The 272,865-nt window shown below is 40.6% G+C and overlaps 4 protein-coding genes and 2 long non-coding RNA genes across 17 annotated transcripts; 3 read left to right on the top strand and 3 right to left on the bottom strand.

Annotated features, from left to right (window-relative positions):
- The first annotated feature begins 43,984 nt into the window (after nucleotides 1–43,984).
- LOC138109949 (complement C1q tumor necrosis factor-related protein 7) lies at nucleotides 43,985–164,682 on the top strand. Of its 9 annotated transcripts, none has more exons than XM_069014397.1 (34): nucleotides 107,580–107,787; nucleotides 113,238–113,326; nucleotides 113,827–113,928; nucleotides 115,718–115,819; nucleotides 116,631–116,807; nucleotides 116,981–117,131; nucleotides 118,494–118,630; nucleotides 119,856–119,987; nucleotides 121,805–122,014; nucleotides 124,071–124,171; nucleotides 127,011–127,151; nucleotides 127,572–127,728; nucleotides 129,790–130,022; nucleotides 130,938–131,115; nucleotides 132,300–132,456; nucleotides 133,564–133,711; nucleotides 135,723–135,861; nucleotides 136,736–136,939; nucleotides 140,281–140,373; nucleotides 142,179–142,270; nucleotides 143,991–144,158; nucleotides 145,518–145,623; nucleotides 146,996–147,105; nucleotides 147,225–147,321; nucleotides 148,572–148,670; nucleotides 151,180–151,356; nucleotides 153,230–153,433; nucleotides 154,802–154,891; nucleotides 155,684–155,797; nucleotides 157,243–157,377; nucleotides 159,055–159,177; nucleotides 159,788–159,846; nucleotides 160,285–160,462; nucleotides 161,448–164,682. In XM_069014397.1, exons 1-34 carry the CDS (start codon nucleotides 107,745–107,747, stop codon nucleotides 161,634–161,636), a joined length of 4,635 nt encoding a protein of 1,544 aa, XP_068870498.1. In that variant the 5' UTR covers nucleotides 107,580–107,744; the 3' UTR covers nucleotides 161,637–164,682. The 9 variants fall into 9 exon arrangements, with proteins under 9 accessions (XP_068870503.1, XP_068870506.1, XP_068870502.1 ...); XM_069014400.1 differs by lacking the exon at nucleotides 107,580–107,787 and adding an exon at nucleotides 108,279–108,444; XM_069014399.1 differs by lacking the exon at nucleotides 107,580–107,787 and adding an exon at nucleotides 108,791–109,177.
- FBXL5 (F-box and leucine rich repeat protein 5) lies at nucleotides 164,436–198,396 on the bottom strand. Of its 2 annotated transcripts, none has more exons than XM_069014406.1 (11): nucleotides 198,226–198,396; nucleotides 186,726–186,941; nucleotides 184,838–184,933; nucleotides 183,862–184,045; nucleotides 181,427–181,609; nucleotides 178,925–179,050; nucleotides 178,296–178,444; nucleotides 178,029–178,111; nucleotides 175,596–176,318; nucleotides 172,667–172,815; nucleotides 164,436–165,087 (listed from the first exon to the last, which is right to left on the bottom strand). In XM_069014406.1, exons 1-11 carry the CDS (start codon nucleotides 198,361–198,363, stop codon nucleotides 165,011–165,013), a joined length of 2,124 nt encoding a protein of 707 aa, XP_068870507.1. In that variant the 5' UTR covers nucleotides 198,364–198,396; the 3' UTR covers nucleotides 164,436–165,010. The 2 variants fall into 2 exon arrangements, with proteins under 2 accessions (XP_068870507.1, XP_068870508.1); XM_069014407.1 differs by lacking the exon at nucleotides 198,226–198,396 and adding an exon at nucleotides 197,737–197,832.
- Nucleotides 198,397–200,367: 1,971 nt separating this feature from the next.
- Nucleotides 200,368–206,027, bottom strand: LOC138109954 (uncharacterized). Of its 2 annotated transcripts, XR_011150749.1 has the most exons (4): nucleotides 205,973–206,027; nucleotides 203,626–203,874; nucleotides 203,382–203,529; nucleotides 200,368–201,705 (listed from the first exon to the last, which is right to left on the bottom strand). It is a non-coding gene; the product is annotated as an uncharacterized lncRNA (long non-coding RNA). The 2 variants fall into 2 exon arrangements; XR_011150748.1 differs by having other exon boundaries at nucleotides 203,382–203,874.
- LOC138109952 (ADP-ribosyl cyclase/cyclic ADP-ribose hydrolase 2-like) lies at nucleotides 202,570–220,344 on the top strand. Its single transcript, XM_069014408.1, has 9 exons — nucleotides 202,570–203,138; nucleotides 206,763–206,892; nucleotides 207,901–208,036; nucleotides 208,506–208,588; nucleotides 209,182–209,258; nucleotides 211,748–211,840; nucleotides 213,288–213,374; nucleotides 213,857–213,916; nucleotides 216,991–220,344. Exons 1-9 carry the CDS (start codon nucleotides 202,972–202,974, stop codon nucleotides 217,103–217,105), a joined length of 948 nt encoding a protein of 315 aa, XP_068870509.1. The 5' UTR covers nucleotides 202,570–202,971; the 3' UTR covers nucleotides 217,106–220,344.
- An 8,571-nt stretch (nucleotides 220,345–228,915) lies between these two features.
- LOC138109955 (uncharacterized) lies at nucleotides 228,916–237,852 on the bottom strand. Of its 2 annotated transcripts, XR_011150751.1 has the most exons (4): nucleotides 237,545–237,852; nucleotides 237,334–237,424; nucleotides 231,642–231,680; nucleotides 228,916–229,992 (listed from the first exon to the last, which is right to left on the bottom strand). It is a non-coding gene; the product is annotated as an uncharacterized lncRNA (long non-coding RNA). The 2 variants fall into 2 exon arrangements; XR_011150750.1 differs by lacking the exon at nucleotides 237,545–237,852 and having other exon boundaries at nucleotides 237,334–237,538.
- On the top strand, nucleotides 233,681–259,219 carry LOC138109953 (ADP-ribosyl cyclase/cyclic ADP-ribose hydrolase 1-like). The gene is made up of 8 exons (XM_069014410.1): nucleotides 233,681–234,079; nucleotides 247,993–248,122; nucleotides 248,766–248,901; nucleotides 249,602–249,684; nucleotides 251,287–251,363; nucleotides 252,017–252,109; nucleotides 254,311–254,397; nucleotides 257,018–259,219. Exons 1-8 carry the CDS (start codon nucleotides 233,847–233,849, stop codon nucleotides 257,097–257,099), a joined length of 921 nt encoding a protein of 306 aa, XP_068870511.1. The 5' UTR covers nucleotides 233,681–233,846; the 3' UTR covers nucleotides 257,100–259,219.
- Nucleotides 259,220–272,865: the final 13,646 nt, after the last annotated feature.

Raw genomic sequence — 272,865 nt, 5'->3', positions numbered from 1 at the left:
GAAAAGGCAGCCGTGGGGACATGAGGCACTCACAGATCAATGGCTCTGACAGAGCAGAGTGCCTTGCTCAGCCTTGACAGGCCTTTGCAGGAGCAGGTTCTCCCACCTCTCGGTTGTGTCTTTGCCTGGAGGTGGTTTGGCAGGCACAGGTTTGCCCTGAGCTGTGTTTCAGGCTGGTGACAGAACTCTGGTGCCCAGATGTTGCTGAAGGCCTGTCTGCACTCAGCAGCTGCCTGAGGAGATGCAGCAAAAGGGAGCTTGAGCTCGCACGGAGCATGCACTGCTCTCACCGTGGGTATCCCACCCACTGTGTAGGACAGCAAGCTGCTCCTGTAGGGGACAGGGACCGTGGCAGTGCTGGCTGATTGTCTTAGAATCACACAATCATCATAGAATGGTTTGGGTTGGAATGTTAAATACCATCCAGTTCCACCCCCTTGCCATGGGCAGGGTCACGTTCCACTACACCAGGTTGCTGAAAGGCCCCATCCAGTCTGCCCTTGAACACTTCCATTGTCTGACAACCCTCACAGTAAAGAATTTCATTCTAATATTTCATCTAAAGCTGTCTAGCTGTCCTCTTTCAGTTTAAAGCTATCACCCCTTTGTACTTGTCTACTACATCACTGTTTTCCAAATTACCACTTAGTACCTTTTGTTTGTTGTTTTTTAATCCAGAAAATCTGCTATTAAATCCAGTGTATTGACACATTGAACATCATATTAACCATGCTCGTATGTAGTGTTCCTAAATTATCCCTGGGGAGCTCTAAATCCATCACAGCATCTCAGCTGTAAGAGGAGAGGGAGAGCAGTGCCACACCACATGCGATAGGTGTGAATGGCAGTTCCCTAGCTTTCTATTTTTGGTGATGTTGGAAGAGTTAAAGATTTGTTTTCCACAGCAGTGACAGTAATTGCACTGGCTTGTTTTATGTTTGTTGTTAGTGGTAGGGTTTTTATATGCCATCACTTTCATCGGCACTTAATTGTTGGCAGAGAGCCTCAGCTGCCAAATTACCTATTTGCCACGTGAAGGGCTATTATGTCGTTTGCCTTCTGAAGAAGCTGTTCCATTCCAGAGTTAAGGCTGTGTTGTTTTTTACTTCACACAGGTACTAAACACTTCTCCATCTTGTGTTAAGTATAAACAGAAGATCAGGTTGTCCTTCAAACCACCGAGCATGCTGGTGGGAGAGAAGGCTGCTGACAACAGGGAGCTGCCGCCCCAGCACTGGCAAGAAGAGATTCTGAGGTAGCACAGCAGAACTGGGCAGAGTTTGTTGTAGCTATGAGAGCCACCAGCTGACCTGAAAAACAAGCAGGAGTGATCCACCTGCAAGCACAGTGGGCAACGGGAGGGTGGCGTGTAAAGCTGTTCTATTTTCTTTAAATAGAAAGTATAGAGCCGAGGTCTAGGTCAATGTTCTGGCCACAAACGGCGTCTGCAGTAGCTCACTGATCTCTCACAGTAATCACACTGATTTTTCACCAGGAGCTCTGTGTGTACACTGCCTGAGATTTTACCCTCCATAACTAAAGGGCTTTGTACAGCGGAGTGTTGCTGCACTGCTGCAGAAGGCAGGCACTGGGGCAGGCTGGCAGGGAAGAGGGGACTGGCAGGATGTTCTCTCCACATCTCTCATTTTAACAGGTTCAGATGTCTCTCAGCTTCATTTTCTTTCCATCTGCTTTACCCTCAGGTTCATTACACCCTGGTGTTGCAATTTACCCAGAGCTTGTGGACAGATGAAGACTTAATGGGAATTTTATCTAAGTATATCTTCTGCTATGCAGAAGCCTGATGCAGAGCAGGGACTTGAACCAGTGTACTGACGTTTTGATGAATTCACTGATCACCCACTGCTTGTGCTCCAGAGATAGAAGATCCATAGCTTACTCCTTTCTATCAGAATTAAGACTGCTTGGTTCACTAAATTTGTTGTCTCTGTGGCAAATGTGCAGCATAGCAAAGGGAGAAGCTGCTCTCCAGTTAGCCAGCCAGAGGGCCTCGCCATGATCCCATCTCCCTGCCCTGGGTGCCCTCCTGTGGACATGAAGCCACAAAGGGGAAAATCTGGTAAAGGCCCTGTTATCTCCAGGACATGAAATGATACATTCAAGGCATTACTAGGATATGCATGTGCTCCTGGATCTGTTTAAATCCTGTATCTGTAGTTTCTAGGGCAGGAACTAGCTAGCTAGCTAGCTCAGATAGAGCATCTTATTTCCTTCTTTCTTTCCACTGAAGACTTTCATCCTGCTGTATTGAACTGGGCAGCAGTGTTGGGTGATGCAAAACACAGGTCATGTAGAATATTGTGTCTTGTGTGAGGAGGAAAAAAACCAACATAAGGAGGTATTACAATTTAACTGTTGTGGTGTGCAAAACTGTCAAAAGAGCCTTTTGTCCACACCCCACTGAAGATGTGAGGCTGTTGTCCACTGAACTGGTTGCCCCTGGGATGGAAAATATTTCAATAGTTTGCTTTGAAAATGTGCAGAGATTTTAATGTTTAACTGGGGAAGGTGTACAATATCTGCCATAATCAGAAAGTGCACCCACAGACATGTCAAACATGACTTTTTTGTCTGTGTTTCACAATTGTGTGAGAAAACAGTTACAGCGAACACTGTCCACCTCTCATGCAGGAGAATCCCACAAGCCCTATAGAGGACATTTCCTACATATGCTTTTGGAATAGGACTTGCAGCAGCTTCAGATCACGCGTGGGCCTTCCCCCGAGAACTGAATTTCAACCTTTAAGGTTAAATTTGGGTTAGCATGACACCCTCTGTCTAAGTTACCCATTTTGCATGAGAACATGGTGCACTTGGCCAAAATTTCCAATGCTGTGTACAGTGATCCTGTAGGGACACCTATGAGAGAAAAGTGCTTCTGGGAAGGACAGCAGTTTTATACTGAGTTCTTTAAAGCACATGACTAGTAGTTGCCTGAAATGTTACTTCCTTGTACAAGATAAGAGTTTCTTTGAGCAGAATTCAAAATCAAGCAACATGTATTACAATAAATACTGTCAGGGAACTTCAGGTCTATAAAGGTAATGTGGTAAAAATTGGAGTCTAAATGAATATTGAAAGGAAAAGATTGAAAAATAGGCTTTCATTCACTATTTTTAGTAACTTATTCAATGCTAACAATAATCAGGAAAAAAAGTGTTTGGACGTCTGAAAATTCAGAGATAGCATCCAGTGGTTAACTATGTCATCTCCATTCCTAGCCACAGGTAGCTCATAGCTGCAGTAACAGTTTCATTAAATTCCAGGTATGCCATCCATCCTGCCCTCTGCCTACCAGAGCTTCGCCACAGCTCCTGTTCCAGCCTGCTCTGGGAACTAAATGCACCCCAGTCCAGGCAAGGCCAGGGACTTTTTGGTAAATCTGGTTACACTGCCTGCTGACATCAGGCTTACACTTCCAGCATCGGGAAATAAATCAGTTCATCTGACGGTCTCCTGGTCCCCAGCACAGGTGAGACTGTATTGATTTGATTGAGACAAGTTGCTTTGATTCTGCTATTTTTTTTCATGGCTGGGGCAGGGATGAGGTTTGGGAGCTGGATGTGGGTACGGAAGGGGGAAAGTTTGGCAGCCTCTTAACTACAAGTGGAGAAAGATATTTTGTTCTGGTGTGTATACAGTTACAAATTCTGATTTATCCTAGGAACTTATTTCTAACTACAACCCTCAGCATAAATGAAAACTTCCCTGTTGTGTTTAAAAAACAAATCTTATCTACGTCCCTGGAAGGCAGAGCCCAATGCTGGCACAATAACACACAAGACAGGTTGAACTAGTTTGGTGCAGCTGAACTTGTGAACCGGAGCTGGATCTCATCCCACCACTTTGACGCATAGAAGGAGGGAGTCACATGACTTTCCTCACTAGGCCACATAAAAACACCTTCAAAGTCAGTGTCTGGAGCCTGCTTAGACCAAGGGGGCTGAACATGACACAGGAGCTGTTTCCAGAAGAAGTAGCCAGGTGACAAGGCTGGTGACAAGAGAGGGAAACCTACAGCCATATACAACGATGGGATCAGTGGGAATGGCTGCAAGCCCTCCAAAAAGTCTTCAATGCCTGTATCTGAAGGGCAGGAATGACTATGGCTTTGATGCATGCTGTTGATCTCCCCTGGTAAATTTCAGTAGGGCCATCAAGACTGCTTTGTGTACTTGCCTAAAATTAACTTTTCTAAGTATCTGAAGAGTGTAAGTGATGGAGAAGAGGCTGGCTCCAGGAACTGGCACCTGGAGATGCCTCTGTCAGGTCCTTCCTTACCATGCACCAATCCAGTCCCACCTGCAGACAGTTTCTATTGGCCATACTAAGAACTGCCTGACCCAGTGCCGGGTTGGCCAGGGCATGGATGTAGATGAAGCAGTTTTACCTTATGCTCCCTCTTTGGATGGGACAGAAGTGACTCTGACTGGAGTGACACTCAGAGATCTGGCTTTGAGCTCTCTGTAAGGGCCTATGCTGCAGAAGGCTATTTAATGTCTGCTTACTCAAATAGAAAGCTGAAGACTTTAAAGGCTTCCCCAGCTTTCCATAGTGAAGCTGTCATTTAGGCTGTTTAGCACCAAAGATTAGATTTGCGGTGTTTTCCAATAACCTACTGCATCATCATTTACTCACATTACTAACACTCCAGCAGATTTCAATGACCTTTGCGAAAATAAAATCAGACTAGATTGACATATTTGCTTTAGAAGATGCTAATCAATATCTATTTTGTTAGCCAATATGGTTATGTCTCCTGTTATTGTGATTTATTTCGTTTTTGTTGACCAAAGGTGGTTGAATGGGTGCTAACAGTACTGGAAGTGGCAAGGGTTAATAAATTCAGATGAGGTTGTCATCTTATTACCAGAGTGCAGGAAGTGAAGCACAGCCATTTAATTAACCTAGTCGCAATGAATTTTATGCAACACGCAGTTAACACTTCATCTATTAAAACCACGAAGCAGATGGTAGTGAGCAGTTTTGTCTGCCATAAATAGAGTACCAATTTAAATTACTTGCTGCACAGGATTTTATTGGATGAAATTATCTAGATATTAAATGGTGAGATATTTAATAATCTCTTTCTTTTAAGTCATGCATATATAAGACTCTTGGTACAACAGTAGAAAACTCAATTATTTCCATGAAATCTCCAATATGGAGAGCTTAGGAAAAAAAAAAAAAGACAAAACCTTGATGAATTGACATTTCTTCAAACTCCAAGGCCTTCAGTCATTGTCTGTGCTAGAGAATATATACCCCATTATAAAGTTTTACCCTACTTTCTCTATCTGCGTAAGAGATTTTTATTATTCACATAAATGGATAATCCTAGACGACTATTAAAAGGCCCCATTTCTCAATAGACCAGCAGTTTCTCTCTTGCTCTTGAAAAATGATTGTGATAAATATTACCAAATTTAACATTTTCCTTTTCATTTCCCACAGTTAGGAAGAGTTATGTGAGCACATGACTGCACATATGGGCAAGGGGGCTGTATATCAAAGGCACTGTGGGCATCTTGGTGCCTGAAGCTGAGTAGCCGCTTTGCTTGCCTGTCTTTTATTCTAGGGAGGAGAATGTAAACTTAAAAACCCCAACCAAACAAACAAGCAAAACAAAACACAGTTGTGTGATATGGCTTCACATGCACATAGCAATTTAGACATTTCTGGAACTTGCCAGCTCTTGAAATTATTTCATGCACAAAATTGCTGCCCTCATATAAAATACAAGGCAGAGGAAGAAGCAAATAGGCTCTCCTAAAATCATGATTGCCTCTGGACTGTGTGAAATCCATTTCGTAGCAGAGGAGCAAATGTTTGTTTGAAATCAGAGCAAAATCCCAGGAAGAAAAGCAAAGCCTGAGCCAGCAGAGCAAGTAGGTCGCTGCACGCCCAGGACTATGCAGCTCCCACAGTCCTAGGCAAGGGCAGAAAATTGTCTTTCCACCCTTCAGAGAAAACAAATCTGACCGACTTTCCTTCGGCATTCTCCTTCTGCCTCCAAAGACAGAGGCTTGTCAACAAGGCTGTGCTTCTGGTGAATAGGGTTCATTAAGCCCGCAGAAAGCCAGAGGGTGTGCATTCATTTGTTTGAATGACTCTCGGAGACTCCTTTATTTGAATGACTTTTTCCTTAGAGAGACAGAAGGCAAGTGTGTCCTTTGTCACCTCCTCTGATTGCTCTGTCCACTGAACCGCTAGCAATAGCTATCAGAAAGTCTCCAGAGACTCGAAGCGTCACAATCCATGACAAAGGACATAAATTGCTCTTTTCACAGATGACATCCCGCTTTATCTCAGTAAAACACAAATCTATGTTCAATGCCTGAAGAAGTCCTGGAGCATTACTCCACTGGAGCAAGGCTTCATGGAAATATGACTAAATCAGAGGTGATCCTTACACAATCATCCAGGGAGATTTTTTTACATTTTCTATCCTATTGACCTCCAGCAGAATTCAACTATATATTGGTACCACCCCCACCCTACTTAAGCAAACTGCCATAGTCCTTTTTCAGCCCATCAATTCAGGAAGGAAGGTCTTCATTTGTTACTGAATGTACTGGCACAGGTTTAGCTTGGCTGTAACAAAAATGAGTTAGGTATGGTCCCAAATGTAAGTAACATGCAAAAGAGACCAAGAATAAACTTTTTGAGGCACAGTAAAACCGTAAGAAAAATGAAGGCTTTCCCTGGTGGGCACATGGGATTAGCAGTCAATGTTACCTGTCCTCTGGGGAGGGGCATGCAGAGGTCCCAGCACCAGCCCCTCTGCACGAGGAGCTGTGGGGCACTTGACAACTCTTTATTCCTTCACGTGCGTTTTGTGACCAAGGCTTAGGGACTTCTTGAGGAGGCAGATCTAGAGATCATCCCATCACTTCTGGGAGAAAGACAATCACATTACCTTTGGGCAGCCACACTCACCTCCAGGCTGCCACAGATTTCCACAGCACTGGGACACAATGCTTAAAAGGTGGGAAGGAGAGGATTGAGGAGCAGAACATGGCTTTTGTTCAAGCGGACAGTGAAATCAACTTCGGAGAGTTCAAAACTAAATTTTATTTGGTTTCCATTCAAACATACTATGAGTTAATTGCTTCCCAGCAATTGCTGCTGAAGAGAAATGGACAGCCAGCCAGGTGGAAGAGACAATGCCCTAAGTCACAGGAGCTGTCACTGCTGCAAGGGGGATTTCTGCCCTTAGGCATGTTAATACCCCAAGTTTCAGAGCAGCAGCTTTTAAGCTGCTGTGATTTTCTGTCACTCCATGAATACCAAAGCACATCAATATCCACAGCCTAACAGTTTCTCCCCTTTCATTAAGCATCATTAACAGGGTTTCCTATGACAGTGAATAATGAAACACTATAAAACAGTTTAAAATATTGATTGGACATTGATGGATATTGATTGGATATTGGTATTGATTGGATATTGATGCTTTTGTTCAGATAGGTAAATATTACAGGTCAGTCTGAGATGCTGAAGCATTTCAAGGCAAAATGACCAGTCTAGGCCAACTCAGGAGGTCAAAGTCAGGACAAGAAACAAACTCTTGTCTCCTAACTGCCAAGTCAGTGCTTTATCAACAAAGTGCATTGCTCTTTAGTATATTCATTTATAATGCAGATTAGGTAGATGAGAGGAAAATTTAATCATTTAGAATGACTAATAACTATGCTAATGTGTTCAGATAAAATAAGCATCCACATATGCTGAAAGCCTTTATGGTGTAATAAACTTCTGTTATCTTTTGAGGCGTGCAGTACTTTGATTTTCATATACCAACTCCTTTTTATTTCAAGTGCAATAAAAAAATGGTTTTTTAAAAAGATTGCAAAGCTTGAGACTCCTGAACGCCATTTCAGTAGTGCTTGTGTGAAGTGCTGACAAACTACTCCAAACAGTGGGCTCAGGGGGCTGGGGTTTCTTTGGCTGGCCGGGGTTTTTCCTCCCTGAAAAAGTGTGTCAAACTAATTTGAAGACTTGCACTTCAGAGATGGCAAAGAGCTTAGAAGGTATTGATTTCAATGAGTCTGAAACTTTGTGTGCACAGAAATACTAATCCCCTTGGAAGTTACTTTTATTTTCCTGCATATGACCAAACACATGTTTTGGTTCCCTAAGTTTCTGTTGTTCCTCCTCATAACACAGACGCATTTATAAAACATTTTAACAGACCTGGTTGCTAATCACATGCCAGTCTCTGGCACCATGTGTGACACTCACAGTCTTTCCTCTGGCTGCAGTTTCTTGGCTACATCCTTCCCACTGCACTCACAGACTCCACAGTTTCAGCTGCCAAGGTGCAGGTCAGGCTGGATGTTTTAGGAAGCAGATCACTTTTGCCTGAAAACATCTCCAGGTGATGCTGCAGCCAGTAGAGGAGGTCAGCCCTGGTGCCTAGCAGGCTGCTCCACCATGGCATGGCCTTGCCAGCCTTGGGGAAAAACATGATGCTGTTCTTCACTCCTGCACTGCACCATGTTAAGTTCTCCTGTATGGAGCACTTCAAAAGCAGAAAAGAAAGTAAGTGAGAAGTCATGGGAGAAAATAATGTCAGAGTGATACAAAACCCAAAAGAAGTGAGCATTCACTATTAATTTTAACCTGCACTGATAATAATTTAAGTCAGTTTGGAAAAAATCAACTGTCTTTCAAGAAAAAGAAAGTATAGCAAACACAGTAATATTATTTGTTTAATCTTCTTCCTTTAAGAAGAATGAAATATCAAAATACCTTGTCTATCAAAGGAAATAATTACCTGGCAGAAGGCAATAAATGACCACATATTAAAAACATCATCAAGAACAACAGAATATCATGGGGCCTGGTTTTCCCTTACAATAGGACAACAAAGAATAACTAAAATTAAAAAGCATAAAGCAATGGTGTCTCATTCTGGATGAAAGCACAAGCCTCACCAAAAGCATTAAAACAAGGAATGTGCCCTAAAATAGGAAATGGGGCCTCTCTGCCCAGCTGACTTTTGTGAATGAGTGCAGAGCGCTCTATAAAGGGATGGTTGCCAGCATGGGGAAGGCAAATGCTGTGGAGGGCATCGTCAGGGAAAAATTAGCAGATGTGTCTACTGAAGCTGAGGTAGAAAATAGAAGGAAGTCTGACTAGGAAAGTGCAGATCTTAGTTTGTCAGGCAAAATTGCCTACCTGTTCCCATCTCCGTGGAGATGCACGGGTTATATTTGGTACTTGAGATTCTGTCATTCGCACTCCACTGAGTATTGCCTGTGAGAACCTGTATTTATATCACAAGGTTAATTAGTCATGTTGGAAAGCAGTGCTGCAAATGGACAGGAAGGGACAGACATGCCCAAGTCTTTCCTTAAATACTCACTGCTGGTGTTTTTTAAGCTCTAAAATTCAGCTTCCAATGGCTGTATTCTTTATGCAGAAGAACTATGGAAAACAAAGGGCGATGGGAGGATTCGAAGTATTTAACATTTCCCTGCAATCATGAAAATAGCCAGGAGGACTAACAGCACTGGCAGGCAGAGGCGAAGCTGCTCCAGGAGCTGGGTGTGCAGGAGCAGTCCCAGCACGCCATGCTGGGTGCCTCAGGTGGTGAGGAGCTTTACACAGACAACTGGGTTACGTTCCTCATCCTGGCACAGGCTGAACCACTGTAGATAACAGTCCTCATCTGCTTTTTTCAGCTCCTTAGCAGAAATGTCACAGATAAGTGCAAGGTAGACTATTTAGGAGGAATATTTCCTTATCTTTTAATTAAGAATGTACCGAGGTGGGTTGATTTTTTTTTTCTTTTTGCAAGGTAGGTAGAGTAGTAGATTTTTCCAGTCTAACCTTTTATAGGCCAGGCATGTGATATGTGGTAAGAGCCATGAGAGGCATTTAAATTATCTCTTTTGAGAACTTTTCATGCTTATTTTAGTTTCAATAGAATTGGGTCTGTTCCATATGTCCTGATTCACTACAGGATGCTTTTCTTGTCGGAGGAGTGGCTCTGTTTGATCAAGATGGTACTGACCTCATTTGTGAAATCAAGTATCAACTCAGTGTATGGGGAAGTGTTTCCCTAGCACAGCTTTTAACAAAAAAAAATTTAAAAGAGCAGCTTAATACAGGTTCTATTAAGAGTAAGCCAAGGGGGAAAAAGAACAAACCTTACGTAATGTCCTATCACACAGGCATTTGATTTTCCATTCACCTGATAAAAATCTTAATCAGAAAAAGCTCTCATCTGAAATAAGAGCACAATGGTATTTTTAACAGTCTTAGTCTTCCATTGACGTGAGAATATAAGATGCTAAAATCATAATAGTAAGATTGGATAGCTCTTGTTTTTATTTCTGTGAGTGAGAAAAATTGTTATTATCATCTGCATATTATTATGCCTTATTCACGGACAAGGAAGCCAAGGGAGAGTTTTTGCTTCATCACCACTGACCAGACATTATCAAGGTGTATACACTATGTGAACAACTCAGCCCTCCTTTATTTTAACAACTGAAATGTTCACAAAGCTATGACCTGAATGATAAAAAAAAAAAAAAAAAAAAAAAAAAAGAGTGAAAGATTTATCTGAGGTGTCCTTAATAAAGAGCTGTAAAAATATTGGCTGACTGCAGTGTATGACTATATTTAGATATACATTTCCCTAAAGAATGCAATCACCAAGGTAAAATATTAACAGTTGGTTTATGGTGTTGACATTTTGAATTTATTTCCTCATTCATGTGCATGTGGAATAGGACAAATAAGCACCTGGGAGAAGAGAGTTGGGGGTAGGCTGAGGAGGAGGCTATGTGTCCACGTAGATTCCAGGGTAGTGGTTCAGCAAGAGGGTATAAGACACTCTCCCCACCCAGGGAAACTTTGGGAGAAGTGAGCTACCCCCTGTGGCCCAAGGTTGTCCTGCTCAGGCAGTACAGACACAGAGAGATTAAAGTGAATCTTTACCCTGGGCTTTTTCACCTGGAAAAATTCCAGCAGCAGTCAACTGGCACTTGCCTGAGAAAGCGCTTCTGAGGGGCGCACAGACCTGTGCCCCCCACGCCCAGGCCTGCTCTTGGGGGGACAGCACGTGCACCTCCAGTGCCTGAAAGGAAATGGGCCCCTGGAAAAAACACAGCACAACTTCAGCCAGTGTGCAGCCATCAGCAGAACGTGCCAGGATGGGCACATTTGAGCAGCACAGCAGTGTGGGCAGCCGTGGGCTGGGGGCTTCGGCTGCCGCCCCTGCCAGCGCCAGGCCCCCGGCGCGGCCCAGCACACACGGGCCCGGGTGGCACGGCCACGTGGCAGCTGCCATCCAGAAAAAAGTCCCAGGGAACGGCTTTCTGGCACGGATGGGCAGACTCTGTCTAGCCTGCAGCAATGAACATGGATGGGAGTTAGCTGGTAGGAAAAAGTGAGCAGCAGCATTTTTTGGATCAGCAGCTGGAAACAGAGAGGCCACGTGGGCTGTTTCTCAGCTTAAGCATCCTATCCGAACTCTGCTTTTAAAAACGGAAAGTACAAAACATGCCTAAAATATGACAAATGGTGCAGAAGACTTTCCAGAAAAAGTACCTTGAGGACATCTTTGTAGAGTCATCCACTCATGCTTTGGGAGGCTATGAGTGGGGCTAGGGTGTATTTCACATGGTGCAGCACTGCATAGACAGTAAAGATGAAGGGCATTTACATTCTTGTGCAAAGCATCCAGTTTTGACCATTGTTAGAGGCAATATAATATTCCCCACTACAGATGTATCCATGGCACACTCTGCTATGGCAATTTCTGTTGCAGTGAATTTCCAGAAATATGGGGAGTTGCATTAATACTGGAGCTATGGCAGCAATAGCCATGGCAATAGCTCCTCAGAGTTGCTTGTCCCAACTGTTAAAGAGAGGGATTCTTTCTGCCTTGTTTTTCTGTTGCTGTTTATAAATTTAGGAGATGCACATGATTAAAGTGTCTAGATCTGGAAATCATATTTTAATCTAAGGGTGTGTGTCAGAGAGAGACAGGCAGAACAGATTAGTTTCTGAATTAGTGCTGGTAAGAGTTCTACAGACACACAAATTTGTAGTCAAAAGGATAGTATCAACATTTAATTTAAAAGCCTCTTTAAGGAGTTTCATTGCCATATGTTGAAAATCTAATCTTTAAAAGAGACAATATCTAAAAGTTTGGCTTACTTCTCAAATGTGTCAATTGGTATTTTCCTTAATTTGACCTATTTATCTTAAAACATTTATAATCTGTTAGGGGGATGTTCATAGCTAAATGTCCAATTTGGTTTGTTTGTTTTTTAAATCTGCCACTCTGTTGCCAAGAAATTAAAGAAACAGATGCCACTCTTTTTTGAAGGGCTCCATTAAATACAATGTCTTACCCACCATCTGCTGGATCTGCAGCAGCAATTAACAGCTACACACTATTCCCAGAGCAGAGCTGACAGCAATTGATGGTGCTGGGATCCTGGCAATTTCTCCATCCTGCTCCTCACCCTCTCTCTTCCAAATACCTATAATACAGTATTTCTGCATAAAGGACTGGGTCTGCCCAGAATAAAAAGGAATGAGTGATTCCTTTTTCTTCAAACTGTTGTGGATGAAAGTCCTCCCCAGGCATTACGCTTTTTAAACAAAGAGCATATTCAACAATAGCAACTGAGCCAATAGATGTCTGCAAAGGCTGCATGAGCAAAGTTTGTCTGACATCTTTTGGAACAGGTCTCCTCTGCAACAGTGTGCAGCTGTTCTAAGGAGCCAGGGGCCAGGGCTGCACATACACAGGCTCTTCCCATCTGCCCCACTGGTTCAATCCCACCTGACTGGGAAGCCGTTGAAAATTCCTACCTCTGTGTGGTATGGGAATAGCTGGGGAGGCTCTGCCTGGTGAGCAGCCATGAATCACGAGCACTGGGTGTGATTCATGTTCATTGTATGACAGCCAGGTAACTGGCTTTGTACCAGTAAACCCTCTTGGAGATTGAGTCTTTTATTGGCAAGTGGCACTCTTAGTCACAGGATAACATGGAGTGTTTGGATCCCCTTTACTGACTGGGGTGTCAGCCTTCAGCCTACAATCCAGTCCTTTCAGCTGAGCATATTGATTAGTAGCCAAGTCCAGTTGTGCCAGGGGAAGTTTAAATTGGTCGTTAGGAAAATTTTCTACACCAGAATGGTTGTAAAACACTGGAACAGGCTGCCCAGGGAAGTGATAGAGTCACTCTCCCTGGAAGTATTTAAAAGACCTGTAAATGTGGCACATAGGGACAAGGTTTAGTGGTGGACTTGGCTGTATTGAGATAAGGGTTGTACTTGATGTTAAAGGTCTTTTCTATCCTAAACAATTCTATGATTCTGTGATTACTTACCTTGGAACAGAAGAGCTTCTCTGGCCTTTTCTTCAGTGTTTGTGGTGATGGCACTGTGGCTTTCCTTGGACTACTGGGCCTGGACATTAGTTTTGCCCTCCCTGGCTTCAGGGGGATTCTCAGGGCACCAGAGAATGCACTAGAATGCATTTTTAAAAATCTGTGTGTTTGATGCTCCAGGTTTTTAATCAATGCAGAAGTCCACATGCAAATAGATTAGCCAGCCTACTCCCTTAGCTACTGGCACGCATTCTCATAACTCTCCAGTGTCAAGGTCTTCCTTAAAAGACAATGAACTTCCTCCAAAAGGTATATTTGTACAATCTGAGAGAAATTCTAGATGCTGCAACAGTGTATAGCTTTATTTTCAACAAGTTATTTGCATTGCTGTAATGGCAGAAGGATTTCTGTGCCTCTGTCAGGTTCGTAGCCTGTCCTCAGCACAATTGCTTTCTTCAATGAGGCATGAAGAAAATAAAGGAACGTCAAGGTTTAACATTTCAGATGCTCAGCTTTGCCACAGTGTCAGGATAGACAGGTGTGCATTATTTTGGAAATTAAAATTTCCCTCCTGATAATAAATCTGTGTAGTAATTATTCTTATTGCCCTGTATGGTGACTGTCTGTAGAGGCAATCTGAACTTAGAAAAGGCATCTCATAAATCAGGTGAGATTTAAAATCTTCCAAGAGTTCGTAAATCTTCCCAGGATTTAGGGATTAATTGAAGAACAGACAGCTTAATACATTAACCTTTCACCTCTGCAGTCCTGAGCTCAAAAGCTGACTTAGGTCAAGAAGTAAAACAATAGATTGGTGATTTTGTCCTAGTCCTTGTGAGTGCTGGTTAGCACTGCCTGCAGTGCCCTGTTCTGTCAGCAAGGGTTTGCTTTGGGGGGTTGCATGTGTCCTGTCTGCTGCTGGCACTCCATTATGAGATTACTAACTTAAGTGTTAAAGGCACGTGCCAGAGGAGAACTGTTAGTAGGCTATGGTGGCTGTAGAAAAGGTCAGGAAGCATCAAGGACAGCCCTAAGTAGTTTGTTTCCTAAAATTGAGCCAGGTCATTGAAGGGATTGCAGGGATGCTGCAACAGGCGAGGACGGAGGGAAGATCCCCATCAGCCCTTCTGCGGCTCTGCCCAGGCGGGTGAACGCTCACACTCATTGTCACTCCCCACACTCCCACCCCCGTGCTGCCTGTGCCCTTCTCACAGGGCTTGCCAAGAGAGCAATTTTACAGGGACGCAGTAAGAGAAGCTGGGGTCAGCAGGCCTTCCTTAATTTCTTTGTCTGTGTCTGAACACAATAAAATTCAGCAGCATGCAGCAACATGGACCATCCTTCTCCCAGTTTCCTTTGTCTTGTGGAAGATGGGGACACTGCAGAGGTTCTGGATGTACCCTCAGCTATGTGATAACAGGGTGTTCAATCACTTAGCAGTGACCCTCAGCAGCCTGTCCTTGCTGACTGGGAGCCAAAGTCTGCTTTACAGAGATGGTCCAATGCTGAAGGTGAAAGTGTAGACAGCATCCATAAAGGTGGTGGCTTCTGTGAATGGCCAGTGGTGGTTAAACCTTGCCGATGGCCCCAGCTTGTCAGCAGTACATTCCCTGTGGCTTAGCACTGACCACTGGTGGCAGAATACGGTGTGATCTGCACCTGTGTCAAGTCTGGAGAGAGGGACTGAGCAAAGCCAGTGTCAGCAGCAGACATTTCTTCTGGGGAAGTAGCACTCTCTGAGTCCCCATCAAATAGCACCGGATTGGGAATTCACTTGGTGTGACCATCCCTCTCTGTCGGTGTACAAGTATACCCTCAGATTTATGTTCCTCACAACCTTCAGATCACCCTTGAGAAATATCCATGCAAAAATAAAAATTGCCCAAGATCCCTGTCTTTGACTTTTTGACCTCTCCCTTTCTCCACAAATACCCTGTCTGCTTGGGATTTGCCAGCTGACTGATTAGATTGGGTCTGATCTCTGCTCTGAAAGGACATTTGAAAATAATGTCATTTTCTGGAACTCACAAACACACACACATAATCTACATTTCCAGTGTGGGGTTGAGTTTTTTGGTCTGCTTGGAACAAATGTCATCCTGGAGGGTTTTAACCTTACAAAAATGCATTCATTACTGATGCAGGTCAGAGGTGAGATTAAAAACGCACTGTGAAATCCAGTGGTAGAAACCTTAACCATTTATTTTCTTCCCTGGGATCTTTTCACTTGTTCAAGCTGGTTCAAAAGCACTTGGAATATCAACAAGGGTTATGTGAATGAAAACAAACCTTTGCCAGCAGCAGAACCAGACTGACAGAAACAGGACAATAGTTTTTTCATGCCACAAAAATGTTAAGCAGCATACAGTTTCATGTGTGTTTCCACTTTGCCCCTCCTGACTGAATTATGAAATATTATTTACTAAAAAACATTACAGTTCACTTTTTAAGAGAATTAATATGATTAAAGGGTTGGTTGAGAAGTGATGATTGAAGTTCCAACTATTAAAATGCACATCAGTGTGCAGGGAAAATAAAAAGGCACTGAAATTATTTTCAAACCCAAGCACCAGGTGCGTTAATTACATTTCATTGCATGTTGGTTTATTACTGTGGTCACTTGTGCCTTATGATCTGCATTAACACCTGCGTTCTATGGATATCTTGGTATTTCACTAAACAAGATGAATATTGGCCAGATGGTGACTCCAGTAGGAAGCATTTCACATAGATTTTCCTGCTCTGCACAGTTGCCTGTAAAGGAATCCTGAATGTCATGCTACACCAAAGCAAACCCATATCATACAGAGATCATTTTGAGATCAACAGCCTTGACAGCATATTTAGAAAGGATCAAATGACAGACAAATCAAGGCCTTGTAACATGGATCTTGCTAATAAATCTCGTGTGTAGCACAACGGCATTGCTTGTACCAGCATTGCACCCTATGGGGTGACCCTTCCCTGTGTAGAAACATAATTCCACAGAAAATTGGGTCAGCTCAGGTCTGAAACACTTAGCACAGATGACTCAGTGGTTTTTTTGGTGTTTTGTTTTTTCTGCAGGTTGCACACATGACCTTTCTTCCATAGTGCAGGTTAGTTAATGTACAACAGGCATCCAGCCCCCAGGAAGTGCCACAATGAGGAATCAGGACAAGAATCCCACCACGCCTGGCACCTTGGCCTTTGACCAAAGTGGGGAGCAGTTCAGGAGAGGTGGGAGGGACACAGACCTCACTGTGCCTCTTACTGGCACTGTCTGGCTCTTATCCAACACATCAAAAGTTACTTGCTGACCTGCAACAGAAATAAACAACAGATCTCACATTTCATGCTGGCATAGGATCACACTGTTAAAAACTTGGACGAACCTTCTAAATTTGCAATTAACACCTACCTCAAACCCACCTCATCTAAAACACACAGCATCATTCCAGGGCATTATCCAGTACTGTCTGTGAGCTTTGCTGTTGCTGCAGGACAGGTAGAAGGTTTTGTCTGTGAGAGCAAGATTTTTTATTGGGGACATCCATGTTCATGGCTTCTTTTAGTTGTCCTTCACTTGCAGATGTCAGTCAAGGACTATGTGACCGTAGCAACTGAAGTGTCAATACAAATTGTCACACAATCAGAAGCATTGAGTTTTCATGGTCTCTGTGGTCTTCTAGTGCAATTTTCTCCCCCCTGGGTATGCTAGGAGGACCTCGGGGGGTACATGCCGTTTTTGCCAGCTCCCTCCTCTGCCCACTCTGCCAGGACCAAGCTGTGCTGCTGGCCTGCGCCAGAAGCCTTTCGTGTTCTGGGGGGCTGGAAGAAACCTTTTCCTACCTCAGAGCAGGTAAAGGTGGGATGCTCAGAGTGTGCTCCTTGCAGAGTGTGGTCCCTTTTCTGTTTCTGAGAGAGGCTGAGCAGACATGAAGGGACTAAGGGGAGAAAATGCAGCCGAATAGGTGGCAGACTGGGGCACAGAGCAGGCACATAGTGTTGGGAATGGGGGTTTGCCCTGAGAGCAGAACATAGCAATTCCCAATAGCTGGTTTTCTGAGCACTGTCCTTGATGAAGTGGGTACAGGCACAAAAAAGCCTCCCAAAATGAACACAGTCACCAAGTCAACACTGTGATGTGTACAAAGGAAGGCAGAAAGTGAAGCACAGGGCTGGCCAGCTGCTGAGCTCAGCCCTGTGCTCAGCACAGGTGCAGAGCACTCACCAACCCAGATGGGAGCTGAGCCCAACCAGCCCCACAGCAGCTGCAGGTGGCCAGCTCTTCACCCTGCTGGTGTGCAGGGATGACCCTAGAGGGGGCAGATGCTGTCCCCTCTTACAGATGAGTTCCTTGGGCTGATGACCCTGTTGTTCCTCACAGAGGCACACAGCACTGGATCCAATCTATGAAAACAAGAAGCCAAAAAAGCGTGAATTAACACTCCCAGCTTTCCCCCAGGCATGCTTCCCCCAAGCTGCTGTTTAAAGAAGACCAATATCTCACTCTCAAGAAGTGTAGGCAAATCCTATTACAATTTGAGATTAACCATCAGTCAGATAACTCACCAGTGCAGAGATCAAATATGAAAGATGCATGTGCTATGTCACCTGTTTAGCAACCTTAAATTAGCTCACACGGGCGGATGGTGCTGGCCAAATGGCAGAACATGTGCTGCAAATGAAAATCAGAGTCAAAGCAGAATCCTGTGGGATACCCCCAGCAATTTTAGAGCAGCTATCTTATTACCTAAGCAATTTTCAGGGACAAGCAGAATTCAGACACAGCCAACAACGCTCTGTGGTCCAACCTTGGTGAAACTACTTCATTATTATTTCAGTAGTGCCTGGAGAGCTCTATCTGCTGCTCCAGTTTCTCTGCAAAACCTCTTCCAACAACCCACAATAAAAGGCATCCCTGTGAGGACGGGCTTACAGTTTAATTTAAACAAGGAACAGCAAGTGAAAGTAACAAACAACCAGAGAGATTAGAAGGGAGATGGTTGATGGAAATGGTGGAAAGCACTTGTCCCTGGAGTCCCTGTATGTGTACACACACATACTAGATACAGATTAATGTGTGCACAGGTATTTCAGAAGCCCCTTAACCTGAATGTAAGACATCCAGAAATAATTTATAGAAGAAATTCACTCATAGGGTGGAAGGCTGGAGGATGGGAGATATCTGCCTTGCTCTTTGCTGAGGATGCAGTGTACACAGGTGGGTTTCACTGGGCTTTTTTCATCCCACGAGCAGCTTTGGAGTCCATAGGCAGCAGTGACATACCTGACTGGACTCAATGATCTTAAAGGTCTTGTCCAACCTAGACAATTCTATGATCGTATGATTGAAATCTCTCTTGTTTCTAAGTGTAAGGAGCACATACATTTGAGCCTTGGCCTGGGAAGCAGGAGAAATAAGAGTACTGTACAAAGTGGCATTGACATAGTTTGTGGTATTGTCTTACAGCCATGAGCTCTTTGCTGCCTGGGACATGACTGCAGTCAAGATGAGAAGCAAACAAATTCAGCAAAATTCACCTCAAAGGGATCTGTTTGTTTCTATATTGTTTAAATATTTCACATTTCTTTTAAGACTTGCTGAACAACTACTGCATGGCCTTGCTTCTTGTAGAGCCCCCAACCAGTTGACAGCTTCAGCAAGCCCTACCCGTGCATGTAGCTGAGGAGGTTCAGCCTGGCAAAGCCACTGGGAAATCACCATGTCTTGAACTTCTCCTAGGGGGTGTGGATTTAAGCCAGTTTTTCATTTTTCCTAGGGCAAACTAGGTGTGCTCTAGTCCATCTCTCATCCTCCTAGCACCTGGTATCACATTACAGTAGGAAACAGATTGTTCAGGTACACATAATGCAAGAAGGATTCTCTAAAAGTCAAAAACAATTTGCAGAGATACTGATGGCAACAGAATGCTTTGAACATTTCCAGGTTTGTATTTGCTCAGGGCTCAGGGATTATCAGAGGAGGCACAGTAATGCCATTGAAGTGCAAACAGTTGTGAATGTGACTGTTGTAATCAAAACCCAGTGCCTGTTTGGAAGTGGCACCTTAAGAAGCAAAAACACAGTTTTGAAGAGGCCACTTCCAGAAAGAATAATAAAAATTCCCGTGTCAACAGCAGCATGTGCATCGCTCTCAGATGAGGAGATTCCTCCTTTTCCCCCAGCCCCTAGGAGCACAACGTGCAGGAGTGTCTCCTGAAACCCTGTCAACGTGCAATAAAAATTCACTTTGAAAAAAGAGCATCTCTGGTGATGCCTACAGGCTTTTGACTTTGCTCTTTCCTTCAAACACCCCTCGTGATGCTGAACGCACATTCTCTTGGCCTATTTGTTCCTGGCAAACAAAGAGCAAATTCCCCTGGGTACAGCAATCCATTTTTAACATTCTGTAATTATTTAGAAAAATGTTTTGATAGGAGAAATGAAAAACTGGGGCATTTCAGGTTCAGGAGAAAATTCTTGGAGCATTATGTGAAACAGGGACTTGGAGTCTCTTTATGTATGGCACTACCTCCAAAAAAGCGTCCACCTTTTCTGCTGTGGCATTTGAATCTATTTGCAATTCATAGAACAGCCCTGTCTGCCTTTCATCACCAAGTGCAGAAGGCACAAAACTCCTGAGGGTCTGCTCTGAAATGGTGAGGGAAGGGAGAACACAAGGACTTTGCTATAGGAGCACTGCTGGCAGGGCAGGTGCAAAACACTGTCCCTTTCTGAGCTATTGTCTCATTCTGTCCTCTCAAAATCTATGGGACTTCATATGTTAATGTATCCTTTTTAGAAGTCCTCTGATGGAAGACATTGCAGCAGAAAATATCGGAGTCCTTAGCAGGAGACTTGAGTGCTGTGAGTTATATGGCCCAAAGGCACACAGGCTTGACACAGGCAAAGAACTGTGTCTCCTGCTGTCCTCTGCCCAGCTGAGTATGTCAGGGATGAAATCTAGAAGCTAAGTGTCAATTCAATTTTCCTACAAGGGTATATTTTTCTTTAAAGAAAGCACAGGCAGAAAACCACTGGGATCAAGGCTGTGCATTTGGTGCACAGCAGCCTGGGCACACACTGTCTGCCAGCTTCAAAACGGGTCACCCCCTCTTCTTTTTCATCCTCCAGTGTTAGTGTTCATCGTCTGTGACACTGCTTTGTTCCTGTCTGTAGGGCTGAGCCACTGGGACTGGGAAGGTGACTGGTAGGTGTGGGGGTGGGGGGCTTTGTACTGCAGAGGGAGGTGTGGGAAGGATGTAAATGCAAGGAATGAAAAAAAAAAAAAAAAAAAAGCCAGAAATGAAAGTGTTACAGCTCTGTTGTCCTCAAAAGACCCATTTTCCTTCAGGGAGACGGTAAAAGAGTAATAAAGGGGAAAACGTCCCAAACTCAGTATATGCACTGCCATCTCCTGGTGGACAGAGAGCCCCGTCCCGCCCTGCCCAGCTGTCTGCCCTTTTGTTACAGCGTCTTCAGTCACTGCAGAACAAATAGTGTTGTCAGGAAAAGGCCCTACATCTATTTTGCCAGTGCCCTCATGCTAAAAGTGGAAGAGCATCAGGCCAGATGGGGTTTGCTGAAGCCAAGGACAAAGTCCCGCATCCTGTGGTGGGAGCTGGGTCCATCCCAGTGGTGGCCATCAACATCTATGACACCTCTGCTGCAGCTCCTCTGTGGCAGGAATGATGTATCAGGTAGAATTACAGAGCCTTCAGCAAGCACTTCAGCCTTTAAATATACTTTGTTACTTAGAAAAATCCTCAAGTGCAATCAAAGCCACAGAAAATATTAAAACAGAAAATTAAATCTGTTTTAAGATGGATAAATTGTGGTACCAGCAGATAGACATACTACCATTGCCAGCCAAACAGCCAAAATTCTGTGGGTTCATGCCAACCAAAAGGAATCATTCTTTTTAACAATACTTTTCATGCAAGAGTAAAAAAGATTTTATGGATACACAGAAAGCAGAAAATGCATTACAGGGCTGCAGGGTCCATGACTGGGAGAAGACCCAGACTGCTCCAGCTCCCCACTGCAGGGACAGCATCTCCCCCTACCTTTGCTCACGTTTCCCAGCCAACACTCCAGAAAAGCAGCTGAGATCAAAGCCATGGAGGGAAGATTTCACTTTGCCTCCGAGAAAGGGATTAAAGTATTTGAAAATAAAGTTTAGCTAAGATACCTGTGATTTGACACAGTTTTTGGAGGAGGAGTTTCAGCCCCTTTCCCTGCCCTGCAGATACAGGTTTCAGGCAGCATTCCCCACCTGGCTTCTAAAAACATCACTCAGCAGTTTTAAGTACATCACCACCAGGATCAGTCTCTCTTTTTAAAGTGAACCTTTCAAAAGACACCTGTCCCCAGTGACGCAGCATGGCCAAGTGAGCCTGTGGCCTATGGAGCCATTTTAAAGTTTCCATGTTTGTGTGCATCTGATGGAGCTGGTATTGCATACACCTGTCAGGAGTCAAAACCTAACACACACTGGCACATGGAGAGGAAATATTGTGACAGCTTTTATTTCTGAAATACACTGAAGAGAGACAGAGTCAGGCAACCAGGTGCAGAAGCAAAAGGGCAGGGGAAAAAAGCAGGCTTGCGCTGAGGAAAAGCTCTTGTAGCATTTTTCCAGAATTGCCATTTTTTTCTCTTGCTGTTTTCAGTGTTTTCATTCTGCCTACTTCAGCCCCTGGGTAAAAAAAAAAGAGAACCTTTTAAAAGAGAAAATAAATCCTTTCTTTAGTGAGATGTAGGTTACTGATATCTGCCTGGTTATAAAACCAAACTGAGATCTCTGGCTCAGGAAAATTCCAGTGCATAGAAATGCAGATTTCTTTTGGTTTGCTGCCATAGGTTGGGTGCACCTCCATTCCTGGACAAGACAGTAGCATTCCTCAGGATCCTCAATATTTCAGCCTCTCTTTTTTGCATCAGCACTGGCACCTCATCAGACCAACACTACCATGAAGAGGTTTGTACAGGCAAGTGTCCCACACTGAGCCCTTTCACTGAGCTGTGCTGAGGAATGGGTGAATGGGTGGTGCCCACCTCCACCTGCGCACACACACACAATAAACACACATAATACACACACCCACACACACACACACACACACACATAACCTTACACCTGATGCTCAGCTCTTCCCTCCACACACTGTCCTGAGACAGCTGAACACCACTCATGCACCAGTCATGGCTGCAAGAGCCCTGCTAGTGAGCAGACTATTTGGGAAATTTCAGTTTTTGACTGCATTGGTTTCCCTGGAGAACAAATGCAATTTGGTGTCTTACTGTGATTCTAGAACTCCTGATCCTCCCTGTCCACCAGATGATGTCTCCAGCCCAGACCAACGTGGGTTTGCTACCCAGCGACACCCAGCCACCTCCCAGGCATATGGCTGTGCCTGCACCAGACACGCACACTCCCAGAGACACAGGTTGGTCCCAGCACCACTGCTTCTGAGGGACCTGTGCTAGGCCCTGCACCATGCAGAGCAGCTGAGGAGCACCTGGGGCTCCCAAAGGCGAGGGATGGTGCCCAGACTGGAGCCAAGGCCAGCTGCAGGGTGACTCATCATCCTCAAATCTCCCAACAAGAGGATGTGGCTGGGTGACTTTTAGCACTAAAATCATAGGTTCATAGAATGTGTTGAGTAGGAAGGAACACATCAGGATTGAGTCCAACTCCTGGCCCTGTGCAGGACACCACAAGAATCACACCATGAGCTTTACTAATGCATGTCATTTTGAGAACTAGCTCATACATGCAGTTGTGCTGGCAGCCCTGAGAAGCTGATGAGTTATAGAAAGGAGGAAAGAGAAAAGGAGAAGAACCTTTCAGCTCTTTAAACCAAAATCTGTTGAGAGTCAAGTGATGCTACCACAGTTCTGATTTGAATAGTATTATCCATCCCTTTTGCTTATTTTGCACAATTACAATTGCTTTTGTAAGCACTGACAGAGATTAAGATACCACAGATCTTGGAAGAACAAATGATGTATTGCTAATTTCTGAGCATTAGAGAGAGAGGTCACATCTGAATGATTAGGTTAATTCCTGAGACCCCTGCTCATATCATACAGCTACCTCAATTAATTTAGCTATAATGGAAGTACATATACTACAAACATAATAACTGTCGTAGTTCATCATTTAATTCATCTTACAGTTATTGGATTACTTGCCCTCCCTCAGAGATCTGGTTTATCCCCAGATAAAGCTGCCTCCAGAGTGACAGGAGGGGCCCTGCAGAGCCACTGTATCCCTTGCAGCGCAGACAGTCTCAATCACTCTCCCTGCCATGACCCCCTTGCCGCACCAAGCCCAGTCCTTGGCCCTGCAGCAATGTTGACCTTCCTCATACTGCTTGTCCCCTTTTGTCTCTCAAACATGCTTGTATTTTCACCTGGCAGCTTCTTCTGTTCAGGAAGAAAAGGAGGAAGAGCCCCCCCATCATAGCTGCATGTCTGATCCTTTGCCTGCCCCACAAAACCTTGATGCTGCTGCAATGCTCCCTGAGAAGTGCCAGCTGTCCAACCAGCCAGTTACAAGCCAACAGTCTTGCTCCATATTTTGCAGAGCCCTCATTTTAGTGCTATTCTGTGCTGTACATAGATACCCACATTTTTACCATAGACTTTTTTATCTACATATTATATATAGCCACTACAACTTGCTGGTGAGTGTGCTGTTTGTTGCCTGATCCTTCCCTAGCTCTAGAGCTGCAGATAGACCAGTTTTGTTTTGGTGTAATGGGGGCTTCAGTCATACCTGCAGCTCTGCGTGGTGCCTGTTGAACCAGGCACATGGCACATGAACTTTCCACTCCAGAGGATTTTACTCTTTATTTTTTTGCAGGGCAGCTACCTCAAAGATAACTCAATCACTGCTCTGAACTCATAGACATTGCGACAATACCGCTGCCGAACAAAGGCAGGCTTTGATTTATGCAGTGGAAACAGAGTGGGTGGAAATGTCTCAGGATTCAACAGCCTGACAGTTTTAAAGCTTATCCTCAGTCCCCATAAATTATGTTTGAATTAAAAGACAGCTTGGAGCAGCAAAAAATAAATTGGGGTATTTAATGTGTGTGTGTGTGTCCCCATCCGTGTGCCACACTCTAACCTAACACTGCACTCACATCTTTCAGATGGATGCAGCATTTCCAAGCTTTCATGTGAGAACACATTGTACTCCCATTTTGGGTTTCTGAGACAATATTTTTTGTGCTCCCATTTTGGGTTTGTGAGGCAGAAACAGAAACCACTGCAGTTCCTGTTTTTGCAGAATGAATTTGTTTTAGCCCAACAGTTTGTTTAATTTACCAAAGCTTTAGATGCTACACCTGCAAAGCACATCCTCATATCATTTTCCGACAAGCAGGAAAGAATCCAATAGGGAAATTAGTTTCCTTTTTCTCTCTTTCTTTTTTTGGTGTAGCAAAGCTGCTTTTCAGTAACGATGCCAAAAATTTCTCTGCCCAAACAGTGAGTTTACTGTGTTTGGCTTTGAGATGTGAATATTTTTACACAGTTTCTAATCTGCTGTTATTTAGTAACAGTTTTTATAGTGTTATTTTCCTGCACTACTTGGAGATTGCAGACAGTTCACAGAGATTTTTAGCAACTTTTTGAGTGGCCTATTCTTTACTGCGTGCATTTGTGCTTGAAAAACTGAGAACAAATTGGGCTGGAGGATAGAAAGCCTTTAGCACTCTTGGCTGTACAGAAAAGCTTGAAAATATGGGCTGATTTCATCTGAAAGATTCAAAAGCTAGAAGGAAATGAAGACTCTCACATATATTGTATTTAACATTTTATCATTTGGGGTTGGGAATAGCTGAATTCATGAATTTTGCATGTTTGGAAGTGCTCTTGTTATAATCATAGCCTAAATCAAATGTAAGTAGCAATAATCAGATCTAGTTTGGGGAGATCATAGGCAAGGAAAAAAAACCTTAAACTACTTGTAAATGTGCAAATGAAAGCTTTCCAAATGACCAGATGAGTGAGAGAGACAAAAGAATGATGCAAACCACTTTTAAATTGGGTCTGCTAACAATTTGATCATATATTCCAGGCATGTCCTATCAAAGCAGTTACTATAAAACCTTGACACAAAAATGAAATGCACAGCACGGGTCTGCACATCTACTGCTGAAAATCAGACACCTCTTTTGATAAATACCTGCCTTTTTCTGGAGTAACACTCACTTCAAAGGCTAAACAAAAGAATGATTCAAAATAAAAACAACATCCTTAAATTTTCTGCAGTTCTGAGCTGTGTTTAGCTCTGAAGATGCAGGTTGTCTGCAATCATGCCACACACCTCAGGCTGTTGCCGTAAAACCTGAGCTTTCGCCTCTGCACAACACTTCTCTAGTTTTGATTTATTTATTTTGAACATAAAATAGCCTGTCAGTTGCAAAAATTAAAGATATTGGAAAACTGCTTTCACTACATTAATAAAACATCCTTCTAGGATCTATAGAGGATGTGTTTAGGGTGTACTTCTTTATATGTTTTAACTGAATGGCTTTTACATGTGCTGATTAATTCCATCACTATTTTAAGCTAAATGCTAAGATAGCTCACAAATGCTACATTTTTCACCATTGTCTCAGACAAATATCATACAATAGATCCACTATTGTGGAGCTTCAGAAAACCCCACCAAGAGAACAAAACAAGGAAAGGAAGAAACTGGTATAAATCTGAACATAATCACAGTTTAGGCTGAGAGCTGTGAGACTCATGTCACCCACTTGGTGATCCTACAGATCTCCCAGCAGTGCAGGATGGCTCAACTCTAAGAAGAACTGTAGTCCTACTATTGCAAACTGTTTTCTGGATGCTCTAGGCTGTTAGATGACTGCTGTGCCCATCAGGTCTTGTGCTCAGCCCCCCTCACTTCCCTGTCCTCTTCCCAGGGGTGGTAGGACACCACACCAGCCTTCCCCCAGCAGACCAGCACCAATGTGGCCATGGCGGGAGTGATGGGGAACAGATTGACCGTACTGGTGAAACTTCTTCCCCCTGTTGCTCATTTGTAAAATAAGGATAAGCAGCACTGTGCTCCCACAGGAGATGTCCTGAGGAAAAACAGATTAATGGCTGTTAAGTATTCAGGTACTGTGATGGGTACATTAGCACCCAACTCCCCAGTCTGCATAGGGCTGCTTTAATCCCACACACCAGTAAAAACGAGTCTTTTCTGCATCCGTTTCCTGTCTCCTTCTTCTGCAGCCCAATCCCAGCTTCCCTGCCCAAGCCTTTGTGTCCCCACTCCCTGTACCTGCCCATGAGCTAGGTGTAAATGGAAATAACCTCAGCAGCACCCAATTCACCCCATTTATAGTGTGAGAAAAGTGCTGCCCAGCTTTACAACAGTAGCATTTTGTAGTTTAAAAATGGCATTTCAAATGGTTATTGCAAATGGGCAGTAAACTGATAACCATATTGCTTCTTCCCATCTTACTGCTTTTGTTCCAAAAGGCAGATAGCATTCTTATTCTGCATTTAGAGATTTGATTTTTTAAATTATGTATCTTGAGGTCAAATTGTTGGGGTTTTTTCAGTAATTAGCTATAACAGCAACCTGAAATTCCACTTCCAAAAATAAGCTGATTATTGAATTTGCTATATTATGTTACTAATTGAAATTTTTGTGAGTAAAAACTGCAACAGAGTTCTGGGAGCTTGATATTGCTGAAGTGAAATGTGTATTTGATCCCACTCAGGAGATTTTTCAGGTGCTGGCAGGTGATTGAACAGGTACTGGATTCCTATAACTGTATATCCAAAAATAAATAAATAGTGAAACATTCAAAAGCTCAAAGTGAAACATTTAAAAATAAACGTGAAACGTTAAGACCATTCTTGGAGGGAAACAACAGGCCAAATTACATCTTAGCCTTCAGCAACAGGACAGACATGTGCCATGCAGCTGCTATTGCAAATACCATGGGAGATTAGCATCACAGATCTCAAAAAAATAAATGGAGATGCTAACAAAATGAGAGATGAATGTATTCCTTTGCGTGCAAGAGCTTTGAAAAACAAAAACAAAAGCAAAAAAAAAAATGAAAAAAAAACCACAAAAAAAAACCCCAAAACCAACAACAAAAAAACCCCGAAGACCCTGGTTTTCTTCTTACCTTGTTTTTTTTAAGAGATATCTTCTAGATGATGCTGTACAAAATTTCCCAGTTCCACATTTCAAACCTGGCCCTGTGGTTCATCAGATAAAACCACAATCAAATCCCCAGGCAGATGCCCAAATGATAAAGTTCTTGTCCTTTTACCTGCATCAAGGTACTGTGATGCGGCCAGCCAGTGCCTGAGCATCCAAGGGCATGCTCAGAACCATCCTTCAGCCACTTCAGCAATGTTGCTAAGACCAGTTCTTTATCTTTCTTTTATTAGTCATTCTGTTGTCATATCCATTTCCATAATGAGGAATTCATTTACCAGACTAGTTTGCAATGTTAAGGACTATGGATGGATGTACTTCCATGTTTCTTACTGCATCAGGCAATTCAGTGCCTGGGTTTAGCTCTGCTGCCTTCCCTGCACATTAAATCCCTTTTAAGATGCCTCTTTTCCTTCCTCTGCAACTTTGACTTGCTTCCTCCTCCCAGCCCAGCAGATGCCTCTTGATCCTTGCAGGCATTTGTGAGCTCCCTGGTCCTGTCTTTTGCCTTCGCACAGCCCCAGGGGCTGAAGGCTTCCCACCAGAAGGGCATGTTAATGTACTTTTCTCACTCTGACCTGAGGCAGTCCCTGAGGCCTGTAAGTGTAGAAGATATTGCCAACAGCAGGAGACTCTGAAATGCCAGTTTGGCTTTGCTCGTCTCAGTTTTGTCCAGGCATGAAGCAGGGTTCAGATCTGAGCTCTGCTTTTCTTTTGGGTTTGTCAGTTTGTTTGTCTGTTTGTTGTTAGCTCTGAATTCTCATTCAGAGGTTGCAAGAATTCTCAGCTTCTCTGAGTTTGGGAACAGCTGGGTTCAATGGTTCAGACTGGAAACCCAAGTGTAAATCATCCTTTTTATGGTCTCTTATCTTGTGTTATTTACAGACCAAGTCTGCTATTCAGCCATGAAAGCAGAAGATAGTGCTGGTGCACCAAGGTAGTTTGGCTGCCAGCTGCAGAAAAGAAAGGACCCAATGCCAGCTGGTTTACACTGCTTTTCATGACCTTTAGTGCAGTTAGCACTGAAGTTTCCTCTGCTGTAGAACCGAAGTCTCATCAAAATGACTTGCTGGAGGCTCTGCACCCTCTCCAGCAGGGACAATACCATGTGCAGAGGGAGAGAAGGCAGCACTGCAGTCGGAGTTCAGCTGGCCAAGACATGGCCTCAGGGGACAACTGGTGAGATAAATATTTGACAGCCAAGATACCTTTTGTAACAGGAGGCAGAACAACTCTTGCTCTGTGTGCCATGGAGGAGGACTACAGGATTGGGAGGCTCTGGGTCTCCTCTTTCACAGCCAGCCGTCACTGTCCCACACAGTGCATCCTGCATCCTTCCCTCCTACAGCAAACCTTCATACCAGCTGTGTGGACAATCTGGTTTTAGAGGGGTATTTCCTATATTCAGTCACGTTTACTAAAAAAGTGGATGCTTTCCAAAATTAGATGAACTGTAGGCAATGAGGGTTCATTCTTTTACTTTATATGAAAGATCTCTATGCTTTAATAAAAGACACTTGCCTCTTTTTTTGGTGGAGCTGACTCCAAGTCTTGGTCCTTCCAAATGCACAAAAGCTATGCCAAGAAACTGTAATGCTATGCTTGTTTTAGGGCAGATCAGCTGACCCATTTTCACTGATGTCCTGGAGAAAACAGTTCACTATTGTCCTGGCTTCAGAAAAAAAAAACCAAACCTTTCTTGGACAGAAACATGTAATTGGAATATTGGGGGGACATTGAAGCCTGCCCTCCGGGATATGATGCTCAAAGCGTGCCTTGAAGGATGTGTTAAACCAAGGAGGGCACGTTCTGACCTGATGCAATTCAGTGTCTTTGCAGGTGTGTCCACCCTGAGCAGGTTAGGTGGGCGAAACATCAGTACCAAAATCCCCGCCGATGAAGGAGAAGCTTTCAGAAGAGCTCGGTAACCAAGCAATTATGTTTTAGCGTCACCAGTCTGAGCCTGCTCAAGCTGGCGACGCCGTGAAACACATTGGAGGTAAACTGTGGAAGGAGGACACAAAGAACTGAAGCAATGGGGGACTGAACGGCGGTCCCAGGAACAACCAACCACGACGGCATTTTCACAAGTGCCACCAGAGGGCAATAAGAGGCAGAAAACGAGAGAACCTTGGGCTCTCTGGGGATGGGCAGCTCTCGCCTCCGGGCATGGAACGTCCTTTGACTTGTCCTAGAGAAAAAATGTTCCCTGTGATTTGCCTTGCTCACCCTGCATGGGAATTCGGGAGGACTTTACATTTCAACCCTTCATAAAGACTGCTCTGCGTCTGGGCAGTGAACGGAGCGCACAGGTACCACAGAGCCCCTGCAGCCCCGCGCAGGGACCGGGGCTGTGCCCGCAGCTGGCTTGGGAAACTCACCTTCCTTAAGGACAGAGCACAAGCGTGTTCCTAAATCCTGCTCGTCTGGGGCAACACACAAGCTGCAACAAGCACAACCAGCTTTCTGCTGGTTTTGTTTGTTGGTTTGGTTTGTTTTGTTTTGTTTTCTAATGAGGTTGGGTTTAATTCATTCACAGGGAAAGTTGGTTGGATGGCTGTTGTGGGGACTGAGGCTGCAGAGGGAACCAGACAACCTTAGGCACACAGGGCAGATGTGTCTGTGGACCTCTGGAGCTGTGAGGATTTTCCATGTCAGGAAGAAGGCTACCACCTCCTCACATCCGTGCATCCCCCACATCTTCACGTCTTCGCACTCCCCTGCCCTGAGCACAGCAGCCCAGATCTTCCCTTCCCTGATGCAGCACATCTGCTGCAGAGAGGCTTTCCCCCATTGCTCAGCAGCAGACACTCCCCTCAATGAGTGACTTGGGAACAGTGTTTCGATCGTTTCTCACCATGGATTCCAACTGTGACAATAGCAAATGTTGCTTTTACATCACCTTTTTTCTCTTTTCCTAGAAGTTTAAAAGCAGCAAATAAAGTAAGAGATGGATTTTCTGGAGTACAGCTAAGTGGACTCTTCTATTTCCTATGCTTTTTCTTTGAGGAGGGGGAAGAGGAACACATAATTTACTCTTGAAATAAAATAATTTAGAAGCAGCAGATGTGAATTTGTGAACTCCTACTGAGATTTTGCTTTGAATCACGGGGAGAGATGCTGGGATTTGGAGCCTCCCCCCTCACTGGGGAGTGTCCTCACCCTCTCAATGATAAAATAATCTTCTCTTTACCTAGTCTGTAAAGCTGAACTTATGTCAGCAAGACTCACAGGATCCACCCAAGAATATTCTCACAGCTGAACACCAGGGTATTTTCCTGGAGGGAGGGACAGATTCAGATATTCTGAAGCAGAACGAGTTGTCTCCCATGCTTCATGACAGTCACTTTTTTTTTTGTTTCATTGCCTTTTAATACCAGTATTCAAAAAATAATATTTTGTTCCAACTCAAAACAGCTCTTCCAATTTCCTCCACTTAATTTTGTTTTTGCTTAAAAAAGAAAAGCAAATGTATTTGAAAGCAGCTTAGTCCAATTTTTCTCCCAATTGGCAGCTAAATGAAAAAAATCCTTGAGCTGCAAAACTATTATCTAGACTTTTTAACCCCATACAGAAAGGTTTCAAATAAGGATGTTTTAAAATAGCAGATTACTTGTTTGTGGGTAAAAACCATACACACACAAATTCTAGCACAGAGATGGAAAGAGTAGTTTAGCTAATGTGGAAAATAGAGGGAAGTGGTCAGTAAGAGAGTTACCTCTTTCTGTATGTGCTGGCATACAAGTGGAAAGGTCAAGCCACACTCCCTTTGTATAGAATTCCTTGGTGCACTGAGGCCTTGTGTTATGTTGGAGGGGGAAAAAATGCTAATTTTAACCAAGAAGTTACGGGAAAAAATTTGCCTCTTTCTTTCAAGTGTTGTTCAAACCCGTTTGATACCTCAACCCATCTTAAAACTTACTGCTTCTCCTTGGACTCCACACTGGCATCAGGATGGGACCTGGGGATGGGAGCAGCCTGTCCCTCTGGCTTTGGTACCACATGCTGTGGTGCTGGCTCTGGATGGCTGAGCAAGTCCAGGGAAGTGCACACCTGTGCACAGTGGGATTCCCTTCTCCCTCCCTCCCTCCCAGCTCACATGCCCCTGATGCCAGAGGGATTCCCCCCGCTGGCTTTATCAGCAGCTGGACATGCCCAGGGTAACATCCCATCCAGGTAGAAGTTGCTGTTTAAAATGCCTGCTAAAAATAGCTAAAATACCCTATAAAAGTCGTTCCAGTTTTCAGGTTTTCCATTCTCACTGGAAGGACAGGCTTTTAGTGGCAGAGAGGGTATCAAAGAATGATCATTAAAGCCACGGTCGTTCTCTCCACATTTGGGGCCATTTAGGAGCCAAAGTAATTGTGTCTCTCACAGATGAGCCTGTTATGTGTGAGTCCACTCAGGCACTTCTGGGCTAGCAGAGCAACCCTTAATGAGCCCTTTTAAATGCCACAAAGAGGCACAAAGACACATTACTGCAAAAAGAGATTGAGTCCATGATTTCTTAGCAATTCCTAATGATGTAATTCTTTTCCTTTGCAGCACTAATACTCCTGGGTTGTTAGGCTGGAGTCACTTAGGAAACTTCAACAAACTTTGGAAAACAGCACTGCAGAAATTAGAGGTTTCTCTCATATCTGTGAAGATAATATATTCACAGAACAATTAATTGCTGTGGAGTTAAAATGATGTCCAGAAAATATAAGGGGTGGAGAATGGGGACATTTTGGAACGAGAAAAGAAAGATATTTGGAAACTTTTAAAATAGAAACCCTATAGAAAACAGGTCACCTGAGACACAGAAAGGATATCCTCATTTTTCATCATTAGAAAGAAACAAGACTGTAATTAAAAACACATTCCAGAATACTGATCTGTTTATTCACTATAGATGGTCTGAATTAGCAATGGGTTAGGAAACATAGACACACAAGGATAAAAAAATAAGGGTACTTAAGACTGGATTTTTCCTTTTAGACTTCCATATCCAAACACAGACAAGTTTTTTAACCTAATGCTGCATGTTCTTCTCCTTGCTGGGGTGAGGTAGTTAAACAGCCCTCAGCCTTAGCTGGGAAACAGTGATGATCTTTGCAGCTTTCCGGGCTTGTTACCACTCCAGCTTCTGCTGTGTTCCATGATTTTCCAAATTCCTTGCTGCTTTTCATATTATATTTGTACCTTCATTTCCAAGTGGTCAAGGCTGAGCAGCGGGGCTGGGTAAGGACAGAGGGGAGAGGACCCAGCCTCTGGCAGTGTCCCATCCCTGGGCAGTGAAGCTGCAGAGGTCCTTGTTCCTGGCAGCAGCAAGGAAAGCGTAAGCACTCCTCTCCTCCCCTTCCTGCTGCTTTTTCCATAAACACCATTTGACCACACCTATGGACTGTTGTTGCCTTGGCCTGGCTGAAACCACATCACCCCACCAGCCAGTTTTGGGTTGCTCCTCGCTGCTGCTTCAGCACCTGCTCTCCATCTGCACCATGCTTTACTTTACCCAAGCACCAAGCTTTGCTCTACTCAAGCACCAAGCTTTGCTCTGAGAGCAGTGGGGTAGGAAGGAGCAGTTTCCAGGACCCTTCTCCCCATTCAGTACTCCAGCAGCCAGGCTGGGCAGCCTCCATCTCTCCCACAGAGAGGGATGCTGAGCCACAGAACCATGGGAGGTGGCTGAAGACTGAAGTATCTTCTGCTTGAGGCACTCCAATAAAAACCTAGAATGAAGATTAGTAGATTCTAGCCTCTGTTTCTTTAATTCAGCGAAATGTATCCTGCAAACCGAAATCAAACCCCACTACCTGGGAAAGTTTGTGCACTCCCTGTCTCAGCAAGTGGTTGCAGTATCACTGCCTCCAGCTACATTCCTGAAAACTGGACCTGAACTGGACTGAAACATGAACTGCAGTATCTTGTACAACCCAGCATAGGCCACTATCATTTGCTCTGGGCTAGGCAGCTTGCAGAGAAGCAGGCAGTGGCGCCAGGGGGTGGCAACATATTCAGCCACCCAGGTCTAACATGCTGCCTGACATGGGTGGGCATCTCCCTACAGCATCCCGCTGCAGGGAGTCCCTCCATCCCTGCTCTGTCACAGCCCTTTTCATCACCTTTGATGCATTCTGAGTCCTCCAGTGACACTTTCAGCTTGTTAGCTAGGCAAATGAAAGATCTAACCTCATGCTGGGAGTGCCAGGCTAATGGGCTGAATCTGCCCAGCAAGATGTCCAGCAAGCAGGAGGACCAGCAGGAGCACGCAGCTGAGCAGGACAGGGTGCTGAGGGGCCAACACCCTATTTTAGCAGCAGGGAACTGCCAGATAAGGTCAGTTTGTCTTTTGGATTGTACCCTGTGATAGCTGGCTCCCCAATGCCTGTGTATTTGAAACCATTTTGTGCATGGGCCATCATGACCTGATCCCCAGTCTTCTGTTAGTAACTATACTCAGTTGCATGAAGGTAGCAGTAAGTCTCCACCATGGCAGCACACCTTGAGGATTTAGGATAAGCATTAAAACCTTCAGCTGTTCCTGTTGAAGTTGCTAACTTAAATTTCTGGTTCTTCTGGTATATCTCTGCATGACAGACAAATTTTTCTGCTAACCAAAAATAAATGTTCCAGCCTTTCAAGACAAATTGCTCATTCTGGTCACTGCTGTTATGCTTCCTCAGCAGGTTTAAGTAGTCAAGCTAATTGTGACAGTACTGATTTGTTTGTTCTGAATCAGAAGTTTCATTACAGAAAGTTACCAGCTATATTTTGTTACCCTTAGTGTCAGAGAACTTGTATAGGTCAGGAAATGCGTAGAGCCAGCAGCCTACTCACTTGGAAAGGTATGTGTAGACAATAAAGTTTTATGAACAGAAATTTAATGGCATGGATCTTTCCAGACTTTCCAAAGAGGCTGAGCATAAATGATTTTTTTAATGCAGAATCCTTTTAGTTAAGTATCTGCTGGTAGCACAGGCTGCATCTTGCTCCACTGCTGTACAGTGGGGCCATCTGTAATTAATGAAGCTTCAACCTTTCTGCATTAGTTTTGTCTAAGCTTTGGGGGAAGGTGTCAATTAAAAATTAAAAGAATCCTCTTTCCATTAAATTAAAGAGCATTTAAAAAAAGAAATGCCACCCTCTGATAGCAGTTTAGCAGACGGAAGGATAGTCTAGCAGGCAGCCAGAGAAGGAAGAGCAGAAATGAATATACATGCGTATCCATATGTAGTGCTCGGTTTTCTTGAGCAATTGCCATTTTATCCTGGAGTAACCCCCACATCATTTGCAGGGGGGTGTCAGATAATGCTTTCTTCAAACTCAAGCCAGCTGTACCACAGTCAGGGAGAACCATATGGTGCCTCATGTGCAAGGCTGATATTTGCTGGGTTCTGAAGATAGTTCTAAAGTCTGTCTCATGGCATGAGCCCCGAGCTGCACTTGGCAGCTGCCCTTTCTGTCTGGGAAATTCATGGATCAAGGGACACATTGGATGGGTTGAAAGGCAGGACATTTTCTGAATTATGTAGAAAAGCTGTCCCTCTTCAGGTAAGAAACTTTTTCAGTTTTGCCACTCATACAAACTACTCTCAGCAGATAAAGTAATTGTGTATTATTTTTATAGCTTTTGTCTTCCTGGTTATACATTTCATTAATTCAGTACAATTCCTGTCCTTCTTGGAGTTATATACCCTTTTCTTATCCAATTCTTTTTTTCTGTATTGACTAACTGCTAGAACTTCATCATGAGTTTTGAGACTGCGTAACTGTGCTGAGACTCATCCAAATGCTGTATTTCTGTCTGGACAGATCTGCCAACATTACAGCATAAATTGTTTTGTGTGTACACTCAAAAACTCACTTTTTTTGGTCTTTGAATTTCTTTTACATGAGTTTTTTCACATATACTCAAGGCCAATAGAGCTTGAAACACTTCCATAAACCTCATATTTTAGAGGTTTGTGATGTTCTCTGCACTTCCTTTACTTTTGAAGGACTCTCTCCTTGTAAAATATGATTGGAATAGATGCATCCCTTCACATCCATGGACTCGGTGTCTTTTTTAAATAGCATTTGTCCAGGGGAGTTTTAGATGCAGATTAAGAGCTACCCTGAGCATGAGAGAGTTCAAGTCTACATCTCTTACTGCTCAGGAGGGTGCCTGACCATCAGGCTGTGCCCAAACGACATCTTCTACCCCTCTGTGTCATGTTGCAGTGGAGAAGTTGTGAATCCAAGGGTCACAGAGTGAATACAAAATTTGTTTGCTCTTTTGCCCTGTCCTCAGTGTCCTTGTTTGGAAAGGGCATATCTTCATTCCCACTTGTGCTTTGGGGGCTGCTTTGGTACCCATTCCTAGCACTAGCAATGTTAGTGTTTGTTGGGGTTTCAGTTTAGTCCTAGTTTTTTTTCTCTGTTAAAGGAATTTTTTCCCATAGCATGTTGCTAGGAGATAAATGGCCATACTTGAGAGGAGATAGCCATACTTAAGAAAGACAAAAGGGCCCGGCCAGGCTTTTGTTCTCACCTGGCGGGCAGTTCAGTTCGCTCTCAGCGTCTGGAGAGAGAAGCCGCGGAGAGAAGAGCTGCTGGTTCCCGTTTTCGGCGTCTTTCCTTTCTGCTGGGAACAACACCGGGGATCCCAAAGCTGCTTTTTCCCTGCCCTGCTGGAGGCTGGGCTGTGGCCGCCCGCCCCGCTGCTGCTTCGAGCCTTCGCTACGCTGTAGCCGTGCTTACCCTGCCTGCCTGGAGCCCCGGGGGGTTCCCCTTTTGGATACATCTCGTCTGCCACCCGGGATTTGTGTTTGTGCCTGCCGCTCCAGCCTACCAGTCCAGCCTGCTGTTTCCGAGACTCCGGGACCAGCTGCCCACCGGTTTGTGGAGCTCCTTTGTTCCATCCTTCCCCGGGATCCCAGGGCGCCAGAGCAGCCGCGTGTTCCCCGAGCTCGCTCCGGAGCGCCCCCTGCAGCCGCGGGGGAACCATCGCACCTGCCCTGCTCACCGGGAGCCGCCAGCGATCCCTGCCGGCTGCGAGCGGAACTGCACCCGAGGGGAAAGGGCCTGACAGCCGAGAAGGCTGAGACTGGGTTTGTGTTTGCTGTTACTGTCATAGTTGTTGTTGTTTTGTTTGACTAGTTTTATATATATATATATATATATATAGTAAAGAACTGTTATTCCTATTTCCCACATCTTTGCCTAAAGACCCTTGATTTCAAAATTATAATAACTCAGAGGGAAAGGGGTTACATCCGCCACTCCAAGGGAGGCTTCTGCCTTCCTTAGCAGACACCTGTCTTTCAAACCGAGACAGTGTTAAAATAAACACAGCACTGACCCCTGCATTTGTTTAGTAGTTTGGAGCTGCAAATGTGGCAAATCTGAACATGTACATGGGCACAGTGGAGTGGGCATATTCTGGAGAACCTTGCCTGATGGCTGTGATTAAATTCCTAACTCTGTATCAGCTTGTTTATCTCTTTTTTTCCCTATTCATATTTCTGGGAGAAAAGTTAGAGGGGATTAGACAAGGAAAATATGGAGTTTGGGTTTAGATGTGTTAAATCAAAGGAATTGGCAAGGTAGTTAGAAAGAAACTGGAGAGACCAACAGTAGAAGTTAGATCATTGTGAGAAACAGGAATATTAACTGCTTTGTACAGGGGTGATGGGATCACATAAGATTATTATTTTCCCAAAAAAGATTTATCAAAATATTGTAATATCATCATAATTTGTCAGCAATTGTGAAGCCCAGGCACCTCAGGCAACTTTCTGAATTTTACATAATCTTCAATGTCTATGGGAAATACAATGAAATATGCCCTGTTCTTAATTGCTTCCTTTTGCACCACATTTTTCACACAGACTTGGCTGTTGGCCTTTCTTTGCTAAGTGAGGGTTTCAACAAGTGGAGAAGATGGATGGCCAAACCAATCAACTCCAGAATATGAAAAGGTCAAAGCACTCAGTGAGCACACTGCGGACTGCTTCCAGATAACCCAGGCATAATGAATCAGATAACTTTCTCTTAGAACAAACAAAATAAGGAAACTAGAAAGTAGTTCAAGATGGTAATGTTTTCTTTATGACTTGAAGACCACCATGCATAGCACTGTGGAGTACAAAACAGGATAAAAGTCCTTTCCTGGTCTATCCTGTTGATATAGAAGAGAACAAAACTAAATAGTTTGCATTTGCAATGATGAATAGATTTGTGTCAACATTTAAAGTAAATTAAGACTGATGTGTGCAAGCAGAGAAATGTTGTTAACTTTTTGTATGATTACAGCTTTCTTCTTCATAAGGGTTTTAGATGAGGGGCTTGTAGACCTCTGTATGACCTCTGTATGTACCTGTAAGTCCTGGGCAATGGGCACAGCCGAGCAGAAGGAGCACAGGAGTGCTGCCATGGTCTCTCTTTGTGATTTCTAACACCAACAGATCTTCATTGCAATAACTGAGTTAAAGCCTAAGATTTAGTGTTTTGGTGGGTAGTGCTTGGGAATTCCTGCCCACAGCATGCCAGCAGCAGCAGGGCTGTGGGAACTCCACTGGTGCCAGCAGGGCACAGACGAGAACCCCTGTAATGGCAGAGGGGCCCAGCCACTGGCACCCCAGGGCCAGCAGAACCTGCCTTCTCACCTGGACAAACTCAGTGCATCTAGGAAGGGAAAACTGTTCAGAATGATCAGAGGAAGTATTTGGTTGCCAAATCCTCCCAAATCAGTATGTGTGCTAATTTTTAATGGGTTTCTGTTGCTTTCAGGCTTATCTTTAGTTGCTGCTCTACTGCACTTGGCAGGAGAGAAATAAATACAAGCCATTATTGCTGCACTATCTTGAATACCAAGCATGTTTACATTCCATCTAGTTAACATGAGTAGGAGATAAACTGGCAGCTTATTCCCTCTTTATTTACCAAAATAAAGGAGAGTGATAAGTGGAGACCTCATGCAGAGGAACCTGTGATGGCTCTGGAGGGTACATCTGTACAATCACATATGAGATAAAGACAATAATACTGCTCTGAAAAGGACATGAACTGACAGATGTGTATTTTATTTCTATTTCCATAATGAACAGTTTGTGGGGATTTGGGAGAAATAAAACTCTGGGTATTTAGTGAAACATCTCTAATCTTGTGAAGGAGCTTCACCTCAGCCCATGTGAGATCCTAACTCCCACTCAAGTAAAGTGGAGGTAGACCTTGTTGTAACTTTGAGGAAGAACTTGTGCCCAGTGATATTACCCTGGCACTTTCTGAGAAACACAGGTGTCCAGCTTTGGGAGAAGGAATACTTTGATCTGCATTTGATACAAAGGCCACTCTCTCTGCTTTGGGAAAACAGACTAACGGGTAGAAAACTAACTAGAAGATCTATACAGAGCATTGCTTTTTGCAGATACTGTCAGCTTACAATAGCCCCCACTCCCTTCAGAAGCCTTATAAATCTCACTGGCTTTCAGTGATAGACTGAGGTGTCAAAGCACCTTTGCAAGTCTGGGCTCTGGTATTTAAGACTCCGGCTGGAAAAATGTGGTTGAAGGCAAAGGGGAGGAGAGGCGGGGTAGAAAAACTCTCATCATGTGGAGGTGTAGGCATGTGAAGTGAAACTTCAACTACAATTTTAATTGCAAATGTGTAGCGGAGGCAATGGAGCTGCAATGTTTTGCCCCATTAAGACTCCAAGCCCTAACACTGGGGTGATCTGACTCACTGGAGGGTGAGAAATTTAATGTGCTGTACTGCTTGCCACAAACAACATTTGATTTCAAAACAGTAAGTATACCAGAGTTGTTCCAAGCTGTTCCAAGAAGATAAGATTTAAACCCAGCATGCTAGCTTTACATTGGTGACTAATGATTGAATGGAGGTGCAGAGCAGAAGTATCTTTAGGTAGGTAATCTCACTGGGTAAATGAGATTTGGACTGTGTTTTCTAACAAATTTAGACTTAGAATAAATTATATTTTTTAAAAAATTACAGGCCCTGTTGGAATTGCACTTTGCATCTTACATAGGTAAAAAAATGCATGTGTAGTTAATCCACTAGTACAGAGCTGCCTCCCTGAGGTGTGCAGCCCCAGCACCCACACAGTCATGTGGACATGAGCTGTTCCCATGGATCCATCCCCACCCTTCAGCCATTCACTGGATAGGCATCTCCAGATGGATGCACCAACTGGGAATCATAGAATTATAGAATGGTCCAGCTTGGAAGGGACCTTTAAGGTCATCTAATTCAAATCCCCTGCCATGGGCAGGGATGCCACCCACTAGACCAGGTTGCTCAGAACTGCATCCAGTCTGGTCTTGAACATCTCCAGGGATGGGGCATCCACAGCTTCTCTGGGCAACCTGTGCCAGTGCCTCACCACCCTCACAGTGAAGAATTTCTTCCTAATATCGTATCTAAACCTACTCTCTGTCGATTTAAAGCCATTCTCCCTTGTCTTATCACTACATGTCTTGTATAAAGTCCCTGCCCAGCTCTCTTGTAGGCCTCTTTAGGAACTGGAAGGTGCTATAAAGTTTCCCTTCACTCCTCTCTTCTACAGGCTGAACAACCTCAATGCTCTCAGCCTGCCTTCATAGTAAAGATGCTCCATCCCTCTGATCAGCTTTATAGCCGTCCTCTGGACTCACTCCAGCACGTCCATCTCCTTCGTATGTTGTGGGCCCCAGAGGTGGACACAGAGCTCCAAAGAGGGGTTTCACAAGAACAGACACAATCACCTGCCTTGACTTTCTGGTCACACTGATTTCTGGGCTGTAGAGGCACACTGCCAGCCCATATTGAGCTTCTCATCAATCCAAAAGCAACACCCCTTAAAATGGGTCAGGACTCATCATGAAAGCAGTACCCCCTAAAAGCAGCTCTCCTATCCCTTCCTCTTCCATTGACCTGTAAATGCCAGGAGCTAGTGATCAAAAAAAAACTCAAACCAAACTGAAAGAAACAAACAATAAAAACATCCCCCAATGCTCGCCCATCACACTAAGCAAAAACTTCCATGTGTTTTGACATCTTAATTCTATGTAATAACTGATTCTTCTCATTTAGGGCCACTGGACAATTGCCTATTTTTGTTTACCTGGATCAAGCCAGTTTCCTGTATGAGGGGACAATTAGGCTTCTGGGTTTTAGCAGTGTGACCTCCAAGAGTGCACTGTGCCATTCAAACCTGCTCATTCTCTCAGTATGGGGGAAAGATGAATCCTGAGCCTTTACACCCACATCTTGGCAGTCAAACTGAGCACTACATGGATGTGAATCCATTCATCCATAGCACAGGAAGAACCCAAATCCCAGCATCAAAGGACGCTTCTCTTTTTAATGACACAACATAATAATTCCTTCCTGCCAACAAAACAGCTTCTTAGGTTCACAGATGAAGGCTTTTGTTTGATTGTTCATTCAGATATTTGTGTTGGAAACATCGTTTATACTTATCAAAACCTCCTGCATCTTAAAATGTTTTGTTCAGAGAAAAGACTTAAAGAAGTAACCAGGAAAATTTATCAGCTGCTTGCCACATGAGAGGATTAAGGACCACAATTTTTCAAGGGTGTGACAACTATATTCCTTAGAGCACATGCAATCTCATGCAACTCTTACAAACAGTCATGTGTTTTGTCTTCAAGATGCAACAATCTGTTATGCAACAAATGTCCACACACACAGAACCATATGAAGACTTGCACTCACAGGTGAGCCAAGATACATTTTCTTTCCCTTTGAAATTTCCCTGAGATGAATGATTCCTTTTTTCCTAACCCCTCTGTTGGCTGTTCTGTTGTACCTGTTCCTGGTTACAGTTCCTGGTTCAGCTGTTGCAGCAGGCAGCTCATCCTACCTCAGCTGTGTCTAGACAAAGCCAAAAGCAAGAACATCATTGTCCTGGTGAAGTGCTAAAATGTGCAATAGTTGCCTAGAATTGTAACTTTAAAGGGATTAAAAATGAGCCTATCACAGCCACCAGTGAACAGCCCTATGAAAATAAAATCTTCCTTCCAAAAAATTCAACCTGTGTTTTCTGTTAAACACTTCATCCTCCAGGGCTTGCAGAAAACTTTGCAATTTCTCCTTCACTTTTACCCTTGTTTCCTGCCTCCAGCCTGGAAAGTCTGGTAAGAAAATTAAATGGATTCAACTTCTCCCTTTTAAGATTTTTGCTATGTTGGAGCTCACATCCCTGTCCCTGTGACAAAGCTTTAACTGCATCTTCCCCCTTAAGCCTCCTTCTGTATAACCTAAGAGTGGAAATTCCAGCTGGTTCTTTAACTTGGTGTTGTGGACCACAGAAAACTATTCAGTCTTAGTGGGCATACAATGTTAACATCTTAGACGAAATATTTTATTATTTTATTTTAATTATTGCTGCTATAAAATTAGTGTGATTAATCTTATTTGCTACTTCACCAATGGCTATTTAGCCTGAGTCACACTCCTATGAGGCAATAAGTAAACAGCAGTGAGGAAGATTCCCAACCCAGAGCTAGGTATGAATCAGTGACAAATCCCAAGTTCATAATTACCACCAGTCTTCTCCACAGACTGTTAGAAAACACGAGGTTTTTTTCCAGTGTGATGGGCAACATTCCTTACTTCCCCCAGAAAGACTCATCAGGAAGAGGAAGCACCATCTTATGATTCCCTAAACAGAATCAGAAAGAGATCAACTGAGGGAATGAGGACAGTAATCTTTGGGTAATCTTTAAAACTTCTGTTTAATTCCCACAAGGATGGAGGGGCAAGTTTCCAGAGGTTCCAGTACCTAAAAAGATATGTTTAATGCCACTAAGTGAAAATTAAGATACAGAACAGGAATATTGAAGTGACAGGATAGGACATTATTTCTACTTTCGCTGTTGCTCACCAGTAACTAAGTTCACCAGCAGATCCACAGAGCAAAACAAAAACACTCTGATAGAAATACTTCGGGGAAAAACTGAGACTTGTAAAATCATATATTGAAGTTTTCGCAGCACCATATGATTCTGTAACAGAGTTTTCTATATCCTGGTTATTATCATTTAGCACTGGAATGAAACTCCATTAGAAGAAAGGGAAAAAAAGTTTGGTTTTCCTTAAACCCTTTATCCCAGAATTAGGCAGTATTTTGTCTACATTTTTGAATGCACAGGACTCTGGTTTTTAATTGTCAATTTAAAATATGAAATACTTAATATTTCAGTGTCGTGGAAATTAGAATATTCAAACAAATGATCTTTCTTAGCTATGTCACAAGTGGCATTCAATCGGTGACTTGCTTTTTCACAGAAGATTCATTTCCTCTTTTAGGGGCATAAAACACCTTTGAAAATTTCAGCCTAATATTTCCATCTTCACTTTCATTAGTTTTACAAGAAAATATGGCTGACAAAAGCAAAGTCACTTACTAACAACCACATGTTCCCTTAGCATCAGCAGATCAGTTGGATGCATTTCCAAAGGTGCTGGAAGATTTGGAGCACAGCCTAGGGTAGGCTTTTCAGGACCCTCATGTCTTAAACAGAAGTTTGTTATGGTACCCATGGAGAAACTCAGAGACTGAAATTTCCCAAATCACAATATTTTATAATTTTTCTGTTTGCTTGCTTGCTTTTAGCTACTCTGCAGAGCAAAAGGGGAGTTCATAAATATAAGTTCATAAATGCACACCATGTGTGTCAGCCATAACTGGCTGAAATAAATTCCTTGCAAAAAGGAGGAAATTGACATGGGCATAGGCAACTCTCCTATAGGAGCAACACTACACATGCTTTACTATCTTAATTTGAGCAAAGCAGAACAGAGCCATGCCCAGTAAGTGGATGCCTTTGAAAACCATGCCTCTATTATTCATGTCTCTATTACTCAAGTCTCTGCCTCTATTATTGACAGTGTCTCAGAAGGTAGGATCATTGCCAGGAATGTATTTTGAAGCTATCCAAAGCACCAAGTTTGAAACACTTCAAAATCAAGGAGTTTGTGGTTGTGCTTAGCCATGACCTTCAGCTTGGGTGTCCCAGCCACCCTGTGATAGGGGCACCCTGGATCACAGCATAGAGGAAGCCCTGGAGGAAGCCCCTGGACCTGTGCCCAAAGCCTCAAAACCAAGGACTGGTGACTTGTGGCCAGTGCGGGGACCAGGTTCATTCGGGAGCTCTGAGCACTTCATGTATTTGAGGCTGTCACTTCTTGCATTTTGAGGCAGATGCTGCTCCTCCCAAATCCCATGCTGAGGAGACCACATGCCAAAAGCAGCATGATTTTTTCCTCTTCCCTGTGCTTTTACCAAGAAGGAGACAGCTTAGCCCATGATGCTTTCCAAAGATGATATAAACATTACCTTGGGGAGGCTGTGCTCCCAGTCCTGTTAGGACTCTGTCACACCACATTAGTCTGGGGCACAGGCTTGCTCCTTGCTCCATGGTATAAAACAAGCTCCTTCCAGAAAGAGTTTTACAGCAACCTCGCAGTTGCTTCAAATTAGAAAAGTTGGCAGGTGGCCAAGGAAAGGAGTGGGAGCTTGTTCAACTGAGACAGACAGTTACAAAACTCTGTGCAAGAGCATCCAGCCTCAGATAGGTTTTCACAAAGTACCTTTGTTGCCATCCCGGCATTTAAATTTGTTTTAAAGGATTTTGAATCACCAAAAATTACCTGCTGGCTTGAATCTACAACTCTTATACTACCCAAACGGAGCATGTTGCTTTCCCTGAAAAATCAGATGTCATCACTCAGCTGTGAAGGTAAGTTGCAACTGATTCTGCTTTCCTGAACTGACTTCTCTGAAATGCATGTGGAGAAGGGAATGCAATAGAAAGCTCTTTCAGAAAAATGCATATTTTTGCTGAGATACGTATGATTCTGTTAGAAATCAACTGTTGTGGTGTCTCAGTGAAATCTGCTTATGAATCTTCTCTTGTGATAGATGAGTAATAAACTTGGATGTTTATGCACACAACATCCCCATCATAAAGTTAGCAGACAGATTGTTTAAAAATCAAGGATGTAATTTTCTGGGAAAAAAAAAAAATTAAATGTCTACCTTTCACAGAGTTGAGGGTGATTAAATTACCTAAAACATTTTAAAATTATTTCTCTATCTAGCGTTAATCTTACATTCCACCAACCCAGACCAGAGACTATTTGGGTTTTTTTTCTCATGAATGATTCCATCATCATTCCAAATCTTCACTTTAACCATAGTTGCTATGGTTTCATTGAAACTTGTTTTGCAAAACAAACAAACAAACAAACAAAAAAACAAAACAAAAAAAAACCCCAAACTATAAATATCAAATAAACCGTTTTGCTTCAGGCTTGTGCAAACTTTTGCAAAGTTAAGCTCCTGCATTTAACTTATTAAACTCTCACAAACATATCCATTTGTTATTTTGCTGGTGTCTTTCTTCTGCTTGGTTGGTTTTTTTCAAGGTCATTTTACTTTTTGTGTTCCCACTGCTACCAGCAGTGTGCTTTGTGCCTATGAGTAGGCTGGCGAGAGAATGTCTGTTGTTAAATACAAATGAAATGCCGAGTGTAAGTGATTAATCGCAATCTTGGTCTGGGTAGCTGAGAGTATAAGTGGATTAGCAGTTTCAAGCTCCCTTTTTTCTGCTGGGTCTCTGGTTACCATTACCCAGGAAAGGCTGAGGCAAGCATCGCCTGCTGCCCAAAACCTGATATGCACAGTGGGGGCTAATTTCTCTCACCCACTCATTTTCAAGGAAATGATGAAGGTTTTCAGGCTGAAGTTTTAGGAAAATATGGGTGTGAGCACAGCATTACCCACAGCCCTTGGAGCTGTACAAGCTGTGGAAATTCAGTAACAGGAACCTGCTTCAGAAACCACACAACTATTGTATTCTATAGCATGCTGTGTTTAAGAAGCAGAAAATCCCTTCTTCCTGTCGTGCCTGCTCCCTGTTTTCCCTGATTCGGTACAACTTCACCTGTGCTACTGGAGCAGATTTACCCTGGTGAGAATGGAGGGCTGTCAATGCCCCTAATGCTGTCTTCCCATGGATCCCACTGTAAGAAATGTATTTAAGAGTAGAGAAACATAGAGCCAGGAGGGCAGGGAAAAGAGTGCAGAAAATCAAAACTGGAAGTGGAAGGGCTGATATGCCTGCTCACTGTCATGGAGGAAATCCTAAAATCCTGTTCACTTTGAAGCCGCTGTGTTAAGTTTGTGTCGAACGGGAAGCCCACCATCACCATCCTTGCTGAACTCTGGAAAGGTGGAGCTAGGATCACCTCCATCAGGTGGGTGAGGACTACATGGTTTAGAGATTGGGAAGTGTATTCCCTCTCTCAGTGGTTGCCTACTCCTTGTCATTCCTCTACGATACTCCGCCAGTCTGATGAGTGGGAGTAAAGGTGGTAAGGGCTGGTCCTGCTCCATGTTGCTTAATGATACAGGAGACAGGAGGGTTTCTGAAACTGAGTATCTCAGCCAAAGGGACTACTTCTGGCTCAGCAGCAATAACAGGGAATGATGCAAACAAAGAAGGTAGTGTTTTGTTATTTCATCCCCTTCATCTTCTCCACACTTCCCTGTTGCACTTATCCATGTTTCAGTCACTGTGACAAGGTGAGGAGGTGGTGTAATCGCTGGACTCTGCCTAGCAGGCTGCTGCAGCCAGAAAGCTCAGCGAGGGTGAGGAGTTGCATCCCGGAGTCCATTTCGGATAGCCCTGAGATCTGGCTCCGGCAGCCAGCAGCGTTACAACACAGTGGTGGTAAAGAAGGCAGAGAAGGGTCTCTCGTGAGGGCTTGAGATAGCTTTAATCACACCGCGTCCCCTCGAAGTTCAGAGGTAGAGAGAACACGAGGTCTGACTGCGGGGTGCTTTTGTCAGGGGCCCAAGGGCGGTCCCTGGGCGGGGTTGGAGTACAGGAGCAAATAGGGAGAAACCGAGGGAGTGGCCAGGGCTAGGGAAGGGAACAGGGGGAACATCACAGAATCGGGGTTAACAGGCTACCACAAGGAGGTAGATGGAAACCCACACTTCAGAGGGCTGAGTTTGAGTGCCTGCAGAAGTTCTTCAGTCCCATTCACAGAGCTAACCTATATACTTAGTTCTCTGTGACATGTCCATTCAGAAGTCTATCCCATGCACTGGTAAGCCTGATTTTCAGAGTCCTTAAACAGATGCTGTATGAACATTACATAAACTGTCATTGCATGATCAAAGAACATCCATGTTACCAAAGGGACACACTACAAATGACAAAAATAGAATTTAGATTCACCAGAAAAAGCTCACAGGGAAGCGAAAATCCTAAGGCTGCCTTCTACCCAAATATTGGCAATTTAAAAAGTGTTTCTGGTTCAGAAAGGTTGCTTGTCACAGATACAAGACAGGTCAAACTCCATTTTCACTGCTGAAGTGGATTCTCTGTTAGCCAAAAGGACAGCAGAGTGATTATGTGACTGCCTTGGCAGAAAAATCTAGAGATTTTGCAGGCTCATCTTCATGGTCCTACCTGGAAAACAAAGGCTGCAAATGAGATAACCACTGGGCAGATTTACATTTTAGTTACAGACATTGGGCTTCACCTGTCAGCAAAGGGTATTTATTTCTGCTCCCAGACTCTCTAAATTAAAAGGTGCACATCAGTAGTATTTTCTCTGTTGGGCTGAAGAAGGAATCTAGATTACTCTGATTTCCCAATGCTGAAATAAACAGTTCATGTTCTTCATAAATTAGGATTCAGCTTTCATTTCTGGAAAAGCAGTGTGAAACTGTTCTTGGTTGTCTACCCTCAAGCCTCACCTGATGTTGGATGCAGAAGGGAAAGCCCAAAGTGATGAAAGCAGAACAGCAAAGCGCCTGATTCAAGTCTTCAAAGATAAGGTTTAACTAAACCTTAGAGCAGGAATAGGGCCATATGTCCAAAGAGTCTACACATTTCTGTGAGGTTTAGGTGTTGGGAAGAACAGAATTGTTTAGTATAAAACTAATCACAGAGGATAATGAGGACCACTTTTAAGGAAGAATAGGCTATGAATAATGGGAAACTTCAGACTTCAGAACTTCAACCACGACATCGACCGGATAACTTTAACCCGTTGTGGTGCCTCCTTAAGTCTTTCCCAAATTGCCTTCATTATTGCAATCCCTACCCCCTTCATCCTCCTGTTGCTTTCCCACCAGCTAATATTCCCTACCTCCACCCCTTTGCTTTGCCCTTCCCGTGGCCACACTCCCCAATACCCCTGTTGGGATGCTTTCTGTTGCATTGCATTCCCCTTTTATTTACTCCTTGTTACCCCTTCCTCAGCCACATAACCCCATACACCTGTCATCTAACTACCACGCCCTTTTTACCAAGCTTTTAATTAATAACGGGAAATTCAATGAGGGAGGGAAAGGAAGGTCCCCCTCTTGAAATTTTGCAATTATTTTTTTAACAATCTTGTTTGAAAACCTCTACAGAAGCAGCTACCTGAGCCCATACTCACACCCAACATCATGATGCCCAGCACCTGCCTCGCCACTTTCTTCTGGATGCTCTTGACAACATTGGCCGTAGATGCTTGGTTGGCAGTGCAGCCCAAAGAGAATGCATAGCGAAAGCATCCATGCCAGCATCCAAAAGATGAAAGACTTAATCATAGAATTGAAGAAAGAAAAACTACCTGAGTGGTTTGAGGACTTGCTGGGACACTGGGGACTCACAAAGTGTTTAGCTTCCCTGTTGAAAGTTGTGTTATAGATTGTTTTAATTGTTTTTTGTTGTTTGTGTGTGCTCAGTTGCTTAAAACCTTTGCTTTTGAGATCCCTAAGAAAAGCCCTTTTAATTAATATAGAAGGGGGAGTTGTGGAGGGCGATGGGCCTGCTGGACAAGGAACGAAAGGAGTCCTACAGTGGGATAAATCCTAGGCTCCTTTCCAGCTTATGGTGACTGAAAGGCTTCCCCCAGAATGCTCTGTTCTGTTATGTTAATGTACCCCAGTTCTGTTCCCCTGGTTGGCTCCATTGGCCACCACAACCCTTGTCACCTCATACGCCCTCAGAGTTTCTCGATTAGCTCCCTTACCCTGGACCCCCCATGGCTCTCTCCTGGGACTTCTCTGGAACCTTGCACGAGTGCGGATGCATTAAATCTCTCCTGTAGAACCCTGTGCAAAAACTCTTCTTGCTCATTGTCAGACTGTTTTAGCTGGCTATCCGGTCTGTGTGTGCCAGTGTGCTGGCTGCACCAAGAGGCTTCCTTGGAAGCGCTTTTGGGAAGGTCGCAGCATGTTGCCATCTAATAGAACCACAACAGGAAACATATCCTGGCAGTGAGAGATAAACAGTTAAAAAAATAATCCAGAGGGAAAGAAGGGAAAAGTCTCACTGGCTGGGATGTTTCACTCACTCTAGGCAAAGCTAGCAGAAATCTGTGGGGAGCAATTTTTCCTAGGCTGAGAGATGTGATAGTCTATATGTTGTTCTGGCTTAAATGTATTGGCTCATCTTCAGTCTATCTACTGGATTTGTCTTCCTCATCCATGTATCACATCTTTCAGACCCAAATGGGGTGCAGCCTACAGAAATGGAAGCCAAATCTCAAAAACTTAATGGAGATAGTTGATTATGTTTGGACATCACGAGGCCACCCATCCTATTTTCAGCTCACATTCTCCCCCTCTCTTCTGGAGAGACCCCAAACCCGAAATAAGACATCCTGCAACAAACAGGAATATCTCCTTGGCAAGAGTTCAAGGTTAAAGTTAAGGGAAGGGATAAGGAAGGTTTAAAGAAGGGAACTGTTCAGTTAAGGGGTTGGGTTTTTTGGATGTATTGTAATCCACGGACACTGTTTTATTTCTCTCTCTCTCTTTTTTTTTTTTTCTTCAATAAAGATATTTTTCTTTCAGGAAAAAATGAGAGTGGGGAGAGCATTAATAGCTGAGGTGGGACCTGAAATGTAGTTTAAAAAATGTGCAATAAAAACAGGGAGTGACATTGCTATAAAACCAAGGAGAGCTGGAAGGGCAGAGCTGAAGAGATGAGTGTCCGGCCTGCTCACCCCACCTCTCTCCGTTGGTCTGATGGGCCTCGTGACTGGATTCAGGCCAGCGTAGGAGTCCCATCACTGCAGCACAGGGGAAAGTGATTTGTGAGCTGATGAGAGAGAACCTCCCTTGCGTTTTTTACCCCTTGGAAAAAACAGAGAAACTTGAACTTTTTCTGGATTTGTCCAGGAAAACTCTCCCTTTTCTTGGAGGGGGACTCCCCTGGTGCTGGAACATACATCTGCTATTCTCACTAGCAGTTACGACTCAAGAGTAAAAGTCTTTTTCCTTTTCAGGAGTCTATAAAAACTTGATGTTATGCCAGCCTTGCTAGCCCTGCACTGATGTTCCTGCACAGAGCCACTCTGCTGCCTTTCAATGCACCTGGGGATTGAACCTACTTCCCCAACACATCCCAGACTGCTGTTTCCAATCCTTTTTCACTATCACTAAACAGCAGAAATACAGAGAAGCATGTAGATTGCTCTTTGCATCCATTCCCTATTCTAGACACCATGTTGGTATTTATTTTACAGAGCAATTGGCTCCTTTGAGTCTCTGTAAGTTCCAGCTCTGCAGAGATGTGCTCTGAAAGTTATCTTCCAGAGACTGTCCTTTTTTGGCCCCTAAACCTGAGATTATAGCCCTGCATTAGCAACCCTCCCCATCCCATACATCTTTGCTTGTCTCCTCCTGTGAATTACCAACCTGGTAGCCTCCTTCTCACAGACCTTCAATTTTCCTGGTGCGTCTGTGTGTGTTTACCCAGGGTAAACCACTTTACCACTTCCTCACAAGAGGTTCCTGAGGAGGGCCTGCTGGCAGCCATTCCTCCCCAGAGTTACAGTGGCTGATGGGCCATCCTGTAGTGCCGCGATGCCCGCCGGGTGGCTAGCTCAGGGGCCGGGCACCAGGCCATAGCCCTGTCTGCCACAGTAGCAGAGGACGGGTGCCGAGGGAGAGCAGGAGGCTAAGCGAGGTCCAGGCAAGGCTCGCTTTAGCCACTGATGGAGAAGGTGTGGGGAGAGACGAAGCAATGAGGGACTCTTGTCGGGGGGACAGGAATGGGTTTATTGCAGCCGGAGAGAGATGGGCCGAGAAGAGCAAAGAAAAGTCTCAGACAGGTGGTTTTCTACCCCACTGCTCAGGGTGAAGCAATCATAGAACATCCAATAACAGAACAGACAAGGGGTGTTGCATAAGCGGGGATAGATACAACTTAACCCATGGGGAGAGAGGTAGGCGGAGAGGGTGAGCACGGGCCAATGGCAGAGTGATGCAGTGACCAAGGGATGGGAGAGCGGTGGTCATTGCAGACGTGCAGGGTGTCCCATCTTTCCCGCCTTGGCCAACAAACTTTCTTGCCAGACAGCCTGAGGGTGTCTGTGTTGTGGCGGGCAGCTATCTTAGCGTTCCTGGGCCTCATGAGAATTAAACCACTGGACCTTTTGTCCAACAGGGTCCAGGACACTCTGGCAAGAGCCATGGCTCACCGCAACACTGTAGCCTGCTCACAGGATCTGGGAAGGCACTCTCCAGCTTCTGGACACTGATTTCCCAGTGGAAAGGCCAAGGCTGCTTTGGCCTCTCTTGAGTTACTGTTTGTGTCATTCAGTGCAGACATTCCTGCTAGAAAGTGGTGATACATATCTGCAGATGACCAGATGCCTCACCAGCTTTGCGGGGAGGCAGCAAGAAACTATTCCAGGGAGAGGCAGCAATTTTGTGGGGAATAAGATGGTCTATGCTCCAGCAAAACAGCTAGCATAAAGGCCTGGTGTCTGGATCACAGCTCCTGCTCCTTTCCTGGAAGAAGGGAATTTTCGTTTCTTTCCCTATCTTGGGTAAAGGGAAAAGAAAATAAAGAAAAAATGTTCCATTTACTGACTCAGCTTCATCATCATCAACTTTACCATGTGTTCGAGTGTCCCACATGGGAATGCAAAGATCAAGTAATGTCAATAGTCAGACACATGGAAGCAGTTTAAGCAGGATAAGCAGGACCAGTGGTCCTGGCTAACTGTGAAACAGGTTTTTCTATTCCCTCTCCCCTCCTTCCTGCACCCCCAGAGAGAGTGAGTACTCTCTGTCTAGGGTTGGCCCCTGGTGTCTCAGAGGGGCTGTGCTGCATAGCCTCCATGGACCTCCATGCTGTGCAGTGAATATTATTTGATTCTCTAGAGAAGGGGCTTCATTTCTCTGTATTTTAAACTTTACGGATGGATTATGCTGCTTTTCATTGGACCGGGGTTTTGGAAGCTGCATTGGAGACTGCCTCCAGCTTTTTAAGGAGAATTGAGAGTTTCCTCTGCAGAACTGCCTAGGATGGCTATGTCCATGCTGACAGGCCACTTACCTCAGTCCTAATTCAAAATTTCTGTTCATGGAATTTCTCAGACAGAAATACATGACTTTGAACTGTGTCACATCTGAACAGTTCAGCCTGCACTACCAGGAGCTGCCTAACTTGTAGGACCTGATCTGTGCAGCTGGTCTGAGAGCTTGCTCTGAACCTTCCTGGAGCATCTTTCTCTGACAGATCTAACAGAATATACAAAAATTTTTATTAGATACAGATAATCCTTAAACTCATCGGGAGAAAATATCCAAGAAAAAATATAAGGGCACCTTGGGAACAGGAGCTCTTAGAAACCACCAATTATCTTGTATTCTCCCTCTCTGCAGTCATGCTCTATCCTTGAGAGTCAGGGCTTCTATCTGAGACTTTTGATTGCCAAAGGCTCAGAAGAAAATGTCTGAATGGTGTGTGTAAAACATCTGCTTCTGCAACCCAACAGGGCATATATTAAATCCCTGCAGTAAAAGTCAGGTCACAGCTGAGGTCAAATCAGTCCTCACAGTTCCTTTTGTGTGTGTGATATAAGGACATGCACAGATCGGGTCTGCTGTGGGTGCAGCTCCAGGGATGCCCAGGGGCATATTTGGATTGCTGTATCTGGCAGGTTTTAGCCCCAGATTTCCCCTCCTGCCGATAAGGGCTTGAAGCCAGCAGGGTTGTTTTCATACCTCCTGAACAAGTTAAACACCCATGAGAAGTACTTTGATGTGATGTGTGTCTTGGCCATTTCCAACCTGACTCAGCAATCAGGAAGTTGTATCACCTCTGCAAGGATAGGCCAGGGTTGTAAAACATCTCCGTTCCCTTAGTTAAGACCATTTTCTTCATCAGAAGGGATGGCCAGGACACTCATTGCCATCAGTGCTCATGCTTGAGCAGGCTCTGCATCGACTCTGGCACAAGCTTTGGATTCCTTGACATTAAGACTTGATGATCCCATAGCAGAAACAATTTCTCTTGCATGGAAGAGCTGCCAAGACACCCTTAAAAGGAAGCCTCTGCCAAGAGAACACTGCTGGAGATGCTCACCACTGCTCCGTCCTCCCCAGGAACCATCCTGAGCAAGCCCAGGAGCAGACGTATGTCTCCCCTGCCCCACCGAGCCCCAGTGCAGAGGGGAGACAGTCTGATCCCTTCAGACCCCATGGCCAGAGGTGGGCAGGACCATGCCCTGGCACAGAACCCCCCCATCAGAGCAGCCCGGCCAGCCATGTTCCTGTACACGCCTCCATTCCAGGCTGTCAGCAGCGGCAGATGTTTCTAATTTATCACTAAAACCAAACAACTTAATCCACCAAATATGCAGCAGTGGGGGGTGAGGAGGGGCCCCTTCACTTAAAGCTGATTTATAAATTGGACGATTAAGGTTAATTTGTCTATGAATGAGGCAAATCTGTGTCAGATACTGTTACTAATGCTTCCTCCCCCTAATTTTTGCAAGTCCTAAACATCCAAACCCTTTCAACCTGAGGCGATAGGACGCATTCCCATTCTGCTGGCCAAAAGCATCTGGCACTGTTTCCTTTCGTCAACAACTCCAATATTTATCTATTTAGCCCTTCAGAACATTATTTGGGTATAACAGATGTTGCAGCCCTCTGTGGCACAGGTGCCAGAGGCAGGCCTCAGCAGCAACCCTAGCGTACCCCTTCTTGCTTTTGGGAGTGTTATTTCCCCTTGGCTCGCTGGCAGTGATGCCTGGAGGGCAGCCTGGCATCAGAGAAGCCTGTGCTGGAGGCCCTGGCAGTGGGGACTGTGCTCAGGGCTTGCACAGAAACAGTATCTTCCTCACTGCACAACACGGCTGAAGGCCCTGATGGGAAGGGTCCTGAGTCCAAGCCCGTTTCAGATTAGACTGAGAAAATTACTGGGTTTGCCTATTTTGTATCAATCCTGGAGGTCATGGCCAACCTCAGATCATCTGTATTTCAGCACATGCACAGTTATCAATCCATTCAGATACAAACCCTGCTCTTACAACCAATACACATGTCCTGCTTCTGCTGACAGCCCTTCGGACCACCAGTTCCTACTGCTCATAGCTTGTGTCGTTGTTCATGAAAAAGGGCTCTTCTCCAAGCAGCTGGCACTCAGCCACAGCACGTCTGCCATGCACAGCAACAGTGAAGTAATAGCAATGCAGTAGCCTTAAAAAGATCTTAACGGCATAAGCCTTGTGTGTCTGTGAAAGGTGAGGGGAAAAGGCAACCCCAACCAGTGGCAGGATTGTCAAAACACCTGGGCATCCACAAAACAGAAAACACCTGGTGCAGGAATGGGAGAACATCCTTGTGTATGGCCTCGGCAGCCCACAGACCCCCACCCTGTGGTGCCAGGCTGGGAACACCAGGACAGCAAATTGCCCTGCTAAACCTACCCTGGTGACATGGGGAAAGAACAGCTGTACTGATTTCTTCAGCTACATCTCTAAAAACAAGGATTTCATTAAGTGTCCTTGCCCAGTAGACATTGCAGTGCTCCTTATTCTTCATAAGCCATTGCACCTGTTGCAGAGAGGGACCCAATGACACAGACTGACCCCCGGATGTCACACACAAGAATAAGTCCCTTCAACCCAGGCATGTGGGTATCTGTACTGCAGCCATGGCATAGCACACTGCTTTTGAACATTTGGGCTTTCAGGTTTAATTGCAGAAGTGGGTTGTAAGAAAATGCAAAATAGGCTTGTATACAGCTTTCTGCTGGGGTCACTGCAATGGTGATAAGGCTGTGGGATGCTGTTGCAATGACCAGTGCCCCTCTCCTGAGCAGTCTCTTCGGCTGTAAGCAGGATCTCCTGGGGTTGTAGCAGTCAGGAAATGCTTCTCCTCCATTATTTCTATTAAATGGTAGCATTAGACAATGTACCAGAATGTCAATGAACTTCTCTTCAAGTCCAAATATCAGGTAGGCTAAAGGGATGAGTGAAAAGGAGAACAGAAGAAAAACCAGAAGGAAAAGCAGCAGCAGCAGTGGGAGCAGGAATCAGAGCCCTTAGTGCTCTGCTACAGCTGCTACATTCCCATCCCTCCCATACATGATATGTATAGAGAAGCTGCAGAAAAGCGGGTTTGAGAAGAAAACTGAAGACACCTGGAACAACACTGAGCTTGAAAAGAGCTGAAGCAATTCTAGTTTTTGTCTAACAAAAGAAAACACTTTTTGTAACTCAGTCCAGACAAGCCTGGCTCACTTTAACAGTTTTAAGCTACATGCAATGGAAGCACCAGAAACAATTTATTCTGCAACACTGCAGTCTGCTTTTCAGTCATGAAGCCTTTTCCCAAATGAAGAGATGCCATTCAATTAATTTTTACCAGTGATACAGCCCTTTACTTCTTGAGAAGTGAGCTGGGCTTCAAATGGCGATACACACTGTAAGTGGCTTCTCCTCTACCTAGTTATAGAGGTGCCTTCCCTCATTCTGTACCTATAAGGGATGATCAGAGATATCCTCATGTCTGAAAGCTTTGTACTTGCAGGAAGGAAACTAGTTGCAGCTCATTGCAAGAAAAGAACATTTTACTTTGATGTTTTCGATTGCTTGGTCTGAAATAGCCTCAACCTCACTCCAGACTTGCTGAAAACTGATGCATTTGAACAAACAAAGTTGTTTCAAATTTCCAGATATATCTTGTATGTGATATTCTGAGGCCCTGGCTGTTATTTCTGCTTATTTTTTCCAAGGTTATAGAGAAGAAAGGGCTATAGATTTAGCTTATGGGAGATTTGATTTGTGCATAAAGGACCATTTTCTTAAACTGTCAAAAGATTAAACATAATGTTTTTCAATCATGTTCAAGGTACATAAGCAGCAGATTTTTGATGGGAAAGTGACACAAGATACTGATAGAAAGCCTGCTCTATAATTCCTGGGGAGTTTATTTTGCCTTCCTACCTCTGATGAAGTAGCAGTACTTGAAATAGGTTTTGCTTTTGGCTGAAAATACATCCCACAATGGGAGAGAATGGATGTCCTTGCCTTAAAGCATCTCCAGGCTTCATCCATGTTGTCTGACCTCTGAGACAAATGGCAATTTAATAAAAAACCCTTTCTGACCCTCAGATGGAAGATCACACAGCTCCTCGAGTAGAGGCTCAGGACATTTATATCTGAGCATGAAAGTTTCTTTTGATGGGTTTTAATGTTATGTGTTTTTGCTATTCCTAAATTATACAGCTCAGTGAAGCATTCAAAAACAAGTGTTCAGCCCCCCTGGAGTATGGTACAAGGCTTAAGGATAAGCTTTGATGTGGATATAAAGCCATGGTGGCTGTCAGATCCTGAGTCATTTTCCAGTGGCACCAATGTGACCAGAAATGGAATATATATGCTTCCACATAGTTTTGAGCCAGAACTTCAACTTCTGCTGCTGTGAACTAACTATGCTGCCTTTGCAATCAGTGCAGCAGTACTGGTGTATATCAGCTCAAGAATTAGTCATTCAGATTTCAAGACTGAGAAGTAATATGGGCAAGATATTACACACTACAGATTTTAAAAGATTTGCCTTTTACATTTTAATGCCATATTAAAATAAATTATAAACTATAAAGTCAGAATTCTTCCTTTTTTTTAATGTGCAGTTTGAAGCATCAGCAGGAATTTGCAGGTCCTGAGTCCTTGCCCATTTTTCCCTAGTCCCTGCACTAGTTGAGACAACATGAGTTAGTATCATTAGCATCTTGCCTCAAGTGAGAAATTGCTGCAATCCTACCTTGGCTGGCTTGGCAGGCCTAAGCAGGTATGCAGCAGAGCGTCTAGAACGGGGGCTGTCAATATGGGACATCCACCATAAGGGTTGCAAAGGAGCTTAATTGGATCCCTCTAGGAAGGATAACTAGTCTAGCATACATCTGTGGCCCATGCCATATTTTTTTTGTTTTTCACTGAAGTGATCCATCATTTCCTAGCTATATGCCACATATATATACATATATATATACATACACATATACACACACACACACACACACACACACATATATATATATATACATACATATATATATATAACACCATGGTGGGACCATGTATAAAATAGCATTACTCACCAAAAGCTAAATGTAAGATCAAAGTGTAAGGGCCATGCTTATGAGCCACTCGTTTAAATATAAACATTCTTGTCTTTCAAGAAAATACTATCTTACCTTTCAATTCTTCCCAAGCCCTCCTTATGTATGAACTGAATTTCAAAATGAAAATTGATTGCAGGTGTCTAAAGTGTATTTTTCCAGGCCTTCAATTTTAACAAGTTACAGCAATACTCACCTTCATACAGTTTTTGATCATTATGATATGAATTCTCACTGACAGCAGTAAAGACCATGGGGACCTTTCCTCATTTCCAGAACCAGCTTTTATTAATTTGGATCCCATTTTAGACTGTCAGAAGGGCTGTTTTTTAAGGAGAATCATTAATTTGATGATCCCTAGTACAGCTGCCTACCACATGTACAGCAGCAGAGTTAGCACTTCTTCATTTTCTCCCTCTTTCAGCCTCAGCACTGGAACCCATTACATGGCTGGCATCTCCTAAGTGCTGTGTTACTTCAAAAAAATACCTGTAATATCAAGGTAGCTATTAATAACTAATAGCACAGAGAGCTGAAAGCAGGTAGGATGCCAGCCCTGAGAGATGACCACTCAATTTCTTACTCTGCGCAGACTGTGATCTCTGAAAAATGTCATCCTTGTGCCCTAGGTCCACATCTGTAAAATAAGATACAATGTTTTGGTTTCCATGCCAAATAAGTATAATCAAATGATTGGGTGATCAGCTATGGCAATAACCATGAGTTTGTAATTACTTGGGATAAAAGATGCAAAATCCCTCTGGATCGTAATCACTGAGTCATCTCCTTGCTCTTGGAGGTAATGGGGGTCAGGTGTGTTGTATGGAATGGAAACCTCTGAATAATAGTCATAATTGAAGACACAGCTGCCATCTGATTCGACCTGCTTAGAGCAGATGCTGGATGAGATGAACTCCAAACGTCCCTTCCATCCCAAATTGCCCCTGTGACTCTGTTCTAATGCCTCACCTCTACAAATACATTCTCTCAGAGAACTGGGGACTGTGGTGCACACACCCAAAGCAGTGCTGCAGGACACAGCCTGCCTCCATCAGGGACAGATCAAGCCGTGATGGACTGAACCGATTCAGGGCAGCTTGATGCCTCCACCAAAAGCACTTTGGTACTTGTGGCCCCAGACCCATCCAAGAAACAGTGTAGGTGTCTTCAGGTGGAACTGTGCCTCCATGGAGCCAAGCAATGGCAGGTTTATCTTCAGATTAACCACCTAAAGGTAATGAAAGTTTACTATGTTGGGGAACATGCTCTCTAGTTCACATTTACCTGCCATTTCATCTTATATCACCACTGCATCAGTATTTCAGTCCTTCTTGCCCAGCCTTCATGTGAAATAGCAAAATTAAGCCTTGTGGTTCCTATGGACTCTCTATGTGGCATCTCTCATGAAGTAATAAAGTGTGGGCTTTGCAAAAGCCTTGTGCACTGACATTGGAAATAATAGCTTCTGGGATATATATGTTGTTGGTTTTTTTTTTTTAAACAGTGAGTAAAATTAGACAATTTCCAAACAGAGTCTGATCAAAGTAGTTTAATGGACTGTCACATCACACCTGAGGACCTACTTTCTCAGGGTCTCAGAGGTAACCATAGTGCCACAGCAGCAGAGCAGCACTCCCAGCCTGCAGACAGCACAGCCAATCTCTTGGGTGGAAATATAAGTGAGAAACATAAGACTTTAATTTAAGTATAAGGATCTACACTTCCTCTGGGGGAAAAAAGAGAAAGAAAAAATATTTTTACATTTTTGATGTGGTTGATCATGACACAGACTTCACCCTACAAGTCTAGTATTTTTCTATCTGTGTTACAGCTCATGGGGTCCTGACCAAGCTTCCGTGTTCACATTCACAATTGCAGCTGTAACTGCGACCCTTATGTTTGAAACTGTTTTCTTAACTCTGCATAAACATCTGTGAATGCGTATACAATAACATGCAGTAAGGCAAATGACATTTGCAGTTACCAGCTGCCTTCCAGTTGTGAGGCAACATTACACATGGCTACAGCAGAGTGGAGCACCCAGAGGCTTGCAGTGCTTACACAGTTGTGGTGTGGCTGAATTGGGCTGGGGATAAATGACATCATCCATGCCTGGGGGCTGCAAGTGCACTGCCCAATGGCTTGTTGCTTCCTTAGTCAAAAGCCACATCCCTGGGGCAGAAACCGAGTCATGCCTGGGAGTAATTAATTTGCGCTCAAATTAGTACTGTGGTTTAGATGTCCCTACCAAAATCAACTCAGTTCGGCCCTCAGAAGTTAGGTATATATTCTGCTTGTCTCAAAACACTTCACAGAGCAGCAGGTCATAGGTCCCAGGCAGTTTTTGAAGTTTAGCCTCGTGCAGTTACGGACAGAAAGCTGGACAGCATCCCGACACGCCCCACTCGCGGGACTGCGGCCTGCAACCTGGGCGTGTGCGAGCAGTCTCTGTGCCAAGCTCTGCTCCTACACACCAGGTCACAAGGTCTCCAACATCATAAAACAGGGTTAAAAGTCAAAAATGCCAGCTATTTTCTAAAAATAGGAAAGATGAGCTGGGAGAGAGGGAGAAAACGCTTCCTTGCCGATGGTTTAGCAGCGGGGAAGAGGTCCAGCACAACAGGCCCACCTCAGCGTGGCCCAGCAGGGGAGTGCTGCACCCACCGATGGAAATGAGTCCTAGGGATGAGACTTGAGCCCACTGCAGAAAAAAGGTGTTCTGGTATCTTAAGAACAACACTTGCTCTCACACTAGTTTAAAGCAATAGCTTTCAAACATGTATTTTAATTAAAAAAAAAAAAAAAAAAAGGTAAAAAGTTTGAAATTCAAGATATATGATTTGATAGTGCCTCATACTTTGAAACTGTTAGTGGAGAAAGGAAAAGTGAAAAGAGCAGGAAGAGCTGAAGGAGCCAAAATGAATTTATCGTGGACTTAGGGTTTCAGTATTCGACAAAGGAAATGGATATAAATGGAAACTAAATTGAAACTGAGGTCTCTCTCATTCAACAAAATATATTACTGCTACTAGTGAGCTACAATGTGGAAAGACAATTTAATTACTAATAAACAACTTTGAAGTTGTACTTGTGTTTTTGTGTCTTAATAAAGCTGGAAAAAAAAGAAGCAACAATAAAAACAAAACCCATATCTTAAGGTTCAAGAAAAACATTGATAACACATATATAAAATGTGTAGGGAATTTTTTCAAGTCCATTGTTCACACAAGGGAATAACAAAAGAGATCATTTGATCATTGTTCATTAAAAACCATTATTTCCTTAAGATAGAAATGCTTGCTAAAAGTTTTGAGGGCTTTTCTATTTGTTTCTTTTATGTTTACATTTCATAAAGCCACAAAAATCACATTTGCAATATTTTAAAGTTTGATTCTAGACTGTAAGCTTGTTTCTCTTTTTCCCTCTTTTGCTACTGAATACAATGGAATGAATGAGGACTTTGATTTCCCTTCTTATCTTCTTCTCCTTTAATATGGCTTTTTTTCATCTTCTCTGTAAAACCTTCGTCCTTATCGCCTGAGAATTATATGATTATGTTTAAACTATTGCCTTTATTCTGGTAGATGTAATTTTAAAATGAAGCAGGAATTTTTTTTCCTGAAACCTTACGTTTACCTATTTTAAGCTACAAAATATTTTTCCTTTTCTTCTTTGTCTCACTAGTTGTTCTACTGAGGACTTGTTCCAAAAGCTATGCTTGTTTTTATGAATTTTAGTAAGTTTAAGTAGCCGAAAGCAAAGAAAGAGAGGAAAAAGTAGTAAACAGATCTTTTGAAGGAGAAAAAAAATCTGAAAACCACTCATTTTGCTTACAGGCGATTCATTGCATTTATAATGTTCAAAATGCTAAACTTCAGTATGTGTTACATTTCCTGGCTGGGATACAGAGATGTTCCCAGAATATCGAGGTTTGAAATAGAAAACGAGCAGTAAGCTCATCTGGAACACAAGGAACCTCAGCAGAGGGGACAGCGCTTGAGAGCGCTGCCACTTGGGAGCCATGAACTGAAATAGAGAAGCCTGTCATCTTTGTTTTATTTTTAAAACATGTGAACAAATTAAAAGCTAAAAGCAAGCATTGTGTTTTGATTTTGCCGTGCCTGTGCTAGCAGCATTGCTCTCATGCCCTCCCGGTGCACAGCACACATGCCACAGCTCCTGCGCTCCCGTCGCCTGCTCTTATGTTACTGCTCAAGTATGCATTCAGAAAAGAGCCAGCAGATATAGTAGATTTATTCTAGTTGTTGAAGTCAAGGACTCCTTTTTTTTTTTTTTTTTTTTGGATTCTGCAGAGAGGGAACTCTTTCCTCATAGCACCAGACAGGCTTTCTGCTTTGCAGTCGTACTGTCAGTGCACACCACAGATAGAAAAACATCTGAAAGCATTTTTAAAGGATTTATCAATCCAAAGCACCGGTGAGCTATGTGCTGTCTCCAGTGTCAGAGTTAGGAGGCTTTCAACAAGGGACAATACCTGCACAAAGTGCAAGCCAGGGGCTCCAGCTGCTGCAACCTTTTGGAAGCCATGTAAGTAAAGGGCTTTATTTTGCTGAAGCAAACTTTGTATATTCTCTTGCCTCATAAAAACTCTGAGACAATCTAAACTTGAGATGAATTTCCTATTACTAGTAACATTGCTATCCTGCTGTCCTTTTGAATAATGCATGTATGTCAGCACAATAAATAAGCATCCTACCTTGTTTTGCTTGTGAATCTTGTAAGTAGCAGAATCTGTAGCACCTCAGGCAGGCTCTGTTTGTTTTTCTGATCACTGACCGTTTCTGTTCTCTGTTTGTGATCAGCACAGAGACCTTTCTGATTTCTCTGATTTCTTTGATTTCAAGGACAATGAGAAGCAGGCAGGGAAATGCAAAGGCTGTTCAAAGGAAAACAAAGAGCATAAAAGTAGTTTATAAAATGTTGTCAGTGAACCCAAAAGTGGTGTGTAACCCCCAGGTTGAACTTGTGGTCTTGTAGGATTTTATGTGCTTTATAGTGAGGTTTAAGGGGTCACAGATTATGTGACTAAGAGGAACGTTAAATAACAGAAGAAATATTTTGATTGCTTATAAAGTGTAACTTTATGTTTGATAAAATGTAACTTTATGTTCATGCTCACATTTAAATCTGTCACTTTCTGTATAGTTATCTGCAGCTTATGGCAGGGGACAGATCAACTTTCTGTGAGCTTCACAATATAATTTAAAGTCATGAAATATTTTCTTGTTCTTTATGTAGTTCATATACTTATTGGCATCAATAGGCCTGGCAGAGAGAGGTTGAAATGCCAAATTTCTCTTCTTGTCTTTGAAGTGCTCCCTGCTATTTTGATTGCTGCCAATATATATGGTGATAAATAAATGGAAGCTGTATTAGGTTCACTGACCAGGTGGTACTACCCTGAGACAGAAATTTCATGCACTCAGAATTCTCGGCATCTTCCTGTTCAGAGAGTCTCTAGTTCCCTTGCATTCCATATTCAAAAAGCATCTGATCCCTATGACTTTGCACATTCTATTTGGCTCACACTTTTTCCCAGTTCCAAATAACTTTTAATAGGTCCTTTCCCCAGACCCACATGTCTGAAAGGTGCAAACCTGCCCTCCAACCCTCACAGTGCAACCCAACCCTCCAACCCTGCCACATACCCACAGGTACCTGCCCTCCAACCCTCACAGTGCAACCCAACCCTCCAACCCTGCCACATACCCACAGGTACCCAACCCAACAGGTACCCAACCCACAGGTACCCAACCTGCCCTCCAACCCTCACAGTGCAACCCAACCCTCCAACCCTGCCACATACCCACAGGTACCCAACCCAACTTTATTATTGCAGATACTCCACTTCAGTCACCTCTTGCATCAGGTGCTCAGAGGAACATGGATGCTACCCTAAATACCTTACCACCTCTCCCAGCCCTCCTCTTGCCCTTCATTTCCATGGCAATGCAAGATCAGCATGCAGAGAGAGGCACTGTCCATTAAGGGAGATGCCCATGATTCTTTGAAGGCCATGGGAAGGCCGTCCTTGACGTCAGCCAGGCAGTCAGACCTGGGTGCCAAAAGAGCAAGGAAATTAATAGACCTGCAGGGCTGGGAGATGCAGTGTGCTGCTTCCAGGGATGTTGGGGAGTCACCTCCCTGAGCAAGGATGGAGAAGGGCTCTGTTGAAAGAAGTTTTCAGGGTGATAAGGATCACACCTTGAAGGTGCACTGGCAGGAGCAAGTCAGAGGTGAACAGGGCTGGTATGAAAGTCAGACTCCTCTGATGATGGAGGAAGAGGATGTTGCTTTTCAAGAGTGTTTGGAGAATGAGAAAAAGTTTTATTTTCAGCACAGAGATGGGTAGGAGGTGTTTTCTTTGCAATACTAAACTGTCCCATACCTAGCTGGTGCAACCACACTCCAGGGAGAAAACAGAAGTTTATTATACTTTTTGAATTTATGTATATTCATATGTTCTCTTGGCAAATGCATCTCTTGAGTTCTAAAGCTTTCTGAACCCTTCATATAATCCTTTGCTTTGAAGCAACAGATGTCAGTGATAAGCAGATGGTTATGGCTTTGAATTTGAACATCTTTAAATACTTTGTTGCATATATTTTATGGTGAGGAATGCACTCTGTCGTACTATGCAGAACTTATGTACTAAATGAAAAGTATCCATGTCTGGATGTTTGATGTCACTTCCTAGCTCACAAACCAATAAACCACATGTTTTTCAGGATTATTTGCTATGAGGTATTTTTATCTCATTATTCAGCCTGCATTTTCAAGTTTGCAACCAACTGTGAAATGCTCTAATCTGATGTGAGCTCAAAGAATACAAGCAACAAAAAAAGCCAAAGGAGCTGCCCCAGTTGTGAATTGCATTTTCGCTCTGATGTATCCTGTGAGCAGGCTGAAATCTTCCTGTTGCACAATTTCCCAGAGGAAATAATGCAGTGCCTATGAAAACCAGTGAACAAAATCTTTTGATCTTTCTTACTCTAAACCTTCATTTTCAGGAGGTACAGCTATGAAATTTGATGAGTGGAGTATCTAAGAATGTAAGATCTTAAATCAGGAATAAATCTGGGAACACAAATGGAAAGAAGAGACCTGAAATAAGAAAATAACTCTCATTTTCTTTCAAGGAAAAGAAATCATACAAACAGATTTCATCCAAATGTTTTGCTATTGGATATTAATTTACTGCTCTAAAAAAGTTCTTTTCTCCCTCTCTGCCTGATTTTCATTCCTGAAGAGTTTGTTTTATAAAGAAATCACTTGAGATGACCTGTGATGTGTGAACTATTTAAACTTTATGTAGTTGATCTTAAGAATGGATTATTGCGCATATTTTTGAAGGCTTTATTAATTATAATGACACAAGAGATGTTATTACATGGACTCAGTGCTTATACAAGGCACCAGCTTGCCTTGAAAGAGGAGAAAGGCCTCATTTCAACCAAACTTTGGAGTTTTGCCTCTGTCTTTAAGAAGAAATGGGGCTGTTGAAGGGTTCATGGTGCTGAAGGGGTGCTAGAAGATCTCAATGATGATGCAGGACCTGCTCTTTCCCTCTCTTTTTCCACCTTTGTCCAATTCTTCTTGTAACATTTTCCTTTCTCACTTCTTCAGGATACAGAATCTCCTAATGCCAGGCTTTTCCAGAACACAGGTTTTCCTCAAATCAGCTTCTCCTTACTCCACAGCACCCTGATTGCTGTTCAGCCTTTCTGGAGTAGAGAAGGCTTGGGTTGGAGAAGGAGCCTGATGGGGGCAGAACACCCCAGCACAGCTGGTGAACCAAACTGTCCACCTGTTTGGATTTCAGTTGCTAATCCCCATCCCTGCAGGTACAAATGAAGTAGCCCACATGTGAGCAAAACATGAAGGCTTATGACCCTTGAAATCTGATGCCCAAGGCTAAGGTATGTTTTGATTACTGCCTTGCACTTAATTACTGCCTATTGCTATGCATTTCCTGGTGTTTTCCACACCCAGATATCTTCTAGGACTGGTCATTACTCAAAACAGCAGTAGACTGACAAATCCAGTAGTTTAAAGAAGAGACCATTTCCTCCAGTTCCACTTTGAAAGTTTTAAGATCTCTTCTGTATCCAATACCGTAGAGTTAAAAAAAAAAAAAAGAAAATTATTGAGGTGTTCTATTTTAGTCTATTATTTGACAATATCAGGTTTTCAGGTTTAGAAATCTACATACAAATGAGAAGGAGTTGTGAAAACTTCTGATTGATGGACTGTCTTTCTTTCTGACAATTCTAATTATTTAAGGACTGCAAACATTCAAATACTTCAAAGGCAGTATTTTGCTACCTGACAGCAGTGTAACTCAGAGAGTGGCTCTCCCAAATAAATCCTTGCAATATGAAGAGGTTACAATATGATGTATGATAGACTTAGACTTCTCTGGTGTCTATCTCAAGACCATTTTCTCTTTGTGAATCCCTACTATCCATTAGTGCTCTGGTACATATGCACATATGCACATATGCATTTAGTTTGCCAAATATCACCTCTCAGGCTTACAGACATGAGGACTGAGGCAAGACTCAATGACTGTAGAACTGAGACCTTACTAAAAGTCTGCAAAGATGCAGAAAACTGAAGGTAGTTTTCCTGAATTCTGGAAATATGTGTCCATCTGTGGCCATTCATAGATAAACAGGTTTATTGTAAAGAGGGAAAGAAAACAGCTTTTAATCCTTTCCATGGTGCTGTGTGCCTCAGCTTTCCCATAGGGTCAGAGGCAGAAAAACCCCGTCCAAACCTGCTGGAAAGCTCTCAATCTAAGTGTTGTACAAGATAATCAGCAAAACTGACCACAAAGGACCATAAGTAGCAGAACATCCCTAGATGAGCAGTGTGGAGAGCTGAGAGCAGTTACCAGTATTGTGATGCTTGTAGGGGAAAAGCTCTTGGCGGGCAAGGAAGCAGTGCAGTGACATATCAGTCTGCAGATGCTGTCTGGAAGACAGCAGAGCAAGTCTGGAAGCTGCTCTAAGTGAGCTGCTGTGGTGGAGGGCTGCAATGGGAGCATGGACTTTTTGCTGTGAATCTGCTGGAACTAATACCATCATCCTTAGTTATCAACTGATGTTTGTTAATGCAGCTTATCTTTGAATGACTGCCCATTTCTGAACTTCAGTGAGGTGACTTACAAACTTGATATCTTAAATATAGCTGGAGAAAAGAGTGAAGGGGAAAGAAGGAAGGGGAGGGAAATCTGCTAGCATTCATATTCCAGAGGGAATTAATTCTGTTGAATTTTTAAGGTTTCCTCTGTGGCTTTTAAGTTATTTGCTGAAATCTGCACTTACATTCATGCAAGATCTGCACCCAGCTTTTTCTAAAATAATGTTGAAGCAGACTATGTGGTAACTAAAACAATTTTTTTCTTTGAATGTCATCTCTGTTTTTGTTTATCAGCTGATGCTCTTGCAAGTAGTTCCTGCCTTGAGGGGCTGTTGATAGATAGTTCCCTGAGATAGCTCAGTATCTCAGCTATCTTGTCGCTGTGAAGTCCTTTTAAAACACTGAGGAAAATTTCAGTGTTCACCGCAAATTGATTTTGGAAGTTATTGGTAGTTCAGATCCCTGACAGCACTGAAGGTGTGTGGTGGAGCACGTAGGGAAAGTGACAGTGCAGAGAGTCAAAAGAAAGCATTGGGACTGTTTGGGGATTTTTTGGTGACAATCAGGAACCAGATTCAGACTCACATGCTTGCAACAACAAGGGCACTGCCAGCATGCCCTGATCACTGCCTCAGTGCGTGAACAATCTCCCACCCACGTGCACAGTCATCAGCATGTCCCCTGAATCTCCTCCCCGAGAGGAAAAAGGGAATCCTGGAGGATTACAAAAATTCTTCAGGGTACAAGAGAGCAACAAAATGAATGTCTGAGCATCCCAGGTGGGCAGAATAATCCCCGCTTACAGAGCTGAAGATTTGGACACTTACATGACTGTTGTGTTGACCATACCATGGCTGCTGCGTTCTGCTCCTTAAAGAAAATGCTCTGTATTCATGGCCATTCCTTATTCAGGAAGAAAAATGTTCAGATTCTCTGGTCAGACTGGCCACCAGTGGTAATAGAACAAGAGCATATTAACTGGCAATTGAGATATTTTATCATTATAATGATGCCTTATGAGCCAGGAGCTCATGTCAATAATTATTGACATTCACCACATACACCTAGAATTTTGTGAACTTCAAATGTGGAGTCATCCTTCTTTTATTTATACCCACTTTTGAATATTAGTTAAATTTGTATAACTTAAGTGGAAATCCAAGGAAAACAAAACTACAGCTTCTGGGGATTTCTGCTTAAATGGAAATAGTTAGAAGATGAGAGAGATATATGAACAAAATACCTGTGGGGTTTGACAGGTGACTCAAATACAATATTTTTTAAGAATACACATGAACTCATCACATGAGGGAAAGAGTCATCCTCATAATTACCTTCCTAGTTGAAGAAAATTACAGTTTCAGGTCAACAGCATGCAGAGATGCCTGGAAGGTGTTGCCAAAGACCATCCCAACAGTGCATCTATACTGTATATATCACATTTGAAATTAGTCAGCAACAACTATGTCATCTTGATTTGCATGCTAATAAGATGGTGTAATGATGCTCTGGGGAGATGGATGTACAGTTAGCTGGCAATAAAGTTTTTGGCTTTCCTGAAGTACTGAAATTTCAAAATTCTGAGGGCTATATTTCTCTGACTTTGCACCCTGTCTCTTAAATAAAGAAACATCCCACTGTGGCCATATCTATGATACCTCTTCAAGGAGAAAGGAACATCACACATTTCTTTCTGAAAACAGCAGGTGCAGAAACTAAGATATGGACATTTTTTCATAGACATGAGCTATGAAAGAAGTTTGCACATTATCAGCCTTCTTGTTGAGAATAAGTCTACATTATGGTTGAGAACAAGTTATGTTTCAGGGCCTACTGGACTCTGAAACAGAGCACTAGACCCCATTCCAGAAAAGTATCAGTTCAGGGAGAAATATGAAATGCCTTCTCATTGATAAATGTTGTTTCCAAGACAATCTCTCTTTGAGCTACAGAGCCATTTCCAAAATATGAAAGGATCCTGGCTCCTTGCAGACAAGGGAGCGATGTGAAAGACCAGAGAGGCACCTCTGCACATGGGATGGTGATGACTGGTGATCTCCCTCTTTATGGCAGATAAAGCAACATGTGAGTCTTTTGACATCTTTTCCCCGCAGTGTAGCCCTTCCTCACTTTTTTTTTCCCTCACAAAAAGACTGAAAGAAACCTTCAGCATCTCATCACTGAGAGAATTTTTCAGTGCAGGATTTTATAAATCGTATCTTGCTACATTTATGGAGTTCTGACCACACTTCTGCAGTCAGGGCTATGGACATATTTGCTCATACTGATTTCACTGTAATGCTAGATGGTTGCCCCTTGTTTAATGAGGTCTTAAACTTTTTCCCTTTTGGTCTGAGCTGGTATTTTCCAGATTATGGGAGTACTTTCCCTAAACTAACAGCGTGTTACATATGGTAGCACTGTTATATCTTTGAGGGCTGAGTTTTCATGCAGGTGCCTAATGCCGTTCTTGAAGATGATGCTCCAATGCAGACAGGATGTTTGGCTGATTTCTGCTTCAGATGGCTTTTACCATCTTTTCTTTATTGCTGCCAGGGTTTTCTCTTGCTTCCCTGGGGACACCAGATGCATCTAATGAGTCAGTCCAGCTTCGAAGCTGAAACAGGTCATGGACAGCAGCCATGTGTTGTTCAGATTCTTGCATGGAAGGGAATTTCCTTTTTCTCTTGCTGGACCAATTCACTCAATAAGAACTTGTTTCAGATCAAATTGGCATTGCTTTTTAGCTAACTGGAACCTTTTCTAACCTTATTCTTAATTCCAAGTTTTTATTATATGCTAAAAGAGGAGAGTTGCCTTAAAAGAAAACTGGTTCTTCCAGACAGTGTACTTTGCTCCCAGCTTAAGTGACAGGAAAAGGACTGTTTAAACACAAAATTCACAGGCTGTATCTGGTGAAAAATTAGACAACAATCAGAGGCATGCTTCTCCCCAGTGTTGCATAAGTAGATATATAACTTATAATGTACTGCAACATCACAGCAGGTCTCCCAAATTGAAAAAAAAAAGAAGAATAAAAGACTGCCATACCTTGGCTCTTAAATCCCTGAATGTGTTGCCTGTGTTGATAAGTTACTTTGATTTGTGCTTCCCTGAACAGCTCATTTTTCCCTTTAATAAGAGTTTGGCTTGTAAATTGTCACTTGCATTTGCACCAAACAGTGCAATTAAGCTGGAGTGACAGAATATATTACATTGTTTGTTTTCCATTATGTTTATTCCAGATGGTTTTTGTCACTGACTCTTTTTCTGAGCTGGGCTGTTAATAAACATAGGATAAATCTAATGAATAAATTTGCCTGCTTAGTACAGATCTGTGGTGGTGGCTGAGATGGGGTTATGCTGCTGAGTAATGGGTTCTCAGCAGAACTACAGAAATGTCAATTCTTGCTCACTTATGAGAGGCAGACTGTGCCCATGGTTAGTGAGGGGTTAAAGAAGATGCTTATGTGGGATTTTTTTTCCTTTAAAAGACATAAATTTAAAATTTAAACTGAGGTTAGGATGAGTTCACAGTTGTGATGCTTTATTGCTTCTCTGAACAAAGGAAATGTTTTATGGTACATCTACAGAGTGAGTACCTGTTCTCAAGCTTTTCATTGCCAGGAAGCTCCTCTGTGCCCTTGAATCAGATGTTTCAGTTTTTGTCTTGGTTCCTGAACAAATACTTCTTTTCTTCTTCAACCATCTTGTCTCTTCAAATAGAAGTTGTTCAAAGTCCCTGACTAGGCTGGAGATGCAAAATCGATTTTAGAAAAATAACTGGAACATTTTGGAGAAAACATATGGTATAAAGAAGAAATGTGGATGTCTACAGGGCAGCAGGACTTGTCTTAATCTGGTCACTTGCCAAAGTAGTGTTGACTGGAAAAAAAATGAAAGCTGTGACAGCAGGTCTTGAAAAAGTCATAACACTTAAGGAGTTTTCCAGTAGTGGCCTCTTAGTTTTTCCATCACAAAGGAATATAAGAAAACCCAGCATGAAAGACAACATGGTCTGTCCTACCATCTTGCAAGTTTTAAAAGCTGCATGAGAAGAGGTTCCTTAGCAGTGGGATCTTGGTTAAAGTGAGTCTTGGTTAAAGAGCACATTTTTTAGAAGATCAGCTAAAAGCAGATTATAGTAAACAAATTTTGTTTCTACTAACACTTCCCACTTTCTCTGAACTCTTCCAGAGAGCTTATAAGCAGGAAGCTGCCAGCAGTGCTGCCTTTTGTCAGTACAATGGCTTCTCACATGTCTGTCAGCTGCTTAGCTGCGCTCTGAGCAACAAAAACAGTGTCTCTGTCTCTAAGGGTAATGCAAGGCAATGCTTCCCCAAGTGAAAAACCAAGTGATGAACACTGGAAGAAGTTGTTCATCTGGACTCACACGGACCCACTAGCAGCAGGCTGGGGGCCCAGTCAGTGCTGTGAAATGGGTGGCCGTGGGTCTCAGCCACAGTGGAGAAGGGAAAGTTTCTAGGAACAGGACTAGACAAAGAGGGGGAAGGAGAAGTAAGAGGTGTGGGAGCAATAACTCAAGAAGGCCCCAAAGGAATGGTGAGCTAAGAAAGGCTAGAAAGACATGGCTGTTTTGGTAACTGAGATATAAGGAAAATGAGGATACAGCCTGTACCCACAGCACTGGGTGCCTGGCCAGGCTGCGAGGCGTGAGTGTTAGTCCTTCTGGAATCGATTCAGGACATTCCAGTGCTTGAATTCACATAGTAAAATTAAACCTTGTGCCAGGCTTGTTTCTTATGGGGCTTAGGCTCTGCTTTTTGATTCAATCATTTAGGAATGCAAAGCTCCTCTACCAGGTCTGGGCTTTGACAGCATCTTTGCTTTGCCATCACCAGACTCTTGCTGACAGTGGAGCAGATCCATGATAATGAAAGGTAATCTAAGATAATGATAAGGTAATGAAATTCATGGCAAAAAGGTCCATGTCTGCCTGCAACTGCTCAGTCATGCTGTTTCTGTGGGGCCTGATTCACCTCTGGACTGTGCTTTGCTTTCTGTGTGTCTTACCCACCATACTCTTCCTAGGCACTCCTGCATGTCCACTTGCGCAGCGGGGCAATGGTGAGTCTGCTCCACAGATGCCGAATTAAGGCTGAGTGTTTACTGTGAAATAAGATAAATTAACAACTTGTATGTCAGATTCCTGAGTGTTTCACTGGTGGGGAGGAGAGTTTAGCCACCCCCCACACCCTCTTTGTATGCGGTGTCACACTAAAATGCAGCAAGGTGCAAGATGGAAAGGAGAACTTGGAGTCAGACAAATGGGGCTTGGCCAGGATAGGTCTTGGTTTTTGTAATTCTGAACAATAGTTCCTACTTCTGCCACTGAAATCTTCATTTACCCCAGTTCCTGGCCCTTGGAGGCCTCCAGTGAGTTTCTTCTCATTTCATGTCTTTCTCTATCACACTCCTTTCTTTCAAGCTGACCATGATCAGATACTTTCATGTTACTTCCCTCATCCCCAGGCATTCCTTTGGGTGGAAGATGCCTTCAGATTCCAGAGTTGTGCTTCCTCTGCTCCCCAGACCCACCAGCTTAATTTTTCTCAGTGTCCTTGAGTCTGGCAGTACTCTGTAATTCTCATACTGAGAAGTGGTCTACTAAGAAGGTACATGAGGAAAAACATTCTGGTGTTATTTTTTGTCCTATTAAAAAGTGGAGAAGATGCAGCGGACATGATGTTTTTGTTGATTTATTTATGAGTAGCTCCTATTCAAAGGAGTGTGAGAGTGTCAAGGAACATGGATCAATTTCTATTTGGTTACTCCCTGAAAAACTGGAAATGACCATGATGTAGTCTGATGACTTCCTCTGGATCTACAATGGACGGTTCTAGTGAGAACATAGCTCAGTCCACTTATTATACATCACATCTCAATGGACATGGACAACATATGCAGTGTGTTAAAACCCATCTGAATGCTTATTAAGAGTTCAATAGCAATGGTTTTTACTGAGGATTATTTAAAAATGCATTTTCTTTCTTCACTACTTCCATCCACTCTCTTTTGGTCTTTTGTGATTATTGCTGTATTATTGCTGAGCACCTTGGCCATACAAATGGGCAGCAATTGCAAAGTCTTGAGTGAAGTTTGTGAAGTATTTCACCCTTCTCATTTTATTTGTCAGAGGATTTTGCTACCAGCTTAGACTTTCTGAGCCTTGTCTTTCTAACTCCAGAATGCGTTACTGTATTTGGAAATATTTCATGCAGAGTTTTGAAAGAAAAATAATTTATTACACCCAAAAATTATGTCATGAACCCAAATTGATTTTATCCATCTCCTTTATGAAAAGGATTTTTTAGCCTGTTGTAAGAAATGTTGATAATAATTATTTGATGTCTGCATTGACCTTGTTAACACCATCCAGGATGGTATTTTAAAACTGTTAAGGAAAACTGTTTCACTTAAAGATCAGTTGCATAGCAATTTTTGTAGCAAACTCAAATAGAAAAATGTTCTAGGTCTATTATTAGGCTCTATCCAATTCTACTCATGCCATTAAAGATGATTCATAAAATACTGCACATGTGATCCAAGTCAGCTTCTGTGCTTTTAGCTTGCATAATCCTATAAACCACACCAGTGCCCATACATCACTTGATTCACATCACTACCCCCACGTAGTGATGCATTGCAAAACATGCAATAATGTACTTGAAGTTGATGACCCCTTCACCGAAAAAAAAAGAAAAGAAAAAATATGGAAAAAGTGCCTGTGCTCTCAGTCAGAGGAGTAGAAAGCAGAAGAATGACATTACAGCATGAATCCTCCATGGAGCTGGACATAACAGGAGCTACATCTTGCATTGAAAATTTCATGAGTCTTCTCCCATTTATTTTCACCTCTGTAATATGCTAATGTGTTAGCTTTACAGTGTAGCATGCTGCCAGAGCACTGCAACAACTGCACTCAATGCCAGATGCTAAAAAAACTTCTTGAAATATTACTAAATAAGGTATTGTGAATGTTCTTCATGGGAAAAATAAGTCCATTCCCTGAGCAGTAAGAATAAGGGAATCTCTCAAGTCTAATAGCTGTTTTTCAAGAGCTTGTGCTTCTTTATGGTGTTTTTCTTCCCTTTCATTTAATTTCTCTAACTTTCAATCCCGTCTTGATAATTTTTTTTAAACTAAAATGATCTATAATTTATTATTGCCTTATTATTGTTTGAGATGCATCTTGATACATTCAGAGGAGTAGCAACATACCAAGATTTCATTATATGAGAAAATCCCAGTATCTGAAGGCTAGTTATTTGGAAGTAAATGGTGCTAAGGGCTAAAAGTCAGTACTGTTGCTGGGTGTGTTACCATATTTCCTACATAAAGGGTCTTTTTTCCAGGATAATAAAACACTTTCTGCAGGTTGCCATGATGGCTAACTGCCTCACGCAGTCTCTGGCCAGGAGGAGAGGACTGTACTCACTTGGTCAATGGGAGCAAGACCTGGCTATGAGGGAGGGCAAGCCATGGGTCCCAAAGGATTATGATCATAATGCTAACATTCAAAGCTGGAACCCAAGATACTTTTTTCCATGGCAGGGTATTCAGGTCTGGGGATAATTAAATGGCAGCATAATTAAATGGCAGCATCAGCCTGACTCAGTCCTCTCCCGAAGGGACCGTGCAATAGCCCTCGAGGCAGCACCAGCCTGTTCTTGCTCCTTGTCTCCCTCCTGCCACATCTCCTCTACCACAGCAGGCTCCTACAGAAGACCCAAGAGCCTTCTCAGCACTCACCTGGCATATGGACACTGCAGAGCTGTCCTACCTTGGGCTGGCAGGTTTCACAGCACGTGCTGGGTCTGTTGACCCTGCACATACACAGTAGGCACATCGCTATAGGGGACAGGGGCTGCCATACAACCCCTGCTTTACAAAGGGTAATGAATCACAGCCAGGGAGACCCAGGCACAAAGGCACCACAGCAGTAGCAGAGCAAGAAAACAAGCTGATGAAATATCTCTTGATCTGCTGGTCCATGTGAAGGACTCCTGGATACTCCTGAGGCTGTGCAGTGCTTGCCATCACCTGGTCACAGTATTGCTTCAGAGAGAAAACAGATAAACCCCTTCCATCTGAAACATCTTCTGTCTACCACATTAGCTCTCCCACAGATTGGCCAAGATCACTTTATTTACTATTTAAAATCTTTAATGGAAATTGAGAAGTCTCCAAGATCATCACTAAAATGTGCAGTGGGGACAAGCAGAAAACCTAAATTTATCACTGGAAAAACAAAGACAATACTCTTGTGAGTAGTTGGGAATCAGTTTGGCACTGCAGTTACAGCACTTCAGTGTCTTCTTTTTTCTAATAAAATTATTTTTCTCAGTTTTCTTCAAGTCCAATCAGTAATCATTTGTTTTGTTGGGTTTGTATTGGTCTGACAGTTTTCATGTCTCTCTCATTCACAGCCTGACTTCTCAGTTTGCTAAAGGACAGCTGATAAAACTCAGTTTCAGATAAACCAAAAATTACATTTATGCCATAAATACCCTCTGTGATTATGGGAAGACACAGTCAGTCTCTTTTCATTGGCAGTGAAATCAGTGCATAAAGTATGCTCGAATATAATTGTTCTTTGTTTTCTCAAGGACATCATGCCAAATTCTCTTTTTTCAGTACTGTCCTTATCTGAACCTTTAAACCCTTTCTTTCTAAATGATGAAAAGTAGTTCCCTGTATACCCTGTAAAATCCTCTGCCTCTCCTTAGGATATCCATATCCACTACACTCAATAAAGAGAAGAGTAAAAGGAAATATGTCATCTCATGAGCACAGCAGTCATACCAATTGCTGCAGTGAGATTTTCCCAGCTGCTAATGATTTACAATGGAATCCTTATCCTTTTAAGGACACTCTGCTTCTAAGAGGGTTCAGAAATATCTTAGTTTATGGTCTGGGCTATTGGAAGCCATTATAATCAGATTGCATATTTCAGTGGTAAAATCACCAAAAATCTGGATCCTGAGGATGTGCCAGAGATGTTACAGAATCACAGAATGGGTAAGCTTGGCAGGGAGGTCCTCGAGTCCAACCCCTCTGCTTAACCAGGGTTCCCTAGAGCACATTATTCAGGATTGTGTCCAGACAGCTTTGAGAAGGAGACTCCACAACCTCTCTGGGCAACCTGTTCCAGTGTTTGGTCACCTGCACAGTACAGAAATTCTTCCTCATGTTCAGGTGGAACTTTCTGTGCAGCAGTTTCTGCCCACTGCCTCTTTTCCCATTGCTTGGCAGCACTGAGCAGAGCCTGGCTCCATCCTCCTGGCACCCTCCCTTCAGATACTGACAGACATTGATGAGGTTCCCTCTCAGCCATCTCTTCTCAAGGCTGAACAGGCCCAACTCCCTCAGCCTTTACTCATAAGAGAGATGCTCCAGTCTCTTAATCACCTTTGTTTCCTTCCTCTGGACCTGCGTCAGGAGCTTCATGTCTCTCTTGTACTGCGAAGTCCAGCACCAGCTCCTTTCACAGAGCTGGTTGCCTTTCACAGTGGCTGCAAAGCACTCCGAGTAACTAGGAGCTTTAATTATGAATTAACAGCTGAACCAGAGACTGCACCAAAGCTTCCATCCCTCAGCTGGAAGAAAGCTGGACTGCAGGTGGGGGTCAGGTCATGCAAGTCACCATCCCTTAGTATCAGGCTGTTTCTTTGACTCTGAGAGGGTTTTGGAGAGCAGCAGTGAGGCTGTTGTCACTCAACAAGAAATTTCCATTATGAATTATGCTGCAAACAGAACAAGACAACAACAAAGTCTATTTGTTTCATTATGTTTTAAATTTATCCATACTCTATCATCATATTATAACCATCACCGTGTCTCAGCAATAGCAGGATGGTGCACGATGGACAGACCAGGACATCTCTTCCTTGCAAGTAGCTTTCAAGAGTTGTAAGTGTTTTTCTTCTCTCTGTTTGTGCTTTATGAGTATTAATTAACTCCTCTGGTACCACTGCAGGGCAGGAAATCATTGCCCTCCATATGCAAATAGAGAAATGAAGCAGATTATAAGATTTGCCCAAAGCTAAAAAGAGAATTGTTATCAGCACTAGGACAAGAACTGATGATTTTTCTTAGTGCCTGGCCCTGTAATACAATTAGCAGAGCAACCTCCCTTCCCCTCATCCTCTGCTGTGTTACCCTCCACCTGCGAATGGCACTGACTCCAGCAGTGCTTGATATTTGAAGCTGCATTTTGCTGCTAAGATTAATTTCCCCTCACGATGACTCCAAACAATACATTTTTGCATCTAAGAGAAACATTAAAATGTGCCTTTGAATTACAGGGACGTAACCTGTAATTCAACCCTTTAACCTCAGCATGAGCCTGATGCTTAAGTAATGTTCCGGGAACAAGCTGATGCTACAGCAGCATTTTTTGTGCCATCTAGTGGTTCCAGAAAATCAGATGCCAAGCTCTGTCCCAACGTGCCACCCAGCGCCAGTGCCATAGCACATCCTTCTCCTTCTCTGGCAACCCCTGCCCCCCTTAGGGCTGCTTGTGCCTCTTTTTCTTTTGCTTCTCCTGTTGCCAGTGTTTCACTTGGATGGCTGTGAGCTGCTAAAACTCTGGAAAGCTGCAGTAAGAAGTGGTCTGAAAAAAGAGATAAGTAAACAGATATTCTCAGGAGCGCTCTCAGCTTACATATATGCTGTGCTTCTGTGGAACAGGGAACACTTTCTTCACTGCTTGGAGAGTGTGAAGGAAACTGTGGGGATTGAGGCAGCAATCCATATACACAGAATATTAGTTATTATTTTTCTGAGGAGGAGGACACAACCAGGTGCCTTGGAGAAGGGAGCTGGCTGCTCCACTGGGCAGACCACCTTCAGGGAGGACAAGCAATGCTCAGAGAGGACCACAGGGATGGAGCTTAGACCTGCAGTTATTTTCAGCCATCTTTTTGATTAACTTCTCAAAAAACACGGAGAGGGACTGATTTCTGTGTATAGCCATGATCTTTAAAAGCACAATCAAAAGAAATAATTCCCTAGCAAGGGCAGTAAGGAAGGGCTGCACCTCACATATATGCTTAATTAATAAATGCTTTAGAGTTAAGGAAAGCCAGAGAGCACCATAAGCAGTAGTGACATTTTCCCTATGTTTTAGTATAAGAAGCATTTTGTAAGGGATTTAAGTTGCTTTTAATCTAAGACATTTTAACTGAGAAGAGTCACGAGAATAAATATGATAGTTCCTAATGCAGATAGAGTTTAAGATACAAAAAGCATGTTTATTTGTCACAGTTGACCTTCATTTTACATAGAAAGTCCAATACCATCTGCTGAGATAGTTTTGGCCCAGTGAAGCTAAGCAGCTCACCAGACTTGGTCAACGTTGCTTCATACTTTGCCTGTACACACATTAACACACTTGGTAAAAATATAACAGCTTGATGAGAAAAGCTTCCGTGTTTGGATTGGACTGCCTTTGACAATCCTTCAGCATCCCCACGGCCCTAGCTCAAGCCAATGTCAAGACCTTGGTAAATGAGCAGTCCAAAGACATTGAGGTTGTGCCATTCTCCAAAACTCCTTGCCCAGAGGCCGCACACCATGACCAGCAGTGGGACAGGTTTCTACTCCCACCCCAGCACAGGAAAGCTGCAAAGAGATGGTCTTTTCCAGATCCAGCTTGTCCCCTGTGTTCCAACACCAGCTTGTCCCCTGTGTTCCCACACTGTCCCCTGGCTAGTTAGGGCTCCCCACTCCCTGATAGATACCATGCACCAGAGCAACAAGAGCTCTCATTCCCACTGGACTAATTTTGACTGAAAGAGGCCAGGAGATGCATTTGGAGCACTCAGCAGAGCTGACTGTGTGCCCAGGAGGCCAGGGCAGGTAGGCAGTGACCTCTCCCATCACCACCCCTAAGGTCATGTCTGTACCCTGTTTAAGCTGAAGAGGATCTGGGATGGCTGTGCCAGCAGAGCTTCAAGGGCAATAACCTCCAGCAGTGTGTCTTGTAATCTTCATCTGGCACAGCTTTCTACAAATAGAACATCTGTCCACAGCCTAAAGAGATGTTTCAAAACTGATTTAATTAGACCAGCACAAGCACCCATCTGGATACTTTTAGCTCTTTGGCTCTCATTCACCTAGCAGACAACAGCAATGGATAAAAATCATTTTCACCTGCCCCAGTTGCAAAGTGGTCAAAAGGAAAGGATGATGTATCAGCCACACCAGAATCCTAAACTTTTGACAAATACACATGGTGAATCCTGATGAGGTGCATTACGAAGTTGCCACCTGAGATCTCCTGCCCAAGGTGGCCACATCTGCAGAAGGGGCAGTGGGGGAATGTATGCCTGCAGCCATGCAAAGCCCGGAGTCTCAGCCCAAACAGCTGATTCCAGTGGGTCCAAAGAGCTCAGGAATGAGGGTTACATTGCACTGTGCCTTGGTCAGTCATTTACTGCATGGGAAGCCTTCCCTTAACCTTCTGGCTCTTGCATTCCTCTACACAACAGTACTGGATAGCAAAGAATGCAAATGATTTAACGCAGTGTCAGATGGGTGAAACAGCCTATGGAAGTGGCTAATCTACAAAGAAAGGGAGTCCCAGCAGGACAGCAGCAACAACCTGAAGAGGGATAGTTACATTTTAAATTGGTGCACAGGTTTTTGCAGCGAGAGACTGACTATATCCCTAATTTATACAACTCCTTATTCCAGGTTGGGCCAAATAAAAATAAACCAACTGGTTCTAGTCAAATTAAAATATCAAATAAGGATCTGGCATTCATCTAGTAAATTATTTGAAGACAAACAAATGCACGTTTGTGCATAAATGTTAGAAAAACATATCACAGAGTTTAAAAGAAGAAAAAAAATCACCTATGACAACTGAAAGCATCAATCCTTTTTCAGCACTCTTTGGAGGCTGCAGATAACCCAGGTCTCTACTAGATTCTTTTCTAAACTACTAATAAAAAGCTACAGTTTATATTAATTTTAATGTACCTCATGCTTATTATCCATTGCTAAAATCCTTTTTAAGAAAAGAACATTGGAATTTTAGCTAGTTTACAGATGGTAGAGATAAAATTGGTCTTTAGAAATCTGTGTTTAAAATAGGATTTTCATGGAGAGGACTGTTTATATTTGCTAATATTATCCAGTCTGTCTATTTGTAAACAGGAGTCAAAGGTTTACAAGCTTTAGCCTGAGATAAAAGTAAATCAGAATGAGGGAAGACCATGAGCAATGGAATCCCCTGTTACACTGCAGCTTCTTTATCCAACAGGATAAAGACCAGACAGGCCACAGCAAGGGGCAAGCAATGAGCTGAAGGGAATTGATGCCCTTCAAAATTTTTTTGTTGTTTTCATGGAGAGAATAGCATTAGTAACTCATCAGATGGTCAGCTTGGACTTCACGTGCCCTTGGCCTTTTCCTGGTATTTAGACTAGAGCAGGATGGTAAACAGGCATGTACAGTCAGACAGAAAGACCTCAGGATTCCTGAGCTGTCTGCTGTTTCTGGGCCATGGTGCAAGTTCGTGGGCAAGAGGGATGCTGCACAAAGCCTCCATCTGGCCCCTCCCCACTGTGGTTTTAGCTGGCATTGCAGGTGAGAAGGCTGAGGAGCCTCAGCCATGTCCTTCTGCTCCTTGCATGAGTCTACTTGGAACACAGATATTCCTCCAGGCAAGAGCACAAAGTCCCCTTTTGCTTACCCCAGGGAGACTTGCACAGCCTCTTGCTACATTATCTGGCTACATTCACTTTTCCCTCTGAGATACCAAAAGCAAGCTGAGCTACTGATCATTTGTAATCAGGAAACAGCAGCAGCATCATGTCTGTGCCACCTACTACACACAGAAGCTCTTGGCTACCCCAGCAGTCTCCAGCTCTCCATGCTTTTGGGCCTCACTGCAGCACACATCAACAAGGCAGAAACATGTAAGGTTTAAAAAATTGTAGAAAAAAGAAAACCCGTGGCTTACAAATCAAACTCCAAACCAGAAAAACTTCTTTGGTTAATGGGATCCTCATTTTTGCCAAACCCATTCTTTGCTAATAGTCAAAGGTGAGTCATTGCTTCCCCTCTACACAGCCAAGGGTCTCTGGAGAGGAGTCTATTTTGGCTGTGATTTCTTCTGTACAAATGGTACCACCTGCACAGCAGCTCAGTTTCCAGGACTCAGAAGAGAGAACTCATCTTCAAAAGCCCACAGTTGAAGGGGAGGTAGCGACACTGCATGAAGCTTGGGGCTATGCCCTACATCCCATGGCCTTCCCACAGGTTCTTCCTCTGTAACTGCTGGCCTACTGCATCCCTGCCAAGGTCTGAAGACAGGCTCCAAACAGGGAGAAGTGACTATGACATCTGGGCTCATCACAACTTCAACATTCTCAACAACAAACACTCTACTTCAGCCAGATTTCTGGCAGGAAAAATGAGTTCCATGTCTGACATTTCCATTTAAGGACTTTTCCCAACCATCTTTTCACTCAGCCAGCTATAGCATCACACAGAGAAAAGAAGCCTTCACATTGCCACCTCCCTTCCACCATGCCACTTTTTGGACGGGTGGCCCTTTTTGCCCCATATGAACATGGAGAAATGTAAGTTCTGGAGGAACAGAAGTGCACCAAAGTGGCCCTGGCTGCTCCTGGGCTTCTTTCATGTGCTGCTGTACCTCTCCTTTCCCCTCACCTTCAGCCTTGTGTCTAGCAATTAAAGCGAAAAACCCAAAGGAATCCACATCCCAATAGACCGGGAACAGAGGGGAAAAGGGTCTTTTCCCCACATGCCTGTTGGGGGAAGGACAGATCTTGATGTTTGGGCTCCTGGTGCTCATAGGAGAGCTCAGGAGTGTCAGGAGTCCAGCAAGAAGAGGAGAGCTCTGTGCTGGCAGGCACAGTAGGAGGAAGAGAAGGAGAAGGAAAGCCACCCTGACAGGGAATGGCAGTGCCACCACACTGTAACCCAGCCAGCACTGTGGCTGTGACATGCGGTCACCAGTCACACCACTGTGTACAGCTGGCTACTCATGAGGAGCAAAACAAGAGCCTGAACAATCTGACAGTCTGAGGTTAAAACAGATAAATAAACAAACTAGGTTTTGAATAATAATGAGACACATCTGTATTAAGAAATCATTATTGTTTTGTTAAAAGTGTGCCAATGAAAGCAGTATTTTTTTACAGTATTTGAAGACTGTCCTTTGAGCTGTTTGAAGCAAGCACATAGTTTATGCAGCTTTGATGAATTTGAAAGGGTCTTTTTCTTCCTATAAGAGCCACTGATGTCACCTAGAAAAACATTATATATACTACTTTCCTTGGCTTTTAAGTCTAGCAGAATGGCAATTGCTACAGTGGGCAGAGGCCAGATAACACAATTCAGGCAACGGTATTTTTTGCAGCTGTAGTTCGGCATTTTTGTTAGAGATGATGGGTTTGTGCTGACCTGAGGACATGACATGAAAGCTGTTCTTGTGTGTCCTTCAGAATCTCACTTAGTAACACTAATACACTACAGGAAAACAGCTCTTACAATTTCGTGGACCATATAATGACTAGAACTTTTAATTGTAAATTTATAATATTCAACAAAGAAAAACCTGTGGCTATCATAATGTTACTGCCTTTCTGAGAAAGGTAACATACTAATGAGCAGATTAATCACTGTCTCTTAAAGCAAGAAATAGAAGAAACCAAATGAAATTATCAGTCAAAAAGATTTAAGGGAGACAAAAAGGTTTAAGGGAGACAAATGCCTTCTGTGCATAATTAATTTACAAATTTACCAATTATGAGAAATGTTGTGAAAAGCCAGAGTTTAAGCTCCTTCCAAGTTTATGGATCAGGAGTCCAACAATGCTAACAAGAAAGCAAGGACTCAGAAAGTGTCTCAGTTTGGAAGACCTCAGCTGCAGAGGAAGCAGGAAGATAACCTCCTGGGAAGCATTGCTGTGCTGCCCACATCCCAGGGAGGACTGCAAGAGCCTGCTACAGGACACTGCCCAAGACAGAGGGTACAGGGCTAGAAGGGCTTCTGATCATATTTACCAGAGTCCTTCACAGTAACATTAATTCCGAAACAGAGACATAATGAAATGGTTGTTATGGATGATTTCACAATTGCCCCAAGAGAACAAGTTGGGACACCAATTAATTTTATTGAGAAGGAACAGCAGTGGCTGATGAACTTCTGCAAAGACCTAGTTTCCTGAATTAACAAAATAAGCAGAATAGATAAAAACCATAAAAGAGCAGCTATGCCAATAAAATTGTCTCCAAATGAAGTGTTTTGATATTCTCTCCTATGAGCTGATAAATTTATGAGACCTATTTTTTTAGCTTTACAGTGTGTGTACAAATACATATATATTTGAACAGACATACATTCAAAGTTTTCCAAAGACAGAGGAAAAACAGAAGCCTCATAAGAAATCACAGCATCTCACAGGCAGAAAAGGAGAATTCTAAGCAGGAAAGACATGACTTCTGAGCATAGGAGAGTTTTCAATTGCAATTATCCTGTCCAAGACAGGGTAATTTAAGCAATAAACAAAATCTCAAATATCAAACTAGAACTTTCTGCAGTGCCCAATGAAGATAACTAAAACAAAGATAAAACCAACAAAACAGCTTATTACATGTCAGCTTACTGTTTATCAGCTAGAAACAAATCTAAGTACATTGTTAATTTAGGCCATCAGAGAATAGATCTGTATTAGAGAAAATTAATTCCATCAGTCAAAGTCAAGTAGAAAAAGAAATCTTTAATAATATATTTTACATAAAATGTATTCACCACGCTCCAGGGCACTGAAGAAAAGCTAAGTGAAAACAGGACTCCTTTGGCTGGTAAATGTAAAGATATATATGTGCATGCATGCATACACACATGTACACATACACTTATTTTTCTGTGATGAAAATATGCCCTGGCTGAGGGAAAAGTGACTGCCTGAACTGATCTGAAAGACTTTAAATTATAATAAATTTTTTCAGTTTTACATCTTGATCCCATGCCATAAAACTTAAATAGTTTTATCACTGAAATGAAAGGTCATTTTAAGCAAGGCAAGAGAAAGCTTCTCCATGTTTTATGTATTTCAACTTTATTTGCAAGTCAATATGTTCTGAATCTCTGTAGGTTTCCATTAAAGTGGAAATTGCAAAACCCTTTACCCTGATGGAAATTTGAAGCTGATATGCTCTAAGCCCTGCATGACTCCTCTTCTTTATATATATTTTATTTGTATTAACAATTATGTAAGGAAATTTCTGGAGGACAGATCATTAGAAGTGATTCTGGCATACTGCTTGGCTCAGACTTGCCAGAATTTCTTAAGAAATAAATTAAAATGAAGGTCACTGTTTAAAATGCAAAAAGGCTCATGGCAGTCTGCTGCCATGGAGTTGCAACTGCAAAGTAACACTGAGTTTATTGTCATCGTTGTAAATTATATTTGCAGATACTTAGGAGAAGCTTGAGCAAAACTCTGGACACTACAGTAATGGAGAGTTTTATACCCTGATTATGGAATTGTAAAGAGGGTTCTCTACAATCACTTCTCTTTGTAAGAAATAAGTGTATTTTGGCATAACCCAGCACATACCAGTACCTTGGGGTGTGTTTGCACTGCAGGTGCACCCCAAGGCTGTGTCACCCATGGATATGACTCTGTGCTACCTGTGTGTCCTGTCTCCTCCTTCCCCAAGGGAAGCCCTGTGATGCTGTGTCTGGACAGCCAGCTGGTACCCAACCCCTGGGCACAGTGCATCACTCAGCTTGGGGTCACCCAAAGGGACACTTCCTGGCTGTGCACACTAATGCTGCTCCGTGTGGTCAGATGGCTCCAGCTATGCTATTTGCTACACAATCAGTGTGGGGAAGGCCAGCTGGATTGGGGACATCCTAAGGTGACTCTAACACTCTGTGATTCAAGGTTAGGTGGAACTTGTTGACAGACTAAGATCAGGGGAAATTAAAGTGAAAATGAGATTAAATTGGTTGCTAAACACTCTGTGACCTTCAGACCATCTGGGAATGCCCATTTATGTCCCGTGGAGACTGTGCTGAAATCACATCCCACCACACGCAAAGTAAAGCTCGCTCCTTACCAGACAAAGGCCAGACTTTCCTACTGAAGAGTGGCATGTTGACTGACAGCTGCAGTTTTTTTGTGCTATTCCTTGGAGGAACCCAAGGAAACAAACACTTCTCAGACAGAATGGATTTCAAAAGAAACCAGCCCAATTATTTTTTCAAGAAGTTAAGTGAGAAAACACCTTCTGTTTTGTTTCTGTCAGAAATGACCGGTTATCAGATGCTAGACCTCATTTGCACTGTAATGAAAAAATTGCAAGAATTACACTGACTTCATCCATTCTAATCTCCCATGAGAGAATTGATTTGAAATACAAAATGGCACTTCACAATTGCTTAAGAAAAGCAAAATTTGAAAAGTGCTTTTGAAATTACCTGCTTTTACATCAACAGAGCAATATTACCCCTGATATTATTGATGTTGTTGTTTTACTGGTGAAGAAATAGAATCATGTAAGATTAAACAATTGCCATGGAATAGACATTTCTGGTTGAGGAACAGAAATTAGATCTCCTGAAAGAAAACTCTGTGCTCTGTTTTCTTTCTTCCTCTCTGTGAATTTGATCAAATGCCACTAATAAAAGAGAGATTTGCATTTGATTTCAGTACATACAGAAGCAGGCTGACAAATAATTATGTGTATCAAATTGAAGTTATTATATCACAAAAAACCCTGTCATTCTTCTAAGTGAATTTGTGTCAGACAAATTTGTGTCAGACAAATTTCTGTCAAACAAGACAAGACAAAACCCTCTCCTCTCCTCTCCTCTCCTCTCCTCTCCTCTCCTCTCCTCTCCTCTCCTCTCCTCTCCTCTCCTCTCCTCTCCTCTCCTCTCCTCTCCTCTCCTCTCCTCTCCTCTCCTCTCCTCTCCTCTCCTCTCCTCTCCTCTCCTCTCCTCTCCTCTCCTCTCCTCTCCTCTCCTCTCCTCTCCTCTCCTCTCCTCTCCTCTCCTCTCCTCTCCTCTCCTCTCCTCTCCTCTCCTCTCCTCTCCTCTCCTCTCCTCTCCTCTCCTCTCCTCTCCTCTCCTCTCCTCTCTTATGCTTATTAAACTCTTTAAAGACTTGTCAGGACATACTGTGATTAGGATATATAGTAGTCTATAGCAATTCACCGAACAGATGGATAGACTCTCCCAAGTTCTATATAACAGCAAGATTTTTCACTTTCAAGGTTTGTACAAATTAGAAAACAAATAAATGAGATAATACTTCCATTTTCTTCATCAGATTTTTTACTTGAAAATTTAAAACTGCCTGCCTGAATTGTCCAAATCAGAAACACAGAGGAAAAAAGTTTGTCAGTGTTATTTCAACATGAAAGAGATCTTAAAACAGATTTTAGATTTTTACAATGTGTTGTAAAATTTTTTTACGTGTTTTAAAATACTTTTTTTCAAATAAGCAAGCTTGACACTTCACAGTACATGGCAATTCATGTATTAAACAAGCTCTAAACAAGTTGGACTGAGACTCTGCAAATACAAACAGTTTAACATAGAAATGATTCTCATCAGGAGACAGATGAAAGCAAGACAAAATTCTGAAGGACACAGGTTGTCTACATGGCTCAGTGAATGCTTCAGTGGGGAGGCATAAAGATCCATATGGAATTAAACAAACCTTGGAATACCTTGTGCTGAAAACTCTTAATTCCATATGTGTAGAGTCAACTTATGCTGCCAGACTGGGATCACCATGCTTTCTTGCTCTTTGAATAAGTACAACCTGCAACCTCCCAGAGGCCTGCAGGCACTGACATCCCTGAAATCCCTGCCAGCTTCTCTTGGGGTGTCCCAGTACCCTGCCCGTGGTCCAGGACCCCATTTCAGCCCTGCTGACCCCCATCTACAAGCTGATATTCTGGTCTGGCCTCGGATGCTGGGGTTGCCTCTGGGGATGGGCTATTGTTGGTGAGATCCTGCCTTGCTACCCTGTTCCCTTTAAGTTCCATCACTCCTGGTCCTAGGGAACAGCCAGCCCTTGCCCAACACAAAAACCTCCACAAGATATGAAGTTGTAGAACATCAACTTAATCAAGTAGAAATGCAGGTCCTGAGTGAGTGCTTGCTGGGTACCAGTTGGGTGCCAGAGGTACCAAGGGTAGGCTTGGGTGGAGATAGCACTCCTGGGAAGTCTGCTGGGAGGAAGGATGTATTGTCCCTTCTGCTTTTCTGTGGAAATAGCAATATTTGTTTCAGTAAGAAAATATCGAACCATACAAAATTTAAATGGAATTTTATTTTACAGCTCCTAACTGTTTAGAGCTTTCTTTCTAATGTGCATGCCCTTCTGTCTCACAAAGAGGTCAACCTCAACTGAAAATAAAAGGTTTGATTTAATCAGGAAGAAGCATACTTTAAAAACCTGTTATTACCCAAAAGCAGACATTACATAAATTTTATTCTATTTTTATATCTTCCTGGCTCCAATCGCCCAAATCTGACATTAACCATAACAATCACACATGTGACTAAACTAGGCCAAATTCTCCTTTTTCTATTCCAATATAAATATGGAAGTAATACTGTTGAAGTAATAGCTTTGAGGTAGACTCCCTTCACGAGAACAGGACTTTTCTCAGAACAGCCAGAATCAGGAAAGTATGCTGATTTTGAGGCCAGGATTTTACTGACAAGTTGGAGCACTAAACTGGAGACCACCAGGGTTGATGTGAGAGCCTGGCAGTCCCAGAGGCTGAGGACACGGGCTAATGTTGGTAGCATTTTGAAAAGTGCATGAGGTTTCAAAGCTCTCATGCCATTTCAAAATGCCTTAGGCTTTCAGAATTTCAAGCCCCGCTAATTTACAGTAAAACATCAGCTTTTAAATGCATTTGTCATTTGTGCTGAGACACAGCCACTCATACCTCTGTGAGATTCAGATTCACAGTCACAACCTCTCTCTTATGTTTGACTTCTGTTTCTTGTTGAAGCTCTATCTTTGCTGCTCTTGAACATGCCATTACACCAAGGGTCTGAAGATGGAGACCTTGCAGCTAACTCTGGGCAGGGAATACTGCAGTGCCCCATGGATGTAGTCCTGCAAGAAAGTGGCCAGCATTGACATGGCCACAGGCTGCTCAGGCATTGAGCCCTGTCAGGTGTGCACAGCGTGGGTCTCACATTGCTGTCCTGAGCATCTGTCTTGTCCAGGTAGGCAAAACTTCCAGTTTTCCTCCTGGAAAAGCTAACAGCTTGGTGTGTTACAAGTGTACCCTCTGTACATCTAAAAGCATTGCTATCTTAACTATGACTGTTTTTGAAAAAATTTACTCATGTCAAGCCACAGGCAGATTATACTCTTCCATGTGCAGCAGAACAGGGACAAGAGACTGCCACTCAGATGAACAGGGCTGCTCCCTGCCCCAGGTCACAGCCTCCACTGCTCCTCTGTCAGAGAAGTTTATGGGCACCTTCCCCAACTTGCTTCAGGAAAAATCAACCAGCTTAGTCCAATCTAAGCCTTTAAACTTCTCCTTTGGTCTTTGCCTAGTTCCGTGTAGAATGTAGTCCCTGGCTGGATGCCTACTTTTCCACACATTTCCCAGAAAGGCACAGTGCCAATGTGATATCATTTGATGAACTTCCAGACGAAAACAATGTGCTGGGGGAGGAGTGTCCTTTTGAGGGTCTGGAAGTTTTTTCTCTTCATGTTTTTCTTCTTACATAGTGAACACTCTTCTTTTGTGTACCAAAGGAGCAACTGGGTGAAGGAGAATCCATCTTCAGAGGTGTCCTTGATCTAATAAATGACATTTACCTTGAGGGCATGAGAATTAAGCCATGCCCAGGGGCTGCAACATATTCAGCTATATATCCAGTGAAGTTCCCAAAGTAGTTCTTGCTTTGCTGGCTGTCCTCCATCAGTCCCTCCTGTGCAAAGTGATTGCTCTCATGAGGGCAGCACTCTATGGACTTCTACTCACAAAGCCCAGGTGGGAACTCAAGCGAGCACAAGGCACAAGGCTGTACCCATGACTTGTGGCAAGAATCTGTGACTTTTGTTCTTATTTGTCCCCATGTGCCCTGCAGTTTGATATTTTATTTTTACACCCTGTTTTTCCTCTTTCCAGGCCATCCAAAATGGTTTTCCCAGCCTGTTGTCTATTTCTTCTCTATCATCACAAGGTTGGCAAGGCAGAATGATCTAAGACAGGAGATGGAAATTTTCCTGGTAAGGGCTGGAGAGGAACCAAGAGAAGGCAGCCTGCTTGAACTGAAAGGCATTCCACAGGAGATGGGCTCATTGCTCTAGGCATCTATCCACATCTTTAGATGCCTACATGCTTCCATATGCTGTATTCCAGTCCAGATTCATAACTAACCCTTCAAACTGTAGGTCATCACTGAAGACAGTTTCTAATTTATGGCTCCTGTCTCTTTATTTTATTTTTAAAAAATAGAGAAAAAATTTCAAATAAGCCTGTACCTGAGGTGTAGGGATACTCATATTCTGAGTCTTCCAGTGTTAAACCCTGGCCATTTTTCTCTACACCGCAAGCAAACATGTTATTGTCTCCCTGTTACTTGCCAACTGTAAGCAATTGGCCTCACTTCCTGGCTTTCTGTCAAAACAAATTCTGTCATGTTATATTTATTTGTGTGTTCTGGTAGAACTGGCAGTGAAACTGCTTCGCCTGCCAGCATTCTTGTTAAAATTCCCCCCAACTGAGTCAAGCCATCTCACCAATATACACCTTGACCAAATTCTCAGGCATTTTTCAGAAAAGCAACCTTCCAAATAATGGGAATACCTGGAGAGACTGTTTCAAGTCAGACACTGAGAAATAAAATTGCTCCCACTCTTTTGGTATTTTGAAAATCGAACATATTAAACTTCTGGCCTTGATTACAAGCACTTTACTTTTCATGAAGGTTTGAGACATGGTTGAAGAAGCTGACTGCATTCAACATAGTTATGAAGAAAATTGTTCAGCTATGACTGACTACAAACTTAAGTGAGTGAAAATGTTAAATGTCAGCATTGCTAATAAGGGCTTTAAGGATTGTTTTCTCAGAAATATTTAGCTAATGGTCCTTCCCACTGGCTGATTGATTCCTTTGGGCACCATCAGCCATTCTGGTACTGAAAATCAGAAGTTCAGACTGCTCAAAAAACTGTTGGGTCACTTTCCCCTTCTTACACAAGGGAAAAAAAAACAGTGTAAAGCCATGTGAAGATTGCTGGATTGTGTAGCTAACCCAAGCAGTGTGGTGATGGCCAGCTGTGGTCTTGATTCATTAGTGTAAGGCATGGTCTTACAGGTGGAGTTTTGGAAATTCAGCACAGCCCCCATAACACAAAACAAGCTGGGAGATGCATAAAGCTGTGTCCAGCTGAAGGTGGATGATCATTGTTAAATCCATGGGAAAAAAATCCATCATTAAGACTTATATTTTAAATGGCATAAAAATCATACAGAGCAAAGAAACTGCTGAGTGTGGCATGCCAAACCGTATGCACCTGTTTCTGAGGCTTTGTAGAAAGGTGAGTGGTGGTGGCAGATTGAATGGCAGGTTTGAACTCTTCAGGCATGTGGACACAGCTGACTTTTGTGGATCATGTCTTGTGAGGGAAAAGACTGGCATAGCCAGGGAGATTTCAAACTAATTGTTGAGGCTGTCTCTCTCTCTGCTTCTCATCCTGACTTACTACCTCCTTATTCACCTTGTGTCTCCTCCCACAGTTCCTGGATGGGAGAGTTGGGGTAGGTCTGTGAGTCTCACGGTGAGGATTCATGGTAGCAATGTGAGGTAGTACAGGCCTTTGCTTTTGGAAAGCCAAAGGACATATAGACTATCTTGTTCTTTACCACTAATCCATTTCCAGGGCTGCAGACAGAAAGGGCCATAAGTATCACAACTTCTCATCTACATCTTTGTGCACAAGGAAGTTAAAACACATCTTCTACTGATTAAACAGCTCTGTGTGTGTATTGGAAGTGAATTCAAAGCTAGCAAGGCAAGACAAAAGTAAGAACACAGTCAGGGTAGCTTGTGACTAATAGCTACTAACGCTTGACCTAGCTTTTATTTTTAACAAATTCATGGGAAATCTTCTACGCTTGTTTCAAAACAATGCCAATTAGTAAATTTTAGAATTAGCCCAACATAGTTGAACAAGTGAGAAATATTAGATCATATACCAGAAAGACTCAAAGCTGGGAATTTGTTACAATCTCTTACTTTGTAAGTTTAAAAAAATGTTAATAACATAGCCTGAGCATACCAGTAATGAAATGAGATTTCCTAATGGCTTGATGATAAAGATCCTCTGCTGAGCACCTGGCTTCAATGGGGATCTAACTTACAGAGTATGTTCTCAAGGGAGATCATAGAATCACAGAACAGTTTGTGTTGGAAGAGACCTTTAAAAGTCATCTAACCAACCCCCCTGCAATCATCAGACACATCTTCAACTAGATCACTTTGCTTAGAGCTGTGTTCAACCTGGCATTGAATGTCTTCAGGGATGGGGCATTGACCACCTCTCTGGATAACCTGTTCCAGTGTTTTGCCATCATCATAATAAAAAATTTCTTCCTTCTATCTATTTAAAATATACCCTATTTTAGTTTAAAGCCATTACCCCTTGTCCCATTGCAACAGGCCCTACTAAATAGACTGTTGCCATCTTTCTCATAATTACCACCTTTAAGTACTGACTGTCTCAGCACGTCTTCATAGGAGAGGTGCTCCAGACCTTTGATCATCTTTGTGGCCTCCTCTGAACCTGCTCCACCATGTCCATGTCTTTCCTGAGCTCAGGACCCCAAAGCTAGATACAGCATTCCAGGTGGGATCTCATGAGAGTGGAGTAGAGGGGCATAAGCACCTCCCTTGAATTGCCAGCCACGCTGCTTTAGACTCTTTAGATCTGCCACCATCACAGACGGCAACGAGGTCCAGAAAAGCTTTTTGAATGTTTTTCCAATATCAAATGAATGAGATGACTTTAAGAATAGTGATGGAACAAAGGAATCTGCTGCTCACTTGGGAAATCTGTATCAGAAACCATTCTGAGCAACCTGGTCTAGTGGAAAGCATCTCTGCCCACAGCAGGGAGGCTGGAACTAGATGATCTTAAAGGTCTCTTCCAACACAGACCGAGCTATGATTCTATGACTAGAACTGATCAGCATGTTCATAATCTTCCAGTGAATGCCTTGATGTGCACTCTTGCTCTACCTACTGGATTTGAAACCTATCGAAATGCCATTTCCTAAACTTGGAATAACACTATTCTAACCCTGTGTTTATACCATTTTCATTATTATTTTTGGTGATGGCTATGATTAAGATGTCTGTTATTGTTCAGAAGAAGAATACCATGTGCTTATTCTGGCTTTCAGTTTTTGGAAAAATACATTGAACTCCTCAAATGTTGTTTTTCCCTGGAGAAAAATCACTTGGCATATATAAATGACTTTGTTTCCTACCCCGGTTTATGGACAAAAGTTTTTATCTTTGAAAAGGACAACCAGAAGCCAAGAACAAAGTGTTATTTATGATTCATGTTCTGCCTCCCAGTTAACTCTCTGTGAACAAATATTTAACTGCAACGTAAGTGACTCCTGAGAAAGTGATCTGGGACGTCTATTATACCCTCTAACTTCATAACCCCTGTGGACTGAAAGCTCTGATTTTGGCCTCCTAAGTAAACCTGAAATTTCAAAAGCCACAGTCACATGTTCTTTTTCATCTTTAACATTTCAATGGTGCTTTTGGAGCACTCACAAACAGGGGGCATCGGTTCAACACTGTACTTCCTTCCTTGGTCTGAGTAGATTCACACTTTCCAAGAGACTGAAATAACAGACAGCACCCTCACTCCTTTTAAAATGACTACTACTATGCACAAAGAAATGCAAGAGTCTGAAATCAAAGGGCAAGAGAAGTCCTGATTCTCTGGCTTAATGCATGGTTTCCCAAATGTCATTTTTTGGCTACCAACATTGGAAGAAGCTTTTTGTGTTCCCCCCAAGACTAAATTCAGGCCTGTAAATATCATCACCTGAACATTATCACCATTTTCTCCCTAGCCCAGCTCTGTTTGCCTTATTGCATTCCCACCATTCAGCTACACAGCCCCATCACTCCCTCAGACCCCCAATACATAGATGAAAGCTCCATACATTGTCCTCTATGGAGGACATCCCAAACTGGTTCTCCAAACACAACATCCCAGCTATCTAAGGCACAACCCTATCTCAACAACCCCATTCCCCTTACCTTCCCAAGTGGCATTTTTCCCATGGTCTTTTCAGAAATACACGTCCCAGACTAATTAATTTCCTGTATGCACATGAGAAAAACAGCAGGGGATTTCTGGGAGCTGGAGACAGCTTCACACATCAATAAGTTACTGTCCAGCCATTGACAGGAGCAGCTGTGTGAAGGTTTTAACTCCGATTTGTAAAAGATCCTTGACGCAGGCAAAACTAGCAATTGTTGAGATTGTTTTTGCTTGGCTTACATGCAACCCAGTGTGGGAAGATCAAGCCTACTGATTCAGACTTTCATCTGGCAAAGGGCAGGATTTTTTTCCAGTCCTTGATCCTTAGGTCATGTCTGCTTCTTATCCATCAGCTTTGTGTAAAATGCATACACAGCCTTAAGCATGAAGTCCCTCCAAGCTGTTCCCTCCTGGCTAAGTGTTTCAAGTTTTTCTTCTCTGCAGAGAGCTTTGTTGTGCCTGATTTAAGTCCTGTGAAAATCTGTGAGCTTTATTTGAGTACGCTCAGTAGTACATCAGAGCAAACATCACTGTGAAGTTTGTGCTTGTAGTTATTGTTTGCTGCTCTGCTGTAATGTTCAGCATTCATATGCTAATCCATTTGTGGAGACTTCTGTGCCTGACTGCACAGCTTTATCAAATGACAGCAAAATTAATAGTTTGGTTTCTGCCAATTTGATGCAAGATGTCTAAAATGAAAAGCTGAATATATATCACTGAAGAGAATTTTGGAGTATTGTTTATTTCTCTCCAAATACAATATTTTCATGGTTTTTTCTGCATTACCACTGATACCATAGCAGTTTCTAATTTTCTACTCTGTAAAATAAAGGATTCTTCATAAAGACTGTGTATATGTATATGCATGTGTATACACATATGCTGATCTTTTCCCTGATTAATAGATCTGACCATACCATCCATATACCAGTTGAAATATCATGAACTGAAAATAAATGTAACAGCTTGGGGTTTTAAATATATCAGTTAATGCCAATCAGTATCACAGAGAGGGGAATGAGAACAACTATTTCTAGATTAAAAGGCTCTGAAGAGGGAGTTGGACAGGCTGTGGGCTGTGGGCAGTTCTGTGAGGTTTAACAAGGTCAAGTGCCAGGTCCTGCAACCCCAGGCAGTGCCACCGGCTGGGGACAGAGTGGCTGGAAAGCTGCCCAGTGGAAAAGGACCCCAGTGGGGTTGCCCATGAACAGTGGCTGAATATGAGTCAGAATGTGCTCAGGTGACCAAGAAAGCCAGTGGCATCTGGCCTGTATCAGCAATAGTGTGGCCAGCAGGACCAGGACAGTGATTGTTCCTCTGTACTGGGCATTGGTGAGGCCACACCTCAAACCCCCTGTTCAATTCTGGGCCTACTTCAAGAAACACATTGAGGTGCTGGCATGTGTCCAGAGAAGGGCAGTGGAGCTGATGAAGGGTCAGGAGCACAAGACCTGTGAAGAGCAGCTGAGGGAGCTGGGGGTGTTTAGCCTGGAGGCTCAGGGGAGACCTTATCACTCTTTACAACCACCTGACGGGAGGTGGTAGCCAGGTGGGGGTCAGTCTCTTCTCCAAGGGAACAAATGACAGGATGAGATGAAATGATGTCAAGCTGTGCTACTGGAGGTTTAGATTGGGTAGCAGGAAATCTTTCTTCACAGAAAGGGTTGACAAACATTGGAACAGGCTACCCAGGAAAGCAGCAGACTCACTATGCCTGGAAGTGTTCAAGAAACGTGTGGATGTGACATGGTTTAGTGATGAACATGGTGATGCTGTTAGGTGGATGGCTGGACTTGATAACCTTACCTTAAAGGTTTTTTCCAACCTTAATGGTTCTATGAATCTATGATTCACTGTAAAAAAAAATATTGACTGCATTTCACAGATATTTTCTCAATCACCCATTCTATTTCTTCTTTTTCTCCCCACAGAAACCAGGGGATTCTGATTTCCTTGAATGCTGCAAATTAGCTTTGAAGGAATGGACAGCTCCAACAAAAAAACCCACACAAGTTTTCTGAGAAGACAGCAAAGGAACTAGAAAAACCAGCTTGACTTGTAGGTTCTCACCTGACCCATGACTGACTCTCTGCTAATGCAACACTAATTTAAGACACCTTTGTATATCAGGTACTGCAATTACTCAGCGTGTCACTGTTTGTACAGTTACTTTTCTTAAGTATCCCAGTATGCAGTGGGAAAGAGAAATCCAATTTCCATCTAATATAGTTTATGAAAACACCCAAATACTATCTTTAAAGGTTTAAACAATTTTCTTTCAAGATATTGCCACACAGTTCATTATATATGACAGCCCACGCCAGACTTAAAAAACCCAACCTGTTAGCAGCCCATTCACACTCCACCATCTCCTGCAGGGCAGGGCAGGGGCCTGGTTCCACCTGACCGATTGGGGTGAAGTGTTTATTTGTGCTGTTTCCAAGAGCCATTGAAGCTGTAGTTCTCTAACTGCCAGCCTTCCTGCAGCTTCAGCAAGTTTCTGCTGAAGTTATTTAAACTGGAGATTCATTTGCCACCATAAGGGCAAATTTCAAAATGAAATGAAGGTGTAAGCTTTATCCTCACTACAGGCATATTCCTCTAGCACAGACTAACTCCCTCCAGCAAGAGGGCTTTTATCTATAAAGCTTATGTAGGGCCCAAAGACAAAATAAACTATGCAATCAAAGGTTTTTGCATTGAAAAAATCCAGGTTATTTTTTCACGTGTCAACATTTGGCCCCAAAAAGGCTGATATTCACCAGTTAGACTATGCCAGTCTACAGCTCCTTACTTGAAAGACATACAGCAACATATACAGTGCCCAGAAAAAGCTTCAACCTGACACTTTCCTCCTTCCCTCCTACATGGACTTTGGTAATGCAGAAATTCCAGGTTCAGCTCTGCACTTCTACCTGTGCATAACGCATCACAGTGTCACTTATTTGCATATTTAGAGCCATTTGCATGTGACTAGAGTGTCTTACTCATATTTCTTTTTCCAGATCTGAGGATGTTTGTGTTGCTGTACATTACAAGTTTTGCCATCTATACAAGTGAACAACCTCTTCAAAGCCAGACCAAAGGAGAAAATTACTACACCAGATATATCTGTAGCATCCCGGGTTTGCCAGGCCCTGCAGGACCCCCTGGAGCCAGTGGATCCCCGGGGCCACATGGACGCATTGGTCTTCCAGGAAGAGATGGTAGAGATGGCAGGAAGGGAGAAAAAGGTGAAAAAGGGAGTGCAGGTATTGAATATTTGTGTAACCTAACACAGTAGTACAAAAAAGCAAGACCCTTCATCATCACTGTTATATATACACATATATGATGAAAGTGTGTATGTGTGGGTTTAAGTGTGATGCATGTGTAAACATAGTGAGAGAAAGAAAGTATGCAGATATATTTTAGATATGTCCAATATGTACATACTGATATCAGTATAAAGAAATGTAAATGCACAACCTTCCTTCACACAGATGCTAAGAAAAATTTGGGAAGAAGGAAGCATCTGTGGCGTCAAATAAATAGTCTCACCTGTGCCATTAGCCAGGCATAAAAGATTAGCAGGTACTTAGGTATGCACTAAAAATGCTCTAGTGCACAAGTATCACTACGTAGGTAGCCACACTGCTGTCCTTCCCATCAGCAGTGACTGTAGTTCAGGCAGCAATAGACTGATTACATATACAATTCTTTAATGTGTAATTAAGACACATGAAGAAAAGTAGGAACATAGAAACAAAGGACCTGCATGCTGTGAAGCCTGGTAATTTGTTTCAACCTGTCATTCCTTTTGCAAACTTACTAGAAAATTTTGAAAGTTTTTCTAGAGTATTGTGAAATTCTGACCATGTTTTTCTTGTTTGTTCAGGCACACACAGTAGCCCACACAATCATTTACTGAGGTGATATGTGCAACGATTAACTAACTTAAAATGTTTTTGAAGGTTTAAGAGGAAAGACTGGGCCATTAGGACCAGCTGGAGAGAAAGGAGACCAAGGTGAGTCTGGTAAAAAAGGACCTGGAGGATTGACTGGTGCCAAAGGTGAAGTAGGTCCAGCTGGACCACCTGGACCTAAGGGAGATAAAGGAGACCGAGGAGAGCCAGGTGCACCAGGGGTCTGTAAGTGTGGAAAGATAGTGCTGAAATCTGCCTTTTCTGTTGGCATCACCACAAGCTACCCAGAGGAAAGATTACCAATTGTATTCAATAAAGTCCTCTTCAACGAGGGGGAGCATTACAACCCGTCCACAGGAAAGTTCATTTGTGCCATCCCAGGGATTTATTATTTTTCTTATGATATCACCTTAGCAAACAAGCATCTTGCAATTGGGCTGGTTCACAATGGGAAGTACCGGATCAAGACTTTTGATGCGAACACAGGCAACCATGATGTAGCATCTGGATCCACAGTGATCTACCTTCAGCCAGAAGATGAAGTATGGCTTGAGATCTTCTACACAGATCAGAATGGTCTCTTTTCTGATCCAACATGGGCAGACAGTTTGTTTTCTGGATTTCTCTTATACGTTGATACAGATTACCTTGATGCTTTATCAGATGAAGATGAGCTCTAAAGCAGATGTCAAATGACATTCAAACTGGAGGCCCCAGCACAGGAATTTATTTATCTGTGTGGGGAACACAAAGTTGAATGAAAAAAAAATAGCTGGGAGTTCATTCTTGTTTTGATTGGAACCAAATCTGAGCTCGTAAGGATGTTTCTAGAATCTAGGATGGATTTTTTAACGAACAGCAGGGATATCAAAATGAACTGTAATTAGCAAAAGACTGCATCACTTCAGGACTGACTCTTCCCTAGAATTATGTTTATATTTAAACAAATTTAAGATACTGTACATTGGATTTTATATAAAATTTATTAAGTTGCAATTTAGAAGGGATATTTTGTATATTACATTAAAGTAAAATTGAACAATAAACTGCAATATCATCTTTGGTCATTTTAAGACAGGTAATACATTAAAAACAGATAAAATATTGAATTTTTTGAAGGAGAGGAATAAAATAGAAATGACTGCTTCAGGATGCCACTGCTCAGGTCACAAGGACAGTCCCATCTGATATTTACACCAAGAAATAGCATTCATACCTAACCAACCTCCCAATAAGTACATGAAGATTTGTACTAGCTGAGGGCAGCCATAAAAGACTAGAAAAAAGCTATCAAACATATAAAGAAATTAAAAACCGGAATATCTGAAAACTTGGTGATAGTCAGTATTCAATGTGGGTATTTTCAGTGTAATTCCAAGTGTCTTTGCTATTCTTTCAAAGCCATCTACTATCTTTATGAGAAATGTGGAAAAAAAGTATAAACTTTTGCTGAAGAAAATTGTGGATGCAAGAAAATGACAGGATAGTAATCACTAATAAGAGTAAATTATATGAAGCAAAGTGAGTCACATCATTAAAGCAGAAGTTATATTTCAATATGGCCAAATGCAATGAAATAAATGTAGGTCACACACAAGATGAAAAACTGCATTCAGGAAATCAATGAACTTGGAAAAGGTACATGGGACCTCATGGATCTAAATAGGAGTAATTAAAGTAGGCTGTTGCTACCGCCCTTTGGATGTATGATAAATGGAATTAAAAGTAGACATGAATAGCAGTTACCTAGGAAGCTACTATTTCTGTCAGTGTTTCAAAAACTTACTTGAAAGTCGCAAAAAAATGTTTATACTTCTATGCATGGGGTTTATACAATAGATGTAACAAAGTCAATTTACTTTTCTTGTCAATGAGGTTAAGAGGTGATTTAATCACTGTCTGCACCCATGTGGAGATAAAATATCTGGTAGTACCTGGCACTTCCCTCTAACAGATGGTAGCACAGAAAGATCCATTGGTGAGAAACTGTATCAATCCCCACTGGAAATCAGGAAACCATTTTACCAGTGGCAGCAACCAATCATTGCAAAAATATCTAGGAACATCACAAGTTCTCCAGCATCCAACACCAGTCAAGACTGGCAATATTTCATTGAGTCTTCTTACTTTCCAAGAATTTACAATCTTTTATTCATTCCAGATTTACACAGACCTGCTATTTCTAGCAGTTATTCAGATATTAAATGTTAATGGTCTGTGTTGCACAACTCTTGAACCCACTTTAGTTATGACCAAGGCAAAGGGAAATTTCTGGATCTTTTTCTGTGTATTTGACTGAATTAAGAAAGTTACAACCAGACAAAATGACACAAAAATACTGCTGAGGTTGCAGAACCAGCATGATGGTTATGTATGGAACAGTAGTCTGTGCACTCTGTATCCGTGCCCTCATTTCCTCCCACATTAGCATGCATGGCTTTGAGTACATGACTGCTGCTTTATGCAGGGAACAGGTGCAAAGCCCTGACCACAAATCAAACTGGCAATGCTTCTAGAACCATTTTTTATTTGACAGTGAGAGATGTCTGAGAGAAGACAAAAGTAGATTATTTTTCTAACTAGACATCTAATTTGTTAGTGTCATACAAGGGCTGCTTTCTGTGAAAAATATGGAAGAGAACACTTAGAGATTCAGTTTATCACCCTGCTGTACAATCATTTATACATCTGCAAATTAAGGACAATATGAGTGCAAAATGCAGTCCAATCATCATTTGCAATTATGATTGATGCCAATTCTTCACAGACATCAGTGCCTATCTGAGGCACAAAGACCATCAGCATTGCTCAGTGCTGCGTGCACTGAATTCCACAGGACACAGCAGAGGATCATATCGAGCCCATGACTTCCATGAAGCATAATTCAACAGATGCAGGACTGGACCCAGAATATGTATCATGCAGGAAAAGCAACTAATAGAAGTTTTTAATTAGATTATTATGTTAGAAAATATGGAAATAAGTTTATGACCTTTGAATCAGTTTTAAGTTTATGTTAGGAGTAACAAATCAGTTTTATTAGAGTTAGAAAATCTGATAAGCCCAACCTTAAGGAAAGAGTATGACTGATTTTCTTCAGACTCTACAGAAATGTATTTGGTAGTTATAATACATCTGGAAATTTTCAGACAAAACTAATTTTCCTCAATGAAACAGAGAAAATTTACAGCTTTATAGTGAAATATTCCTGGTTGCAATCCTAAATATGAGCAAACTGCTCCCATGTAATAATCTGTAAAAATGAATCCAATATAAAAAAGACATTTTAACCACACCTATATTGAAAATGACACCATGGGAATAAGTAAACCAAGAGTTATTGCTTTCCTTTTTTTAGCAATTTTAGATTTATGTTTGTACAATGATAGAGAAGTAACTTTAGCTTCCCAAAGTTTTCCCATTTGGATTCTAAACTTTTTTGAACAGTTTAATATTTTGGCATGACGAGTTAAAAGTAAGTAATTCTGTTGAATTATTTCTATAGGTTTTGTCAAGAAGAATACTTCTACTACACATATGGACAACATATGTATACAAGTACCATGTGTCCCTGCCCTCATTAAGGGTCTCAAGACATTATCTTAAAGTAAATCATTGCTATTGCAAGTATATTACTTGAAAATAGATCAACTTTGATGACATGATATTGCATTTGGGATATTTATCTGTCTAAATTTGAATTTATATGGAAAATATCTTGGGCTGATGTCTTTCCACAATTCACACCAGTACATGGGGAGGTCTGGTTTGTTTCAAAACACTGTAGGATAACAAAGAGCAAAATCTCTTCAAATGGTCAAATTTGAAATTAATCAATGATTTCTACACAATATATTGGTTATTCTAGACATGGCATAATGCCATATAAAATTAGGCATCCAGATCAAATTAGTCATCTAGACTTTTCCTACAGTCCACAGAGAGAAATAAGTGTCATCAGAAGAAACTCCTGGGAGGAAACATGTCTTTATGCAGCACCAACTCTTGGGCTTCCTGATCGAGGCTGCAAGAACTCATACAAGCCTCGACCCATCAGGACACCTTCAAAAAATATTAAGGACATCAGTGTTCCTGAGATTTTTAAGTAAAAGTATATATATATTTACTTGGGATATATGTAAAGATAAACAAGTAAAAATAAAGTTATTTGAAACAAAACAGCTCTCCACAGTCTTCTACTCTTTCAGACTTTCTTTATACTTGGTAGAGTGACATTAAGGAATAAATTAGTAACAGGTTCCATTGCTGAATATTTTTAACCTAGATAATTAATTAAACATTTATCTACCTTTTCAAATTTTTATGAGTGTATTACATTGAATAAATACTTTCACTGTCTTGACTACTGGTATTTGTATTAGATGGTTAGGCTGTTACACAATTTTTTTTTGAGCAGTAAGTCCTCTTATGTCCTTTTACAATGTTGAGAAAATATAGAGGAAATAATTAGTAATGGACATCAGTACTGACAACATAATCTACATTCTTCAAATCTTTTTAAATTTACCTAGCACCATTTATGTACTTTTAGAATAAGAAAAAATATACAAAATGAGAAGCAACTTCATTTCCTACCAAGTATGTTACATTAGTTGTTGCAGTTCATTTAATACTCTATTTACCTTCTACAGGTCACTCAGTAGGTTCTGTTCATATTCATTCACTAACATATTTACTGAATAAATTAGTTTTCACTGACTGGTTTATTTATTGATTTATTTACCCATTGGCAGGTAATTCATACTCAGAATAATTATACTAATGCTGTGCTAAGCAGTTTGGTCAGCAGGAACTTCAGTTTTACGTGGAAACGGGGATTGCTTTGTATAAGTCTTTCAGTAGTTGATGAGTCCCATCCAAGAAATAACACATGAAAGTAAACAGGAAAAAAATAGAGTTGAGAAAGCAATGTATCATTATCTTTACCAATGAGTAATGCTTTCAAGAAGAAATTTATCCCTTTTAGTATAAACTATCTAGACTCCAGCTCAGAGAGCATTTAGAGGTCATATACATTTTCCTGTAACTCATTAGGTCAACACTCCCAGCTGAGGTTACGTAAGCATTTCTGAATTTCAGAGGTATGATTCTTCCTCACATCCACAGGAAGAAATTTCAAAAATACTATCATGAAATTCTCAGTCACTGATACTTGGTTTTTTCCTAGCTGCACATGTCAGATCAATTCATGAAAGTTGCTACCTAATGCAAAAGAAAAACTAATTAGACATATTATATATAGGGTATGCCCAGCCACTGCCCTGGAGGGATGTCTGCTGAGATAAGGAGGTTGCTCCATCTCCCGGCAGAACTCCCCTGGAAAGGCAACCACTTGCAGTTACGGCGAGAAGAAGACAAACCCAGAATCTTCTGGGAGACCCTATGCAGATCATTTGTAGCCCATTGGCCCTTACCCTCTAACACCCACCCCCTGTATCCCTATAAAGCCAGCCCCCTGCCCCTGTGAGGGCAGGGAGAAGTTCATTCTTGGCTCTCCTTTGCTGAGCTAATAAAGCTGCCTCGTGCGGAACAGCTACACGGGCCTCTCGTTTCTCTCCCTGCTCTGGCCTGGAGGTGCCCTGCAGAGCTGAGCTGGAATCACGAGCTGACAATCACTAAAGAGCTGGCAGCTTCTGCAAGGGCCCTCCGGCCAGCAGCTGAGGGAAGACACCGGGCTGAGGGAAGGTGATCTCTTTTGGGACCATCTCTCCGGACCAGTCACAGCTTCCTCGGTCAGAGCTACTGACCCCACACCAGCTGCCGTAATTATACACGTATCTTTTAATAGCAAATATTCACAAAGAGAAAGGTGTCTTGGATTATTTGGCATTTGGATAGTCCTCAATCCTGAGTATAATTTTGGTATAATTTTGGCAGCGACCTGCTGGAAGAGGTGTAAGCAGATTTTTCCTCTATGCAGATTGTTCTTGCAGCCGCAAGTATAAAATTTCTCCTACCTGACTGAAATCTCTATAAAAGTTCAAAGATCATTGTGAAGGCTAAATTAGTTGTTGGCTCTCCTGTCATCAGTGCAAAGAAATAGGTGGGGTAAATCCCTGTTTGGATGACCCTGTATTAGAGACTTTTATTAAGAAAGAAAGAATCAGGAAGTACCCATGTCTTCATATTACCTGTATCTAAGTTATTAATTTAGGTTAGCATTTAACTTTGAGATGGCAAAAGTTAAATAAGATGACTGCTCTTCAAGAAAAATCTGTTAGGTGTAAAAACTGGCATAATTTATTTTTGTAATTTATATGTCTCAAAATTAGAGAAAAGATGTGGATTGATGATAACAGAGAAGTACCCTGATAATGATGGAAGTGCCCTCTCGGCAGATCTTCCATAAAGTATTGCTCAAGTTCCTCCGGGGATGCCTTCAATTGAAGTAACTTGGCTGGTCTCCAGAAAATTTTGCAATATATTAAGATGGGCTAGCCATCCTCTCATGCCTCCAAATTCAATACACTTAAGTATACATAAAATATTGAATTTTTTGAGGGTACTGATATGAATCTTGGAGTGATTCTAGTTACACCAAAGTAATAAATAATAAATTTGTTTCTTTTCAACTTTAAAGTACCTGTCCTAAATACTAAATCCAATACAAAATTCGTAAAATCATCTCTCTGGTAGAATAACCTTGTTTATGCCATCTTAACAAAAGGACAAAAAATACTGAATTCTTGAAAAATATAAATGAACCATGGTTCTCAGTGGGCTCTAAAGTGATTGTTTTGCAAGAAGAAGGTGGGATTTCTAGAAATTAGTGAATTGCCTGAAGGAAATGTACCAGCAGTGATTTTTCTTTCACTACTTTCAATGAAGTGTTATCTCTAGGCTCAGAAGAAAGTGAAAAGGACTTAAAACTTTTAAGCTAAACAACAATCTCTTTCATCATCTGAGAACTTCCCTACCACTGATGCTGATTCCCCTTCCATGCACTACCTGCATTCATGCACATTTTGTCAGATGTTCTGATGTGTGAGCACGGACTTCCAAACTGCATGTGACAAATTACAGGAAATGTTGTGATTTCTGTCATGTTGGGAGTCAGGTGCGAACAGTTTAAAAATAATTAGGATCAGCTGAGTTTTTCTTTCTCGTTTGTAACCTCCTTGAAACTGGGATCACTGTAGAGTTGCACATAGTACCTAAATCCTATTGTAAGAACACAGCAACATGTACTCTTATTCTGTAAATGCTGCATGTGGCTTATAACATTTGCTGTTTCCCTTCTGTTGATTTTACCAATTTTGACTTTGATTCTAGGCAGGCAATAAGAAGTGTATATGGCAAAGCAAACCTAATATTATCCTCAAAGCCTGAGAAATAACTCCAATGTTCATTGTCCCCTGTTGAGTTTTAAACTGTTTTAACTCTGAACTAGGGGCCTATGATGCCACTGCCCGCTCCTGGGGCATCCTACATTAAGGGCACTATAAGCTGCCATCTACTCTGCCTGTTCTAAAAGCCAGCCTTGACCATCATTGACAAAACAGCAATTAATTGCCAAGTGTGACATGTCACATCAAGCAGAGCAGAGCAGCTCACACCATCTTATGTGGATCGCTAAGTCTGCTGCCCTGTGTAATCAATGGCATTAGGTTGGCCTCTGTTTTTATAATGCTGACCAAGATAAATGAGTTGTTCTCCACTCCAGGAAACATATGTGGTTCAAATTCTGTGTGTCTCCTGTGAGCAGAGTCATTGTACTGACATGTGTTTTTAAGCAGCTTTCCATCCTGTTAAGCAAAGGTTCCCAACTGCTCCTTTAGGTTCTCATAGTAATGTTCCTCACATAAATGCTGTTCATAATTGTCCATTATTTAAACTGTTTGTACAACTGTTTCTGATACTGGAGTATATTTTTGGGACACAGACTTATTAGCAAAACAAGATGTTAAACCTGAGCTCTTGCCAAAATTTTGTATGAAGTTTCACCCACTGGACCATTTCCACAGCCCCACATGCAATGATTCTTAGCAGATAATAGAGATGTGTGCTGTGCATGTTACCCTAAGAAACCTGTCCTCCTATTACATATCTTTCCCATTCTTGAAAGCTGTTGTCATGTCAGATGTTTCTAGCTATGACAGTTCCTCTTCCACAACTAAAAATGCATACTCCTAATCTCTTTTAACTACTATGGTTACTTCTTCACGTGGTCTCCTTCTTAGGATAGTATTCAGAAAGGAGAAGTAATTTATCCATCTCTTTTCATGTGATTCCAACCACTAAAACTTTGCAATTATAGACCTTCAGTTGTTATAGAGACTGTTTATATACAGACAATTATACATAGGTCTAATAACTCAATTTAGTATTCACAATTTTGTTTATTCTGATCATACTAGAGATATTCATACATGTTAACATAAGGATTATTTTGTTGACAATTCAGTGCTCAGAAAAGACCCCTCTCTAGACTTGACAGGAAAGTTATAAATCCCTTTGTAGCTACAAAAGTTAGGAATGGTATATAAGACAATCCACATTTCTACAAACCATCTCCAGTGCTGACATTTCTGCCATTCCTAGTATCTGCATAAGCTGACTGTGAGCATTTAACAGGAAGATAACCTATCCCTCCTCTATTTCTCTAACAAGGGCTTCAAGAGTGTGATTCCCTTTAAGCAGGCTCTAAAACAACTATCATAGCCTTCATATCCTTATTTTTTCCTTTTTTTCCCTGCTACAGAAGTATAAAGGTATATTGATAACTCTATAAAGTTATGATTTGTCTTACTTCTTACTCTGAGCATTTACTGATACATTTTTTAAGCCTGGGGTGGCAAAAAGCCTGTTTGCCAATACAGCTTCTAGAGATGGTATCTTTTTTAACTCTGCTATGTTTCCTGTAATTTTTCCGCCAAATGACAAGCTAAGAAGTTTGCTGAGGCTGATGCTGATTTGTAAAGGTCATCTGTAAAGAATAATGCACCATTGTCCCCTGATGCAGCTCCATTAATTACTCCAAGTATTTTACTGCATTGGAACACAGCAGGCGCTAGAAAAACAACTGGCTACTAACCGTCCACTTCAAGGATTTATCCCTACATGAAATTTTCAGAGATTTTTTTCAAAGTGGAGCTAAGTGTTTCTAAACTAAACTAAAAAAATACTCACTGGAATGTTTCATAAGGTCTGAATTAGAGGTTTAACACCTCTCTTTAGTCAACAGAGTGAACCAGTCTCTTCTAGAAATGATCGGTATTTAGGAATCACTGCTCTGTTTCATACAAGTCCCAAGAAGGTCTGTGCCGCTCCCTTACTTACTATAGAAGAAGTACACGGAAATTAAGACAGATAATTTAGCAAATTTGGATACTTAAAGTTAGGATGAGAGACTATTTTATTGTACTTCAGCCTGAAATAACCATCCTTGACCCTGTAAAAATATACCATGTATATTTGCTTTTTAAAATCACTGCAGTAACTGCAATGGTCTGCTGGAGCTGCATCCTCTCCATATTTTATTTATGATTTCCCTTTTAGTGTAGATGAAATTGTTTACAAAAAGAAGTTTGCCAGAGGTGTTTTAGTGGTTTAAGCAGGAAATCTAACTCTTTCTCTTTAAAAGCAGAGCTGAGGCACTGCTTTTACAGGGAGTGTGATGTTTGGCTCTTGTCTGTGATCCAAGAGTTGCTGTATAAGAAAACCCAGGTAGGAAGCAAACATTTTCCTTAAGCTCTGTTTCAGTGTCACTGCATTTTCATGAATGAGACAGATTTAAGAAACCCAAAATCCTCAAAATTATTTTCTAGGTACTATTGATGTAATAATTTTTTTTAAAGAGCAGTGAGAGAAACTTCTCTGTGTTTCTGTTGTTAGTTTCCAGTGCTTGGAAACCACCTCTGAGCTAGTGGAGAGCTTTACAGTTCTTGCATCCAGTTGTTTACTACATTTTAAAGTGTCTGTTACAGTACTTAACTTCAAGAAATGCTACCAAATTGTTAAAGAAAGCTGCCATAAAGCACTTCTTCAATGTTGTCAGTGTTCTCCATTTACATGTGCCTTTAGGAACGACTGTTTAAATTTGATACAGGAATCTTTCATATGTACAGCTGTGAAAAATGGAATAAGTAACCCAAGACTCTCTTTTAAGCTCTTCTCATCTGTCAGTACTATTCTAGTTAATACAGATTTGCATAATTAATTTCTGTACAAATACACTGCAACTGTAAGTACCACTGCTGGAAGCAGGCACCCTTAATGTGTTTTGGATTTGTATTTTTTAAAATTCTATTTCATATTGATCCACACTTAGTTTATTAAATTATCTTCAAATTATTGGTTAAATACATTTAGTCTTGTGTATGTTGTAAAACCACAAGCTTATCCTGTTTCCTCATCTGCAGAACAGCTTTTTTTTCTCATCTGCAGAACAGAGGTAATTGTGTTTAAGCAGTAAAATGTCAGAAGGGGAAAAGAAACCCAAAACTCCTATGGTATGAGGAGATTAACAGTAAAGATAAGGCAAGATGCTTTTGGGGCATCAGTAGGCTTTAATCTAGCTAACAACCAGCAGTGTGTGCTAACTTTGGGTGGTGTTGGGACTGTAGCCTGGTAGTGCCATCAGTGGGACACAAATGTTTATATATGTATGTGTGCATACACGGGAGATGGATATATATATACAGGAGATAGATCCTGTACATTATACACACACAGAAAAGAAATATATATATCCCCTATATATATATATATTTATATACACACACACAGGAGACATGTAGAGATATATATATGCATGTATGTATATCTAGATAGATATATACAGGATATAGATATATAGATAGATAGATAGATAGATAGATAGATAGATAGATAGATAGATAGATAGATAGATAGATAGATAGATAGATAGGTATAGGAGATGTTCAAGAGATAAATATGTGTATATATATCCTATATATAAGTATGTATCTATACACAGACAAAAAAAAAATAGATAGATAGATAGATAGATAGATAGATAGATAGATAGATAGATAGATAGATATGTTAGTGTAAAGCCGGTGCAGCCGGCTGTCCCTCTGTCGGTCTGTCCCCGGCCAGGTCCCGGACGCGCGCTCCCGGCCCGCGCGCACCGGCGGCACCCCGCGCACGCGCGCTCGCTCTGCCCCGCTGAGGGCCGGCTCTCGCTCCAGGCCCGGCCGCGCTGACGCTGCCATCGCCTTTCCCTTCCCGCTGCAGCCGCCGGAGGCCGCGGGTCCCGCCGGAGGCCGCGGGTCCCGCCGGAGGCCGCGGGTCCCGCCGGAGGCCGCGGGTCCCGCCGGGCCGCGGGCGCAGCGCAGCACCACCATGTCGGCAGCACGGCCCAGCGACGCCCCCCAGCCGGGGCGCGGTGAGTGACTCGCCGCGGCGGGGCGGGCCGGGGCGGGGCGCGGGTGCGCCGGGCTGCGGCTGCCCGCCCGTCGGTGCCGAGTCCCGGGGCCGCGGGCGGCCCGTGCCGGCGCTGTTCCTTGGGCTGTGTCTCCGCTCCGAGGTTCCCTGCGGCGCACGAGCGGCAGCGCTGCCGCGGGAGGAGCGTGGGGCGCCCCGCTCTGCTCCTCGCAGGGCTTCCTCAGGCCCTGCTGGCATCCGAGGGATGGACGGGTGCCTGTGTTTGTCAGTACCGAGTCAGCTCGGGCTTTGAGCGGGCAGGCAGCGCTGCACTCGAAAGATATGCTCCTGTCGCATTTAAATATGGTTAGATTATGAAATGCGTTTTTCAGATATATTAGTGTAGACGGGCAGTATTTATATAGTTGAACGTGAACTGGCCAGTCATCCTTGTCTCCATCCCTGGGAAGGTGATGGAACAGATCATTCCAGAGGTCATGACCAAGCATGTAAAAGAAAAAAAGTTCATCTGGAGTGGTCAGCATGGATCTACCGTGGGGAAATCAATCTGATAGCTGCCTATGGCACGGCAGCATAGGTCAATGAGGGGAGAGCAATAGGTGTTGTCTGTCTTGACTTCACAAGGGTTTTGACACTGTCTCCCATGGTATCCTTGCAGGTAAGCTCAGGAAATGTGGGATAGATGAATGGAGAGTGGGGTGGATCAAGAACTGGCTGATGACAGAGCTCAGAGGGTTGTGATCAGTGGAGTAGGAGTCCTGTAGTCCATGGCGTTCCCTGGGGATCCATAGTGGGTCCAGTCTTACTCAGTTTGGTTATCAACGACCTGGACAATGGGATAGAACCTCAGCAGGTTTTCTGGTGGTACAAACCTGGGGGAGTGGCTGATACACCTGAAGGCTGTGCTGCCATTCAGTGGGACCTTGATAGGCTGGAGAGTTGGGCAGAGGGAAACTTAATGAGATTCAACAGGGGCAAGTGTAGGGTCCTGCACCTGGGGAGGAATAAGTGCAAGTACCAGCACAGGCTGCAGACTGACCTATGAAAGAGCAGCTCTGCTGAAAAGGACCTGGGAGTCTTGATGGGTGACAAGCTGTCCATGAGACAGCAGTGCCCTTGTGGCCAGCAGGCCGGTGGTATCCTGGGGTGCATCAGGAATAGTGTGGCCAGCAGGTCCTCCCCTGCTGCTCAGCCCTAATGAGGCCACTTCTGGAGTGCTGTGTCCAGCTGTGGGCTCCTCAGTGCAAAAAAGACATGGAGCTACTGGAGACGGTCCAGTGGAGGGCCATGAAGATGCTGAGGGGTCTGGCCTATTTCTCCTCTGAGAAGAGACTGTGGGAGCTGTGCCTGTTTCATCTGGAGAAGACTGAGAGAGGATCTCATTAATACAGGTGCCAAGAGGATAGACTTTTTAGTGGTGCCCAGTGACGGGACAAGGAGCAATGGTCATAAACTAAAACAAAAGTTTCACTTCAACATGAGAAGGAACTTTTTTATACAGAGAGTGGCAGAGCTCTGGAAAATGCTGCCCAGGGAGGTCTTCTGCTCTGGAGATACTCAAAACCCACCAGGCCACGTTCCTGTGTAAGCTGCTCTAGGTGACCCTTCCTTGCCATGGGGGTTGGACTGGATAATCTCCAGAGGTGCCTTCCAACCCTAATGATACTGTGAACCTCATAATTTGTGCTTGAAGTGTTTCTCATGGGTATGAAGATGTATAGATTTATTGACGTGCTATTTTTACTGTCACATGTGAAATACTTCACTTGCAAAGCAGGAGAGTGTAAGAGTGATGTGGTGGTGGGAAATTGCTAGAACTGCATGTCTAATCCTACTGAATGGGTTTATGGTTTACTTAAATAGGGTGCATAAAAGATCTAATTAAGAGTAGGATATTAAAAAATCAGTAGAATGAAAATCTAGTGAAGTATAAAAATACTTAGTTTTTCATCAGTGTCAAGTTTTACCAAAATAAAATGTATGTATTGTCCTTAAACACATTTTAACAAAATATGGTACAGGCAAAATTTTTAAAGACATTTACAATTTAGGGATGTTTCTAGCTCTTCAGTGTCTGTGTACTTTTCTTCTGAATGTTTTTTTGAGTCTCACTATGCCAGCTTGTGCTAGGAAGTGATATGCTGTTGACAGATGGAGTCCAAATAATTTTCAGAATTGATTGCATGGGGAAATCAAGAGACACCCTCTAGTGATGGTTATTTTCTTTTACAGAAGCTCATTTTCCAAGAATAAACAGAATAGCTCAGCAGTACTCTTGAGAAGAAAACTAGCCTCTCATTTCCCTGTGTGATAAATGTTTTGATTTCCTAAGTATTTTGCTCTGTTACATATTCCACTTCTGAAATACCTGTAATTTTGCAAATTTTGTATGATCAAGTGAAAACTACAGCATGTGGTATTCTGGATAGACTGTAGCATTAGTTTACCTAATTGCAGTATAATTTATCCATCTGTTTGGTTGGGTTTTTGAAAATTGCATTTCACATTTTGAGAGAGACTATACCTTGAGCTGAAGCCTTCGTGTATCTATTCAAAACTTATTTCAATTTCCCCCCCCTCCAGGATTCAGTTTGACAGATTCATAAATAATTTAAATTACTATGTTCTGTATATTATAGTTTTGAATATGCTGACAGTGCTGTGAGCTACTGTGTTGCCCAGTTATAAAGTAAAAGTAGATTTGAGTTTCTCACTCCTTTTTTAGAGTCATGATCTGTGTATGAATTTCTGATTATCATTTTCTTGCCAAGTGATAACTAACCATTTAAAAAATAAAAGTAATATCCCCCTGCAGTCTTCCAGGTGCCATTGAAAAGTTCTACATTGTCTGTTTGCTCCACTATCTTTATCTTTAATGCCTGTGAGAACACATCGCCTCTATTCTGAGGCCTTTTTAGTTCGTCATAGTTGTCACCATATTATGTTAAATTTGTGGTGTTAAAAGTATACCCACCCCCACACTGCTTTTTTTATTAAAAGGGAACTGTATTTTAACACAAGGGGGAAGTAGATAATGTTTTTTATCAATTTGTCACGTCCCTCAAATAGGTGGTTTATTTTCTTCTAGCATGGAATGATTATCATTCTCAGCCCACTATGGCAAGCTTTTACTGAAACATGTCCATCAACTTCTTCACTTAATATTCAGCATAATCTCTGTACTAGTCTTTCAAGCATTCAGTCTGTCTCTACTATTTTTTTAATGCAATCTGTTTGCAGAAATTCAGTATTTTACTCTAATCCAATTATATGTGTGCTTAATGCCTTTATATCTTTCTTAAATGGAACGACATGGTTATATGTCAGTCCACTAGTCAGACTAGTAAATGAGAGTTTCAAAAGAAGAATTGCTTTAAAGAAGAAGCCCATGTCTGATAGTTATTACCTTGTGAAGCCAGCACAACTGCAGTGTTGCTGTATCTTTTTCTTCATCGTTGGGTTTGTGTCTTACTATGCATTTATGCAGTTCTTGTATTCATGAAAAATACAGCAGTGTTTCTAGGATCTGTGCTGGAAGTTACTATTCCTTATTTTCATTCAAGTAACTGATGCTTGGTCACAGCATTAATGTCTGTCTTGTTCCTGGTTTCTGCATGCTTTGGGATAACATGCAGAAGTTCTGAGTCTGTCAGTGCAGAGAACTTTGAAGCCACACAGAGATCTAATGGGTTTGTCCCTCTCTGAGTGCAGATGAAATCAAGGGAGAACACTTACTAGATGACATTTTCAAGTTCTCGGATTTAATTTCAGTTTGACTGTCCAGCAAACTTATTAGATCTGACTGACATAAAACACAGAGCCAGTGTAGGATAATGACACTTCCAATGTAAAACATGGTGTGGATTTTTTTCATACAGGCTTGTAATGGTGATCTTGCAAAGTAATATTTTCATGGATATCAGTTTTAGTTTGTTCACTTCAAAAATATATTTTGAAGTTAGGCACAATTTAGTTGGCTGTAGAGCTCATTCACATAAGCAGAGCAGAAGTTTATGTCCAGAGAAATAAAGTAACAAAACCTTTTTTTTTTTTTAATGTGGTCATTTTTTCAAAAAACCACAGTATCTCACAGTATTTGATGCATTAAATTACTGCAACTACCAAAGCCTTAAAATGGTTTTCATTATATATAGAAAAGATAATGACCCTGTTGTCTCAATGAACTGATTAATTCATAAAGAATTCTGCATACAGAGCATGAGTTCCAATACTTTATGAGGTGCTTAAAGTAGCAGCAGATTGTTTTTGTCCTAATTTTGCATGTTTACAATGTTCACCTGGCATGTCTGGAAATGTTTACAGACAATGGTAGAGGATTTTAGAAGATCATCTAATCTGTTGCTTTCTAGTTTTCATTTATCAGAATGGAATTGAAATGACACATTTGCTGCAATGAAATAGTATATGTTTTTGCATGCTAACTGAACAGGATAAAATGGTAGAAAAAATTCACAAGAGGAAAATCAAAAGGTAACTCTAGACCAGCTTCTTTGTTGAAATATCTTTTCTAAGTCTTGATACTTGGGTTTGGTGGGGTTTTTTTTTGGTTGATTGAGTTTCTTTGAGGATTGGGGGTTGTTGGTTTGTTTGTTTTTTTTTTTAACTTAAAAGCTTGCACTAGTGAAGGTTCCATAACTGTTTAAGGGACTCAGTTCCAGTGCTAGAATACCCCAAAAGTTAAATTTTTTTTCCAGTGTGTACCCACCTTTCGTACTGCAATTAAAGTTCATCATTTCCATCTCCTGCAGACAGAGCCTTTCTTCTGTGTGCCACAGTCTTTCATGAGCCTGAAATTTTAAAGTTGAAGTTTTTTCCCAATTCCAAAAACTTTTCAAAGGCCATATTTGAGCAAATGTGACTTTCCAAGAATTCTTGCCTGTATGATCTGTACACATACAAACACTATTGCACCACTCAAATCATTAAGAAATGTTTTAGAGCTGTTATATTGAGGCAGACCCTAAAAATTCCCGCAAAATATGGGGTTTGCACTTTGCACCTTGTTCATTCTTTTGAAAGTTTCCAAATGCAATGAATGTTTCTTCTCTACAAATACAGGTAGTAAATTGTATAGTTTGGAAATATTAGAATTCTCCCAAATCTCTTGATGATTCTGAGTAGAATCAGTAGTAGTGAGGTTTATCTTAATGTGTTTTTCTTTTCTAAATGATGGTGGACTAAAAGTGTCCTTAGGCATTTCTTACAGTGGCTCATAGTATATAATGAAAGGTAGATCTGTTGCGGTTTAAAGGCCTTTAAGTGATACTTTGTAAGGACTGGATTCTGAGAAATGTTTCATTCATTCAAATTTTCTCATGCAAGTTCTTTCTGTTGGAACATGGGACTCTGGTATAAATGGTTTCATTTTCCATAAATTTCTTTCAGAAAATACTTAATTTTAAACATGTTACCATTTTTTCTCTGTTTCAGAGTTGCCACCTGTTCCTTCTACATCAAGGACAAGCTTTGCAGAGCTTTCTGTTAGGCAGCGAATGAGAGAGAAACTAAAAGCAGCAAAGGTGAGAATCCTTCAGAAGTCGTGTTTGATTGACCTCAGTCTTATAAGTAACACCCACTTCATTTTACTTGCTCTATGCTATGTGAATTCGAGTTGGGATACCTGCTTTTTTATTTCTGAAGCCAAAAGTGTATTCAGTTCATCAGTGCAGTTATGTTCTGTATTGTTATATTTTTTTTCTAAAGTTTATATTTAATTTGTTTGTAATAACATAAAAGGTACTGTTGTTTCATAATTCAAATTATATAATCAGTACAAGTTCCTTCTGTGCTGTGTGTCAAAAAATTTCTTACACTAGTTTGAAAGCAGTGGTTTCTTTGTATGTTTACTGTACAATTTAATAAGGCCTATTAATATATGGATCTGGAAAATCACTTAAGCTGATTTTATAATTAAAAGATTCTGTCCCTAACACAAACATAAGTGTTGAGTTCCTGGGAATTACTGTAGCTTTGATCTATTTCTGTTGCAGCTAAACATTTTTTCCATTTGTTTTCTTAGACAAAAGCTGAAATTACTTTATCACAAGAAGACCCCAGTCCACAACCAAGGCGTTTAAAAGGCATCAGAGAAAGAAAACCAGAAGTCAGACTGGATAAAACGGTAAAAAAGTGCATTGTGTCTTGCTGTTACAATAAGAAAGTGAATGTGAAACATGAAGAAAATCAAAGACTGCACACTCTTGAAGATGAATTTCTTTTATCAGAACTATACTACTGTTTGAATTCGTAACCAGGAAGGAACTGTTCCGATTATTGTTTTTATTGTATATATTTAACAGTAATAATTTGCTTACATTGTAGTATAGACATCATGTGAAACTTCTGTCATTTACAGGTTCATGACTTCTGTTGCTTAAGATGCCTTGAAGTATTTAAAATTTACTGTAACAGAAAGGACCACTGTAATACAGCTTTTTATAAATGTGCCCAGTGCAATTGATAAATGCTGGCTATTAACTTTATGTCATTGTGTTGTATTTCCTTGTTACTATTTTGTATTGAGGTTTTTTTGTATAAGCATCTTCTTTGTTAGAAAATGAATTTTGTTTTAAAAAAACAACAGAGGATCTGCCTGTGCAGAACTGGCACTCATATTCTTCAGAATTCACAAAGAGACTGCTTGCCTGTAGAAAATACGTTCCAAAGAATTTGTTATTCCCAGGAAATAACAGCATATACCAGTAACGCCTTTATATGGAATTCCAAACAATATGGTTTAGCCTGGCTAAATTGCTTGTCTAGGGGAGAATTGCCATTTCATGTACATTGTGGGAAGATTTTTGGCAATGTTATCTTATAATAAGTAATTATTACAGCTTTCAGTTAAAGTAATACTGGTTTAATGTATTTGTAGTAGGAAAATGCAGAAGTGATACCCTTATTAGAGTTGTTTATTAATTTCATATAAAGTATATGTGAAACCTTCCACATGTTGGTTTTGTTTCTTGTACTTACACACACGTGAGGTGTTTTGTTGTTAAACAAGTGGCCATCAGATTGACAGTTTGAGATTTTCTTTTTGATATTATTATTTTGAAGTATAGGTGTAATAGAGGTAAATTTGAGCAGTGTCTTCTGTTAATCTAACCATTCAGGCCACAAGAGGAAGAACAGATAGAATGGTAGATGTGTTTAGGTTGGTTGAGCCTGATGAAAATCTCTTTGAAGCACTTAAATGAACTTGCTGAAGCAGCTTCAGAACCAGTGACCTTTACAGTGACCTGTGTGTAGGGACAGATAAGGCTTCAGAGAACTGGGAATCGATAAACATGATACCTCCTTGCTTGAAAAGGCAGGGGAGTGTCACCCATGGACTTAGAGGGTAGCCTAGCAATAAATGTTTGAGAGAATAAAATAAATTATCAGGTGTGTATTTCAGCACCCAAGCAATGAACACCACGTTTCTTAAACAATACCAAAGAGAGTTTTCTTGATGGCAGCAGGGGTTGTCTGAGAAGCTCCCTGATTCCCTTACCTGGGCTGCAGCCCCTGCCAGCAGCACCCCTGACACTGCTGCCCAGCTGGGGCTGTCTGCCCGAGGGAAGGGTTTTCGTTGCTGCCTCCTTTCTCTCCCTTTGGACATTAGCATGTGGTTGCTTTTGTTCAGGAGTGCAGAAGCAATGATCCAATCAGCAGTGAAGACAGCTACTGTCATTTAGGCAATGAACCATCTCTTCATACTCTACAGGCTATTTCTTGACCCAAAGGAATTAAATAATAGTTAGATGTATCTTTTAAAATAAATATGCAATCAGTTTGTTACCACAGTGGCAATGTTTCTCTTTTGTTATTTTTTCTGTAAAAATGCAATATCTAATAACTGTACTCAACTGTATTTTTTTATAATTCACTAAACGTATGCTAAAACTTATGTATATGTTTTTATGCAGTCTGATAATGATAAATTCAGGGAGATGCAAGAGGATGAGTCACACTTACCATCAAAAGTGAAGTTTGGTAATACTGTAAAAAAGTTTAAGCAAAAGTCAACAGTAAGTACCAATTCCTCCATTTCAATAGCGATTACTAATTTAATTAAACCTTTATGTGGCTTCATGATTCTGTTTGAAGAAGCAGACAAAATTCGTTCTTAAGCAGAGGAGGTTTTATTTAATTTACAAATTCACAAGCAGTATATGCCAATAATTGAAGTATATAAAAGGAACCTTCATCAAATATAAGAATGGCTTTGGATCATTTGATTAAAAAACCAAAACACTAGTAAACTATCCATCTGGACACAATTAGTGGAGTTTGCAGGAAAAATACGTCTTCTGTTTAAATCCTTTTTATAGAATGCCACCAGTTGGCAGTTAAAGCATTTTACAGACTAGTATATTGATATTTATTAGCCACAAAGTACTACTGTTAATTCTTTTCTTAGGGATTCATCCTAAAGCTAAAGGGTCCTGGGTCCTTCAGAGACAAAAAAGGCCATTAGAAATTTCTCTTCATATCATTTACCTGGGTATCTGCTGTATGGCCAGAATTTAAACTTTGGTGTTTCTGATTTTGGTTTATATTTAAAACAATAAGCATGTTAAAATTAGACCAGGTAACCTTTTAAATAACATTTTGCAAGAAATATTCAATGAAGTATATAGCAATAAGAGAAAGTTCCATGTCTCATTGACAAATTTCAGTTAGCTTCAGCATTTGAGTGAGTTCTGTTTGAGATAATTATTATCTTGTAACAAATGTTTATACATGCTGCTGGTTCATATTATTAATGGGAATATTTATTCACTTGCCCTAGTTTTCTTATAACTGCCATAATAAAGTATCTTTGTCTTCTTTTTTTAGTTCCAGAATGATTTTCCTTCTGAGGAAGAAGCATATAATTTCTTTACGTTCAATTTTGATGCCGTACCAGAGAAAATCAAAGTTGGAGCCAGGAAAAGGAATGGATTAAATGAAGAAGAGGAGGTAGAAGAGGAATGTGTTGAAACTCATGAAGATGAACAAGAAGAGGATGAAATGGTGAGAACTATAGGATAAATGTTCATATATTTTTTCAGACTTCTGTTAATTTTATTAGTCTATACATAATGGCATCTTGAGTTTCCTAAAAAATTCTCAAAGTGTACTTTCTCAAGAGACTTTCTTAAGAAACAGATGAACTAACTAAAGAGGTGTTTGCACTTAACCTACAGGATGAAGACGTGCGCCTAGTTAAAGATGATGATTTATTCATAGGGCAGACAGATGAAGATCTTCTGGTAATGAAACCTGTTGATTGTGAAAGCTACTCTGAGCAACTGAAAAGGGAAAAAGAATTTCTCTTCATTCCCAGCATGTTAGCAGGTATGAAGACTGTGCTTATCCATTTAGTTCCTGGATTTTTGTATAGCATGGCACCCTTTGATCTGCTGAATAAATCCTGTATCAACTGTCTCTGGCGGCAGAGAGATGTTTAATTGCAGCTCTCTGACACTAATCATCCAGTCAAGTGTGAAAAGGTCTGACAGGATGGATTAGCTGGGAACATGCACACCTCAGCAGGTCATCACCTGCTACACTGGCAAGCATACTCAGGGCACCTCAGTTGCTCAGGGGTGACTTCCTCACTGCTGGCTGTAGAAAGTGCAAGGTGCTGGCCTCTCTTCTGCTGCTGTTTAGTGTGTGCTGCAGGTTACAGGTACACACATCTACCTACTAAGGATGGCTCATGCACTGTACATTGTAACTTACACTATTTATTCACTTGGCTACATCTGCAGCTTATTCCTTGTGGCAAGTTTGTCATGAGTCATGCAACTAACATAAAGATTTTTGGGATTCAAGGGGCCATTTTTGCAAAATCTGAGTTTGTGAATTAGTCAATATTGATCATGTCTCTGACTTTTTTTCCTTATTCCCACAGAACTACAAAGTCCTAAAAAATTGCTTTATAATATCACTTGATATTTAATATTTGAACTGGAAGAAACAGAAACAAGTCTCCCAGTGGCATATACCAGAATGGTACCAGTACAGCTTGCAGTGCAATGTCAAAATATTTGACATTGTGTGCCTCTGTTTTTTCATGTCTTGTAATTTAGTTTTGACTACTTCCTGTGTGATCCACTGTGTTCTGATTTAGGGGATAACTTTTATTGTAACCCTCAGTATAATCCCTCCCTGTTTTGAGATTGCTTCTTGAAAAATACTGAGTCCATACACACAGTGAAACAGCCTTGCAGGCAGGCCTTTAAAAAGAATTCCACCTGCTGTTATTTGGCTAACATGACTCTTTATGCATGTTCTGTATTTTGTATGAGACTAGCTTAAGCAAACTATTTATTAACAGGAGGTCTGATTAATCTGAAATTTTCACTTTCCCTTGGAAAGGCTTCGAAATGCTCAGTTGCTACTCAGTTTTTTACACTGTTGTGCAAGCAACCATTAATACTAAACTCCACTAAGTTACTTGAAGTATTTTTTGATGAGGAAATTTTTTAATTATCAGTTTATTAGAATTGTGACACTTCGTGACACTTTAATGAGAGATCTGTCTTGATTAAAAAAAGGACCTGTTTTAATTCTGTATTTATTTCTTTTTTTCCTATGTAGAAAAATACTGCTGACAGCATACTTAATATGCAGTGCCATTCATTTTAAGAATTAACAAACCAAAACTACAGTTACAAGATATTTTACATGGTTTTCTCTTTAATTTCTCATTAGTGCCTACTTCTGAGAAGATACCTGGAAATATGCAGCCCAGGTACCTTGAGGATGAAGGTCTTTACATAGGAGAAAGGCCCTTTGTATCACAGTCTAATCAAAATATTTTGGAAAACAGAATACTCAGACAGGACCACGTAAGTCACTGCTACCTTTTTAGTTGTAACTTTTATCAGTATTTTATTTATCTTTATAAGTATCTTATTTTTGTTATAGTTAAGCAAGTGGATGGTCATTCTGATATGGGGCTTTCATCTTCAGAATGTTTGGCAGCATCAGATGTTGGGAAATACAGATTATTGTAGGAGTGCTTTTTTAGTGTAACGCCATTGTCAGAACACAAGACTGGGTCTTAAAAAACTGGTTTCTTTTCCCAGCTCTGCTTGTAGCCTGCTGGAGAACAGATCACTGATCAGTCTGTAAGGCTAATTAAATATTGGTATAGATTATCAGAGAGATTTTAGAATCCTTTCAGATTTTTAAGAACGTCTTACGGAAAGACGTGGGAAAGGGGCTTGGATATATTTTGTCCTACTGTATTATCTTCCTATACACGGTAAGGTGTGTATTGTTCAGTATAGACTTAAACTCCTGAGCAGCAGCTGCCCTTTATATTATATTTTTTTATGATTCTTCATGTGCTTTTGTGAATCAGATTGGGAACATTTGGATCTAAAATTTTTGAATGGCCAGTTTCAACCCCGTTAGTTTTCTGGTTGACTTCATGGTGTTACCACATCAACATGGCTCTCGGGTCAGATTAAAACAGGTATGGAATTAACAGGGTAGGGCAGCATCCTTGGACAGCTGCACTGGTTTAAGCTATATATGAATCCAGATAATGAGAAAAGAGGGAGGAATTAGGACAATGTCAAACATGTGAAGCCATGGATAGCAATTAGTGTGTAAAATACTTACCTAATCTGCTTTCATAGATGTTGTTTAAGTAGTTCAGGTTGTGGAATAGAAGATTTGAGAGATGCTTTATTAAATTATCTGACCTGCCATTTAGCTCTTGTGTAAAACAAGTCTTATAATTCTGTCAATTTCAGTGATTTAAGAAAATAACATTTAAATAAGTGATGTGTTGATTTTTTTTTTTCTTTTAAATGTGTAACACTGCATGTGGAAAGAAAAATCAGTATAATCAAAATTTGAGCAACATCTTGTTTTTTTTAATTTCAAAACTTACTTCTGGCATATTTGAAGATTTCATTTTGGTGTATTAGGAAAGTTTTGGTTATTTCAGTCACAAAAAATTCATAGTCACCTTTTATTCTGTATTTTTGGTAAGAACTATAATTTTGCAAATTATTTCTTTATAAAGTAAGAAGCAATATATAATTTTGTTTTTCTTTGTAGGGAAAAGAGTGGTTTGGTGATGATGGCAAAATCTTAGCATTGCCTAATCCAATTAAACAGTCTTCTACTAGGCCTCCAATATTCTCACTTGAAGAAGGCATTGCACCAGAACTTGAAACAGTGTATAGAAAGGTAGGCATATTTCATATATGTGATTCCTGAGACCCAGTATCCCAGTTCTTCTGCACCAGAAACTCCGGTAACCTGAAGGGTTTTGAACTAAGAACCATGACTATTGACTACTTTTTGTGATTCCACACCTGTTCTTTTAATGAGCTCTACTTTTTTAAGTATGTATCTTAATATGCATACAAAAGGATGAGGAGTGTAGCTGATGGTGCTGGTTGAAATAGTAAAGTATCAGTCCATGACAAACACCTTTAAGTCTGTCACTAGGATCATTGTGAGGCACCCTTGGATATTCTCATGCTGAAGTAGGGTAGTGCCTATATTAGTGTATATATAAAGTTTACTCATGTAGACAGCAACTAATTTTGAGTTATGTAGCATCAATTCAGATATTTTTGGGAGGCTGTGAGATTTTGTTGTTGTTGTTGTTTTTGTTGTTTGTTTTGTTTGCAGGGTTTTTTGTGGTTGTTTTTTCCTTAGTCACAGCATACCTACCCTGGTGAACAGCAGTTTCAATGTACAATCAGTACAAATCAAAATAAGTTTCAATTAAATCCATTCAGCAAGCTTGAAGCAAGCTTTAATTGTTCTGCTTGTTAGAACTCTATTACCCTCTTGGAAAAGCTGACTTTTAAGACTTTTAAATAGAGTGCTCTTTTGGGACATGGAAATGTTTCTGACTGTTGCTGTTGATACAGATTTAAATGTGGCCCTTTACTTGATGATGGTGATAAATACGAAATCCACAGGCTGCATCCAGTACCACAGATCTATCTATGCAGGGAGCTTTTGCATGCAGGAGAAATTTACTGTTTTGATCCTGTAAAGATAGGCCAGGAGCGCTTATGTTTCAAGAACACCATGTTTACATAGAAATATCTGAATCACTGTGGTAAAGTACTGAGCTTAAAGGGTCCTTTATAGGCAGAAAAATAAAGCATAAGGAATTCAAAGTTGTCATTTTTATGACAGATTGTATTTTATTAAATATTTTGATGAGAAACAGAATGTGGAAGAATCAGGTGGACTCAAGTGTGTTTCTTGGCCCATTATATCAGTCCTATAAAAGAGCTGTGCAACAGTTAAATTTCCCTCCAAATCCCTCTTTTTACTTTTCTCGGGAAGGGACTGCAACAAACACTATGTAAGGAACAGCTTCATCTTCTACAGTACCAGAATATCTCTGATGAATCTCTTGTGAAGGATCCTAATAAGGGAGCAGGAGTAGTCAGGCTGGAAGCAGTGCTAATTCTCTTCTGATTTCAGTAACTTGAGGATGTAAGCCATGGATGTCTTTTGGTTGCAGAGGGTTGAAGCAGACTTTTTAAGCTTTGTTGCTGAAAGCTTTTGTTGGCCTTCATTGGTTTGAATTTCCCTGGTGTTAGAATAGGGAAGCAAGTAATGTATTTCCTAATGTACACAATCTATATGGTCTAGAAGGAGAGCTGTTCTGTGAGAGCTGCACTGTTTATCCCAGAGCTCAGTTCAAGGAGGAGTTTAGCAATACTAAACAAATGTGTCAAAAGAGAACTATCAGGCTGTGATTTTTCTAATCCAGTGTCATTGCCTTCATTGCTCAGCAAAACCTTCAGTACAGGAAGATGACTTCAGCCTCATATAGGCTATAAAAATTCTGTTGTGTAGAATATCCATGGTAGTTTCGTGCCACCCACTCATCAATAAAGCAAAAGGTTAACACAGTTTAAGGCTCAGCATTTAAATGTAGGTAGTACTAAATGGGTCATTTTTTGAAAAAGAAAATCTTTGAAAGATACTGTTGTCAGAGTCTATAAATCCAGTTTATGCTTTTTTTCTTTCAGGCAATAAAAATGACATCTTCTAATCAGTATTTTGTTGGACCTGGAGATTTTCAGGGGCTGTTTCAATTGGATATTGATATTTCTGGACTGATATTCACCCATCATCCCTGTTTTAGCCGTGAGCATGTGTTAGCAGCTAAACTGGCTCAGTTGTATGATCAGTATTTAGCAAGAAAACAGAAGAATCTTACCAAACTTCTCACAGACAAGGTATTTCTGTTCTGTCTTTGTATCTTATTGAGACAATGATGTGACAGTTTTAGGTAAAAGCAGAATTTGTCAGAAGTTAAAAACCTAAATGAGGTTGCTGTGTGTCCAGTGCAGAACTGCATTTTAAAGATTTAAGAATTTCTTTGAGCTTCAGTTTTGAATTAACTGAAGTAAAAGGAATACAGTAACATTTGCATAGTATTCCTTAGAGTATCTAAAATGTTTTCCAGTGAGTGACAGGTCAGACATTACGGGATTGTATACAGCAGCTCTGATAGGGAGACAGCAAAAGACATTATTCAGTGATGGAGGGAAGTTAGTGAAGTTTAGTTTCAGCTATCAAATCAAAGTGAAAGGAATTAGTTTAATTTCACCAGGTTTTACAGAAGTGGAACCCATTTCCAGGCATGGATCTGTGACAGATGCTGTGTTTTAAGTGCATACTGCTGCCACATTTCCTGTGCCACTCTTGTGGACTCTTCTGTTTCTGGCTCTATTGCTGGGTGATCTTGACTGTGCTGCTCATGCTCTGTGTACCTCCAGTCTTCCTCCCTCTGTACATTGGAAGTAATGGTAGTGGTCTTCTCTGGTGTAAATGTGTACATGAACATTAGGCATTGTCAGTACAATTCTGATGTCATCAGGGCACACAAGAATACTTGTCTGTTAAAAATTAGTTGGATTATAAGTACATATACATTCAGATTTCCATAAATTAAAGGTGATGATTTTCTACATTAAAGAACTATTATAAGGGAAAAATAATCATTGTATACAAGCTCATTTTTATATTAGTGTATTGAGGATCAGTAGGTGGTGTACAGATACTTCTGAATTTTTAAATAAAGCATTAGGCTGTAGTTCTAATGATGGACAGGTATTTCACACAGTGTCTCAAAATAATTCCTTGGTATACTTTGTTCTGTTCATACTTTTGAAGGATTTGCCATAGTGCTCTGTGAAACAGGACATTAGGGCTATCCATGTCCTCATTAGAGGAATCTATAAAACCATAGAATCATTGAGGTTGGAAAAGACCTCTAAGCTCATCAAGTTTAACCATTAACCCAGCACTGCCAAGTCTATCACTAACCCATGTCCCCATGTGCCAATCTGCACATCTTTTAAATACCTCCAGGGATGGTGGATGTCCCTGCACAGCCTGTTCCAGTGCTTAACAAACCTTTCAGTGAAGAAATTTTTTCCCAAGATCCAATCTAGCCTCCCTGGAACTTGAAGCCATTTCCTCTTGTCCTATCACTTGTTATTGACAGGAGAGACCAACATCTGTCTGCAGCCTCCTTTCAGGAGTGGTCTAACCTGGACAAAAGGATGCTCATGGTGGTCTTTATTGCTCTCTACAGCTGCCTGAAAGGAGGCTGTAGCCAGGTGGGGGTCAGTCTCTTCTCCCAGGCAACCAGAGACAAGTCAAGAGGACATAGCAAGAAGCTGTGCCAGGGAAGGTCAAACTGTGCATCAGGAAGAATTTCTTCACTGAAATGGGGATTAGATATTGGAATGGGCTGCCCAGGGAAGCAGTGAAGTCACCATCCCAGGAAGTTCAAAAAATGACTGGACTTAGTGCTGTGGTTTAGTTGACATGGTGGCATTCTGTCAAATTCACTTGACAGTCTGGGAGGTCTTTTTCAGCCTTAATGATTCTATGATTCTGGGATTTTCTAGAATTACGTTTAGTGGCCCTTCCTAGTCCCAAAAAAGGCTTTTGTGAAAGGTGGGGTTTTTTGCTGACTTGAGGTCTTTTTTCACCTGCGCCTTTGATTCCTGGCTTTCAGAATACTCCCTAGATCAGTCTTTCCCCTTGATTAGATCTGTTACAGTGATCAAAGTTAGTAAATCTCCCTCATATATCCAAGGATCCTAATTAAAATGTCATGCTGAAGAATCACCTCACAGACATGGCAAAACCCTGTAAACACAGAATCAGGACAGTTCAGGGTTTTCTGTCATTAGTAACTAGCTCTTTCCTGTCAAGGTGCATTACACTGGATGACTTGTTAAGCCATCTCTTAATTACTTTTTTGATTGTTTGTTCAAGCTGCATGCTTTGAGGAGTGCTGTGCAATACAGTATAGAAAGTGGTGGTGATGGTGTTCCTGTCGCTCAACAAAGCATATCTGAATACAAAATGGAAATCAGGTGAGTATGAATTCATTAAATTGTTGGTTTTTAAAATCATATTCCTTTTTTCCTTTACATGTTGCTACAGAGTATGATTCATGTCAGACTTTTAAATTCTGCTATAAATAGCTCTAGAAGAATTTTGAGGATTTAAGAGTTGTCACTGATAAGTGGCATAAAACATTATGAAGAAAATGCAGTTTAGGCTGAAATTTTCATTCAAAAGTGGTCTAATTTGATTACTTTTGTTAATTTCTTAGTAGCTACTTACTGCTATGTTTGTATAATTAAATTTAATTAAAATAAAGTTTCAGTAGACTTCAGCTGGATGCACAAAGTTTTTACAATGCAACATAATTTTTTGAACAGACAAAACCCCTAGTTTTTTCCATCCTCTTCCTCATTACACAAGTGTTCTTGATTTGCTTCCCATTCTTAGGTATTTTGGCCATGTTTTTGCCAATGGCTTAATACAAATAAAGTGGTAGAATTTTGTTTTACAAGATTACAGTTATTGTTCTTGGACAAAAGCTGGGTAGTAAAAATACATTACAGTTTTTGGCTCAGTAGTGACAGTTTGTATTATTTTTGGCAGATGGACAGTGATGAACTGTAAGTTTTAGCAGTATGATAAACAAGAAGTTATTTTGGACATCCATGCTGAACAGCCTTTTAACTAGTAGTTAATAAAAGTCTGAAACATTTTCATAATCTAAAAGTAGGCAGTAATGTATTCATTTAAAGAAACAGAAGTATAAAGTGATGTAATGGGTCACATGATAACATAATATGAAAAAAAAATTTTTTAATAACAATTCTACTTTCAGCCTTGAAATTTACATCTGCTAAGCTTATGCATCCACACACTCCTCTTACACTGGGAATTATTTCTTCAGATTTTCGTTCTTCATGTACACTGTCTTGTAATACATTGGTATCTGTACAGAACATAAAGTAGTCTATAATTCATTATTTTATACTGAAGGACACAGACTTCCTTCCATTGAAAACGGAATAGCTTTTGGTAGTATCTTATTCACATATCTGCTAGAGGGCAAGGAGCAGGAGGTGTGCAGTTACCATACAGTACCTCAGGGACAGGAGCTCTCACCAGAGAAAGAGTGAGAATGGTGATGGGAAGATTCGCTGTGGGAATCAGATTCTTGGATTTTGGCATCAATGTGGAGGCTTGCTTGATAGAAATTCTAATTAGAAAGAATATGCCTTCTATGTATCTGACGTGTTTTTCTAGATCTTGAGTGCTTTAGTTTAGTTTCATGCTGTTATGAATCTGGAGAAACTCAGCTGAAATCAGTGAGATCAGTGTTGCCTAAGTAACATGAAATGAGTTTGGCTGGTATTATTCTAGGGCTTTTCATATCTGTAATTCTTTCTGGCTACATCTCTGTTATTGGAAGCTGTTACACATATGAAGTTCAGATGGGCTCTGGAATTTTTTGCTGTCATGGTATTCAGTACTAACTTGGACCACTTATGTTGGTAAAATCATCTGACCTGCCTTGTCTCTCTTTCAACACTGCATTTTCCTGATGGTCAATGTAGAATACTCATGAGAAATTACAGACATGTAGCATGAACAATAATCTAATTGTTTCCTCCTCCCTCCAATTACATGACAGATGTATATGCTTTGCATTCTGAAGATCAGAGCTGTAGTTTTCCATTGGCTTGAGAAAGAAATGTGGTCTGAATACAGAAAACTTTTGCACATTAGTAATTTCAGCTCTACTGTCTTCATTTCCTGAAGTAGGAAGCCAACGTGTGCTGTGGATTCTATGATTCAGGTTCTTGTGGGTGATGTATTTTAGCAGAGATGATTCTCTCCTGAAAGGTCCTGCTTCCAAATCCAATACATTAGATAAGTGTGATTACTGATCTGTATGTTCCTCCTGCCTTTAAGTTTCATCTTCTAGCATCATCTGGTAGATGAAAAAGAAAAGGTTGCTACATGGATAAGTAATACTCAAACTGCTACCTAATGAAGTGGAGAAGTTACTCATACTGCTTTCTGAAAAGTCTGCATTTCTTCTTTGTTTACTGTTTTCACTAAATTGGCTTATGCTGTTAAATGATGTATGATGTCTTCTCTCAGCTCTAATCCAGCCTCTGTCTTCCACATTCTCTGAATATTACAAGTCCCAATACATTAGTTTACATCTTTTTTTTAATCACAGACTTGTTTTTCTACCAAGGTAGTAGTGGAAACAGCCTGTGCTTGTGCTGCATGGACATGTACATTGGAAGTGTGTGATGGTCATTAAACATGCTAATGAATAGCTCTTTTACAATTAGATTAGATGGTGGAAATGTGAAATACCTATTCTGAGACAAAAGAAGGGCTGTGTTAATTTTGTTTGTATTAAGGATCTTGTATATCTGTCAAAGGACTTACTACGTTACTTCATCTCTGCAAGTCCTTTTTTACTGGCGCTAGAAGCACATGAAGTTTAAAACATCTTTTGTAATGTACACGTGCACTAAGCATTACTTCATAGCAGCAGTGTAGGTTTCCTGGGCTGTTGTTTACATGAATTTTCTTTAAAGTGTTTTTAATTATGTACAGCTGTAATAAGCATTTCCGAAAACTTGGAGATCTCTAAAGAACAGACTTAATTGAAGTCAGATTGTTCAAAATGAAAGAGACTGGAATATAGGAGGAAATCAAATCCTGCAATCTTCAAGTCTGGGTTTTATGCTCCTTGGATTTAAACCACTGCAGCCATCAATCAACCTGAAATCCCCATCACTTGGCTTTTGGTATCCCAATTTTTCAATCTGTTGTTCCACTGAGTTAGACAATTCCAGTTGATCATGTGCTATGTATGTGTATTTCTAGACAAACCAGAAGACTTCGTGATGCTGAGCAAGAAAAAGATAGAACGTTGCTTAAGACCATTATCAAAGTTTGGAAGCAAATTAAATCTCTCCGGGACTTTCAGAAGTTTACTAACACACCCTTGAAACTTTATTTGAGGAAGTATGTCTTGATAACACTTTTTGTACTTTATTTGCTGACAGTAGAGTTGTAATAGGATTAGTTAATTTGGAAACTTAGAATTCTGATATGTAGAAGTAAGACTTTTGAGTAGTGCTGGCACTGTTGAGCCTGCCACTATTCCTTTTGAGTCTGGGCAAGAGGGAAGGTTAAAATAAGTAATTACTGTGGCAGAAAGGAATTTCTGCAGACTAATGAGTAAAGAAAGTTACTATCCAGAATTAACATAATTACTCTATCTGCTATCAACTCTTAGAGTATCCATGCTAGTCTTTTTAAATAAAACACACTTCTGATATAGTGAAACTATTCATGGAGAAGTAGATTTCTGTTATATATTACAGACTTAATTGTAACCCTTATGTAATTCTATGCAACATGCTGGTAATTGTTGTTTTGAAGGGAAGAGGTTGATCAGAAATCTGATGAAAAAGCATATGAAGCAGAAATTCAGGCTGAAATAAAGGAATTACTAGAAGAATGTATGGAAGAATATGAAAAGAAAATGGAAGAGCATAAAGCTGAGTTACAAGACTGGAAATCCTGGAAGAAGACACAGGTTTGTTTAAATCATTCAATTTCACAGAAAAATAAAATTGTTACTTGATGTGTCAAAAATTTGTCCCTATAATACAGAAAAAAAAAATTCAGGAAAGTTATGCATAAATTTTATAATGTTCAGGTACATTCTGTCTACTTAGAATTTGTTGGTCAAGTAATTCTTAATTAAAAAATTAAAATGTATTAGGTTTTTGTGCCGCATTATTTTTCTGCTATTGATTTTCAGCACTTCACTTCTTTCTTTCAGTTTGTTACTTTTGCAGGATTCCTGTTAATTTCATGCCTTTCTTGCAAAGAAAAATCATGGATGAATTTTGTGCGTGTGAGTGGTGAAGCAAAATAATTCTGGGGTGTTTCTAATGAAGCAGTTGATGTCATCTCATGTAAATCTGTGTTTGGGAATGTCTCACTATGTTCAGGAATGTCTGACTGAAAGATTTAATTAATATTCTAGCCTTTCACCTCTGAAAAGCCTTATTGCTAATAATGTGTACTGTAGTTAAGGTCTCAGTTGTGCTTTAAGGGGATATTGAGAAATACAGATGCTACAGCAACACAGCAACAGGATGATCTCTGTAATAGACTGTTGGAAAATCAGGTTTGCTTTCAGAGTTAGGTGGCAATGTACTGGATACCTCAGGGTAATGGTGATTATACTTGATTATAATTATTGCCCAGCTTGGGCAATAATTATACCCTGGGTATATATAAACCCTGGGTTTTTGGATACCAAAGCAAAATAAAGCCTAAGGAAATGCTTCAAATACAGTTTTCAGGAATCTAGTGTGTCTGCTGATACTTTCATGGAGAGTTCTTTTATGTACATGCAATCGCTATGGAAGGCATTTAAAATATTTGAGAAGAAGCTGATATGCAGGAACTGGAAATTCCTGTGGGATTTCAAGTGGGCACATGACTCATTACCATCATGTTGGTTCACTTGTAGGATAAGATAAATAAATGTAAACCGTGAAATGAAGGCAGGTAGTCATGAACATTGATCCTAATGCAAACTGTTCATCCACCGGTTATGCCTTCACAAATATCACTGTAGCATCTTTTTATTGTGCTAGTCACAAACTATGTTGAGACTGAGAAGACTGTGGTTCTTTCCTTTTAGAGAAATTATCTCTCTGTCATACCCAGAAGTGCTTTATTTTATTTTACTCAAAGTACTTTTTAGCTTTGTCACTGTTGTTGGTTTCTTACTAGTACAGATCACATGAATCAAAGACACTAGAGGTACGTGAGATTAAATACATTTAAAAGCAAATACAAGAGCAAGAAAGATAACATAAAATTAGGCAAAGAAAGAATATTTCGTAAGAAAAATATATGAACAAGTTGTTTGACTTACTACTTTAGTTAATGAGGAGAATCTGTTTGCTTTCTTTCCTGTTACTTTGTTTATGATGTCTTGAGTCGTGAAGTGGCCAGTGCTTCCAAACAAGCTGTACTTCCAAGTAATCTAGAAGTCTGTGGAAGGAGGAGCTGTTTTGCAGTTGTTTAAAGCTGAACATGCACGTAAACACTGGAGTTCTACAATTTAGGAGATGGTAAAAGGCATGTTCTGTTTGTTTATCCTTGTTTGGCATAAGGAAGGGATCATTCTGCTCATGCTAAAGATACTGCTAAGCTAAAAATCTTGTGCTCCAAAGTTTGTGCATCTCAAACAACTGTGTCTACTGGCTGAGTAACCTTCCTGCAATCCTAACAGAATGTACATGGTAACTCAGGCAAATGAGAACTCAGCATCTAGCCAGAATGTTCAAGGAACATGCTGATTTTGAAAGGTGGTAGAGAAGATTAAGTAAATGTTTTACTTGGAGCACATTATGGTTTTGAAGCATATGAATGGAATGTATTGCTGAATTCTGAATGTGATGTAGTTCTTTACAATGAGAAAAATCTTTTTGGGTGTGTGTAATGCTAAAATTATCCTGTCGTTTTACTGTACATACACCATCTGTGTTTTAGCACTTGTGAATCAAGAGAACAAGAGAAAAAATTGCAGAGATTGAAACAAGTTCAGAAAGAACATTACTGTTTTTATATGCAGAAGTCCAAGAAGAAAAAGAAGAAAAAAGATACTCATGTAGATGAAGAATCAGAAGAGTATGAGTTTGGAGAGGAACGTATAAAACCCATCCCACCTAAAATGGCCAATAACCTTGAAATAGAGCAGCAGGTTAGACAAAAAGCTGAAAACTGCAGAAGGAAACCTGGAGAGCCTATTCTAGTTCCTGAGCTGACTCTCTCAGGAAGCATAACTCCAACTGAGCAGTGTCCTCGGTAAGATAAATGTTGGCCAACAAATTACCTTATTTGTGATTTTCTGTTATTTTTCATTGCTTGTTTATACAACTTCAGAAGCATGAGCTCACCATTCTGTTTAGCCTAGTGATGAAACTTCTGCTTCTGAAGCTGATATAACTTAATTCATTTTCAAGTCACATATAACCTTGTACATAGTGCCCTTAAAAATTTAATGTCTGCACATTCCCTTTGAACCTTCTGATACTCCTTGGGCATCTGCACAGAACAGCGGTGTAGATACAAAGAAGCTGGTTTCAGTGTAGAGTCTAGGTCACTGCTGGCAGTACCACTCTCACTGGCTAGTCCTTTACACTAGGTCTGTGCTGTAGATAACAAAGGGAAAAGAAAGAAATTGTGTAATAAACCAGAGATTTCACTAGGGATAAAAGAAATAAATGTGTTTGTTTTGTGTTACTTTCCACATTTGCACACACAATTTAAAATACATCTGCTGGACTTCAGTAATTTAAAAACTGCTTTGTTTTGTACTTAGTTCACAGATAGCCTCATCAGGGAATGCTGCTTGGCTGTTGTACTCCCAGTGACTAAAAACTTCAAAATTTGAACTCAATTTGATATCATTTGTTGTGCTTTGGAGGAACAGAGTGGAAGGGAATTTTTTTTTCCTGGATAACTTCTTTTCTATGGAGTTAGCTTTAGTGGATCCGAAGTTTGACTTGGTCATTTTAAAATAATTTTATAGTCACAAGAAGATAAAACAATCGTTACATAATAGTTCTAAAGTCATTCCTGTGTAGTGACATTTTTGGAGGAATACCATCTTTATTTAGGTGGGTTCTGTCTCCCCATGAGAAGTCAGATTTTCATTAAAAAACAAAATATAAAAATGTTATTAAAAGTTATGTGACGGCTTGTTTGACATATTTACAGAGCAGAAGTTTTGCGACGAGAAGACGTGAAGAAACGCTCGGCATTTATAAAAGTCCTTTTCAACTCCAAAGAAGTGTCAAGGACTGTTACCCGACCAATAAGTTCTGATTTTAGAGTTCACTTTGGACAGATTTTCAATTTACAAATAATCAATTGGCCAGAGAGTTTGAAACTACAGGTAGATGATGATTTATCACAATAACTTTTAAAAGATGATACAAAATGTAATTACTCCTGTAAAGCTTGTGTTTTGCTCTGTGATAGTGTCATAAAGACTGAAAAACCTGTGAAAGACCCTTTGTAAATCGTCAATCTTAAGCTCCTTCCTTGTTTCTCTAGTCACAAACTTTTAACTTTGCTGCTATGTTTTTGATACTTATGCTTTCTAGATATATCTAGAACAAAACTATATGTTGGATGGGAGAAATTAAATAATTGGGACTTGTGTTTAAATATGTTAGTGGATTGACCTCTTAACTTTGGAAAAACTGATTTAGGTTGCAGATCAAATTGCTAATGTTTTCTTAAAACATTCTTTTCCACATAGTAAAACCATCATAATGTTTACTGGAGGGGAATAAGAAAAAAAAATAATTTCTAGTAATGTCCATAACTCCGCTTGACTTGATCACCAGTGCAGTTAAATCAAGCCACTACCACCCCCCATTCCAAGTATGAATTAATAAATGATTCACATGAATACTTTTCAGAGTTAATACAAAATATATTTAGGGGAAACAGAATCAGGATCCTACTTCTCCCTTTATAAGATTCCTCTGGTTAGGTAACACTGGTAGTTCAGGGGAGGGTGTAAAAACCCCTTGTCTGCTTATTTATTTAACACACAAATTGAAAAGGAGAAGGAAAACCATTTGCCTGGATTAAAACCATCTGAATGGAGGAATCACTCATATCACTCTGAGCCTGCAGCTGCCTAGGAAAGAGAGAAGCAACCTGCAGTGCTGCCAGAATGGGGACTGTGTGACATGCCCTGCCTTTCATGGTAAGGGAGAATAAGTGAGGCAGAATCCCTCCAGAATCTTCACCTGATCCCAGTGACTGTCACAAGCAGTTGCATATTGTACAGTGATTCTCTTTAAAGCCTAGAGCTTGTCATACTCGTGTTAGGGGCATTAGAAAAGTGAATAGGATAGACTTTTAGGAAGAATTCAGATCAAGTAAGCCGCTGATCTGCTAATTGAATATCTTAGAAAGGGAATTAATACAATTGCCCTAAATTATTTATTTCATGCTTCAGCCATAGTAAAACCTTTTCTCTCAATACCCTGCAATATGTTTTCAACTTCTCAAGAATGCACATTTAAATTTTTTCTTCTGTCTGTCATCATGGTTTTTTTCTAGATTTATGAAACTACAGGTATCAGCAGTACCACCTTGTTGGCTGAAGTGTTCTTACCAGTTCCTGAGACTGCAGTTCTGACAGGCAGTGCTCCTCTGGAAGAAATAGAGTTTAGTAGTGATCAGCGTGTGATGTTGGACCATGAAGGAGTTGGGAGTGGTAGGCACTCTTGTCTTCCTCAGTTCAGCATTTCTCATTTTGCTCAAACCATGTAGCAGTAAGAGGTTGGAGTAGGTTTCAGAGTGAATTCTGCTAAGAGCCTTTACAGCTTCTGTAACTGAGTCTTCCATAATAATCATGATTCTTATTATTGAAGTTTGCTATTGATTTTTTGTCTCTTACTACTTTTAAGCTCTGAATAATAAAAATGTGTCTATTTATTATTTGTCTTGTTGTATTAGTAGAGCTTTACAACCTATAGAAGATGTTTGGGGTTTTTTGAGCATTTGAGTTAATCAGGCCTCTGACACTGCAGAGCAAGCAGATATCAATCATTGTAGCTCCAGTGATTTTAATGCTTTAAATCACTGAAAAACTGTTTGTAGAAGTGTATATGCAGAGTAATTTTTTGTCCTCCTATTTGCTTTGTTGACAACCTGCACACACCTTTTCCCTGGGGCTTTAGGCTAAAGATGAAACAAGGGAGAGATAGGAAAAGGGGAAACAAGAAGAATACAGAGTAGCTTATGGAACTTCCAAGTTTGTATAATGAATTTGAACAGCATTGTGAGATGACTGACTTGCATAAATTTGCTATATATAAAAATACAGATAAAGCTAGAGCAGAATCAATAAAAAAATGAGGAGGAAAAAAACAGGGTAAAAAAATCATTACAGCATATGTAAATGTCACTGACTATGATGACCAAATCTACAACTGTGTGTCAAAAGCTTTAGGACTAATTTTTCAATCATACATAATTATTTTGACTCTGAATTTCTGTTTTGGTAATAAAAGTATACTGAATCTGAAAACTACCAGAAATATTAAATGGTGTGCATTTGTGGAGAAAAAAAAAGAGCCTTTGGCATAGCCTTTCCTTCCAACTCAAATGGAAAGCATTTCTGTAGGTGTAATGGAATCTTGCACTCATTATTGTAGAACAGAGTTCTTCCCCACAGCATGCAGCAGAATCATTGTCTCACATTAACATTTTTATATAAAGGCAAGGTTATTTGACTAGTCATTTTCTGGAAGTATTTTTAGAATGTTAAGACATGTTTGAATGCATAAATATACTACTTTGGATTTTTCCCTCTTTATAGGTGTGTCCTTTTCATTTGAAGCTGATGGTAGCAACAAAATGAGTTTAATGACCTCTGGGAAAGTATCCAACAGTGTCTCTTGGGCAGTTGGAGAAAAAGGAATCCCCTTAATTCCTCCGGTATCTCAGCAAAACACAGGCATTCCAAGGTAATAAGATACGAATTTTCAGTGATTCATGGGAAACTGGTTATATTAGTATTTTTAAAAAATGCACTTTCATAGTCAAGAATTCTTTTTCCTTAAATTTAGATGTTTTACACTCTGCTATAACCCTCTGCTGATATCTTAGGGGACATATTTGTGGTAAATATCTTTTTGTTAGAAATTTTACCTTTAACATATTATTTCTAGACAGCATCAAAGTTCAATTCAAGCTGATTAATTCAATTTCATGATTTTCTAATAGAAAGTGAACATATTGTCAAGGAACCTTCCTGTAATCATTTTGCTAAGAGCAGAAACTCCAGCTCTTTCATATCTGGAGTGCTTTTGGAGAAGCTATATAATTTGCCCTGAGGCTGAAAGTTGGTTATTGTAGATTATTTGTCCATTCTGTTGCTTTTATATAATTCCATAAAGTCAAGGAGATAATACATAAGGCTGCTTTTGTAATGTCCTTAGGTACCTTCACTGTAAACCATTGAGAGTTTTCCCATACTCATTAATATTGAGCAAGTATTAAAACTTCTTCCAGCTGATCAGTTTGCCAGCTTTTTATTTATTTAGAGGCCAGACACTGGCTTACAAATCACTGTTACTATTGTTGACCAAGCTGCAGCCATTCAAGTACTTTGCTGATCAACATACCAGTATTCTGCTGACTTCGGTGAGACTAGAATAACATGAGATTAAAATGTAAAGATGCATTCCCAATGGCTAACTTTAAACTCTGGAGACTAATCACTGTAATAAATGGAAAAATGAAGACTTTCAGAAGGAAGTTATCTGTGAAACACTCTTCTTTGAAACACCTTCTGGTTGAACAGCTCTCTGTGGTTTTCCATTGTCTGTTGGGAAGGTTGGAGACAGGATTTTCGTGACTAATGTTAGCTTTTGCTACCCGTGAGCTTTTTAGCACAATTGTGATTCAGTTGGCATTTGTTCAAGACTGGTGCCTAAAGATAAACTTGATGTTACTGCTCTATCTGCTGCTCCAGTAACTGCTGGATATTTGGCTGATTCTAACCAAGCACAAGACAGATCTGTAAGTTTTTAAAGCTTTCTTGAAAATACTCAAGTAAGTAGAGACCAAAGACTCAAACTAGCACCCCTAACAAGAGAAGGGGCAGCATCCACTCCTGTGGTATTTGGCTAATAACTCACATGTCCTGGTATTTTGGGCTTACTTGTCAAGGTTTAAGTAGCAGAGGGGCTTCAGACGTGGCTTCTGTGAGAAGAAGCCAGAAGCCTGGTGATCAGGGCAGTGTACAAATGGCCTCCAGACTACATACCATACTTCCTTTCTTGAGAATACAAGAAAGTGAGCAGGAGCATCCAGAGGGTAAAGACTTGGGACTTCTTACAGGAAGGACCATAAGCAGTGCTGCATCACAAGAGAGAAGGCTGCAAGGGTTTCCCAAGCACAGGCAGTGTCCTCTTCAGCCAACATGCAGTTTGGACATGACAGGCAGAGCAGAGTGCTGGCAGTGGTCCCAGACACGGTGAGAGGATGATTCAGGCCCCAGGGTCTATGCAGAAACAGCAAGGAGGGGCAGAGATGAGGGCTACAGTGCAGGTCTGAAAGCACCATCCAGGAGACAGGTTAAAGACAGGAGCTAAGATACAGCACTAGCAAGGACTTTATGTTTTAGAAGTTCTTTGTCAAAACTTTTATGTTACCTTTCACAGTGTGAGGCAGTTTATCTTCTTACTTGCTAGTGTGCAATGTGGAATAGCGTAGGTGTATCAGAAATGTATCAATAAGCACCTTATTACTTTGTATAAAAGTTGTCTTCCACCAGTTCCTTCATATTTCACCTTGACTTTGCAATTGATCATTCCCTCAGTTCCATAGCTACAACTAAGAACTGTGTACTGGAATTTACTATTCAGATTGTGGGGAGCTTTTTGGGTTTTTCTAAAATTGTTTTAAATACTTTCTTTAAATTGCTAAATCAAATGTGTTTTAGGTGTAAGTTCTGTCAATTCTGTCTTTTAGTGCTTTAAAAAATATTGATGCAATTGCATCCATCGGCACATCAGGCTTAACTGATATGAAGAAACTAGCTAAGTGGGCAGCTGAAGCAAAACTCGATCCAAATGACCCAAACAATGCAGCTCTGATGCAGCTGATCATGGTAAGTGATGTTTACAGAGGTGAAGGGCTAATGCAGCTGTTAAACTCCTGGTCACCAGGATCTCCCCAGGCAATCTGCATGCATGCCAGGGAGGTAGCAGCATTTGAATTTGTGATGGACATACTTGTGTGAATGTTAAGAAGCAAAATATCTACTAAAAATATGATTTATTAATCCATATAGTAGTGGGTTGTTTACATATTAATGAATATGATTTATTAATCCATTCAGTCGTGGCAAAATGAGTAATGAGTATTTTAGCCCAAACCACTACAAATAGGTAGAAGGGAATGTGCCTACAGATCAGTTAATAAATTAAAAACAAAATACAGATTTTGTGTTTGTTTTTTCCTTAAAGTGCAAGGGAATTTCCAGTGTGCTTGTGTGGTACTAAATAAAAAGCTGCTCATTAGTGAGGATTGCACAAAGAGATTGTGGGTGTTGTAGAAGCTTCAACTTTTCTAAACAACAAATTGAGGAGCTATTTACATAGCTGCTTAATTTACATGGCTGTTTATTTACATAGCTGTTTAATTTACATAGCTATTTACAAAGCTGAAGTTCTGTAAATGGATCTCCTTTACAGTACAGCTTCCTACGTTACTCTGACATTTTACAGTTTTCATACTCTCTAATCTTTTGTTTATGATACAAGGAAATAGAATTTTATTGTATTCTGTAACATATAATCTCATATGCTTTGGTCAGCAAAACCCAACTATAAAATACTTGGTGTTTCAGTCTGTGTGATCCATTTTTATTGCTTTTGCTTAAAATGAACATTCTTGCAATATGCATGTACAACTTAGAAAAGCTGTTTTATAGATTTTTGTCACTCTGTATGAAAAGGTTAATATTTTTGTTGCTAATTTAGATTACTACAAGCGGAGAGGCACATGTTCCTGATTTCTTCAGGTTGGAACAGTTGCAGCAAGAATTTAATTTTGTTTCTGATGAAGAGTTTAATAGATCAAAAAGATTCCGACTCTTGCAGCTCAGAAACGAGGAGGTGGCAGAATTCCGAAACTATAAGCAAGTCCCTTTACATGAACGAGAAATCAGTGAGAAAATCTTCCAGGTAGAATGTTTTCTGAAATACTTCTTTTCTAGTTTAAGTGCTCATAATGTTTGACTTGCAGTTACGTCAAGTGGTCCTTTAAAGAATGTAAAGCTATGGTGACATGAAAAAAATGAGAATTTTAGTCCTACAGTCTTTTCTAGTGTTATTTTCATCTAGTTGAAATAGCTTCCTTCCAGGGCAATATTTCCACAGCTACAGTGTGTTAAAAGGTAAATAACACAGAAACACTGCTGTAGACACAAATGTTATAAGATAGTTTTCGTTAAAGTTGAGAGACTTTTTCTTAAAACTGATTTCAGATATAGGAAGGTAATTCAGAGATAATTCAGGCTTAGGCTTATTAGCTTTTGAGCTCTTTTTGAGGGGACTGTTAGAAGCAATGACTCTAACAAGAATTAAAACCTTTTTTTGTTTCATTAGAGCCTATGTTACAGATATTTCTGTTTTAGTATGTTGCTCCAATTACCTTACCCTGTCCTTGCCTGTCTGTTAATTACCTTATTGAAATTCAATGTGTGCATTTTTTTTAATTTTGGTTATACTTCAATTATTTTTATCTCAACTCTGTTATTAGTGTTAAGTCATGCATTTTTTTGTTCTTAGCAATTCATATAGCTAAGGAGCATTTTAGTGTGTTCATTGCCTTAGCAGGATCAGAATCATCTCAGATTCTGGCAACTGCTGTCTCATCCTTACTTCTTCTGCCATAGATTTACTTGAAAAATTCCTTTCTTCCTTTCTATTGGATAATATATTTTTAAAAAATATATTTAATAATGCACTCATATCTGTCTCTTTGCAATAAATATTATTAATTTTTACATTTGAGGTTAGTTTTGTATCTTTTATTTAAAGATGTACCACATCTTTGGTGTACCTTTCTGATCCAGTTTATTTTATGGACTATTTTCATTCATTTCATGTTATCATTCAAAATTTGAAAGCCATAGTTGAAGAATTATTTTGATGGGGGTTGTTTTTTTTCCATTGAGGTTAAATTGGATAAACCCATGATTACCCATTCCAAGTTTATTTTATGTGCTGTGGTCTTCAAAACTAAGTTTCAAGTGATACTGTATTTCCTAGTTGGTTTACTAGCTATTTGGCAAAAAAGTCTGTAAATTCGTAGAATCATGGAAATACTATTTGGAAAATACTGTCTGGAGATTGTCTGATCCTGCTTTCTACTGAAGTGGTGGTACTGTTGCCAGCACTAGATGAGGTCAGCTGTTTATTTGTCTACCAAGTCTTGAAACCTCTAAATGGAAGACTCCACTACGTTTTAGGATAACCTGTTCAAGTGCTTCGTTATCCTTCCAGAGATTGTTCAAAAAAAGAAAAAAAAGTCACATCCAGCCTGAGCCTTCCAAGTTGTATTTAATGGCTGCTTTCCCTTGTTGTACTGTCTGGAACTAGAGAGACAATTTTGGCACCTTGTTCTTTGTAACTGCCCCTCGAAGAGTTGTGGGCAGATACTGCATTGCTCATTAATCTCTTCTTCACCAGACTGATGAATTTGAACACCTTGCCCAGTGCAAGAAAGACTCAGAAATACTGGAGTAAGTCCAGTAGAGAGCCACCAGAATATGTGCAAGGCTGAAGCACATGACCCACAAGGAGAGGCAGAAAGGACTAAGGTGGTTTTTGCCTAAGTAGGCAAGGCTGAGGGGGTTTCTTACTGCATCCTTCAGGTACAGTGCAGAGAAAACAGAGATTCATCTTAGAGGTGAGATGATGATAGGTACAAGTTGCTCCAAGAGACATTCCAGTTAAATATAATGAAAACATTTTTCACAAAGAACGTGTTCAGGTTCTAGAATGTATTGTGCATCAAGTTTGTAGAATTGCCATCTCTAGAGATACTGAAAATTCAACTGTCCAAGGCCCTGAGCATTCTGATTGGACTTGTTCCAACTCTGAGAGTTCGGATCAGATGACCACCAGTAGTCTCTTCAAACCAAAATTATTCTAAGATTCTGACCTCTTCTTGTAGGTCATGTTCTGTAGGCCTCTGCCTGTCTTAGTAGCACTTCAGTGGATCCCTTCCAGTGTCTCCACCTGCCTCTTGAACTGGCAGCTGCAAACTGGCTGCAGTATTTCATGTGTGTCCCCTCCAGTGTCAGGCTGGAGACAGGAGTCAGGCTGGTAATTTCCCTTTGTCTGTAGGACATGCTGATCCTTATGTATCCTATGGTTTGCCTTTTGCCAAAAGAACACGTCTTTGGTTGTCATTAAACCCACATTTATTTCTATATGGCTGTGCCAGTGCATGAAATTATTCTACCCTCAATACAGAATTTTGCCTTTATTGAGGCTTCAGTTGTCACAGTCCTAAGTTAGCAAGAGCCTTCTGAACTAGGCTTCAGTCACTCATATTAACCACTCTTCCTAATCAAGTATCCTTGGCTAAATTGCTGGCGGTGCATTGAGTTTCCTCATCCAGGTCATTTGTGAAGAAACTGCATAATGCTGGCCTATAATCAATTCCAGGGGCACTTTGCTATTTAGAGGACACTAACTAGACAGTGAGCTGTTCATCCTTACTGTTAGAGCTCAGACCTGAAGATTAATTTTACTGAGTACTTTTACATAACTAGCTGTGGTTCTAAAGCCAGTCTGATTTGCAGACTGCCATTAAACCTGCAGATCCTGGGAGGTCTTCTTGACTTGTAAGCTCTGGTTTTTGCTTGGAAGCTGAGTGTCAGCTCTAGCCTTTTCTTAATTTATAAGCCACTTTCCTAAACTCGTGAATAAAAGTTGCATCTGTCAGTAGAGCTTTCCCTGTAGTCCATCAGAATAGTAACCACAACCCTAAAAGATATCCCATCAACATATTTCTCCCCAAGAACCAAGTGCAGTTCTACTCACCAAGTGAGTTTTACACCCTATGAAAAGTAGTTACTAATTATTTGGAAAAGTACTTACTAGTATTAAAACACAGTTTAGACCATCTTCCAAGAGTACTGCATCGTTTCTGCTTATAAAATACTCTTCCTGTTGAAGCTGCAGTAAGTGATTCCACTTCCAGTTCAAATGGAATTTCAGTTTATAGCAGCAGGTCAAAGTTCAGCTTTAAAAGAAGAGAGGGAAGTCTTCAAGTTATTTGTTGTAATTTAAACCACATGAATCTTGTAACTGAATGGAATTCTTGTCTCTATTCATGGAAGTTTAGCATATATTGTATACACTAGCATTAAAAATAGCTTTTCAAACTTCTCACATCTGCTGTGGTTTACTGTGGTCCATACATTATTATTAATGAAATACTTAGCATTTTTCTTATATGTGATAAAGCACTGAATATATATTGAATCACAAACTGTAATAAATATCTTCAGGACTACGAGAAGAGAGTGAGAGAGAGGGATGTGATTGACAGCAAAAATTACCTAGATGCACACAGAGCAGTTGTTGCCAACTATCTACAGAAGGTAAGATGCTAAATATATGGACCCACCATATTCCTGTAGGCTGTATGTTGCTTCTGTACTTGGATACTTTATTTCCATGAATACTAAAACCTGATTCATCTCTAAATATGACCTACAGTCATCTTTAAAGTTCCAAGTTAGGCTTGAAACTGGTGTAACTGAACAAATGGAGGTCTGTGTTATATAATGCTATTGAGAAAGATGCAATATACAAACGGACCAGCCATTCTGGATATTTCTGTCAGTTCTGTAAATTCTTCTTTGCTCCGGTGTCCCAGAGATTTGTACTGTTGAGTCCCAGGAATTCAGTGATTTCTCTCTCCTCCCTGTTTTCCTTGTTGTAGGCTGTGATGCTAAGAACTTAATTATCTCCATGAAAGCAGCCTGAATCACTTCTAAAAATCATTTAATGTAATACACAGTGTCTTGTCCTGCAGCCTGAGGCAGAGGGCATATTTTCCATCACATTTACCTTCATTGTGGTATTAGAGTAACATCTTCCCCTTACATCGATTTAATTTATTCTTCTAGTTTTCATTACATTAAGATGACATTCTCTTTAATCCTTAGGGAAAAAGAAGGAAAACATTCATCATCTAACCGAGAAAAGTTTGCAATTTCAGACTGGCAGAGAAGCAAGTGCAAAACATGGCTACCAGTTTCTTATCAGTTGTGTAAATATCAAAAAATGTATCAAATTCTAGCCTGCCAGCAAAACATGAAGTAGGATGATAAGGTTGAATTAAAGTAGGACAAAACAAATTGTTGGTTAGAAAGAATACTTCATGAAAGAACCATAGAGAAAAAAATGTTTAAATCTTCCAGGCAAGTGCCAAAGTCCAGATTCAGTATGATAGTATAAAAAAATTATTTTTGACAAAGCTGTCATATCTTTGTCAGCCCCGTATGTTTTGCATGGCATTGAACATATGGGTTTTGTAGCACACTGAGTGGTAGTGAAGTAGTACAGAATAGCATACATTATAGTACCTTTGTTTGCCTCTTTTCATAGATTAAATACAAGTAGCCTTTGTAAAACAGGTTTTCACTTTTATAAATTGTCAGATGGGCTAGAAAATTAGATTGCTCATATCAGAACTGACATTCGGTTCACTCTGAAATGTGATCTTTGTATGTGTATCGCTTCTGCTGTTGTACTAGCACAGAGTATAAAGGCATTACTAGCATTAGTGGTAGGAAAAAAGGACAAAGGCAATATTCTTTCAGTCTGCTTCCACACAGTTGTTGGGAGAAGAGGGAAGATTTTCATCTTTGTGCTTCACTCTACAACCTCAGCAAAGAAATGAAAGGAATTAAGAATTTTAAACATTTATTTGGAATCACAGTATTTTTAATACAGGCTTCATCAGTTCTGTAGTCCAGAGAATTTCTTTTGATCCGCATAACCAGTACCATATAGATTTCTCTACAACCTTTTTGCAACTTCATTTAGATACTGAAAAGAGATATCTGTTAGTATCATTTATTGTTGTAATTGTTTCTGATGGTAGGTTGTAAGCAGATGAAGACATAATTTTTTGATTGTATGTTTTCATATATTCTTCTATGAATCTAGCCAGTATGTTTCTAGAGAAGCATTATATTGGTAAAATGAGCTGCTTTTACATTCTAAAGAAATGGCTGGTGGAAAGGAATTTTTTCTTCAACTGTGACCCTCTTAAAATTGGGAAAAATGAAGAATTTGTATGTGGATGTTCTGTTTGTGTTTAACAGACAGAATGCAAATATTGGCAGTGGTTTGGATTAGAAATGCACTTTTGTCTCTTCTCCCTCCCCATTCACAGGTTCGAGAATCAGTAATCAACCGTTTCCTCATAGCAAAACACCATTTTGTTCTCTCTGACCTTGTCAATGAAGAGGAGATTCCAAGCCTGGGGTAAGAGAGCTATCCTTATTTTTTGCAAATAAAAAAATTAATGTAAAACCACTGGCTTTTTTTATTTCTCTTTTGCAGAGTGTGTTGATGTGACTAACTGGTGTGATTTTGTGTTTAGTATAATAGATAAACTTCCAGTCACTGTGTATACCTGTGCCAGTACAATGTATTGATAAACAAAGTGTGTAAAAACTTTTTTAAGAAAAAGTCTGCTTTTGACAGAAATAAAGTGACAGTGTGTAAATAAGATTTGACAGGATATAATGCATTTATGATGAGCTGATCATTGTCCAGCTGGTGCCAGATTGAATATTTTCAATTATCAGGCAAATTATCAACTATCATTAGTACTGGTTCTGTAGGTGATGCCTACTTACAGCCAGTGCTTATACCCTGCAAATAATGTGCAGTAGAGTTTCAACTGTCATTTTCTTTATTTTACTTCCCATGTACTTCTGGTGCTGATGCTGAATGTTGTCATATGCTTTTTATGCTCAAAAAAGATACCGAGTTTGGAAATTACTGCTTTTTTCTTCTAAGATTATTGTTTCATTTATTACTTGAGCACTTTCTTTGGATTTTTGTTTCAATCCCATACCTGTCGATTTTTACATGTATCAGTCATCACAACATAGATGTCTCTGCTCATTTAAAATCTGTGTAAGTAAACAAGTTGTGGAAGTTATTTTTTTCTTTCATGTAGAAGTTGCTTCTGTTCACTATAAACAAAGCACCCTTATAATACAGTCAAAGTGTTTTTCAACCAGCTGTATAAATCTAAACAGTCCCATCTGCTGGAGATAGAGAGACTTGCTCTCTTACAAAAGACTTAGTTTTAGTTGATGTTTTCACATCACAGTAGAGAAAAATCTGAACAGGACTACAATTAGCTTTTTGTTTAAAATAAGATGCTTCATTTGTATTTTCTCATGATGAATCCTAATTCGTATTGGATTCTATTTGCAAAGTTTTATGGTTACTGAATTCCAAATAAACAGTGGTTTGTTTAATATTCACTTAGTGAGATATTTCAGTAACTCATGATTTTGTGTTATTTTAAAAGTAATTACTGAGGGGGATTTATTATATATAAGGAAGAAATGCCATTGGCTATCAGGTTTTAAATGTGATTTTTGAATGTCTGCAGTTGATATCAATGATGTAAACAAAACACACATCTGCATAAACAAAACATACATCTTCATTTTCTTGTTTTCCTATTTGTTTTCTTTTTTCCTTTGGTTCTGCTTTGCCTTGGGTTATAAGTTCTGAGGGTCCTGGGTATGTTGTGGTGTATTGATTCTGCTTCCTTTCTGTAGCCTGTTGTTCAGTGTACATAGCTGTGTAGTTAGATGCTTTGCCTCTTCCGTACAGAGGCTATCGTAATCTCCTAGATCCCTTGTTTACAGCACTGTAGTTTAGATCTATCTTGAAGCTGTGTAATTGTCTTGTTTGCATCTTACACAGTTTTGGGGAAAAACCACCCAAAATAGCCAAACTTTTTTGCACATTGAAGTTATAATTCCTGAAATATAAGACAGAACTGGATTGTGCAGTGCTAAACAATTGCAACATTTTGACATTTCAGAGAGTTTTGTTTGGCACTAGCAGGAGCAAATATTTCCTTTTTATGTTAGTGCATAATTTTCATGTGTCACAGTAACACTAGAATGCTGGATTCTATGCAAAACTGACTAAATATCTGGTTTATGATTATTAGCATTTTGGGACTCAGCCTCTTTAAACTGGCAGAGCCAAAACGACCGTTAAGGCCAAGAAGAAAAGAAAGGAAGAAGGTCACAGCACAGAATTTATCAGATGGAGACATCAAACTGTTAGTGAACATCATTAGAGCCTATGATATTCCAGTGAGAAAACCAGTGATGAGGTATGTTTAAATGCTTGTTTCCAGTACAGATTCATTTTCTGTCTTCTGCTGTTTTGAGGACGGATGAAGGAACGGATGTTGCAATGCAGCCATGTGCATTGTTTTGATTCTTGTGATAAAAACATACGTATATACATGTATCTTTTTATTAATGATGATAAAGAACTGATATTTTGTGAGTTTGTAGATTAATATAATAGTTTTTCAGTAGCTGTGAAATTCAAGACATGTTTTACCAGAAACTGTCTGAAAGATAAGTTACAGCTTTGACAGCATTGTAACTCTGGTAATATCAGATGAATTATACCTTCAGCAAGCCTCTTGATAAAACGCAGGGAAATTTTATTTCATAGTATCTTAATTAAATACCAAAACCAAATATTAAAAAATCTGGTTCTTCACTGTGGGATGTTATATTTTCCTCCTGAGTTTAGCATGTTGGTCTTCTTCTCGATGAACTATTTAAGTTAATAGTCGGAGCCTAATGTGGCTCTAATTTTAAAGGTGGCCTTTACATTCAGGCACGTTAAGACAGTGCCTGCACTGCGTGATGGTGGGTCATGTAGAGACACTGAACAGTCTGTTTCAGTTCCAGAAGCAATGTATTAGTGCAGTGTTCTCTCTCTCTCCCCTCAAATGAATACACCTAGCATTTAATTCAGAGGTATTTCCTAGCTGGCCAGTTACAGAATTTAGCATCATCAGCTGTTCTATCTCTTACTGTATTACAGGTTCTGTTGCTCCTGTTAATAAGTTGATACTGAGAAAAGCAATTCACTGACAGGAAAAAGAAGATTAAAAATTCAAGCTGCTTCTACATGAATAGTTACTCTTTTATAATCTGTAATGTGATGTTATCACAAAAAAAGTTATTTGGATGTACTATAAAAATAAATGTTTTAACATTTATTTTCTTTTACTTCACACATGGGTCGGCAAAACTGTAGTATTGATATGGATTCTTTTTTGCCATAGAGGCTGTGCCTGAATACCATAAGATCTACACTGTTCACAAATTCTGCAGGGATTCAGCTACTTGAACTTAAAAACCTGTAGCTCAAAGAGATTGTGTAGGGTAGGCAAAGACAAAGTCTGCAGTTGATAAGCTCTTCAGAAAAGAGAGCCTGCGGGCACAAAGTACTCTTCTACAACGAGGCTTGTAAGAAGTATACACTCAGTAGCCCTTTCTGGCATTTTATTTGTGTTATTTGATCAAATAAATATCTTCCAAAGCTTAAAATTGTAACAAAACCATTGGGAGTATTTCCAGAATTCTGTATGGCTATTAGAGAATGTGAGGGATTCATATTTTGTAATGAATTTTCTGTCTTCCTGGTTGTTGTCTGTTTCCTCTTGCAGCAAACTTCAACAGCCATCGAAATCTTCAAGGTCCTTTAATGAGATGTTTGCAGCCTCTCCATCAGCTCAAAGCCCACCTAATAACCCAGATTGGGCATTCAACCAGGTATATTACAAAATTAACATTTTCTGTGAAGCTGTGAGCATTCCTCTTTTCCACAGACAGTAGCATTCACCCTCAGAAACATACCTTATTGGCAAGGTTGCCTTGCCCACTCCTTGATCTCCAAAAAGAGAGTAAAGCTGCAAAAGGTTCAGAGAAGGTGATGTCAGATACATGGAACAGCTACTGCCCAGTGAAAAATAGTGGGGCTTTCAGCCAGAACACCTGTAACTGCAAGTGGAGGAGGAGGAATATGGTAGAAAGGCACAAAATCATGAATCATGTAGACACTGGATAGGGATTGACTACTTCCTGGCACTACAAGTACAAATGTGAGTGATGGGCAAAGGATGCTGGTAGGAGTTAGATTCAAAACCAAGCTTCAAAAGAAGGTTGTGGTTCTTCATTCAGCAGCTGGTTGGTGCCCAGAGAAGTTGCTTACATGTATTGTGGATGAAAGAGGTTTGTTTGTGCTGAAGTGGGTATTAAACAAGTATTTGGAAGAGTGATCCATTGGGAGTTACTTTATATAAAAATCATTACAGACTTAGAAAAGTCTTTCACCTGAAAATGTTTGAAGTCTGGGAGAGTAATAGGAGGAAATATCAGCTATGCTTGCTCAGTTCTTACTCTTCTGTATATGTTGGCTGCTGGCTGTTTTCACTTTGGGTCCAGTACACTCCTAGTCTAAACCAGCACAGCCATTCTTATGGCTGACACTAAAACTACAATTGCTTGCTATTTAGAACTAAATTCAGCATCCTTCTGAATGAAGATGAAAGACCTTCAGGGTTTTTTCCTCGTTTTCTTATGATTTTCCTTCAGAATTACAGCTTTTTGAAATGTAGAAAAGGTTCTGGCATATGCATTTGAATGTTAATGAAAGCATTTTTAATCACATTAGGGGTTTGTTTTGTCTAAATGAAGTTGCTTATCTGTCATAGGAGCCAGTTTCAGGGACAGCCAGGATTGTAGCTGTAGGCTTCTTGGATTACAGATAAGAGGATACAAGTGCGCTTTTTTCCACTGGTGGCTGGATCACATGTTCTGTTTCAGTTACTTTCCTTGATTAGATAGCCTGTAGCTTTTTCATTCTCAGGAGAAAATGTGGTTTTGCCAGTGCATATAAATACGTCAAGTATTCTGAGTACACATAAACTTTTGGAAATGGTAGTGTATAAAGTATTTTTAAAAGCTTCATAAATGCTTAGAAGCCCATGAAATGCAATATTTAAGGTGTATAAAGTTATATCTGGGCTGGACCAGCCTGATCACCAAAAATTATATTTTTCTAAATACATTAAATGTGTAATTTAATGTGCTCTTATGAATTTCCACAGAGGTCTGTTTCCTTTGTTTCGATACCTGTTTATAGGTTTTGGTCCGTCCTTTTGTAGAAGTTTCTTTTCAGCGAACAGTCTGCCGGACAACAACAGCAGAGGGTCCAAGCCCCAGCTGGAATGAGGAACTTGAGCTTCCATTTAGGTATGGCAAAATGAAACCAAATTATTTCTGATTAATAATAACTTAATTTGAGGATGCAAATTTATCCACATTTTCCTGTACTGTTCAAATCACTTTTTTGATTTATTTAACCTCTTCAGAGCTCCTGATGGTGACTACAGCACCCACAGTTTGCAGTCAGTAAAAGATGAAGTCTTCATTAATGTTTTTGATGAAGTACTTCATGATGCTGTAGAGGTGAGTTCATAATTGAAGGACACTGTACATTACAGAATATTGTGAGCTTTTTGAAGTTGACAGAACAAGACTTTTCCATGTAATAACTTTCCCCCTCTTGTCCTTCTCTTTTCTCTCTTTTGTCATACCTTATGATTTTATATCTAGTCAATACTGCAAGGTTGTAGAGGGAGAAATTTTTACAGTGCTAACCTTTGTACAAATTCAGCTTGTACCACGTAAAATGCTGCTAGAGTTGAACACATGTATGTAGTATGCTTTACTGATATTTAATGAAATTGGAGATCCTAAAATTGAGAGGCATCATGAATTGTAATCTGAATTCTGTTCTTAACCTTAATCAGAACTTTTTACTTCATTCCATATGAGTGATCCAGTTCTTGTATTTTTTACTAACTATTTTGTTACACTTTGTCTCATCTTTTTTTACAAGCTCTTTGGTGAAATAATAAAAAAACCCCAAAGCATCTATTGGTTGTATGCATTAATTGATTCGAATGAGACAAAAATTGCAAGTACTAGTAACAAGAAATTTTTGTAAGCTCTCAGTGTGGGCATAACTCCTTCCCCTGTTGAATCCAATCAAAGCTTTCCTAGTCAATTCAGCATAGACAAAAATAGCAGCACTCAAAAATCTTGAAAACATAACCCAAAAATAAATAATGCACACACTTCACTGAGAACAGAATTCTGTCCTCAAAACTGAAATGATACTTGATGAAGCAGAAGGAAGAAAGCTACACTCTTGAAATTTGGATGTCATTCTAGAGATTTTTTATTAAGTTCTAGGCTGATCATACAAGATTTGGAAATCTCTGATAGGCAGTACACATGAAAACAGTTTTTCCATTTCACAGGGTTTAGTTAGATTTTCATACCATTTTAACTTCAAAAAGCTTTACTAAAGACAAGTAAAATACTGCATTAGAAGACCAGAGCTTCATTTACTTTGTCTGAGAAGACTCTTGTGGACTCCTTGTCAGACTTTTTAAGTTCTCCATCACAGGTTATAGAGGACTTGAACCCTAAAGTGCAAGCACATTGTATCATGGAATGTGATGTGCTTATGTTTTCAGCATCTGGTGTGCCTGAAAGGTGTGCAGAATAATTCTGCTGCACTAATAATGGAACTGACACTTACAGAAAAATTTTAATACAGAATTTTTATTAATGCCTTGATTAAATTGTTGATTGAATTGAAGGAAGTGAAGCTGTCTTACAAAGTGTTATGTTGGGCAACTTTTTAATAGGATGATCGTGAAAGAGGAAGTGAAATCCACACTCGTATTGAGAGACACTGGCTGGGATGTGTTAAGATTCCATTTACTACCATATATTTTCAAGCAAGGGTAAGTGATTTTACCTGAAGTAAAATACAGAACTGAGAATGGAAAAGGGCTGGAAATGGAATGTCAGATTTAATTATATTCTTTGTAATTGTTAGTTTATTTTTATGGAATTGTTTGAAGATGTCTTTGAAACCACTGGGATTTTTTTTGACAGATTTGGTGAGTATTTGCCAGTAAATTCAAGGTTTTGAAGGGAGAAGGGATAAACAAAATGTACTCAACAGTGACAATGCAGCCTGGCTTCCTTCAGTAGCGAGGTTAAAAGCACAGATTTTTAAGACGCAGTGGCTTTTGAGGTCTCTAGTACTGCACAACTCTGATAGATGAACTAGGAATAGAATCAACTAGGTAGGTGAGGAAATCTGACCAAACTTTTTTTCTTTTTTTTCACACTTCTCATGAATCACCAGATTTTCACCTTTGCCTCTCCCAATCCCTTCTTTCTTCTATTTTTAGGACTTTTAAAGGGAAGCTTTCTTCAAGAAATAGCAACAGTTAGTCATGGGAGTAATAGTAAAACATGCCCTTCTTCACAGAGGAAAGACTTTTTTTGTCCAGCCACTCATCCTGGACTTAGTATAAGGAAACTAATTCTTTCCATTGATAGTCCTATTCCATTGTAGTAGTGCTGTAGGACTTCCTCTGCGTGGCAGGTGCTTTTATGTGTAGATCAAATCATCTTCTCACAAAAGTCAGAATTTTCATGAAGTAAGAAACTGAGACATCAGTTGCATTCCTAACAACATATTCATTTGCTCTTTTCTGGCTGTATGGGGCACTTCTCAGAACCTTAAGGACTTCAAGACACTGTGAGCCTCCCAGATTCTTTGGGTGGAGGGTAAATCTAGAGGAGTCTCATTTAAGTGCAGTGCTTGGTGATAAAAGTGGTTTTCTTGGGCTGTCTGCAAGGCATAACAGAACGTAATTGTCGTGGGATTCAGGAAAGCATGGGATTCTTTTCATTGCTGAGGAATTTTGGACAGTGTATGTCTAACCAGGCTTCGTCCACTTGTTTCTGCTAGATCATTAATAATATGCTCTCTTCAGCTTGGGAGGTTAATCAGTTACTTTATCTCTTTGAGGGTTGTGGTTCCCCATATAATGAAGCTTACACTGATTTTAAAGAAGGTGTAAGTAGTAAGTCTGACCTTCTTTTCATGAGTCCTTGGCCATCCTGTGCAGACAATGTCACATAATGTGACCACCATTGCTATAGGTCAACAAACAAGAAACAACAAGATCTGATGCTCATTTTCAGGGAATTGTTCCATGTTGAATGAACGAAATTCACCTGAGAAGTGTGTCTTCTCACATGAGACATTTAATGGGCAGACTTAACATTTTAACAGACTGCTTACCAATACGTATTGAAGGACACAACCACCATCCACAATCCATCTCTAAGGATTTCCCATACTGATGTCAGCCTCTGTTCTTCATACTTCTTCTTGGTCTTTCTGTTACAGAACTAGAGTAGCTCCAGAATTCCTGTCAGCTACACTTCTGACTCCTTTGAGGAGGTGTTGGAGTTTGTGATTGCCTAAGCATAGTGTGAGTGCTTGTATAGATCTTCCCAGCAGTAGAGATTCATTGCATTTGAACAGGATTTCATATGGAATTTGAAAAAGCCTGATCAGCACAGTGGTTATATCAAGGTGCATCTAGCAATTAAACTTCAGTAGCAAATGAAGCATTTTATCATCCTGTTCTAATATACTGCAGCAGAAATTTTGAGTGATGTATTTAGTTTTCTCCTCATCAAAACTTAATTTTGTTCTTAAATGTTTGATGAGCCATGCCAGTGAGTCATCTGTTCATTTTCCACATCCACTGAAGATACCCTTTCTGGTGCCCAAGCAAGTGTGCAGCCTGCCCTCTCTTGTCTCACCCAGCCCTTCAGAAAGACCTTATTCTATTTGTGGTGGCAGGGGGAGCTGCAAAGGGCTGGTGAGTCTGTCAGGGTACTTCTGTGGGGAAGCTGGAAAAATGGGCCCACTTCCAGTTCCACCCAAGAAGCATCAGTAGGTTCTGCATGGAAGGGGGTTCCATCTCTGAGATGCTGGAAATCATTCCCATGTCACTCATAGGCAAAGACCCCTTGGTCTACTACTGCCTTGAGAAGCATAGTCCTGCAACCTGTATTTTGCCAATTTTTCATTTTTCCAGGTAAATAGAGCTATGTAGAGTTTGCTGTTTGAAAGAAAAATAGTGAAAGGCTGGCACTCTTTTCTTTCTCTGTGAACGAGTGTATATGATTTCCATTTTATTAATTACTAGTGTTCATAATATGCAAGAGAGGCTGAAATCAAGTTGTGATTAATATATTTAACAATATGATATCTCGCGTTTTCCCCACAGTTAATCAACATAAATATAATATTCTCTCATTTTATTATTTTGTAGCTTAAAATAACAATCAAAAGAAGAAAATATGTGTACACAAGTAGCAAATTTATGTGAGAGGGAACTTTTGCTTTTAATGAGAAATATTTCTCTGTATCTGTTGTAGATTGATGGTACATTTAAGGTCAATATTCCTCCAGTCCTCCTTGGCTACAGCAAAGAAAAGAACCTGGGAATGGAGAGAGGTTATGATTCTGTGCGAAATCTGAGCGAGGGCTCATATATAACACTGTTTATTACCACTGAACCACAGCTCATCCCTGGAGAGTCTGTCAGAGAGAAGGTAACTAATCAGTAATTCATCATACTCTTGCTCATTGTTTCCAGTGGTGCAGTTCTTGAGATGCATATTAATAGGTCTCCTTAGAGTACCAAAGCAGATGAATGCAAGTACAGGACCTTCATACAAATTCAGAGTGGTTTATTTCAGATTTTTTATCTCAGTTCAATTTAATTAGATGCACCATTAAGTGAGATGTGCACTTAATGCATGAGAAATAACTTTGTTCAGGTATCTAATTTTAGTCTTAAGAGAAAGCAAATTTGCATTCATATCTGTGAGCAGGTAGTTTTTTCCTGTACTTTTGTAAACAGCAAAGCATTCATGTGAGTATTTGTGAACAGTGAACAAAAAGGAGGTGGCAGGTGCAAAGAGTATTTTCTTGCTTCTGTGTTTATACTGTTCAAATGAGCATTTATTATTTATGGCTTCACGCATGCCTCCAGATCTTGAAGATAATTTCTAAACAGCAGCTGCTATTTTTTTCAGTTTCATTAGTAAACCAGAAGTGCCATAGACTAACAACAATAGTTGTTACAATTCTTTGCTGCAGCTCTCCAGATGCAACACATGCACTTATTATAGAAAGCGTTTGCCGTAAAATGAAAATAACTAACTAAATAATTTGCCATCCTTTCTTCCTATTCCTGGCCTGCAGATAATTTGAAATGCTTGTGCAGTGTTTTAGGATGCTAAGCATAATTTTACTTTAATTTTATTTATCTTTTTTGTTTCTTTACTTATTTTTCCTCTCTTTTCTGCTGTCCTTCCTGAACCTCTATATAGATGAATGAAATGCTTAAGAAGGTACAATATTAACAAATCAGTTGAGATATTCGTGTTGTTCCCAGTTTAAGATTTAGCTTGGGGCTGTGCCATTCAGCAACCTTTTTGCAGTTTGTGTTACTTGACTGTGACATAGTAATTGTTTATTTGCCACTAATATTTGCAGTAAATTGCTGTATTTAAATTTACAATGTGCCAGAGGCTGTACTTTTCTGCTGTTAATTGTGGTTGAGAAGAATCACCACTGTGTGCCTTCTCTGCTATCTTGGAGGTCTAGCTGCAGGCCAGTGCCCAGCTGTTCCACCTCAGGTTAGTTTGAGAAGAGTAACAAATGACAAAAGTGGCTTATTTTAAACAAAAATATTACGAAGGATGAACTTTAATTGTCTGCACCACTAGAAGTACACAAGAAATTCTAAGTAGATAATTTTGACCAATCCTAATACCTTTAAAAGATGACATCTTAGGTAACATGACAAAATAATTGTCATTGTTATATAATTAATATGTGCTTTTGAGTCCTACACTTGCTTCTGAAAAATCTCATTTAAAAATGTGGAAATTTTAGACACCTCTGAATTATAAGGATTCATCTGAAAATCACTTGAACCTTCTCTGCAAATATTTTGGCACTGAGCAGAGTTGTTGCAATATTATTTATATAATAATCACTGGGATTTTATGCATGATGTCAGTTGTGGTTTTAATGGAGTGCTATGGGAATAGCACATAGGATTAGTACCTAACCATAATTGTTTCCTTTGACTTAATATGTGGTGTTACATCCTTATCCCCATAGTGTTACTTGGCCATAACTTTCATTGGCTTTAATAAAGCCAGCTTATACATATAGATCATTATGGGCATTCATAAGTAAATGCAAATTACATGATTTTCCATTGCCTTGACCTTTCTTATATGTCTGTAAGTAAAACTTTTTACTACAAGGCAAGTTAAAAATGCTATTAGGAAAGAATTTAACACTCTTTTTATTGTCCTGTAAGTGGTGAAATATGGCCAAATATAGTAAAGACTTAAGTCCAAACTATAAATAAAACTGCTTTTGTATAAATTCTACTGTCTTTTGAAGTTTGATACCCAAGAAGATGAGAAACTGCTCCAGGCAGCAGAAAAATATGAAGCTGAATGTACATCAAAGTTTCCAAGCCGCCAGTGCCTAACAACTGTAATTGACCTTGATGGGAAAACAGTTTTTATTACCAGATATATCAAACCTCTGAATCCACCACAGGAGCTTCTTGATGCTGTCCCAAACAGATCTCAAACAGCAGCAGTAAGTACTGAGAAAAGCTTGTAAAGTCTCTGGGATACAGCTTTCAAGATGTTTTGTTTGTTTGCCTGTGCATGTGCACATAAGCAAATCCCAGCTTTGTGTCTCTCCTGTACAGCTACACCTTTGCAAAGGAAGAACTACAGTACAAAATAGAGTGACTATATGTAATACACGGTAAATCCAACTGTAACGATACTGTAAAATATTATTTGTCTTCTCAGGGGAAAAAAGTAAATATATTAATGAGTACTGTCCTTTAAAAGACAAAGAATTATGCCAAACCTCAATGGCAGTAAATCATATCAGTCTTTGATACAAGTTCTAAAATGAACTAATGTTACAATCCAGTTTAAACCCAGAAAAGCAAAGCAAGCGAAGTCTCTGTGCATAAACTGGAAAGAACTTAGAAGGTTCAAAAGATTCCCAGAAATGAGATTAAAACCAAACAAGGTTAGATGTTGATGCCAAAAAATGGATGTATTTTATTTAATAGTAAAAGAGGCAAAGAGAAGGGAAAAGAAAGAGAGAAAGAAATGGAAAAAAGAAGTGTGCATGGGGGTGGGGGAACAGGGAGAGGTGACAGGGGTTAGGTGGAAGCAGATCACCCATCCGAGGGTCCCAATGATGTCTCGTTGCCCCCCTCCATCTGCTCTGCTGGTGCTGAGGGTCCCCCGTCGCTGCCGTGGCCACACGGCCACCGGCTCCGCCACGCCGCCACACGCCACCACACCACAGGCCAAGGAGTGCAGAATCTCATGGATTAATGTACACTTTGGGCCAGGGGGAGCAGCCACGTGCCTCCTCTTGCAGGGGCTGGCTTGACACACTGTCCCTTGCAGCACTGAGGGTCTGTTGCATCGTCTCTGGTGCTTCACCCCCCCAGTGAGGACCCCTCAGCTGGGCTCCCCTGCACAGGGGAGGATGGGCAGTCACTGCACCTCTGACCAGAGGCTTTTCCCAGATACCCAAAGCCTCTCCTCCCCCCACCCTTTGGTGGAGGGTCTGTGTGACCTGGCACCTGGTAGCCCTGGGGCTGTGGTCTCCACCTTGGAGGTGTTAAGCCTGTGCTTTGTGAATGTCCCCAGCCCCTGTTACTTTATCTTACCTTCATCAGTGAGCAGTGTAAGGCCTCAGTCAGGGTGTGGTAGTCTTCTTCGCAGCTTTTGTAATACAGTTTTAAAAGTCCTTCAAGAAAATGTTTAAGTCCTAAACTATAATATTTCAGTCTCTGACAGCTAACTGCTACTGTAATGAGGTTATTCAGTGTTTTGTTATTGAGTGGAAACAGCAATATTCTTCACATCAAGTATAATAACACCAGAATATTGTGAATTAAAGGATGACTTGCTCTGTTTTGTTTTCTTGCAGGAACTGGTGGCTCGATATGTTGCTTTGATTCCTTTTTTGCCAGATAGTGTGTCATTTGCGGGAATTTGTGATTTATGGAGTACATCAGATGTAAGCAACACATTAAACAGAAGTTCTTTATCCTCTTGAATGTGATGTAACATCCCAGTGGCCACTGTTTTTGGGGGGAGGTTGCAGTAGATTAGCTCTTGAGGTCCCTTCAGACCTAAATTATTCTGTGATTCTGTTATTGTGAGGACTATTTTTCTTTGAGACATTTATTTCAAAGAATAAGGACCAAAGCTTGAAAAAAGTTGCTCATTCTGATCTGAGCCAAAAATTTTATCTTTGATAGGTTGAAAGTAGCTAAGAATACCTTAGGGCTTTAAAGCATCTCCCGTTTTTTCTGTTATAAACCAGTCCATAATGTCATAGTTATGTGCAAGTGAAGGGATGCTGACTGATGGAGACTTTACAACTAGACTTAAAACGGATCATTGTCATTCCAAGGAACTGCAAAAAAGACATTGCATGTAGTGTCAGCAATAATGGGATATTTAGCCTTCTCTGTCACATAAATCCTGTCATTTAGAGAATAATGGCAGACATTGTTGATCACAGTTGAAGTTTTTATCATCTCAGAACTTTCCTGAAAAATTGTCTTTCTAAAAAAGACAAAGACCCTGGTTCTTGTAATAAAATCTCAGGTCTCATGGGTTCTCACACCATTAACTCTTCATCCGGTGTGTTGAAGCAGTGACCAATAAACAGTAAAGATCAGTTGCAAAGATCTGAGAGGACTCCTTGCTTCAGATGTGTTAAGAAACATCATCAAATGTTGTAAGTTGGTAACTGCCTAGAAAGACTTTTTTTTTTTTTTTTTTTTTTTAATGCTTCAATTAGCAATTTCTTTATCTTCTGGCGGGAGATGAGGAAGAACACGCCGTGCTCTTGTGTAATTATTTTCTTGGTATGGGGAAAAAAGCCTGGCTTATCATTGGAAATGCTATTCCTGAGGTAAGAAGATTCTTTCATTTGGCCTATTAACTTTTATTCTGTGAAGTCTTTGGCCCCCAGCAATGGATAGATGTTCATTGCTGGGACGATTTTCCAGGATATTATCTAAACATTGGTGCTGAGAACTGATTCTTTTTAGAGAAGCAAATAAAAAATTGCAAGTATATTTTAGTATATGTCTGGGTTTTTTCCTGCACCTCTGTTTCCATGCTTAAATTGGTAGTAGTTGTCATCATAATACAGTATCAAGTATCTGTAACCCTTGATTTGATTTTGGCTTGTATAAATGGTGCATCCAGGACAAATTGATGGAGACAGTCCCTTCATAGTGGCTCAGTCATGGATACAAGGACTGTGACAGAGTTTGTGTGGGATTTGGTACAGGTTCAGAGATGACAGAAGAGGGCTAGGGGCATGCCAGGGATTGTTAATGGTCACACACATATGCTGATTCTCTCTCTGGCTGATGGCAGACCTGCAGCAATAGCAAAGATACATTGGTTCAGGCTGGACAAGTCCCTCTCCCTCTGCCCACTGTAATGCAGGCAGTGTCTGCTCTGCCTTGGGCTGCTGGGAGCCACTGTGGCAGCAGTTTGTCTCAGACTGGCCCAGAACTGAAACTCTGAGGTTGTTTTGCCCCTTGGGAGATGCCTTTGTTCTCAGAGAAGCACTCAGATTTCCAAGTAACCAATACTGCTCTTTTCAAAAAGGTGGTAACTGTTTATAATGCAAATTTCTATGTACATGTGAAAGTTTTGCTGCAGAGAATTTTGGTAAAAATTTCTGTCCAAGCTGTTTCTTAAGCACATTCTGAGATACTGCAGTGACAGGAACAGGTACTCAGATACGTTCCTTCCCCTCAAAATCTGATGGAGATGCTAGTCATTAATAAAGCATTTTGTAAGGAGGGGATTTATTCCAGGTTATTTCAAGATACCTGAACAATATAGGAGATGACAAGAACACAGAAGAGCAGTTTAGGGATTCCTGGCAGAGAATATAGAGAGCTGGGAAATTCCTCATATGCCTGTGAGGAAGGCTGATGGCTCAGGCACAGAGGGCGCTGCCCAGGTGGAAGTCCTTCAGTTCGGAGATTCCCCATGGATGAGAGCTGTGGCAGTAGCCAAGTAGGACGTGTTGGTACTGAAGCAGCATCTGGTAAACATTCCTGTATGTGGAATTTCACATCTGTTTGTAGCTGAAACAAGACAACTTTCAGAATCTATATGTTAAGAATAGCTCAGAGCTCTGTATGTCTGACATTTCTCTGCCACATTATTATGTGTTGAACTGTAATGAACTTGTAAATTCTTCCAAGCAGTTTGCCCTAAAAACCACTATCAATTTCAGTAGTAAAAATTTAGTATTCCAAAGAATACAAAGCATATTGTCCTTGTAACCAGTTTTCAAACATCTTTCTCATTCTTTATTTTTTTCCTTCCTAGGGACCAACTGCATATGTATTAACTTTGGAACAAAGTCAGTATGTAATTTGGAATCCCAGTACTGGATGTTTTTATGGGCAGTATGATACTTTCTGCCCCTTACAAAATGTGTACTGTCTGATCAGCTGTGATAATGTAAGTGTGCCCAGTCTTGTCACATTTCTATACACGTAAGGGTCAATAACTTGATTTTTTTTAACCTTTGGCATCATTTGTTCATCATTGTAACTATATTTAGGCTATCACTTATTAGCAATATTATTCAATCTTAAGTAGGTTTTTCAGCTACTTTAGATACTTAAAATAAAAGATTTTTTAATCAGCATTTAGGTGGATCAAGAGATCTGTTAATATTTTTCATTACTGAGTTTTACTTACATGCTTCCCAGAGTAGATGGCCTAAGATTACAGCTGCTTAGTTGAGGAGTAGTCATTCCCTAAAGATAATAGTTTGCAGGTGAAATGTGACTGAAAAATAAGAAACAAAGTATAAAGGAGTCACTTAAGCAGCCCATGTGACACTGGGCACAGCCTGAATGGATCAATGTGCACAACACAGAGCTGGCACCTCAGGGCACAAAAACAATGCAGATTTTCTGCCTGGCATCAAGTCCTCCCATTTATTTGCAAATACACAGGTAATAGTAGTGTATGTTCATGATACATTATTCATTGTGTGGCTGTAAACTCTCCGAGATAGTGGGGGGAGAGATTGTAAGAGCTGCGCTGCTCTGGGCAGGTGAAGGAGAGGCCACAGGCTGGGAGCTGAGCCTGTGCTGGGAGGGTCAGAAACCCTGGGAACTGTCCTGCCAGCAGCATTGCCTGACTCGGTTGGAAGCCAGATCTCACATGTTCTGGGGACACAAATAGGGACATGATAATGAGGTAGAAAGATGTGTGGAAGTCTGAAAATGAGGAAACAGAGGGCAAACTTACAATAAGAACCCTAGGGTTTATTTGAATGGAAGCTGGAAGTTGAGTTTAAAAGTTTGCTTCTCAGCTTTTTGGAATGCCACGCATTATGAGTTTTGTTATTTAATTTTCTATGTTCTATTCGAAACACAGATCATGACTTTAGATGAGAATTTAATATTCTAAAGTACTTTATTTTAAAAGTAGTCAGTTCTTTCACTAAAAGCATTTTGAGGAGTGGCAGAGTTGTTTGGTTGGGGTTTTTTTAAGCAGTACTAAACCTACAGTTAAAACTGTAACTCAATTGTTAATTGCTGGAAGAAGCAACTAAGGACTTGAGCACTGACTTGAACTGCAGAGCACAGTATCTTTCAAGGCAACTAATTCCAGTCTCAGTGAGACTGAGCAGGTGTGCTGCACCACAGGCTCACCACCTCACATCCAACTGGGGCAGAGCCAGCTGTCCTGGAAGCATCTACACAGAACCTCAGTTACAAAGGGTCGAACACATTGATTAGCACATTTACATAGTAATTGCTGGTACATTTTGCAGCCTTAGCAATAGTCATTTAAAGGTTGTTTGAACAAGAATTGCTACAGTGCTTGCATGCTCCAGACTAGGCACAGAGGCCAAAATGAATGTCTGTAAAGAAGGGGAGTGCAAGATACGGGTTCCACCTGCTGACAAAATCTGCCCTGGGCTGGGCTTTTGGAAGAATTTAATCAGAATTCAGAAAAGACTCGTGCAGCAGTCCAGGGGGGTGGAAATGCAGCTCAGAACAGGAGAAAGAATTGCTACAGGAGGTTAACATTATATAGTATTTTATTGCTACGTAAGTGGAATGTGTTCTGTAGGTGTGATTATATGCTGACAGCTAAACCAGCTTTGCTTTCCTGTAGATTTGGTTTAATGTGCAAGAATATGATTCCCCAGGAAGGATAAATTTTGATATCAGCAAACCAAAACTTTGGAAGCCTTTCTTTTCAAGAAGTTTGCCATTCCCTGGTCTCCGCAGCATTCAGGTATTGATGGATCTATTGCCAACTCAATTTGAGGGGTTGAGACATCACAGACCTGGTAGAAAGAAGCAGATACTAAGTTCCTTGGACTTTAGTTATTTATGTAATAGCACTGGTTTTTAAAAAAGATTTCCCACTTTCTCCTTTAAAAAAATGAAAACAGGAGTACTGCAAAAAGCTGATTTTATACAGAATTACTGCTTTTGCCCTGTGTCTATGTAAGATCTCAGGACAACAGTGAAGTAAATAGGACATATCTTTAACAAAAATGTACCTAAAGTAGGAGCTTGGTATTATAAAGAAAATGTTGACTTTTATCTCATGGCTAAGAAGGCATTTTTTCAAGCTGTATGAACATCCTAAGTAAAAGGCCATAAATTTCTGTACAGTTATCAAAGGTGTAAGCAGTTGAAATTTACTGGGGGGAAAAAAAAACCCCAGCATTACACACAAATATCTAGTTAAACTTTTATCATGTCTCTATTAAGGAATATATTATTTTAGCATAATTGTAAATTCCTGTGAGTATCATCAAGGCAGAAACTCCTGAAGTTACATTGTTATATGTCTAGAAGAGATTGCATGTTTTAATATTTGTTTTATTTATTGCTAGCCTGAAGAACTAACTTACGAGCATTCGGATAAGGCTGCTGCACTGGAACTACAGAGCAGGTACTTCCACCAACAAGTGTCATCACTGCTGATACCAAAGCATTCCTAGGTAGTCATGCCTAGACCTAAAAACCTGCTCTGAATGCCAGAATGGCCCAAAAAATCAGAAGCTATTGTTTCAGGGCTTTTTTAAATTGTCTTTCCTCAATAGATTGCCAGATAGAAAGAACTAATCAATCATTGCTCTACCATTTCCCAAAAAGCAAAATGGTGTGGGGGGATGAGAGGAGAGGGTGTAACTAAAAGGGGATTGTAAGCCCATGGCCTTCCATGCAGGCACTGACAACACAGACGTTACTACACAGCTGTGTTGGCTTCTCTGCACTTTTAGTGAGCAGTAAGTTTAACTGAAGTTCTCAGAATCTGTACTGTCTGCCAAGGGAGACTGCTCAGATATCCAATACTAGAATTGTAATAACCAGTTTTGTCTCATGGCAGGATTGAAAAAATATTAAAAGATAAAATTATGGAATGGAGACCAATGCGCCCAACACGTTGGAACAGATACTGCACCTCCACCCTCCGTAACTTTTTGCCGCTGCTGGAACAAAACCAAGGAAAAGATGTAGAAGATGACCATCAGGCAGAGCTGCAGAAACAGCTGGGAGATTACAGGGTACACTTGTGAACATAAATGGCTTGTGCATAGAAGCAAGAAGTGAAATCCCTAGGATTTAGTATCACCACTCTATGGTATAGAAGAGTGTCCTAGGCTGGTTATTTCTTCTACTATCAAAATTCACAAGAGATTTTATACCAAAGATAAACCATTGTAATATTTATAGCGTGAAGGAATGATGATCTTGTTGATTTCATTTGTAATGTTGAAGATAAAAAGTTTCTGCTGAACATAAGAATGTAAAGTTAATTGGGTGCAGTGTTGTTTCATTGCTGCACAATAGCCACTACTGCCAATAGAGTGCAGTCTCCCAGCAGCAGCTGCTATGGGGCTGATTGGTGCAGCAGCTCTCAGGGTCAGTAGGAACCTGGTACTGGTGCTGAGTAGTGCTACACACAGTCTACTTCCAGGAACTCACACAATATGCTTTTCTTCAGTCTTCACTCTCTAAAGACAGAAGATAATTGACTGATGTGTTTACTGCAACCACTGATGTGCCTGGTTCATTCTTCCTCGAGGCTGTTGGAAGGGCCTTCTGTTTCCTACATGGAACACCTGTGGCAGTACTGGCAACTCTGGCCAGGCCCAAAATGAGTTGAGGTTTTAATTCTGTTGGGCAGGAGACATTTGCTCAAGTCCCCAGCCAGGAGAATACAGTGATTTAAAACCACCACAAGACAAAAAAGCAATGAAATCTGCTGTGTGTTTATTAATGTAAGTTTATTTTAGCAGATTCTAAAGAACTTCACTTTGAACTTAAACCAAATTAAAGGGGAAAAATGTCAGAAGCTTGCCTGGAGTGTGTGAAAGAGGGAGGTGTTATCAAAATACAAACATAGTTTCTTCTATTGCATCTCCTCAGGATGGCAGTAGAGAAGATAATGTGTTTTACTCAGCATGTAAACTTTTTTAAACTATGTATTTATTCAGGTGCCTTCACCTGTTCTTCTTACATGTTTTTTTTCCTCTTTCTTTTTCCCAGGTCTCTGGATTTCCTATTCATATGCCATATTCTGAAGTGAGACCTTTAATAGAAGCTGTACACAGCACAGGAGTTCACACCATTGATGTTTCCAATGTTGAATTTGCTCTAGCTGTGTATGTTCACGCTTATCCCCAAAATGTTCTCTCTATATGGATTTACGTTGCTTCACTTGTGCGAAATAGGTAGTATAGACCAGTCAGAATCCTGCAAGAATTTTGCTTATATAGGTGTAAATATAAGATTTCTCTCACTGCTGAACTATTCCAAGTACTTAAAAATCAAATGAGAACATGATTTTTAGTAGCTTTATTTGCCCTAAAACTACTGAAGATACTAATTACTGCTAAGGAAGAGACAGACAGCCTAAATTTCCAGTACTAACAGGTGATTTTTATATAGTCTTTTATAGCTCCCTGTGGGACCTCACACTCTTAAAAGCATTACACACGCCCACATGTAAGTGACAGTGCAGAGTAAAATATTTCCTTGGCACCTCTTCAAGAGTGTTTTTAGCTAGTCAGTTTATCTACAGTTCTTCTTCCTCTTCAAACACACTTGTAAATAAAAAAAATTTTCTGTACCTCAGTTTCTGAGTTTTTAATCTATGAATAAATTTCATATACCAAAGAGCCATCAGTAAAGGCCATACTTCAATTTTTAAGAGGCTGCTTCATATCCTACTCTATATTTTATATCTGTATAATGCCAGCACCATTAGAGGTGTAAGAAATTTTCTTAAGAATTTAAAGATGAAAGATTCAATAAATATTTATACCAAACCTTAAGCAGAAGCTCATTCCTTTTATAGAAGAATTTGATTAAATTACCTAGGAGTAAGAAATGCTTGTCTTCAAGTTAGCACACTTGCAAGTAAAAGATTATCAAAAGAATAGTTTACTAAAAATCAAATTCACTTACTAGTATGTAACTAGTTGTGCTATTAATACTGATATAAATACATATCCTTTTCCTGCTGTTATCCTGCTAATCAAACTCTTCCAAATAAAAATGACAGTGGGTTGAGCTTAGGAAGAGCATTCATCAGGACCCTGCACTTGCTTTTGTTGAATTTCAGATGGTTCCTTTCTGCCATCTCTCCAGTCTGCCCAGGTCCTTCTGAAGGGCTGCACAGCACTCAGGGGGATCAGCCCAGAACTCCTCTCAGCTCTGTGTTGTCAGTGAACTTGCTGAGGAGGCATCTGGACCTTCGTCCCAGTCACTTATTAATAAGTTAAATAATAACTGAGCCCAGTATTGAACCCTGGGGGACACCACTAATGACAGGCAGCCTTCTAGGATCTGTTGTTCAGCCATTTCTCAATTCACCTCACTTCCACTCATCCAACCCACACTTCCTGAGTTTGCCCATAAGGATGGTGTGGGATACAGTGTTGAAAGCTTTGCTGAAGTTGGGGTTGACAGTATCCACTGCTCTCCCCTCATCTGGCCAGGTAGTTGTTTCATCATAGAGGGCAAGAGGGTAAGTCGAACAGTGAATCCATGCTGACTATTCCTGATCCCTTTGTCATCCATGCAAATAGAGATGGCCTCCAGTGAGATACTCCATTACCTTTCAGGGATAGGGGTGATGGTGACTGGCCAGTCATTCCCTGAATTCTCCTTGGAAGACCAGGGTGACATTTGCTTTCTTGCAGACCTCAGCCACCTCTCCTGATCTCCATGACCTTTCAAAGATGATCATGAGTGGCTTCACTATAGTGTTGGCCAGCTCTCAGCACTCATGGACTAGTTGAGAGTCAGCGGTTGCTGCCACAGGTTCCCTCCCTTCTACAGAGCCCACTAGAAAGTACAGTCATCACACAATGCTTTGCTGAACACTAATGACATCTCCCCGGTTTAATCTGCAGTGTACCTGCAGCTCATTCCATCCTCAGTTGTGTCTCTACCAGTCTGCACAGAAAATACCACCCAGCAGTGAGTAGAAGCTCCTCTGGCTGCACCTTGCCAGCCTCAGAAAGGAAAGTTCTGGAACATAGATACAAGTGAGCCCACTGCGTACATTGTTACCAACAGCTTCAGCCAGCCTCACAAAAATGGTGATCCATCAACCTTTGGGCACATTCAATGCAGCTTCCCTGAAGACAAGTTGCTGGATCAGTGGTGTCCTTCTGTAGGCTTCAACTGAGTACTGAACATTCTGCTTCTGGCCCACAGTCAGTGTTAACCAGCACCAGCTGACTCCACAGTAAGTCTAAACTCACTGGTGTTTTCTTACTTTACTCTTCAGTTTAGCGTGACCAAGATGGTGCCAAAACTTGCAGTTTATTGTAATCTCCAGCTCTGCCTGCACACCAACTTCCCAGACACCAAGAATCTTGAAAGCTACTATGTCACCATGACTGCTGTTCTAAAGAAATACTACTCAAAAAAATTTATCCAATTAGGAAAACAGGTAAAAATTACTTGCTGTATTGTAAGTCCTAAAAATTAGGCAGGATAGGAGAAAACAAAAACCTGTCTGCCTTCTAGAAAAGCAGCCACCTGCCCTCCTCTGCTAGAGAAAAAAACCAGCCTGCAACTGTGCCACTCAGTGGCCATTGAACTTTACAACTTGCCCTGAGCTATGAGACTCATCCCTCACACAGTGGGCTCTCCCCCATACTACCACACACACTACTCATATACTACTCATCTCTTCCTAGCACACGTTTCACTCATCATAACAGATTCTCTGTTCCCTGCCAGTCTCTACTGTCAGGGAGGAATCTTTTTAACTATTAAAGCAAGGGGGAAAATGCATTGCTGTCTTTCATGTAGTTCAGATTAATGCAACCTGACTTTCTTGGAAGCTGTTTCAAAAATGCAACTTAGCACAGTCATGGGAACCATAAAAACAAACCAAAAGCCCCACACATACTGGACAGTTACAGCTCTGTAATCATGACAACACCCACCTACCCCAACCTCTGCAGCCTTCTGGCATGGCACTTTATACCTTAAAAGCATAGATACTCAACTACTGCATACACTTTTTTATTGGTGGGAATGTTTTATTTGAGTACGTCTTTCAAGCCCAAATACAAAACCAAATGCAAAAGGAAGGTGACAATTTCCCTAATTTTGCAATATAAAGAACGACTTCAGGATGAGAGGAAAGGGGAAGAAACAAGGCTCCTAAAGATGTATAATTGTACCCAAATGCAAACAATACAATTCAAATTCTCTGCAGAGGCTTATATTGTACTTACGGATTCAAAATTAAAAAAAGAAAGTCACCTAACACAAAATAATTCAGTAAAGTATATTTAAGTGCCAAAATTGGAATAAAGTGGCATTAAAAAAAATCTGAAGATTTTCCCATCTTCCCCAAATTATGTAAAATAAAACCCAACACCCTTCAAGCCAAATGAGGTTGTGAGATTGTTACAACACTGTACAGTACACTCATAATTAAGATTTTGAAGTTGTGGGCAGGGTCAGGCTAGTATAACAAGTCTCACTCCAAGGATTGTTAACACAAGATGCGAACTGTAAGTAAAGTGCATGAGAGGAAGCCTGCTCAGCTAAATGAAGTAGACTGAAAGATCAGAAGTCAGCGGTCATTCGCCAGAGCGGCAGCAGGCCCGAAAACCACACTGCAAATTCTGGCATCCACTGGCGGTTTCAGCATGAGGACCTGCACAAAAACAAAAGAAATGTGAAAAGAAGAAAAGGCCACTTACTTAGATTCATAATTCTCATAACCTGGTGATTCAAAAATGTCTCATTTTTTACAATGCACCACACTTCATTCAGCACCGTGAAGTCCGAAATGCTGCCAGTACTATCACGGTGTAAAAACCTCACTTGGAACAGGTATTTTTCAAGAAATTTTTGCTCCATAGCTTAGTCCCATGAAGATAACACATCTAAAATGACACAGAAGTACCATGAGCAACACTAAATAAGCAACTTTAAGCCTGTCACTGTCAGTTTTCAGAACTGAGTGTTTTTGACAATGCATTTTTAATTCCCATTTTTTAAATTCAGACGATGACGTCGTGGCATAACCAGAGAAACCATAACCTCCAAAACTATGTCTATGATAATAGAAACAGTTTTTTAGTCTGGAAGGTTTTTTTTTCTCCCTGAACACCTTCATCGTTGGCCAGACTTTCACATACTCTTGACTGGAAATTCAAAAACTAAACAGAGAATCACCTTAGTATCACTGCAGCCATCAGAAGCTGTAAGGCTAAAAATGAGCCAATTCAGAAAGAAAGAACGAGTTGCAGGCCCAACCAACACTGTAACTCGACCCACCTCCACTTACCTTCACTTACCCCTTTCATTTAAAATGTTAAAGTGACCATGAGATAAGAAATTACTGTATTTATTCAAACAGGATTTTATTTCCTGCAGCCATATGCCTGCTTTGAAAAACATTTACACTCAGGTTGGCTGAACTCTGGCACCCAACAGAAACTGGAAGTGGGTTGCCGAGCCAACTCAAGCTGGTAAAGACCTAACCAGGACAATACAAATGTTCCCCATTTGTGTAAGAAACAAATTAACAAATATTTCAGGTGTTTTTAATGTATTTAGAAATACCAACAAAATCTTGTAATGAACTAGGGCACCATGCCATGTCTGGCTTTTTTTTCCCCCTTCAACAGTAAAGTCATAATTCAATTAATTTCCAAGAACCTGGTGTCTTAAAACCAGCTTCCTACTTCATGCCACATACCAGTAAGCAATATTCTATACTGTAATTAAGTCAAGATGCATGACACTGAATAAAACAAACCTAAAACTATAATGAAGGACAACAGTTACAGTATAGTGAACTTTTCATTGGTCAATAAACCCATTTTCCCTTTCAAATCTTTTCATTCACCTGAACTAAATTTTGATCCTCCACGTCACTTACGAGCTAGAGTTTGAAAGCTTCTTCGTAAGTCCTTTAGAAAGGAGACTCGGTGCTTCTGAACAGCTGGTTTAGCAGAGCATGTTCTGTGCAGCAGCATTTTCCAAGTCATAGCTGACCTTCCCCAGCATTGCCACAGCTACGCAGCACAGCAGCGATTCTGAAGCAACTGTCACATTTCTAGCAAACTGCTTGTTGACAAAATGTACAGAACCACAACATCCCAAGGAACGGAATACTCAGTATAATTCAGTATTGTTTTCCATCCTTTTCTTGCTCGTTTTAAGGATGCTATTCCTCATGCTCCTAACTGGAACATACAGACTTCTAGGTCTGACCAATGCTCCATCTAGCACTACCTTCACCACTGGCAACAGCAAATGTTATCTAGGGACATGATATAAACCTATCATGCACACCTTTTGTGTTTTTCCAGCAACCCCAACTACTGCAGCAGGGACACTAAAGTCCATTTCCTTCAGTATTTGTTTATGGCTCAGTTGTGCATGTGGGTTTTTTAACCTCTTTCTAAACCTCTTGACACTAACTCCTTCCACAATTCCCCACAGGACCCAGTTCCAGAAGCTCACTACACTGTGCATCTGCTTTAAATCACCTACCAGCTTCATCCAATGCCCATGAGCTCTAATACTGCAAAATTTGGAGAATTATCACTGCACATTCACCACATCTACTGCTTTCCCAGTTCTGTAAACAGTCATGCCCCCTTTTCAGCCATCTCATTCCCAGATTGAAACATTCCAGCCTTTTGTGTTCAGTTCCCTAACTTTTTAGTAGGCCTCTTGTGTATCTTCTGTAACTCCGTTACATACTCTCCCCTCAGGATGGGGAGACCAAACCCGCATGCAGTGCTCCACAAGTGAGTGCCCCAAGGCTTCCAGGACCATGCACAGCACCCTCTATCTTGCTCTCACCACCCTGACGATGGTAACATTGGTGGCTTTTTTGGCTGCTGCTGCAAATAGGAAAGATCTCAGAATTAGCACCAACAGCTCTCTGAAATCATTATCTCCACACTGCAACTGCCAGCTCTGAATTCAGTTCCATAAAATCACAGTTTGATCATTCCCAACCACCCAGACCTTTAACCACACATACAGCTATAGTGAGGCTTCTTAGCAGTCCTTCTGGAAATCATCAGCATCAGTATCATTACTTGAAGACCACACAGCAGCACTCAAAACTTGGAAATTACTGTGTGCATTTCTTACACCACAACACAAGGGAAATGCTGAGTGAGACTGATCTCACCACATAACTCTTGGGAGGGGAACAGGGAGAAAGTTGTCACCCCTCAGGTTCCTTCCCTGAACAGTGACCATTAAGCCCTTCCCTTTCTTCCTATCCTTTAGTTAGCTTTCAGTTTTTAAATTTAAACCACTCTTCCAGCAACTTAAGATCCCAAAAACTTGGATACTTCTGAGTAACCTGCATCATCTGAAAAGCTTATATGTTCATTTCCCAATTTATTAGGCACTGACAAATGACATTGAGCACATGACAGTGAAATTTCACCCTTCTTCCCACATTGCATTTCTTACCCCATGTCTAATCCTCACACCATCACTAACTTTCATTTATAGCCTGTGATAAAGAATTCTGATAAAATGAAATATTCAGGGTTCAAGCACATCTTCTGAAATCTGCCCTCCCCTGTATTCTTTCTTAGCATATACAGGCAATTCCCATAATCTGGAGGGTATTTTATGCTCTTATTATAACAAGGCAGTAAGTGTCATTAATGGTTGTTTTAACAGGAAGGCTGTCAGTTGATCTCCTCCATCACAGGTCATTTATCTCCTCTATAAAAGCCCTAGTGCTCCTTAGTTTGTTCTTTTTTACGTTTGATACAGACAGCAAAATTCAAATGCTTTTGATAGCCACAGACACTGGGTTTGTCTCCCTGACTTTATTTACTACCACTGACCTTTGGCTACATCTCTTTGGCTTCGTAACCTCTGACCTCCCCAGTCTTTGCTATTGACCTCATTTGGACTAGACTTTGTTTTTGAATTCTCTCTGTTTAAGTTCAAATGGCCTCTTTAATCTTGCCAAAAAACACTGTCTTCTCTTTCCTTTGGAATCTCTATACGAGGTCTCCAATTCCTCTCACCTCACTGATCCATTAGGTTAAGCCATCTGGTTAACTGCATAACTTCCATATTGTCCAGTGTGATGGTCATTTCAACCTAACAGTGGGGATGAATCACAGAATGGTTTGGGTTGGAAAGGACCTTTAAAGGTCATCTTGTTCCAACCCCCTTGCAATAATCAGGGACACCTTCAGCTAGGCTGCTCAGAGCGCCTTTCAGCCTGAAGCCAAATGTGTCCAGGGATAGGTCTTGCACAACCTTTCTGGGCAACCTGTTCCACTATCTCCCATTTGCATTTTGCCCACTACTGCTTTTGGCACAGCCCAGTCAGCAATGCACTGTGTATCTACGAGGACACTGCTCCACACAGCAGTTCCACACACTGCACATGTTTTGAGGACCAGCTGATGATTTTGACTGAACTTTGACAGTTCTGACGGGCAGGTAGAGCAAGAAACCAGTGGCTGTTTGCAGTGTCAGGTTCTGGCTCCTGTAATAAGACATCTTGACAGGGATGAGTCAGTTACCATCACTGCTGGACTTAACAAGGAGCCCAAAATGTAGCCTTTTAAAACAACATGTGACAGAAGTGTAGGGAAGGAACAGCACATGCAGTGGATCGGATCATCCAGAGAACTGTCCCTCTGACTGTGAAGGCTTAGTAAGTGCTACCAGTGAAGTGCTAAATGAAATGTGTTTTGGGTTCACCTGGGAAAGCAAAGTTAATCAGATTCTCATCTAACCTGCCACAGTCTATGTTACTGATTTAGTTACTTCTAAACTGGATTATTGTAATGCTCTTTACATGCATATCCGATTACTCAGATGCTTAGTGGACTCAGAATAGAGGTGAGGTCTGTTTACTTGTGGTGAACGTATAAACACGTTTGGTACTGTAAGAGAGGAGCAGAGCTATTTGATTACTCCATTTTGTTACATGTACTAGCAGAACAAAAATTAGTTAAGATTCCCTAGGAAGAAGTTTGGCATTCCACCAAGACCAAGACTATGGTAAAAGAACCACTCTGGCTGCCACCATCATACCATATCCTTTCAGAGATTTGTGAGTACATTGGTAATCTGTAAAATTTAGACTGAGACCTAACTCTTAGAACACTGTGTTCCCACATAAGTCTGCATGCAGTAGTCCACACATCTTAAAAGAACTTGCAAAGTCTTGGCTCCACTGCTGAAAGACAGATCAACTATGACCAGTGGCACTCTAAATGCCAGAAGAGTGAATCATTAGAATCACAACTTTATTTCATTAATGCCCTATTTCTTTAATTACAGCAACTGAGGACTACATAATTAAAAAAAAAAAACCTAGAAACTGAATCATACTTAAATGCTGCAAAGAGCTACTGCTGCAGAAATTACGGAGCTCCATTTTTCTAATCCCAAAGCTGAAAGCACTCCAGGCTTTGAAACTAAGAATACAGTCAGAAGAATGGACACAGCTGGACAAAACAGCCTTAGGAAAACAAGAACTCAGTCGCAAGATGTAACTTGAACATTAAACTCTTCTTGCTAAGTTCAGTGTGATCCACAACGAAATCTGTTCTAGACAAATTAAATCAGCCATTAGAAGGGATGCATATTGACGGATTTGTTTTCAGCTGCAGTTGAAGGTTATCTAACTCCAGCATTGTGAAAAACAGAAGAGATCCTAAGTATTAATATGCAAACCCAAAACTGAAGTCAAACTAACAGTAAACAAACAGAAAATAGATCTGAAGTATGTGCAAATTCATGGTTTCTGGTCATAAAAACTGTACCATGTTACTGGTGTGCAACAGCAGTCAGACCCAACTACCTCACCACAGCTGCTCTACACCTTTCTAGTCTTGCTCTACTGAAAAGGTAGAGCAGCAGCTGTTGGAAACATAAAAACTGCAACCAGCGTGCCTACCTATGCTGTGCAACACATGCATCAAGCCCTCCACAAAGAAATTCCAATGAAGCTGGCTTGTGTGTGAACAGTCCCATCAGGCTCAGTGTTTATAGAAAAAAAAAATCTGAAAATAAACCACAGGTAAAAGTAAAGCCCCCTATTCCTTAGCAAATGACAAAGTTGTGTCTTTATTATTCATGGATGGCTAAATTCCATGCTGTTGGCTCCATTTTTTTTTCTGCAAGACCAGTAAGTTTTCCAACCTCTGATCCCAAAATACACCTACTTCCCTGAAAACAATCACTGATAAGCTGGTGGGCAAAGAAAATTATGATATTCTGTACATGCTAACAGATCAGTAAGCTTTGTACAGCAGTTAGTAATACAATCTAAAAATGGCTTCAGATATGGATTGGTTTAAATGAAACAGCTATTGCTTTCCCTAGTTACTTTAGAAATGCCAAATGATACAGAAACAGCTGTTGTAGGAATCCTGCTGCCCACAGAATGGGATAAGGCATCAGTTTCACACTGAATAGCCCTATCACAATGAAGTTTGATTGAAAATACAAGGAATGAAATCCAGATAAAACTGCAGGGTATTAATTTATAAAGGCTATTTTCCATAAAGCCATAACTTCTGAGATGACACTATTTCTCAACATATGTAAGAAGTCAGACCATTACAGCCTCACTGTCCTGTGCATTTTTCTCTACTGGAGTAGCTGTTGATCCAAAGGCATGCATGATACTTTAGAGAACCAAGCAGAACCAGCAGGCAGTAGAAGGAAGGAAATAAACAGGAAGAGGATCAGACAACTTTACAGAATAATTCAAAAATATTCTGTTTAAATAATCTCTTGAGAATACTATGGAACAGCCTAGCTTTAAAGTGATGGACTCACACACAGATTTGGACATTGTAAACTAATACAAAGACCTTATGGTGTATTTTATAGGGACAAGATGAAAACCAGAAATGTCTGAGGACAAATTATGTCTAGTATTACATACAAGTATAAGCAGAGGATCTTGCAAGCAATCAGACGTAAAAGGAAAAGGCTTCTAACTGGTCTTTGAAGACATCTTTAAACTCAACATAATGCAGGTAAGAGAGTCAGTGAAGGATTTTAAAAAAAGAACCTTAAAATTTTCAGGTGGAAATGAAAGACAATAGAAAATAGCTTTTGAAATGCTGTAGTCCAGATGGAATGGAAGGAAGTAACAAAAAGCAAATGTCTCAAAAGAAAAAAAAGCATCAATAAAGTGCAAAAATTATAGAAACAAAATTATGACTTAATACTTTCACTTCTAATATTATAATCCAATCCAAGCGCACCATCTTTTATCAATTTCAATGGACTGATATCCAAATATCAGTACACATTTACCTGCAGTACCAAAGCTCTGGCAGCCAGCACCCAGGCTGGAGCTGCATCTCAATACAAATGCAAATTATTCAGCTGGACACCACAAACTTCCAGGTAATACAATTTTGTTTTACACACAATTAGCTTGCACAATCCTCTGAACTCAGTTATTATCCTTTTTTTCCCTTGCCTTCTGTTGCACTTACCTGTTTTAAATTCACACATGGAATACAAGTCACACCATGGTTCCCATCTCTAATGCTAGGAATGCTTATTGGACCTAACATAACAGACTGAATTTCAGTGTGGTAAATGCTGAAAAGACTCACACCATGAACAGATTTTATGCATTTATCCAGATCCTTCTCCAACTTAGATCCATCCCTAAGTTATTCACTCAAGCAAAACCAGAAAAAAAGCTGAATTATATTTTCCATAAGGACACGTGATGGTAGGATCAAAAATATCCTATACCAAAACTAGTGCAATAGGGGAGATTTGCATGGCAAAACACACATCACTCCTTTCCTAAAAATCTCTGCTTTGGTACCAACCTAATGACGCCTCTGTTTGAGGTTATGACCATACAGAAAATATACAACTGCATGGTTTACAGTTGAGATAGGAACAGGACAAGTGTGTATTAGCAGCTATATGGAGACTTACTTTCTACCCCTATCAGTTATGCTAAACTAAGTTAAGAGATACAGACACTAAAAATGCTTTCCTATGTAATACAGAACTGTAGTAGTGTCATGCCAAAAAAAAAACCCCAAAAAAATGAGGAAAACCTGATTTAACAGTTATCATTTTGTAATTAATCTGTGAAACACAGTGCTACACAGACATTTAAAAAAAGGTGTGGTTTTGGTGGGGTTTTTTTGGTTTTTTGTTTTTTTTTTTTTTCAAAAAATCCTTACACCAAACATCACTCCCCAGAAAAGCATCGCATCTTCATAAAAAGACATTACCGTTAATGTTGTCACAGTAGTAAAAGTGTTCATCTTTTAGAGAGGGGCATGCAGAAACTAACTCCTGCAGGCCTGCACCAGTTACAGTGAGACACCCCGAGAGGTTCAGGTGTTCCAGATGTGGCAGTCCTCCTCCCAGAGTCAATGCCCTGTGGACACACAGAAGAGAGGCGTCAGGAGCCCGCGCGGCACTGGCAAGTGCCCCCCTGCATCACCCTGTCACAGACCCACCGCACCTCATGCAACAAACACAGCTCTAACAAACCACGGAGTTTTAAATCTGGCAGTTCCAGACCCTCTTTTAAAGGGGGATCACCCCTGAAGCCACCCAAGAGACCTGGAAAATCAACAGATTTCTACATAAACTAACAATTCCTGTAGACAGACTTTAAGCGGGAAACGACCTTTTTTATGGATGACACCAGAGATAACCAACTATTTCGAAGAACTACAAAGCCATTCTTCAAAATACCACTGATTTTGGCAGCTCTTCCAAGGTGACATATATTCCTCATCTCACGCTAAAACATGACACTCCCAAGTTTGGTGCATTATGCTTCCCAAAGTTTGACTCTTTTTTTGTTAAAGTTACTTTGGTCTCCAAATTTGTGTTTTCCTAGGACTGACAGCAGAGCTTCTCTCTGCCAACACACCATCTTATTATTCACATAGAATTCTCTAGCTTTCTTCTGAGTGCTAGACAATTTGGCTGCTGCTGCAACAGGCACACGATGTACTGCACCTGAGCAATTACTCCATGTGACCCTTCTCGCTTCTCTGTGAGCTCAGAGAAACCAGCCCAAGTTCAAGCAGAAACAAGCTCACTCACCTGAATAAAACCACCAGGCTTGAATCACCAAACTGCAGATTCAAGCCAGGACATAAAACTGAAGATGCCTTCAGAGCATCACTGTACAAGTTTCTCTTGTCAGCAGGCAGAACTGCTGGGCACAAAACCAGCTATCAGGTAACAACTTCTATGAAATAAATGAACTGGTATGTCTTTCTGTTAGGGGGTTTCACTCCCTTTCCTCAGGGACTCCAGGTATTCTTGTGCTACAAGAAGCACTTGTTGGAATACACTCTCAGCTCCTAAATACTTTCACCCAAAAAGCACCAATGGGAAATCAACAACACAACTAAACCCTTGCCATGACTCAGTGACCAAATCTCCCTTTGCTCCCACATTACTGAGTCATGCAAAACCAAACCAGTACTATGTAGAATACACACATCACAACAATACCTCATCAGCACATAACAAAACTCGTTAGGGCAAGTCCACTGCAACACTCCAAGAGAAACAAGCACCTACACAAAGCCCAGATATCTGAACCACACCCTGAGGAACAGTAACACTGGTGAGTGAAAGTGTCAGAAAAACCAAAGGAGACATCTGAACAGCTGGCACACGTGAACATCAAATGGGGACAAAACCTCAGGAGAGAAAAATCAATGCCAGCAGCACCTCACACTATTCCTCAGTTTACTACAGCAAAGAGCACAGGTATGCATGCAGTATTCCCACTCCAAGAAGCTTTAATTAGTCTTAAATGCTGCAGCACATCTGAGCAGGAGGCTTCAAGTACCTCAGCCTCATCCCATTTTCATATGAAGTAGTAACTACATTTTTCTGACAATAAAAAGTATCAGTGGCAAATAGCAAACACAGAAAATTTTGTAACTCGTGAAGCCATCTCAGTGTTCAAGTCAAACATTTTTTCTCCTCCTTTAACTGTTATATGGGGTCATATTTAACATGTTGTTCTGCACATACAGAATCATCATAGAATCATTTGGGCTGGAAGACTTGAGATAATCACATCCAACCATTAACCCAGCACTGCCAAATCCACCACTAAACTACATCACCAAGTGTCACATCCTTTAAATACCTCCAGGTATGCCGCTTCCCATGGCAGCCTCTTCCAATGCTTGAAAACCCTTTCAGTGAAGAAATTTTTCCTAATGGCCAATCTAAACATCCTCTGATGCAACTTGAGGCCATTTCCTCCTGTTACATGAGGGAAGAGACTGACCCCACTGGCTACAGCCCCCCTTTCAGGTGCTTTTAAAGAGTGGGAAGATCTCCCCTGAGCCTCCTTTTCTCCAGGCTGAGCCTGCCCAGCTCCCTCAGCCACTCCTTACCAGACCTGTGTTCCAGACCCTTCCCCAGCTCCACTGCCCTTCTCTGGGTATAGTCCAGCACCTCAATCTCTTTCTTGCAGTGAGGGGCCCAAAACTGAACACAGGATTTGAGGTGTGGCCCAAGAACTGCCCCGGTGCTGCTGGGCACACTATTGCTGATACAGGCCAGGGGCCACCTGGGTACACGCTGGCTCATGTTCAGTCACTGTCAAACAACACCCCCAAGTCCTTTTTCACCAGGCAGCTTTCCAGCTACTCTGTCCCCAGCCTGTAGCACTGGGGTTGTTGTCACCCAAGGGCAGGACCTGGCACTTCATCTCATTGAACAGACAATTGGCCTCAGCCCATCGAGGCAGCCTGTCCATAAATTATGTCATTATCCAGACAGGTCAATCAAGATGCTACTCCAGTTTTACAAAGTTTCAAATATATTGGCAGGCATTATGAAAAAGCTGGTGAATCAACACAATTTCTTAACAAGAAATCACGAAAGCTCAAACCTAAAAGCATTAATACTGTCTGGAACAACAAATTCACGATAATACTTAACTTCAGAAGATATATATAAAAGATTTTACTGTTATCTCTGAAAGAAAAGCTGGAAGACGTTTTCAAGTCTAGTACTGTAACTATTTAAGAAGCAAAGACCACTTAAAACTTACCAAAGTTTCTTCAATAAAAATGTTTCTACTGAAATGAGGCAGAGTCATTCCAGAATGGCCCAACAAATAAAACCAGAAAAAACATCCTGCAGCAAAATAGCTTGAAAACGTCTCCTCACCTGAGAGCACGGTCTGTGATCTGGTAACAGCCTGACAGACTGAGAAACTGAAGAACTCGTGCAGTCTCTTCATCTGTTTTTTCACTCCCAGAGTACAAAGAGTCTTTTTTCTCTGACTGTTTAGTCCTTATTGGTTTTTTACACAGTGCAGAGGACTCTGGAAGTGCTCGAATAGTTCTTAGTCCTGTCCCAGCACAACAAAACGAGTGACCGCAGTAAATCAAGTCAGTAGAAGCACAGTGCTGCTGCCACCCTCTAGTCCTTAATCCATAAATGTCTCTACTGTAGCACGATGCAGAACAATTAATATGGGATGTTGGTTCCATAAGACAAAATCCTTCAACATTTCTGTGTCTCCACTCTGCAGCATCTTCAATGTCAGCTAAATCATCTGCATCTAGCATCCACACATAAGCAGAATTGAAGTTTTCTGAGCCATCAGGTTTAGTCCAGTGCTGCTCACCATCTCCTCCTTCAATGAGGTTTTCATTGCTGATTTCACGCAAACAATTATATTTCTGGTTGGACTGCAGAGTAATCTCTCTGTTTTTCCACAAAGTCTTAGCATTCCTGTTTCTGCAGCTTTTCAGAACACCTCTGTTATGATGGGTTGATATGATACCCAGTGCTCTGGAAATCCTCTCTATAGCCACATCTGTAATTTTTTCACATCCAGACAGATCAAGGTGGCGTAGATTTTGACAATACCCAACCGAACACCAACTGAAATCAGGGGGAAAAAAGAAGTGGTTTGGTTTGTTGGTGGTTCAGTTTTTTAAGTTTTTGCTCAGAAATAGCTGTTAAGGCTAAATATATGAAAGAACATTTCACAAGTAAATTCACAAGTATTAATTCACATAATATTCAAAGAAGCTATCCCAGACAGATTAGATTTGATACTCCAAGTGCTCTATATATGCCTAGAAAAATTATGTCTAGAGAAATGTGAACTCATTCATGAATCAGTAACAATTTGTATTTCTCCATATACTGAGACTTAAAAGAAATACAACTTTGCTATAAACTGAACAAATGTTTTAATAATAGATCAGATTGCAAGCACCAAATACACACATAACATTTTCAAAAAGCAACCGCATTACACTCAACAGAAGCTACCAAGAGACATCTGAGTTACTAAACATCACAGTTAACTTCTCAAAAGGCTGAAAATACTGAACTAGCAAATTTCACCCACACCCACCCCCCAAAAAAATGTATCTGAGATTCAATATTCAGTTCAAAGTATTGCAAGAGTTGTAAATTCTAGTATTTTGAGTTTCTCAAGTTTAGCAGTTTACACATACTGAAATGCCAGTGTACTTAGATCATATGTCCTCCTGTCCTTTCCTATATCTCTCAGGAATTCTAGATCGATTCCTGAAACAGCTCCTGCATACAATATTAATTATTCCATCATTAATTAGAAAACAAACTTTTTCATTTTAACAAGAGGTTACTCCCTCAGTCTTATCTTTTTCAAGTGAAATAGAAATTTTATCTACAGTAATATTTTTACATTATTAGCTATAAAAGTATATAAGGGATTTAACTGATCTTTACCTATCCATAGTTAATGTTACCATTATCTACTTTCTGTAAGTAATTATCTGTATTTAGAGCAAGACAAACTCATTTTCTGAGTTACAAATTGGAGTGTTGTAAATACAGATATATGGGGAGTGGTAAATAAGGTAAATTTTACTAGATACTGACAAAAGCTCACTAAGATTGATTTCTGAGCCCTGGAGATTCTATAAAGCTTTTATTTCAAATAAAACTTCTTGTACAAGCTGGAGAGTGTTGCTACCAGCATCCATGCTGGCAAGATTTTCTGTGGTGTTCACACTCCCTGAGAGCACCACATGATGTAAATGCAGAACACTGAAATACCTGCTCAGTTTCAATACCACAGTAGGACCCATTGGTGCAGGCTCTGCATCCACACACCATCCCACTGACATCAAGGACATTCCTGCAGGCCTCAGTAAAACTCAGGAATCCATAGTCAATACACCTAAGCCTTAGAGCTTTGCCTACTGTTTGATTTGAGTGTCTGAAATAGCAGTATTCCACACCCTACCAGCTGTAGCAGACCAAGGAACTTCCTTAACTGAGCAACTCCATAAAAATCTATGGACAAGTTGTTAATACCACAGCAAAACACAACTATTGTTATGGATAGCTACACACTGATAGGTAAAAAGCATCCAATAGTGAAGACAGAGAATTTTAAAAGGCCACTACAAAGTTACCTGTTTCACTTGGTATTTCAATGACTTGTTACTCTGGTTTAGTTCTTAGTCATAAGTCACATGGGAGTTCTCAACCTGAGTTCTCTTTCTTTCGTTATTGGCAATGGACTAAGAAATGTTTGAATGTTTCCCCCCCCACTTAAAAAGCTGGATTTAAAGGAAATAACAATTATCTAACCTTTCAAATACAGAGTCTGAAACATCAGTTTGAGTGAGATCCAAATATTCCAAGTTGGGGCAAAGCTCCAAGATCTGTCTAACCTGAAAAAAGAGAGGAAAATAATCAGTTAAGTTACAAGCCAGTAAGGTTGCACACAGTGTCTAGAGACAACCTGCAAATTAATACTCTTTTAGATTGCAACCCACTTACACTACCCAAGCATGTCAGTTATTAATTAAAGATTGCATAGCCACAATTATTAAATGCAAGTTTCAAATTACACACCATTTTGCTGGACACTGCAGAACTGTAGGCCAATACCAGTGTCTTCACTGAGGAGCCTACAACTGGGAGGACATGATGAATTAGGCCATGAAGTAAACGTTTTTCCATTTGTGCTATATTAATGGCAAGTGAATCTTCAGCTGCTTCTTCTGCAAATAAAGCCAGAGAGAAAGACTTAAAATCATTAAAGGACTTGGAAAAATATTTAATACATATTATGTAGTGCGCAGGGCTGCCCGGGGCAGCTGTTTCCACCAAGTTGTTTTAGGTATCAAAATACTACCTCACAGGGCATTTCATATATATATGTATATATATATGTATGTATCTGTAATTTAACAGCTTAAGACAAATTTTAAGTCAAGCCTAGGAGTGGATGCAAGATGATTCAAACTTTCTGAAGAGATGAAGCCTAGCCTTCACCTCCAGACACATCCCTGTAACTCTTCTACCTGCCCTCATGTTTGCTCTTTCCTAGACAAATTAATTCCAGTCATTAAAATCAGATGCCGGCTTCTCTCCTACCAACCTCTATCCCCGTTTTTTTCCATTCAGCTTGTTCCTTATAGCTATGGCACCTTCAGGTAAAAAAAAAAAAAAAACAATTCACCAAAATCAATTTTACCTACCAGATTCATCTATGTCAGCATCTTCATCCCATTCCTGGAAAGCACGACTTTCATCTTTTCTATTTTTCACCCATTCCTCATCAGGTTCAGTCTCAGTATCTGCTGCAGGACCACTATACCAATCACCTACTCACCACCAGCCCCCAGAAAAAAGAAGGAAGAAAAGTTAATAAAAATCTTTCAGTGCAGCAGAAACCAGCACTGATAACTTTTCAGTATACTGTGACCCGATTTAAGAGACATAAATTAATTCTGAATTCATCTCAACTAAGGCTGGACTAAACTTTAACATAATTCTTTGTCTGAACTTTATCCTTAAGCTTCAAAAGATTCTTGCAACAGTTTCAGTACCATCCCAGAACATAGCCTATTATGCCTCTCTGAGATACACCTCCTGTCCTTATTAACTTAGTAGAGACCAATATAATCACAAAAGTAAGTTAAAATCATGGAATACTTGGACTGTCTAGGTGCTCAAGTTCTTTCTGGTAAATAAATTAATCACCAGCTTTTAGTGTTAATACTTGGTTGAAGACATCTCTCTTTTCCTCTGGAATATCACAAATAAACAGTTAACCAGCCTGGTTTTAGTCCCTGCACATGACAACTCTTGAGATTGCAAAAACCGAATTCCGTAGGTACCCTACTTAAGTACTACACAGTACTTGACAACATACATATGGCTCAAATCAATACACAACCATTTTTTAGAACATCTGGATGAACGAGAAGATCAGCAACAGCTCTGCTGTTTTAGCTGGTGGAGCATGCCCTCCCCCTGAAGGTTACTGCACAGTCACTAATTTACTTCTAGTTTGGGTATATTGCAGTGCTGGGCTCAGGATAAGCAGCTCTGCTGCCTCCCTCGATGTAGACATGCTGAAAAAAAAACCACCTTATTCTACTACCTCACAGGGGGGAACCCTACTCCTCCTAAAGCAAGAGGAACTTCTGTTAAGTAGCATCTAAAAGAACAAGGTTTCTTATATGAATAACACAATGACAATGAAATCCTAACTGATTGTCAACTGTGGCATAAAAGTGTTTGGTAACATTTCTCATTGTCTTCAATATCTTCATATTACATAAGAAGCCTCAGAAGCCTTCTGTGTACTAGGAGGGGAAAAAAGTTAAAAATTTAACTAAGCCTACATAAAACTACAGTTCTTTTCCCCTCCCTGTGGCAGTTAATCCCATCTGAGAAGCTTCCATCCAGTTTAGAGCACTTCTGCACAAACAACTGTAGTAGTACAACCAGTACGTCATGAGACCAGATTCCTGTTGTACCAAACCAGGTTTGAAGCACTTATTTTAAGCAGTTGTCAATTATCTTTTTTTTGTGTGTGTGCAGCACTGAATTATCAAGACAATGATGTTTCAAATGAAAATTTAAGAATTTGAATTTTGAAGCCTCTCTACTCAGTCTTTGGAAGCTCCGGAACCAAACTATTGTTTTTCAGGAAGATTTACCCAAACAAAAAGAAGTAATTCAGACCAGAAAGTTATTTGATTCCTCTCTACCTTGTACAAATTTTAGAAGCCATTAAGGTTTGGCCAGAAAGGCGTTTTTAGTTTTTATGTATCTCTAAAGCTAAGTTATATAAACACAGCTTTCTGTCTTAAAATCTTAAAGGCATCCAAAAACTTATTAAACAGCACAGTTTCTCCTTTTACTGAACTACACTAACATGGCAGCATTGTGAAGCCTGCAGTGCCATACTCCAGTGATTCTTTAATACTCACATAAATATGGACATAAAGCTACAAACAAATACACTCTGATGACTTGCAACTGGCCTCACTGGAATAGAGAGTATTTTGTCTTTTGAACAGGTACTTTTGCAAAAGTCACACTTCTCAATAGGAAATTCTAATTAACAGGAGAGTTTGAGGGGAAAAAAGTTATAAAAAAACACTTACTGCAGAAGAAGTTATTGAAGTAATATACCTAAAGAATCAATACTAAAACTAAAGATTCATTCCGTTTTCTTTGAAGCTTGAATATAAAAACACTAGATTGAGGGAACATTAGAACTCCACTTATTTTAAACTTCCTTCCTGCAGTTATGCATTTTATTTCTACCTAGTAACCTAAGAAAATTATTTTACTATAGGTGTAACAGCAGCATTTATAATTCAAAACTCCTTAGATTCTTAAATAATTCAGATATTGTATTAGTGAACATAGTATTAGCATTCATACAAGCGAAAAAAGGGGGTTTTTACCTCAGTAAAACTAGGTAACAGTTTGGATAAAAAATCTACTCATGAGTTTCAACCAAGACAACCTCTAGTTTCTAACTTCTACAAGATGGAAATACGTTTTAAGGATTTTTAACATTTAATCAAGTTTCAGGACACTATCCTTGTCAGAAGGGTACACCTCACATGCTCAGCTGTCAGGCTCACTGTATATGACAACCTATACTAAAACACTCTCTTTTTAGAGGCTCAAAAATTCTGATAATTGATGTGCTTTCAAAGGAGCTAAAGAGAACTTACCTCTGGCCCAGCGAACAGGGTAAAGATGTTTCCACAGAGATCCAGTTTTAGCCAACTGTGACCATTCAGTGCTTACTTGACTACACTGACATAACTCTTGGGGGTTAAGGTAACTGAAAATGGTCACCATTACTTCAGGAGGGAGATTAGTAATATTTGTGGTGTGCCCTGTTATTTCGGTTTCTGAAACACAGAAAGTGTGTGTTAAGTGAAGCACAGCCTCACAGCTTTAATAACAGTAGTGGAACTCCCATTTTGATGAGAACAATGAAAAGAATGTGTCTGAAAAAATTTTAACAGCTGTTAAAGATAGGTAATAGTTTGGCTTTAAAAGGTTTTCACTGTAACAATACCTTGAATAACAACAACAACAAACCAGCTCAGTTTTCTGTTTCCCACTTTCTCATCTGGCTCATTCATTCAAAAAAAAAAAAAAAGGAAATTAATGCTACTCAACCACAGAAAGATGAAAGCAGTACCTGCTGTAAATGAAATGCTTTAAGAAAAATGCCTTCTGTTGCAGCTGGTATCTGTACCTGGTTTGCCACATTCCCAGGACATAGTACTAGCACGTGGAACCTACCAGCTGGGACCACTCTCGCAGGAAGCGCTCAGCCTCTTGACTGGGACACAGAAAAGTTCATGCTCAACTCCTTGCAGCTGTCTTGAATTTTATTTCTAGCTTTAGCTACTAGCATTGATAATTTTAACTTCTGAATGGTGATGAGCCATTCAGGTTGTAAAGTAACACTAAGTACTAGATTAGAGACTAAAATTTGACCGCTGTAATTAATACTTCCAACAGACAGCAGTAGGAACTATTCCAATAGCTCTCCCTAAATGCCATACTGCAAAGAGAGCTGCCAGCTATATAAAATAAAAAATTCAGAGCTTTGGTTAGTGAGGCCTTTTGCTGTTTTAAGAGATTTTTAATGTTTTGTTTCAGAACAATTTCCTTGAAAAAAAGTACTTCTGAAGTAGTTTTCAGGAGTCCTTCAAAATAGCAGGTTTTACTAGTAGTGGGTTTTATTTCTAAAGTACCTAAAACTTTCACAGAGAGAGAAGCATCAGAATTTTTTTGTGCAAAGAAGCTTCAAAAGTGAGCATAATGTAAACTTAACCATGTGATACACTTGCTACTTCAAAAAATATAATTACAGTTTCACTTGATGAATCAATATATTTATTTGTACAACTAGCATGTTGCTGCATAAGTTACAGAGAATTTTGCATGAAAATGCAGTTAAGCCTGCACAGGACTGCAAGCTATGTTATTTTCTTTCCTTTCTAAAAAATGAATGCAAGACACAACATATTCTCCTCTCCCGAAGTCTAGAACACAATGATTGCAGAATTACTACTGTCCCAAAACTGCTATTCCAGCTAGATTTAACAGCAAGTAAGTAATGCCACAAAGCTACATCTGTCACATACATCTGTTAAGACTCAGTAGTATGTCACAGAATGGACCATGATCTTTTCTGAAGGCTTCACCTGGAGGGCAGAAAATGACCAGCTGAGTAGTTCAGAGAAGTCAAGTTTCATCCAAAAAATCTGATTACAGAGCAATTTGTCAAGTTTTTCTAAAAGGAGCAGCACATCTTATCAACATCACAAACTCAGGTCATGAGAGCTCGCTCTACGTATCAGACTCACACCCCAGCATTACACTTTTGGTACAATAACTCCTCTTCCTTGGGGCATCAATTTTTTTTTTTTTTAAATAGTGGAAACTGTAAATACTGACAGCTTAGGCTGACTCAGCAGTCATAAAACAAGCCTGAAGTGTACTTTATTAGTTATCCATTTATTCTAAGTTTCACCAGAAAAGGTAGTTAGAGATAAATGCAAAATAAATACCCACTTTCAGAACGCACATTTCATCTGACCTATTCACATGCTGCACAGATTCACTCCCTTCCATTACTCCACACTCACAGTTCCTTTCTCATTCCTGAGAGGCCCAGGAAAGTTGGAGAATGGAGCTAGGAAGATGAATGCTTTTAATTTGAAATATTGTCACTTGGCTAACTATTCTGTGTTATTAAAACATCAACAGGAAAAGATTACAAGGCTGTAAACCTGAAAACCAAGAATGAAATGCAGAGTCTGCAAATAGAAAATATCATTTCAATGGAAGTGTGAAATTAGAAGTTAATTACAATTTCCATCTGTTTACTGTATCAAATATTAGCATGGGAGGGAAGGAAGCAGAAGAAGGTTGAGAATAGGTAAACAGTGAAGTACTATCTACATTACAACCTGCCAAGATGCCCATATCAAACAGTAAAGTTTCTGAAACGAGTTTCAAAACTGGTTTGCAGATATGCCCATTTTAGAAGAACTGCTCTGCCTGTACATAACTTTAGGTATGCCACTGGTGTGGCTTTTTAGATAAACTGCCATTTGAAAGTTACTTTAATTAGATGCTTCACCTTGATCTGCCTTCTCATCCACAGAATACTTAAAGACCTTCTGAAGCTCTTCTGCTTGATTCCACTTACTGAGACCTCTGAATTCTGCAGCCTCTTTCTGTGAGCAGTGCTGTGCAATTACTTTCTTCTTAATATCTTTCAGCTCTTCATAAGTAAAGTATTCCATCAACATTGGCTGAAAAACCTAACAAAGGAAAAAGGGGAAGAAAAAAGAACTGGTGCTGACAGAAATAGTCAATAATGCTACACAGACCTGTCAACGCAGAATTTCCCATTTCAAATTCTGTCGAAGTAAAACGTGTCATATAGTAAGTGAACATAAGGACAGGACCATGGAAGTTTTGAATTCTTACCCTCTACTTTCTAACAGATCACTGCCGGCATCAGACAAGCTGTTTTAATTGCTTTCCCCACCAGAAAAGGGAAGGATTCAAGTTGCTTAATCTATATAACTTATCAAGGTACTCACATGGAAGGCAAAGTAGCAAGGAACAAAAACATGAGAAAAGATTTCCCTTGGACAGACTTCAGAAGATGCTTCCCAGTTTTTGGATACCCATAAATCATCAGACTGGCAGTACTAGTCTGTGTTTCAAATATAGGTCAGAAGATGTTTGGGAGTGTCAGTTGGAGTCACGAAGCACTGGTTTACAGGACCTTTCTTTTCTCATTTAAGTTTTGCTACATATCCATTTTAACCACTTGATGCAAACAAATCCCAGCCACAGTGGACTTTTGTTATCAATTTTTTCAAGAATCAGAATTTCATCATAAACTTCCAACATACTCAGTTTCAGAACACATCACTTTCCAGTCAGAGAACTGAACAAGGACACCATAGTCCCGAATGCAAATTAGCATAGCAATAAAAACATGTAATTTAAACACCAATGAACCTCTAAGCCATTTGTCCCTATTTAGTCATCCCAAACCCCAAGGAAGATCACCATCACATCTGAAGAAAATTTTTACTTACCTCCTCTTCCTCTTTCATATGAGGAAGGAAATCCCTGGTAAAGGCTTCCAATCTCTCCTTCAGCTGTTTCGCATAGTTTAGCTGTTCATGTTCATTCTGAGAAGACAGCAAAGACTAAATGGTTACCTGATCTCATCCAGTCATTCAAGGATTGAACTGTCCAATAAAGCAGTGGTTCAAAGGAAAGCCCATTATGCCCTTCCCATGCATGCAGCAGGTTTGCTCTATTTCATGGTAAGAATGTGTTTACTTAATGACGCTGACACTCTGTACTGGCCTGTTAACAGGCAGAGAAAAGTATTCCCTTCCTGCCTGATTCCAACTTATTTTCTTAGCATATATGAATTCATTTATCTAATCCTATTTTTACTTTGGAGCAAAGACTGAAATCTGCCAATCTACAATCTCACACGAAGTACAAAGTAGTAACAGACTGATTTAAGTATTTGTATGGTTTGCATATGAAGTATTCTAGGATACAACAGTTCTACTTCATCTTTTAACTGAATGGATTTTACCTTAGTTATTCTAAAATTCTAACTTCCAAATTAAAAACAGAATTTATAGTCAGACATGATGTACAGATTTTTACTTTGGAAATTGAAAGAACTCTTAAATAATAAAGATGTAACTGACATTTAAACATTCAAGTTAAACCAACCTCATGTAACAATTTGTTAGCTTATTCTCTGAGTTAGTAATAAGAAGCTGGTTCTGAAATCTGCCCAGTAATTGCAACATATTCAAGTTCCTCCTAACTCTTACTGTAAATGTTGTTTTTCTTTTCAAACTTCTACAACATCAAGAAACCCTGACTACTACTGAGACAAGCTTAAGCCATCAGTTTAAATTAAACTAATCACTCCCTAAAAATAGGTAAACATTAACTAAAGTTAACATATCTAAAGAGAACTAAAGAAATCTGGTTTTGCATACTTAAGAAATGAAGTAACAAAATAACACTAGCATCCTATCAGAGAAGGTGTAACACAAAGCCAAGTGTTAAATTTCCCTCTTTCCTTCATTTCTTGTTTCATTAATGGACACAAGATAAAATTTAAGGTTTATTATGCGTAGGGAAAAAATTATTTGTAGCATTCCCAGGTCAAAACCAAGCACAGATGGTAAAACGGAGTCATTCAACTGCACATTTGGTATTTTTCTTACTGAAAATCTGGACCACACATACTAGAAATGCAACGTGGGATGTCAAATGACTACTGGAGACTCTAGTTCTTAGGGGGCAGGAAGAGGGAGTTGAGCTGGGTACCCCAAGAGAAAGACATGGAAGAATTCAAGAAGAATTCTACTGGAGAAGAACCTGCATCTAAGTCACTGTCAAAAAAGCCAGCTAGAGAAAAAATATTTAGAGTTCCTTAACAACTGGATCATTAACAGGACTGCTGACTTACAGATTACTGGAAGGAGTACATGACTCACAGAATAAAACAATGCTAGTTTTGCAAGTCTGGGAATCATCTCCATTTCTGACAATAATACAAAACTGCACCACAAAAAAAGAACCTCAAGGTTTCCTAACAAGTTAACAAAACCCCATTATTTCTATAGCCAGAAAGTTCTGACCAGTTAGCAAAACAGCCTTTATATTTGAAACTTCCATGCTGTCTCTCCAAAACACTTCCAATTATACAGTGATGATCATGTGTCACAAAACACATCTATGAAAAGCATTTTTACTAGAAATTTAGTAACTGTGGTGAATGGCAAAAGAATTTGTGTTTCAGACTAGAAAGTATCAAAAAAACATACATGTTTCTTCTTCCTCCTTAGTTTATTCACAGAGAATATTAAGATGAGTCAAGGCAAACTAATACGTAATCACAGCATGTTTTCCTCAGGTCACAAATCTCTCTTATAGTCTACTTACCTTTACATTCTTTAACCCTTTCTCAAAAAGGCTAAGCATCTCTGAGAGTTTGTTGTCCGAGTGCACATTGTACACTGTCCGGCTACGCTGCTGAAGCAAACCAATGATACACTCATTTTCAATCTGCTCATGCATTTTAAATTCCTTGAATGTGGCATAAAGGGATTGCAGCAGAGCCCGAAAATCATTGTTGTTGGAGAAGTTGGTCTTGGAAAGCTAGGAGAAAGAAAAAGTCATAAAAAACCAATGAAACTCATGTCAAACTCAAGTTCAGAACAGGTATTAGCTCCAGGGATTCATTGCTCCCCTTACTTATACAAGCTAAACACCTTCAGCTTTTTACATAAAATGAAGCCAGTAAAATCAAATTGTATTTAAGCAACATACATCAAATCTTGTGAAACACTAAGGTAAACAAATGTAGATAAGATTTCCTGGCAGAAGTTGATGCAATCTCCTCAGCCTGGCAGATTACTGAAAGGCTCAGCCCTTTTCCCAGATCCACAATCTTGTCCATACCAAAAAGCCATTAACATAGGCCTCTGACCCCATCTTTAGGGATGTATTATGCACAAGGAATACTGAGTCCTACCTGTGAATACAAACTGTATTAGCAGTTAGAGAAAGTTTACAATGGAGCAAAACCTAACAAATCAAGACAGCACAAAGTCCTAGGTAATACAATAGTGCGATTTTTACATGTGTACAGTCACCACTGGCAACAATACATTTTATAACTGTATTTTCCTTTGGTGAATGTAGAAAAACAGGGCCTTTTCCATTCTTACACTTTACTCCATGTGCAGCTTCAAGAACCACAATCTACAGCAGTATACAAGACCAAGCATTCTAAAAGTAGACTTCAATTCAGAAAACAAGCTACCGGAATATTCAGAAATGGCTTAGCTACAAAGACTCTGGAATCTATAGGTTTTACAAGAAATAGGAATCTGAGACATACATATTCATACATAATACTTACATCAAAAACAACTACAAATTGAGATATGCAAAACATTTTTTCATTAAAAACCCCCAAATGTACTTAATCATTGTGACATTGCATTGCCACTTCCTGGCAGCCACCAGCAAAATGCAACTGAAACACGCTGGACACCTGCCAAGTCCTTATGCAACTCCAAGTCAGCTGTACATACTGTACATTACCTGCTGTACATATGAGCAACATGACTCTCATTATGAAAGACAAATTTGTTTAGCCTCAGAAGAGAGAGAAAACAGGGTGAAGTTTAAGAGGGTTTTTTGGTTTTTTTTTCCAATACACTTTAGACCAACTACTGACAGAAGTCAGAAAAAACTGAAGTCTGTAACGCACTGCTAGGATTTGAGGCATACATTGTTACGTAGCCCTAACAGGAAAAGATCTTGGCTCCAAAGGCCATTTCTACCCTACACTCTTTGTGTATGCAATTTAAGAACGTCCATTAGGAATGGATTGTTATAGAAGCCACTGTAACATGAAACACTTGTATATTCACCTCTCCTACTGAGGCTTCCAGCAGACATCCAACAGACTAGGAACTGTGGAGAGGATACTGAAGTAACTATACTTGAATCAGAAATCACTGTATTAAAAAGGTCAGCCAAAGCTGAGAACAACTGGTTTTTGAGAGGACAGGTAGCCTAGCAACAAAGCCACTTGGTCAGATCTGTAATTTCATTACCAGGACTGATGAAGTCTCATGATGGGGGACCAAGACATTATTAACTATTAACAGACAGCAGCTACTCCATTCTGAGGTCCACATTTCACCAGCTCAAACAAGGAAAACTAGTGCAGGAGTTTAGTAGTGCAAGAAGAAAACCACACACCCCCAAACTCAAAGAATGGCAAGGGGGAGGAAATGGACTGTATTGCGGAATTTTGTTGACTCATCAAAAATATAAAGCACAGTGCATGTGAGACCCCTGAACAGGCTTAAAATACACCACGCTAAACCACAGCCACCAGTGCTCAAGATACTTGGGAGCTTTCTGCACTTCTGAAAACATTACATTTAAACAGCTGTACATTACAGTACAATTGGTTCTGTGTTTGGAATGCAAACTCTAATTGAGGAGCAGTACCACAAGAGCAACAGTTTCGGTGGCTCCTGAAATTTAAGAATTATTCATAATCCAAACAGCCTGAGCAACTGTCCAAACAGTCAGTCTTTTGTATTGTAAAGTCTGTTTGAAATATTTCAGAGACCTATGGCTGATGCAGGCATAGTCTAGAAGTAGCAAGGAGCTTTTAAATGCAGTACTAACTTTATTTATTAAACCTTTATTAAAAGAAAATAAATGATGCAATTAAAGCATAGCCATGCTTGAAAAATCTTTGTAGGTCAGACAATCACATGCCAGTTTTAGTTGAGTGTCCAACTCACTGGACTATAACAGAGCCATTAACATAGTCAAGATGAATGTACAGACTTGTAGCAAACACCCATCTTTCCTTACTGAAAGACACTGTTTAATTTTTGTGCTTTAAGAACAATATTAACAGCAACTGCTATTTAGACAGTGTTTCCCGTTCATGACACTCAACTGAAAAAACTCCACATTCAACTCTTCCATCTCCCTTGTGGCTTTAGCGCTTTCATTAAAGAAATGAAACTTTCTGTCTGATGAAGACAGAGACATTTCTATCCACACTGTTGTGAATAAATAAGGAAGCTCAAGACTGCTAATTAAATCACCAACCAAAACACAGTATTTAATTTGGTTTCTGGAAGTGTTTTACACTTGTGTCAATGTGGAAAAATATCTTCTGAGAAGAAGAAAATTAATTTTCCAGTAACTTTCGTTTACAGTGAGTAAACTGAAACAGTTTTTTCCTACTAACTATGCCAAAAATACATTTAGTGAGTGAAAAATGTTTGCTTCTTCCTTAAAAATAGCCAAGCATACTATGAACCAACAAGGAGAAAGCAGCAAAGAGGAATAAAGAAAAAGTACACCGCCCTTATCAGACTAGCACACCAGTAAGCAAAGTCTATGCTGCATGCTAACTTTCCCAGTTACAAGTATCGCTATTCCCAACTACAAGCTGGAAAACTACAAAATGTGAGGAAGGAGAATAGGAGAGGGAAATTGATTTTTCTACTCTCCCCACAGATTTCACAAATTTAAAATGGGAGTAATTTCTCAAGGTTTAAAAGTTTAATGTGGCTACAAATTCACAAACCGCTTAATTTCAAGTGAAGGTTTTCCCTATCAGCACCTGAATTCTGAACAACCACTAGCATTAAAAATTCGGTCTGAAATTGAAGACATTTTTTTCTTCCTGGTCTTCTTGATTAGTTGTTGTTCTTTTTCATGTGTCATCACAAGTAACATTTTTGACAGACCATTCCTCTATATTCTGCTTTCCATGTATAACCACGTTAAGACTTATACAATCAGCCAATAGCAACAGGATGTGAAATAAAAGACATAATATTCCTGATAATCAATGTAGATTTCTACCACCAGTTAACTCAGCAGATTTAAAACTAATTTAAAAAATTGTAAAATACTTTTCATTATGGAGCTGGTAGACCGTTCTGATTAAAAGAAAAAAGATACCAGGAAAAATACAGAAAAGAGTTTTTCACCCACAAGGTGGTTGGTAACTGGAACAGGCTCCACAAGGAAGTGGTCACAAAACCAAACCTGACAGAGCTCAAGAAGCTTTTGGACAATGCTGTCAGGCACATGGTGCGACTCTCCAGGTTGGAATTCTTGCACAGGGACAGGAGTTAGACTCGATGATCCTGATGGGTCCCTTCTGACTCAATATAGTCTATGATTCTAGTCTATGATTCCATAAAATAAACCAAATGATTTTTAGAATAGAACAGCACCAGGAAAAAAAAGCAGCAGGCATTACTAGTCAGCTATATATTTTCCCTGTTACATTTTTAGGTATTAGCACTCCGCATATGCAACAGCACTAAAATTCAAAGGACAAACCTGGACTCTGCAGAGGTATTATCTCAATTTCAAGCACAAGAAAATGGAGGAACAAAGACCATAACAAGGTGTGCCTGTGTCAACACCAAGAGCATGCAGTTTCATGTTGTACTTAATCTGCTTGGAAATTAGGGCATGGGGATGGAGGAGGAAACACACAGAAGGAGCAGCCCTGCCTCTAACCGTACATTCCTGCTGCTTCCCTGGAATATGTGGTAGCAATTATGCAGCTGCAAGATGAACCCATCCGGTGTACTAATCCAGGGAGGAGCTGTGCCTTTTACTGGGCTCATTTTTCACCCGGCTGGAGCACTACTAACACCCAGTTACAAGCTATGTCTTACTTAGGAACCCACAAGAAGCTCAGTTTATACTGTCCCCAAGGAAGAACTCGGGTGCCAAGGTAGCCTAGCCAAGAGAATGACCGTCCTCAGTGTCACCTCTCCTTGGCTTGCTCTCATATGTAAAGGTATACGAGATGAACATTAAGGGAATTAACTAAACTGCTTCACACTCCCACCTGTTCATGTGTATGAAGCCTATATCAGGGGAGAATCAGTTTTCTACCCTGGGCACTTTTCCTGGAAATGGGTCAACCCAAAATAATAGCAATTAGTTAGGCAGGAAGGACAGGATATGGCAGAACTCAACAAGAAATTCAAAGCTTTCAAATGCCCTTCTTTCCATTGTTGTCTTCCCTACGCAACCCTGACCTGTGTAATCTTCTCAGTTGTTTTGCAGCATCACTAAAATCTTGAAATAGCTTTTCAAAAAACCCAACTAATCAAACAAAACAAACAAAAAAAGCACAAACCAAAACCAATCAATAAACACTATACTAACTCAAAGATTCAGGCACACAAAATTACTTTGTTTTCAAAGAACACTAGCAACAGGGAAGGTAAAACCTCATATTCTATTTTCAAAGGCTAAGATCAAGCTGATAAATGCCAAGCATAAGGGAACAATGAAAAAACCTACTGTATTTCCATTTTTACTGGTGTCTTCCAAATTACTGTCTTGTACTACAGCCACAGTCAATTTTGTCTAATGAACACCTATAGATGAGGTTTTGAATCAAGAAGAGCATTTCACAATGAGATATGAATAACAACATGGGACTAACTCAATCAAGATTTTCAGTGATGCAATTGCTACAAGTGTCAGATCCCCTTGGGGTTCACAGTAGAAAGCACAGCTCAGGAAGCACTGATAAAATTAGCTAAGCCTCCTCCACCATGTGACTTCCACAGGTAGAAGTCTACCAAGGATAGAAGAACAAAGGCTGTCACCAGGTCTGTAGAGAAGAACCAGAAATAATAAAAAATTTAAAACCAAATAAAAATCTACTAAATGTATGAGCTATGAGGGCCTTGAATAAAAGCATGATGAACACTTGCAACTGTGCTGTTATTTATCTATCTGTGTCACACTATTCTAGATGCCATGGAAGACTTCTTTCCTGTTTTATATCCTCAAGGATACAGGCTTCTACTAAGACCTGGTCTTCCAGCCTTCTGTGAGGTCGTACCTGAAGTCCCAAAAGAGAAATGTCCCACTGCAGTAACTCATGAAACAGAACCACAGCAAAAATGTCTTTGCCCCTTTGTATCAGTCTCACTACAGTTTCCTAACACAAAGGTGGGCATTGGAAAAATTCACCACCCCAGTTTAATTCATCTTGAGCACTAACTGCAAAAGCAAAAAGCCAAGTCTCTCAAGAATTACAGCTTGCACTATTTAATCAGTTAAAGCATATTCTAGGATAGCTGCACAAAACCTCAAAACCTGTACTAACACTGATACACTCTGATTACAGTTCCTGGATTTTTAGAAGGCGTCAATTTCTTTCTTTTTTTTTAAAAACACTGAATGTGAGAGAATAAATTGTTTCTTAAAGCAGAGAAGGACAAAGGTGGGTTGTTACTGCTCTCCAGAGCAGACTGGGAGAGAGGATGAAAGATCAGAGCACTACGTGAAGGGTGGACAGAAAATTTTTTTCATACAATGCAAGGGCAAAAACAGTTAATGAGCAATTACTTGGAGAAAAAAAACTGCTACCATGTCTGGCACAAGAAAATACTCTCACATTTTTCTTATGAAGGCAAAAAAGATATAAAAGCATCTGGTAAGTAAGAAAAAATAGGTGTTTCAATAGACAAAATTAAAGAAATGGTGAGAAAATAGCAACAAGTGCTAAGAGTGTCCTGGAAAAGGGAGGGAAATTGCTATGCAGGTCTGAAGAGCCTCAATAAAACTCCAAATAAATTTTATCACTGTTGTCCCCCATTTCAGACCTCCTGTGGCACTTAAAATATATTTATTTTAAAATGTAGATATTTAAAGCACATATTCAGCATCCATAACATAAGATGGAAAGATAACTGGTATGACCCTTGATGAAATAAGACATGGACAACAAATTGCTTGCCTATCTCAGGATGCTAATGAGGAGATTTAATTTCCTTCCATACAAGGAAGAAATTTCCTTCCATCTTTTGCCTGCAGTGACAGCATAGCCCACCATTTGCAGACTTGATAGGACTAAACATCTCAAGTAGCTCTTTCATTCTAAACATAGGTGAAGGCAGATGCTCAATGCTACAGAACATTAATTGGGAATAACCAAATACTATGAATTTCTAAATCAACACACACTTATTTGAAACAACACTGGCACTGTACTGAAATATTGAAAAGGGATTTCAAGAGAAGAATGAATGCTTTAACAACATTTTTTTTATTAGAAACACAGATACACTTATCTTCTTGGAACAGGCATTTTCTGTTCTCAAGGGCATCAAGGGAAAAACATTTCACTTTGAAACAGTAAGTCCTAAGTTAATAATTGGTCCAGTTTCTCAGATATCAGTCCCCCTGGCTGCCACAAAAAGCGTGATCTTAACGTGGTCATATAATGCCCTGTACAATGCTTTACAACGCCAAAACAACTTCACTCGGAGTGTTTTTCACTGCTAAACAGTTCATCATACTACAGATGACATAAGAAAATCACCAATTTAACACAAGAAAATTCTCTTCTGCAGAAGCCAAAGAATGCAAGGAAGAGAATCAACAAAGATTAAAGAGAAATGCAAGTTATAAAAAGATACTTTCTAGGTGTATGGAAGTTTTAAAAAGAATCCTACAAAAAGCCCCAAAAAAACCCACCCAAAAAACAACAACACTTGACTGCAGGTAAGTTGAACAGAACAGCATTTAGATTTCTAACTAGGAGGACAGAGAACACAGATTATAAGAGAAGAAAAGTGATACTTTAAGCCAACTATTTAACAGGAAAGGCAGATGACAACAGCAAAACTTAATGTCTTCTTTGCTCAAGTCTTCATGAAATAATTAATTAGGAAAAGTATTTATGGCAATTAATTTTTAGCAAAGAGTCAAAAGTGTGGACTAGAAAAGAAAAATACTAGTTAAATATTTATGCAAGTTCAATGTGTTCAAGTAAGTAGAATATGAAAAAACTGATCCAAATTTCCAAGAAGAACTAGCCAAATTACTGAACCATGAGAAATAACTGCAGAGATCTTTTGTAGAAAGATGAGATCACAGGAGACTGAAATCAGGCAAACAAAAGAAGGACCTTAGATGTTTTTGCTCAAACATGCAAAGGTTTCACAATAAAGCTGAGCTATTAAGGCAGCTGTTCCCCCCTGCCACGGTTTGTCCTGTTCCCTTCTCCCATCCATACTGACAATCTGGTTCTGGAGCTTGTTTGACCTCTTAGTGAGCCAGTTCTACTGAATCACCTTTCGATTCAGTTCTTTAGATGAACTAGCTGCTCATCAAGGTGCCAGACAAGCACAAACGATATCATCAGCAATTAACCCTTCCAGCAGCAGCCAGTTACTACATCCACTCAGTCACAGTATGAAGTCTCACACTAGTTTTGAGAGGCAGACAGAAAGACATGAGAACAAGTCATCAAACACAGATAACTAACTGCATTACAGCATTTAAGAGTGCAGCCATTTTTCTGGTTCCTAAAGCACTCTAAACTTGCTGGGCAATTCTGTAACACAAAGATTTGAAAACATGCCTTGGCTGCAGTAACTCCACAAGAGAGCAGGAAGTTTGAAATCCCACTCTGGAAGACTAGGTGTCTTGTTTCTGGGGAAGGCCTAGCCAAAATTTAATCGCAGTCTGTACATAGCTCACAGTCTTGTTACTTGAGTAGTCCCGATCCTGAAACTCTAAGAAGTAACAATTGGCCAGCACAGATTTGTTTACAAAAAAGAATCTGACTTCCTTTTGATGACCAAACTACTTAAAAGGAAAATGATACATGTTACAGATCATGACTTCTCTACAGTTTTTGGTACTGTTTTGGCTTACAGTAAACTAACGGAATCTGCAGGAAATTGCAGGGTAGCTCAAGCACTTGCAAACAGTGCTCTCAAGCCCAAGCTACCAGTGTCCAGCCAAACCAAAATGGGATTTTCATTATTAGCTGAAATCTGTGTTGCCTTGTTCATGACACATACAACACTTTCAGGCACAGCTAGAAAAGCTGGTAATACACAAGTGGCACATTCTCAAGTGCAGAAAACACAAGACCGTAATGCGACAACAGGAACTGCCTCACTGGACATCAGCATACTGACCTGGACAGTGCATACTGCTACATATAGGATAGGAGTCTAATGACAAAAATGAAAGGGAATTCGAGCATCAGCCCTCAGAGAAGCATGGGATTAGAGAAGCACAAAGCGAATATGATGCTGTTAAAAAAAGACTGCAGAACAACAAATCTGCTCTACTTGGTACCAGCGTTGTCCCGTGCTGCACAAGATTTCAGGAAAACACAGACATAATTAGGCTGAGGTTTCACCATAGCTTCAGTCAATCTAGTTGCTGGCTGTCACAGTCCCACTCTTTGCCTCCCACTGGCTTCAGTACTGATCTGACCAGTGGTTGCTGGCAGCACTACATCAACAGAAAACCTACCCCGCTTCAGAAAAAATGTTTTCTGCCAGTTTAGAGCCTTTGTGAGTCACCTCAAGCGCTGATGGGAGCAAGAGAGGCAGGCAGCCTAACAGCAGCAGTCAGATAGCTTAAACTGTAAGAGAATGGCAGCTTAGTCCTGACAAAAGCAACAAGTACGCTGAGGTACAGCAAGCGTGACCCACATAATGAAGTAGAATAAATCTGTTTGTTTAAGCCAGAGAACACATAACTAAGATGGAGGACACGGCTACAATTGCAATCAGCACAGGATCTTTCTGAAAACGAAGAGGTTCACTAGAGATGGGAAAACAGAATCTGCTCTATTTGTAGCAAAGATGACGTCAGGCATCAGGACAAGCATTTCAGCTATAAAGACTGTCTGCTGTAGCACTCCACTACCTACAGGGGGGACACCCTCAGAGCACTTAACGAATTTTCTTATCATCAGAGTAGGAGACAGATTTGGTAACAGTGTGGATTTCCTTACTAAACATAATCCTACTTACTGTTATTATCCGAGTCCAGGGCACTGTATACAACACAGGTAAAAATGCCATTTAAGAACGCAGCAAAGGTACAGTGAGACCTTTGCTAGCAACAGCTAAAAAAGTAAGATAACTTTCCTAAAGCACAAACAGCTTTAATGTCCAATTTACTGTTCTGTCTCACACGAAGTCCTGGAAGAACAAACTAAACTGCGTGTCTCTGTCCTAAAGGATTATTTAAGTGTCTACATACTTTATCCATCGGAAACGTCGGAATTGTTCTCCTGAGAAGCAAAGCATGGATGAGCCCATTTCACCCTCGCTAAGATGTGGCGGAATTTACTAAATTCAGACACTAGCAGCAACTACAGTGTACAGGGAACCCGATGAACACAGGTAACATGTAATTCACAAAATTAAAGAACCCTCAAGGTCAAACTAAACTTATAAAGAGCATGGCTTTGGAGATTATATTTGCCATGTAAGCAGAACTACAGTCTTATCTAATTACAGCATCTCAATCATACAAGAAGAAAATTCAAAAACAATCTGGAAGTTTTTCTGGTGCAAAGCTACCATTATAAAAGTCACAGGCAAGGCACAGACCTCAAGTTCTGAAACACGGTTAAAGCATGCAAAATTGAATGCTTTAAAAAAAAGTGCCATTCCTTCATGCTTGCACTTCTTCAAAGGAAAAAGAGAGCAAGCAAATTCCTGTATAAAAACTGCTAGAAAATGAAAGGTTATGAACATTACAAACTAGGTAGTTTTAATCAAATTTTCTAATACTTAGGAAAAACAGTAATTGCTCCCTAGGTAGTTTTATCAGGCATGGTAAATTTGGTCAAAACTTTGTGGGAGGCTCAATAAAAGTGACAAAAATGCCTCTCTAGGAATAAAACCCGAATGGCTACAAGATCTGGAGGTTTAAATGAAACTTGTTCAGCTGCTGTCAACAATATGCTGAAACGGCTACCAGGGGTCAGTGGGGAGCCCCAGGTGTTTGTTTCCATTCAAATAAAATCCGCTCTATTATGAGATCACAAATTTTTCTGCCGCCACAGATTAAGTTGATGGCAAATGTATGCTCAGATGAAAGGCAAAGTGAAAGAAACTACACAAGGTCTCCCCTTCTCCTCCCCCTAAATCCTGTGCTCAGCCTGTTCAGTTAGCAAAGCCCGCAAAAAACAACTCTAGGTTTTCTTTAACATATTAGCAAATGGAACAGGCTCACAAAAGGACCTGGTAAATCCCAGAGCAGTGAAAGGTAGCATGTGGAAATCGGGAAGGAAGCATGAACTTTCCCATGCTGCTAAGCAGCAGTAAGCTATTATAACTGCCTCTCATGTAACTTCACCTCTCTTTTAAATGTCTGTAGCCAATCTGGTTCTCCAAACAGGCATTTATGCCCGAAGATGGGAGGCACAACTTCTTTCAGTAGGAGTGCTGGCTGTGAAGTATTTGCCCAAAACCCTCCCACAACACTCAAAGCTGCTGCAGGGAAGTTTACCTTTCAGGTGACATACCAGCCTTGATTACTTAACTACCCTGATGCAAGAATAAAAATTACTTTTGCCCACGAGCAAAATAAAAGAACATACCTAGAGTATCTTTAAGCCGCTCACCAGCTGAACGCTGTGCACAGAACCGCAAGCACGGTCCCTGGCAGACCGTGAGCGGGCAGCACGCCCCGCGCCCGTGCCCAGCCCGGCTGATTGACAAACCCGGCCGGGCCGCGCTGCCCGCCCCGGGAGCGCCAGGCCCGCGGGCGGCTCTGCCGGGCTGCCCGGGGCGGCGGGGCGGGCGGCGCGCTCCCTGCGCGCTCCCTGCGCGCCCCTGCGCGGCACCGCCGCCCCTCCGCGCCGGGCGGAGCGGAACGCGGCGCCCGCCGGCCGGCCCGGCACGGCAGCGAGGGCAGCCCCGGCCCGGCGCAGCAGGGGAGCGGCAGCCCGGGAGGGGCCCGGGAGCCCCGCGGCAGCGCAGGGCAGCGCAGAAGTTACCGGCGGGGCCGGGGCGCTGACAGCTGCGCACTCCCCAAACCCTCCCACCCGCCCCGGGGCAGCGGCGCGGGGGCCGCCCCGGCCCGCTACCTTGTCGCAGTAGAGCCCCACGAGCTGCTTCATGCGCCAGTGCGGGGCGGAGAACACGTCCACCTCCTCGGGGAAGGGAGCCATGTTCTCCCCATGGAGCCGCGCCGCGAACAGCGGCGCGAACGGCGGCGCGAGCATCCGCACCGCGCGTGCGCCCGCCCCGCGTGACCGCGCCCGCCGCCCCGCGCATGCGCGGCTGGCCCCGCCCCTTCCCGCGGGCAGTGGCGGCCCCGCGCCCGCCTTGGCTCGGGCGGCTCCTGCTGTGGTGTTCCGGGGTGTGCGACGAGTTCCCCCTCCGCGTTACAGCCTTAGGTCCGTTCAAGTGAGCTGCCGTATTGCACGATTTGAAATCCGATGCTTTGGCGACGCTAAGGTAGTAGCTTGTGGATGTAGAAAGCAATTTACAGAATCAGTTAGGTTGGAAAAGACCTCTGAGGTCATGGAGTTTAACTTGTGACTGAGCACATTGTCTACTGGACCATGGCACCGAGTGCCACTCCCAGTCTTTCCTTAAACACTTCCAGGAGTGGTGACTCCACCACCTCCCTGGGCAGCCCATCCCAATGTCTAATCACCCTTACTGTGGGGAGCTTCTTCCTAATGTGCAACCTACACCTTCCCTGGAGCAGTTAAAGACTGTGTCCTTTTGTCCTATTGTTGTTTGCCTCGGAGAAAAGACTGTCCCTCACGTGGCTACAGCCTCCTCTCGGGTGTTTGTAGAGAGCAGTAAGGTCCTTCTTGAGTCTCCTCCAAGCTGAACACCCCCAGCTCCCTCAGCTGCTCCTCACAGGGCTTGAGCTCTGTTGTCTTTCTCTGGACATGCTCCAGCAGCTCAATGTCCTTCCTGAATTGAGGGGTCCAGAACTGGGCACAGGATTTGCGGTGTGACCTCATCGAGAAAGGTCCTAGGAAATAAAGCTTTTTTGCGTATACGGCGGTATAAAATTTACAGTACCATTTTGCTGATATTGAGACCACATTTCTAAAGGACAATTTTATTTGTATTTTGCAGCAAGAGAGACAGAGATCTGCTTACCCAGCTAGGAAACCATGGGAAGCTAAGTGGTGAAAAAAGCCTGCTATGCTATAAAACACAATGGTTACAGAGACTGCACTGAAAATGTGCATTTACACGAAGTAAACACTTGAAATATGCTGAGGAAATGACAACATCAGGAATAATGCAGATGGGGGCAGATGAATTGGTGTTTGTGAGGGAAGATGGATGATGGGTCCTAAACTGGGCTGCAGCAGGGAATCTGCACCCAACCTTTTGCAGCATTTGTGCCGAACAAGTAAAGTTGTGTTTGTTTAATATCCAAGGCAAATGGACCAGAAACACCTGCCTGTCATACTGATCTGCTTGTGGAACATTTCAAAGTAAACAGGAACACTTGGAAGAATTGAGGATGCGCATCAATTTGACAAAAAGTGTAACTGTCAGCCAACATGTAGTATAGTAAAACTGTTGACCAGCATCACAATGTTCAGTAAATGTCACCAAAATACACTGTCAAACACACAATAGATGCAACAGGCCTTTCTGACTGAAAACTATTACTGTACAAAATCTATGTTGCAGGTATTAAATGTATTACAGCTAGCTAGTTCATAGGTGTAAGCAATTCATTGTAAACATGTTGAAATTCTGAGCAAAGTCACGTGAGTTTTTAGTCTGGTATTTCTCAACATACTAACGCTTGGGAATAAAATGCTAGTAAAAGTAGTAAATAGTGAACTGAGCAGAAGAGATCATGTTACAAGTGTTATCTAGCTGACACTGTGCACAGTAATCATTTTATCTCTTTATCTAAGGAAATGAGGCTTAAGCAATTCCAGTATTTGGTGTTTCCTTTTCCATTAATCATTTCCACCTCAAAGGACTTTTGAACACACTGACCAACTTAGCTGTATTTGCAAATATGTACAAACCTTGGAAGGTTAAATTCGTACAACTTCGGGGTGGGAAAAAAAAGCAGTTACACACGAGGGAAGAAGGGAAGGTGAAGCACAGGTGTTATGCAGCTGGCTAGCCAGCACATGGTTGTATTTACTGCTTGGCTAATAAGCAGAGCTCTGGGTTTGGGCTTCAGCCTGTCTTTCACAGAGAGTGTGCCCTGGCACACAAGGGAGCAGGTGAGACCTTGTGTTACTGCTGTAGGCAGACTTTTGCACTACAAACCCTTGAGAAACAATGTTTGAAGTTCATTGCTTACAGAGGAGCTTGTGAACATGAGCTGTTTCAAGATCCTGTTTCCAGGCCTAAAGCATGTAGTCATACAGAATTGAGGTTATTCTGCCAGAAATTCATGTTTGCGTAGTAACAGAGGATTAACGTTCCCACCTGTTACATCTTCCTGCTGCTGGAACTCACCACTCTCCTCTGATAGAAATAGTTATAGAGAACATGTTGGTTCCTCATCTTCTGGGGCTTCAGAATGTAAACATATGCTGAATTTCATGGTTGGTTGTGTTAATATTCAGTTTGTGAACTACAGTATCTTCAGAGCAGATATGCTGCCAATTTTCTGACTCTCCTTCATGGGCGATAACATCTTTTAGGAGAGAGAGGGACAGAGAGCAAGGAACAGTGATCTGCATCCACCATGAATTGACAGACCTTGGGAGGCAAGATGGGCAGCCAGTTTGTGGCAGTGAATTACAATACTACAAGAGAAATTACCTGATAATGGGATTAAAATATTGAATTTTCATGGGCTAGTTTGAGGGTAGAATTGGTAATTTTTTCATGAATTTATATTGGGAGAAAATTCTGAGGATGGATTCTTCATTAATGGAACAGAAAAACATATCATGAGATTCAGTAACTGGAAGCTAAAAGTAGACAAGTTCAGGCCAGAGCTAAGGTTTTACTCTCAAGGCTATCAAATTAGTGGAACCCTGGGGGTTGTTAGTTTAGCCATCATGTGAAGTATTTAGAAAAAACTAGGAACATGAATTAAAAATGGCTGTGCTGAGTCAGATCAGAGGCCCTTCTGGCCTGATACTGTGTTTCTAGAAGTTGCCAGTGAGGAGAGGAAGCTTGACAAGGGTTGAAATGGAGATCCCAGCAACTCTTGGATCCAATTCCTCTGGGATGTTATGACAGATTGTCTATCTTTTTGGGAACTCACATATTCTTCCCCAAGATATTGTGTCTTAACCTAGTGTGTACTTGGAGATACACTCAGTATCTGTCTTTATGACTTCTTATACTGTGTATTTTAAGCAAAACTTTTAGCTTTGATGCAAAAATCAGTGACAATTTCTGCACATTTCTGTATAGAAGTCCACAACAGTGATCCCTCTCATTTCTGTTAGACGCTGAAATTACTGAGCAAAATTTGGTTGCAGCAAAGTTGAAAATAAAAGAAAATGTTCTTCCATGGACTGTTGCACTCTCTAATCCTGAATCCAAGGTAGTGGCTTGAAACCATTTGATTAATGTGCTGGTGCCCTATCAGCATGGACATAGAGAGGCTAGGAAGAGAAATAAGAAGAAAAAGCATTAGAGAAGCAAAAGGAGTAAAGTACATAATTTCCTGTGTCTCTACCATATCAAGCACAAAATTGCATATCCATTTCTGAGTAAATCTGGCTTTCATGAAGACTCTGCTGCACGTAGCAAATCAGTTGGTTATTTTTCTGTCACATTTACAGCAGAAATCCATCATTTTTTTATGCAATTTACTCAATGACTAGCAAGATTTTTCCCTCAGTAAAATCCACCCACCGAGTACCAGTGCATCAATGGAAGCATGACATGAGATAAATAAAATACACAAAAAATAAAGAGTTTTATATTCACTGAGGCACAGATACTTAATAGAAAGAAAGAAAAGAACCAGCATGCTCCTCAGAGGTGAGAGTCCATAAACAAAATACTTGGAGGTTGAAACTTTTTTTTTTTTTTTTTGAAGGGAAAAAAATAATGTGGTTGTATTTGCAGCAGTGCATACCAGAGAGTATTTATTCTGAAGATTAGATTGATTGTTTCCATTTGATGTTCTAACAGAGTACTTAGGGAAGAGAACCTGGAGGAGAATGACAGCAGAAGTTGAAGACATTTGTTCGTTGCACAGGATGCAAGTCTCAATCCTTATGTTTCTCATTATGATTGATTCATGACTGCAAGGCAGTTTTTTTCTCGGAGATATGATGCACATATCATCACACCAAAATGTCACTGTCACGATCCAGGGGAGAGATGGAAAAAGAGCTGGCTAATGTTACCCCATGTGTGATACAAGATAACTTGAGGACTTGGGTATTTACGCTATCAGTGCTGTAGCTGCATATTTTAGATTTTTTTTTTTTTTTTTTTTTTTTTTTTTTTTTGCTTGCTAGCATTTGTTTATGGCTTAGGAAGGTGTAGCACAGCAATGAGTATTAAGCGAACCAAAGGCATCCGAAGTATTCAAGTGGTAAGGATTTTTTTTCCTTCAAGAAATATACTGCAATTCTCCTCAGTTATCACCAGGTGGCCTTAAAAGTCTCTTGTTTTTCTGAAGCGGGGAATAGTTTAGACATGAGGAAGTGATGTATCCCTGTTCTGCAATCATTCCAGGAAATAGCTAGGTTATAGTTCCCAGCAAGGTTTATTTTTCCGCCTGTGTCTTTTGTGTACTGAGCTGTAGCTAGTACTGAAAATATTAAACTGCAGGTTTCCATTTAAATTGTATCATTGAACTCTACTTTTTTATTATTTTTTTTTCTTTTAAGAATTTGGATTGTCAAGAATTCGTGATGATGAGCCTTTTTTTCCCTCTTTTATTTGTCTCTGTTCTGTTTATGAACAGCTTCTCAGGAGTGCATGGAAGGAAATGGAAAGGTGAAGGTACTACTAAAAACCTGGAAAATATTGTCATTGGAAGATGCTATGATTATATTAGAATTGTGAACCCTGCTGTTGGGTAAGTTTTGTTTGTGTCTGGATTAGTTTTTTATGTTCTGTACAAAATGGTTATTAATCAGAAGCCTGATGTTATGTTTCTAGCCATGAAAGTGATCCTGTTGAAGCCAACATTCTTGTAGCTGTCTGGAAATAACAAAATAACTTTGGTGGGTGTAATATTTTAAGTAAAGTAGTGTAACTAAGGCAAGATTTTTAATCCTTCAATTTTTTATTTCACATTTCTTGCCGCTCCCTCCCTTACCTTCTGTAAGGAGACGTACCAAATCTGACAGCATTCCTGGGAAGACCAGCTTTGCTTTTCCTGCCTGTATGTGAGGGCATGGAAGAAGGGGAACACCTCACTTTATAGCTGTCCTGTGGTACTGAAGGAGACTGTTTAGCTCATCCACCTGTAAAATCAAGTAGTAATCAACTGCTCAAGCAGGATTATCTGTGAGCTTTCATTGGCTGTGCTAATTACACAGAACTGGGGGTAAATTACACACTTGGCTGAAGTGAGCACTTTTCTGTCTTCCTTGTGTTGTAAGGGCTTCAGTAAAAAGGAAGAAAGCAAGAAGGACAATGTCGTGGAGTTCAGCCCTTTATTCTGCCACTAAAAAGTTGTCCTAATAGTGTGAAGAGGTATTTGCAGAGGCACCTTGGCTGGGTTCCTGTAGCATTGAGTTGCTGTCTTAAACAGGATTAGCTTCTGTTGCAAATATCACCTCATTTCCCCAACCTCCCATTTTCAGTTCCTGTTGCAAAAGAGGAAGATAAAGGGCTTAAAACAATTTTTTTTTTGCTTTTAACAAAGGCAAAACAATATATTTCTGCACAATAACACTCTTAACTTTTCAGAAGTGTTCTCTTTCAATCTTCTTATGAAGGAAAAAGATCGTCCTAATGCAAATAACACAGTGCTTGAATTTCAGTGGAACAGTTAAATCTTGACAAATTTATAAACGTGTCACAATGGAAGGTGGAAGTAAACTTTTAAGTGTAGATTTCTACATTCCTACAATATAATATGTAATATAAAATACGTGAACTTAGTTAAGAGCTGTGTAGGTAATCTGGTCTTGCAGTAGTCTCTAGATAGGTAGAGCTTCTGTAGGACTTAACAGATGTCACTTCATTTATATCTGAAACAGGACATGAATAATAATACAGAATATGCTAAAATGAGCAACATAAAGGATAGTTACTGTAGAAATTTTAACTGTATCCTTAACTGATTTGGACTTTTAGACATGTAAATGCAATATTCTGGAAAGCATTTATATATGTCTTGTGTTTATGATAGTTTTGTGATCTAATGAATTCTGGTGACATTTTCACAATATGATTTTAAAATTGAGAAGTTTTAACATGTTCATCAGAATATTCTTGCTCAGGATAGCATGAAGCCAGGCAGGACATTAGGACCACTTTCCTGAATTTACACCAGAAATGGCTTTATTAAAAGAGCTACACAATTGATGTCATATAATGTGGCATTTTTCTCTTTCCCTTAGATCTATAAGCAAATAATGTAACCCAAACAAAATGGAAATTTCATATTGCACAGGTGCAAAACAGATATTCTAATTATCTATAGTCCTTTCTGTTCATTGGCTGTTTCTTAGTTGCCCCCTGGCTAGCTTTTATAGAGACATGACCACCTGGATGGGTTTTGCTCCTGAATTTATGTGCAAATTTTCTAAAAATACTTTGCTAACATAAAGGAAGCTAGCAAAACTTGTCCTTTCACTGCAACATAGTTAAAACATAAAGATGTTTATAGGAACATAAGAAAAACTTTCCTATGTGTTAAAACAGAATATGCAAAATGGCAGTTAAAAGAGGCATTTTACAAAATGCTGTGGTCATGTAGAAGTAAGGAATTTGAATGAAGATTATATTTGACATTTCCTAACAGGAGTACCCTAAATAACACAAATGTTCCTGTAGTGCTTTTCCTCCATATTTGTTTATTTGTAGGATATCATGGAAGTTTCGAAAACAATTTTTTTAACTAACTAGTATGACATTAATCTGACTTACAAGTGTCTACTAAGATTAGAAGGAGTTGTCCTGAACTGCAGTCCTTCCCCACCCTGTAGTTTCAAAAAGTGTCTTTGCCAGCTAAGAAGTTTTGACTATCAGAGCAGAATAATCCTTTTGATTTACAAGCTGTTCAATCCTGGATGAGAAGTCATTAAAAAAAAAAAGCAATATGCAAATTAACCAGAAAATTACTGATGGCTTCAACTGTCAAGAAAGATGTTAAAAGCTCAGTTGATCATAACTTACAAATACTAGCATAAGTGCTTCAAGTAGAAAGCTCTTTAGCAAAATGAGCCCTAAGTATACACAATTGTCAGAAGCTAAAGTATAACTGCTTGAAATCAGAAATTGTGTGCAAATCCTTTTATTAAGTAAATCTATCCAAACCTTGAAAGGACTGATCAAGGATCATATTGCATCACTGAAAATTTTCAGGTCAAGATCCATGTCTGCTTACAGTATATACAGAAGCATGACCAGAGTTTACTGTAAGAAAGGCTGTGGTCTGTTTCCTGCATAGCTCATCACAAGAGATCCTTTAAAGTGTCTGTGACATTCAGTGTCACAAAGCAGCTCCCTAAAGAACCTGTACCAGTGGAAACCGTGCTATCTATGGATAATGCTAAATGAGCAAAACACTGTAATGGCAAAGTTTGATTTACTTATCAGGACTACTATTGCTCAAGCTAGAGCTTTGCAATGGCAGCTATTCATGTTAAGAAAGCATCTCTGTCACAATCATTATTCTACACTGAAACTTTTTAGCAACTCATTATTAAAAAAAAATAATGCCCTAGGATATATTACCGTGTCCTGCAGCCGTAGGGAGGAGGAGAGAAGATCCAGCAGGCAGGAATTGTGCAGCAAGATTGATTTATTTAATTATTTTACAAACTCCTTTATAGACTTTTTTCTTCATAGTCTAATTGGACAAAGGATCAGCCAGCCCTTGGGGGTGATTGGCTAAAATCCTAAAACATCCATTGTCAAAATATTTTTCTACTATACCATAAACAAGACTTTTCAAGGCTGCAGGTGTTTGGTTGTTTACATAACTCTGCTACCTCTTTTGTGAGAGAGAAAAGTCTCTCACAGACTGAGAAAGTAGCAAGAAAATCCTTGCTAGCAGCATTTTTGTATCCACAACTCATCCTGCACTTGAATCTGATATTTTAAGAGTAATATTGCTTCCAGCACTGTTGGATATTTAGCTATGGTTTATTTGAAATGGCTTTTTGAATCTAGAAAATTTCAAAGAAAGATTTCTCTTCAGTATTTCTACAGTGCTGGATATCAAACTCACTGTGTATACCATACCTACTAAGATTTTTGTTGAATCATAATGTTTTTCTAATTCCACACTGTAAAAGCTAATATTTTCCTTGCTACTTCTTCCTTATCTGCTGCAGTTATGACTCAGAAGACAAGATCTCTATGCTCTTCCTGAGCTACAAGTTTTTTACCACCCTGACTTCAGTTTTCTGCCTTAACCTTATATAGATTTTAACTTGGGTATTTGGAGGAGTTAAGAGCAAATAATTTTCTTGTTCAGCTTTGAAAAAACCATTTTGCTATTTGTTTGTTTCAATGATTACAGTGAGAAGAATTGTTCACAGATATGGGAAGCATTTAAAAATGCATTTATTAACAAGGATCCTTGCAGCATTCTGCCTAAGGATTATGAATTATTTATCAACCTGTCATTGCACGCAATTCCACCTAACAAGGTAATAATTTTTTATGTTAACTGCCCTGTGATGTACAACAGATTTTACATGACACAGTTCAAAATTGACGAGTCATTCTGTGGCTGACTTGTGAGTCATTCTTTTTGACCCATCTGTAGTTTATAAACTAGACTCAGGATTGATAGCGTGTTTCAATGTGTTTGGCTCCATTTATTTTGTGCAGTAACTTCTCAGCAATGTCTCTCTTTTCATATTACAGAGATCCCCCATTTTTCCTTCTGTGCTGGGAGCTGTGCCATAGTCCCTGAACCTACTGTTCCTTAAGTTAGATGCTCTGGCTGCAAATGCTGTGCCTGCTATCATCTTTTGCTTTTATTCCTCACAGCTAAGTCTCATGACAATTACATGTTAAACATTGACATACTGAACAAGCAAAAGCAGAAATGAGAGAGGACATTGTTCTATGCCAGAAAGCAGCAAGGGTTTGATGTGCTGGCAGTTGCAAAGAACTGTGAAAGTGCAAAAGATGTGTTGTGCTTTAAAGCAGTTTTTCCTCTAGCACAATTAATCCTCATTTCTAAATGATACAAGCTAAACCAACAAATACTACCGTCAGCTTAATTCATGAGGAGTTCCACAAACACAGAAATAACATCTAGACATATGATTTTTTTCACACCACAAGCCAACATAGCAACGTGAGAGATTTCTGGTAACGTATATCTGGCTTATAAATATCTTCCTTTTTTCTCCTTCCCCTAAATCTGTCTGCTGAGACAGACAAAGCTAGGCCTAACCATATTTAAAACAGGTCTATATCCCTTCTCATCAAACTAGTACTGTCCCTCAAGTCACTTGTGATCAGAATTTATGCCTCTGTAAAATAAACAACTTTGTTCCTTTAAAAAGATAGCTAACATTTCTGATTATTATCTTGATTTTGAAAGAAAGACCAAAACATGTTTTAAACTGTTTTCACTACCCCATAATCTCACTGTGTCCACACCCAGGTGTTGGTACATTTCTTCTCTATGTTTTTTTTCCTAGTCTCTTTTCTGGGAAAATAATCAGCTACTGGTCAAACGCTTTGCTGACAGAGGACGTCGCTACATGTCTCTGGGTGATACTCTGTTTGGCTTCTTTGGAGATTTTCTAAACTGGTGTGGGCAGGCAGACAGCCCTGGTAAGACATTTGTCTGTAAAACCACAATGGAGACCGACTGCTGTGTTCTGGAGAAACTAAATTTCCTCTTACCCCATGAAAAATCAGGGATAGCTTCACTGTCTCGTTCTCGCTTGTGTTGTGTGAATATTTAACACTGCAGTCAGGGGAGCACACAGTGAAATCTAAATGGTGCTGCAGTGGAGATAAACCTCTTTCTCAGTTACCCGAACCTGGAGCTCTCGACATCGCAGGAACAGAGTTAGAACCACTTCAGCCAAATTACTGAATCCACAGAATGTCACTGTTTGTGTAAACTACGAAGGATGGAAAGTTACTGAAAAAAATACAACAGTCAGCTTTCCATGCTATGTCAAATGATCTTGTGGGTTCAGTGAGAAATGAACAAGTATATTTAGTTGCTTTCTAAAATCAATTTTAATAGTCGTTATCATCTCTTTGATACCACAAATCACATGCCTTCCTACAGGACTGGACTATGAATCCTGCCCTACCACGATGGAATGTGAAAACAATGCGGTGGAATCTTTCTGGAGGATGGCCTCAATCACTGTAAATAGTGTATTACTGCTGACTTCATACATCTGCGAGTGTGTCCAGGGTGGTTCAGGAAAACATTGCCAGTTCAAAACAGATTTAAACCTGTAACTCTGCTGGATTATTTCCTCTGGTACAAATACACTGTTTTAGACTGGCAACAATGGTTTAGTAAGAAGAACATAACTTTAACCTTAGCTAGCTAATGTGTTAAAATTCTGTTAGCTTTGTTAATATAAAGCATATACTAAGCACAGTCAGCACATTGTGTCTACTGATTACAGGTCCTAAGTGATATTTGACAGCCTTGCTGGAAACACTTTACTCACAGATCAAACTCAACAGAGAATGCCAAAATGCTTTCTTCTTGTGCTGAAGAAACTACTTATAGATATGAGAATGTAGCTTGAGTAGAACCATTGAATTTAACCATGGTCTGTTTAGTTCCTGTCCTTTTTACTGCAATGACCTGCTAGGGTCTAGTATTATTTTTGCAGTTCTGATATTCTTCGTGGCAAAATTCTTTCCTTGGTCACTGTTGTTTGCAATAAAATACCAAGTCATATGACAAATCTGTGAGATCTGAAAAGCACTGTTATCTATTGCAGTATGCACAACACAGCTCTGGGGTGATACATGTCTTGTTGAATGGTTCTGCAGACGGAGGAGCTTATCCACAGCCAGGGTAAGAAAACTGATTGATTTATCTGTACAGAGTCTGATGACTACAAAAAAAGAAAATCAGCCAGTTGTTTGGGTCTTCTGCTGCACAAAGCGTGGGAAGTGTAGCTGAAAGAACCTCTTGCATCAAAGTCTGCTGAGTTGTGGGGACAACTGTTAATTGTCCCTAGCTGAAGGAATTAATGTGTAGTGGATGGAAACAATCCTTTCAACTCCTGCATTTTACAAACTGCTGTGGCAATGCTCTTTGAAAGCTGCCTTCAAATCAGCCAATATACTGTGGCAAAATGTGTATGTCTTCAAAAAGCTGAGTGTTAACAAAATTTCCCTTCAGGGACATGTCCAAGTAGAGGATATTGTTACAAGGAGTGTACCTTTTGTCAGGCCTAGGAGCAAACTTGGTAAATTCTAAAGGGAAAGTATTTCTCCATGACCAAGACTGGAAGTAGTTTGAAACCTATTATGGTTTCAGGAAGCAATAAAAAAAGCTTGTTGAAGAGAACAATAGCAAAGATGAGCTTCCTCTTCTCCTTAGTTCCTTTTAGATTAAGTACAGATGTATTTTTCCTGATTCACAAGTGTACACCATGCAGAAATTCATCTAAGCTTACATTCAAAATTTATTGTAAAAGTACACCCTTTAGAACTTTTACTATGTGTCTGTAGTGACTGCTTACCTGTGGTAAAAAATACATCTTTCATTACCTCAGCAACTGTCCTGTCCAAGGCAGATCAAAAAGTTACATCTTTTAAAAACCCATGGAAGAGATCCTCCTCCTGTGTGTTCACTGAGGACTAAAAATGACCATTGAAAAGGCCATTTTATCCCTGGATAGGAGAGAAACAAGAACTGTCTTTTCCAAAACACCTACTAAGTTCTTACTCTGTCCCCCAAAACGTCCATCTCTGTACACAGCTTTCAGCTAATCACAAAGACATACAGGCTCCTTGGGTTGATCAGGTGGTCAGCTGGGATCAAATCTTCTGCAGATGGTAATACCTGTCAGCAGGCCAATACCCAGAATCTAGTATGGATTCCTTATTTCAGAAATGGATTCCTTATTTCTGTTAATTTACAGATTCCTTTTTTCAGAAACATCTTACACACAAATTAATTCCACCAGTTCCCTGGGTTGCCAGTCTGGTGGTATTTTAACCAGTGAAATCAGCACTGAAACACAGCCTGCCAAGGAGAAAACAAAGCCACTCTCTGTTTTCTTTTTACTCTGTCTTGTTTTCTTTGCTGTGTATCTTCTGGTCCATTTATGACTGAATTTGTTTAAAGAGCTCCTGTTAGAAAGAGGATGGAAGTTGAATAAATTAATAGCAGAAGGTAATCTGAGAGATCTGCCTGTGTTCCTAACCATCTCTCTGGTCTGTTTTCAACTATTTCAAAGCCACTTTCAAAGTTTATCCAGTTTTAAAGTTTGTACACTTAAATCATTATTAAGTCACACAATATTATTTCGGTTAAGATTTATTTCTCATTTCATGGAAAAATAACTTTTCTCATTCACACAGTATGAATTTAGTTGGCAGATTTCTTTAATAATAGTAGCCAGTTCAAAAATGGGTTTTACTGTAGTCAGCTGTACATTGTTCCTCCACGGTTTCTGACTCCTCTAGTTAAAGATTTCTCCAAATTTGGGAGCAAGCTTCTTTTTTTCTGGCAATGACATATGCATGAATGAGTAAATGAATTGGAATCTTTATTTTTTGTCATATTTTCACTGTGTGTTGGACAGGCTTGGACACCTTGGACAGATAGGTAAACCTGCTGTTGCTGCTACTGGTCTCTGGTCAGCCACCACTGTACAAGATTTGACCAGAGAAAGCAACTCTTGGTATCTGCATCTTCCTGTTCCACTTCTCCAGAAATTTAAAATAACTTGCTGACTTCATGAACCAACAGACACTGGCAAGCAGTACATGTCCTGTGCTTCCATGTCAGAGACCTGGTAGTTTGCCTGAAGGCACTAGGAGGACAAACCCACATTGTCACTGCTGGTCTCCTCCAGGAAGTGGCAACTGACAGTCCCTTCTTCTCTATGGAGGTCTCAGAAGATTTAAAAGGGCTAAGAGACACTGTAGTGCTGATATAGACATTTAAGAAGACACATGATAGGCAAATAGCAAATTAGAGGAGAGACCCAGGCCCAGACTTGGGCTTGGCATTCAGTGAGGACACCACCCTTATAAGCTTTCTGAGGAAAAAAACCTAAAAGATTGGAAATCATTACATTTCATCTTGCTGAAAGGGTTAGAAATCTCTGGCTTTGAAATGCCAGCATCTCACAAAAAAAATCAATCCACAGACATTAAAATCAACCTTTGGATTTCATATCTTCGTAGATTAGATATTATGAGGAAGTATCATATGCTCTTTGTTTTGTTTTTTCATTTTTAAAAGTTCATTCTGGTTCACTTTTAGGTGAATTCATTAAATTTAACTTTTGTGTTCTTTATAGTTCTAAATTTTTTGTCTTGAATCAGTTTTTTTGCAGATTATGAAATACCTAATCTCCAGAAAGACAAAATCTCACAAGTTGTCATTTGGGTTGTGGATGATATTGAAGGACCAGATATGTAAGTTACATCTTCAAAAAAAAATTAGTTTCTCCCTTTTGGACCTGTCTTTAAAATTTCACTGTATCTTTCTGTTTGATTATATTTGCATACTACTTAAATTAAAGTATTTTAGATGCTTTCATGAACAAAGAAGACACTACCTGCCATAGAAATAAATTCTTATATTAGATCCGGAGCCAGCTCTTGGTTAGATGTGTGTGTGGATCTCAGACCTTGAATGAAGAGAGGGCATGAACAGTTTTACTAAGAGTCAATCTTAATTTCAGATTAAGTGCTGATGAGTGATATTTCTTTCACCTTGCCATATGCATTCTTTTCATTTTCACCCATCTTAACTGCTTAAAAATTTGTAGAAGCAGACGAATACCAACAGGGGGTCCTTTTCTCTCAATAATTAATCCAGTAATAAATTGTAGGTCTTAAAAGTGTCTTAAATTTGCTGGTAATTTAATTAAAGCAAACAAAAAATAAGTAATAAACAAATATAACAAAACTGATCAGTCCAAACAGAATAGTCTGTTGTGTATTTTACCACAATGCTGTAGAGTCTACATAGCATAGTTCAGATTAGCATTTCTCAGCCTGTCTCTCTAAATCAAAGAATCATACCCTCTGGGAGGAAAAAAAACCATACAGCTCATCTTTGCAAAAGTTGGCCTTATTACAAAGAGAAGTTAAGACAAGCACTGAATTTTAATTTATCTTTCAGTTAATGGATGCATGGGAATATTTGTGTATTTTTATTAATTGTTTTCTACAATTATTTTGTTTGTCTCCTTATGCTTCTTTAGTCATGGGTATTTACTGCCCAGCAGATAAGTAGCACTGGCCTTAATACTTTATGTTGGTACAAGTTGAGAGGTCTCAGTGGGTTCTGCAATATGCTAAACTTTCTTATGCTATTTGGACTACAAATTAAAAAATCAGTACTAGAAACAGGAGCTGTGTTTAGGATTGTTTCTGGGTTTTTTCTCTCTCTTTGTTTGTTTTTTTTTTCTGTTATTCAACATTCCAGAGAGAGAACAAGCTTCTAAAAACAAGTATAATTCTCATTTTTTATAACAAACTTACTCTGTAAGGACAGGTAACATTAACTTTACCTAAATAATTGCCAAAGAATATTACAAACAAAACACTATTTTACAAAATTGGTCTTTTTCTTTCTAGTCAAATATTAAATGTGGGATTATTGGTTAATAGAATCTGAAAATGCTACACTGGCTGAAGCTGATCTTCCAGATTCTGCAAACTAAGGATAAATTGTGAAACAACTGTAATGTAAGCAAATGAAGCATAAATAGCAATGTACACTCTTGTTCTGGAGGTGTTATGGAATACAGAAGAGGCAAAGTAATGGGGATTTACTTTACTAATTCCATCAAATTCAGTGAAAAGAAATTATATAACAAAAGACTTGCAGTAATATTGAAATCCTTCCTCACAGAGATTCCTGTGGAATTCATAGTGTAAAGATATTAGAAACCAGGCTGAAAACTCTTGGTTATGATGTCATTTGCACTGACAATAACAAGTAAGTGAAAACCTTTTATTAATATGTTGTGTTTGCAGAAGAACCTTATCTATCTTGATTCTTACTGTTCAATACTGAAGTGCCATTAGTGTTGTGTCTTCAAGAAGGACTGGTAGGTTGGAGGGATGATGTCACATTTTTCAGACTTGGCATTTTTTGGTTGTGAATTGAGCAAAACACTACATCTTACTGTATGATTGATTGGAACATTGTACTTACACAATGTCAGACAGAAGATGGCCTCATATATTTGGATTCAAAATCTAAACAACAGTTAAAAACACTATTGAATGTCTGCAGAATTACCAGTTATTCACAATGGGTTTCACAGCTCTAGTCATTCCCATAGATTGTAAGATAAATTTAATGAAGGTTTAAACATGATAATACTGTGAATTTGTTTCATTTTTTCATGGTTTTGGTTTTTTTTTTTTTGTCAGTTGTCTGCCTGAAAGGTGCTAAATAAAATGGTATTTTCACAGGTCTGTAATGTTCTTACTCTGCCTGGATAATCCTGATAATTCTAAGTGCGCCCTTGCATCGTAAGTAAGAGAAGTTCAACCTGTCCTCAGTGTCATAACAACTGAATAAATTATGCAGAAGTCAACACTTCAACAGATCCCACCTCTGCCACCTCTTATATATCAGCCATATGCAATACACAACGTTCTTGGATTTGTTACTTACTGTGGATTGAGTTAGCAGTTTCTAGTCACAAATTGCACAGCTGTCTGTGAGCACCTGCTGTTCAAAATTAGGTGTTAATGGGTTCTCATTGATCACACAGTAACACTGTATATCATTGATGATGTGAAGTTTGTACATATCACTGTTCTGATATAAAATCTATTACAAATTTGAAGTTGCTTTCATTCATATCATTTCTTGAATAATCAAACTATAGATCAAATGGCAACAGATCTAAAGGACATTTCTCCAGCTACTGGAATTTTCAGTTCTAAATTTTGAGGAAGTTTCCTTTTAATCTTCCATTTCGTGCAAAACTTAATCTCTATATTTTAATGTATGTAGCTTGGGCCAGTAAGTTATCTACAAAGAATGCAGATAATGTCCAAGACACAACTTCTTAATTAGCAAGCATTACTCCCAAACTCCCTACTTATCCGCATTTATCTTTATTATATAAGGAGCATTAAATTAGTTTATTATGTATTTCGGTGAATTCACAGTAAAGATTACTGTTTTCAATTCTGACTTTGTTTCTTAATCTATATGCTGTTGCATATATAGGTACACATAAGATACTTGAACATTTGAATGAGAACTTCCTCACTGTTTGGAATTTTGTAGCATATATAGATACATAAACACTGATTTCTATTTATATTATTTTTATGGATAATCCATGCTTGTATTTCTTACTGTCCTTTCTTCCCTATTCAAGCACATGCAAATTTTTGTTTGTTAATACCTATGTGGTATTGCAATGATAACTTCTGCTATGAAAGTCTTGATTTGCTGTCCCTGGTAATGGCAGCAGAGAGGTGCAACGCCAGCTTGCCTCCCTCTGGAGAGGGGCTGTAGTGCTTCATGCAGCACATAAAAGGAGGTGGGTATCACCTTCAGTAAATGTGTCCAGTTTTTGGTGCACACATACAGAGAAAGTGAGTTCCCTGTTCTTGCTGGTCACTGAAAACTTTTACTCACCTTGCCATGCAACATTTATTCTCACAGGCAAATTACATCCTAGCACCAGCATATAAATGTTATGAAAATGGTGGGTTTATAGTTACCACTGATAGCTCTAGACTTCTAGGCAGCAGATCATAGCACAGACTTCCTGTTAAGGCTTTGATTGGTTACAAAATGCCACTTGCACAATGGATTAAAATAGGGTTTTCTTGTTCTGCCACTGAATTGTAAGGCTTTTGTTTACATGTCAAAGGAAAATACAGTTATCCCCTTCAAAATAATAGCTGTGAACGTAGTGACAATATTAACAAACTGGAAGAAAAAGCACTTCACAGGACTTTGCAAAATACAATATTGTGAGCTCTTAACAGAAGGTTTTTCTCCTCTCCCAGGTTTTAAATATTTTTCCTCAAAGTTTTGTGATGTGGGTATGTTACTCAGCTGAGGAAACCTGGATGAGAAGGCTTTTGGAAACCATTAACATGTTTTCACTTTCAGCTAAGTGATTAGCATGCAGTTCTGCAGTATTGCTACTTGGTGTTTGCAGTGTGTAAGCAGGGGAGCAGCCTTTCCATCCCTGTCAGTGCTTGAAGTAACATAGTCCCTGGTGTATTTGAAACACCAGTCTCACACTCTCCTGGGGTAGCTACTGAGCAACTCAGCTGTTCTCATCCTCCTTAGGAAAAGTTTCCTTGCTTGTTTCATTCATGAGCACTGTATTCCATCCTGTATGCATGGCACTGTAATAAGTTTGATTCATTTCATATCTATCCCAAATCACAATAGAGCTTCCCAGTCTGAATGCAAAACTATCATTGCCTCTCTGAAATTTAAGTAACTTAAATACTACAAGCCAGTGAATACTTACATTCTTCCCAAAATCACTTAATTCTCTGCAGTAAATAACACCACCTCCATTGAAACTAGCTTCCTGTTCAGAAAGAGCCTGAAGCAGATGCATGTAAATTATTTGATGATGTATCTTTTTAGGTACATTTTCTGTGTGGATGAATCCTTGCTTGTGATGGTCCATTAACTGACATGGGGGCAGTTTGGTCAGTAGGGGTATCACTATTTGGAGGGTGTATCTGTTAGGAAAAGTTTCCTGTGCAGTGTTCTCAGTGTTCATACTTCCATAATACACAGTGAAACAGGCATGCAGGCTCTGATGCATCCTGTTTCATGAGGGCTGTTTGCTATTACAAGGCTGATAGCTGCCCTCTCAGCCTCCAGAGAGTAATGTCCTGAGCCCAAAAATACCAGAGTTGGACAAGTGACTTTTTGTGTCATCCCAACTCCTGTTACATTGAGAGAGCTGGGTCAGGGTAGCAGAAGGATGGCCTAGAAGGTGCTCTAATGTACTTGGGACTTCTTGCATAGTGGTAGTGGCCCTTAACTCCTCTCCAGACTTGAACTATGTTCCTGCCAAGTCAAATTTGGACTTTGGCTTGTTACGGTGATACCCTGATGTTAGAAAAAACTTGTGAGTGAAAAATACCCACTAGATGGCATAGATGGCTTACAAATGTAAGCAGGAAGGAAGCCAAATGCAACCTGTTAGTGGTGGTATGTATTACTTGCATTATTGCAATGTCAGGGAGACATAGAAGTGGATCTGCATACTGCTGTACCAAGTGTTGTGAAAATACAGACCCCCAGGACCACTGCTGTCTCAAAGTGCATTTTAAAATCACAAGCATAAGGCTAGAGATGGCAAATGGATGTGGAGAGACAAGAAGGCTCTTGTGTGAAGGTAGAAAGAAGAGTTCTCAGGGTTTTGCAAAGATATTCTGTTTATAGAATCATGATAGCCAAAGGGAATCCATTGGCAGGGTCATATAAAGAAACTTCTAGCTTAGCACTTGGACCACAAACTTCACCCTTGGCAACAAACCCCTGATATTTAAAAGAATCCTAACTCAGCTCTGGGCTGTGAACATCCTGTTTGTTTTCTCTTCTTCAGATCTGCACCAGCAGCACAAAGAGGACCTATATCTTCAGACAGAGGATGCAGCTGGAACAAGCTCATGATTGTTTCTTTTGTAGGCTTTTTGTTCAGATTTGCTTTAGTGTACTAAGTTAATCAACTGAATCCATATCCTCTGTTTGCCTTAGCTGGCTATAAATTTGGCTTCAGCTAATTTCTAACTGCAGTTTCACCCTGCTTTTGGGACTGGCAAACCTGCATATTAAAACCTTGCTTACTAGATACTGGGTTCTTTTAGTATCAAAAATTATCCCACTGCTAGAAAGCCTCACCCTTCATTTTCTTTTCTCTTTGTAGAAGTTCATTGCTATTTCCTCTTATCTTTATTCTCCAGAATTAAACTGAGAATAATACCCCCTGTTCACATATTTCAGAAAGAAAAGTGACACTATGCCTGTCATACGTCACCCACAGAGATTACTTGTTTGTAAAACCATCCTAGCATTTGACCTATGAAACTAGATAACTGATTATCATGTTTTGGGAAGGCAAATCATAAATTCAGGTGGGAGAGATCTTAGATTGCTTACTTGATACAGGAGGCAGTAGGTAAGACAGTGGAAAAGTAAACTCATTTTCATAAGTGGTACAGTACTTGGGCCAAACTTAAAAGCTAGGGTACAGCAAGATTCTGGCTGCATACTTCCATACAGTATTTTACCACATAATATCAACAGCTTCATCATCCACACAGCTGTTCCTCAGCTGGCTGTTTCCTGGCCACTGGATAGCAAATAGTCAGAAATACCGGATCTAGAAAGTTCCACAGTTTTTCCCCACAATGTGATTTATGGTATATCAAATTCAGATAAGAACCTGCCAAGTCATACATTGGCCTGCTTGCAGTGAACTCAGATAGCAGGGTTCAGAATACACTGAGAAGAGAGAAGATGCCATCCTGAGGTTTCTTAAATTACTTATGTGAATTCCAGTGTTGCAGCTAGATGCTCCTCTAAATCACCAAGACATCCAGCTACCAAGCTGACACATAAATCTTCAGAAAAAAATAGTCGTTCTACTAGAGAATAAATTTATGTAGATAATTTTTTGACATTCTGTGTTAGCTTCTGCATTGTTTATTTGTGTTTGTATTGACTGGTTGCCAGGAAACTGGGAGAGGATGTTCCTTTTATCTCAGAGAATCTGATTTAGGGGTCCATAATAGATTTACATCCTTTCAATCTTTGATACAACTGTATCATGTTGTATGTTTGAAAGATAAAATACTTAAAATATGTTGCTGTTGCTTATTTGTCTTGATTCCCTGCCTGTAATAATCTTTAATTGGGTTTTAATGCAAATCTCTTTATATTACACACCTCTTTGGGTTTGCCTAGGTCACAGGTGAGTTTAGGCTCCAGCTTGAAGGATTTTTGTGTCTGTTTCAGACACAAAAAAGTACTGAAACTACAAAAGTATTGAAATCAGAAGTTACAGACCTTTGAAAATCCGGGCTGTATTATGCCTCAAAATTGTTCCCTATCTGTGCTGTAACTTTAGTCCTTTGATTGGTTCCTTCAACATTCTCTTCATTTTTTATTGTTTTGTTGTTTCATGTTTTATTATTTACAGCAGCTGCCAGAGTAGTAAGAAAGGTATCTGTAACACAGTCACATCTGAGATAGCTAAAGCCAAGCAATTTTGATCAATCTTCTATTTGCCCAGAGCAGATCACATCATGACACATTTTGGGCCACAGGCTGAAGAAGTAGTGTCTGTGGGACTCCCAGGTGTCAAAGGTGTCATCAGGGCTGGTGTGTCCTACCTACTGCCCTGTATGGGACAGTGTGTGTGAGATCCAGAGAGCAGCTCTGTACCATTAACCAGCCATGTGCCTCTTAAGCAACTTCTATCCACAAGCCAAGCATCCCAGCTGGCCAACTTTTGTTTTCCAGCTTATGAAAGCTTTCCAGCCTCTGCATGTAACTGACTCCAGCAGCACAGTCAGTGCTGGCAGTTACACATGGTACCAAACACACTGTAGAAAGTGCTATATAATTCTGTTAAAAAAAACCAAAAAAACAAAAAAAAACCCAAACTAAGTAGGATAGCTACAATTCAAACAATTGATGTTGTTTACTGCATAACCTTATGTCAAGAACAACACACTCAGAACCTCTTGCAATGTTTTCTTATTTCTAATGTTCTTTCCTCTTTTCCCATTACTTCAACTCGGTAGCAAAGACAGCAATTTCTTTTCTAATACCTGTTCAATGAAGTGACTAAACTTGCTTAAAAATCTTGCGAAGATCTGTAAAGATTTTTAGCTAACCAACTAATATAGCTAGTAAAAAAAAGCAACAAGGCAAAGTTCTAGATGCATATGTTTCCTGAGATCTTTAGAGGCAGCAAATTTCAAGCTGAGTGTGAATCATTTGTTCTGAGTTTAACATAACGGTTTTAATCTGTGCAAAAGAACAGTGTGACTGGCATCTCGGAAGCTAAGGGCAGAGGTGTCAGCAAAACAAGAAACAATAAGGTTATTTGTTGCTCCCAGAGGGAGGGAGAGATATGAACATGTCTTTTTTTAATTTCTACATCTATAAGGATGTGAATATATTTACAGATATATGTTACGCCTAAGTGGTGACAATCAGCCAGGTGAGCCTGTGCTCTGTCTTGAACGCTCAGGAAATGCTCTGATTAGCAATGTCTTATGTAAGAGCTGTGCCAAATGGGGAGAAATCATACTGTCCAAAAGGCATCTGCCCTTCTTTTAAACTCATGCAAGCCTGGGAAAGTTCACAAATATATATTCAAAATGTTTCAACCATTCATATTTGTACTAGCAGTACTACAAAAACAGCTGTCTCCAGGTGTGATTTTAAGGGAGAAAATGTTTCAGATGAAAACAATATGTATATCACTTAATTTTGAGTCCTGTTTGATGCCAAAACACTGTGTAGATCTACTAATACCCAAGTACTTATGGCAAATGAAAACATCATGTACAGGAGCATTACAAGGTGTTCTGCATTTTTGCAGACAGACCTGTGGAAGCTACCGAGACAAAGGCAGTATTTCCTGCTGTGCCCATTTTGTGAACCACTTAAAAACTCTGTTATCTCACATTCTTCATTCCTATATAAAAGTAAATATAATCTCCCTTCCTACTAATCTGGTTGTTTTTTGGTTGGTTTTTTTTTTGCTACATGTGTTTCAGTCATTGTATCTGACAAAAGCTGAACTAATTCAGAGTAGTTCCTTTTTCCAGCATGTATGTGCATGCACACATATACATCTGCTCACACCTGCTCTGCCTATTTTTAAATGCAAACTCTTGAGTGCTCTGGAGTAAAAAGTTATGAGAATAAAGCAAGGACAACTTGATCACCTCTCTGGCCTTTTTATACTGCTGGTGTTTATTTTTGTCATATTGGTCTTGATGTGATATTCAGCTGACATGACTATGGTTTCAATCTACAATCTTAAATGTAGTGAAATGTGACCTGAAACTTCAAGAATTTGAATAATACTTTTTGTTCCATGAAAGCTAACTCTTTTGATAGTGTTCTTCTCAACTGAATTACCTAGAAATAATTCTGATGTATTTTGCTTCAACAATAATGTGAAGTGGAAGAAGAGTGCTTTTAGCAGAGCCAAGAAGTTTGGTTTAAAATAGCTCAGTATGGGGAGGCACAGTATTTTAATTTAGCCAAATGTCAGGGTGGCTCAAACACTTCACAAGTTTTTTTTGATTTTCAAGTTTTTCCTAATTCCAGCTTCTGCCCAGTTTAAATTTACTTGCCATTTTATGTAAGAGGCAAAGAATATAATTGGTCAGATTTTGTTTATAATCTGCAGGCATCTGATTTCCTAGTTTCCTGAAAATTATGAAGACAAGCTCAGAGATCCTCATTCCATTACGGCAGCAGCACAGTTCCAGTGCAGGCTGGCAGGGAGACTGGTGCAGGAAATTGGAGCCTGGGAGTGTGGCACGTATGTCCCCTCACACCGTGCCAGAGTGCTTGTGCTGCCTGGCCACCCCCTTCCTCCTACTTTCTCCCTTTCGCTGCAGCCACAGCTAAGGTGAACCTGATCTCAGCTCAGATGAGTTACTCTGTATTTTTAGCAGAATGTGTGAGCAGGAAATGATGTTGCTGGAAATTCTGTAAGAGGAAAACAAAGGTGGAAATTATAGCATAGATTTCCTTTCAGCAGGAGGCAGTGCAGTGAAGTAAGTGGTCTCTCACTTGTGACCATTTGACTGGGAATAGCTGTGGGCTGTGGATGCAGTAAGTGTGGTAAGTTCCCTGACTGCAGACAGAGACGATCCTCCAGAACTCCTCCAGTATGTCTGGAGTATCTTATGCTATTAGTTACAATACTTAACAAAGAAATATTTTTAACCCAGTAACTGCGTTTGTCTGGGCATCTCTCGGTGATTAGACTTGATATGGTTTGCATCAGGCATGAGTGCTTTGATAAATAAATAACAAAGAATCTAAGTATTGTAGACAGAAACCAGACTTATAAATCAAGACTGTGACAAATGCTGGATTACCAAACTGCAGGAAGGTATTTTTTTTCCCATTTGCAGCAGGTAAAGTCAGGAGTGCTGAAGAAATGACGACCGTTCTATCTGCTACACTGTATCAGAGTACAGATGGGGGAAAGCTCCTAGGTCACTTTGTGCCATTTTGAAGAGCAGCAAGCAAAGAAGCAAATGAGTAGAAATAAGTATCACATAGAAATTTCAATCTTCTGATACCAAAGTCCAACTGTAGGACATACTGGCCTGTGTTAAGTTTCATTTTTACTTATCTGTTTGCTTTGATGAAAGGTACCACAAAACCAAGAGCTGGTATTTCCTCAACTTAGAATGTATGCTCTGGGCTTTCACCCAGAACTTTCTGTCAGCACTGCACATTAGCATGGGGTTATATGACATGTGTCACTTGACATATATCACTTGAAAAGTAATTAAGGATGGGAAGCATAACCAATAGCCTTGTAAAATGCAGCGTCAAATCCCAGACAAATATTTATACACATGTATACAAAAGCATATTTTACATAGTTGTCAACTAGAAAGGATCTTTGTTGAGTTTCTTGTTTTTTTGACCTTTGACACATCCCATGAAGTCTTTCCAAGCGGCATGCCTACCCTGTATAATTCTTTTAGGAGTAATTGTGCTGTTTACTCACTCCTGGAGTCGGAGAGCCTACTTCTCTATCAACTTTGTTTCCTTGGCTGCCTCAGTGGGATGGGAGCCTTATGGGTATTTTTCTTCAGAATGTGTGAGCAGCATAACAATTAGTACTGGCTAGAAAACAAGCACTCAGTTTCATGAAAGTTGGTGAGATTACTGCGTGTGCTTTTCCACTGCACTAAATTAAACCTTGAAAAATACTTTGCACAGGAAAAGTACAGCAGCCTTATCATAAATCATGGTAAAATCCCTCATTGATAGGATGTAGCTTTGGTACAGCTCTCACTTACTTACAAACTCGGCTATCACAGCTGTTTAAATTTTTTTATAAATTAAATATGTCTTTAAAAAATACTTTCTTCATATCCTAATTCAGGTAGAATGCATGAGTCATTAAACATGGGTCTCCCACTCTGCAGAGCAGTGCTTTAAACAATACACTTTTGAATGTGTTTTTCTAGTTTGCCTTGGACATCATTTTCTGACGTGTCTAAATAGAAAGGCCTAACAAAAAGTAGTGAAGGTGATACAAAAAAATGAAGCAACCTGTTTCCCCAAACTGTTCTGGAGCTACTCCACCTCCCTCTGCACCAGACCAGTGTGTTTGTATGTAGGAGATCTCTTGGCATGTTGCCTTGTTCCTTGACAAAATCAATTTGCAAACCCCAGCTATAACTGTTTTGTTACAAACCCACCACTTTGGCTAAAGAGAAAAGAAATTGAGAACTGCAAAATACAAGAAGTAGCACTGGGGGCAGCAGGAAATTCTTCAGGAACAGCAAAGCTCAGGATGCACCTGTAGAAGCTCCAGGCTCTCCAAGAGAAGGGGAAGGAGCAGATGGGATGACACTGAAGACAGCCAGCAGGGGAAACAAGCACAGAAATGGGAGGAAGACATTTGGTCCAAAGAGAGAGAATGTTTTGGACCCTTTGGGATCTTTGTTTACAATAAACAAAGTGAAAAATCAGTAATTGGAGTCTGTCACCCTGTCTCCCAGAGAACAGACAGTGCTGTCAGGGCTCCAGCTGGCAACACGCGAGCTCCCACAGCCAACACGTGGAGAAGCCAGTGCTGCTCAGACAGACAAGGGAGAGGAACTAGGTTGTGCATGTCTGCACAGAGAATGATCAAGGAATAGCTGTTCCCAAACAACCATTCCCTGGACAGGAGCTTTAAATGCACATCCAGTCATATTGTTACTTATTTGTAAGGCAGTCAAAACTGCAGTACAATTTGAAACATCTGAGCTGGACAGATGTCACCACTTCTGAGACTGCTTAGGGTATGTCTATGTTCTTGTCAGTGCATCTCACCAGTAACTTGATTCTGCTGAAATAATATGACTGTTCATAAATCACATCCTAGAAAGAAACAATTTAAAATCTGTCATTCTAGTGCCATTTCAGCAGAGCACACCACCAATGGAAAAAGCAGGGAATTAATTCAGGAATCTTAAGCTCTGTTATTTGCCTTGAAAAGTTCTTATCTCTTATGGTGTCTCCATAGCCTGGTGTGAAACAATGTCATAGAAAAGATTTGAGGTAGTTTTCTATAGGATGTCTGGTAGGAGTTTCCTGATCAGGAAGGTTTTTAGAGAAGTTTATATATATATATATATATATATATATATATATATATATAATTTTAAAAAGCTGTTCAAAACATCCCTGAACCATTAATTAAAGAAGAACTTCACAGGTAAACAGGCAAACAGAAATAACAATCCATACGAAGACAAACATACCTATCCAGGCAATCAGAAAGATTCTGTAAGTTAATTTACTGGTCAGGAAAATTTAGCACTTACTGATAAAAGATATCTCGTCAATGTTAAAACACAGTGTTTGAAGAGAGGAAAAGATACTTTGCTTCCTTTCTTCCAGTTGTGATCTCCCATGTGAAAGTAAGGACATTTGGAAGGACACAAATAAGGTGAGACAGAGATTGTATTCTAGGACTCAGGGACTCAGAGTCCACAACGTCTGCTTTACCAAATCCCAAATGGAAATAATTTTTGGGGAGAAAAAACTAATTTATCCTGACACAGACTTGCTGTAACTCTTTACCCCAGCTTCCCTTAATATCATCAATTTCTTCCAAAAATATTAATCTAAGAGGAAGCATTTCTTAAAAATCTTTACAAAATCATGTGGATGGGCGTCAGAACCTTGTTGTAAAAGTCTGAACACCACAGCTCTCCATGAGACACTTCTGTATGCTATGGCAACAAATCTCCCAAAAGAATATCAGGAAGTTATCCAGAAAGGATAATTTCTTCTACTATCTAGAGGGCATTGTCAAGAAGATGAAGCTATACTCTTTTTCAGGGATGCACAGTGAAAAAAACAAAGGACAATGGTGAAAAAGTGAAGCAAGGGAAATTCTGATTAAACATTAAAAAAAATTACCATGAGATTTTGTGGCTTCCCAAAAAGACTCTCAACTCTTCATCCACAGAGGTTTTCAAAACTCTACTGAAGAACAGCCTGAGTAAACAAATCTAACCTTATACTTAGCCATGGTTTGAGCAATTGCTGGGGCCAGATAATCTGCAGACATCCCTACATCATTCAGTGATATTTTGAGTTTTCCAAGAATGGCAATGACTAAACGTCTTCTTTCTGGAAGGGCCTGTCACACAGACATTGTCCTCTTTTTTATTTCATAATGCTAATGCAAAACTGGAAAGACAGCTTTATTTTTATAACATCCTCAGCCACCCATAGAATTTTAGCAGTCATACTGGATGCATTTATTTTAAAACCTGATGGCTAACATGTTTTATCAAGAACACTTAAAATTCTAATTTAGGCAGCACAAATAATGTTCCACAGCATGTTGCATTCGCAGTCAACCTTAAGCTACCTGGAGGTTCCTCTTATATGTAATTGACTGCAGCTATTGTCTTCAAGGGAACATTAGCTAGTTTTCCCTCTGTCTTCAATTCCCTAAATCCCAGTATCTTTGGGGACCTGTCTGATAAAGTCCTTTAGTTCCACTAGTTAGTCTTTAGAAAGCATTCTGTAAATCATTATCACAAAATGATAGCTTCAGAGAATCATAGGTTGAGTCACCTCTCAGAGACAAGAGTAGCTTTGCAGTGAGCCAGCCTGTCCTTAGACTCTCAGATGTGTCTCACCAGGACACAGGGACTTGTATTCAACAAGCGGGATTAAGTGGTCCATAACTCAGTCTTTACTATGGGCAGTCATTTTCTGCCCAAAACTCCTATGTGAGTGTTGTAGACACAAAGACCCTATGAGACATGAGAACAGACCTCGCCGCTGAGGAGAATGTTAGGTTTTTGAGTCACCTCTGCTTTATCAGTGTTTTTGAGACTGAGTCACCTACCCTGTTCAGCAGTGGCCCCCTCTTTTTCTTGGTGTTTGTTTGGCTTTTTGTGTGTCTGTGGAAGCCATTCCCAGTGCCCTTCCACACCTCACCAATTTTAACTTCGATTTAGGTTTGGCTTTCTTAATTCCTTCCCTGCATTTCTGTCACACACAGAGGGCCAGCTAGGACTCCTCTGGTCCCATAGTTCCTGATTTTAGAGACATCCAGGTGTTGCTACATCCAGAATGGACCCTTAGAGACACATTCACCCCCTTGCTCCCAAGTCATGTCACCTGCTCACCAGCTCACACAATCACTCCCACATTCACATTCACTGCAGCCACCAGCACCAGGGACACGGACCCACTGCTGTTCTCCACCCCTGCACACACCTGGGCACACACAGACTGGAAAACCATCACCCAGGGAAGAGCTGGGAAGGAGCTGGAGAAGTGAGGACAGACTGCCCCAATCAGGCACAGAGCACAGCCAGGCAAACTGACCAGCCAATTATTCATATGCAGTTGCCCTTTTTAGTCTCTTACCTGTCTGTTTTACCACTCTTGTTCCTCACAATCTACCTAAATCCCTCTCTTGTCCCACCTTTGCTTCCCCTCCTAAATATCTTATTCTAAGTCTTCTGTAATCATGATCTGCTTTTCTCCTGTATCCCACAACATATCCCAGGAAGAAAATCACTTGGTTTCTCCACCCTGCCATTGCCTCTCCAAGCTCCCTTGTGGGTGTGCAGATAAGGTTTGCCACATAATTTAACAGTCTGGGAAATGCTTCTACATTCTTCCCAGAGAGTCCATTCCTGCTTCTGCTTGCTCTCCCCTTATTCTTTCTTCCAGCATTTGAGCTTGGTCAGGAATTCTGGATTTGGCCAAGCTGGACTCCTGCCAGCTTTAACTTCCTGCCCTTTGTCTACTCTTATGCTTTGAGGTTGTCCTTGAATCACCTTGCTCTCTTGGCCTCCTTTGACGTTCGGTGGCTCCTGAACATCACATCCTGACTCACACCCACCAGGTCTCTGGAGAAACCACAGTCATTCAGTGACAAATATTTCTGTCACACCAAACTGTGCATTTACATTTCTGTATATGTTGTCCTTCATAAAGCCATTTTTCAACATTCTCTAATCAGTTATTTTAGACCAATAGTCTGTTCTGATCATAAAATTTCCCACCCTGCTGATTGACATCTAGAAATGGGTCACTGACTCCATGAGTTTTGTGAAAACTACTACTAGATCAATTCATCCCCAATAAAACACGGGGGCACCACTCCTCTGCTGTACCAGGTCACTGAAACACGACCCAGTCACTGCTGGTGCCCAGCACTAGAGCAGTGGGCTGATCTGCCCTGAGAGGTTGGTTTTGCATGTACAAACTGCAGAAGTGGGGCTGAGGCAGAGAGCTGCAGAAGATGGCAAAAGAAGCTGTGAGCATGGAGGGCGGATCTTCATGAGCAACCCAAGCAGGTCCACAGGGCACTAAGCTTCTTCCCATTTGCAGATCTGAGAGGTGATTGACAGATGGACCAGATCATCCAGAATGAAACAGCTTTGTGCTAGTGGCCTTATGTCATGTCCCACCCTGCCCTTCAACAGTACACAAGTATTGTATTTGGGAAACAGAAGGGAAAAGGGATGGGGGAAGGACGTTGGCATGAGCCTGTGCAAATACAGGAGAGTTTTGTCTTGAATCAAGAGTTCTCATTTTAGATGTTGCTTTGTCATGTGCTGTTGTGCTGGCTCTTTCTGATTCTACAATTCCAAATCAGTGTATCAGCCTTGAGGTGAAGTCCAGCATCAAGCTCTTTATGCATCTACTTTTCCACATTATTTACACGGAAAGCAGAAGCACTATCATATTTGTTAGATTTTATCTGTATTGTTATTTTTTTCTTTCCTTATACCCTCAACTTCCTGCTCAAGTCTTGAGAAGCAACCAGTATAGCCAGGCATGCATGTAGGGTAGCAAAAAGGTCACCAACAAAAGCTACAAGGCACAGTGGTGACATTTGGTCCTCCCACACTCTCCTTGCATGAGAACACATAGGAAAAAATAGTCGGTTCCAGTCGAGAGAGCAGAGTGCATTACTGAGAGGACACAGGCGTTGTGCTCGGCAGCATGGGCTGATCCAGCACTCTCGTTTCCCCACCCAAACCCCTCTGCAGTGCATGAAATGAAACAAACCAACTTCCACATGGAAAAACAGGCTGCTTACAAGTAATACAGATGAGAGAGATGGAAAGCCCCAGCAGCCTGTAGTGGGCAAACTACAAATAATGACTCACCAATTTCTGGGTTGAATTCCTGTCCCCTAGGTCCAGCAGCTTGAGCCTGTTGCTCTGTGGTCATAGAACCACAGAATCACTTAGGCTGGAAAGGCTTCTAAGAGTGCAAACATTAACAGGTCAGGTGGGTCTGCTCTTGCCTGCAGCACTCCTTGGAGGACTTGTGCATGAAGCAGCCTGGAGGACTTCCCAGTTCCAAACCCAGGGGGGTTAATCCCAAAAGGTACCCTCAGCATGGAGCAATGTGTGTGCATCCACAACTAGATGCAGCAATAACAATGAGGAGAGCTGGTGTTCTCCTGCCCAAGTGGCAGCATGTACAGCAGCAGGTAATGGCAATGATCTGCCCCATACCGCTCCTCCTTCCTAGAGAAGGGTAATATTCATCACGATGACCTTACTTGCAGTAAAAATAAGAATAAAGTGGCCATATTGAGAACACTCGGAGTCACATTTGTGAGTAATATAGGTATCTGGACTTGGGAAAGTAGTTTCACACCACTTTCTATCCAGCAATTCTTAAATATAAGGATGCCTAAGGTCTAATAGCGTTTCTGTTTATACTGAAAAGTCCTGGGTGCTTAAACACACGTGCATTAGCAAGTCCAGAAGTGTCCACTCAGAGGCAGATAGCAATTCAGAAATTACCAATTTTCCCAACAAAGTAGTTCAGGAGCACCCCCTCACAAAAATTCAGTAGCAGTGAGACAATGTGCATGCCCGCACACACAGAGCATTTCTAGTTTTGAGGACTGGTGCACAACTAATTTCTCTCCAGTTTTTCAGGATACTCAGAAGAAGCATTCTGGACTGAAATCTTTGAAAAGCTGCAAGTGTCTAAAATAAAACAGTGAAAATACAGCTATGTGTCTTTAAACTCAATGGTAAATTTTACATCTACATTACTGATTGCTTCAGTGAACTACTTAGACATAGGTCCAGTACAAATTAAATCACCTTTTGAAGGAGACAGGAATTCAATGTAGTAGTCCAAAGTTATAAGATAAATGCAGCAAACCCTCAGCTTTAGTTGCTTGGAGGAAGCAAAGTCTATCTCTACTTGCTACACAATTTAATGCAGGGCAGTTGTGTGCTAGCAGAGCCCTGAACTTTGTATACAAACCACGCAGGAAACACAGAAAGGCTATGAACTTTCAAACAGCTTCTTTATGCAGCAAGGCACAGAGAGAAAAGGAGGCAATATCCTTTCAAAGAATTGAGAAAATGCTGAAGAGACTAAAAAAGGATTATAAAACATTATGGAACATTGTAGTATCAGATTATCTAGCAAAGGTCTGACAGCCAATTACCTCATCCATCAGATAGATTTTATGATGCATCTGCACCAAGTGGTGTCAGTTATTTCGCACAGCACAGCACAGCACAGCACAGCACAGCACAGCACAGGGTTACTGCTGTTTGCAGCCTTGCAAGTGGGAAGATAATTTCCCCTGAGCCTTGTTTGCAAAAGAAAGGAGGCCTGTGCAATCACTTGGTTTGCTTGTCTGCTCCTCTGTCAGCCTTTTTCCTCCCCAACTCTTGTGAACTAATTAGCCAATTTCAATCATAATCTTACAGACTGGGCTGCAGAAGTCTCCTTTTTTTTATTGTTATTTCTGTGAATGGAAGCCACACTATCCTGTTCTGAAGAGATTAACCCTTCCTGACAACTGATACTTAGACCTGAACATATAATAAAGCATTTTGTCATCAGAAGTAATCTAAGAATTTACAGGACAAGCAAGTGTAATTAGAGTAGAAATCTGTGTGAAGTAACATAAAGTGATCAAGACAATACAACAATGCTGAAGAAGAAAACTGGGTGACATCAACCAAGTGAGCAAAAAAGATTTTGGTTTGGGAAGACTGATGCTCAGTCCATCTTCAGGTAGCTCATCTGGTAAGCAGGAGTGTAACATGTCCCATGTTCCCAGCAGCAGATATGGCTTTGAAGACAACACAAATGGGGTATTTTTCATGTGCTTTAGATGGCCACCAGTTGAGGTTCAGAGTTAAGGCACCATTGTCTGCCAGTCTCTTTGTCTGCCTATAGCTCTAGATTAGGTGCAGTGGGGGCTGCCACCAGGAAAATAGAGAGCAACTTACAGGTTAAATAACTCCTGTATGCTGCAGGTCATGCACTGGGCCCAGAGGACAGCTCACCAGGAAAATTTACGTTTTTGCAGTGCCTGCAGAGGAGGTGAAAGAAAGAAGAGCTGAACTGGATGCCCAGACACCGAGTTACAACAGCTTTTTTTTGCAGGAGTTGGTGTGTGTGATTAGATGGCACATATTTCTTCACAGCTGTCACTTTGTGCTAGCTGGTTTCCTTGTCCCAGCCCATTTATCACTTTGTTTTCAGTGTTCATCTCAAACCTTCTCTAAATGTTATGACAGCATTTGCCCTCTGAATTTGGGAAGCAGTGAGAACATTACAGTCACTGCTATTCCAACAAAATCCGGGAAATATCTATGTTCCTTAATTATTATAGCAGCTTTTACACTTTTCAGATCAAGTTCTCTCATTTGTAAGCTCTGCTGAGAAGTGACATCCAGAAGTTACAGGTGTCCACAGTAGTGGGAGTGTTTAGTGGCACTGTGAATATTGTGGTTGTTTTGGAAAGATTCAGTCACACCTGCTGCACAGCACCTTTTATCAGCAATTTCTACCATGAAGGATTCTTTCTCTCCTCAGCCATGCTTTGGGTGCCAGAACTATCTACATTTGACAGTAAAAAAAGAAAAGGATAATCAAAATTTTGAGTGACCAGGCCTTGGGAATAGCTGGAGGATGGTCTTTTATCCCTAGTTGCCTCAAAAATATCATCCACAGAACTTACAGATAGAAGTGGGAGCTTGCTGCTTTTCCCATACAACACTCCTATGCTGTTGGATAAATTGTACTGAATACAGGACCATTTTTATCAAGTTCCCTGCTGCAAGACATGATGTCAAGGCAGAGGCTGGAATTAGGTTCCTGAAGTATTTCTGGCTTCTGATCTTTTACACCCACTTTCTAATCACCCCACCTGAAGGTTTAGTGTAAAGGCTTTCAAAAAGTAATACACACACCTTGAAAAGATTTGTTTAGATTTGGTATCTTGGAAATTCACACAGCTCAAAGGACTCCAGAAGTTGGCTATCTGTTTATGAGGTACAGTGCTTTCAAAAACTGTGATTTTCCTTATAGAATGCAAAAATAAGCCCCAGTAAAACAGTTCAAGAGGCATAGAGATCCATGAGCCCTTAACTGCAATCATGGGGGAAATCCTAAGTTTGGATTTCAGCAGGGTCCTGTTTACAGTACTGAATTCCTTTGGAATAAAGTCATTTAGCTTAAGGTCATTGGCACTAGGAAAACTGCTTAGGAAAAAAGTTAAATCCAGCTCACTCCACAAACGTAAGAGAATGCAAGGCCCTTGCACTGCTTTTCACCTCCCTTCAGCCTTCCTCATTTTGCTCTATCTTCTGTTCTTCCCTACCATCCCATTGAGGGAATAATGTCTCATCTCTTCTTTGCTGAGGCACTGTTATTATATTAATCGTGCCTCTTGTGGAAATACTCGAGGGCCAGAAAGTTTGCAAGGAGTGATTTCATGCTCACATTCATGGTGGGAAAGAATCTACCACCTTCTGAAACACTGGGAGTACGAGCTTTTACTGTTTTCTAGTGCTGCCTGCTCAACTCTGCTTGTCCTATTTATTCACCCTGATTAGGCTGCCAAGGCTTGCTGAAAGGAAGCTTGACATTTACTCGTCTTTGACACTCCTTATGTAGTTCGAGGTGTTACAAAATCAGCAGCAAGGACACCTTCTAGAGCCTTGAGTCTGCACTCACCTTATTTGCTTATTCATTCTCGGTGAATCAATGTCATATCTGAAGAGAAGAAAAAGTTTACACAAATCAGGCTACTGAAAAATAGCAATTTTTAAGTTTTAAACCTTTAAATTAACTATTCCATTGTTCCACTCTAAAAGTGACTCAGATGTACTGAAGCTATGTTTCTTCAATATCCAGAGCAAGCAGAGATTGCAGTGTAACTGCATAAACTGCTTAGGATAACTATCTGGTTTTCCCAACATGGTATTTTCTTAGTTAATGAAGCTAAAATCACAAGTAGAAAATGCATGCAGAAAAAAAAAACCAAAAAGAACCAAACCAAAAACATTAAATTCAAGAACTCCTCTTGTACTTGTACATAATAAAATATCACATAGTTCAGCTGTCAATACCTTACATTCACACTTACAGGATGGTGAAAATAAAGAACAATCATCAGAGCCTGTCAAGGCAAAACCCATGTGCTTAGTGAAGGGAATACGGGGAAGAACTTCCTTTTTGAGCTAATTCTTACAGAACTACCTCCTACAGATCTTCCTGCACTTTGTGCACTACCAGCAATGGGGACCACAGGAGCCACAACCAGTGTCATAGAGAGAACACTTTTGTCTCTCTTACGAAGAGATAATACTATTAGAACTTCCTGACCACTTCGGGTCTGGCAGCCTGATGTGTCCCTTTAAGACTGAGGTTTCAGTTCTGTGAAGTTCACATGATTTCTGGGAAAATGCTTAGCACACCACCTGCCAGTACAGGCTTTGGTCACAGCACAGCATTTCTCAGGTCTTTCAGAACCACTTTGGCCTGGCTGAGATGTGTCTCAAATGTCCTTTCTCACAGTCAATCTGTTAAAGACAGGTGTTTGGTAAGCAATTATTAAAAACCTATGAATAATTTTTAGCTAACATTCTGGCATTGCATAGCTTCTTTTGTTAAGATTTTGCGATTTGAGCCTTATTTGGTGTTGACTTTTTGACTAAGGAAGTAGAATTGCCCTCTTGGGAAAGTACAGTAAGGAACTAACTTCCCTCTTGCAGTGAACACTTAACGCTTCCTTAGATGATTTCCCACAGCCTCAAACACCCATAATTTACATACTTGTCTTAGAAATTCATGTGACAACTAATCCAAGCCTATGGGCAAGGGAGATAAGTAAAATAACCCACTGTGTGTTGATAAACTATGCTTTTATAAGTACTGCAAAGTTGATTCTGCCTTAGGTGCAGTCAGAGTCATCACCTGTCTTTTACAAACAAATTAATTTCGAGCAAACAGACTGGGGTGGTTTGAATTAATCTTTTACTCACACGTTAGACAGAGCATTTATTTGTCGCTGCAATTATTTGAACAAGAACTCCGGGAAATCTACGAGTTATTTCTTGGGGTCACTTGTGTGCATTACCGCCGGTAACCTCCCGAAGCTTAACTCGGGGAGGTCATGGCAAAGTAAGGCACAGAGGGCAAACAGCATCCAGGCTCTCACCTTCCCGCCCCGAGCCCCGAAAAGCCCCCGTCTGGCTCTAGACCCGGCGGAACGGACGGAGCCGGCGGGGCGGGGGCGGTGGGGAGCGGCCCCGCGGTCCGGACCCTGCCCCGCCGGATCCCCGGCGGCCGCGGTCAGCCCAGCGATCCCCGGACGGCCCAGGGATCCCCGGAGAGCCCAGGGACCCCCGGAGAGCCCAGGGATCCCCGGAGAGCCCAGGGACCCCCGGACAGCCCAGGGATCCCCGGACAGCCCAGGGACCCCCGGACAGCCCAGCGATCCCCGGAGAGCCCAGGGATCCCCGGAGAGCCCAGGGATCCCCGGAGAGCCCAGAGATCCCCGGAGAGCCCAGGGACCCCCGGACAGCCCAGCGATCCCCGGAGAGCCCAGGGATCCCCGGAGAGCCCAGCGATCCCCGGAGAGCCCAGGGATCCCCGGACAGCCCAGCGATCCCCGGAGAGCCCAGGGACCCCCGGACAGCCCAGCGATCCCCGGAGAGCCCAGGGATCCCCGGAGAGCTCAGGGACCCCCGGAGAGCCCAGGGACCCCCGGAGAGCCCAGCGATCCCCGGACAGCCCCGCGCTCCGCGGGCGGCCGGTGACCCGGGGCGGGCGGGGGTCAGCCCGGCCTCCCGGGCATCCGCCGGGGCGGGGGCGGCGCGGGGTGACAGAAGCCGCTGTCCCTCGGCGGCCGAGCAGCTGCCGCCGCCCCTCAGCGCGATGCCCTTGCAGCAGGGCTCGGCCCGGACGCGGCAGCGCACCGTCCTCCTGGTGGGGATCGCGGTCCTGCTGGCCGCGCTCGTCCTCGCCGTGGTGCTGGCCTCTCTCCTGACCCACGGAAGGCACGAGGTCAAAATGCTGAAGTGGAAGGACAGGGGGACCACCAAGAACTTGCAAGAAGTCATCCTGGGAAGATGCTACAACTACATCAGGGCGCAGTACCCAGAGCTGGGGTGAGTAGAGGTCTGGGTCACGCCTCAGGTGTGAGGTGAACAGAACTGTCTCTCGCCTCCACCTGGCCGTGACCACTGGGTTTGCAGTGGCAGGGAGAAATCAGGGGCTTAAGACTCCTGCTTTGTAGAAAAATGTACAGGCAGAAACTCGGTGCCCCAGCGGTGGCTTTTTAAGGAAACTACCTAGAGAGGCAATAAAACTAACAGTAATCCTATGTCAAAACGTAATCATAAATGGTTTTTGCAACTTCCCTAATGCCTGCTGAAATAAAAGCTTGAATTCTAACAGGTTTGAGTACATGGAGGTGAAGCAATTTGCTGTACAGCTGATCTGCCAAAATCGTGTAATGTGACACTGCAGTCCTGTAACCAAAACTACACAGGAGGGAGGGAAAGGAGAAGGTTCAACACAGATTTATAGGACAGACAAAAATGTTAGAAAAACATTGAGAAGTACCTTGGGGTTATTCAAAACTGATGTTTTTAGCATGTGGGTAAGACTTTCCGATGAGCACAGACAGCTTGCATGGAGAAATAGAGGTCGATCACAATACCAGCTCAGCAGTCCCAGGCAACACTTTACCCTGGAGGTGGTCCTTGCTCAGCACATCACAGTGGGTAGTGCAACACCCCAGGCAGCCCATCCCTCCTCTCCTGCAGAGGAGATTCCATGGGCCCAGGTCTGCAATAGTGTATTAGAGCTGAGAACTGATTTTCTGATCCCTTTCTTTGCAGAGAAAGGGAAAATATGAAATAAGGGGACACAGGGACACCCAGACCCTCAGGACAGGAGCCAGAGCAGCCAGGGTCTCTCAGCAGGGAACCATCCATCCTTTCTGAGGCACCAGCCGTGCTGCTTTGTGTCTGCAGTGAGCCTCTGGCAGACTTTTCCAGCGCCCTGGGCTGGGTGCTGTGAGGCTGCCCCACACCTTGGCCAGGTGACAGAACCATCCTGCTCTTTGTCGTAAAAAAGGCAATTGCCACCACTTGTTTTCATGACATTGAGCTGATGAGAACAAAGCTGTATATAGTTTGCTTGCATTTGGGTTTCTTTTGGCTTTGGATATCCTGTGCTGTATGAAAAAGCTGATTTGCAGTATTTGAAGGGTCACATGGAAAATCATGGCCTGAGTGCACAGAGACTTATTCACGCTTTATATTAAATATTTGAGTGGCTTTAGTGAGGGGAAGAAAGATTCTTTTACAAATAAAATTAAAATGCTCCTGAAACTTGCAAAATCATATGCATGCTTCTAATAGGATACATTTATTTATTAAAGAAGTATACACTCAATATTTAAATCTGATATTGTTTTCAAGCCTAATAGCCTTCATTACATGGGCACATTTCATTCAAATTGGGGTGCTGAAGATGTGAAAGCCACTTTTGTGTGAATATGCTTTCAGCCACTGCCACATATGTTTTCACTGGCAACACAGTCTGAATCTGGACTAAGAATATCACTAGGGATGATTTGTTTAGGCAATTAATTCAAGGAGAACTTTAAAAGTATCACAAATCTGTGCTCACAAGTGTTCTAAGAAGTTTGTTATTACAAGAGGTAATATTTTGTGCTATTCCTAATCCAACAGTATTTAATTAGCTTTGTGGCTGTGAGCTCACTTTCTTTCTTCAATGACTTCTGTATTAGTAGGACCCTTTTTTGTTTTATTTTATTTAAGAGACAATTGTTTCCAAGGCATAGAGCACAGAAGAATAAAAATATGCTTATTTTGTACATCTGAAATGTTCAGAGGTTTCATGAATGGAGAATTAAATCTAGGTGCTTTTCTGGGAATCAAACCTAAGATTGCTCATTTCTGACTGCGCTGAGCTCTGTGCAGTTTGTGATGTAACCAACCACTTCTGTCACTGGCACTTTCTGATAATGACATGGGTGCCTTTAGGACACATCAAAGAGTGGGATCTTTCATCCATCTCTCTTTCATCATTAATGTAGGCCTTGGATCCTCTGTTGTGTGGGATCTGTGGTGCAATTAATCAAAGAGAAGAATAGGAACAGGGAACTTCTGCAGGGAACTGCAGAAATACGGGCAGTCTTAGGAGCTGAGCAAGCTGTGCCCTATACTCTCCCAGAACTGTTGCTGCCACTACTTCCCACCATGGGAACCTCGCTATCTTGGTTAGAAATCTTTTCATTTTCTCATAAATTTGTCCATACTCTGTTCTTGCCCTTTTAATCTTGCACTGATACACACATTTGTTTAAAAAGATCTGCTTTTAGGAAACTAATGGGCATTTCCTTTTATCTTTACCTTTTTTTTTTATATCAGAGTCAGTAAGTTCCACCTTTGATGATATTTTCTGAACATAAAATCTATTCACTGTGGTAGTTAGTGAGCGTGACATTTACAACATTTTGGAGTGCCGTATTTCAAACTGGAATAGCTGGCAGGTTTTGAAAAATAGGGGGATTGTTGACATATGACTATGGATTTTATACTGTTTCTAGCTATCACAGATGGATTTATCAGAGTTCACAAGTCTACAGCCCCCATTCAGCTCTGCTGTTGCAACTGCGTGCTGTAAATCACGTGAGAAGGCCTCTGACAGGCTGGTGTACACCTTCATTATCACAGCTCTTCAATCCTTGAGGATACCTCCTTGCACTCTCCCTCAGCTTACTGGAGCCCTTACACCATGCCCAACCAGCTCGCTCTGGTCATGCTCTTCTCTTTTCCAGTACAATCTTTGGGCTGAACCCCAGCCCAGTGAGGCCACTGAAGGGCTGCTGCTGTCTGCAGTAGAGTTTTGTAAACACCTCATACAATCTGATTTTTTGTTGATTTGCTTATTCGTCAAATTCATCAAAACTCTGCATTGAACTTGCTCACCAAAGGACATTTCTTTGGTACTGTATTACAGCATCTCCTGGTAAAAAATTTATTCAACTGCCTGTGTGCAATACAATCCTCAGGTTTATTTCTGCTGCTGGCTGTTATCATTTGTACACATTCAATTTCCTCAGTCTTCCTGCATAGAACCGTTGTCATGACAAAGTTCATGAGAAAGAGGAAGGGAATACCAAACACTTCAATAAAGCATTTTCAATATTAGCTCTATTTTTAAGGACAAAAATGTGGATGGTATAGCAGCAGGCTTTAGAGGGTTTGTTCCCTGCACACAGGGTCACACACCTACACACTGACAGTAAAGAACAACATTTCTCTTTTGAATTCCCTGGAAAATACTGGCTCCAAAGCAATAGTTTGTCACAGCTTGGTAGTCTTACCTCTTTTTCAACATTAACCGAAGCTAGAAGTTCTGATTTCACTGGTCTTGTAAAAATCCCTCGCGGCCATCAGTATGTGCGGTAGTTTTGGCTGAATAAAGCCAAAGGCAGTTTGATCTGAAGAAACAATTTGATCTCAAATTACTTCGTCCTCTCCTTCCCAGTAATACGGACTCCCTCTTGTGGCTAACAAGCCGCTTGCAAATCTCACCTCCAGTCTCATGCAACGCGAAGTTTCCAAGAATTTATCCCTGGCGCAGAGTGGGGAGCACAGCGAGCGCTCAGCGCTGCAGGCTCACCTGCACAGGTCAGGGCACTCGGCAGATCCGTGCTGACAGAGACCAGTTGTGGTGAGACAATAACTCGCCCATCACTCGGAGGATGCTGCTTATGATGGTTTGGCACCTCGGTGCCTGTTGGGGGAGGAAAAGTGGCAGCACCTGTAGCCTAAGTTAACTGGTTTAGGTTTCCTCTTCACCACGTTTGAAATGGCAGGCTGAGATCAGGAACCATCAGCACTTTGTGACCTGGGGAAGGAGTGGAGAAGACACATTATCTAAAAGGTCATAGTCACTAATGCCCAAAGTATAAATGATAGGTTTTTTGGATCTAGAAATAACTGATTTTACATTTGCAGCTCGAGAGAATTTTCATTCCCAGCTAATGACTGCTTCCCCCCTCATATCTGCTGTTACTTCTCAGTTGTAAATTCACAGAAACACAGAATCACAGAATGGGTCAGATTGGAAGGGACCACAGAGGGTCAGCTGGTCCAGCCTCCATGCTCAAGCAGGATCATCCTAGACCACATTTCACAGGGTTGCATCCAGAGAACCTTGCAAGGGCATACTATTTAAACATTGTTTGAAGTCAAACCAGCTTAATTTTTGTCTTAACTTCTGACAGGAAGAGAGTACCAAGGACACAGACAGGGAGCAGTTTCAATAACACATGTAACTACCAGGCCCAACAATGCTACTGTGCCTGAATAAGCAGTGCAAAAACCTGATGATGAAGCTGAAAGGGTAAAATTTCAATACAGTTTTAATGCAATCTTGTGTGGACACAGAATATATTTTCCCCTTAAATATAATTAGATCAACCAATGTTGTTTTTATCGTTAACAGCAAATTCTGTTACAACAAATTTTAACAGCCTATAATTCCATTAAATTTAGTAAGAGTTGGTGCATGTCCAGGAGAGCTGTCTTCTGACTGCACAATCATGAACGCATTTTGGCTTTCTATTCCTTTGCAGCCTGTAGAGATGGAGATACATTTTGTCAAAAAGAACATATGGACCATGATTTTGTGTGAGATAGTATTGCATTCACAGCATAATTTCTTCCCAAAAGAAATCTGGGGTTTGTTGTATGCTTACTTTTGCATTTTGCCTTTATGCTTTACTAGGCATTTTTAATCTAGTTTTCTTGTGTTTGTTCACTGATTATTAATATTTTCCTATCAAGCATGGTACTAAATACCCATGAGATGATTCATTGTCACAAAAATCCTAGCTTTATTTTTTGTAGACATGATATTATATTGAAACTTACCTGAGATTTGTTTTTTCATTAAGAAAATATGCCTTACATAAGAGAAACCATTACTGAACCAGTCTTCTGAAGAGTAAAAATTACTACCCAACTGTAAGGCATTAGACCCTCTCAGAGTGCTCTGCAGATTTCTAAAGCTTCCTAATTTGATATCCATCAAACTGCAAAGGATTTAGTGTTTCTTTGTTTTTAAGAATACACTTTCTAAAAAAATCTGTTACCATTGCTGTGCCATCTTTTTTGGTCCCAGAGCAAAGAAAAGGCTTTATATGCCCTGTCTGTGGAAAGGACACGGGGGCCTGGTGACAAGCTGAACATGACCCATTCAGTGTGCCCTGTGGCAAAAGCCAGTGGTGCCTTGGGCTGCATGAGAAGGAGCCTTGGCAGTAGGGGGACAGAGGGGATCTTTCTCCTCTGCTCAGCCCTAGTGAGATGTGTCTGGAGTGCTGGGTCCAGTTCTGGTCTTGTCACTACAAGGGAGTCAGGGACATACCTGGAACACATCTGGTGAAGGACCATGAGGATGATTGAAGTGTCTGAGATACAGAGAGGGGTTGAGAGAGCTGAGACTGTCCAGCCTCGTGAAGGGAAGGCTCAAGGTAATAAATACCAGATGAGGGGAGTAAAGAAGAGAGAGTCAAGGTTTCCTCAACGGTATTCAGTTGCAGGACAAGAGGCAATGGGCACTAACTAAAGTACAGAAAATTCTATTTAAACATAGGGGGAAAAACAGGGTTTTTTTACTATGAAGGTGATCACAGAATGGAACATGTTGACTGGAGATTTTCTGGAGGCTCCATCCTTGGAGAAAATTCAAAACCAGACTGATCCTAGTCCTGAGCAACCTTCTCTGAGCCAGAGACTGGACTAGATGATCACCAGAGGTGCCTTCCTTATCTTTCATCTCTTAGGAAATGCTTTTAGACTTGTAAGAGGTCCACTGGGAAGCTAGGACAAACAGCAGTGAAAAAATGTTTTGGCTCATCTCTAATGGAAATGGTGTTGATATCTTGTTCCTACATCTGATTTGTCTCTCAGCGTTAAGATGGGCACTGTATCATCATAATAACACACTGCTTATTAAAGTACCCAAATCCTAACATTTGTGTATGCTGTTAATGTTCCCCTCCCTATTTCATGTGCTTGTGTGCTGACTTTAATACCTTTTCTGTGTTAGCCTTTGTTATAAGAAACATGCATAGCTCTGTTTTTCATTTCTTCTGTCCTTCAATGTTTATAGCAAGGTTTTCTTCTACCATTGTTCTTCCTGAAATTGTACACAAGTGACTTCAACTGTTCTTGTAATTTCTTGGTAGCAAAGACATCATTACTAATATTAACAATTGTTTGAGTCTTACTTAAAAGTACACTTCTCTTGAAATATGCTGTACTGAGCTTTTATGGGGAAGTGGAATATAATGTTTAGTAGGCACAAATAGACAGAGATTAGTACATGAGAATATAGAGGCAGGGCTACTGGCTATCATGAAGGAGTTTGTCCTTCAAGAGAGTCCTCATTTAGTTTAAAGCTAATTTCCATAAATACTCAGGGCTGTAAGATGGAAGTCTATTTGGGTTTTATTGTCATCTCTTTCTAAAGGAAGTTCATTAGAAAGAATTAATTTTCTTTCAGCAAGAGATAAGTTCATAGGGCAGTGGGTAGCTATCATGTATTTGTTCTTGAGATAACTAATCACAAGCATATTTATTTCTGCCCTTCTGGAGTATAAATGCCACTACTAGGCTGTGAAAAGCCATCCAGTTATGTGCAGAGCTCAGGCTCAGTTCTGTGTGGAAAATCTACCCTCCCATACTGTAACTCCACAGATAAACCAAAGTCTGAGAGTCCAGCAGATTTAAGGGGGAGATGTCACAAGATACATTGCCTTTTGTCCATGGCCAACATCAATGGACTGCTAAGGTACAGAAATGTTGTTGAGATCTGAATTTACCTCTCACTTTGACAGTCATATGTCAACTCACCTGTCAGTTTTCTATATTGAGTTATTATAATATAAAAATTGTCATTAAATTACTCTCTATTTCTCATATACTCAAACTTTTTACATTCATTGTACAGTGTTTAGGTATTTAATGGTGCAAGATTCCATAGAATTTCAAATATTTTTTCACATTTGGGTTAGTCTACCCATATTGCATCACTATATTAAAATATACTTGCAGTCATAATCTCCTTTGGTTTTCATTCCCGATACTAGAGAGAATATTATTCTGTCTGTGCTGGCCTTCTACACGTTAATCAGAAGTATTTGCTGATGAAATACTTTTCAACTTAGTTTTCCACTGTAACTCTTTGCAGCTATTTAGTCATGCTCAGTCAGTTCTTTGCCTTCTCTCTTGTTTATTGATTTTATAGGATTGACTGTACAGGGCAATGTCTTGTGGCTGTCTAAATTATAGCACCACCCTAGGATTGAAATTATTAAATGTTTTTATGAGCTTGTTGCAGAAAAGGGGAATACTGTTCTCTCCCACTATTCCCTGCTTCAGCTCTCCTGTAACATCTGTAGAGATGTCAGTGAAAAAACCCCATACTCAGAGGTGGTATCATTCAGCTGTCATTGCCAAGGTACGGCTAAAACTCAAGAGCTATTTAACACCTCAGAGCACCGTGAGGAAATATAACTCTGCTTATCCATAGGAATAGGAGGAATAGATCCTTTTTCCCTCTAGGGTCAAATGAAAGTCTGTCTCAAGTGTCCAAGGATTGAAAACATATACAGAAGATGCATTCTGTCATCCTAGGAAATGACAACAAAACCAGGAATTAGCAAGGAGCTCATTCACATTTGAACTAAATCTCTGATTTGTTCCCTTGTCTGTGTCCTGCTCACACAGACCACCCTTAAAGAAGGGATTTCTCCCAAATTACTGCATTTATGCCACATCCCAGCAGCTTTAGTTCTATTAAAAACAAAAAAACAAGACAAAACAAAACAAAACAAAACAAAACAAAACAGTGAAAATTCACGTTGGGGGGGGGGGGGGGAGAAAAGCTTCATTAAGCTATTGAATATTTCCCTGCTGCAACATACTTTAATTTAGATCAACATACTTTAATTTAGATCACTGTTATAGAAGTGTTTTTACAAGTTTAATATTAACATTGAAACTCTTCTAAAAATACCCTTTCTGATCAAGGGGCGAGATGCCAGCTTAAATTTATGCCCTCTATATCTGTTGATGACATGGCCCTCACTTGGAAACTTAAACTATAGAGCAACTATGACCCTCTATCAAAATGCAGTCCAGGTGAGACTTCTGCCCTTCTGGAGGTTCTGTTCCACTTACAGAGCATCTCTGAAAACACCATCTGCTTTAGCAGCTTGTTTTTCACCCAGGGAGGCTGAAATCCAGGCAGTGAAACAATCTGCTTATGTAGATGAACTCTTCACTGGTTACAGCTGCCACCTCTTGGCTCGACCCTTCCCGGAAGGGTGATAAGGCTTAGTGTTGTCCTGCAGCACCAATTCCCGACTCACATAAAATACTCTGGGAGCTATAAACCAAAGCCACAAATACTCCTGCCCTTAAAATCTTCTTATTGCTGCCAAAGGTGAAGGACTGGTGTGATGAGGAGCTGTTACTTGCTCCAGGTCATTCCCTGTACAGGATCATACAAAGCCCTGAGGTGCACCCAGCAGCAATCTCACTCAGTACTTTTTCCAGACCTCCAGGCTCCCCTTCTTTGCCATGCAGAATTTCATTGCTCTGCCTACAGGCAACCTTTCCAGAAGTCACCTTTCTCTGAGGCAGGATTCTGGGTCACCCTCTCTATCCCCAGTCAGTTCCTCCAATGCTTTGTTTACTGATTTTTGAACTATTTAATTAGCAGAAAGCAATACTTACCAAATCAAGCTGCCAAAAAAATCAAACATGTCATTTTCATGTTGACAAAAGTCTGTTACCTTAAGCGTTATGGTGGCAGACACTTTGCAGTAATTAAGCTAAATGGGGAACGAGAGGCTTGTGCTTATTGAAGACACTGAGATTGACAGGCCTAATTTTTTCCTTCATCTTTTTCCTTGCTGATTTTCCCCCTTTCCATTATCCTAACGCTAAAACCAGCAGACAGTAGTGTCCTCAAATCCTCAGCAATGACAGTGTTTTGACTGACCTCTCCTAATTCACATCTGTCCGATTTTTAGGACAAAGACACCTGATGGGAGGGTTTAGGTGCTACAATAAGAAGGAAGCCGATCCCTTGTAGGCACGGCCCCATTTTCTAACTCCGTGCCCTGGAGATGTGTCGCGCTGTCAGCCGGCATGAAGAACCCGCGCCTATGGGGTTGACCTCAGCTGCTGCTCCTGGGGAGCTCCTTCTCCCGCCTGATGGCAGTGTTCTCCTTGCTTCAACTCCGGCTCAGCTTCACTCCGGAGACGGCCAACCACAGCTGCCTGGGCTGTCCTTGGCAGCAGCTCCAAACAATCTGCTCCAAAGCAGCAGTGAGACACAGCAAGGCTGGAAGTAGGGACGGGAAAGCTGAAGAAATAAAACCCCAGAAATGTTCAGGGCAGAAAAGGTAGCAAAAGGGTTCTGAGTTACAGAGGGCTTCCTCTCAACACAGGCATAAATGTTACTGTTCCTTGCATAATCTCTGACATAAAGACATAGCTACACACAAGCTCGCATGAAAAACAGATTGGATATGGACGTACAGATTTCACTGCTGTCTACAGCCATCACAGCTTACCAAAATGCAGCAGATAAATTGACACAGGCAAAGACGGGTCTGTTAGATGCAGAAATGTTGCTATGCCATTTCATTCCTTTGATGTGCATTCTCCTTCTGAGATATCGGGGCTTTTACAGGTGAAGCCCATGCCGTAGATCCCCAGAAGAGTGACAACTGGCTTTATGTCTTTGAGGAGCTATGTTATAACCACAAACATCTTGCTGACTTTTTAAAGGGTCAGATTTCTGAGTGCTTAGGTTCATCACAGTTTTGGCTTGAGGTGGTAGCAAACGAAAAGGACTTTCTTACACAAGTTGCAGAGGTTTGATCACTGCACAGGTTAGGTACATGGGGTCAGGGAACTGTTTCCAGCTCTGGCTTCAAAGCATCACCACAGAGCTACAATTAAAATTTCAGGGTGTCCTGAAGCCATTGCAATGCTTTAGAAATAAAATTCTGGACCTTGGAAAAGCTGATATTGATTGCAGGGGAGAACAGGTCTCACCAGTGAAGTGTCTCTGCCTGGAAGGGTGATTTGAAAACATGGGCAGAGTTGGTTGAGTTCTTCAGGACAAAGTCTGGAAGTAATTCTTTACTTGTTAATTTGAAATGGGTTCCATACTTGAAGCCTCTCTATCACATTCTTAAGTAGAAAACTAGAGGCAACACAGCCCGAGGGAACGCTGCCCTTCTTAAGATATTTTCAGTATTCAGTGTCAACCCAGTGCTGAACTAAGACATTGTTCATGGTGTAACTGAAATCAGCAGGATGAAACTTATCCTTGATATTAAACCAATTAAATCAGTTTCAATTTGGGATAAATTTGCTCTGTCATGTCCAGTTGAAGAAAAGAAAAGAAAATAAAATTGTAAAGCAAAGAAAAAAAATCTATAGTAACAGTGATTTACCAGATAGCTCAATGCCATCCCATTCCTTCCAGTGTAAGGCTACTCCTTCAAGGTTAGCCTGACCAGTGTATAGATATGCAAGAAATAATGATGCAGAAGCTGTCCATTTTTCTAATATGCACATTAAAATTTGGCTGCTGGGATAGATGCTAATGGAAATATTCTTGGCCCCAGCTTTCACTTGATAAGATTAATGTGATATTCATATACAAGGCAAATAGATAGAAATACTCAAATTTATTGGAAAATGTAAATTCTATCCCAATGTAGGGACAAATGGAGGATATGCTTTGCAGTATGTATAACATTTGGATTTAATATGGAAAAGTTTATTTGTATCCCAGCCCTTATTGTATGCTATACTGAGTTCAGGGTAGAGTCTCTGGCTCAAAAATGTCTTAAGGCAAGTTCTTCAATCCTTGTTTTCCAGAAAAAGGTTGCAGTTTTCAAGTTTATAGATTTCACAGCATTCTTTCAGTTAGTTATTATTTCACATTTACCAGCATTGCCCAGACTCTATTCATAAAAATAAAACTTGAAAAAATTAAACACAAATTTAGAGTATATTTATGTTACATATCAATGAATTTGGATTTAATATTTCAGAGTCTATAGTAGAAAAAAAGGCCTTAAATATTTCAGCATAAAAAAAGTTAGCCTCAAAGGAAGGAAACCATTATGCCAAAAGAGATGACATTATGATATTTGCAGATAGGATGCAGAATTATTTCATATACAACCCAAAATACACAAACAAAAACCAGAGAAAGAGAGAAACCAAGGCCCACAGCAGAATTATCTGAATTGAATACATTTTATTAACTGGTAGAGTGAGGATCTCTTTTGCAGAGATGGTTTTCTTTCTTTTGTATATCCAGAAAGAAAACTAAGTCAACACATTCTATGACTTGGGAGCAGCCTTAAGACAAAAGTTTGTTTCTCAGGCATTTTTTTGGCAAGGCACATGTTCAACCTGAAATAGTTCTTGCTGGATTTTTTAGCATACCACATGCCAGAAAACTTCTTATATTGGTTCAGAAGGCCTAGAGCTACACCAGGTCTCTGCCCTCACCTCTACTCAGTGTGAGTTAAATGCTGCACACCAGACAAATATTTTCTTTCTGTGCTGGAAAAAGGATCAGGTGAAACCTTATTAACAGAGTCTACCTCAACAGTGAGACTGGAAAGAATGGCATGTCTTCTTGGAGCTGGGATTTGCAGGTCCTCAAATCTTCTCAGTGCTTATCATACGTAAACCAAAATCACAGTTCTATGTACCCGGTAATCTCTTTAGGATGTGAGATAAAATTTGTGCTTCATATCAGAGAAATAGCTTTCCAGTGGCAAATCAATTACTTATTGTTATTCATTTGTAAAAAAATACATGTTGATAGTTGAAAACAGCAAAAATAAAAGGTTGTTTAGCTTTTGTATGTATTTTTTTTACATTGATGATCTGTGCTTTTATTTCTAAAACAATGCTGAAATTGCCTAGTTTCCATAAAAGCCCATCTTTGTGACTTACCATTCTTCTGTGTGCTACAGCTAACAGTACCACACTGATTAGCAGCTGTAGAAGAGCCTCCTCCGTTTGCAGATTATGACCTACAAACTTCTGTGATATTAAAGATACACTCTGGCTTAGCTCTGCCAGGACTGTGCATAAAGACTCTTCTCTCAGGTATTGGTGACACTGACAGACATCATCCAGTGCTGAGTCTGGTGTCTTGAAAGGACAGAACATTGATGCTTTGGATTAGTGACTCAGCAATCTGTCTTGGCGTGGTCATGAATCTCCTGGATGGTTTTCTTTGTGTCTCTCATGGCCATGAGTTGAGCCTAGCAGCAGAAATGCTTTATATTGTGTCTATCTCCTACCTCTCTGCTTTGGAAATAAAAAAAACCATGGGGTTTTTTATGGTTTATTGAAAAATATTTTGTCTTCTGAGACCCAGCATAAAAATTTTGCCACATGAAAGGATAGATCACCAGGTAGCCAGCTGTCGCCTGTGGCTGTTAACGCTCTTATATAAAGGAGATTTCAGGAGTAGCTTAAAAAAAAAAAGAAAAAAAATTACTGCCTGGAGGACAAATCATTTGACAAATTAGAAAGTGTGAGCCATATAAATGTCTATGAGTTGTGCCTGTGCTTCCAGCCAAGCCCTACAAATTATCTTTATGATACCATTGACAGTGCAGAGCAAAGGGGACAGTTGCATTTCTATAATGTCACCCCTCAATCAGCAGGAGCCCTCTCTTTTGGATGATTCAGTGTCTCCATGTTGCAATTCTTGGTGGCAGAGAGAGGTATTTACAACTTCCCAACCCCTAAATAAAGTACCAAAGTTTGCATGTGGGTTTGCATGGTCTCTGTGGGTTATTTACACTTTGCAGCCAGAGAAAGGTTCCTCCAGGACAAAATTTAATACACCCAAGTTAAATCCTGCTAAGTAAAACGTGAATTCTTGCTGACACAAGAGTGCAACAGCAATACAATGACTGTGCTCCCTGCAGCATCCACAGTTTGTCTTCTTAATTCTACAGTGATGTAACTGAAAGTGCATTTAGGCTCTTGAATGAAAGATAATAGTCCTGTTAAAAATCATCATTGTTACTCATCTTTATTTACCAAGAAGTAAACTTGGTTCATATAAAAGAGAGGTGTGGTCCCTAATGCAACTGGGGCTGGCCCTGTAACAGACTGGCATGACATGAAAGGAAATTTGGGATGCAGCACAGCTGCCTCAGTTGGCCATGTAGCTGGAGACCCTCCAGGCTGATGTGTCCTGTCCCTGCTCCCAGGCTCAGTTTCAGACAGCACTGTACAGTGGTACCTGATCTGGATCCTGGTTTTACGTGAGCAAATCCACCATGCCTCTAGCAAAGCCAATAGCTGCAAATTAGTGCATAAACAAAAATAATCTCAGCTAAAACTCTGCTTTTGGTTTGGTCCCAAACAGCTAAATCACTGCTTTTGTTTTAGATAAAATTTATATTAAATTTAGTTTTATTTTACAGATTTTTTTCTGTAGGGTCAAACTCTCTGCAGGGAGACACATGGGCATATTTTTGGCTTGCTGTATCTGAGGGGATAGAATCCTTTGGCCATACTTTTAAAATGTACAACCTATAGTCTGAGAAGCTATTTGCTTCTTATGATTTGGTATGAATAATCAAGAAATTTGATCTTTTGGTTATGTGAAATCAGCATGGATCATTTTAAGGGATAAGAACATAGATGACATTTGGATATTGCAATAAGCAGTAATTTGAAATGCAGGAGAGAGAGAAAGATGATTTGGAACTGTTTATTCCTCAGTATATATTTACTTTGCTGAAGATACTTTGCTTTTGTAATGGATCATATATTTGGTGCCTAAGCATAGTTGGAATTCTTCTAACATCTGGTCCAGAGTGTTTGACTAGAACAGAGGGAGAACCTTTCACAGACACAAATACTCATAAATATTTATTAACTATGTTTTAATCTTTTGGCAGAGATAAGGATTGCCTAAAAATATGGGAATCATTGAAAGATGCATTCATTTACAAGAATCCCTGTAATATCACAGCAGAAGATTATCAGCCTTTGATGGAGCTAGCAAGTCATCCTATTCCCTGTAACAAGGTAACAGCACAATGCAGGGTGGGCTGTGGTGGCATGGCAGGCCTGGGCGGTGTTCTGAGCAGTGGGATCTCATCCATAACAACTGTGAGGGTCTGTAGGTTGGTGAGGATGGTATTTTGCTTTTGCACTTATTGCCACAGTCCCACGGTTACACCTTTGGACCCCCATAACCCTGCTCATGCCCTATTGCTGGGAATCATCCCTGTGTAAGGCTTGCCTCAAGCCAGTACCAAGATCATCCCAGTGAAGTGACACAAATGTCCCTGTTCCCTGAGCATATGGTTCTCTGTAAGGAGCAAGCCATCATGTTGTTAGAGGGACACTGCTTCCAGAAAGCTGTTCTTCCATATGCAGCTCAAAAGCAAACAACAAATTTGGTATATATTCTATGAGAACTAGTCAAACCTTTCTTTCGAAATCCTTTAAAAGCTAAACGTGTCCCGTTCCACAAAAAAGCCCCACCCAAAATACTTTGCAAATAAGAGTGTTCAAATAAGAACTGACCCACTAGGGTGAACTTGCTGCATTTCAATATAAACTAAAACTCCTTCATTATCATGAACCTTCTGGTTTTCTCCTGAAAAAACTTCTGACCAGCTCTAGTATAGTTATCACTCACCAGACATTGTACCTTATTTCACAGTCACTGTTTTGGAGCAAGACAAATGACCTTGTTCATCGTTATACAAAATCCAACCAAAATTTCCTTACCTTGGAGGACACCTTGTTGGGTTATATGGCTGATAGAATTTCATGGTGTGGAGACCCCTCTGCCCCAGGTAATCGACACCTAAACACAATCCTTTTCACATTATTTTCTAGTATTTTAGTTTAAAACTTTAACTGTCCAATATTTTGGAAGTCTGAAAATAATACCTATTTCTCAGATTAGATTAAAAACCACAGCTTTGGATGTTATTTTAACACCAAGATGTTGCTTGAACTATGGTGACATCTAGACCTCTTTACTTAGTTTGCTTGCTTCCACCTTGTGACTCCTGTGGGACAAACTGCAAAACAAGAGTGTCATTCAAACAGGACCTGGCCACAGGCCAGTCAAAGTGCTGGGGCAGTGTGCAGGTGCCTTGAGGGTATCGCTGCCCACATGACTCCTGGGTTGGTGCTTAAGGCTTTAAACTGGGATGGAATTGCTGAAAATGTTGGGCAAAGCTTAATTTTTCCGTGCAATCAGACAGCACTTGTCAAGAGCCAACCTGTTTCTCACATTTGGGACTGTGTGTTTTCCCTTCTCAGTTTTCTGAGAATTATTTTTGGTATGGGGTCTGCAATTCCCTCCCTGAAAAGACTGTGAGCAAATGGGAAGACCTTTGAAGAGATGCAAATTCCTTTTCCTCTTAGAGCCCTCTCCTCATGTAGTCTTCTTGGTAGAGGGAAAATCTCCTTGCTCACAAAGCCACATAAGCCTTGCAAAAATATTCAGTCTAACCTTAGCTATTCTATAAATGTATTTTTTCTCAGGAATCAACTATGAATCTTGTCCAAAACGAAGTGAATGTGAGAGCAACCCTGGCTCTGTGTTCTGGAAAATGGCATCCAAGATGGTGAGATCTAGAATAAATCTCCCTGAATCCAAAAGTGTGGAAGTGCACTAAGTTCCTGACATTGCAAAAAATTATGATATTACAGATTGGACTTAAAACATGGAATAGTAGAAGTTGACAAAAGCTTTAGCTCCTGATGTTAAAAATCATGGTGTTGGAATCTGAGGTCACATATTTAATGTACAATATTTAACGTCCTTGTAGTTTGGGCATTCTTTTTGTGGACAGAGCCTGAGTGTCAGTGTCTAGAACAACCCTTGGCAGAGAGCTGGAGCTCTGCAAGTAATATTCACAATTATAGCAATCACCTTAATTAAATCACAGGACTTAAATTGATACAGTAAAATATATTTTAGCATGCTAATGTGGAAAGCAGTACCCAAACTGGCACAGAAGTTTTCCAAGAGGCCGAGAATCCCCTTGCACTTCCTGGTATAAGCCTGAAGAGCACATCCTCCCACATCAGTATCTGGCAGGGTTCCTGTGATGTCCCCACCCATAGACACATGCCAGCTCCCATCACAAGAATGAGATCCTGCTGGTCCCAGCTAAGCAATTAGCCTGGCTTTGTTGAGTCAGCACTTTATGGGAACAAAGGGCCAGAGAAAAACCTGATATCCTGTATAACTTTAATTTTACATGTCTCTCAAGATTTCACCCTTGGTATGACTATCAGTAGGTGACTGCTCAGGTGGAAAACAAGCATTCCTGTATGCTCCAGCCCTCATGTATGTAAGAAAAAGTCTACTCACCATAAAAAAAAGAAATTGTTTTGTGGGTAAACTGGAAGCGAAAATGGGTCAGTTCCAGAGTCTGGGAGAGTTAAAACCACCATACAAACTGAGCTTTGCTCAGGTGCAGGCTTCCTTCCTTCTTGAAGCTTTACAGCTCTCAAGATCTGAGTTTGAGCCACACTATTTAAGAGGACATGAAAGATTTGATAAGTACAGTCACCTGCATAAAGTTTTTTAAAAATTCTTTGTCTTATCAATGGATTATATATCTAGAGTAAGTACTTTATAGACCTTAGTAGACTTTAAATATTTGGACATGAGTTGGAAAGAATAAAAAAGCAGTGATTACATGATCCAGTATATCCAAAAAATCAAATCAAACAAAACTCTGTGATGAGTTTTAGTAAAATACCAAGAGAGAAAAATCCCAAGCCACAAAAGAACAAAGAGCATGAGTCACAAGGAAACAAGTATGTGATGGTCTGTGTGTCCTTAAACTAGTGGTACCACTGTTCTGGCTTGACCTTACTTCCGGAGCTAAAGCAGTCATAGGATTATTGTGAATTACTACAGACAGCTGTCGCTGCTGGGGCTCTGGAAAGCCCTATAGAGACTGAAACCAGCCAAGTTGCTGTACCAATCCCATGCAGCCTTAGACAGTCAATTCATAGCTGCCTAATGAGGCTTTATCACAGTTTTGCCATAGCCTTTAGAGGCTTTTTTTTGCACTGAAATGTTCTGCAAAAATATTGCCCAGATCCTCTGCTTGTATTAGACAGTTTTGAGGACACCAGTGAATTTACCAGCCCCAAGTCTGACTTAGCACTGCATGTAGTGTCAGAGTGTAATGTCCATTGGTTTTGTTCAGTTTGCAGAAGCAGCATGTGGTGTGGTTCAGGTGATGCTCAATGGATCAATAGAAGCTGGAGCTTTCAGGAGCAGCAGGTATTCACTCAGCACACAATCATTCATGTTTCTGTGGGGCTGCATGTGGTGAGTGTGTCTGCCTGTGAGTCCCAGTGCAGAAGGCTTTTTGGTAAATTCACCACTGGCTGTTGTAAAGCTGATTCTTTTAACTCCTTCTATACAGAGACTGTAACTGAAATCCTTCAGAGGGTATGTGGGTGGGGTATCCAGTGCCCTCTCACTGCACAAAGTAACTTGATTATTACAATTTCTTTGGTTTTACCCCACTAGACTGTGCATCCTTGGTCTGCCTGGCTGGAAGTGCAGTCTTGATTAATATTAAAAGAGGAAGAATATGCTCTCTGGGGAAAGAGCCATGGTCATTTCCCTGGCACCAAACCAAATCAATAGCCAGGAAACCGAACAGGAGAAGAGGCACTAAAGATGGCAAAAGTTCAGCTTTTTTCTGTCTGCAGACAGTTTCAGAAGTCCTCCTGAAAGTGAAACAGGAATGGGGAGAAAACATTTGACCATAAGGCAATTAAATAATCTGTGAAAATCCATTGGCAAGATAATGTTCTCTCCACTGAGTGTAATAGCAGCACTAATAAACACTGGTATTTGGGGAGTGTACTCTCTACATCTTTCTGAGATAACTAAGTGTTTTGCTGTTTTGTGCTCCATTCTTGCAGCATCTTTGGAAGTATTGAGGTCTTTAACCTGAATCCAGATAAAGTCTCTGAAGTGCACATTTGGCTTATGCAAGACATTGGTGGACCCCAGAGGTAAGTCACACTGGTGCACAGTGGTGAGCAGTGTGTGGAAGGCATGGGGCACAGCTCACGTCTGACAGTGACATTGTCTTAAACTCATGAAATCTGCTCTACATTCACCCTTTAGATGCTTACTCTGCAGGAAAAAATAACCTTTGTACTGTTGTTTCCTCTACTGTTTTTTGTAGGTACTGCTAAGTTATAGCTAAGACAACTTGGTTATAGCTAAGACCCAATGACATTTCCCTTGCTTTCTAGAGGTCCCATGACCTTTAAGTTCCTTTCAACCCCACTGAGCTCTACAGATCTTTGCTATGGGTGCAGAACTGAAGTCAGAGACCAGGCTGTTTGCAAGGGTAAACAGCTGGGAAATAGACTTGTCCACAGGAACAGCATAATTATCCTGAGCACAGCCATTTTTGATTGCCAGAACAGGTTGTGGACATACTCAAAACCTGACTGGGACCTGGGCAACCTTCTCCAGCTCATATTGGTTTGACTAGGTGATGTCAAGCAGTCCCTTCTTACCTAAATGAGTCTGTGATTTTTAAGAACAAATCTGTGGTTGAAATGCTTACCATGGAATTACTGATACCAGAAAAGTGACCTCAAATCACATCTGAGCCTTTCTGAGTGATCTTTTTCATCCCAATCAGATTCATTTGCAGATCTATCACATTTCAAGCACTAAGCATGAGGCTCTGTGCCTTTGACCCCTCCTTTCAGAGCCAGTTCTGTGGCTCACATCATCATAATGCACTGCCACAGTTTTCCCCGTTCTTAAGGATCTCCATGACAGAAACAGCAGCCTTGGTGCCGTGGATCAGGAAGCAGGCTGTGATGATGCAGTGCTACTTAGGAAGGAGTGTAGACCTTGGTCAGACTGCCTCAGTCTCTGACACAGTTCCAGCTCCAGTGTTGCAGCCCCTCCCTTAGCCCAGACACCCAGAAATGTCCCTGTTCCACATGAGCTGACATACCTTCCATGGTTCACAGGTGTGCATCTATGCTGGGGTCAGCATACCAGACGTACTCTTGTGGTCCTTTGCATAAAGGAAGAAGAAAAGGACATCGACTAATCTTTACATCAGTTTCCCCAGACATTGCACTGGATCCTTTGTCCCATGATTTCCCAACATCAGAAAAGCCATCATGCTCCCCCTCAACAGCTTCAAAAAGACAGTGCCCTGCCAGCCCTCTTGCTGGACACATCCTTCTCCTGTGACAAGTTCCTAGCAATTCCCTTTTTATTTTCTTCTAGCTTCCAAGGAGAGAGAGGGAGGGTAGCCCCAATAGTATGTATTCCTTATATCTTCTGGTTTGTATTCCATGTTGAATCACTGATAGCTTGTCAAGTCTAGTGAACAAAAAAGAGCTTGCTTTGCTTTCACTAATGTCATATGTTAGGAACTGGATTTGCCCCCAGCAGTAGAAATGTATCCTATACTCTGGATGAGGAGATGATTTTTACCCTGAGGTAGCAAGTATTTTGCTGTGTCTCTGTCTGTGCCTATGACACTTGTCAAACCTCTCACTACAGCTTTGGGGCCCTTGGGCTATTAAATTGAATTAAACATAGAGATAAAGATTTTGTAGGTATGAGAGTGCTACAAGTTTCATTAAACCTTTACCTGGATGGGAAAGAAATACACAAGTTAGGGCTCCTACCAAAGCAATAGTGGTTGAAACAGCCCCTTGTCAAAATAGAACAGCAGCAGCAGCCATAAACTGAGTCAAACAGACAGGAGGTACTCATAGCTGCTTCCTCCCATGCTTTCTATCAGTGTCCTCCTATCTTACTTCCTACTTGGGACTTGGCTGCTGGCTTTCATGATTGGCCTTTTCTTATCACACAGAGGACTTGATCCTTTTGCCCTTTCACAGATTTCAATGAGCCTTATATTGTGCTGCTGTGGATGGAAGCCACCAGCAGCAAAGGAGCAGTTCTAGAGCACCCTAACTGGGAATGGGACTGGGTCATTTCCCACAGATGTCCTCCTGCATGAAGCTCTCATGCAAGATGCACAGCTGAACATCCCATAGTTTCTACCAGCAAAGGCCCAATGGTAGCAAAGTTCCACAAACCCAATGGACTTTATAGCACGTTAGCAAACAAGCTTTTAAAGAATCTTACCTATAATAAAGCATGTGGAATTTAGGTGAGCATTTTGTACACACAAGGAACACAAGTAACTGAAGTCTTCTCTCTACAGTGAATCCTGCTCAGGTCATTCCATTCAGAGGTTAATAAGCATCTTAGAAGAGCGAAACTTTAAGATCATTTGTGAAGACAACTACAGGTAATTATCCACTCATAATGGTGACAACTTTGCTAACATAAAACTAATATTGCAGGTTTACAGCAAGCTAGAGAAGACTTCCTCCTTACTGCCGTGACATCCCTCCAGTGTGGCTGGGTCTTTCTCAGGGACTTCCAGCCAGGCTGCAGCCCTGGTGTTGGCTGGGTCTGGGGCTTGCTCTCTGCCCTATGCTTCCCACTGAGCATGTTCAGTTGTTTTCAGGGAGGGAGAAATCCAACTGCCAGATTTTCTTCTGACTGGGCTTTTACCTAAAATAATCTGAACCAAACAGGCAGCTTTCCTCCCTGCTGCATACAGATAACACAGGGTGCCAAGGGTGGTCCTTACTTCCTTCACCATGGCTTGAGTGTGCTCGCTGTCCTGCTGCTTTGTCAGAGAGTGAGGCATGAGACACGATAAGCATTACTAATTACTATAATTTACCATTGTCAGCAGCTAAAAACAGGAGTCTGGGAAACAGCAGCCCAAGTCCTGACTTGTCTGAAATCTCCATCTTCCTGCTGAGGAAATACAAAAGCCAGAGACCCTTTATCTCTCTGCGTGGGTTCAGAGACCTTCACACAGAGCAAAATTGTTCTTTAGAGACATTAGAAAAGCAGCAAACATTCAATATTGCTCATATCTTATCTGTCAGGAACAGCTTTTCAGTGTCAAGGACTCATACTGGGATAAGAACATTTACAAAGTAAACATGCATTTCTATGAACTTCTGAGTTTGTGACAATAGTTTAAGTAAGGAAAAATTGGTCTGCAAAGGAGACAAATGATAGGTCTTTAAATCTGAAGGCAGAGCAAAATGTTCCTGTCTGGTGTGAGGAATGAGACAACTCTTTTTAGAAATTAAAACAATTTATTAAAACAGAAAAATTGAAAAATTGCAAAAAAAAAAACTAACAAAATATAAAAATTTTGGATCCTGATGGCTCGAGAGATATGCCCCAGGAGCGCAGGGATTCAGGAGCTTTAGGCTTAAGACAGCTCTGAACCTCAGGTAGAGAAAAAAAAATAAACTTGCAGTTTAGGCTGGTCAAAAAGAAATCTATTTCTAAAAAGCCCCTAGAAAGGGGTAGGCTTCTCCAGCACTGCCTTAGCAAGCTGGAGAGGAAGGGAGAATGAGAATGACCACGTGTCTTTTTCTTCCTTTTATAGCTTTTGCTCCGCCCACAGTCCGCCCACAGCCCACCCACAGTCCACCCCCCTGGTTCAAGGCGGTTGGTGTTTTCCCCTTGACAGACCACCTCTGTCCACCAATGGCTCCTCCTGGTCAGAGGGGTGATATCAGTTGAGATAAGGGTCATGTGCTTATGGGGGGCTGGGCTGTTTGTTGCAACTGGGGTTTTTTTAAAATCTGCCTTGAAACCAAGATACAAGTAAAACATAAAAATACATCCAACACATCTTAAAACACTTGTAAAGGTATACAGTAAACACAGGAAGACCATTAAAAACTTGATTAGTGTACCTGGACTGATGGATTGATTTTAACATTCAATTTAAAAATATTAAGCTCAAATTAATTAAAGCACTTAATATGCAAAGACCAAGCACAAATAGGGATTTCATGTATGACATCTGGGTATTGCTGAACCTGATTAATAGGTGCTCTGCACGTTGTGAAAAAATTAGCCCTGGTGTAGTGCATAAATCTGCCAAATCGTGTGCTTACTTTCTCTTTGGGTAAATGGAACATTTTACCAATACTCCCAGGACTTGTAAGTAGCTTCAGATTATTTCAGCCTATGATGAAATGGCCCACGGGGCAAGGCAGAAAGGGGAAATATATCATAGCTTAGACCCCTTGTGTCTTAGCACAGGGAGGTACCTGGCACACCCATTGCCGTGTCTCACAACTCACTTCTGAAGGTAAAGTAACAAGTATGGCTTTTTGTCAAAGCTCAGCTAACACAGATATAAACAACTGGATTGAACAACATGGACAATTAATTTTACTATTTTATGGGCAGAATAATAAAACAAGAAATTTACAGGTAAAGCCAAACTTCAGACTGCGTAAGTTGGCTTCACACCCCTACAGTCATTGCAAACAGAAACGTGTGGGTCTGTACCAGCTGGGCATCTGGCTTTTCATGCCATTTAGCAACTGAAGCTGATAATTTTCTCTTGCTTTTGTCCATCTCAATAGTGTCTTCCAGAAGTTTCTTTAAAACTGGATTCACTGGATGCATTAGAAAAAAATCTCATCATATGTGACATTCATAGCAACAGCTTTCTGTTGTAGCAGTAGGGGTTACCAGTGAGTAAGCCAGATTGTGAACTTCCAGCATGCAGGAATTCCACAGTCTGTGCAAGACATGTTGCTTCTTTTTTGCAATTATATTTTATATTGCAGCATAGCTGACATGCTGTGAGGTCAGATCCTACTTTGTTTTCTACTGACTTGCCCTTGTCCCTAAAAACACCTAAATTACCTTTCTGCAGCAAGATCAAAAAGAATTACCCTAAGAAAAGCCATCTGCTTGATAAGCATGGGTGTAACATGCACTTTGACTTTCACATTGCATTCAGTAACTGTGAAGTTATTCTGTTGTACTTACAAAGTGATTATTAAATATTTTTTTGGTTTCATTTCTTATTTCAGGCCTGTTCAGCTCCTTCAGTGTGTGCAGAACCCTGACCACACAGACTGCAGGCTTTGCACCAACAGCACAGCAATTCCGTGAAACAGAGTCCCCTGAACTACTGAAAAATTTCGTTCCTTGTGTGTAAAGCTGGGAAAGATGTGGCTACATAGCTAAGAGTGATAACAGTAGCATGGTGTGTACTGAGTCCATAACCAGAAATCCTTGCTGTGGTACTAACAGCCAAGTAGCGGGAGACAATACCTGAGGTGTGATACTGTACACACACACACACAAACACACTCTTTCAGATGGGCTGGGCCTGTGGGCAGTGACTGAGGGCAAGTGCTTTGCCCTGGTTTGCTCCCTCCTATACAGCTTCCCACTGTCACAGAGCAGGGACTCCCTGGGGCATGCACAGAGAAGAAAGAGACTTTCTAGGAGAAGCAGAACTTGCCCAGATCAGCACTCATCTTCCTTCCTGCTGAAAGGTTAGGTAGGAAATGACCAGGACATGCGACCTGCATCCCAGTGCAACCTTCCCCAGAGGGGAACATTGCCCACTGGCACATAGTATAAATGATGGCTTTCCCAGGTACTGTGACACTTCTGAGCAGGTAAAGCAAGCATGGAATAGCCAGAGTGGTTCTTGCCTTTCAATGGGTATCACAGTAAACAGCTGGTGGGAGGACAGCTGAGCTGAGCCAAGAAAAGAACAGAAACTGCTCAGAGGGTTGCCTGCACCTGTAAGAACTGCTGAGTGTGCAGCTGGGAGAGAAAATTGTGAGACTGACTCAGATAGCTCCATTAAAAGCCTACTGAATATACCACTGCTGGTCAGATTACATTTTGTTCTTAATATAGAAGTAAACACTAGCCTCCCAACTTTCATAAAAGGTCCCTCAGGCCACAGCTTGGCCATCCACTGGAATAGAAACAAACATCAAATGGTTGCCACAATAAGGAGTCTCTCTTGACCTCAGTTTCTGCAGTAAAAGGTGGTGGCTTGAGGTGTATAATTCACAAGCACCAACATGCCATAGTGCACTGAAACAGCAGGTTTCACTGATTTCCTTTGATTTCTATTTTACCAGTCTCAAGTGCAGTGCTTATAGCAAAGCAAGTATCTGAGGCCAGCTTGTGGCCATGGCTGTAGTGCCTCTGTGCAGTGCCATTGACACTGAGCAGGGCAGGCTTTGCTATAGATACACTCCTGGGTGCTGAGGTGAAAGTGGAACCAGCAGTTGCCAAGCACATCCTTATGGAACTACACAAGCTGGTGTAACTTTGAGCATCTCTAGATAAAGCTTGTCTCTGTAATAGCAATAGAAGGCCTGCACTGAGCCTGGCTGGACCAACCCAAGACCTCACCCATAATGTTTACAGTAAGTGAAATATATTTTTATTTGCAAGCTGTTATGTAACCACTTAGATGCATCAACATAGACACATACCAATACTTTGAAATAGGTTTTTTCTATCAGTTAAAAGTTTGTCTTCATGCTCATTTTTGTACCTCTTCTGTTGCAATATAAAATATTGACTGTAAAATCAAGATCTATAATAAAATTGCTGATGACAAATGTTGTTAATTCAGTTTCACATTGTATGTAACCTCAGAAAGTTAAGAAAGAAAGATTCCTAGAAGACCAAAACAGGCCACTTCCTAAAAACAACTCAGAAATCTGCTCAAAGTATGAAACACTACATGCAACCACCCAGGAAAGCAGAGAAACAGAGCCCATCCTCCCCAGGCTGTGTTCTCCATCTGATACAGAGAAGTCACCGTCTTTGTAGGTGGTTGGAAGTGAAGCATCCTGCATCTTTATCTTGAACACAGACATACGTATATGTATTGTTCTTGGCCATAGTAGTTAAGAAAGATGATTGTTCTTATCAGTGGTTGTGTACTAAGATACTAAGAAGCAAACTGTGCTTTTGGAGGCTGAGGTGTGCAATTAATATGGGCAACTGTGTGGAGTAAATGATGGCTTTGTAATGCAGGTGGCTGGCAAGTCTGGGCTGCTTGGCTCACATACGTGGCAGAACACGAACAAGCTGATTTCCAACAAGCATTTTTATTACGCGTGATCACACATCTGAAATGCTGTGCAGACATGCCCTACCAGACAAGTATACTTGCAAATCCTATTGCTCTGCTGAAGATTTATCAACCAAAAAAACCTCCCAAACCAATACAAAATGTTCCAAATTCACAGAAAATAAATAAAAGGAAAAATAATTACCCATTTTTTCCCACTATGTGGAATAAATGTTTCTTAATATGGTTTGGAAAATGCTTGGTTTTGAAAATATGCTTTTAGTCTGACAAAGCAAACTCTCATAATTCATTCAGGGTAAATAGGCTGGCTTGTGCCTCAGGCCCACATCAAACACTGCTAAAGAGTGCTGCCCAGAAACATGAGAGGAATCTGAGTTACTGTGTGATAGGGTGATATCGATGGTATCACTCCCAGAACCACACAGAGCTGGAAGAGGTACTTCTATGACCCTATCATGAGAGCATTGCTGCTCCCCCAGTCTTTGAGGCACTTAAGCTGACCAGAGCCTGCAATCATTAAACTTATTAGGAAACAAATGAAATATAGAAAGGTTTGTTTTCCCTGACAGCCAGCACTTGGTGTTATGTTTGATTTCATATAATTATAGAATGGTTTGGGTTGGGAGGGGCTTAAAGATAAACGTAGTACCACCCCCCCTGCTATGGGCAGGATCACCTTCCACTAGACCAGGTTGCTCAAAGCCCTGTTCAGCCTGACCGTGAACATTGAAATCTGGGGAAAAGTCTTGGAGAGGGGTTTATTTGTTTATATGTGTATTGGCAGCATATTGTGCAGTGGCTCTGAGTCCCCCTGGACTCTGGCAACAGGGAAGTGGTTTTGGATGGAATCTGATGCAGTGGCAGCACTGCAGTGTTTATCAGTATGAGGCAGAAATTTCCCCTTGCTTTTTTTGGGCTACCCTTCTTGCAGGTCCCTGGGAAGACTCCCTGATATTCAAAACAGTGACCCTCAGACATTGTCTTGTGTAAAAGAGCTCAGTACAAAGAACAGAAAAATGAGATCAGCAATCATTCAGGTAGGAAACCCTGTGAACAGGCTGAATTTCAGAAGCTTTCTCTTAACAGCAGTATCATTTACAGGCTTAAAATGACAATTAAATGGACTAAGAGGCTGATCCTTCCTTTTAGAGAGCTTGAGAGGTGTAACAGCTAATCCAAAGAAAATTCTTTGTATGTAAAATATGAAGGCTGGTGAAAAGATTAAAAACAAATAGTATGGCTGAGTGGTTATCCCTCTGCTTTGCCAACAGAAGTGTTTCATTAAATTCCTGATGAACCAAGAAAGGCAAACGGTCTAGGATAATATTTTTTTTCCTTGCTTGTAAAAAGATCTTATATCTAACAGAAAAAAACCCCATTTTTTTAATTTGAAGAGCATGTTTATTCTCAGCACTGCACTATGGAGCAGGAGAGGGCAGCACGGTAGGGATGATGTGCACTCCAACACAAGATCCTTATCTCTCTCCACTCCCATGAAAGTTGCCCAGATTGTCAACTCAAATTTATAAAATTAGCTTCCAGGTGGTTAAAGTTGCATAAAATTAATCTCAAATATATTTCCCTGTGAGAAATATTGTAAAGCAGGAAAGGACATCTAAGCATCCTCTCACATGCAGCAGATAAAAGGTTTTTGGAAAATATTTAAATTTCATAATTTCACAATCCATTTTCTGAATTTCTAAAGCCACGGTTCTAAAATTTGCTGACCATTTTAGGAACTGACTGTGTGATAATGAAGTCTTTTGAGCATATCAAATGCAGTCAATTAGAAAAGCTGTTTTCTGCTAGAGAAAAATAAATTGTTATCAATCTGCTGACTCTATTTCATATCTTGTTTTCTGTTGACTGCTGAATATCCAAGACTGAGATCACATTTGCTTGATTTAGATTTTTCTTTTTCTGCACATGCCATACTTGCTTAGATTTTTTGGCCTTTTTTTTCCAATTTAGTTACAGAAGCACAGCCAAAATTGCCTGATGGAACCGCCATGGGAAAAATCTTACAATTTCTTTCCTATTGCCTAATGGAGTGAAAATGCAACAGGTGTAAATTATATTTACACCTTAAATAGCTTAAAGGGTAGCTTAAATATGGGGAGGCAGGGCTTTCTCAATGAATTTAGAAATTAGTCAATGCAAGCAAGTGACTGTAATGGTTTGTAGAGGACTGGGAAAACTGGGGAAAAACATTTTTCCATTTGTACTCTTCTTGGAATACTAATCAAATCAATAGCACTCCATTGCAATTAGACCTGGGACCTCTGCAGCTGAGTTCTGAACCTTCAGGGAATGAACAAAAAGCCTCTTGTCCGAAAACATCAGCAAAATTCTGGTCTCTGTGGGTCAGACACAGAGGGGGTGTGTAACTCACCAAACAGTCATTTGGAGCCACGTAGGGATGGATGATGAGCTTCTTGATGATGAAGCCTTACACAGAGCCATAACTTTGTGCTATAAGAGGCTACATCCAGTGTTAGGTGACCAGAAGGAGCCAGCTTTGCTTCCCTAGGTCAGATTTTCAACAACATCAGTTTGTGGTTATGTTCTTGGTTTACAGTAGGGAAACAGTAAGACTAAGATAACAGGATAAAAGAAGTAAACAAATACAGATAACTCATTCCTTATGCTAAAAATGCTACTAGAAACAGGAAGTAGGAAGACAGTCAGAGCTTCCAAAAATTTTTATCAGATGTTCCTAACTTTCATGAGTAGTATCAGACACTGTTGATACGTGATATGTGGGGCTGCTTCATGTGAAGAAGAAAAATAATTATACATGGCTTGATACGTTTAAGCAGGCCCTGGGATTTTGAAATCCTTTTTTCATTAATCAACTACATTTTTGTTTGAGCTCTAGCTGTATTGAATGTACTGTGTAGACAGGGATGAATTTCTATGGCTACTAGGGACTTGCTGTGGGACACTGGGCAAACAATTAATCTTCAGATTTGCTATTTCCTGCCTGAATAACTGGCAAGATAAGATGGTATTTTACAATTTCAAGATCATATGGGTTATCATAGTGTCTAAACTGTTCTTATGAATATCACAGCTTTTTAGTTTCATCCTATGTCATGCCTCTATTGTGTCCTCAAATTGTGCTTGAGGCTAACCCAACCTTTGCAGAGCAGCATTGGTCTTGTGCTCTCTGATAACATGAAGCAGTGAAGCACTCACTTCTCATTACAGACTGTTCCACTAATTACCTACCACCATTATGGGACATTAATTTATAGTTTGCCTATATTGGCCTGGATGGATAGAGCTCTGAGCAACCTGGCCTAGTGAAAGGTGTCCCTGCCCACGGCATGGGAGCTGGAATTAGATGGTCATTAAGGTCCCTTCCAATTCAGGCCATTCTATGATGCACTCTATGATTATACTCAGGTGTTAACAACTTCCTCTTGTATCCTGTGCTAAAGACAATTTCTTCTGGGGGGAAGGGCAGCTTCTCCTCCTGACAGGAGTTCTTAATCCAGGCACTTTTCATTCTCTTTTCCTGGTGAATTAGAGAGATCAACCTTTGTAAACATTTCAGGATGATACATTTGCTAGAATCTGTCTTTTTACTTCACCCTCTCCCATTCTTTATTATCCTTTTAGTGCAAAGATTCATCTTTTATTCCCTGTGGCCTGTTGACTGACACAGCTAGACTGAAATTCAGTCCCTATTTTTCCTGTGTTTATCACTAATGAGTTATAATAAAACGATTGCAGAAGTATTCCCAAGTTTGCTGGGGCAAAGTTGAGAGGCCAATTCTCTGCTATATAAAACCAACCCAGTTGTTGTAATAACCAGCAGAAGTGGATGGTCATTGAAGTCAAAATACTTGGCTGCGGGGATGTTTGAAGGAACCTCTCTTTCCAGGATGCCTTTCATTTGATCTATTTCACACATTATTTTTCATAATGTAACACCTTGGCATCAATTAACACATTATAGTAGTCAAGTCTTTTTTTCAAATTTACACCAGAATTTTTTCTTATCATTGGACCGTGATTAATCGATAACAAAATAACCTTTCCCTTTAATTATTAGCCCAAACATTCTAGTTTAACACAACTATAACAAGTTGATTTTTTTTTCTAATCCAGACCTTTTGTCACTCCAACCTCCTTGAGGAAGAGAATTCTACACAGTAATATACATTCAAGTACAAATTATATGTATCAAGCTTCACTTATCAGCCTTCCTTAAAGCCTAAAAGATCTCACCAGCATCAATGTTTCTCTATCTCAATTTACCAGGAGAAAAACAGTAATCCTGGGAAATAAAAGACTCTTTACCAATGTCTGAGTTATTTCCTGATCTGAATACTAAGTTGAAGCACAGAAAATCATGGAAACATAGCTGTAGACCTGATGATGCTCTACAGTCACCTTTAACTTCCCAACTCTGCTCAAGTGCCACAAGTGTGTTGTGTTCCACAAGTGTTCAATTTGGCCATAATTCTACAAATTTTTCCTGTTTATGCCATTTTATTCAGTCCTCCAGTAAAACAGAGATGTCCATAACTAAATTAAATGGAAGGCACAGCACATGGACTGTGAGATATTACTGAACACTGAGGCCAAAAAGAGATGATCTACATTTCAAAGAAAAGGAGCAAAATCACTTAATATTTGATGTCCTTTTGGTTTGGACTGTTTGTGTTCACATCTCACAATATTGTCTCAAAGGAGCAGAGATAATTTATTGGGAGATGACTGATTTTGATCTCAGGAAGTACAGCATGACAAATCGTGCCAGTTTAAAAGTAATTGTTTTTTAATTGCAATGTCAAAAATTATACAGTCCCACAGTAGAAACATACCAGTCTTCCTCTCTCAAATTGCCTTTCACTCTTTTCACTGACATAATCTTCAACTATCTCAGGAAAGGTTACTGTGGTCATGACTTGACATGATAAAACTTGATGTAGTAAATTAAAAATGAATAGGAAATTATTGATATATCACTCCGTGTATTATTTTCAGCAGCGGGTGGGTTGTACTGAATACTAATGCCTGGGCTGTCCTGTGAGCTGACAGGCACCTGGGGGTCAATGAACTCCAGGCAGAGTCTGTTGCAAAACATCCCTATCAGAGATAAGAATGTTGTTATTACCTGAATTCAGTTAAAGCTCCAGGTAGTACTGACAGGGATATTCCAGTTAATCATTACTGAGACAGAACCCAGCCTCTTGTGCTGCTTTGTCCCCAGTTCCGAGTCCAACCAGGAAACAGCCCAGCCCCACACACGTGGATAGAGCAGAACCTTTAATGTCCTGACTGTCCTACAGTGGCCCAATCCATGGCATGCCAGAATTCCTGATGAACACCATGGCAAACAGCAGTGCTGACAGTGGAAGACTACAGAGAAGGAGAGCATCAGCCATTCCCTGGGCCTGCTCAAGCAGCTCAAACCTGAGGAAGAGGAAACAACAACTGCAGGGAAAAGAGCCCCCAGCAGCTGGATAGGAGCCCTGTCACTAGAGACCCAGCATTTCCCAGAAATAAGAGCTGTAGGAGGAGTGAAGAAATATGGTGCATCATTGGCAGTGGTGAATTTTTATTCCATGTGTGATTGCCAGGATTTTTGATTGCCTTAGAAAAGTCAGTGCTTGGTAAAAATGATGTAATCACTGAGAGGTTTCACCATGCACCCTGTAGCTGAAGTGCAGCCAGAGGAGAGGGGGATTAGCCAGTTTCTCTGACCACTTTCACACTTAACAGTCAGCAAAGCCCTCCAAACACCCACATTTTTTTGATGCTCAGCAAATGCAGCAAATTTAAATAAAAATTCATTGCTTGAATGAAATAATACATATTTATTGGTAATCGACACACATTACTAATTATGATAATGGACTAGCATAATAAAGAACTTTTAATTTTGTAATTCTATATTTCCCTGTCATGTCTATAGTATCTTAATACAGGTCTCAACAAAACCATAGCACTTGTTACCAACTGAAACAGAACAAACTGTTCCCTACAGAAACATTTTTTCATGGGATGTTCCTGCCTGCAAAATTCACAAGATAGCCTCAGGTAAAGGTTGTTTTCCTGGCTGTAGTACTGAGCAAAAAAAGGCTGATTAATATTGGATTTTGACCTGACTGCTTCCGTTTTAATTTTTTTAAATTTTCTGCAATCAGCAGCTTCTGTGAAAAGTATGCTCCTTGCAAGCCATAGGGTTATTTTGGGTAAGTCTTTCAATGAATATAACACAGCAGTAACAGAAACCTAATCTGTGACCTATAGGACCTTGGACAATGGTACACATCAAAGGCACGTGTCTAAACTGCAAGAAGCACAGATAAGATTAGCATTGGTGTCACACACTCCTAGAGCTGCTGCAAGTTTTTCTCTGCTCTCTCTGTTTCCTCTAAGAAAAGTAACATCCTTTACTGTGGCTGCAGGCGGCATGTGAAATGACACAAGTCTGTCCAAAATATGTTAATATACTATGCATGTGTGGTTTTCTCTCAGCTATGTTTAAACTACAAGGTGCCCAGAATCCTGGGTGAATGCTGCAGTCCTCAGAGAAATCCAGAACTACATTTCTTGTATGAAAAATAGGTGAAGTTCAGGCAAGGCCATGCACATTGGTCTTACAGTTTATTTCCCCAAAGGAAAATCATGGCCCAACACATTTCTCTTTCCCCCTATCTCCATAGTTTTTATTGTAACAGGTTTCTGCTGTTACTAGCAACAAGATATTGAACATCTTCAGACAGGATGAGAGTGCCTGTGCAGGGTTGCTGGTGAGCTGAGCCTGGGCAACCTGCCCGTTGCCTTCTGCAACACTGCTCGGCTTGACCATGGCTGTTGCTCTGCTGCTGCTCATTATTTCCCTCCTTATTCCTGTCCCAGATCTTGCTGCTGCTGATCCAACACACCAACACCTTGTCCCATTAGGGTACTCTGTACTGCTGCTTGGAACCAAGCACAGCAAATATTTGGTTACATGCAGTCAAACATGTCCCTCGTGTCCTGAGACACTTCATCTTTCTTCATTAACAGATGATACAGAATGAAAGAGTAGTGAATAACTGTAGGCTTTTGACTGAACTGAAGTCTTAGGCATGACTGTTTGAATATTTAATTCCATGTTTGATCCACCTCTTCATATGAGGGCCGTTGAACAAAATGTCTAGCACCAGGTGCCATTACTTGATTCTATTGTTATATTATTACTGCTCGTTGATTTTTCCAAAAATTTGGGTGAAAGCTAATATTTTAAAGGTACAGCTTTGTGATAACTCTGGTGCATTCCAACAGCATTTAACTTGAATTCATGTCTTCCCTGCAGTGGAAGCACAAGCAAAGTTCAGCTGTAAAATGTATGAAAGAGATTAACCTCCATCTCTGGGATCTTCTTGGGATGTGGTGCTTTGCCTCCAAGGCAGGATGAATACTGCAGAGCTATCAGTGTAGTCTAGAAATCTAAAGTAACAGTGAGGCCAAGGAAGTTATTTCTTGCAAGATACAGATTTCAGTGATTTAAATGTGGATGTAGAAGACATGAAACTTTTCAAATTGTGCCAAAAATTGTAGGTTTTGCCTGTGTGTTTCAAAAATCTGCACACAGTGGTGGCTGGGTTTGCTGCCTTGTTTCATTTTTTGCATCCTTTAGTCATGAATTTTGAGATGCTGACCACAAAAGAGGCACATGAATTTCCCCGTGGTTGAGAAAAGGTATTTTTGAACTCTTTTTCCAAACTGAAATTTACCTAGCAGCTCACCAGTAACGATATCTTCATCAGATAGACTTCACTGCCTATTAGCCTCCTAGTGAGACATCTCCTTAAATCTCAGTGAAGCAAGCTGGATTCTGGAAAGAGCAAAGAAGGCATTGCTCATATGTCCTACTTGTTGCCAGACAGATGCATATCCAATCTGCAATAAATCCACTGGGAAGAAAAAAAGCATTGGTAATTATTCTCCTACAATGATTTTCAAAAGAGATTTCTTTTATAACTCCTGCCTGGAGCCCCTGAGGCTCCTGAATGGTCTGCACTGCGATGCGCTGCCCAGATTGTGCCTGCTATTTGTTGTTTCCTGTGCACCAGCAGTACGTCTGTTTGGTGATTTAGTACCATATGACTAAATGGGACACAGTAGAAAGAGCACTAAACATCCTCCATCAGAGCTCTGAAGCATAATTCAGTTCCCTCCATCTCGTCAACTGATGGATCGAACCCAGAAACTCCCAGATTCCATGCAAATATCTTTTCTTATGGCATTAAGATTTCAGAGGCCAAGTTTTAGAGCATGTTGATTGACTTCTGAGGACCAGAGGCATTTGGAAACACCATCACCCCACCCCGAATAAAGGAGAGCAAATAGGACCATGAAGTTGTCTAGTCTCAAAGATGATTCTTACAAACATCAGATATCCTGTCATCTCTTGCACACCTGCAATTGGTGGATGAAAGCTGAGGTGACTGTGATGGGAAGTAACTCATCATAGTTGGTTGCAGTAACAAGAACATTTAAACTAGTGAGAACATGCCTAAAGAATGTAAACATTTTAACTGTTGCTGCAAACAGTGAAGTTTGCTTCCTTCTGTATATAAATTAGGAGGGATACTGTGACAGCAGCTGCTGGGTTAGACTACTGCTCACTACCAATGATCAGTTGAACTTTGAGCTGCAAGAGAGTAACACCCTTAAGAATGTCCCATCATCCGCAAAAATCAGGATCCATCAGCCTAAGAGCAGGAATAACACTCCATGATAACTGGATGTCCCAGTTACAACACCAGCCAGAATGAATATGTTTGGATCTTTTTAAGCAGACAGCTGTTCCCTATCCATCAGGTATCTCTAGGTACCAGTGGGGTTATGTTGACTGGAGTGTGTGCTGAAATCCTGCAGCAGTTGTGTCTTGTATTCATGAAGAAACCTAAAAGACATGGCCTAAAATACATGGGATATGAGAGTGTGGAAAGAGAGCTGTTGAGAGATAGGCATTGATTGTGCCTCTGCTACTTTCTCCTTTGATCCTGTTTTCAGTCCTTCAATTAATTCTGTTAGCAAGCACCTAATTATTTGGCCACCTCTGACTTACTCATCAATAGTAAATTACAGTAGCTGTTTCAAAGGATAAAATTAATCCTAATGATAGCCAAAGTTACTTTTGAGCTGTACTTAGGCAAGTCCAGGGCAGCTTCACTAGCATCGAATAGATATATGTCGTTGAAAACAGTACTCTTGTAAATGGGTGGAGCTCAGCAGGAAAACACAAGGCCACTCAAGGAATATGAATGCAAAGAGAAGTCAAATTCAGCATTCAAGAGATAGGAAGGATGATATGTAGAGTGGTGCTATGAGGGAAGTAAGAGAGCTTTGATCTCTAAATATCTTTCTATGCTTCTAAAGGCTGAAGCCAATAAGCTAATGGAAATGTCAGCTGTACTCTTGCCAGACCTGTCTACAGGAGCAAGTATGGGGCAGATTCAGATGAGCCATGCAGGTATGATCACAAGTTCCTACATTACCAGTCTCAATTTTCTGTGAATTATACTTTTATTCACAACTAAGCATCACTCCTACAGAATCTCATGTGATCGATTGTTTCTTAACATTTCTTTTGCAGGTACATTTTCGCTCCTTTTCGTTTGAAAAAGTCAACTTTACAAATGCAATTTCTACTAATACTGCTCGCATTTGACTGCCTGGTATCTGTCCCCTCACAGTTTAAAGCACTCAACTGTTGTGTATCACCCTTATAAAATTAGGTTAGAAAGCAATTCTTAAGGTAATAATAAATAGGGGGCTCTTTGTGTTTGGAATTTGGCTTTTGAACTGCTGGCGTGGACTTAATTTATGTTTTTAAGCCTTACTCACTCTGGGAGGGCAAAGATACTCCCATTTACATAGGCTTCTGTGGACAGTAGTATAAAAGAAACATACAGCACAAGGACGTTCAAGATAAAACCACTGGATACCAAGATTATGTTTCTAATTGTTAATATGAAATCTGCCTCTCTGAAAACAACTTTTCTGCTTTTGTTTTTAAAATATAACTTTTAATCTATTTTTTTTAATGTCTTCTCTCTAAATATCAGTTGGAAATTGCCTTCATAACTGGTCCTCCTTCAGACTTGGGGGACTTCAATAAATATTTTCCCAGTCCCTTTCCTATGTGAGATCACCCACACCAGAGTATTAACAGTCAGAGCACAAAGCAGTTTAAGACAGTGAAGACAGCTGCATCTGATTGAAATTCTGAGAAGAGCTTGTGCAGCACAATGTAATTACCTCTCTGGACATTGGCCAGGACATCATCAGCTGTTGTCCTCACTTGTAGTGATAGTGGCCTGGGAGCTCTAGAGACCCTGTACAACAACCAACCTGATCACTAACCCAGATGAGGGGTTGTGCACCCCAACACCCCATCTGCAGCAGCAAGTGCAGCCCATAGTACTTCATGTGATGGTTTTTTTGGAGACAATATTTCCTTTGGAATTGCACATAATCCAGCATCCCTGGTGCTCCAACTGTTCTCTGTCTCCAAACTTGCCTCTTTAGCTTGCTTCTGTGTCCTCTGCCCATGTGAGTGAGGAATAGAGCATCTCAGAGTTTAATGCTCACCTGGAGGCCTCCCTGCCGGACCCTGAGGACTGCAGGCTTTGTAAAAGCACTGGGAACTGAGCTGCCATGGCACCGACATCTGTGGGGATTCAGCTGCTGTGGAGTAGCCCAAAAGCAGTGCAAGATTTTTCAGGGAACCACACCACCTCTAGAGTGACTCTAGAAACCACAGCACCTTCAGGCAAAAGATGTAAAGGTAACTCATATTATTTAAATAATATTCTATTATCTGAGCACACTTATTACGTATAAGTAGTGCACATATTATGGATGTATAGAATGCATTCCTGTTACAGATAATATTGTAATTCCTGCATTTTAGGATTAATTTTAGCATCAAATGTTCTAGCTGGCTGGAACAACTCTCTTCCTTGGCATACACAAAGAACCACTTAAGAGTACTTAAATGTGCACACTGGTGGACGGCTTTGAACATGTCACAGGCTCTCATTATATAACAAAGTCCCTTTGATGTGTGTGGTTGTTGCCTGGAGATCAGTGTGAGACTTACATGTTCCACTGGGAGCTTTGGGTTAATTAAGTTTATCATTTCCACATGGGGCCTGGTATGATCTGTGGCCAAGGCAGACAAGTAACATTAGCTTGATGGGAACTTTTCACTGTTCTTCCACCTACTCACTATCACTTCTTTAAAGACCAGATATTTCCAGTGAGGTTTATAAGCAAGTTTGGAAGAGGTTCTTGTAGCTAAATAAAATACATAATTTACATGGATAGCAGCATCTTTCAGAAGAAATCCCTTATGTATCAATCCATGTTAAAGAGATAAGCTGGGCTCTAATGCATCCTTTCCTGCTGCTGATGCCTTTTCCTGGTCTTAAAATCAAGAGTTATACATGGTTAGAAGGGGAAAAGGGATTTTACCTTGGTATTTATTTTAAGGATCCTTAGGTGCACACGTCCAGGTCATATGCACCGAAATGCACCCCACCAAAAAAATTGCCCACCCCGAAAGATCGGGTATAACATTATAGGTTTTACTAATTAGCAGATCTATCAAAGATTCCCCAGTGAGAGGCTCAAGTGAGCCCCCCTCCCCAAGGAACCTTCCCCTGGATGGTTCTATCTCAGTTTACAGAATGTGTTCTGGAGAGGACCTTGGGGTCTGGGGCATGCTGATCTCTAGCTACGAAGCTTCTAAAATGTTTAGTCTGTCAGCTTGACAAACAAGACAAGAATGTAGGCAAAAAGCACTGAGAATACAGAAGTTGTAAAAAGGTATAACAGGGGTATAAAAGAAAAGGCAAAAAATCTTCATGGCATCACTACAAAGCTCTGCAAACACATAAAAAGCTTTATGATATGGCCAGTTCCCTCTCTTTATCTGTCACCATGTATTGTCTCACTGTAGTAATAGCAATGGAAGGAGCAGGAGAGACATAGAGATATCCCTCCAAGCCCTCCAGGTGTTCAGTGTCTGATAATCCTCACCTTACTAGGAGGCTTGCACTCTGCCTTCTCCTCTCTGGCTCTTTGAAGAGAGGTCATGACTGCAGCCAAGGTTCAGAGTTCCCCTGCTTGGTCACGGAGGGAGCAGAAAGAAGTTTCAGGATGCTAGAACACAGAAATGCCCTAGGATTTGCAGCATTTATGGTGATAACAGGCAGAGGACATGCATGCTCTCATCAGGAGCACCATCCCAGTGACAAGATTGCAAGGAATCCCTGCAGGCTGGAACTTGCTGAATTTCCCATCCTTGAAGCTGGATTGTTCCTTTTGAACAATTCCTGGTGTGGTATCACTCTTGGAATAACCTGGAGGAACAAACTATATAATATATTGAATTGGAATGCAAACCTGGCAAAGGTATGAGTGAGGTGCAGCAGCAACCAACAAGTGTTGAGCTGCATTGCTCGGGGCAGCATCAGAGAAAAAGAAGGGAAAAGTGAAAAAGGGAGTGGAATTCATTATCTAGGTTCAGCTCTGTCCACACAGAGTGAGCACGGCTGTGCAAAATATGTCTTGTCTGAACACAGTCTGTACTGTGGTTGGTCAAATCCGGGTGAGGTGATATCAGGTGGTAGATACCTATTGGCCCCCTCAGGGGAAGAGGAGGGTGGGGAACTACTGGAAGCAGGAAGGTTGAGTTACTCAGTTCTATTCTCCTTCAAGCAGTCCAGCAATACATGAGATTAGATATGTAATCTGTCCCGTTGCCAAAGTGGTAAATGAATAAAGGAGGTTACAAAAGGAGCGGAAACTCATTCAAATGAAATAGTGTATGAAAGTGGGCATAAAATATACTGCAGTAAATAGTAATGAAAAAAACTTTGAAGGAGCTGACATTCTACAGGTTCTTAGGTAGTGCTGTACTGCCAAAGCTATTTCCTAGGCATTATCTTCTTATTTCCTAGTGAATACAAAGAAACATGTAACTTTGTCCAGATAAAACCATCATATGTTAGGAGACAACTGTTGAAAAACTCTCTAATTTCAAATTTGGCTCTTCTCTTTTTAAAATAAACTAATTTTTTGACTCTCCTAAGTTTGAGGAGAGTTTAAGAATTTGTGGGAGTATGCAGGGGTTGGATCTATCTAAAAAGATCATGCATCATCTAAAGCATTTACCAAATGTATAAGTATTCCATATTGCAGGAGAAGAGAAACTCCCTGAAGCTTCATGTCTGAAGCTAAAATGAATTTACTATCTTCAAAATCCTATCTTTCTTCCCAAGAAAACATTCAAATTATAATACCCAGGGTTGTCTGGAAAACAAACTATATTGCCTAGAAAGTAAGCTAATTTTTCACACAGATACTCCTAATAATTTTAAAGTATCTAGAAGTTAGCTGGATATCTTCAAGAGCAAATCCATGCAGTTCTTGTGCAGAATGGTCTAATCATGAGGCGTGGGAGAAGGGAACCACTGGAACTCTAGACCTCTGCCTGGTTGCTGATCCAGCCACTGATTTTCTTCCCATGATTGTCAAGGTCATCCAGCCTTCCTGTACCTTGTTTCCCCATGTGTAAAATAGGACTGATTTTTCCATAACTCACATTAACACTAAGAAGGCTGAGGTTGTTATCTTTTCAATGTGTCAGGACAGAGGACTTGAACCACGCAGTCAGAATTTAAACCCATTCATTGCTTTCCTTCACTGTGGTCCTGCCTGCCCTGCTAGAAATGGTGTTAGAAAAGTCACTACCATCAAGTTCTTCGAACATGAAGTTCTGACACA

Source organism: Aphelocoma coerulescens, chromosome 4 (assembly GCF_041296385.1).
Source record: "Aphelocoma coerulescens isolate FSJ_1873_10779 chromosome 4, UR_Acoe_1.0, whole genome shotgun sequence".
Lineage (NCBI taxonomy): Eukaryota > Metazoa > Chordata > Aves > Passeriformes > Corvidae > Aphelocoma > Aphelocoma coerulescens.
This window is presented reverse-complemented; position numbering and strand designations above follow the sequence as displayed.

Bases quoted from the DNA above. Each gene is read 5' to 3' on its own strand.
- LOC138109949 (XM_069014397.1), top strand. From the start codon at position 107,745: ATGTCGGCAGCACGGCCCAGCGACGCCCCCCAGCCGGGGCGCG. The intron at 122,015-124,070 runs GTATTTCTGTTC...TGTTTGTTCAAG, and splicing joins CCAAACTTCTCACAGACAAG to CTGCATGCTTTGAGGAGTGC. The intron at 155,798-157,242 runs GTAAGAAGATTC...TTTCCTTCCTAG, and splicing joins TTGGAAATGCTATTCCTGAG to GGACCAACTGCATATGTATT.
- FBXL5 (XM_069014406.1), bottom strand. From the start codon at position 198,363: ATGCTCGCGCCGCCGTTCGCGCCGCTGTTCGCGGCGCGGCTCCATGGG. The intron at 186,942-198,225 runs GTAGCGGGCCGG...TCTTTCTCCTAG, and splicing joins TGGGGCTCTACTGCGACAAG to CTTTCCAAGACCAACTTCTC. The intron at 178,445-178,924 runs GTAGGTAAAATT...CTTTATTTGCAG, and splicing joins TGCTGACATAGATGAATCTG to AAGAAGCAGCTGAAGATTCA.
- LOC138109952 (XM_069014408.1), top strand. From the start codon at position 202,972: ATGATGAGCCTTTTTTTCCCTCTTTTATTTGTCTCTGTTCTGTTTATG. The intron at 206,893-207,900 runs GTAATAATTTTT...TTTTTTTCCTAG, and splicing joins ACGCAATTCCACCTAACAAG to TCTCTTTTCTGGGAAAATAA. The intron at 208,589-209,181 runs GTAAATAGTGTA...TATCTATTGCAG, and splicing joins GGAGGATGGCCTCAATCACT to TATGCACAACACAGCTCTGG.
- LOC138109953 (XM_069014410.1), top strand. From the start codon at position 233,847: ATGCCCTTGCAGCAGGGCTCGGCCCGGACGCGGCAGCGCACCGTCCTC. The intron at 234,080-247,992 runs GTGAGTAGAGGT...ATCTTTTGGCAG, and splicing joins GCGCAGTACCCAGAGCTGGG to AGATAAGGATTGCCTAAAAA. The intron at 251,364-252,016 runs GTATTCACTCAG...CCATTCTTGCAG, and splicing joins GGAGCTTTCAGGAGCAGCAG to CATCTTTGGAAGTATTGAGG.